Source organism: Phacochoerus africanus, chromosome 1 (assembly GCF_016906955.1).
Source record: "Phacochoerus africanus isolate WHEZ1 chromosome 1, ROS_Pafr_v1, whole genome shotgun sequence".
Classification (NCBI taxonomy): Eukaryota; Metazoa; Chordata; class Mammalia; order Artiodactyla; family Suidae; genus Phacochoerus; species Phacochoerus africanus.
The window spans coordinates 103,543,389-103,830,546 of record NC_062544.1 but is presented as its reverse complement, the minus strand read 5'-3'; the positions used below and the strand labels follow the sequence as shown (position 1 = coordinate 103,830,546).

The following is a 287,158-nucleotide window of genomic DNA, read 5'->3' as shown; positions in this document are numbered from 1 at the left end:
GGTTGCAGACGCGGCTCGGATCCCGCGTTGCTGTGGCTCTGGCTTAGGGTGGTGGGTACAGCTTCAATTCGACCCCTAGCCTGGGAACCTCCATATGCCGCGGGTGCGGCCCAAGAAATAGCAACAACAACAACAACAACAAAAAAGACAAAAGACAAAAAATAAAAAAAAATTTAAAAAAATAAAATAAAAGAGTGGCTGAGAGCTTTGGATCAAATCTGCTCCAGGCTCCCCCACATGATGGAGCTGTGCAAAACAGAGGCCCCACTTCCCCAGCCATAGGTGGGTCCTTCCACAAAGCTGAGGGCCTGCCCTCCTAGGCCTGGAGCCTGGGGCTGGGCCTGAGCCTGAGCCTGAGCCTGAGCCTGGAGTGTCCTCAGATCTACTCCCACTTTTCCTTGCCCTGGTGTCCCCGGAAACCATGCAGCCAGGGCTCAGCCAGTCTCAGCCCCAGCCAGGCGTGGGCCCTGAGCTGCTGAGGGAAGTGCAGGGCCAGAGTCAGGTGCAGGCAGCAGGGGAACAGGGAGAAAACAGATCCTATTCCCCCACAGTGAGCTGCCTGTGAGGGCCCAGAGACAAAAGACATGCTTGGCAGGTTTACTTTGGAACCTGAAGCTGCCTGGCCGTTGGGGAGCAGGGAACTTCATCTGGAATCTGGTTTCACAAACCACCAGGCCCCAAGAGTTTGGGTGCCCTGCTGGAGGCCAGCTGGGGCAAGACCATTCCCAGGACTCAGGGCCCTGTCATCAGGGCTTCTTTATTACTGTATTAAATAATAACAACTATCGGTGGTCTAAGAAGTACTGTAATTTTGAAGTAACCATGGCATTAATGATATTTGAGATACCTGCAGCCCCTGTAACGGGGCAAGGACGAATCTGCATTTCTGTTGGTCTCGGGTGCTGGTGACACTGCCATTTCACTGCCTATGTTCATAAGGGAAGGAAATGGCAAATTTCAGGTGGAGGTTAATGAGAATGAGATGCAGTTCATTGTTTGTCAGGAGAGTGGGGATCCATTTGGTGACTGGAGGGAAACCCCCGTCAGAGAGACTGCGAGTGATCTATTTCTCAACCTGAGTGCTAGTTACTGGATGAGTTCAGTTTGTGGAATGTACAAACTGAATGTACCTGGTGTGTACCTGGTATGGCTGGGCACCAGTCTGTACGAACAGCTGATTTCGATGCAGAGTTTAGAAACACCTTTACTAGAACAGATGTATATGCAGCTGCGAGCTTGGGTGTGTGTGCACGTGTGTGCACACACAGGCTCACACACACACACACATGCCAATGTGTACCGGTGAAGCTCCGTAGGTCCACAATGTGTCCACGTGTCTCCAGAGCCCTTGCAGGCGTGTGGACCCAGATGGGTACAGTGAGACAGAGAACACTATTTTTAGGAGATAATTCCAAGAGAAAGAGGAGGCTTCCTGATTTACGGGCCTAGAGATTGCTCATGGTGCAAAGGATCGCCCTGCAAGGAAGGGGCTGCCATTATCCAGGCTAGCTTGTTTTGTTTCGTTTTAATAAGAATGACTTTATTGTTCTTGTCAAATCAATGTACAATCATCATAAATAATTGAAGAACTAAAGAAAAGCATAAAGAAGAAAGTTTAAAATGATTCAAATTTCCATAAGCCAAGGGGAAAAAAAAAATCACCTTTCATGTTTGGTGACGAGTATTACCAAATCCTGTCTTTGTTCAGGCAGAGGTGGAGGTAGACAGGGACAGGCTTTTACAAAATTGGGACCTACTCCCTCACTGGCTGTTTTCAACAGAGCTGTTTATCTTACATTACTGGAATGAAACAGAAGAACAAGAGGCTGCAGGATGGGGTGGTTCTGAAAGTGCCCATCCTGAGACCTCCCTCCTCTGGCTTCCCTTCACACATTCTGTGCTGCTTGTCCCTGGGGACCAGAGGTGCCCTTTGGAGACCTGGCTGTGTTATGTTTGCTCACTGTTTACCTGTCACCTGGCCAAGTGCCTGCTTCTTGATGCTTGGCACCTGGGCCATCTGCGGGGTATGTCAGGGGTTGGGGTGGCAGCCACTTATTGGGGTCTTTGGTGACATGTGTCCCAGGAGTCAGATCAAGGCAAAGCTGGTCTTTGTTGGTAAGGGATTCTGTCCTGGCAGAGATCTCCAACAGGTGCCCAGTCATGCCCGGGTTTGATGTGGTAATTAGCGACACTGCCTCCCCCTTCCAGTGGTGATGGTGGCATCCCAGTCGGGAGCTGAGCCGACCACATCCTGTTTTGGGGAGGCAGTCAGGCACATTCTCTGGCCTCCGTGTCATAGTCAGAGCCTGTTCACACCAGGCCCTGGATCATCCAAGGCCACTGGGGGCCACATTCTCCCGGTTTGGCGTCACATGCGGGTGCCGGCTAGATGTCCTAGTGGTCACCGCAGTCACCACTTTCTGATTCTGCTGTCACTCGGAAGGGGCCCTGGATTGGTCAGACTCAGGGGAGGGGAGGGAGCAGAGGCACGAGGAGTATGGGGTGCTCCATCAGCGTTTCCCATCTCTGGAAGGATGCCTGACTCTGGGGATTTCTTTGAGATCCTCTCGGGGAGCTCTGGGGCAGCTGTGTGTGCCATGACACCTGCAAAGTTGTTACCCAGCTGTTTCCAAAAGCCTGCAGGATTTGCCTGGGTCATGTTCAGATCCGTATGTGCCATCACCTGCCAGATGTCGGCACCTCTGTGCTCCAGGTGAAGTCTAGGCAGCCTCCCCGATGCAGGTGCACAGTGCTGTGGGAAGACCAGGCAGGGTGGCCCCCACCCTCTGGACCCAGCACCTAGGCCAAGGATCTGCCTGGAAAAGAAGCCTAGAGTTTGGGCATTGGCCTAGGAGGCCTCTGATCACCTGTCTAGGGTCCCTGGGTTTCATGCAGAGAAGACAAGCTGAGAGGAAGGACAACGCTTCTAACACCGTTGCCCTCACCCACCTACTCATCATTCCATTGTCCATTTGTTCCAGACCAGCCCTGCCAGAGATCTGGTATAAAAAGATGACCCCTGGTGTGTCTCCTGCAGCCCAGGGCATGTCAGCACCAGTTGTGAGAAATGTCTCAAAATGGGCTTGGTTAAGGAACCAACAGGTGTGAGCGTTTCCTTTTGGATGGAACGAGGCAGCATGAAGGGTCCCCAGTGACCCTTTCACTGGGGCCTCCTTGTATTCAGATGTGCTCACTGGGATGGGAAGGGGAGGAGAGATGCTCCTGAGGTCCCCATGAGTTCCCCACAGCCTGGAGGGCTCTGGGTTTACCTGGGGCAGCATCTTTGTAAGCCATGTCCTTCCCTCCAGTAGTGCAGCTGCCTCCCCCAGCTCAGGCCATCATGCCCCTCAGGCCAGCATCGGCCCCCATGTCTGTGTCTTCCAGCCTCCCCGCAGGCACTGTGAGGACAGCCTGTGCCCCAGAAGCAGGATGAGAAGATGGCAGACTTCCTGTTACCTCGGGGCACCAGCAGCTTCCGCAGGTTCACCCGGGAGTCTCTGGCGGCCATCGAGAAGCGCATGGCGGAGAAGCAGGCCCGAGGCTCGGCTCCCTCGCAGGAGAGCCGCGACGGGCTGCCCGAGGAGGAGGCTCCCCGGCCCCAGCTGGACCTGCAGGCCTCCAAAAAGCTGCCTGATCTCTATGGCAACCCACCCCGAGAGCTCATCGGAGAGCCCCTGGAGGACCTGGACCCCTTCTACAGCACCCAGAAGGTGAGTGCCATCCACCTGACCCTGCTTGCCCTCAGCATCCCTCCCTGTCAGCGGCAGATGGGGAGAGGGCCTCGCTTTCATTCAGGGCTCTCTTTGGGGCCAGCTGCCCTGGGCCTTAGGGGAGTGAGTCATTAGTGATCTGTATTCCAATCACCTTAACTTTGGAGTTCGGGAATAAAAGGCCAGAATTATGCAGCCTGAGATGGTGTGGGTTATGAAAGAAAGGGCTGCTAGGGCTGCCACAGTTGAAATCTTGCCTCATGGAGTGTCTACTTTGGAAATCATGTGTGGTTAGATACATACCCCGTCCCCGCCCCACTTGAGGACTCCTCCTGGTCCTGTGGTGTGTGTGGTTGGAGTCGAGTCCTGCATCCTAAAATGAGTTGAATTAGGGCCCCAGAGCATAGCAGGTGATCCCTCTCCTCCTAACCAGGGACAGTGTGCAGCCCCCACCTCCTGCACCAGAGAACATGCTGAGCATTTGCTGTATCAGGGTTGCTCAGACCAGGGGTCACAGCAGCAGCATCCTCGGCCTTGTGCGCTGGCAGTGGGACCATGACAGCCAGTGGGAAGTCTGAGAGGGGTGGGGAGGGGGTTGCTCTGCCATAGCCCCTCCTGAGTGTAGGGAGAGGAGGTGGCTTTTGTCCACTAGGGCAGAGTAACTCAAGCTTTCCCCAGCACTTCTACCCAGGAGGTAAACTCTCCCACCTGGATTCCTAGCCCTGGCCTCACCTCTCAGGACACGGGGCTCCTGCAGAAGCCTGGTTCCCACCCCAGCTGCCCACACTTTGGGCCTCCCTGTCAGGGGAGGGCAGATTTGAATTTGAGGGAGGCCTTTCTCCAGAAGGTAGGGTGCCAAGGAGGATGGTTTCTGCTCACGTCGCTGCAGTCAGTACCCGGCTGAGGAAGCACTGAGAGGACACGGGGTCGGTGTTCCCAGGGCGAGTGCGACCGCCTGGCGGATATGAGTGTTGTGTGTCAGTGTCACCAGGCTGCTGAGTGTGTGTGTCACTGTGCTTTGAGACTGCATTTAAGAGACGGGGCGTCAGGGCGGGCGTGGTGCACAACTGTCTGTGTGCATGCACGTGTGAGTGCGTGGGCAGAGGGGAAGCCCACCCAGGTCATATACATAAGTTTTCCTCCTCCTGGTTCAAGTGACACAAGGGGGATTAAGGTCGGGGGCTGTGGCCTCAGCTGGGGTCAGAGTTAGATGAGATGTTGGGATTAATCAGGGTGGGTGGGCCTACGTCACGGTTGGTCAGAGCTGGAAGCCAGATTTAGGGTTGGGGTTAAGGCCACAGCTGGGGATGGGTCAACGTTTGAGTGGCGAGTCAAAGTGGCCATGAGGTTGGAGTTAGCTGGGACAGGCAGGAGTCAGGGAAGGGGGACCCAGCTAAGTCGGGGCCTGGGCCGGGCTGGGCTTGGGGGCTGGTGGCACTTGAGCCTAGGAGTCAAGGAAACTCTCTCCTTTCCCTGTGACCAGGCAGGAGTCTGGTCTCTAACCTCTTGTCTCTCCTTGCTGCCCCCTGGCCACACTGCTTGCAGTCCCACGGGGTGACCCAGGCACCACGACAGAACTTTGGGTCCTCATCTTTCTGGTTAACTTGTCTCCCCAGCCCAGATTAAATAGAACCTTATCTCAGCAGCTCAGCCCTGGGAGAAGCCCAGCCCCAGTGCCCTGCCACCTCAGCTGCACCCACTGCAGCCTGGGCAGGGGGGTGGACTGCTGTCTTCAAGGGCAGTGTCTGGCTCAGTTGTCAATTGAGCTCAGCCTCCAGCACCCATCATCCATTCCCATGCCCTGTTGTGTAGATAGAATCTTCTGGAAGCTTGGGGAGCAGGTTTACTCTGGGCTGCATGTGATCCTCTAGGGGAGACACTAGCTTGTGTTCTTTGGGGTCGGTGGGCTCCATCCGTCCTGGGCTCCAGGAGATGGGGTCCCAGGGACAGCTGCTCTCTGCTGGGCTGGGTTCTGCATTTTCCTCATCCCGACTTCTCAGCCAGCAGTCCTCCCTGCTGACGAGATCCCTCACCAGACCCTCACTCCTCGGTGGGCCCAGTGGGGTGGGGAGCACATGAGTCAGAGGGGAGAGGGGAAGGAGGGGCATCATCTGAGTCCTGGCCTCTGCTGTGTCAACAGCTTGGCCAGGATTTTCCAAGGCCCCTTCTGGTTGGGGCTGTAATTTTGAAACAAAACTAAATCCCACCCAACCTGACATCCCCCTAAACGCGATCTCATCCCATGCCAGCCATGGGCGACCCAACAAGAGACCCCTGATCTGCCAAATGCACTGGCTGCCCCTACCCACCTGCTGAGGCCCTCTCCTCTTCCTCTCACCCTACCTCCAGCTGGAGTTCTGGGGCTCTGGCCCAACAGCTCACCCCCAAGAACCTCTCTCTGTAGGGGCCTAGGGGCTGCCATCCAACCTCAAGTGGCTCTCTGTCCACAGACCTTCATCGTGCTGAACAAAGGCAAGACCATCTTCCGGTTCAGTGCCACCAACGCCTTGTACATCCTTAGCCCCTTCCACCCGATCCGGAGAGCGGCCGTGAAGATTCTGGTTCATTCATATCCTTTGCCATCCGTCCCAGCTGTGTGTACACCCTGGGCCCCGCACTGAGGATGGGCAGGGTGCTCAGGGCTGAGGGTGTCATTGATTCCTGGCTGGTCCCCAGACAAACACACCGTCACTGCCGGGAGCTGGTTGGAAATCAGTCTCTCGGATCCCACGCCAGACCTGCCCAGGCAGCGTCTGCCTTCTGACAAGATTCCAGGGGGTCATGGACACATGGAAGTTTGGGAAATTCGGCTCCGATGCTTCAGGAGAGGTACGTCCTAGAAGCTAAGCTGCTGAGGATCCCAGAGGAAACAAGACCAGTCACTGTGCCCTGGCTCTGATCTTGGCTCCACATGTCCCCTCCCACGGCACCCCTTCGGCTTTGCACCTCCCTGCCCACTCACAGGGACCTCAAGCAGCTCGCCAGGGCTCAGCCAAGGAGAAACCACTTCCCAGTGAAGAGGCCTCTGGTTTCTTCACACGTGGGCCTCTTTCGAGGGAGGCAACACTTGCTTTTTGATTAGGTGTTGACGAAATGTTTGCAGTTTCAGAGTATCTCAAAGAACTCTGGTTAGCATTAAATTATATAAACCACAGCCTAAAAAAGCTGCAGGCTGCGGAGGACAGCTGTGGGAGGGCGGCAGTGCAGTAAGGGACCAGGACTGGTCTTGGGCCCTAGGAGGGCCCTGTTCAGGCCAAGCATGGGGTGGGGAAACAGCTGTTCTCTGGGCTTCAGAAAAGGGTCTCCCCACATGGAGCCTTGCAGGGAGGGCAGGTGTCCAGCTGTGGAGGCGCCTGTTACACCGTGAGGGCCTGGGCAGCTTTGCTTTGGCTGCAGCTGGCTAGGCCAGTAATTGAATCAGTGCTGCTGGGCTCATCGGCATGATTAGTAGTGGGGTTGGCGGGCTGCCCAAGAGAGCTCCCCTAGGTCTCCCCTCAGCTCCCCCTCTGGGTGGACCTTTTTTGAGGCCAAGGCGAAGGCCTCATCCATTAACCTCTGGGCAGGACAAGAGACTTCAGGGAAACAGCTGCCCAGTGGAGAGCTGAGTAACTGAGACAGACGCTGACTGCCCCTGCAGGGGTGAGGGGTGCTCCTTCCTGGCTCCACTGTCTGCCCACCTGTGCCCCAGAGCCTGATCCCAACCCCAGGGGCCAATGATGGGGGGCCTCTGGGCCCCCTTTGTCCTCTATACGCAGGCCCTCTCCAGCCCCCTTCTAGCCTTCTCCTGCCTTTCTCGCATGTCTCTGAGGCACATCTATGTCCGGAAACCACCCCCACTCCATGCAGGCTATGCCATAGCATCAGGAGGGTGGTCTCTGAGGTGGGCAGACATTGTGTGGAGGGGCTGTATTCGGGAGGCAGCCTGCCAGCCACAGCTACATTTTGTGAGGCAAGGGTGGTTGCAGATTTAATTTTGAGCCATTCTGCAATGGTTCCCAAGCTCCCTGTAGGTGCCAGGCACTTTGCCCAGCACCCTGGGCTCTCAAGCGAATAAGACCCTGTCCTTGCCCCTTTGGGAATTTGACAGAACCCTAAAAGTGATTAGACAGCCACCAAGGAGGTGGTGTTCCTGCCGGTGTGTGGGCACAGCCTGGTGAGGACCGTGTGGCAGGAGGAAAGGCCAGCCTTCTTCTTGCTCTGAGCCTGTCTCGAGCCTCACTCCAAGGGCGTGGCCTCCCTGAAAGCACGCCTGCTCCCAACTGGGGCTTCTCCTCCAGGTATCTAACCAACCCAGCTCTGTTTGGCAGCCACAGCAGCCCCTTGGGATGCAGATGCAGCCCCAGGGCTCCAGATGCAGCCCCAGGGCTCCTGCAAGGCTGGGCTGTGGGCCAACTGAGGACAGGGGGGCAGGTGGGCCAGGCAGGTGGTGGGGGTGATGGAATTCCTCAGCCTGGCCAGAGGGTCTGTTGAGCTGGGGTTATGAGGCTGCGAGGGGCTGGTTCCACCTGCAGGACCAGCCCTGAGGGCTCTGAGTTGGACCTTGTCCCCAAGGGAAGCTGCCCCAGGGAAGTGGCTGAACATCAGGGAGGCCCTGTGCTGAGCTCTGAGTGCTGCCTTTGACGCTCCACTGCCTGGGGATGGGAGCGCACTGCTGGCCTTCAACAGCGCCCCTTAGCGGGCTCAGAGGGCACTGAGGGAGAGGAAGGGGCCTGGATTCGGGGGTTTGGGAGTAGCCCCTCTGTGTCCTTGAGGCTTGCCATCCAAGTGTGGTACATTAACCCGCAGCGGCAGTAGCATAACAGGGATCTTAGAAGAACTGCCAAATCTCGGGCCCCTCCCTAGAATGTGCATCTTAGGAAGGTCTTTACAATGTGAGCACACACTGCTCTGAGGCAGTCGTTTCCAAATGTCAGTCTGTGAGTGGCACCTGGGAGGTTTGTTAAACATGCAGATGCCTAGCCCTTTCCAGACCACCGTTGCCAGGGTGAGTCCTAGAAATCTACAAACGCTTCAAGTATTTCTCTTTATTTTAATCAGGACATAGTTCACATACCATAAAATTTACCACTTACAGTGTACAATTTGGCAGACTTTAGTATATTCATAATGTTGTGCAACTGTCATCACTGTCTAATTCGAAAACATTTTTATCACCCCAAAAATAAATCCCATGCCCATTAGCTGTCACTATGCATTTCTAATGCATGCAGATTTCAGGTTTTGAATAATCAACTTTCTACTTCTATTTTTTTTTTCATTGTGGTAGAAAACATATAACATAAAGTTGACCATCTTAACCATGTTTTTGGCCATGCCCACAGCATGCAGAAGTTCCTGGCCAGGGATCGAACCCCATGCCACAGCAGCAACCCGAGCCGCTACAGTGACAATGCCAGATCCTTAACCCACTGCCCCACAACAGAATTCCCATCTTAACCTTTTTTTTTTTTTTGGTCTTTTTAAGGCCACACCTGTGCCATATGGAGGTTCCCAGGCTAGAGGTCAAATTAGAGCTGTATACACTGGCTTACGCCACAGCCACAGCAATGCCAGATCCAAGCTGTGTCTGTGGCCTATACCACAGCTCATGGCAATGCCAGATCCTTAACCCACTGAGTGAGGTCAGGGATTGAACCTGCGTGCTCATGGATACTACTCAGATTCATTTTGGCTGAACCACAATGGAAACTCCCCCATCTTAACCATTTTTAAGTGTCCTGTGCAGTCATGTTAACTTTAGGCACATTGTTGTGGCGCAGATGTCTCAGACTTTTTCGTGTTGCAAAACCTGAAACTCTGCACTGATTTTCAACTTCCATTTTTATAGACATTTGAACATTTAAGTCCCCATTGTGCAAAGTTCTACGCCAGGCCCTTTGGAATGGGCAATAGGGTTGTAAAGACAAACTTAAAAAGGGGCAGGAATGCAGCCCCAGCTCTTGAGAAAGAAATCCCGCTCATTTGCACCAATCCCAGTGACTTGGTGGCAAGCACACGATAACTCAGTTTAGCTTTGCTTTGGGCTCCATGCTTGCAGTGCGCCCCTGGGAAGTTGCCTAAAAAGTAAATATGGGCATGTGGAATTTTTTTTTCTGATGTATTTTTGTTATAATCCTGCAGAATGTGTTCCTGTGAGGATTAAATAAAAGAAACCAACAGAACTCCAAATTCCACTGCAGTCACATTCAGAGAGGACGCACGTTCATGGCGAGAAGCATTTTGCCTTCCTGGGTACTCAGGATCTGTTCACAAAATCCTCCCATGTTCTCCTAGCAGATTCAAATGGGCAATCAAACCGTGTGTGTTTGTGTGTGTGTGTGTGTGTTCGTTTAATAGTACAAATATGTGAAAATACTTCCCCTGTTAATTCCCTTCTCTTTGGGAGTTTTTTGCCTCCTTAGGATCTAAAGACAGGCAGCCCCAGTTCCAGGCATTCCCCATAACCCATGCTGCCAGTCCTTGCTGGCATTTTAATCATGAGGCTGGGAGTGGGTGTTTGGGGACAATGACATGACAGAATTAAAGATGTTCCGCTGAGCTTAGCCCTGGAGAGCTGGCCTTTGCCTCTGCCCACACATGAACCCAACTCAGTCATCAGCCTGAAACCACCAGGCAGTGCAAACAGGTGTGTCCTGGCCGGGAGTGTGCTTAACTCAGCTCTTGGTTTTGATTGCGTGCATGGCTCCCCAGGGGACCTGAGGATGCTTGGGCAGAGTGACATGGACCTGTGGCTCGGTCTAGGTAGGAAGAAATCACACACACACACGCACAGGAGTGACTGAGAATAATGGAAGGGCTGGCGTCCTCAAGGTGAAAAGAGTCAGGCAGGGTTTTGAGCAGTCAAGTGGCAGAGCCAGGAATTAGCTTCACCCCACCCTAAGCCACTACTCTGTCTGGAGAAGCCAAAATTCATTCAGGCCACTCCTGTCCTCTCCCACCGTGCGACCCAGGCCCTAGCTGGCAGGACTTAGAAGAGCTGTCTACTCTGGCTCTTGCCTAAGTCCTGATGTTAGAGCTCACTCACCTCTTCTGTGTCCCACCAAGTCCTCCGGTCCAGGAGCCTGCCCACATTGTGGCTGTCTGCCAAGTGGCCTTTTGTCCTCTCTAACAAGAGCTCTGAGGCTTGGCTCCCCCATCAGGGGGTCTCCCCAGTCCTCAGATTCATCGTGACCAGATGGGCTAATTGCTGGGAGAACCCTAGCCAGCCTCTGGTACTTTTCTAAATGCCTCCTCCAGGAAGCCTTCCTGCCCAGCCCAGCCCAAGGTGTGTCTGATTTCTCATAACATCCCATCTGGGGATAGTTCAGCAGTTCAGAGGTCTCCCGGTCTCCCACACAGGGCCATGCACCTATGCTCATGAGAGGTTTGTTTTTTTAAATGACAATTCTCTTCCTCCTCCTGGGTGGTCATCTTGCTAACCCTTCACCCTTTAGTTTTCATCCTGCCTTGTGGGTGGCAGAATCCAGGCGAGGGAGAGCATTCCCACTCGGCAGGTGAAGGCCTGATGCCATGTGACTCACAAAGGCCCTTCACTTTGGAGGTGCCAGAAGGGACCAGGGGCTCTTTGGTGTCATCGTGCAGAGAAGGTAAGGCAGCAGCAGGGCTCAGAGCAGAGGCTGGCATCATCAGGACAGCCAGGCCTCAGAGACCAGCTTTGTACCTACAGTCATTTTCTGTGACTGCAGTAAAATTACCATAAATTTAGTGGCTTAAAACAACATGGATTCTCATCTTACAGTGCTGGAGATCAGAAATGCAAAAATACTCTCACTGGGCTAAAATCAAGGTATGGTGGGGCTGCAATCCTTTTTGGAGGCTCTAGGGGAGAATCTGTTTTCTAGAGGCTACGGGAAAATCCTCGTCTCTGGCCCCCTTCCATTGCCAAAGTCAGCAACAGCTGGTGGAGTCTCTCACAAGCATCATGCTGACTGACGCTTCCCTCTTTCTGGTAGAAGGACCCTGTGATGACATTGGGCCCACCCAGATAATCCCGGATAATCCCCAGATCCTTAATTTAATCACATTGGCAAAGTCCTTTTTGCCATATAAATTAACGTCTATAGTTTCCAGGGATTAGGACGTGGTTGTCTTTGGGGTGGGGTGGGGGGCCTTCTTCTCCCTCCTGTAGCATCCTTCAAGGTAACCTCTTTGTGCCTCAGTTTCCTCGTCTCTAAGATGGAGACAAAGCCCCTACCTCCTGCGCTTTTGGGAGAAGCAAATTAGATAATGGATGCAGAGAGCAGAGCCTGGCATCTAGGAAGGGCCTAGTAAATGCTTGCTCTTAGCATCATTACCTTCATATTTCAGGAATCATCTGATCCTCAGTAGACGGTTTAGCAATAGATCTGTAGGGATGAGTAAAGGCTGATTGAGGGACTTGTTAACTGCCTGTCCGGTGAGGAAGCCTTGGCAGGGAGCCGGGGTGTGAGGAGTGTGTGTGTGTGTGTGTGTGTGTAGAGGAAGGGCTGCCGAGATGGGTATCTAATCCTGCCCTTGAAATCGGGAGAAGGGGATAGGCTTGGCTATGGAGAGCCTCCCCCAGGCAGAGAAAGGGACCCCAGTTCCTGGAACAGTGCCCTCTGGCCAGGGGAATCAAGGCTTCCTGGAGACATGGGCTCTAAGCTGAGCAAATCTGGTTTGGCTGGGGTGGGGGTGGGGTGGTCCCAAAACCTGACTCCTCTCATCTCAGATGAGAAACTGGAGAATTCGTTCGTTATAAACTGGGAGCCGGCTCTGACATGCTGTTGCCTGATTCCCTAGAAGGAGGGCTGAAGGTGTGGAGGGCATTCACATGGATTCCTTGAGACGTCCTCTCTCCCCAGCTGAGGTAGCCCCTGCCAGAAGGCAGCTCAGCCCCAGCTCCAGTCTGACTGTCTCGGGCTCCCCCGCAGGCCTGAGGCTGGACCAGGCTGCGGGGAAAAGGTAGAGCTGTGGTGGGGGAGGAAAGGGGCCACCCCCAGAGCTCAATTACTACAGCTCCTGGGCAGCCCCGGGGAATTGCCCAGCTGGCAGCTGCTGCCCGCCGGGCTGAGGCTGGGGCAGTGTGATGAGCCTGGGGGCAGCCGCAGGGAGTGGGAGGCCCAGCTTCCCTTCTTGGGCTGGGGAGAGGATTTTAAGGGCAGCAGAGTGTCCCAGTTCTGGGTGAGGCCCCGTGGGGGTGCCCTAGCCCACAGGAGGCCCAAGATCTGTCCCTGGCTATTCTGGGACTTGGAGCCAAAGAGTCAGGGAGCAGACAAGGCATGGAGCAGTTCAGTTCAAGGCCAAGGGCCCAGAGGCTGCCTGAGACACAGCCCCAGCATTTGAAGATCTCCCCTTTTGGTGGGGACAGATGGGCACTGCTACTCAGGAAGCCAGGTGTGAGAAAAGAGGGATGCTCAGTGCCCTGGGGGGTGCAGCAAGCAAAGAGTCAGGTCAGGCTGCTGAGAGGGGGTGCTCCTTGCAGGAGAGAAGCAGTGTGCTAGGCAGAGCAGAGGCCAGGAGTGAAGAGCATCTACGAAGGAGGAAGCAGCCTAAGAAGTGGTCCCCTGCCAACCTACGGGGTCAGAGTGTCCTGACAAGGCATACGTATTCTGGCAGAGGTCCTAGTTCAAAAGTAGGCCTGGGCTGCTCCCACAGAAGTGGAGGAGGGAACTGGAGCCCTGTCACCATGGCCTGCCTCTCCCCAAAACAGTGTCCCTCAGGAGTGGTTTATAAATGCTGGTCTCCCTCCAATGTGGCTGAGGACAAGGCTCCCAGGGGGCCTGGGTCAAAACCTCTGAAGTCTAGGCGGCCGGCCCTTCCTCCCTTCCCTCCAGGATGGGCCCAACAGGGGATTCTGCTAAAGGTGCAGATTAGGGTATCTGGTCCTTGTTGGGGCTGTGGAGCAGACTAGGTGTCTGGCCTCAGTGGGGCAGGGCCCTGGTGTCCTGGGAGGTCTCCTGGGAGCCCCTGTCTCCTTGCTCTGGCATCCCTAGCCTGGTGGTGCTGACCCCAGGGGCAGACCCTCCAGTCATGGCGGCCCATCTGGCCCCTGCCCTTGACTTTTCCTTGACCCTGTGCCACTCTCTTCAGCATGCTCATCATGTGCACCATCCTGACCAACTGCGTGTTTATGGCCCAGCACGACCCTCCGCCCTGGACCAAATATGTCGAGTGAGTATCTTCAGGACCTCTCCAGCCAGCCCCTCCCGCCCTGCCTTCACCCTCCCAGACTCAGCCCCAAAGTCACCCCAGAAGAGGGCCAGGGACCGACCCACCTGGGGGTCCTCGGCCCAGCCTTTCCCTGTTTTATTCTTTCCAGTCCTGCCAAGTTCATGCTTTGAGTTGTGCCCTCAGGAGAGGAAGCTCTCCAGGTTGGCGAGGTGGGGGGTTTCTCCCTGATCCACCCTGAAGAGGACTGATGGAATTGGAGAAGGTTCTGAGATAACATGTCTAATAATTTATTAAGCACTTGGTACATGCCAGGCGCTGCCATAGAACAATAAGCAAAGTGTCCTGGAACCCTCACGGCAACCCAATAGGGCAGGTGCAGCCACTGTGACCATTTGACAGATGAGAGACAGAACTGGAAAAGTAACCTCCCCCAGGCCATGCAGTTAGAGGCTGTGGCCACTGGGAGAATGCCATCAGGCCCATCTCTGCCTCAGCACCACCCTCTCCTGCCTCGCTTCCAAATCCTGCCTCCTGTAGCCATCACACAGTTTTAGAAAAAGACATCTGGTCCTTTCTTCCAAAATGAAAGTACCTGACCCACAGGTTCTGAGCAGACCCAAGGCCCTGGTGCATTTGGCTCCTCTTTTTCGGGGGACCAATGAAATGTTGGGACAGTCTCTCTTACCAAAGTGGCTCTCCTGGTGGCACTCCATGTTTGAACAGGATCCAGCAGAGAGTCAGTGGCAGGGTCTGGATCCCCCACTGAGGCCTGGGGAGCAGCATGGGTGTGGCCTCCCTCATCCAGCCCTGTGGGCCCCAGGGGCCATTTGAAATTGCTCAGCCAGGCCCAGGCACAGGGAACAGCCCCCTCCCAGCCTCAAGTGTTAGACCTCAACCCCTTTTCCAAGCCCAAGGTAGACAGCTGTACCCACTTCCCTGTAGGTGCTTGAGGATGGACCAGGCTCCCATTATTGAGGATCCATAAATGAGGGCCAGGCGCCTAACTCTGAGTGTCCTAACTGCCCCTCAGTGGCCACCGCATGCCTGGGTACATGGACCCCCAGGGCTGGGTAAGGAGATAGGGGAGGGGTCTTCTCACACCAAGACAACCAAGAAACTAGATGGAGGGTTCACACAGGCACATGGAAGGCCCATGCGCCATGCTGAGTAAACAGGAAGGTGCCTTAGCTGGCCCAGTGTTTGGAATGAAGCTCCAACCCCCAATCCAGCTCTGCTGGGGGGCTTTGCCGAGAGCCTGATCTGAGGGCCCTCAGGAGGGACGCTGCCCTGGGCTCAGGCCGACCTGGCCTGTGGACCTCGGCCTCCCTGAGAAACCCCCCTGGCCTCCTCAGGTATACCTTCACTGCCATCTACACCTTTGAGTCTCTGGTCAAGATCCTGGCTCGGGGCTTCTGCCTGCATGCGTTCACCTTCCTTCGGGACCCGTGGAACTGGCTGGACTTCAGCGTGATCATCATGGCGTAAGTCCCGCACCGCCATGGTGTGCTGGGTGAGGCCACACTGAGGGACTTGGGTGCCATTCCTGGCACCAGGCTGCCTGGCCTGCTGGTCCTCCCTGCTGAGGCCATATCAGCCCCACAGGTGGCCATAGAGCTGAGCCTGGAGGAAGATGGCCCGGAGGCCCTCACCTCATCCCGGGTGGGAGAGATGGGTTCAGGGTAGCTCAGAAGGCTATGGTGGTCAGGTCCACTGGCTTATTTGTGGTTCCGTGGGAGCTCTGTGCTCAGCAGACTTTGTTAAGACTCAATTTAGCATCCTCTGCCCTTTCTATCAAGGGAAGTCAATATTACAGCCTGAAATATCTGGACCACTATGAATACTGACCTGGATTCCAGGATGATTTAAAGTGCACAAAAGAGAGCAAAGGAGCCTGGAGAAGTGGCCAGGCATCCACAGGTGCGCATGCTAGGCGCCCCAGCGTGGCTGCAGGTGTCCACTCAGACTCTACCTCTGGCAGGATATGAGATACCGGTTACTGACATGATTCAGTGCCTTCTTACAGAGCCGATGGGGGTTTCTTAGCCCCTTAGCCCCATTTTATAGCTGAGAAAGCTGATGCCCCACCTGTAAAATGGAAGGCTGGAGTCAGTGCACAAGCAGCAGGGACATGGTGAGCAAATGTGACCTCGGGCCTGCTCCCGCACTGGCTGAGGCCCTACTTCCTTGTCTGGGAGGAGACCTTTGATGAGGGATTGGGGTGAGGTGTCCCACCCTGGGTGACTCAGGCAATGGATGCCAGATTCTGGTGGGGACAACTGATCAGGACAGGCCTCCCATGCAAGAGTCATGGTCAGGGGCTCAGCCCTCAAAGCCTTTCTGAAAGCCTGGTGTGTTTGGAGAACCCAGTGTGTGCTGGGAGCCACCCCTTGGCAAGGGCAGAGCTGGCAAGGGTTATACTCCCTGCTCTTATGGAGCCTTAGTTTCCCCACTGGTGAAAGGTTGGCATTGGGCTGGGTGGTCTCAGAGGTTCACTTTAACTGCCATTTTCTAGAATTCTCAGGTTTACTAAATCCACCTGCTCATGACAGTCTATGTTCACCCTTGGGAGTGAGCGGCTCTGAGCTCAGCCCTGCGGTGGGAGGGAGAGAGGAAAAGAGGGAAGCTGGACCCTGCTGCTTGGGTTCTCTCAACTGGATGGGGCGCCTGGTGGTCAGAACATGCATTAGCACCTCTATTTCTAGGCACACTGCTTGTGCACTGACCGTTTTACAGGTGGGGAAACTGAAGCTCAGAGAGAGGTACCGCTCATCTCGAATCCAGTGTAGACATAGGCCCAGGCAGAGCTGAGCCAACAAGGGCAAGAGTTGTGGGGCATGGGGGGCAGATTATGCAGCCTTATGGGCTGTGATAAGAGCCAAGGGCAATGGAGCAGAGAGAGGCGTGATCTGACTTACATTCTGGGAAGATTGCCCTGGCTGCCCTGTGGGCAGGACAATGCAGAGGGGTAAGGGCGGAAGTGGCTGAGCAGTTAGGAGACTATTTTATTACCCAGGAGAGAGGGGATGGAGGCTGGGCCCAGGGTCTGAGTGGAGAAGGTGAGAGACATGGTGAGAGTCTAGGTATATTTGAAAGTAGGGCTGACAGGAGACCCCAAGATGTCAGGCTTTTGGCTTGAGCAGCTGAGTGGCTGCTATTACATTTGTTGGCCTGGAGAACGGAGCGAGGAGCAGATCGAACATCCGGTCTGGAATGTGTTAGGTATGAAAGTATCCAGGGTGAGATAGCAAGTCGGCAACTGGATCTTCCAGCCTGGAGTTCAGGAAAGAGGTCCACTCGGGGGTATAAATTTAGAAGCCGCAGGGATACGGATGGTATTTAAAGCCGGGAGACCGGATGAGATCATCTGGGAGTGAGCGTCGCCAGGGAAGGGAAGCCGCCTGGGGACTGTACCCTGGGACGTGCAAACATCCCGAGGTCAGGAGAAAGGAGGATGGAGCGAAGAAACTGGAGGAAATTGCTGGGGAGGGTGGAGGAAAACCAGGAGAGAGCAGTGGTCTGAAAGCCACCGAGGGATGTGACTCAACTAGAAGGAAACCACAAGGAGGCTGAGGGGGGCGAGAACCAAGATGGACCCTTGGAGTCAGTGTAAAGATGGTTGATGACCTTGACCTTGACAAGACGGCTTCCAGGGGAATGGGGGACACACAGCTAATTAGAGAGGGGGACAGGAGGGCTGGTGGAGCAAGTGTACCCACTGGCTTTGTGGGGTTTTCTGTGAAGCAGGACCCAAAGTAGGATGGTGGCCAGAAAGGAGGACTATTAACAAAGGGAGGCATCTTTGCAGGGTGATCAGAATGACCCAGGAGAGAGGGGAAGCTGGTGACTGGGGAAGAGGGTACAATTGCAGGAGCAGAGCCCTTGAGCTGGCACGACAGATGGGAATCCAGGGTCTGGGTGGAGTGTTGGCCTTAAGAGCAGGAAAAGCAGAATTTCAGGTAGCAGTGGAGGTGGATTGATGAAGCGGATGATGAGGGAAGGAATTTCTCTTTTGATTGCTTCTACTTTCTCAGTGGTGAGAAGCAGGGTCATCAGCTGAGAGCAGAGTGGGGAGGCAAGTTTGAGGTATAAGGAGGGAGGGAGGGCTCCATATGTGTCAGAGCAGGGAGACTGCACTGATGGGAATGGGGTAGGATGGCCAGGCCAGGCCCAGGCTCTAAGATGTCCTGTAGGAGGGAGCAGTGTTCCCTGGGCCCCCGAGGGCTTGAAGTCTCAGGAAACGGGCTTCAGCAGGAGGATGCAGCATCTGCCTGAGCCTTTCCTACCTTCCCATCCTGGAACCTGAACAGAACCATGTCATGGCAGCAATACTCCCAGAACCCGGGTCCCTCATGCAATGTCAGGAGCCAGACTTTGGCCTGTCCTCGGCCCATGGCTCTGGGACATGTTCTGAATCCTCTCCCTCCAGCCTTTAGTAAGTCCTTCTGGCCCATCTCCTGAGAGAATCCCAGTCCATCCCCAAGCAATCCTGTGGGAAATCGCACCCTCCACTCGGAATCACAGAGCAGATGTGCCTTCCTCACCAAGGCCTCTTGCCTTCACTCTGTATCAGAACTGGGGGTGACAAAGCAGAACAGGGCCTCAGAGGCCACCTGACTATTTCCACATTTCTGAGCATCTCCCAGAAATGGTGCATTCACTTCCCCTGGGGCTGCCTGGGCCCACTGGATTGCAGGTTTGTGCTCTGGGCTGGATTGGCCTAGTACTTTGATTGACAGTGCTCCTGCCTTATGAAAGCCATCACTGCCATGGTAATGCAGTGAAAAGCATTCTGCTGTAGCCAAAATGGCTCAATAATGTGGGACTCCTAGAATAATCAAAGGAGTCTTAAGTGGCAGAAAGGTTCTGTTCAATGAAACTGCCCATCCTACCCTCCATTTTACGGTTAGAGAAACTGAGGCTCAGAGAGCTCCCACCACTTGCCTAAAATGATAGAATGAATCGGCAGCCACACCGGGGCTCCAAGCAAGTCTCCTCACTCATAGCAATGCACACCCCCAGTCTGATGTTTCTGGCCAGGTTTCGACCTCATCCCCGCCACCCACTCTAGAGAGGTCACCAGGAAGCCTGTCAGGTTCAACTTGCAACCCCCCAGCCGGAGCTCTTCCTCTGGCCCCTCCCAGCTGGGCATTACCTGCTAGTTAGTGCAGCCTCCCACCTTCCAGGGTTGTTATGGAAACCAAACCTGGAGGGGAAGGGAGGGAGGGCAGAGAGGAGAGGGTGGCAATCAACACAGTAGCTAAGTGCTGGCTGCACCTCTGCCTCGCAGCACAGGAGGGGCCATCTACCTGGAATGGGAGGGCTGCCCAACGAGAGAGGGAGGAGGCCAGCGTCTGCTTCCCTCATGGTTCCTCAGCCTCCACAAAGGCTCTGCCTGTGCTGGGGCTAGTGTGATGGGGTGGGATTCTCACCCACCACCATCTGCTCCTTCTGTGTCAGGGCCCATGATCCCACCCCAGCTGTCCATCCCTGCCCAGCAGCTTGGCCACAGTCAGCAGAGTACAATGGCTTGGAGGAGCCTGGCAGGAGCAGAGCTCCACCTCCGTCCAGACTGCTGCTGAAGATGGCCCTCTGCTAGATACAGGGCCTCTCCTGCCTTGCCACATTCCGGAATCCCCAAGAGAGGCCTCCATGGGGGTCTGGGGCTTCCAGATGGAAAGGAGCCAGGCACCAGGTTCTGGGTCATATAAAAGAGGCAGCAGCCCCCGTGTGGCAGACGTGGTCACAGACACACCTTGTCCTCACCCCACCCTGCACCCCACCCTCAAGGCATCCTCCTCCTCAGGACTGCTCTCCCACGTGTGTCCTGACCTCGCCCACACACAGCCACCAGCCCCACCCTGTTCTCAGCCATACAGCTGGCCTTGAAGTCTGACAGGAGCACACACCTCGGGCTCTTGGCTTCCCTGTGTCTGGCAGGTGTTGAGCAGAGGGCAAGCACTGTCTGCACTGGGGACCCTGAGCAGGTGGGGAGGAGGTTCTTCCCTGGGACAGGCCAAGACAGGCCAAAGCCAAGCAAGAGGTGGACAGGGCTTCCCTGGAGATGGGGACAGGTAGGGTCAAGAGGGTGAAGCAGGGACAAGTGATCCTCCCTCTGATCAGCACCCATTCCCTGTAACCAAAAGAGACAGCCTTGAAGCCGGTATCCTGAGCAAGAAAAGCCTCATCCCAGACCACACCCTTTGGAACAGCAGCAGGAAATGGGTAGTCTGGAACCATGGCTTCCCTTGTAGCAGTGACATTAGCAATAATACAGACTCAACTTCAAGCCTGAGGATCAGGGCCCTCAAAGAAAGTGGAATAGCCATTAAAGTTGAAAGGGATCATTGCATCAACCAAATGAATAGATGTATATGGGCCAGAACAAGGGAGGTGACTTCTACTCCCCACTGGACAACAGCACTGCATCTAATCACTGCACCCAAGATGGATTTGCAAGCTACACCGAGTCCAGCGGAAGGAATGGAAGCCACACCATGGAAAGGATCTGGTACATTCAGAAGGAAGGCTCTGCTGAATGAGTCTGCTGACTTCCTATCTCTGAAGGGATGTGGAGGGTAAGGAGCAGGCTGGGTCTGAGGAGCCCCACGAAGATGAAGGAACCCCAGGAGTGGACAGATAGGAAGCTGATGTCAGCTCAGAGTTGGTCAGAGATGGACCAGGCTGGATCCAGCTGGCCCTAGGACACTGAGTCCCTTGTCACAGCCTGCCAAGTCCCTCCCTGCAGACACCCAGAGCTTGAAGACAGATGCGGAAGCTCTTAAGAAGCCTGGAGGTGGGAGTTCCCATTGTGGCTCAGTGGTAACAAACCCAACTGGTATCCATGAGGATGCGGGTTCGATCCCTGGCCTCACTCAGTGACTTAAGGATCCAGCCTTGCAGTGAGCTGTGGTGTAGCTCGCAGACACAGCTCAGATCCTACATTGCTGTGGATGTGGGGCCAGCAGCAGCAGCTCTGATTTGACCCCTAATCTGGGAACTTCCCTATGCCATAGGTGTGGCCCTAAAAAGACAATAAATAAATAAGCCTGAAGGTCCACACTGACTGGCACTGTCAGCCCACCCTTGACACTCAGCCGTGTCGCAGGGCTGATGTCCCTCAGACACTGGTCAGACACACTTGGTTAAACATCAGACATCCCAAGTCCACTGTTCTTTGTTAAACATCAGAACTTTCAGTTAAATGTCAGACACCCTGGGAGTGAAACCTTTGGTTAAATATCACAAGTCACTTGCCACTGTCCCAGTGGTCCTGGCACACACTGCCCATCCATCTCTCAGGCATCCTGGTGACATGGCCCATCCATGCATGTACTCACACTCTGCTTGGGAAGGTCCTTGCAGGCCAGAATGGACCCCCTGAAGACCAGCTCCTTCCTCCTGTGCCCATGGAGATCACAAATGGACAACTGTCCAAGGTGCAGGCAGGAGCCCCACGGCCACTCAACCTTGCTGAGCACCACTCAGGCCCGAGCAGGACAGAGCCTGATGAGGGCTGCTTATCTCCGTAGGTCATTCCTCCCATGGAGACTCAGGGCCTTCACTGGGGGACACCAGGACTGGGGTGGACTCATAAGAGAGGGGCTGGTGCAGCCCTCGGACTGCCCCCCATCCATCCTGCTTTTTCTCTTCTTGTGTTGGCCATTGACTGTGAGTAGTCGAAGAGTCAAATGTTTGGTCATCCGCTCGTCTCATTTTCCAAATCATCATCTTGGGAACTCTTCTTCCTTTGAGTACCCAGGTCGCCTCCACCTCCTGACCTCAGGGACTCCTGAGCAGCTCCTTGCACAGAGATTTGGGCCTGGACCTCCATGGAGGTCTCAGCCAGAGCTTTAAGGTCCCATGGATCAGGGCAGCGAGGCACGAACTGATGACACTGCAGAAGATGAAGAGCAAAACTAGGACCAGAAACCTGCTTGCTTCCTGTCGCCTGGCCTGAGCCAGAGTTTCCCTCTTGGGGAGTTCCCATCATGCCTCAGCAGTAACAAACCCAACTAGTATCCATGAGGATGCTGGTTTGATCCCTGGCTTTGCTCAGTGGATTAAGGATCCAGCATTGCCATGAGCTGTGGTGTAGGTTACAGATGCAGCTCAGATCTGCCATTGCTGTGGCTGTGGCGTAGGCCAGTAGCTGTAGCTCTGATGCAACCCCTAGCCTGGGAACTTCCATATGCCATTGGTGTGGCCCTAAATAGAAAGAAAGAAAAAAAAAAACAGAGTTTCCCTCCTGACTGTGTCCCCAGCCTCAGACACCACCACGTGATTTCGTGCCACGGCCACAGTCCCCAGTGGCATAGAGAATGTGACAGAGTAGTTGCCTCTTGGTGCTGGTTATTTGCAGGACCATCACTGAGAGAGCTGCCTGGGAGTTTGCTCTGTGGACACCCTTAAGGCCGCCTTGCTGAGATCCCCCCCATCGGGAGGGGTGAGATCAGGAAGAAAACCCAGGGGAGAACCCAGGTCCTGCACAGCCCTTCCCGTGGTGGCGGCAGGGAGAAGGGAGAGGGCTGGTGGGGGAGGTTGGGCTGAGGTACCGCTTTGTAATTCCCAATAACTGTGGTTTAATTCTGCAGGTATGTATCAGAAAATATAAAACTAGGCAATTTGTCGGCTCTTCGAACTTTCAGAGTCCTGAGAGCTCTAAAAACTATTTCAGTTATCCCAGGTAAGATGCCCAGGTTTGCCTCCCAGGTCTCAGCTGCAAGTGACTCTCTCTCTGTCTCCCCCACCCCCTCCTCTGACCGTGTGTCCTACTGGCGTGTTGTCACTGTCTCGTGTGTGAATTTCCCTTGTTACAGATACACCACTGAATTTGTGGACCTGGGCAATGTCTCAGCTTTACGTACCTTCCGAGTCCTCCGGGCCCTGAAAACTATATCAGTCATTTCAGGTGAAAATCAGGTTAAACGCCAAGGCTGGAGGGACATGCTTGGGCCTTTCCAGTGACCTGGGAGCCAAGGCAACCCTCGGGAAGGCCCCTTCGAATGTGCCTGCCCCCAGAATACCTCTCCTAGGGCTCGGGCAAGGGGGCTGCTGGCAGTGGATGTGGCACAAAATGGGCTTCAGACTGCCCACCCCTCAGCAAAGCCCACCATCACAAACCCCCAGGGGCATAGAGAACCCCATGGCAGGTCCTGAATTGAACCCAGATCCTTCCAGAGAGAGTGATTTCTTTCCCAGACCTGACTCAACTATTTGAATAGCTAAAAGCTCATATGGGAATTGCTTCAGCCTGAAGCATTATCCTCCAATAAGGAACTAAAAGAGGGAAGCCACAGATACACCCAGGACAAAAAAAGGACAGCCTGGGCACGGCCTTTCCTGGCTGAGCGCCCCGCCCCTGCCTCGTGCCCCCTACAGTGGTACATACACAGCGGCACCCCAGCCCCCTCTCTGAAACAGAGCGTACTCTGGGGACAGGTGTCAGTCACCAGGCCTTGGCGTCTAACAGCCCTCGCTGCATGGGCGGTAGAGGTTTAGCAAACCGTGCATGGTAGCCTCGGGAAGAAATTCTCCTTGACAGATGTTGGCAATTGTCCCCGGGAAACTTTCTAAGACCAGACGGCCTCTCCAGAAAGCCAGGCCACACCATCCATCCAAGAAAGCTCTCAAAAACAGGACAATTTCAGAGCCCAGAGGCTCTTCCCAGAAACTTTCCTGAAAGCGCCCACACTTAGAACTGGAGAAGGCACTTCTTTTAAGTTAGCTAGAGGAGTTTCTGTTGTGGCGCTGCAGAAATGAATCCGACTAGGAACCATGAGGTTGTGGGTTCGATCCCTCGGCTTGCTCAGTGAGTTAGGGCTCTGGCGTTGCTGTGAGCTGTGGTGTAGGTCGCAGAAGTGACCTGGATCCTGCATTACTATGGCTATGGTGTAGGCTGGCAGCTGTAGCTCCGATTGGACCCCTGGCCTGGGAACCTCCATATGCTATGGGTGTGGCCCTAAAAAGCAAAAAAAAGAAGAAGAAGAAGAAGAAGTTAGCTGGAAGCAGGTTGCCTGACATTGAGCTGGGGAGGGGTGAGAGCTGAAGGCGGAGTTAGGTAACCCAAATGGTTGTATTCATCCTTGACTTGGAAAGCATTTGGCTGGTGCTGCCCCCGGGGAGGCAGGGGCCCTGCTCTGAGTTCTCTGAAGGAGTTCAGACTCCCCTGGTGGGACTAATTATCTTATAAGAGGAGCCCCCACTTATGCTGAGTTCACACTGAGCCTCAGAATGCTCCTCCTGGCTCTGAACCCACCATGGGATGTGCCCAGGAGTGGCCCAGACTCCTGCTAAGAGCAAGTGGGACAGTCTGCTGCAACTCCCATGGAGCCACCCCACTGAGACGGCATCACTGACCTTAGTACACACTCATAACCAGACGCCTCAGGGTCTGTCCTCCAGGGCCCTGGGACTTGGCTGCACACAACCTGCAAGGAGAGGTAAGCACACTAACCACAGCAATTAAGAACAGGCATGTTCCACTTTATTTTTTATGAGAGGCTGACGAAGGAAGATATTTCTTAGTCTGGAGTTATAGGACGGAGCCTGCCAACCCCAATCCAGCCCCATCGAATCTCTTCAAAGCTGCCAGCTGACACTGAGCTGGGGAGGGGTGAGAGCTGAAGGCGGAGTTAGGTAACCCAAATGAGGCAGCAGACAGCAACTTCTGAAAGTGGGCATTAGGAAAATGTGGTGGTCAGCATTATGGAGGTCTTCCTGGAGGAGGTGTCCCTTGAGCCGGGGGGCTTGATAGCTGTGGGTCCGGAGGGCTCTTCACCCAGTCTGTTAGAAATCTAGTGGCAGGAGAATTTCCCACTTGATCCCCCAGGACCCATCCTTCCTGGATCTTTTCAGAAAAAATTCCCTTTACTTGGTTGGAATCATTTTTACCAGAAGTAGACTCTGTCATCAGTATAAGAAATGGTTAAAGGAGTGGGTCACCAACCGTTTGTCCCCAAGGACACTCCACAGACCAGGAGGTGCTTTGCAGAGCCTTGAACTAGAGGCCTTGTGTCAAAGATACTTTGGAGGCAGAGTCCACTTTGGATATGTGAGCTGCTGCCCACCACCCACACTTTGTCCCCCCGCCACCGCCACCACCACACCCCACTCTGTGGGCAAGGTCTTCAGGAATTGAGAGCAGAACTGGGTGCCTACTAAGGGTCCTAGAAGCTCTGCTAGGGATGAGGCATAGTTCTGGATGTCAGAGGGCTCGTGGACCCCATCCCCAACACCACTCCGGGCCCAAACGAGGTTTATCCACTGCCCAGGCAGTTGCCAACATCTGCCAGGATGATTTCACAGAGAACGCTGAGTGCCTCTGGGCCCTGGGAAGGCAGCAGCATTGGTGGTGCTGTGGGGAGGTCTTCCTCTCCCCTCTCCTGTGTTTGCCCATTGCTGCCTCCTTGTCTCTCAGTTGTGGGCACAGCAGCTGTGGGCACAGCCGCACGGGTGCTCCTAACACATTAACCGGCTGGACGATGGATGGATGGAGCTTAATCTGAGATCTGGCCGCTTTGATGGGGGGAGGGGTGGAGAGGAGGTGGGTCCCTGCTGTTGGCAGAGAAGCCCCCTCACTCCTGATGCTCTGCTCGAACTTGTGAATTTGTCGTCGTAGGACTGTAGCCGAGTGTCAGACCTAAGGTGTCTACACATGCTTTTCTGTGCAGTGCTGGCTTCTGCAGGGAGCTGGGCCGTGCAACTAAGAGATCACGGCCTCTCAGCTTTGGGGGATTGCTGAACTGGATGGCTTCCAGGGGGACGGGGTGGAGGAGGAAAAGGCAAAGCAGGTCAACGCCTCCTCTGCCCTTGAGCCTTTCCCAAAAGTGGGGCCCAAGTCAGAACAGGCCCCTTAGGACATTACCCACTGCAGCCTTGTCAGATTCTCCTCTCTGAACCTTCCCAACACACACACTGCCTTCCCCTACAAGGAATGGCTGTGTCCCCATTTTGGGACCAAGATCAAGGCTCTTATTGCCCTGGAAAAGGCCTGGCCCTCTGTCTCCTTTCCAGGGACTACAGTTAAGGGCAGGCCTGGCATACCTCGAGACCAACCAGAGGGCAGTGGGCTTTGGGTGTTTTCTCTCTCTCAAGGTAGCAGCATCTTCCAAACTTATTTCATTATTTGGCTAGTGGAGAGAGAAGAGAACCAGGTCCCTCTGAAAATACACAAATTGGACTCCAGCCCTGAGGGGGTCAGAATAGACTTTCAGCAGCAGAGGAAAGGAGGGCTTTAGTCTAAAAAGCACAAGAGGCCTCCTTCCCCTGCCCCCACCTCATGATCGCCCCCTCGGCCCAGCACCCCTCAGGCCAGACCCTGCCCCTGGAGCCGGGAGTGTGGCGCCATGGGTGACCCCCTGCCCCTCTTGCCTCCCCCAGGCCTGAAGACCATCGTGGGGGCGCTGATCCAGTCTGTGAAGAAGCTGGCTGACGTGATGGTCCTCACAGTCTTCTGCCTCAGCGTCTTCGCCCTCATCGGCCTGCAGCTCTTCATGGGCAACCTGAGGCACAAGTGCGTTCGCAACTTCACGGTGCTCAATGGTACCAATGGCACCGACGGCACCGTGGAGGCCGACGGCCTGCTCTGGGAATCGCTGGACCACTACCTCAATGACCCAGGTGCGCCTGGTTCTGCAGCCCAGGCAGGGCCATGCAGGGGACCCCGGGGCGGGGCACCTCCCACACAGGCCTCCTTCCAGGCATGCCCAAGCCCTACTGCTCCCCTAGAGACCAACTGTGTGTCAGAGATCCCAGCCCTGCCCTTTGGGCTCCGCGAGAGAGCACAGGAAGGGAGTGGGCTTAGCACCTGCCCATCTGGGTTCTCGGGCTAGATGGGGAGAGATTCCTGAAGAATGGGAATGGTGGAGGTGGGTGGAAGGGCAGCTGGTAGCATGGCAGCTGCAGTGTTTGGCTGGTCAGGAATGGTGAGGAGAGCAGTCTGTCTGCAGAGAGAGGAGTGTTCACTTGGCAAAGAGTGGGGGACGGAGCTAGGGAAGTTAGTGGTGGCTTCAGCCCTGCCTGGCACGGGCTTTGTCAATTCAGTGATCTTTGTTGGGATGTTAATTCCATACACGTGCACCCCAAGACAAACTCGGTGATTGTGCAAAGCCTCATGAGCCCCTTGAGTTGTTTCAGCACCTGGTAGGTTAGACTTCCATCCTTTAGGCTGATGGCAGCACCTCTTGACTAGAGCCAGCGGTCTGGACCAAAGGTAGACATTCGTACAAAGCCAGGTCCCAGACCACAAGGACCATTCTGAAATTAAGGCCTCTGGCTTTATAGTCCACTTTGGAAAAAAGAAATAGATGGAAACGCAGTGAGTACATTTGCTTATGATTTAGCTGTGTTCAGGTAGCAGTGATTCTAAAGCTTCCATAAGCACCAGAGTCCCCAGGAGGACTCCGGATAACAGACTGCTGGCCCCACCCGCTCAGCTTTCTGGGAGGTTGCCTTTCTACCCAGTTCCCAATTGCTGCTTGACGCTGCTGGCCTGGGGACCACCCTTGGAGAACTACTGCCTGAGACTAAAGCAGGCGGTGGGGAGCGAGGGAGACTGGTGAATGGTCACAGAGTGGAGGTGACAGGACTGGGTGTCCCATGTCTCACCTGGTCCAGTCCCAGCCCTGTCTGAATAGGCCCTGACCTCCAAGTGTAGGGCCTCTCTTGGCTCAGAGTGGCCCCCTGAGTGATTGAGGCAGGATGTTGACGCGCCCTGTGAGGACTTGTTTTGTCTGCTAGGGACACTGGCAGCTAAACGTCTGAGGAGGAGCAAGAAGGCCAGGGCCTCAGCCAGAGTTGCCTCAGACCTGGCCAGGCAGAGGGCAGAGGGCAGAGAAATGGAGGGAAGACACCTCCACCCCAGCAGTATCTCGACTGCTCTAAAGCCCTTGGGCGCAGGTTGGAAACCTCAGGAGTCTGGGCCATCCATGCCCCTCATCATCGGATGCTTCTCTTCCAGAAAATTACCTGCTCAAAAATGGCACCTCCGATGTGTTACTGTGTGGGAATAGCTCCGACGCTGGGTACGTAGCACCCCCCACACCCTCTGTGGGGCCACCTCACCCCAGCCAAGGGGAGTCTCCTGGTGCTTTTTCAACTGATTATGCCTTCAGTTTATGCCCTCGACCCCAGGGACAGCAAGACCTTCACTGCCTTGCTTCCCTGCCGGACCCCTAGCAGCTCCCCCTACCCCAACCATGCAAAGACAGCTGGGAAGCGGTAAAGAAAGGGGTGTGGACTCAGCTCTGCAGGGAGGGCACACAGAGCCCTAAGGAGAGGAGCAGACTTGGGAGGCAGCCCAGGAAGCCCTGCAGAGACCCTCACCAGCCCAGCCCTGGCACCATTCCCTTCCCGAAGCCCCCCAGGGCAGTCCCCTCCCCCACCAATCTTCACTCCTGATCAGTCCATCAGGTCGAGGGCGAGAATGGCCTCCCCTAGCAGCCTAGACTACCAGGCTTAGCGGGGCCTGGACTTGCAGCCTGAGCATGCAACCCAGAGATGCCCAGTAGCCTTGAGCAGCTTCCTGGGCCCTGTATACACCAGCGCCTGGGTCAGTGTGACTATGCTGCAGGTTGCTATGGAGAAGGTCACGCAGGCTTGCCTACAGGCAGTGCTCCTCGGGCCTCTTGTCCCACACCTTTGAGTATGAAGTTCCAGAGCCCTTCCAGTCGCTCTAAAGAGAAAGTCTTAATTTCTTAATTAGGACACAAGCGAGGCACGGAGGCCCCTTGGCTGCATCCTCCTGCTTGCCAAGCCCCCCTTGCCCCCATCCTCTCTCTCACACATTTTCACACTTGTGAATCTGGCCCATTGCTCCCTCTTTGGGAGAGAGGTGTCCCCTGCAGATGCGACCAGGCCCCAGCCCGTTCGCTGCACAATCAGCCCACAGCCCCGTGGCCCTGGCTCCATCCTGTTCAGCCCAGCCTCACTGCTCCCACTGTGTGCCTGCACCATGCCCGGCTGCCCTGGGGTAGGCAGGCAGAGAAAGAAACCTGAGCCAGGCCCTTGGCACTTCCTCTGTGAGGGGAGAGGCGACCCAGCAGCTGGGGTGCTGTGTCACGTGGGCAGAGGGAGCTGGCTTTAGGCCTGGTAGTGTACAGATGGGAGAGGAAAGGGGAAGACACTGTCCTAGGTAGGAGGCACAACATGAAAAGTCACGGGGGCGGGACCCTGCAGAGTGGCACTAGGTTCGTGAGGCTAGAGTTTCGGGGACAGAGGTCCCCTTACAGCATAGGACAGAGTAGGCATGTCTGGCTGCAGGACATGTCCCGAGGGCTACCGGTGCCTAAAGGCAGGCGAGAACCCTGACCATGGCTACACCAGCTTCGACTCCTTCGCCTGGGCCTTCCTCGCACTCTTCCGACTGATGACACAGGACTGCTGGGAGCGCCTCTACCAGCAGGTGTGTGAGCACACAGGGCCAGCAGGGGGCTGCCAGGAACAGGCTCAGGGTCCAGCATCAGGGCCCAGGCTGCACAGGTGACTAGCCCCAAGTGGCCCCAGCAACTTCCCTACTGGCCAAAATAGAGGGAGGGACAGGGAACCTCTGAGGGATGGGGGCTCGGCAAGCAAAGAAACTTCCCTTTTGCTGGCGGCCAAGTCCCCAGCCCTCTATGTAAGATACTCTGTGCTCTGTGACTGGGACACTTGTCCACCCTATGTAATGCAATACTTCCTGTCAACTGGAACATTCTGCCTCCTTCCATGGGTGAGGCACTGCCCCCTGTGTGTAGGTTAGGACACTTCCCTCTATAGGTGGGATACAGTCTACACCCTCCCCAGGCTGTGGCCATTTGGACCCCTGGCCCAGCCAGGCTGGGCAACTTGGAATTCATGACCTTGACCCACAAGGGACCCCAGTGAAGATGACCTCTTCCCCCTTGCTCCTCCAGACCCTGAGGTCCGCAGGGAAGATCTACATGATCTTCTTCATGCTTGTCATCTTCCTGGGCTCCTTCTACCTGGTGAACTTGATCCTGGCTGTGGTCGCCATGGCTTACGAGGAGCAAAACCAAGCCACCATTGCTGAGACGGAGGAGAAGGAGAAGCGATTTCAGGAAGCCATGGAGATGCTCAAGAAAGAGCATGAGGTAGGTGAGCATTGTGGCCAAGAAGCCTCCAGACCAAGCCCTCACTTGATGGTGGGTGCCTGTAGGCATGGTGCTTGCTGGGTAAAGCTGGTGCCTATAAGTGATGCAGGTAAAACTGGTACCTGTAAGTATGGTGCTTGCTAGGTAAAGCTGGTTCCTGTGACTGATGCATGTTGGGTAAAGCTGGTGCCCATAAGCATGATGCTGGGTAAAGCTAGTACATGTAAGCATGGCGCTTGCTGTGTAAAGCTGGTGCCTGTAACTGATAAATGCTGGGTAAAGCCAGTGCCTGTGACTGATGCATGCTGAGTAAAACTGGTGCCCATAAGCATGATGCCTGCTGGGTAAAGAAAGTGTCTGGGGGGTATAGCTATTTCCTGTGAATGGGGTATCTGCTGGGTAAAAATTTGTTACCTGCTGGGTAAAGACAGAACCTGTTCATGTGGTGCCTGCTGGATAAAGGTGGGCCTTATGAGTGGAATTCCTGTTGGGGAAAGCTCTTCCCTGTGACCATGATGTCCTCCAGGTGACAGTGGTGCTAGGTAGGTAAAGGTGGTGGCTGTGAGCCTAGTGCATGCTGGGTGAAAGAGAACCGTGGGTCCATGCACAAAGTTTGTCTTAGTCAAGGGATACCCTCTGATGTGATAGTGAGATAGTTCCATGGTCGAAGACCTGAGCAGGCTCAGAAAATAAACACTGGCAGTGCAGCCATGGTTATTCTCACGGGTCCACACACGATAGGTGTCAGAGGCTAGCTGCAGAGTGAGTTAGAAGCCAGGCTGAGGACATCACTTGCTTCTCACTGCCCCATGCGTGCCGCCTCTTCCAGCACCCATTTTGGCTAGCTGAGCCTTCTAGAAGATCCGCTGCCCTCTAGTTCTGTCACTACCTCTGCTCATCAACACCCCCCCACACACACCTGCCCTCACTCTCCACTCTTCCAAGAGCTGCTCACTTCAGCCACTACTCTCTTCTACTCTGCATCTGATCTTTCTCAAAACATCCTGGGTCTGTGTGAGCTCATCTCCCCATGATGCCCTTGTTTGGGGGTGAGTGTGCAAGTCTACTTACTGTGAGGAAAAATGGGAGCGCTGAGAGTTTCCTGGCCTCCCTTGGCCGGAGGCCGTCCTTCTCAATGACCAAAACCTTTTCTTCCACTGTTTTCCAGGCCCTCACCATCAGGGGTGTGGACACCGTGTCTCGCAGCTCCTTGGAAATGTCCCCTTTGGCCCCAGTAACCTCCCATGAGAGAAGGAGCAAGAGGAGAAAACGAATGTCTTCAGGAACAGAGGAGTGTGGGGATGACCGGTTCCCCAAGTCTGACTCAGAGGATGGTCCCAGAGCAATGGTAATCCCCGGCCGTGGCTCTGGCCCTTGGAGGGTGGATCTGGCATCACAAAGCCATAGTGCTATGCCCATGGTGCTGTCACAGCTCCCACAGTTGCTCCCAAGGAGAGCATCCTTGAGCCCCCTCCTAGCCCCTCCTGTTTGCCCTGCCACCCTTGGAGTGGAAGAGCCCTGGGCTGAGGGATAGGGTAGGTTTGGGTGTTAGGATATCCCCAACCTCAGATAAGTCCCCAACACGGGGGCTGAGGTTGAGGGACACCCATGGTGTGGCTTGGTAGGAGCTCAAGGACATGCCCACATGAGTGAGGGACATGGCTGACTGCCGAGGTGCTGCTCAGGCCAGGCTGTCTGCACCACCAGAGCCTCCCTGCCCCCTTCTCCCTCAGATATGCTTCAATCTCAGAGCCTCAGAGGCGCAGGCTTTGGGTGAGGAGAGATCCCAGGAGTTGCAGGATTGCCTTAACCCCCTATCCCTCTTCTGCTCCCCTGGGCTTAGCCCACCCAGTCTCTACGTGGCTGACAAATCCCAAAATGCTCCAAGTTGAGCTGGGGTCGATGCCACACCTGAGAGGCTGGGAGCAGGTCAAGAGCTGTCTCGGTCATGTCCCTCTCTACGCACCCTCAGAATCGCTTCAGCATCACCCAGGGACTCAGCAGGACCTCCATGAAGCCTCGCTCCAGCCGAGGGAGCATTTTCACCTTCCGCCGGCGAGAACTGGGTTCCGAAACAGATTTCGCGGATGATGAAAACAGCACAGCAGGGGACAGCGAGAGCCACCGCACGTCTCTGCTGGTGCCTTGGCCCCTGCGCCGGCCTAGTGTCCAGGGACAGCCCAGTCCCGGAGCCTCAACTCCAGGTCACGTCCTCAATGGCAAAAGGAACAGCACTGTGGACTGCAATGGGGTGGTCTCCTTGCTGGGGGCAGGCGACCCTGAGGCCACCTCCCCAGGGAGCCGCCTCCTCCGCCCGACAATGCTGGAGCGGCCTCCGGACACGGTGAGCCAGCCCATCCATGCTATGCCAGGCAGATCCTGTCTCCCAGACTGGTCACCAGTGCCAGGTCTAAAAATAACTTGCCAAGAATTTACTAAGCACCTATTGTATGCTGGGCTCTGGGGGTGAATAAGTCTACCCCTCCCCCCAAAAAAATCTCTCCTTCAAAGAGCTTCCAGACAGACAAAAACCAAAGAAAAACTACATATATGTGTGTGTGTGTGTGTATGTTTTTCTACATGTACGTATGGTATGTAGCGGTAATAAAGAAAGATGATAGTTAAATAGCAACTTGTCAGGCACTGAGAGTCTGTGGTGGCCCAGGACCAGTATCCTAGAGGCCCTGATGTGCCAGCTGTGAGTACTGGAGAGTTTCCAGTTCATGGGCAATATAGGGGTCCTGGGAGAAGGGCCAGAGTGGGAAGGGGACACTTAAGAGGTTCTGGGCAACAATTCTTCATCAAGTTTGAAATATTTCGGTACTTTATAAACTGATAAAGGCCAAGTAATATTAGTCCAAGTACTAAGTGCTATGGGGGGACAGAAGCGGGCAGTAGGAAGAGGGAACCCCCTCATTACGAGGCATTTCAACAATGACCTGAAGGAGGCGAGGCGGAAGCCGGGGTAGGGTGGTGTAGCAGAGGGCTTAACAGATTCTGGAGACAAACTGGGTTTGAATGCCGGCTCATCACTTACCATCTAGATGGCTGTGAGCAAGTTACTTTATTTCTCTGTGCCTCAGGTCTCTCGTCTGTAAAATGGATTTAAAATACCCTCCTCACGATCGATGCCAGGATGAATGGGCTAATATGGGTAAAGCGATCAGGTCGTGCATGAGTATGTTGATGTGGGGATAATGTCATAGTAAATACTGTCATTACATCATCTGGGGGAAGCATGTTCCAGGCCTAAGGAACAGCAAGTGCAAAGGCCCTGAGGCAGAAGCATGCCTAGCCTATTGGAGGATATGCGATGAGGGCAGCATGATTGGAACCCAGGAAGTAAAGGGGAGAGGAGTTGGAGCGTTTGTCGGAAAGGTGATGGGGAGGGGCCAGATCTTGAGTGGCCAGTCAGAGCTTTAATCGCTCACTCAGTCGATCCCATGACAGGCTGCTGACTGCATACCCAGCCGTGGAGTGCCCTTGCTGACCCTTGCCCCCAGCGCAGTGCCCAGAGCAGTCCACCCAGGAAAAGGGCGGAGGGGCGGCTCAGACCCTGAGGCTGCAGGAGGCAGAGAAGGACAGACTTTTTGAGGAAGCGGGACAAGACAGGAAGACTTGATCAGGAAGGTGGAGGCAGGCTGAAGAGAGTGGCTCACAGCCAAATGACCCATTTTGCTCCAGCTCAGACTTTGGCTCAGGCTGTGGGACTCTGCACAGGTTAATTAATCTCTCTGTGCCTCAATGTCCTCGTCCACAAAGTGGAAACAAAGTTAATATCAGCCTCAGAAGATTGTAGTGAGGACTGAGTTAAAACCTGTGTGATGCTTAGACCAGCACTTGCCTCATGTTCAAGTAATTATTATTATCTATCATTGTTATTATTGAGCATGAACGAGTAAAAACTCCCAGGGCACACTGCAGAGTGCCTGGGGCCCTCACCCTCCTCTCAAGTGGGGAGTCAAGGAGAGGGTCCTAGGAACCCAGTGGGGGAAGGCCGTAGCTTCCGGGTGAGTCTAGGGAGACCCCTGGCCATCACCCGCAGGGCGGGATGTCTGGCTTCCCAGGGACAATGATTCCCAGTGGCTGCAGGTCCAGCCCTGGAGCCTCAGCCTTGTGGAATCAGGTCAGCAGCTGGAGCGCTAATAGAATTTCCTAATCTCATTAGGGAGAAAATCATCTCATTGTACTGCACATGTCGGGAGGAATCTGAGTTCAAACACTTCATTACCAGGAACTCTGACTTCACCCCTTCTCACTTCTGTGAGGCCCATTTGTAACCTTAAAGGGATTAGCAGGCCAAGGGGGTTATTTGCGAAGTTAAAAGAATTAGCCAACCAAGATGGAGATGTTGAAAAGTTAAAGAGATTAGCAGGCTACTGGCCTCTGGGGATGCCTTCTCTGCTTCCACTGGGTCCCTAGTGACACTTGGCCAAAGCAAGTGTGTCATCAGTGGGACAGGGAATTTTGCTTTACTCACAGTGGGAGAGGAAAGAGTAAATATTTGCTGGATGATAACCCAAATTGTCACAGATGGTAAAGGAGAGACGTTGGGAGAATTGAAGACATGGTTGTGAGTTCCGCTGGCCGATTTGTGGTTGCATTGGCCCTAGGGTACTACTGTTCCATCAGCTTCCTCAGCCCTCTCAGGCGCCTCTGCTTGAATACTTCCATGACTGGGAGCTCATTACCTCCCTAGGCAGCATTCCTGGTCAGTCGCAAAGGCTGACCTTAACATGAGCCTCAATTGGTTTGGTACCCACCCTGGGCCCTGGGCATGCCACCCAGGGTTGCCTAGGCCCAGCTTCCCTCTGACCTACAGAGCTTACAGAGCCTCGCTCTTGCACGCAGAACAGCCCAGTGCTTTCATCAGCCCCAGTGTGAACTCGGGGACTGTGCTTACACACGGCCATACTGATGTGAAGCCTCTGCAGGTCCCCCTTGGTTCTGTGGGGGGTTCCAAGTAGACCTAGGGAGTGTCTCCGGCCACCCCCTTTATCAGGGAATGCCCCAACTCTGTTGGCAGACCTAGTTCTTTTTTTTTTTCTTGTGGTTTAGGGCCTCACAGGTGGCACATGGATATCCCCAGACTAGGGGCCAAATCAGAGCTATAGCTGCCAACCTACACCGCAGCCACAGCAACGCAGGATCTGAGCTGCATCTGCAACCTATGCCACAACCCACAGTAATGCCAGATCCTTAACCGTCTGAGCAGAGCCAAGGATCAAACCCTCATCCTCATGGATACTAGTCAGGTTCATTACCACTGAGTCACAATGGGAACACCCACAGACGTAGTTCTTTTGCTTACAAAAATGGTACACCAGGTTGAAAACAAATCCAAAAGTGCAGAAGCAAAGGCCTGGCCCTCCAGCACAGTCCCATACCCCAGACAGAGATACTTTATCACCTCAGTGTGTATCTTCCAGATTTTCTCTTGCTTTTTCATCAAACTGCTTGTCTTGAAGGTGCACCCATGGGAACACCCATGCCTCATCCTTGGTCTGGGTCTCCTTACTGTCTGTGTCAGAGTCACATTGTATCCATAATTGATTTTAATATTCTGCCTATGGATCAGTTGTTTCATTTTTATGGTATTAGGAACAATGCTGCGATGAACATCACCACATACATATTTTTGGTGTATGTATGTAATTATTTGTGAAGTTAGATTAGACAGAGTTGCAGAGCCAATTTAAAATTTTCTTGGTAGATACAGCCAAACTGCCTCCCCAAAAGCTCCCACCAGCTATGTGTAAGCATTGTGCTTTTTGCTTCTGTTAATGTCACCATATAGCCTGGTAGATTTTTTTTCAGCTTCTTTATGCTCTTGACTCTAGGGAGCTTGGGGTCAATTAAGACTCCCAGGTCATTTTTGCATGTATTAATGTATAAGACAGCATCTGGTTAAAAGAACTTGGTGCATGTAGTTTCCTGTCCACACTCAGGAATCACCACTGATGAGAGATGGTGAAGAAAAAAGAGAACGAAGGAGATAATGATTGACAGGAGGGGTGGAGGTAGCTGTTAACTGCAAGGGAGTTGGAGCAGAGAAGCCTAGCCCTGGAGTCCCATCAAGACCCCCATCCTGACCCCCTGTCACATCCCCAACCTGAATCTGAGCAGCTGCCCCAGGTCCAGGCGGAAGCCCGTCCCCAAGCTGATGCGTATCTCCTGGTTACACCCAGACCACACCATCGGAGGAGCCAGGCAGGCCGCAGACGCTGACTCCCCAGGCTCCATGTGTGGATGGCTTCGAGGAGCCAGGAGAGCGACAGCGAGCCCTCAGCGCAGTCAGTGTCCTCACCAGCGTACTGGAAGGTCAGCACCCCCGGTGTCATCCAAACACTCCCTGCTTCTGGTCTGAGCACCCTCCCAGTTACCCCCGGCCTGAGCCAGCCTTGCCCTGGCTACTTGGCCCACCTCGGACACCCCCAAGCTGTCCCTGACTGTTCAGTCTCTGTTGCCTGACCTCGGTGTCTTTGTATCTGTTCCCACTTGTTTTGTCCTGGATGTCCTCAGGAGCCATGTCTCTGTTTCTTCCAAACATCCCCACAGCTTTCCTGACCTGTCCCAGGTGCTGGCTGGTCTCATCCTGTTCTCCACAAGCATCCTCATGTATGCTGGGACCATCCTGTCTCAAGCATGCCTGTTCTAGCCTATCCCCCAGCCCTTGCCAAATTTGCCCCAGGCTATTCTAAGCATCCTACATCTGTCTGAGCCAGTGCTACTTTAGGCAGCCCCATGTCTGATCCATTCTGAACTTGGCACCCCCGCCTCCAATTTGTTGCCTCCTGTCCCAGGCACCCCTCACCCCTGCATCTGCCCTGACCTGTCCCAGATAGCCACATCTGTTCCTACTAGTTGGGGCCTGGGTTTCTGTATTTCTGAACTTGCCTGTCTAAGATGCTGTCTCAGCCTCTCCTCCCTGAGTGTCCCCTCCTCTAGCTCAGAGTGTTGTCTCAAGAGAGCCCACATCTGTCCTAATCTGTCTTGTTCCAGTTTTGCCCATGTCTATCCTGGTTTTCTGTCCCTGTGGTCATCTTCTCCCATATCCCCAGAGTAAGGAGCCAGGACATGGGACACTCTTTCCCTTAGCTTTCCTTGCCCCTCTTCCTGTCTCCCTGGTATGTAGCAGCCCTGTCAGCTCCTGTAAGTCATACATCTATTCTGGAACACCAAGAGCTATGGAAGAGTCAGACAACAAAAAACATACCAGCTCACTGGCTCTCTCTGCCTGTCCCCCCACCCCACTGCTAGAGTTGGAGGAGTCTCACCGCAAGTGTCCACCATGCTGGAACCGCTTTGCCCAGCGCTACCTGATCTGGGAGTGCTGCCCATTGTGGATGTCCATCAAGCAGAAAGTGAAGTTCATGGTTATGGACCCATTCGCCGACCTCACCATCACCATGTGCATCGTGCTTAACACGCTCTTCATGGCACTAGAGCATTACAACATGACAACTGAATTCGAGGAGATGCTGCAGGTTGGAAACCTGGTAAGGGCCGCTGGCAGCTGACTCTCAAATGGGCGTCCTGGTGTGACAGGCTCTTGGCCCGCTGGCACAGCCTTAGTGGTAAGTGGGGAGGGATTCAGAATCTTCTGAAGGTAGGAGTCATTGTGGAAGACATCTCGGAGAAAGGAGTCTCGGGAGCTGGGAGATGTAGTTGGGAGTGAGAGGTTGGGGATGAAGATGCCCAAAGCCTAGAAAACAAAAATGAATTGTGGGTGAGCCTGAAATGTGTGTGGGGACATGAGATGTGGCAGTTAGTAAAGGAGGAAGAGAGTGTATACAAAAAGATGCAGTTCTCTTACGGCATGGATGGATGGATGGAATGAACAAATCAGGCAGAGCCAGATTTCAATTCTGACTCAGGTCTTACTATGTGACCTCAAGCAAATTACTTAGTAACTGGCACAGTACATATTGGTTGAATTTAATAAATGTAAAATTAGTATGACAATGTCAGCCTCACTGGAAACTAATGAGGGTTGAATAAGATAATGTGTGTAATGTGCTTGGCTCAGAGTTTGATAAACAATAAGCACTCAGAAGAAACAAGTTATGGTTATTATCTTTGTTGTTACTCAAGAGACTGTCCTTGGAAGTCAAAATGTCTGGGTTCTAATTCTGATTTTTTTTTTTCTTGAGACCAAATCAAGTCCTACCTCTTTGCTCTGAAGAGGATAACTGAGGCTGAAGGAGTGACGTAGTGGTGGCAGAGTTGAGCATGTAGCTATTGTCCCCAGACTCTGAAGGGCAAGGTTCTATTGGCTCTGTCTGAGTAAACACAGGGACAGCCCTTCTGCAGAAGCCCCTACGGCAAGGCTGCAAAGAGCCCCCTGGCCTCTGGAAGGAGCTCCTGGAATCATCGCCGGGGTTGGGTGGGGAGGGGGACATTTGGTCCAAGCTCTCTTCTCCTGCACACCCAGCCCTGTCTTGGGCTGCACAGGCAGCCCCCACAGGCAGACAGGTCTCCTGCACTGTGGAGTGTGAAGGTTTTCTCGCCGTATTACTTTCCACATCCAGAACTCTGAATAGTTCTGCACAGGGTCTTCTCAAATTTTTTTCACAAGTGTGTGTCCTTTTTGCTATGATTCTGCTTTTCTTTCCTTCTCCTGTATACAAACAGACGGAAAGCTAGATCTCAATCTGCAGGAGTCTCGTGGCACAATTGTACCTGCCTTGTGTTGGGTGGTCTTCACATGACAGTTACATAGGGTTTCGGTTGAATGCAGTTTTAATGGACGGTGACCATTGGGTTAAACTGAGCAGCAAGTCAAGGTGATGAAAAGCAGTGGTGGCTTCTTTGGCCCATTTAGTGGTGATTGAATTGCAGTTGTGTTAAACTTGTGGTTCAGTTATAGCAATAGGTCGTGTAGTTGGATTACAGCAATATTTTGTTCTATTTGGATAGTTTTATTGCTAGTAAGTAAGGTTTTGATTGTCTTGCAGTTAATCTAATCTAGATAGTTTAAATATTAAGTTTAAAGAAACAAAACCTCAAAAATAAGCATGAGTAAATAACATTGGAATGGAAAAAGCCTTTCTAAACATATCGCTGAAGACAAATCCCATCAAGAAGATTGTTAGATTTAACTAACGTTTAGCCCATCATATAAACAAAGGTAAAAGCCAAATGCAATGTCTGTGCCTAGCAATATTGTGGACAAGAAAAATAAGAAACACTTAAAAATATAGCAACCATTCTTTAACACGCATAGCAAAGCTCACAAGAAAGTAACAAAAGTTCCGGAGTGCCAAAAACAAAGAGGGACTTAAAAACCATAGCAGTAAACATGCAACATCGTTCTGTGGTTGCCCTGGGGGTGGGGCGAGTGCTGATTTAGGTAAACTTGGGGGCTTGGATTTCAATGAACAGGCAGAGGCAAGACCTGTCTTTGAAACAGTGCAGGTAGCTCCGTAAGAATATGACCCTACGTTCAATAAAATGGTGAACTAGAAAAAATTTATGCACTGAACCTGGGACATAAAGAAAGAAGGTTGTCCTTCTCAGCCAGGACTGGTGGGGGGAGGTAACCTCCAGAAGCCTGTGACTATGAATTTGGCTTTATATAGATTTGGAGTTCAAATTTATATCCTGGAACCTGTGCCTAAAAAATTAACACAAAGTGACCCTGACCTGGTAATCACAGATAATACTTGTTGAACACCTTATTTTTTTTTTTATAACAACCAGTAAGGGAGATGCTGTTATTACTACCCCTATTTTACTACTAAGGTAACAGAGGCACAGAGTGGTGAAATAACTTAACCAGTGTCACACAGCCAGGAAGTGGTAGACCCAAGATTCAAGTCCAAGCCATTTGTCTCTAGAGCCCATGCTCTTATCCAGTGCCTTACACTGCTGTCTGCAGCTCTAGCTTTCCCATCTGCTTCCAGCCCCAATTACACTGGCGGTCCTTGTCAGCATGGTAAGAGAAGAAAGAAGAAGGAAGGAAAACAGATCTAACATTATTTTCCAAATTATGTTATTCTCTAGAGCAATAATCTAAGAAAATAATAATCCAAGAACTAGTAAGAAAGTTCATCAATGTTGGTAGGTACGGGCTCAATATACTAAAGTTGAGTCTGCTCCTAGTTACCATCGGTATTCATTTGGAGAGAGTAGTTCTAAAAGTTAATACTTACAATAGCAATACAAACTGTGAGGAATAAATGTAACAGGAGATTGTAAATTTGACATGAAAAAATTATAAAGCCCTTGAAAAATGTAAAAGAAGAGTTAAATTACAGGAACAAAATGTCACATTCATGGATGAAAGTCTGAGTATTATAGAAATATCAGTTCTTAACCAAATTAACTTAGATGTTTAATATAATTCCGATCAAAATCCTAACAAGTTGTTTTTCATGGGACTTGATAAGGGAATCCTAAAATTCAAATGGAAAAGTAAAGTCTGTCAAGACGAATTAAAGAATAAAGTGGGGCTCTTCCCCTACCATGTGTAAGACATAATATAAGCTATAGTAATTAAAACATTATAGTATCGGTGCAAATATAGAAAAATGGTCCTTACTACCAAATTAAGAAGTCAGAGATAGGAAATTAATATTTGGAGACTTGATAAATAACGGAGGTGGCATTATGAATCAGTGGAAAAGGACAGACTATTCAATAAATAGTGCTGGGAAGAATGTTTATCTTTACAGGCAAAAATAAATTTATAGATCCCAACCCCACACAATACTCACTAATTAGTTTCAAGGAAATTGGATTCAATACCTAAATTCATTAAAAACAAAACTTTTAAGCTTTTAGAATAAAATATGGGGGAACATATTTAAAATTGGTGGGGGGTGGTTGGGAAGGCTTTCTCCAACAATACAAAAATTCACACCATGAAAGAAAAAAGGTTGCTAAATTTAGCTATGTTAAGTTTATAACATAGGTAAATTTATATATATATATATATATATATTTTTGGCTTTGGGCCACTCCCGCGGCATATGGAGGTTCCCAGGCTAGGGGTCGAATCAGAGCTGTAGCCACTGGCCTACGCCAGAGCCACAGCAACGCTGGATCCGAGCCGCGTCTGCAACCTACACCACAGCTCACAGCAACGCTGGATCGTTAACCCACTGAGCAAGGGCAGGGACCGAACCCACAACCTCATGGTTCCTAGTCGGATTCATTAACCACCGCGCCACGATAGGAACGCCTATATTTTTATTTTTATATTATTTATAAAGGATGCAGTAAACACAGCAAAATCACCACCGCAAACTAGAAATTGACACTATGGAAAGTATTTAACTGGAAAGACATGCAATATCTATTAAATGCTTACACATCAGTACAGAGAAGAGGGACAACCCAATGCCAAAAACACAACCACAGCAGTGGATGGAGGAAATGACAGGCAAATCACAGAAGAGGAAATTCAGATGGTTATAAACAAATGAAAAGAAACACAGAGGAATGCAAATTAAATCAACATTGAGATACTATTTCTCACCCATAAGAGAAGCAAAAATAAACTGTGTATTGACAACCATATGAAACAGTAGGAACTCACACTTCTTAAGAATGTGGGTTCCATTTCAGGGAAGAGTTGTACAGTATCTGATAAATCACAGCGATGCAGAATCTATAACTTAACCATTTCAGATAAATATATTCCTAAGAAATCTCACATGTCTATACAAGGAGACATGTGTAATAAAGCTCTTGGCTGCTTTGTTAGTCACAGGGAAAATGGGAATCAACATAAATGTCTGTCCACCCACTTAAAAATGGATAAATTAGAGTTCCCATCATGGCTCAGCAGAAGTGAATCTGACTAGCATCCCTGAGGATGCAGGTTCAGTCCTCACTCAGTGGGTTAAGGATCCAGCGTTGCTGTGAGCTATGGTGCAGGCCACAGACACGGCTCGGATCCCACACTGCTGTGGCATAGGCTGGCAGCTACAGCTCCAATTCGACCCCTAGCCTGGGAACCCCCATGTGCCATGGGCGTAGCCCTAAAAAATACAAAAAAATAATAATAATAAAAATGGATAAATTATGGTGTATTCTTACAATGAAATACTGTGCACAATTAGAAGGAGTACATATATTATTTCAATATGGGTAAGTCTCATAAACATGTTGTTTAAGGGAACCTGCAAAAAAGAACACATATGACATGGCCCACTTGTATAAACCTTAAAACGTTGCAAAAATGCTATACATCAAAACTGTCGAAATGTGCATGGGAATGATGAACATCAAATTCAGGATGGTGATTACCTTGGGGTGAATCTAGTTCTGTGGGTCTTACCTGTGCTGCACAGGGTGGTGAAGTCTTTGCTGTAGAAGCCAACCACTTAGGTTCACACTGGGCTCCATTATAGGGGCCAGTGGCTTAATTTCTCTGTGTCTCAGGTCCCTTTTATGTAAAATGGGGATAACAACAATAATATCACATGGGGTTATTGTGAAGATGACCTGATTCACTATATGTAAAGCACTGGTACAGAACCTGGCATATGGTAAACCTACTTAAGTCTCTGCTATTACTTTGTAAGGAAAAGTAAAACAAGATTTGAAGCAAATGTGGCAAAATGTTAATGTTTGGTAGAGTTTGGTAGTGAGTACAAAGGTATTTACTATATTATTCTATATTTTTATATGCTTAAAATATTTTGTAATTTGGAGTTCCCATTGTGGCACAGCGGAAATGAATCCGAGGTTGTGGGTTCAATCCCTGGCCTCGCTCAGTGGGTTAAGGATCCAGCATTGCCATGAGCTGTGTAGTAGGTCAAAGACATGGCTCGAATCCTGTGTTGCTGTGGCTCTGGAGTAGGCTGGCAGCTATAACTCCAATTAGACCCCTAGCCTGGGAACCTCCATATGCTGCAGGTGCGGCCTTAAAAAGAAGAAAGACAAAAAAAAAATTGTGATTTAAAAACCCAATGACAAAGGTAAATGACAAACCAGGAAAATTGCAATACATACAGTAGACAAAAGGATAATACCCTTAATTTATAATAAAGTACATTTATAAGTAGCACCAAGAAAGGGCAAACAGCCTAATAGAAAAGAAGCGAAGGATAAGAACAGGCAATTTCACAAAAAGAGAAATACAGAAATCAAAGAAATGTCCAACGGGACAACAATGAAAGATGGCCTGTGTCCTGCTGTTTTGGAAAAGTCAGTGGGACTGGACTACCCAGTAATAGCCTCTCCGTGAAGGAAATCATTATCCCATGTGGCTCATGGAATTGTTTAAAACCTATTTCTGAGGATCATTGAGCTGTTATGTATCAGAATCTCTAAAAAAAGCCTTGTTGACTCTGCAATTCCATTTCCAGAAATTTATCCTAAGGAAAGAATTGGGCAAGTTATTTTAAAATATGTATATATATGAAAGGGTCTTATGGCAATGTTAATACATACAGTATTAAAAAGAATGCCCATCACAAGGAAGTGGTTAAACTACTTATGGCACATCTGTACAGTAGAATATCCCACAACTATTTTAAAAAGAAAAAGAAAAAGAAAATAATGCTTTAGATGATGTTTAATTGTCCTGGAAGGATCTTACAAGGTATTATGTTTCAAAAGCATATTTACAGTATGTGCAGGATGACCCCATTAAAGACATAAGCCAAGGTCAGGGGAGTCTGGGGTTCTTCAAAAGCCCTTCCACTTCCTGGAAAGCCACCATTAGCACTGATGGTTCATTAGACCACCTGCCAGGAGTCAGGGGAGGTGGGTCCCCACACTCACAACCTTCCTGCCAGATCTCAGTGAGCCTATAAAACAGGCAGAGCTGTGTGTATCTGGAGCCTCTGCCTGGGCCTGGAGCTCCCAGCAGTCATAATAAATGAGGCTGGTGAGAACAATAACTGCCCTCTCCTAGGCAGCATCCACTTTACATCCTTTAGCTCTAACTCTTAGAAGCTGCCTTTGGATGGAGGCAACTGGACAAATGCGCAGCTGTGTGTATAGTGTGTGGGGGGGCGGCGGTGGTATGTGAAGGAACAAAAACTAAAGCAAGAAAGAGGGATAAGGAGTCTGATAGGCAGGGCCATGTGTTAAGTGTTGTGAAGCTTCATTTAGTTGATTTGGTGACTTTTCAGCAGAGACTAGGAGGTAGTGAGTCCTGTGAATTGGGGGAGGGGAAGACCCAGGGAAAGGAAGCCACAAGTGCAAAGGCCTTGAGGAGGCAAGCATGGCTGGAAGACGAGTTGGTCAGAGGGATGGAAGAGCTATGGGAGCCAGGCAAAGGGGCAGAACCCAAGGATCCGTCTTCACATGTCAGGGCAGCTTAGGAATTTGAGCTGAGGCTGGAGGATTTCGGGGGGTCCCCCTTCCCTAGGACCCCAGCTGGTGGAAGAACAGTTCCCTCCGGGCACAAATACTAAAGGGACCAGTGAAGTCACAAGGGCTAGACTGATGGGTGGTGCCCTGGATGGCAGTGCAGAGGTGCCCACCTACCTGCCATCCTGGCGCTCCCCACACCCTGGGCCAGCAGCAATCCCTGCTCCCAGCCCATTGCCACAGGGCCTTGTCTGAGCAGAGGGGAAAGGGGCTGATGCTGGGGTGACCAACATGCAGATGCCTCTCCTCTCCTTTTACCACTGAGTCCCCTCAGGACAGGTGCCAAGGACAGGGCAAACCCCACTCCTGAGTGCTGAGGGAGGTGCCTCAGCCATCCCTGCCTCTGACCTCCATTGCTACTGCAGCCCTGTCACTGTCCCTGGGGTAGCCTGGCCCTCTGACCTCAGGCCGCCTCTGCAGGAAACCTCAGTGCCACCTCACCACTCTCAGGGTGACCTCCAGCCCCAGGAAGGCCTGGTACACAGGGACCAGCTTCCTGCCAGCCACTCCTTCACAGGATACCCTTCCTCCCAGAGCCATGCTCCCACCATAGCAGTTGGCAAAACTCAGAGCCATCAGCTATAGTCATGGCTGCCTGGCCCACCACACGATGGGCTCCTTAATCCTGGGTCTCCGCTGGCCGAGACTGGGTTGCTCACAACTCATGAGTCAGTGAGCCAGCCAGGTGAAGCCCAGCTTCTGCCTACCTCAGAAACTTTTCCAGAAGGGGTAGTGGTTGCTCTAAGTCTTTAAGGATGGCACTGAGTTCACCTCCTGGTTCTCACATTCATGAGCTTCGTGACCCCAGGCATATTTGTTACTTAACCCCTCATCGCCTCAATTTCGTTACCTGTAAAATGGGCTTAATGATTCTTCTTGCATTGGGTTGTTGGGCAGATTAAAAGGAACAACATATGCAAATCATTCCAGCCCAGCTTCTGGCACATAGTTAAGCCCTTGAGAAATGGTGGCTGGTTGTTAATACCAAGAAGAGTCAGCACATGGCAGTGGAAGTAGCACGGGCAAAGGCCCTGAGCCATGAAAGCATGAGTGTTTGTGGGAATGCATGTGCTTGGCATGTGTGGAGCAGTGGACACTTCCTGTGACAACATAGGCTGGAAGGGGTCTGGAGCTGGGTCATGTTAAGGTTCACCCCAGCCTCCCCTGATCCCAGGTGCCTCCCAGAGCTGTGGGTCCCTGCAGTGGGCCTAGTTATTTCTGAGGCCCAGGCTGCAAGGTCATGCCTGTAGAGCAGCAGAGCTGGCTAGAGCCAGAGGTGTCCCCAAGGGACTGGGCCATGGCTGAGCCAGCACCCACTGGATGCAGTCAGAGCCAGCAGCCCAGGAGAGGGGTGCTGCTGGAGCAAGAAGCCTCAGAAGGCAGGGACCTCCTGCCACCAGAGGCTCTTTCCAGCCTAAATGTGGGGGAGCCCTGATTCCCATTCCTTTCCAGGTCTTCACAGGGATCTTCACGGCCGAGATGACTTTCAAGATCATCGCCCTGGACCCCTACTACTACTTCCAGCAGGGCTGGAACATCTTCGACAGCATCATCGTCATCCTCAGCCTCATGGAGCTCGGCCTGTCCCGCATGGGCAACCTGTCAGTGCTTCGTTCCTTCCGCCTGGTACGTGGCTGGGCCCAGCAGGGGGCAGGTGGGTGGGGACCCAGGACACCCAGGCACGCCACCTCTGAGGTCACCACTCAGCTACCCCTATGCTGATCTTTCAAGCCTTCACTCAACAGCTATTTGCTAGTTACCCCAGCACTAGTGATGTGGGGGGCACAGAGGTAGGCAAGACAGAAGAAGCTCTCCCTCCCCATGGGGGGGACAGTTGGGGTGGCCATTCATCCTGATGATTTGCAAAGCCCTTTAGGGTTCCCCATGACCCCTTTAGTCCTCACAGGATCCCAGGGGAGGAGCTAGTGTCGCCACGTCCCCATTCTGCATAGGAAGAGACAGACCTGGAGAGGTGAAACAATTTCCCAAGGCCACATGGCAAGTAACAGGTGCAGCCAAGTCTGCTGACAGCTCACCTGGATCTCTACCTGCTGGTTTGGGAATCTGTATTTTTGAAACTTTAATGCACATTCAGATTGCCTGGGGATCTTGCTAAACTGCAGGTGCCAATTCATTAGGTCTCAGATGATGTCAAAGCTAAGGTCTATGGCCCATGCTTGGAGTTCAGAATGTCTGAGAGGTTCAGACATGGGGCCGGAGGTAGGTCAGGGAAGGCTTCCTGTAATAGGTGGCTTCACTTGAGGCTAGGAGGGCAGGATGGTGGTGGTAGCAAGAAAGAAAGCACAGCCTGTGGGTTCTAATCTCAACTCACTGCCAAGAGCCTAGGTACATAGACAGTTACTCCACCTCTAGGCGTTGGTTTCTTCATCTGTCAAATGAGGTACTAAAAGTGCCACTCTCATGTGGTTATTGGGAGTTCCAAATTAGTTCATTCATCCTAAGCGTGAGGCCTGGCACAATAGGTGTTCAATAAATGCTAAGCACTGGCTCCCTTTCTCTGTGAGGGGAGAAAAATGGAAGCAACTGGGCCAGCCAGGGATGTTTTTTGCTGGTCTGGGAGGATACCTGGTGAGGAAGGTCTGGATATTCCATGATGGGGGAATCTACTGGTGGTGCCTGATGTGAGACCAAGATGGGTAGGAGGCTTGTGTCAGGACAAAGAGAAGGCCTTGGTTCAGGAGAAGATTCTGGAGCTGTTGCCCTGACTCTCAGAACAGAGTCCAAAGAAACTGCACTCAGGCTATGGAGAGAAACAGGAGTGTGTTCTCTTGGCAAAATGGGGAGAAACAGGCATTGGTGACCTCCAAGGGCACCCTGGGTTTTCAGGGAAGGGGAAAGGGAGGGGAGGGTGTCCATGGGCAGCGGGAGTCAGAGCCCATCACAAGGCCCCCTCCCTTCCCAGCTTCGGGTCTTCAAGCTTGCCAAATCCTGGCCCACCCTGAACACACTCATCAAGATCATTGGAAACTCAGTTGGGGCGCTGGGCAACCTGACACTGGTGCTGGCCATCATCGTGTTCATCTTCGCTGTGGTGGGCATGCAACTCTTTGGCAAGAACTACTCAGAGCTGAGGCACCGCATCAGCGACTCAGGCCTCTTGCCCCGCTGGCACATGATGGACTTCTTCCATGCCTTTCTCATCATCTTCCGCATCCTCTGTGGCGAGTGGATCGAGACCATGTGGGACTGCATGGAGGTGTCTGGACAGTCACTGTGTCTGCTGGTCTTCTTGCTTGTTATGGTCATCGGCAACCTTGTGGTAAGTGGGCCAGTGGACTAAGACACCCTCACTCACCTGCGCATCCATTCATCTGCCCAGCTGCCCACCCCCTCAGTCATTCATCTGTTCTTTCACTTACCTTCCTTCCATTCATCCACTCCCCTCCCTCACCCATCTATTGAGCCATCCATCCTCCCATCAATCTCTCAACCATCCATCTCCTCATTTACCTATCCTTCCATGTATTTACTCATTCATTCACCCACCCATCTATGCACCTACTTACCCATCCATCCATGTACTTACCATCAATCCATCTATTCATTTACCCATTCATTATTCTATCTCTCATTCATAGATCTACCTCTCCAGCCATCCACCCACTCATCAGTAACCCACCCACCAACTTACCCATTCATCTGTCCACCTCTCCATCAATCGACCTGTCTCCTCAGTTACTAGTATTTCTATCCATGTATCCACTCACCCAGCCAGCCAGCCAGCCATCATTCTCTACTTATTCACTTACCCATACATTGATTATTCATTTATTCATCAACCATCCATCCATCAATCCCCACTCATTCTCACACATAAACACACACACACTCATGCACACATACCCATTCATCCATTTGTCTATCCACCCATCCATTCATTCACAGACAAATCCATCACCCATCTATCCCTACACTCCTTCATCCACTCCTGCATCCATCCATCAACCCACGCATCCATTCACTCATTCACCAGTCCCATCCATCTACTCATTTATCCATCCAGCTGTCTACTCAGTCACTCAATGAGCCATCCATTCATCCTCATCGTTCTTTATTTGCTCATTCATTCATTTTCCCACTTTTTTACCTATTTGTTATATTTATTTTATATCCATTAACTATTTACTCATCTACTCATTATTTTGTTAGTTATTCACTGTCAATGATTTATCATCTGGTTCTCAGCTTAAAAAACACTTGCTAAGTCCTCATTGCATGCAGAATGTTGTGCCAGGTGCTGTTGGGCATACAGAGGCAAATATGACCCTAATATTGCTCACCAACTTGAGAGTAAGGAGGTGGAATGTTTAAAAGGCCTGAGATAACTCTAAAGCTGATCTGACTGATCAGAGCCATTAAGGGGGAGCCCATGGGTGCTGATCCCCTCCATCTGGGGAAATCAAAGAAGGCTTCCTGGTGGAAGGAGTTTGGCACTCATCTGATAGATGATGTTGGGGAGGGAAGATGCAAGATGAGCCAAGCACAGGTGCAGGCAGGCAATGATCTAGGTATGGGTGGGGCCTGAGGGGTCCAGGCTTTGCTCCCATGACCCCCTGTCCGTCCCAAGGCAAGTGTGTCTTTAATGTAGAGAATTCTGGAATTAAGACAGAGATCAAAATCTAAATGCCATAGAAGGGGGCCTTTGGAAGAGTCAAGGCTGAGGGGGGTCAGTGGTTCAGGGAGAAGTCAGTGTCCACTGTGGACATGCATCCACCTTCCTGGGGACTCCCCAGCATCACACCTGCATGGTCTGGTTCCATTGCGCATGATGGGTTCACCACAGCTCAGAGAGGGGTTTTGGGCATTGTGAGTACTGTGAGCTGCAGATTCCAGAGCCCTTCTCCAGACCTGCCTGCTTTCTCCTCCCCAGTGCCTTGGCCAGGTTGGGGTCGGTCTCCCTTGGGTCCCACAGGTGAAGCTCTGAGAGGAAGCAGGGTGACCTTCTCTCAGCCCCTGGCCCAGCCCCAGGGCTGCCAGACTCTGTGTTCCAAGGAGGATGCGAGTATACGAAGCTCGCAGCCCAGGGCCAGGCTGAGCTGCCCTCACGCACACACAGCCTGCGATTTCCGAGCGGATCTGCCTGGGGATGAGAAGATTAGAGGCTGCTGGAGGAGGGAAGCTCACGCAGCCCACGCAGCCCCCTCCCTGGCCGCCCCAGGAACCGGGCCGCTGACGGGCGTGGGTGGAAGCAAGATTGCCATTGAAATGGGAAGTGATGATCAGGCAGGGGCTGGGGAGCTGCAGCATGACTGACGAGGAAAGCACTGGAAGCAGTCAGACTTCTGAAGCCGGCAGCAGGGAAGGCCCTAGCATCCTCTGTGGGTGACAAGGCTGCCCCGGCGCCCCCTGCCCAGCCCCCAGCCCTGCCCGGATGCCTGGAGGTCAGGGGATGTGAGGCCAGGCGTGAGGGAGGGCTGCGGTGGGGGATCCCGGCAGAGGCAGGCCTGGCCCAGGCCAGTGTGGACAGAGGCCAGGGGCTGGGCCAGGGGTCAGTGCAGACAACGGCTCTGAATCACATCACATGCCTCACCCCCCAGTGACGACATCAAAAAGGCTGCCAGGTGTCAAATGTGATCATCTCTCTGTCGAGATAGAGCAGGAGAGCCCACTTCTTAACCTTTCCATACTGTCCGCAGGAATGAGTGTTACTTTTTAAACCAAGGGCAGGTTTCTGAGGCCTGGCACATCAACCTTGCCCACTGCTTTTGCCAGAATTCTCATTCCCAGCTTGCTGACAGGAACATCTCAGGGGCTTGTAAGAAGCCAGAGCAGGGCTTCAGATTGGGTGTCCACCTTCACACACCACCCTGCCGTAGAGGCCCCCATTCAGCTGGACTCCCTTCTGGGAGTGGCTACGGGGGGTGACACAGCCCAAGATGGGCAGCCTGTGTCTCTGGCCCACTGGCCTCGTGATGCTTGCGAGCCAAACTGATACCTGTGTGGAAAGAGCTCGCCGCCATCTTCAGTTACCCTCCCTGAGATGGATATGGACCAAAGCCCAGTCCCTTGTCACTGGGCAAAAGTTCTCTCTCTCTCTCTCTCTCTCTCTCTCTCTCTCTCTCTCTCTCTCTTTTTTTTTTTTTTTTTTTTTTTTTTTTTTGCTTTTAAGGGACACACCTGTGGCATATGGAAGTTCCCAGGCTAGGGGTTGAGGAATTGGAGCTGCAGCTGCTGGCCTGCGCCATAGCCACTGCAATGCAGGATCCAAGCCATGTCTGCAACCCACATTGCAGCTCACAGCAACACCAAATACTTAACCCACTGAGCGAGGCCAGGGATCGAACCTACATCCTCATGGACACTAGTCAGGTTCATTACTGCTGAGCCACAATGGGAACTCCAAAATTTCCCTTTTTTGTGGGGCTAAAACTTCCTCCTTGCAGGATGGCTTAACAACAAACAGTAATCCAGAACCATTCAAAAACAGAGGGATTTTGCAAACCCCCCCTTAGGGGTCTCAAGTCCATATCCCCTAATAATTAACTTAAGTAAAGGCGGTGTCTTCTGGCACCTATGAAGACTCAGCCCCTTCCCTGACTCCCTGTAGCACATAGGCCTTAGAGCCAAGGCTGACCCCAGACACCAGCCCCACGTCCCTCCACTCCAGTTGTCTAGTCCTATGCACAGCACCCATCCACGCACCCCTCACTGCCTGTCTCAGTACCTTCACCCTGTATTAGTCTCAGGTGCCTGAGGGCCGCCACGTGGCCTCTTTCCCTGCCATTGCCCTCTGCTCTGCTCAGTCACCCATGTCCTTCACCTGGAAGGCACAGTTGGATCTGGAGACACAGGTGGAATATCCTCCACAGCAGGATCCCAAGATGTAAGAGTGGTGAGAGGCTTCGGTGGGGAACTCAGAGGCATGTCACTGCTCCTCCTTCACCAACAGATGCCGGAGCCCCTTTCCAGGAAGCCCCAAGCACATGAGTGAATGGATGCCCTGGATTGCTTCCCAGTGGGATTCGATCTTGTCCAGTGATCCCAGATCAGCTCCTGTCTCCCAGGGAACACTGCTGTGCTCACCCTGACCCCACTGCCCACCCCCACCCCCAACTATTACTCCCAAGGCAGCAAGGACCTACCTGCGCAGGCATTGACTTGAGATGATCCCATGGTCCTCCCATTGAACCTGGCCCAACACCCAAGAAACCTGAGCCTAAACACCCTCAGTTCAGACTGTCTCTGAGCCCTTGGGAGGAGGGATTGATTCTGGCAGTGAAAAGCTGCAAGAGGGACCTCAGTTCCTGTCTTCTTTGAAGAAAGAATGTAACAAAGAAACCAAGATTGTGAAAAAGATAAAAAGTGTTTATTAGAAGCCAAATACAGGAGTTCCTGTCGTGTTCCTGTCGTGGCTCAGTGGTTAATGAATTCGGCTAAGAACCATGTGTTTGCGGGTTTGGTCCCTATCCTTTCTCAGTGGGTTAAGGATCCGGCATTGCCGTGAGCTGTGGTGTGGGTTGCAGACGCGGCTCGGATCCTGCGTTGCTGTGGCTCTGTTGTAGGCCAGGGGCTACAGCTCCAGTTGGACCCCTAGCCTGGGAACCTCCATATGCCACGGAAGCAGCCCAAAGAATGGCAAAAAGATAGAAAAAAAAAAAGCCAAGTACATGTGGAAAAAAACAAAATACATGTGAAAGAAACAAAGTACCTATGGAAGAAACAAAATAGGTGTGGGAAAGCAAGGAACATGTGGAAGAAACAGAATATGTGTGGAAAAAGCAAAGTACGTGTAGAAGAGCCCAGGGCGAGTGAGCTGCACGCAGTAGGGGCAGCTTAGCTTGCTTATGTGAGGTCAGTTTACCAAGTTATTTTTTTCTGGCTGGTCATCTCCATAATTGGTCCTGGTATAGTGAGTGAGCATCTCTCAGCCAAGATGGATTCCATTTGGCTGCTTTGTCCTTGCCCTAGACTGAGGGCACATGTATCAGGCAAGTCCCCCTGTCTGCACATGTGTCAGGCAGGGAAATCCACAAGAATGCACCCTGTCAGGGCCCAGTGCTCCCACAGGTAACCCATCTCCAAGCGTCAGCAGGAGACCAGCTGCAGCTGCTCAGCCTGGGGCCTGTCTGCTACCTCAGGGTGACAATCTGCCTTCTATAGCCAGACTCTGTATTCAAGAGTAAAGTAGGTTAAGCTGAGGGCCCAGGATTTGAGGCTCAAGCCACTTGCCTCTGGCGGTCCCAAGGTTTCCCCATCGTGGCCCCGAGGCTGAGCCCCCAGGGCATGACGTTGTCTCCACAGGTCCTGAACCTCTTCTTGGCTTTGCTGCTCAGCTCCTTCAGTGCAGACAACCTCACGGCCCCCGACGAGGACGGGGAGATGAACAACCTCCAGCTGGCCCTGGCCCGCATCCAACGGGGCCTGCGCTTCATCAAGCGGACCACCTGGGACTTCTGCTGTGGGCTTCTGCAGCGGCGGCCTCAGAAGCCCACGGCCCTCGCCACCCAGGGCCAGCTGCCCAGCTGCATCGCCACCTCCAGCCCTCCACCACCCCCAGAAGCAGAGAAGGCACCACCGGCCCGCAAGGAGACACGGTTTGAGGAAGGCCAACGGCCAGGCCAGGGCACACCCGGGGATCCAGAGCCCGTGTGTGTGCCCATTGCCGTGGCCGAGTCTGACACAGATGACCCAGAGGAAGATGAGAACAGCCTGAGCACAGAGGAAGAATCCAGCAAGCAGGTGAGCCCTCATCCCCTACCCACCCCCCACGACCCTGCATAGGTGCAGCATCTGCTACTGTCCAGGGTCCAGGGCTCTGTCGTCCATGGACCCCAGTCTCAGAGCAGCTACCCCAGCAAGGGTGGTCTGGAGGGCGAAGACGGGCCATCCGCCAAGAACCAGCCTCGTGGAGACATGCAGAAACTGGCTCTCAACACTCTCTCCCCAGCCCAGCCCAGCCCAGGAGGGCATCTGGGGAGGGCCTGCTGTTTGTCAGTCATCTCCTGGCTGGTCACAGGCACCTGACTGTACAGAGAGGGAAACTGAGGCACAGCAAGGGAGAGACTTGCTAGGAGATCCTCGTGCATCTAGGACAGAGCCAGCACCCCTGGCCCTAGACCCCACCCTGACCTTGTCCCCTCCAGGACTAAGAGGGTAGAATGTCTTGGTGAGGGAAGAGTGTGGCCTCCTGACCTCCCCTCTGCCCCTTCCCCTCCTCCCAGGCTCGGCGCTAATTCTGAGATTTAAAAATAAGCATCCCTAAGATGGCAAGTGTCAGAGACAGCACTATCTTATCTCCCAACCTGTTATTTTTAACACGTAGGACTAGAGTCTGGACAAAAGGGATGGTGCCCCCCACCCCCACCCCAACCCTGGCTCCCTCGATTTTCTCATGGCCTAAGCCAGGCTCAGATGGCTTCTCCCTAGGTCTTAGGGCAGACGGTGGGGACCAGTTCTCTGTTTCATTGGACCCCTCCTGGCCTCTTCCTCGGGACCTGCCCTGGGTGGGTCTGGCTGAGAAGAGCAGCTGCTCCCCTGCATGGAATTTGATCTGAGGCTCCAGGCTTGGCTCCACATCCTCCTGCCTCCCTGTGGTCCCAGAGGCCAGTTTCTGCCCTTTTAGCCAGGATGGGGGACAGCCACAGTGTCGGCTGGGGGAGGGGAGCATTGGCATCGCTAGGACCACGGCTTCCAATTAGCTCCAGAGTGCTCCCAGCACAGGAGTGGAATTCCGGTTGCCCCTCCTTTTCCTCCACCTTTCCTTCTCTTGAGCCTGTTGGTCCTGGCTCCCTGGGGTGTGTGTGTGTGTGTGTGTGTGTGTGTGTGTGTGTGTGTGTGTGTTTGTGTGTGTGTACGTATACATGCTCGCACACGCGCACACAAGCAAGTAAGCTGGGGTGCCCTGGGAACTCCTGGGCAAAGTCAGCACGTCTTTCCTAAGTGGAGCTGCCAGCATCCTGGGAGCTGAGCATCACTGCCCTGGTGCGCCCTGCAGAGAGTGGGAGGAGGGGGAGGTTTGTGCTGGGCAGGCCCGGGGCTTGACTGGCTTTAGACCTACCTAAAGCTACCTGGACCTACCAAGAGCCTCCCTCAGCCTCAGGACCCCTGAGGCAAGGGGTCATCAGTGCAGTGAGGCAGTGCCCCAGCTGGACAGGCAGAGCCTGAAGCAGAGCCAGGGTCCTGGAAACACTCTGGCTGGGTAGCTCACGGGCTGGGGGTCTCTTCAGCAGGAATCCCAGCCTGTGTCCGGTGGCCCAGAGGCCCTCGCAGAGCCCAGGGCCTGGAGCCAGGTATCAGAGACCACCTCCTCCGGGGCCGAGGCCAGTGCAACTCGGGCAGACTTGCGGCAGCAGCGGAGAGCAGAGGCCTCGGCCCCAGGGTTCAGTGAGGTAATGCACACCTTTGTCCCTAAAGCCAGTGGGGCACTGCTATGGGGGCTGGAGCCATGAGAGGCACTGGGCACAGGCCTGCATTTACTGTCACAGCCAGTGTGGGAAACCCATCTGCAGAAGGGAGCATGGGCAGCCCTGTCTTAACAGGGGAGGGATGGCGTGGAGCCCTAGGCCATGGGGAAAATCTGGAAGCAGCCTGCCTAGGACCATGAGGCAGGACTAACCCCAGGCCTCTGCGTGTTCACCCCCTCCTCACTCGGTTCCTGTGCTTTGGTGCTGTTGGCAAATGTTTGTCCTGTGAATCAGCCGGTCCCAGGGGACTGTGGGGGAAACTCTGAGAACAAGTTCTTGGCATGAGCCTGAGCCATCAGCTGCTTCTCACCTGGACAGAGGCAGAGGCTCAAACATGAGGCCTGCTGGGGGGGTTTGTTCTGGACACAAAAGGGGTTTTAATTTTAAATTTGCTACCAACACTTAAAACCCAGAAGCTTTTATGTAAAAAAAAAAAAAATCTGGATTTCTGTCTTTTGAAAAAAAAATTGGAAGAAGGAGTACCCGTTGTGGCTCAGCAGAAATGAATCTGACTAGTATCTTTGAGGACACAGGTTCAATCCCTGGTCTCCCTCAGTGGGTTAGGGATCTGGCGTTGCTGTGAGCTGTGGCGTAGGTCACAGACGTAGCTTGGATTCCATGTTGCTGTGGCTGCAGCTCCAGTTTGACCCCTAGCCTGGGAACTTCCATATGCCACAGGTACAGCCCTAAAAAAGACAAAAAAAAAAATATATATATATATATATATATATAGAGAGAGAGAGAGAGGAAGAAAAACCACCCTGCTGGAGACAAGTGGGGATAGCCTTCTTGACTCTGGAGGGAAGGTTCAGGTTTGCCAGATCCCACCTGCCTGCCTTCATTTCATCACCTGCCTGGCCCTGGAAGCTTTTGCGTTTGCAGCCCCTGAGCTAACTGGACTATGGCACTGCTGACTACACCCCCACCCGTGCCCCACCGCCATCTGCCAAGTGCTGGGAAACGTGGAGGTCACGTGTTCAGAGCAGCACTCAGGGTCCCTTGTCCTGCAGCCCGACCTTGGCCCTCTGTCTAGTAGCTGTGACATGGTTCAGCAGAACATTTCTCCTTTGCTTTGTTCCTGTCATGGGACAGGCCCGCGGGAGGCTTTACAATCATGGCCAGTTTGGAGTACGAGGGCCTGGTAGAGGCATTGTCCTGATTGTTCAGGTCATGCTTCTCCCCCTGGAGGGTCTGACACACCAAGGCCTGTGGGAACAAGAGACACAGGAGGGGTGGAAGGTCACAGACCAAAAGGGTTCCTGTACCAGAATGTTGACTTTTGAACGCATTTTGTAACATCATCACCTCTTTGAATCAGCCCATGATGGGACCTAGAAAAGGGAGCGCGAGGTAGCCTGGGGCTTTCCTGGAAGAAGGACCCCCTCATCTCATCTGCAGTGGGATCCTGACAACTTGTCCTCCTGTGTGACAGCCCAACACACTTTAGGCAGCTTGTGTCCAAAAAGAAAAGCCACGTGGAGATCTCTGGCTGTGCCCTTTCCAGCTCAATACCACGCAGCAAAGTTGGGCAAAGGACGTGACCTTCAAAGCCCTGGGGAACCACCCTGTGCCCAGGAGCGTGCTCTACCTTGTCACAGGGATCCAACCCTTCCTTATGGCAGACCTCAAGGTTAAAGAGGACTTTGAGACAGCGGAGGAGTGAATCATGGAAGGAAGAGAAAAGAAGAGCTTTGAGAGCAGAGGCTGCCCGAGAACTCAAACCAACTCACCCCAGGTGGGACGGATCCTGAGTGGCATGAGGCTGGCCAACTGAGCTAGGGTGCGTAGACGTGATCTGAAGCAAGTGAAGGCTTCCTTTCCTTCACAGAACCCGCTTCCCCACCATACTTGTCATTAAGGTGAGTTCCTAGAAGCAGAGCCAGGGTCCAGCTTCCTGTGAATATGATTCATTGAAGAAATGCTCCCAGAAGAGACCCAGAAGGAAGTGAGAGAAGCAGGATGAGGCAAAAGAAGCAGCTCTGAATGCCGTGCTGGCTGGATTCCAGCCTCAGCTTGATCTTCTCCATATCAGTTGGTCCCTAGGTGTCAGCCACCTGCCTTGGGTTGTAGCCACCAAGCCATTTCTGGGGATGGCAAGTCCATGACTTAAGACACTTTTCTGGAGAAAGGGCCAGCTAAATAGTACTCATGGCAGCTGGAGATGCATGCACTGGCCCAGCAAGGGGAACAGGGAAGAACTATAGCCCCCTCTATATGCTGGTGTCCACACATGACACACCATAAGGGCACCTGCACACATCTCTATAATCACGTTATGTAAGATTAGGGTGGCTGAACAAGGCAAGACGGGGCAAGTTCCTGCACCTTCTTGCTCCTGCTCCATGCTCTGCACTTCTCATCAGACCCCAGATGAATTGAGCAAGAAATGAAGCCTGGGTTGCTGCCCTGTTCTCTGCATGTCTGACCTCGTGCCTGTGTGTGCCTGTGATTCTGGTTCTGACTCCGTGCTGGGTGTGGCTTGCCTGTTTCCTCTGCGTGCACCGAGCTCCTACTATGTGTCTGTGTCCCCGTGTGTGTCCGTGTTGCACTCTGTGTCTGTTTTACTTCCACCTGGGTGCCTTCCCCATTCCCAGGGTTTTCCTAGGACCCTTCCTCCACTCCCACACCCCAGACCCAGACCCCAGCAGACCAGAATCACAGACCCAGGAGCCCTAAGGTCCAGCCTTTACGGCAGGTTCCCATCCACCCAGGCTCAGATTCCCCAGGTACACATTGGAGGGTGGTCTGGGCACCTCCACTCCCAGAGCTCCAGCCTCCCCCAGACTCTGGGTCCCAAGGCTAGAGGCTGCTCCTCAGCCCACACTCATGCCCTGCACACCCTGCCCCATGGTCCTGCCCACAGACACACGAGGACAGCTACTCTGAAGGGAGCACAGCAGACATGACCAACACTGCGGACCTCCTGGAGCAGATTCCTGACCTCGGAGAGGATGTCAAGGATCCAGAAGACTGCTTCACTGAAGGTACTGCCCTGGGGGGCCGAGGGCCTCGCCTCAGCCCTGCACAAAGCGGCAGGAGGACACACACCTCCTGAGGGGCACAAGGCTATGTTGTACCCTACTCTGACCTGGATGTCTGCCATCCCTTCCCATTTCTTGAGACCCCTGGGGGCCCCTCCACCTGCCCCTGACATGAGTCATGGCAGGGTGCCCATAATGTGCTAGGCTGGGCAGCTCTGGGGCGGTAGCATGACCGTGTGCCCCCATGGCAGCAGGGACTGGGTCGAGTTCTCCCTGTCCCCTCAGGCCCTAACACAGTGCCTGGCATGTGGTAGGCCCTCTGAAAATACTTGAGGTGGATGTGGCATGTGGCTGTGCTGGTGATTGGCATCTGGAGTTTTTATGGTGTATGTGGAGGGCAGCTGGGGATAAAATGAGAGTTTGCTCTCCACGTGGCACATCATTTGGGGCTATCAGTAAGGAGTTTGCCCTTCCCAAGGCTCAGACACTGCAAACATCAAGAAAGTCCAGAGACAGAGCATCTCAGGGCATTCTGGATCATTCTTCCGAGGGGAGCATCTCCTAGATAAGCACAGGACAAGCTAGAGCCCATCCCAACCCTAGCCTTGCCCATGCCCAGATCTGCCAGGCCCTTCATCTCCTTTCCGGTTGTCTGGTCGATCCAGCCTCTCAACGGGGTTCCTGCTGAGTGTAGGCTCCTGAGGGCAGCACCTATAGTCATCCCTTCCCTGCCCCCATCCCTGCCATGGCCATGCCCACTATGTTGCCCAGTTCATTACCCATCATTATAACTTCTTTCAACCACCCAACTTTCTGCCATCAGATGTAGGTCCTGAACTGGGCCTGACCCCTCTCCGCCCTTCCTCCCCCATAGGCTGTGTCCGACGCTGTCCCTGCTGCACTGTGGACACCACGCAGGCCCCAGGGAAGGTCTGGTGGAGGCTGCGCAAGACCTGCTACCGCATCGTGGAACACAGCTGGTTCGAGACGTTCATCATCTTCATGATCCTGCTCAGCAGTGGAGCGCTGGTACCCTCCTGGGGATATGTGATTGGGCAGGGAGGGATGGATCAGGAGGGGAGGGTAGAGACAGGAGCCCTCCAGCTAGAAAGCCAAGTCAGAAACTGGGGCAGAGCCTCTGCTGAAAATGCACTCCCCCAGGGCTTCAGATCAGGACCATCTCACAAACTCAATATGCGTAGCACAAATGGAGGTCAGAACAGAAAGGGCTCACAGAGGTCATCCGTCCAGGACCCCTTGTTCCACAAAGGTAAATGATTTGCCCAGATCACACTGCATAGCTGATATAGGTCACAGGTCACCAGTCACCAACACCCAGGCCCTGGTGACACACCCACCTGCACACAGCATCAGACCCTCCATCAGACTAGTTCAATGCAATTAATATGGGCTGATATTACACTGGTAGCGCCACTCATTCCATGTCTTCTGGGGCTCCAGGCCAAGCTATGTAGTTCACACATTATCACATCTAATCCCCACAGCAACTCTTTGTAGAAACATTAAGTAACTTGCCCAAAGCCCCACCACTCACAAGCAGCAGATGTGGCATTTGAGCCCAGAGAATCAGATTCCAGAGCCCTTTGTCTGGACTTTCCATTTGTGCAATAGATCTTTACTGAGTTCTCTTTGTATCCACTAGGCCTATGAGCTATGGAGGAGCAATAGGAGGAAGATGCCCCAGCACTGCCCTCAGGGGCTCCCATTCTAGTTGGGAAAACCAGATTCAGCAGGTTTGAGATAGTCAGAGATCAGCTTGAGAGAGCTGAGGAAGAATGGAGTAGATGACTCAGCGTGATGGGAGATCAGAGAGAACTCAGGAGCAATCAGGAAGACTCCCTGAAAGAAGCAGATGGAGCTGGGCTGTGGAAAACAGGGAGGTTTGGTGAGGCCAGGAGGAGCAGTAAGGTTCTCCAAGGATGCCCCATCTGGTTCCCAAGCACCTTACACTGATCTCTAGAAGGAGATGGAATAGCCCTGGAGAGGGTTGTGGAAGGTGCTGGTAAGCAGGGAGGAGGGTGATGAAGAAGGCAGAAGAAATAGAAACTTTCCTAGCCCAGAGGGAGCAAGCACCTGATATTCTTGGGAGATGAGAACCCCATGGTTGAGCAACTAACTAGGAATGCTTTGGACTCTAGAGAGGAAGAGGGCCATTCTGATCCCAGGCTGTATGCCTCCAGCCCATGCTGCCTCCTGTGGGGGCATGCCATGGGAGGCACTTCAGCTGTCACTGCTAAACCTCTGGGCCTCCCACCCCACGCTGTACTGTCCTGCCTCTGTTCCAGAGTCAGTCTGGAGCCATGGCTTGCAGGCTACATGCTGTTTTACCACTGGCAGCTTGAGCCAAATCTCTGTAGGCTTCAGAGAAGGAGGATTTGACAATATGTTAACGAGTGTTGTTTTTAAACAGCCACAAACAAGGGCAGCCAGAGCCATTCAGTCTGGGCTGTGGAGGAAAAGCTCAGCCTGGCATAAGTGAGGAGGAGTTTTGGCAAGTGAATGGTGAATCTCATCAGGGTAGACAGCCAAGCACTGTTTAAAAAAAAAAACAACAAAAACCCACATCAATGATATATTGAGAAAAAGAAGTCTGTGTTATTTAAAGTTATAAACTTGTTTAACAGAAAGCAGACTATATATCACTTCCAAATTGCTGAAGGGAAAATTTTTTTAAGAACACAGGGATTTTGCAGCAAAAGATAGGGGAAAAAAGAAGGAAAAAGAAAGCATTAAATTAGGAAACAAAATAATATGGAAAAGGCAAGATCAAACATATGTTTTAATAATAAATGTAACTGGACAAAATTGATCTTTTAAAAAAAGGACTCTAAATAAATTGGGGGAATAAAACCCAGCTATGTGTTCTTAAATGACAAACCTGAGACACTGTGACCCAGAAATATTAAAAGTGAGGAGTTCCCATCATGGCTCAGTGGTTAACAAATCCGAGTAGGAACCATGAGGTTGCGGGTTCGATCCCTGGCCTCGCTCAGTGGATTAAGGATCCGGCCTCGCCGTGAGCTGTGGCTCAGATTCTGCGTTGCTGTGGCTCTGGCGTAGGCTGGTGGCTACAGCTCCGATTCAACTCCTAGCCTGGGAACCTCCATATGCTGTAGGAACAGCCCAAGAAATGGCAAAAAGACAAAAAAAAAAAAAGAAAGAAATATTAAAAGTGAAATAATGATATAATAGGCAAATGCAAACATTGGCAACAAAAATCAGAGTATTCTTATTTGTTAATGTCAAACAAGGTTGAATTCCAGGTAAAAATCTTGAGATAAAACAAAGATAAGGAGTTCCCATTGTGGCTCAGTGGTTAACAAATCTGACTAGGAACTATCAGGTTGCAGGTTCGATCCCTGGTCTCGCTCAGTGGGTTAAGGATCTGGTGTTGCCATGAGCTTTGGTATAGGTCGCAGACTCAGTTCGGATCTGCTGTGGCTGTGGTGTAGGCCGGTAGTTGTAGCTCTGATTGTACCCCTAGCCTGGGAACCTCCATATGCCATGGGTGCAGCCTTAGAAAAAGACAAAAAAAAAAAAATCTGCGGAAAAAACAAAACAAAGATAAAACAACCTATAATTAAAGTACAATTATTACGAACATATTTTCTTTGGATTTCATAGCACTTACATAAAGCAAAATCAGGAAAAAATGGTAACAGTACAGTAGTACAGTGAGATGGTACCACATTTCTCTAAATTTTATTGGGATATATTTGACTTAAAATGATATATTAGTTTCAGGTGTTCAGCAAAGTGAGTCAGTTATACATGTAAATATATTCATTCTTTTTACCCATAATAGGGTATTACAAACTATTGAATAGATTTTCCTGTGCTATATGATCTGTTCTTTTTATTCATCTATTTTTACAGTAGTGTGTATGTTATTCCTACTCTCCCAATTCCTCATTTCCCTGATGGTTTCACCTATGGTAACCATAAGGTTGGTTTTGAAATCCGTGAGTTTGTTTCTGTTTTATATATATATGTTATTTTATATCATTTTTACTATATATAAAAATATAAGTGATATCATATGATATTTGTCTTTCTCTGACTTACTTCACTCAGTATGATAATCTCTAGGTCCATGCATGTTGCTGCAAATGGCATTATTTCATTCTTTTTTTATGGCTGAATGATATTCTATTGTATATATGTGCCACATCTTCCTTATCCATTTCTCTGATGATGGACATTTAGGTTGCTTGCCACATTTGTATTAGTTCTTAAGAAATCAAATAGAATCTTGGAAAGCTGCAAAAGATTAGTGAGAGTGACATTCTTTTCCTATTTGTAATTTTAAAGGAAATTGTTTTTATGTTTCACTGTTAAGATGCTATCTATAGGCCTTATTTTGTAGCTAGACTATCTGTTTGAAAAAATTGTTTTGTTAGTTTGATTAGAGTTTTTATCTTTAATGGATGTTCGATTCTATTAAATGACTTTTTATTTCATATATGAAATGAAATATAAAAGTAGCACAAATGTGCAGTTATTCCCATGATTAAATAAGGTGATCAATGTTAAGCACTTAGGATAATGCCTAGTAATTAATATTAGCTACCATATACATAGTAATTGCAATGGTGGTGAATGGCAATTGCTTTTGAGATTGTCCATTAATTTGGTTTTTTAATAGTTAGCCTTTAATCATTTGTGCAGAATGTTTTCATAGATGAATATCTCAATCTGAAGAAACAGCCCAATTTTGTCAATGACAAACATCTATTTTATTTTGAAAGAAAAATACTTTTAAATATATTTTAACAGAGGTTGTATTTACTATTTGATTGTGAATAATAAAGGATTTTTCCCCATGAACAAAAAAAAAAAAGAAATCAAATAGAAAAGACAAGAAGAGAATAAGAAATCTAAAAATTATGTATAGTCAATAAATTTGATATAACCTAATAATAATAAAATAATAAATAACACTTAAAAGTACTCACTATGTGCCAGGCCCTATTGTAAAATTTTGTAAATATTAATTCATTTAATTGTCATAATAGCCCTGTGAAAAAGGACTAAAATAGAAGAGAAAACTGCTAGATGTAGCAAAGATAGAAAGATTGAAAGAAAAAAAAACTTAGAAATGTAAATGTTATTCTTAAACTTTGGATCAACCAGAAAAATAGTTCTGTGGTTGGCTCACAGGTGTTCGTTTCATGGATAAGCAAGCAAGTAAATAAAATAAAGAGACTATTCATGTACAAAATATGACAGTAAATCAAACTTTATGATTCAACCAGTTTTGTCCACCTGAAATCTAGAAAAAATAAGAAAGGAAAAATAGATGTAGAGAAAAAGCTTTGGGGGAGGGAAGAAACTAGAAAATAACGATATTGGTAATACTTGATGTGGGATGCAGCCAAAGCTGTAATAAGAGTAAAAGTCATAGACTTCAGCATTTTCATTACTAAATAGAACATAAATTAATTATTTAACTTAAGGAATTATAAATATAACAACAAAATCTTAAGGAAAGTAAAGGAAGTAATTAATAAAAGAAAAATACAAATTAATGAATAAGAAAATAAATGGTAAAACTGATAAAATTCCAAAGCTGATTCCTTGAAAAATCAAAATAGTCAAATAAACCATTAGCTAGTCCAATCTCTTGTATCTCCAAGACTGGATTTTTCATGTTCCCAAGAAAGAAAATAATTTCAATCCTATTTAAAATTTTCTACTGTGTGAAAAAGATATAAAATCTATAAATTATTTTTTATGAAAGGTAAAAAATGCTGATTTTGAAAAACTTACATATACCAAGAGTAAAACCACAGACCAGTTTCATATTGTACACTTTCAAATAGTAATGCAAAAATCTTAAAATACAGGCAAGCAGGATCCAGTAAAATATTTAAAAGATTAAGTGAGTCATAGCTAGGTATATCCTAAGTCAGAATGGTGCCGTATTAGGAAATCTATTTATATGAGTCAGACAAAAATGAAAAACCATATAATTATCTCAATGAATTCCTGATTTTTAAAACTTTGTTAAGAATAGTAATAAAATATATTCCCTTAACTTAGTGAAAAACTTACTTTCAAATTAACTTCTACCATCATCATTAGTAGTAAATCAATGGAAACGTTTTTATTAGAGTCAGGAATAAGAAAAGGATGATTTAACTACCTTCTAACTGGTTTTCGTATGGTATAAAACACACAGTATAAAAACTGGATGAGAATTATTGAAGTATAAAACGAGTTTAAAATAATAGAAGTATATCATTACTTATAGATAGTGATTGCTTACAAAATTTAAAACCTATTAAAAACATTATATAGCCAGTTATAAAACAAATATACCATTGTAATTCAACTATATTCTAATAAAATTTAAAAATATATACATATATATTAGAGTTCCCTTGTGGTGAAGCAGGTTAAGGATCTAGCATTATCACTGTAGTAGCTTTGGTTGGTGCTGTGGCCCAGGTTCAATCCCTGGCTTGGGGACTTCTGTATGCCATGGGTACAGCAAAAAACAAAAAAAACTAAAACTAAAACAAAATATATAAATAATTATTGCTGTTGTTGTTTTGTTTTATACTAACAGAAACCATTTAGTAATGAGTAACTAACATTGCTCCAGTAGTCCTTACATGTCAGGCACTGTAGCCATAAAATAACTGGAAATAAACATAATATGAAATGTTTAAGAGGTACATGAAGAAAACTATTAAACTTTCCTAAGGAATGTAAAAAAAGAGAAACAAATAGAAAAACACACTATAAATATACACTGGCCTTGGAAGAAAGACTATTATTTCCTAAAATAGTTAATAAACACAATGCAGTAATACATTTCTAATCTTTTAAAGGGAATTTGACAAAATATTGTTAAGTTTATCTTTAAAATTACGCAAAATGGCCAGGAAAATTTGTGACACTAATTCAGGAAGAGACCAAGGGAGCAATAGAACCACACAGAGGTCTGAAATAGATTTAAGCAAATATAGACATGTAGTAAATGATATAGTCAACTTCTCTGTAAACTTACCTATTTTTTATTTATTTATTTATTTTGCTTTTTAGGGCCTCACCACGGCATATGGAGAATTCCTAGGCTAAGGGTCAAATCGGAGCTACAGTTGCCGGCCTATACCACAGCCACAGCCACAGCCACCTGGATCTGAGCCACGTCTGTGACCTGCACCACAGCTCATGGCAACACTGGGTCCTTAACCCACTGAGTGAGGTCAGGGATTAAACCCGTGTTCTCATGGATACTAGTCAGGTTCATTAACCACCTATCCATGACGGGAATTCCATACTACTCTGTAAATTTAAAGTGGATTATTTAATAAAGTGTAGGACACGTGTCAAGACTCTCTGAAAAATAATATTAAATAGATATTTTCTCTTTACTAAAATATATTACATTATTTTAACTGTAATATAAAACAGTGAAACCGGAAAATTTAAAAAAAAAAAAAAGAAAGAAAGGTCATTTTTCCTAGCCTTTGAAGAGGCAAGGACTGGGTGGCTGGCTGGGTGGCTGGCTGGCTGGCTTGCTTTCTTTCTTTTTCTTTTTCTTTCTTTTTTTTTTTTCTGAATGTGCCTCATTCATTTTATTTTGTATGTATTTTTGTAGTCTTTATTATTTATTTATTTATTTATTATTTTGCTTTTTAGAGCAGCACTTGAGGCATATGGAAGTTCCCAGGTTAGGGGTTGAATCGGAGCTGCAGCTGCCTGCCTATGCCACAGCCACAGCCACAGCAATGTGGGAACTGAGCCACACCTGCAACCTACACCAGCTCATAGCAACGCCGGATTCGTAATCCACTGAGCAAGAACAGGAATTGAACCCTCAACCTCATGGATACTAGTCAGGTTCAAAACCTGCTGAGCCATAAGAAGAACTCGTGTAGTCTTTTTTTAAATTGAAGTTTTATTTTATATTGGAGTATAGTTGATTTGCAATGTTGCATTAGTTTCAGATGTACAGCAAAGTGACTCAGTTTTATATATATATATATTTATAGGTTTAAGGTTTGATTTGCATTTCTCTAATAATTAGCAATATAGAGCATCTTTTCATGTGCATTTTGGCCATCTGTCTGTCTCCTTTTGAGAAATGTCTGTTTAGATCTTCTCACCATTTTAAATTGGATTGATTGGTTTTTTAATATAAAACTGTATGAGATGTTCATATATTTCGGAGATTAATCCCTTGTTGGTCATTGTATTTGCAAAGACTTTCTCCTATTCTGTGGGTTGTCTTTTTTGTTTCGTTTATGGTTTCCTTTGCTGTGCAACAGCTTTAAGTTTGTGTGTGTGTGTGTGTGTGTGTGTGTGTATGTGGAGATATATGTATATATCCATCTTTTTCAGACTATTTTTCCATATAGATGATTACAGAATACTGAGTAGAATGCCCTGTGCTATACAGTAGCCCTTGTTGATTATCTGTTTTATTTATAGTACTGTGTATATGTTAATCCCAACCTCCTAATTTATCTCTTCCCCCCACCTTTCCACTTTGGTACCCATAAGATTGTTTTTTATGTCTGTAAGTCTGTTTCTGTTCTGTAAATTAGTTCATTTGTGTCATTTTTTTTAGATTCCACATATGAGTGATATTTTACGATATTTGTCATTCTCTGACTTACTTCTCTTAGTGTGATCATCTCTAAGTCCATCCACCTTACTACAAATGGCATTATTTCACTCTTTTTTGTGGCTGAGTAATGTTCCATTGTATCTATATACCACATCTTTATCTATTCCTCTGTAGATGGAAATTGAGGTTGCTTCCATATCTTGGCTATTGTAAATAGTGCTGCAGTGAACATTAGGATGCATATATCTTTTTCAGTTATGGTTTTCTCTGGATATGTGCCCAGGAATTGGATTGCTGGATCATATGGCAACTCTATTTTTAGTCTTTTGAGGAACCTCCATACTGTTCTCCAGAGTGGCTGTACCAATTTTCATTCCCACCAACAGTGTAAGAGGGTTCCCCTTCTCCACACCTTCCAGTACTTATTAAGACTTTTTCATGAAAGCCATTCTGACTGGTGTGAGGTGACACCTCATTATAGGTTTGATTTGCATTTCTCTAATAATTAGAGATGTAGAACATCTTTTCATGTACATTTTGGAAATAAATGTCTATATCCTTCGGAGAAATGTCTGTTTAGATCTTCTAACCATTTTAAATTGGGTTGTTTTTTTTTAATGTAAAACTGTGTGAGATGTTCATATATTTTGGAGATTAATCCCTTGTCAGTCACTTTATTTGCAAAGATTTTCTCCCATTCCGTGGTTGTCTTTTTGTTTTGTTTATGGTTTCCTTTGCTATGCAACAGCTTTCAGTTTAATTATATCCCATGTTTTATTTTTGTTTTTATTTTCATTACTCTCAGAAGTGGATCCAAAAAGATATTGCTGTGATTTATGTCATAGAGTGTTCTGCCTGTGTTTTTCTCTAAGAGTTTTATAGTATCTGGTATTATGTTTAGATCTTCAATGCATTTTGAATTTATTTTTGTGTAGTATGTTAGTGGGTGTTCTAATTACATTCTTTTACATGTAGCTATCCAGTTTTCCCAGCACCACTTACTGAAGAGACTGTCTTTTCTCCATTGCATATTCTTGTCTCCTTTGTCATAAATTAGTTGACCATAGGTGCGTGGGTTTATTTCTGGGCTTTCTATGCTGTTCCATTGACCTATATTTATGTTTTTGTGCCAGTACCATACTGTTTTGATGACTGTAGCTTTGTAGTACAGTCTGAAGTTGGGGAGCCTGATTCCTCTAGCTCTGTTTTCCTTTCTTAAGATTACATTGGCTGCAGTTCCCATTGTGGCTCAGCAGTAACAAATCTGACTATCCATGAGGAGGCAAGTTTGATCCCTGGCCTTGCTCAGTGGGTTAAGGATCCAGCATATGCCATGAGCTGTGGTGTAGGTCACAGATGTGGCTCAGATCCTATGTGGCTGTGGCCATGGTCAGCAGCTGTAGCTCCAATTTGACCTCTAGCCTGGAAACTTCCATATGCTGCAGGTGTGGCCCTGAAAAGCAAAAGAAAGAAAAAAGAGATAGTATTGGATATTTGAGATCTTTTGTGTTTCCAAACAAATTTTAAAAAATTTTTCATTCCAGTTCTGTGAAAAAATGCCATTGGTAGTTTGACAGGGATTGCACTGAATCTATACACTGGCTTGGGTAGTACAGTCATTTGACAATGTAGATTATTTCAATCCAAGAGCATGGTATATCTTTCCATCTGTTTGTGTCATCTTTGATTTCCTTCATCAGTGTCTTCTACTTTTCAGAGTACAGGTATTTTGCCTCCTTAGGTAGGTTTATTTCTAGGTATTTAATTCTCTTTGATGTGATGGTAAATGGGATTGTTTCCTTAATTTCTCTTTCAGATCTTTTGTTGTTAGTGTATAGGAATGCAACAGATTTCTGTGTATCAATTTTGTAACCTGCAACTTGACTGAATTCATTGATGAGCTCTGGTAATTTTCTGGTAGCATCTTTAGGATTTTTCTATGTGTGGTATCATATTGTCTGCAAACAGTGACAGTTTCACCACTTCTTTTCCAATTTTGATTGCTTTTATTTCTTTTTCTTCTCTGATTGCTGTTGCTAGGACTTCAAAAAAATATGTTGAAATTGAAATATGCAGTAAAAATGGACATCTTTGTCTTGTTCCTGATATTAAAGGGAATGCTTTCAGCTTTTCACTATTGAGATTGATGTTAGTTGTGGGTATGTCATATATGGCCTTTATTGTGTTGAGGTAGGTTCCCTCTAGGCCCACTTTCTGGAGAGGTTTTATCATAAATAAGTGTTGAATTTTGTCAAAAGCTTTTTCTTCGTCTATTGAGATCACCATATTTTTTTTTTCAGTTTATCACACTGATTGATTTCTGAATATTGAAGAAATTTTGCATCCCTAGGATAAATCCCATTTGGTCATGTTATATGATTCTTGGTGAATGTGGTTTGCTGATATTTTCTTGAGGACTTTCACATCTTTGTTCCTCAGTGATATTGGCCTGTAATCTTCTTTTCTTGTGGTACTTTTGTCTGGTTTTGTTACCACAGCGTAGGTGGCCTCATAGAATGAGTTTGAGTGTTCCTTTCTCTGCAGGTTTTTTGGAAGAGTTTCAGAAGAATGGGTGTTAACTCTATTTAGAGAAATGTTTGATAGAATTTACCTGTGAAGCCATCCAGTCCTGGATTTTTTGTTTGTTGGGAGTTTTTAAATCACAGTTTCAATGTCAGTACTTGTGACTGGTCTGTTCATATTTTCTATTTCTTCCTGGTTGAGCCTTGGAAGACTGTACTAAGAATTTGTCCATTTTTTTTAGGTTGTCCATTTTATTGGCATATAGTTGCTTGTAGCAGTGTCTTATGATCCTTGATTTCTGTGGTAACGTTGTGAGTTCTCCTTTTTCATTTCTGATTTTATTGATGTGAGCCCTCTCCTTTTTTTGCTTGAAGAGTCTGGCTAAAGGTTTATCAATTTTGTTTATCTTTCCAAAGGACCAGCTTTTAGTTTCACTGATCTTTTCTATTGTTTTCTTTGTCTCTATTTCATTTCTTTCTGCTCTGATTTTTATGATTTTGTTCATTCTACTTACTTTGGTTTTGTTGCTGTTGTTGTTTTTCTTGCTGTAGTAGCTTTAAGTGTAAGGTTTGGTTGTTTGAGTGTTTTCTTTTTTCCTGAGGTAAAATTGTAGTGCTATAAATTTCCCTCTTAATACAGCTTTTCTTGTCCCATAGGTTTTGGATTGTCACACTTTCATTTTCATCTGTCTGTAGGGTTTTTTTAATTTCCTTTTTAATTTCTTCAGTGATCCATTGGTTGTTCAGTAGCATATTATTTAGCCTCAACATGTTTGTGTTATTTTACAGGTTTTTTTCTTGTAGTTGATTTCTAATCCCATGGCATTAAAATTGGTCAGAAACTATTTCAGTTTTCTTATAGTTACTGAGACTTGTTTTTTGGCCTAGCACTTGCTCCATCCTGGACAATGTCCCCATGTGCACTTGAGAAGAATGTCTGCTCTGCTGCTTTCAGGTGGAATGTTCTATAAATATGAATTAAGTCCATCTCATATAATGTGACTTTTAAGGCCTGTGTTTCCTTATTGATTTTCTGCCTGAACAATCTGTCCTTCGATATAAGTGGACTGTTAAAGTCCTCCATTATTATTGTGTTATATCTTCTTCTTATATCAATATCTTGATTGTTATATAGTGTCCTTTTTTGTCTCTTATAACTGTTTTTATTTTATTTTATTTTATTTTATTTTTTGTCTTTTTGTCTTTTCTGGGGCCACACCCAGGCATTTGGAGGTTCCCAGGCTAGGGGTCTAATCAGAGCTGTAGCCACCAGCCTACACCACAACCACAGCCACAGCCACAGCAATGCCAGATCTGAGCTGCATCTGAGACCTACACCACAGCTCATAGCAATGCCAGATCTTTAACCCACTGAGCAAGGCCAGGGATTGAACCCACAACCTCATGGACATTAGTTGAGTTTGTTACTGCTGAGTCACAATGGGAACTTCCTATTGTAGATTTTTCATTTGTAGTTACCCTGAAGTTTTGATATAGCAGTCTCTGTATATACAAGATTGTTTTAAGTTGCTGGCCCCTTAATTCAAAATGCATTTCCAGTTCCCTTCATGGCACAGTGGAAATGAATCCAACTAGGAACTGTGAGGTTGAGGGTTCAATCCCTACCCTCACTCAGTGGGTTAAGGATTTGGTGTTGCTGTGAGCCATGGGGCATGTTGCAGACATGGCTCGGATCTGGTGTTGCTGTGGCTGTGGTGTAGGCCGGCAGTTATAGCTCTAATTAGACCCCTAGCCTGGGAACCTCCATATGTCACGGGTGTGGCCCTAAAAAGCAAAAAACAAAAAACAAAAAAAACAAAAAAAATGCATTTTCAGTATCCTGCATTTGTACACTCTTCTCACACTTGCTGGTTTTGATATCATATTTGTGTATGGATGATTTCCTACCTTTACTGTATGTTTTCCTTTACCAGTGAGCTTTCCCATTCATAATGTTCTTGTTTCTAGTTTTAGCCTTTTCTTTTATGCATAGGGGACTTCCTTTAGCATTTTTTGTTTTGTTTTGTTTGACTACATCTGCAGCATATAGAGCTTCTTGGGCCAGAGATCAAATTCAAGTGGCAGCTGCAACCTATGCCATAGCTGTGGCAACACCAGATCCTTAACCCACTGTGCCAGGCCAGAGAGCAAACCCATACTTCTGGAGCAACCCAAGGCACTGCAGAGACAATGCCATATCCTTAACCAACTGCACACACCAGGAACTGCCTGTCCTCATTTCTTTTCACTCTTTTTTCTTTATTCTGTTTCATTGCAGTGATTTCCACCAATCTGTCTTCCAGCTTCACTTATTTGTTCTGCCTCATTTATTCTGCTATTCATTCCTTCTAGTGTATTTTTTCATTTACTTTATTGTATTTGTCATCTCTGTTCTTTATATCTTCTAGAGCTTTGTTGAACATTTCTTGTATCTTCTTCATCTGTGCCTCTATTCCTTTTCTGGGATCTTGGACCATCTTTTACTTGTCATTACTCTGAATTCTTTTTCAGGTAGATTGTCTGTCTCCACTTCACTTAGTTGTTTTTCTGGATTTTTATACTGTTCCTTTGTCTGGAACATATTCCTGTGCTGTCCCATTTTGTCTAGCTTTCTGTGATTATGGTTTGTGTTTCTCAGGCTGCAGGATTGTAGCTCCTCTCACTTCTGGTGTCTGTTACCTGATGGGTGCAGTTGGTCCAGGGGCTTGTGCAGGCTCCCTGGTAGAAGAGAGTGATGCCTGCCCACTGGTTTGTGTAGCTGGCTCTTGAATCTCTGGTGGGTAGGGCCATGTCAGGCAATGTGTCAAAAGTGACTTTGGACTCAAGACCTCTTTAGGTAACCTGTCTGCTGATGAGTGAGGCTGTGTTCCCATCTCGTTGGTTGTTTGGCCTGATGCATCCCAGCACTGGGACTGAAGGCTGTTGGGTGGGGATAGTCTTGGTGCTAAAATGGTGACCTCCAGGAAAGTTCACACCAACGAATATTCCCTGGGGCCTCTGCCACCAGTGTCCTTGCCCCACAGTGAGCCGCAGATGACCTCCACCTTCCCTGGAAACCCTCTAAGACCTACAAGTAAGTCTGGCCCAGCTTCCTAAAGAGTCACTGATTTGCTCCAGGTCCCAGTGCACATGAGACCTTGTATGCATCCTCCAAGAGTGGAGTCTTTGTCTCCCCCAGTTCTCTGGAGCTCCTATACTTTGGCCCCACAGGCCTTCAAAGCCAAATGTTCTGGGGGCTCCTCCTACTAAGACCAGACCCCCAGGGTGGGGACCCAGATGTGGGGCTCTGATGTCTCACTCCTGTGGGAGAACCTCTGCAAGATAATTATTTTCCAGTTTGTGAGTCACCCACCTGGTGAATATGGGATTTGATTATATCACAAAAGTACCCCTTCTACTTATTGTGGCTTTGTCTTGGTCTTTGGATGGAGAATATCTGTTTTTGTAGGTTCACGTCTTCTTTTGCCAATGGTTGCTTAGCAGTTGGTAGTGATTTTGATGTTTTCATGAGAGAAGGGGAGCTCAAGTCCTTCTGTTGCACCATCTTGTTCAAGAAGTCACTGGCAAGGCCTTTCTCAACACAATACCAACGGTTTTACTAAATGAAAATTGTAACAAATGATGTAATTATATTAAATGATATAACAATATTAAATGAAGTATAGGAATTCTGTATGGTAAACAAAAGTAAACAACATTTAAAGGCATGCAGCTAGGATAAAGTATATAAAAACAAGTTAATGTCCCCAAATAAAGCAGACACTCAAGTGAAAAAATAGGCAAAGGACATGAATGGGCAGTTTATAAAGAAAACAATGCAGATATCCAAGGAAATGATGTCAGTATCACTAGTCATAAAAGAAGTTCAAATGTAGCAAATACAAATTCCATTCATTAGACTGGGAAGTGTGACAAAGGAGAAACAGAACCAGTGAAGGCGGTGGGGCAGGAGTGGTCTTCATGCCCTGCGAAAGGAGTGTCAGGTGGTGTCCCCTTCTGAAGGACGTGTTCCTAATCTATACCAAAGCACAACTTTGACCTCTCACCTCACTTCTAGAAATTTTCCTCAAGATAATCAGATACTAACTCTGCTCATTGCAATGGTGCTTCTACTAGGGAAACAATGGCTAAATTAACAGTAATACATGCAAATAATGAAACAGATGCAGCCTTTAAAAAGAATCTTAGATGTGGTATGTATTCATATTATTTCATGGGAAAAGAAATTTCAAAGCAAAATATTTGGCCTATTTATAATAATTGTGCACTCAAATGTACACACATGAGTAGTGAAGGTTGAAAAGAATGTTCACCTAAATGTTAGCAGTGGTGACTTTAGTGTCCTAAAATTGAAGATGCCTTTTATTCTTTTTTATAATTTCTGTATTATTTCATTTTTATGAGGTATACACTTTTTATAATCAGAAAAACACCTATTTTTTTTTGTCTTGAACAAGTACCACAGACCTGAATTATCCTGTCATGCCATCTAGAAGGACCAGACTGGCCGTGTGATGCCTGGGCAGTGCATACTTGGCACTGCTGACAGCACCAGCCCTCTCGATCACTGTAGCTCACAGAGGCCCTGCAGTCATAGAGGGAGGCCCAAAGCGACAGGTGGAGGCAGCTCCCCAGGGCCCTCAGTGACGCGTTCAGTTGCCTAGACTGGGAGCCTCAGAGCACACTCTGGTTGGGGGAGGTAACTCAGGGTGGGGCGGGGAGGGGGCAGGTACAGATCGAATGCCTGGAGTTGGAGGAGGGCAGCTGGGGGCCATCAGAGTCTCTTTTGGCTTTGGGATTTGGGTTGAGTCAGCAGTAAGAATGTGGTAAAAGACTGACAACTTCAAGCATTTTAGCAACTCTGACTCCCGTCTTCTGAGGATTGCAAGAGGTTTAACTTCATCTAGTCCTGCAGTTCCTAAACTTCCTATGTACAAACTGCCTTTACTATCAGTTCTTTAAAATTCTGCCTTAGAAGAATGCTCACTGGTTTTTTCATTTGTTTAAATAAATTTATTGTAAAGGGCAGCTTTGTTTGGGTTTTTTTTGTTTGTTTGGTTGGTTTTTTTTTTGCCTTTTTTAGGGCCGCACCTGTGGCACATGGAGTTTCCCAGGCTAGGGGTCCAATTGGAGCTGTAGCTGCCGGCCTACACCACACTCAGCAACTCGGGATCCGAGCCACGTCTGCGACCTACACCACAGCTCACGGCAATGCTGGATCCTTAACCCACTGAGCGAGGCCAGGGATCAAACCCGCAACCTCATGGATACTAATTGGGTTCGTTAACCACTGAGCTATGACGGGAATTCCTAAAGGGCAGCTTTGAATGGTCGTTGTCATTGAAAACAATATTAGCTTCCAATGCAAAGTAGGTCACTGCATAAAGTAAACAGCGTGAAAACACAGCAGTGGGATGTTATGCTCTTTCCACCAGCAGGCCGTGAGCTGAGCCCCCCCACACCCTCTCTCCTTGTTAAAATGGGGGATCAGTGAGTTTGAGAGCGGTCTTAATGATGCAGGAGCCCTGACCTGAGACCTGCTCTTGAAGGGAAGGAAGAAGCCTTCTTGCTGCACACACTGCCTTATTGTCCACACACCACTGACACCATTTCCTGACCCAGCAAGCGCCCTCCCCTCCTTGTCTCCTCCTGCTCCTGCTTCCCGGGCAGGAGTCACTGTCAGAGAGGGAGGCGGGGTGGGACGGGCGGGGCTCGGGACGTCACGTCTGCCTTGTCTGGCCTGGTCTGCAGGCCTTCGAGGACATCTACCTGGAGGAGCGGAGGACCATCAAGGTCCTGCTGGAATACGCCGACAAGATGTTCACCTACGTCTTCGTGCTGGAGATGCTGCTCAAGTGGGTGGCCTATGGCTTCAAGAAGTACTTCACCAACGCCTGGTGCTGGCTTGACTTCCTCATCGTGGACGTGAGTGGGGCCTGGAAGGGAAGCAGGGGGACCCGTTGCCCGTGCAGGAAGGAGCTGAGGGAAAGGGATGCAAGGACAGAAGGACCGGGCAGCGGAAGTCAGCAGACCGAAGTGGAGATGTTCGGCTGTGCCCCAGGGCGGGCACAGAGGCAGGAGGCCCAAATCTGGGGTCACAGAGGGATGACCTGGGCCCTGCCATCAGAATGCCCAGTTGGGGACACGGGGGGAAACCTAGGCCCTGCTACTGGGAAAAATCAGACTCACCACTGGGGACAGTGAAGGCAGGGGTGTGAGCCAAGGCAGGAATGGGGTCTCACCCTCTCACGATGACCAGAAGCTGGGAGCAGAGGAGCCTGCATGGCAGCCCTCACCACAGCGCATTGTGACTGTCAGGCCCACTCCACAGATGGCCAGTCAAGAGCCTGTGTGTCCACACATGGGAGGAAGCCATCTGTATAGGAAATGGAGTGAGCCACATGGGGTTGAGGAAAGGATACTGGGCAGGTGAAGATCCTCCTGGCTCTGGTAGGAGGTATTACTGGGGAGGATGAGAGGGCTGCAGTCACCGGGGGAGAAGGAAAGCCACGAACCCTGGCTAAGGGGTTATGGGTGGCTGCCCTGGGTGATTGTGTAGCTGGCAGTGCTTGCCGGCCTCCGGTGGGTCCAGGGAGCCCAGGGCAGGAGGTGCGCATGTCCCCTGAGCACCCACTCGGAAGATGAAGTCGTACACCCCTGCCCTACCGCTCCCCAGACCCTGGAACACTGCTGGGCACCAAGCAGGGTGAGTGCAGGGTCCTTCAGGGCTCCTGAGCACTGTCTAGTGAGAGAGTAGCCACTGGGGGAGGGGCTAGAAAACTGAGTCAGGATGCTGGGCAGCCTTGGATCTGCACTTCCTGAGGGCAGAAGGAGCACGGCAAAGGGATCAGCTGAGGGATTACCCTCTGGTTGTGTTGGGTCCCGCACTGCAGGCCTGAATCTGAACCTTCAGGTCAGGATCTGAAGGTTGGGAAGAGCTTTCCAGAAGGTGCTTGTGGCTTCTGAGCTTGGCATCAGGCTCTGCTCACCAGCCGAGGCTGTCCTTCTTATGGTTACAAAAGAGCTTAGGCCTGTGCCTGGTCCCCACATCAGACCCAGAGGCCAACAGGAGGAGCTCAGCCACCAGTGGGCCTGGCCAGGGTGCAGGCCTGGGCGGAGGTCAAGCTCGAGTGGCTCTCCGGCTAGCGTATGCGTGGATACAGATCCTTGTCACTGCGTCTCCAGTCCAAGCCTCTTTCATCACCTCAATTAGCTGAGAAGCTGCTAATGCTGGGGTGAAGGGTGCTAGGGTGGCAGAGACGGGGGCTGGGAGGCTTGGATGACCTCAGAGCCTCCCCGGGATGAAGGGGAGGACAAGGGGCCATGGGATGGCCTGGGTTTCTTGGCAGCTCTGCCCTGGGACCCTCACCCTGCTGTTCCTGCAGCTTCTTGGATGCCCCCCAGGGTAGGCCTGATAGAGACTGCTGGGGGAGCCCACCTCCTACCACCTGATACCTTGGGGAACTCAGCTGAGGTCAGGCCTAGGGGACTGGAATGCTCACGATTGGAGAACTAGCCTGTGGAGAAGGATACAGGCTCACAGCAGAGGAGGGCCTGGCCAAGGTCGAGGAGAAAGAAGTGGTGCTGGAATCCAGCTCTCCTGACACTGGCTGTGCCCTGCCCTCACCCATTATCCCCACAGGGAGGGAGGATTTTTCCAGGTTCATGCATTTATAGGGCATCTACTATATGCAGGTGCTATTGTAGATGCTGGCAGTCTTGGGGAACAAAATAGACAAAGCCCCTGTCTGCATATGGAGGAAGGTGACTGTGAACCAGAAACAATACATGTACCAGCCTTATGTTACGCTGTTGATTTGTACCATGGAGAAAAGGAAGTAATAGAGCGGGAAGGGGATTAGGAGGGCCGGGACTCACGAGAAGGGAAGATATAGGTCACAACTTTAAACAGGCTGGCCAGGCAGGGCCCACCGTGGTAACATTTGAAGGAAATTGGAGTTAGCCAGGCAGATGTCTGCAGAACATTCCAAGCAGAGGTTCTGTGCAAAGGTCCTGTGGTGGGAATGTGCCTGGCATACTTGAGGAACTACAAGGAGGCCAGAGTGGCTGGAGATGAGGAGTTAGGGATGGAAGTGCAGGAGATGAGGCCAGACTGCATGGGGCAGAAGGGGTACAGCCTTTGAAGACCGTGGGCCTTTATCTAGAATGAAATGGGGAGGCGTTAAAGGGCTTTGGCCAGAAGAGTGACATGATCTGACTGGTGTTATGAAAGGATCACCCTGTCCAGGTTGGGGGTGGGGGTGGAAGCAGGGAGAAGGTCAGGAGGCAGTGGCAGTAATCAGGGGAGAGATGACGGTGGCCTGGCTGGGATGGTGGCAGGGGAAGTAGTGAGAAATTTTTGGACTTCGGACGCATTCTGAAGGCAGAGCCAACAGGAAATCCTGATGGGTTGGATGTAGGGCATGAGAGGATGCAGAGATGGCGCCAGGGCTTGTGGCCTGAGCAGCTGGAAGGATGGAGTTGCCATCAGCTGAGATTGGGGGGGTGGGGACTGTGGGCAGAGCAGGATAAGCTTTGGGAGGGATAGACAACAAGGGTGGTTGCTGGGAATTAGGCAGGGACAGTGGTGGGACCAGGTCCCGGGGCCTTGCCCTCAGCAGGAGGTCCCTGAGCGATGCCCCTCATCCCCTCCAGAGTAGGGACCCCACAGTCCAGCATCCTCAAAGGGTGAATGGAAGCAGGACAGACGTTCATCCTGGGAGTCTCCCTCCCCAGAGCCCCTCTGCCCAGCCTTCTTCCACTCTGGTGCTTCCTGAGCCTGGGAGGAGGCCATGGGAGTCAGGCTGTCATCTGCAGCTCCTTGCCACCCCCAGGCTGCTTTCAGAGCCAGGGTGATGGTAATGGTGATAGCCAGTGAGGTCAGGCAGGGGGACATTTCCAACCTGTGATCAGTGGCCAGCAGTGACATGAGAAGGAATTGGATGCCCATGGGGCTTGAGAAGGATAAAATCCACAGGGTGGAAATGCCACCTGGGTGCAGGAGAAGAGGGCAGAGAGCAGAACACAGTCCTCAGGGGCTCCATCTGGGCCTCCCTTCTTTGAAGATTGTAGAATGTTATGAGGTCCAGCTTTGGGGAAGTGGCCCAGGACCATCTGTCTGCTCATACTCAACTCAGTCCTTCTTCCCCAAAGAGTCTACTTTGGAGGAGGGTAGGGACGGGCCCAAGAATCTAACTGGAAGGAATGCACACAGGGACCTAAAGCCCAGGCTTTGTGGCCCTGCTCCTCCTCACTAGCAGGTGCCTTTGGAACTCAGTTTTCTCCTCTGTAAAATGGGGAGATGCATTCCACATCCCGGGGTGAGGGGGGCTATTACAGCTGTGTTTGTCTGTGTGTGTATTGTGTGTGTGTAGTGCACACAGCAGGCCCTCGGGGAAGGTCTGCAAGCCGGGACACACTTGGGCTCGCCCCCAGCCTCTTGGGCCCTGGGGAAGGCTGGCTCAGTGCAGGACAGCCTCTGACGATGTCCAGCAGGAGGCATAGACTGGACACGGGAAGGCCTGCTGCCTCTCTCACACCTGGTTCAGGAGCCCCGCCACCTGTCTGGAGTTGTCCCATGACCCCACCCCCGCCCTGTCCCTCACAGGTCTCGCTGATCAGCCTGGTGGCCAACGCACTGGGCTTTGCTGAGATGGGCCCCATCAAGTCACTGCGGACCTTGCGTGCACTCCGACCCCTGCGAGCCCTGTCACGCTTTGAGGGCATGCGGGTAAGAGGGGTGGCTGCTTTCCCATGGGACAGTGGGAAGCAGCTCCACTGAGGGGCCTCAGGCTCCCTTGCTGACCTGATGGGAGCACATGTGGGATCTCCAGGAGGCACCCAGAGAGGAGAGCTGTGAGAGCCTGCCCCCGGGCCTGCTACCCCCAGCGCTGTGGGCTCCACAGGAGAGGCAGCCAGGCCTGGAGCACAGGCATCTCAGCCCCACCAGGCTCGGCCCCTCAGCTTCTGCTTCCTGGCAGGACCTCACATCCAGGTGTGCCCCAACTCTTGTGCCCATCTGTCCCCTGCCTCCTGGGCAGCAGGGCAGTGCTAGTAAGGAAGGAGGAAACTAGGAAAAAGTTAGCTCTGTTCTCACAGTCAGAAGGCAGTTTGCATCTGCTTGGTAAACTCTCTGGCACTATTTTCTAGGTGTAGAGTCATCTGCATTTTTTTGCTTCACCAAATTTTACCAAAGAATGTGCCCATATAGGGCAAATTTAAAGTGCATCGAGAAAAAACCTTACCCATTGTACATAGGAAGAAAACAAATCTATATGTATGTTTGTTTGCATGTATCATTTGGGGGTTTTGTTTTTGTTTTTTGGCTGCACCCGCAGCACGTGGATGTTCCTAGGCCAGGGATCGAACCTGTGCCACAGCCGTAACCAGAGCTGCATCATTAACAATGCTGGATCTTTAACCCACTGAGCCACAAGGAAACTCCTGATTTTTCGGCTTTTGTTTTTACAAGACGTGCATAGTTCTGCTGTGACTTCCGCAGACCTGTCTGTGTGTCTCTCTCTGACCCAGCAGGCACTGTTACAGACCCCCATTTGGTAAAGGGTTTTGGACTTTGCCCACACCCCAGTCCATGCTTATTCCTGGTGGAAAGCCATTCGCAAGTAAATAATCCCACCTAAGTTACATATCTCTTGGGAGCAAGGCATCTGGTTCCAAGAGACATGGGGACATGGGAGAGAGACTAGTTGCCAGGGATGCCTCTGCTGTGGCTGTTGGCCATAGAGCCAGCCACAGGCAAACTCCCACCGGGGAGTTCCCGGGGGAACCCCCTTTTGTTTGCATGTGTCAGCCTTGCCCGTCCCAGCACCATACCCACTACATGGCCCCGTGACAGCTGCACTTCCTGTCTGTGTAGCAAACGTGTTCCTGGCTCACAGACTAGGTCCCTCACTGGAGTGGAGTCCTCACTTCTTTTAGCCAAGGATGCCTCTCCCAGGTGCTGTGGATGAAGCGCTTTAGATGAAGGGCTCCATGGGGTTAGAGAGCCGCTCCCTGGGGAGGGCAGAGATGCAGGGAGCACACACCCCGTCAGCCCTGCTCCCACCGCAGCATGGGATGAGGGGCTATAAGAGCACCCCGCAGATGCCATCCAGAGGTCTCCTGGGCACACTTGATGGGAGAACACTCATCCATCCCAGTAGCAGCAACTGCCAAATAAACCAGAAACTCGGCTCTGAGAACGTGTCTCCAGAGGCCTTTTCCCATCAGATTCCTGGCGTACTCATCTAGCAGAGACCTGCTGAAAATTAAGTTTGAAGGTCATGGATTCTGGACAGGGCTAAGAAGGGAAAGACAGATGTGCTGACATGTCAGACTTTAGGGTGCAAAGCAAAGGCGTGTGTCTTCTCACCCACCCCCCTCACTGCCCACCAGAGCTTCCAGCCATGCCCTTCCTTGCGGACAGGAATTGCTCCCCACCCCCACCCACAGGGACCTATACCTAGGGGTTTCAATAGATGGGTGGTCTTGAAAAGGGCATGTGTTCTGAGCACCCCCAGGAACTGAGCCTCTTCTCTGCCCACTTGAGGTTGTGGTCAATGCCCTGGTGGGCGCCATCCCGTCCATCATGAACGTCCTCCTTGTCTGCCTCATCTTCTGGCTCATCTTCAGCATCATGGGCGTGAACCTCTTCGCGGGCAAGTTTGGGAGATGCATCAACCAGACTGAGGGAGACCTGCCCTTGAACTACACCATCGTGAACAACAAGAGCGACTGCGAGTCTTTCAACGTGACTGGAGAATTGTACTGGACGAAGGTGAAAGTCAACTTTGACAACGTGGGGGCCGGGTACCTGGCCCTTCTGCAGGTGGTAAGTCCTGAGGGGGTGGGGGGACTTCCTTCCTCCCACTGGCCATCCAGCATCAGGCACCTTCACCTGTGTGAGGGCAGTGACGGGGACAGTGGGGCCACTCTGGATCTTCATAACAGGGTCATAATGCCCAAAGGACACTTAGGATTCTTGAGAGCCTTCCTGGCTGCTTGGGAAGGCCCCAGATTGTCCACCTAAGAAATGATACTCCATTCTCCATGATGCATGGTGTGGGGCTTCAGCACTGCTACAGAACCAGCTCCCCAGCCAGCAGTCATGCTGACTCCCTCATGCTGTGTGTTTGGCAGTGCAATGGCAAAGGTTACAGATGAACCACCATAGACACCCAGGATCTGGACTATTAGCAAAAGTGTGACTCTGGCCACCTCTCTCTTGTAAAAGGTAGCAATGCCGCCTGCATTGTTTAAAAGAATATATGTACTTCCGTCTCTAAGGTGCAAGATGTGTGATGCTTAAATATGCATGTCCCTACCCAGCCTTTCCTGTTTCCATTGATTTGTGAGGACAGTGGCTTCAGTGATTATAACACACAGCATAAAGTTAACCCACAGATAGCCTTGACCATGGAGGTGCAACAGAACCATAATGTGTAAAGCTGCAGCTTGTTCTTCTTGCTGTCCCAACCCGGAGCCCAGACACCTGTCTTTTTTTTTTTTTTTTTTTTTTTTTGCCACACCCAAGACACGTGGAAGTTCCCAGGCCAGGGATCGAACCCCTCGCCACAACAGTGACAAGGCCAGATCCTTAACCTGCTACACCACAAGGGAACTACTCAGACGCTTGTCTTTATCCCCAGATCAGAGGAACACTCAGTGGACTCTGGCGAAAACCTACGAGCACATCCCCTCACACTTCCACGCATCCCTTAAATCCCAGGAGTAGATTTCTCCAAAGACTCCCCTGAAATACCTCATGGAGAAAAGGATTAGAGCCAAACCCAGAAAGCCTTCCATCCCTATGACCATCCCTTCTGAATGTCAGAACTTGGAAAGAAAAGCTCCTTTTAGAGCTTGAGAACTGCCTGCCATTGTGGACAGAACCGCAAGGCGGCTGGAAAGAATTTGGTTGCGGACACTGGTAACCTTGGGTGGTCCCAGCAAGTCCGATAGCTGAGGGCCCCCTGGAACCAGGAGCTGAAGCAATTGCCTTCTCTGGAGCCACCGTGGTTTCCTCAATCGCCCTGCCTGTCTGGTTAAAACTCTCAGACATGGAAAATCTGGCTTGTACCTTGAAAGGTGACTCAGGACACGACAGGATTTTGCCGAGAACACAGGTGAGATCCGCCAGGCAGTTGGTCTCACCACCAAGCATGTCCCTCATGCTCTTTCTGAATCTTGCTGGCAGCCCAGACTGCGGCAGTCCATGCAGCCAGCATCAGGACCCTGTCCTGTTGGGCATCCTCTTTCCTGCCTTGGGTGCTATGCCAAGGGCTCACAAGAGCCGATGCCTACATTTTCCAATATTTTGCAAGCCATTATTAAAATTAGATTTTATGAACTTGTTAATTAACTGATATATTGGAAACAAAATCAATACTCGCCATTACTGGGAGTTCCCATCGTGGCTCAGTGGGTTACAAACCCAACTAGTATCCATGAGGACGCAGGTTCGACCCCTGGCCTTGCTCAGTGGGTTAAGGATCTGGCATTGCCATGGCTGTGGTGTAGGCTGGCAGCTGCAGCTCCGATTCCATCCATAGCCTGGAAACTTTCAGATGCCATGGGTGTGGCCCTAGAAGAAGAAGAAGAAGAAGAAATCAATCTCACCATTACTATTTATCATCTATGCTCTTGAGGTTATTCACATCTGTGGGGTCCATGCAGGGCTGTGCTCCTGTGCTCCTCTTCCCATGCGCAGTGCCAGCACACTGGCAACTTGAAGTTGGGAGTATTTACCCAGACGATTTGGCAAACACAATGATCAGAGCTTTTTTCTGCTTCTGGAAATCCGTTTATTAGCCATTTGCCAACACACCCCTAACAAAAGGACCCCCTTAAGTTTGAGGGAAGGTTGGGGTTCTTCAGGGACTTCCTTTGAAAAGCTATGGAGCAGATGCCACAAAGCTCGTGATGTAGGGGCCAGGTCGGCATTGGGGTCCACCTTAAACCAGAACAGAGAGCCCAAGCCCCACCTCTCTGTCCCTGAACCCATTGTAGGCCTCTGTGTCGTTTGAGAATCTGAAATGAATGTGAATCTAAAGGGCAGACTCTTGGCTTATTCCCCTACTGTATGCCCTTCTTGTGGTGTCTGCTGGGCTGGCTTCCCCCCTCCTCAGCCCTGAGCAAGAAGGCCTTTCCCTGAACCCCAGCCATGTGGACACTACTGCAAGGTTGGTATGAGCTGCTTGCTGCTGCTGCTGTTTTTTTGTTTGGTTGGTTGTTTGTTTTGTCTTTTTAGGGCTGCACCCATGCCATGTGGAAGTTCTCAGGCTAGGGCTCGAGTAGGAGCTACATCACAGCCACAGCAACACTGGATCTGAGCCACATCTGTGATCTACAGGCAGCTTGCGGTAACACTGGATCCTTAACCCTCTGAACGAGGCCAGGGATCAAACCTGCATCTCACAGAGACTACATCAGGTTCTACACTGGGTTCTTAACCTGTTGGGCCACAGCAGGAACTCCAGGGCTGCTTGCTTCTTATAGGAGGCTATTTCCTGGCCTCATCTGTCCAGGCAGGAGCCCTAAAGTGCTGAAGAGATACAGAGTTAAATGATTTCCTTACTTTTGTCTCTTACTTCCAGGCAACGTTTAAAGGCTGGATGGACATCATGTATGCAGCTGTGGATTCCAGGGGGGTAGGTTGCCATGCTGGCCTCTCCCCCTGAGTCAGGCACCTGAGGCCACAGCTGCTTGGCCACCAGGGAATCAGGGTCCACATCCCGTGAGAGCCAAGTGTCTTGTGTCACCCCAGAGTTGGGCCTCTCTGAAATGCCCAGGCCTGGCCCTGGGGCCAGGTCGTGTGGTCTCCCAAGGAGTCCCCAAATTCTCAAACAGCTCTCAGATTAAATCTGCCATAATTCAGTTGAATCAGTCTTACCCCAGGAGGATGGAGCAGAAGCAGCAGAGATACCAATCAAGTTTCTCCTCTGTCTTTGTGCTCCCTCCCCTACTCCAGTCAGCTGAGAGTTGAAGGCTGAGGGACGCCTGCATGTACTCAAACCTCCCAGGGGTCCAGGGGCAGGAGCCACACAGGGACACTGTGGCAGCCCTGAGCCCAGCCCGCGTGCTCTCCTCACCTGCCACCGCCCACCCGCACACCCGGCCAGCCCACGTGGTTCCCACCCGCCCATCTGACCTCCTGTCTGGTTTTTCGCCTCTAGTTAGAGGAGCAGCCCCAGTGGGAATACAACCTCTACATGTACATCTACTTCGTCGTTTTCATCATCTTTGGGTCTTTCTTCACCCTGAACCTTTTCATCGGTGTCATCATTGACAACTTCAACCAACAGAAGAAAAAGATATGTAGACCACAGGCTCCCTGGGCTACAGGGCTGGGTCCAGGCACTTGGGATCCTTTCTGGTCCCGTTCCCTTCCTGTTGGGGCTGGTCCTCTTCTTGCTCCTTTGGGGTGTGGGGACGGGGGGGTGGTCCATGTGGCCCACTTAGGTCTATAAGCCTGTGATGAGGGGCCCCATGCCTGCCCTGATCTGAGAGATGAGGCTCCTGAGAGAACTGGGGTGAGGGTTGAAACTATTCACCTGGTCCATGATCAGGGACAGTGGTGGGGTGGGTGCTGCACAGAGGCCAGGGTCTGCCCAGAGCTCCTCCGTCAGAGGGGCGATGATTGGGTGGCGCAACCACGTGGGTGGAAAGAACTCAGAGGAGAGGATGGGCATCAGAACTGGATTTGCAAGTCACACAGTCAGAGCTTAAGGTGAAGGGGGACAGGGGAGGGAAGGGCAAGAGATATTTAAAGTGCTAAAAGGAAAAAATATGCAACCTAGAATACTCTATCCAGCAAGAATATCATTTAAAATAGAAGGGGAAATAAAAATTTTTTCCAACAAACAAAAACTTAATACAGCAACACAAAGCCCAGGTTAAAGGAAATATTGAAAGGGCTTCTCTAAACTAAAAAGAAAGGAAAGGGAAGAAAAAAGAAAAAAAGAAGAAGAAGAAGAGGAAGAACTAGGACTGAGGAAACCGCAATCAGAGAGCAGTCACTCAAATAAGCCAGCATACAGATTTAATCATGAACATGCTTCAAACAAAATAAAATTAAAAAGAAAAAAATAAAAAAGAGTCATCAAAACCATAAAATGTGGGCAAGGGATGTTAGGAAGTAAATACTCCTTTTTGTTTGTTTGTATGTTTCTCTTCTTAATTTTAATATAGTAATGAAGGGTTTGAACTTACAGGACCATCAGGCTAAAACACACAATTATGGGAAGGGGTTAGCATACTTAAAAAACAGGGCAACCACAAGCCAAAAGCAAATATTGCATTTGCAAAAAATGAAAAAAAAAATACACTCAAGCAGATAATAACAGGAGATTATCCAACCAAAAAAAAAAAAAAAGGAAGAATGGAGAACCATAGAATCAACTGGAACACGAGGTTCAAATGGCAATAAATAATCATCTATCAATTATCACCTTAAATGTCAATGGACTGAATGCCCCAATCAAAAGACACAGAGTGGCTGAGTGGATAAAAAGGCAAAAACCTTCAATATGCTGCCTACAAGAAACTCACCTTAGGACAAAAGATACATATAGATTGAAAGTGAAAGGGTGGGGAAAAATATTTCACGCCAATAGACAAGACAGAAAAGCAGGAGTCGCAACACTCATATCAGACAAAATAGACTTTAAAACAAAAGACATAAAGAAAGACAAATAAGGACACTACTTAATGATTAAGGGATCCATCCAAGGAGAGGATGTTACTATCGTCAACATATATGCCCCAAATACAGGAGCACCCAGATACATACAACAAATATTAACAGACATAAAGGGAGATATTGATGAGAATACAATCATAGTAGGAGACCTTAATACCCCCCTCACATCAATGGACAGATCCTCTAGACAGAAAACCAATACAGCAACAGAGATCCTAAAGGAAACAATAGAAAAGTTAGACTTAATTGATATCTTCAGGACACCACATCCAAAAAAATCAGAATACACATTCTTCTCAAATGCTCATGGAACATTCTCAAGAATCGACCACATATTGGGACACAAAGCTAATCTCAATAAATTTAGGAGCATAGAAATCATCTCAAGTATCTTCTTGGACCACAATGCCATGAAATTAGAAACCAACCATGGGAAAAGGAAAGAGGTGAAGGGGGACAGGGATCCTGGAGAAGCAGGTGGGAGGACACCCTCTGGTGCAGGGCAGGGGTACACTTTTCTCCGCTGGAGAGGAAGTGGGGAGGAGGGCAACCGTCACCCAGAAGGCAGGGTCCCTCTACCCTCCCTGCTGCGGCTCTGAGAACCCCAAAATGAGGCTGGTGCCTGTCTCTCTGCACTTAGGGGGCCAGGACATCTTCATGACAGAGGAGCAGAAGAAGTACTACAATGCCATGAAGAAGCTGGGCTCCAAGAAGCCCCAGAAACCTATCCCACGGCCCCTGGTGAGTCAGGCTCTCGACTTGGTGGGAGTGGGGAGGATCTGCTGGGGTGGCAGCCACCTGGGAAGACCCGCTCTGGGGCCTACTCACATTCTCTTGGCCCAGCCTAGGGCCGCAGCCTGTCTATGGGAGGGGCCTCCGTCTCAGGGAGACAGAGAGGAAGGCAGCCGCGGGGACACTCCCCTCCCACAGGAACCTCTGAGGGAGCCCCCTTCTCCCCTGCAGGGCTGCTGGGCCTAACCTTATCCTTGCAGCTCCCTGAGCAGTAGAGTCCCCTGGTGGGTGGGGCCCAGAGGGGTACTGGGTCCTCTACTAGGCCGACCCCGAAAGTGTGTGTGTGTGTGTGTGTGTGTGTATGTATGCTGGAACAGGGTGGGGGCAGTACTTGGGTTAATTGACAGCTATCTAAATCACTAGCTTGTAAATGGAAGCCCCAGTTTTTACATCCAGTACAGTGAGGGAGCGTCTTCCCTGGAGATCCATCAGAGATGGTTTCGAGGAAGAGGGTGTCCAAGGCTGGGCCTCGAAGCCCAAGGAGCTTTCAGCAGGAGAGCCAGGCTACCCAGCGTCCTGGCTTCTTCCTCTCCCCGTGACCTTCTGGGGGCGTTGGCCTCTCTGCAGGGTGGGGCGGGAGGGTGGGCACTCTGGGCTGAGAGGAGGAGGTCTGCTGCTCTCTCTGAGGCCCCTACTGAGTCTGTCCTTTGCCCCTCCTTTCAGAACAAGTACCAGGGCTTCATGTTCGACATTGTGACCAAGCAGGCCTTTGATGTCACCATCATGTTTCTCATCTGCTTGAACATGGTGACCATGATGGTGGAGACAGATGACCAGAGCCCTGAGAAGGTCAACATCTTGGCCAAGATCAACCTGCTTTTTGTCGCCATCTTCACAGGCGAGTGTATTGTCAAGATAGCTGCCCTGCGCCACTACTACTTCACCAACAGCTGGAACATCTTCGACTTCGTGGTTGTCATCCTCTCCATTGTGGGTGGGTACGCAAGTTGGCTGAGCAGAGGAGCCCTCTATAGGCCAGGCCTGTCCCTCTCCTCCAGCTCCAGATCTGTACTCAATGCCAAGTACACTAGGCTCCTGAATTCTTTTCCCTCAACATTCCTTGCCTCTCCCCACTATCACACGCACGCACGCACAGACACGCGTGTCTGGGAGGGCTCGCTCAGGCCAAGGGGCCAACCTGGTAGAGGACCCAGCCCTGCTTCAAGCCCCACCCTCCCTGGAACCCTGATCTCTGTTTTCCGAGCTTCAAGGATGAGTCTGGGAAAGGGAATGGGGCCTGTGGGAGCTTCCCTACCTTCCAAGGGAAGGCCTCTCCCCTGGGTTGAAGGAAGAGGCTCCAGGGTTGGGAGGCAGGTGGCCCTCTAGAGTAGAACTTATCCCTGGAGGTGGAAAATTCTCAAGTCTAGCCACCCAGGTGTGTGCCAGGCTCCTTCAGACGTCACCTGCCTCAGACAGGGAAATAATACAACTAGGGAGAAGCACACACAGTCTACTCAGGCTGCTATAACACAGTAGCGACAGGGTAACTTAAAAACAGCAAGAATTTCCTTCTCGCGGTTCTGGATGCCAGAAGTGCAAGATTAAGGCACCACCATGATCATGTTTTTCTGGCAAGGGTCCTTTTCCTGGTTCATAACCTGCACCTCTTGCTGTGTCCTTACAAAGTGGAAGGGGCTAGGGAGCTCTCTGAACCTCTTTTATAAAGACACTAATCCTCCCATTCGTACAGGCTCCACCCTCAGGACTTAAGCACCTCCCAAAGCCCCACCTCCTAATATGATATGATGGAAGTCGGGGTGTCTACTCTCATAATGAGAGTTGGGATTTCAACATATAAATTTAGAGGGGGACACAAACATTCAGATCATAGCACAAGCCCATGTACATTTGACCTCAGAGCCCCAATTCTCTTTTCAATAATAGTTTTATTGTGGTATAACTTACATAAAATCCACCCTTTCAAATACACAGTCGAAAACTTTTTACATAGCTGTGCCACCATCATCATGGTCTAATTTTAGAATTTTTTCCTCACCCCTAAGAGACTCTGTACCCATCTAGCAGTCACCGCCCGTTTTCCCTCTCCCCAGCCCCTGACAACCGCTCATCTAAAATTTTGAGGGACTGCCAAACTGGTTTCCAAACTGGCTGCACCTTTTTACATTCCCGTCGTCAGGGTGGGAGGGTTCCAATTACTCGAGCTCCTCGCCAACACTCGTTATTGTCTGTGTTTTTCAATTACAGCCACACTAGTGGGTATGACGGGATAGCTCACTGAGATTTGGGGTTGCATTTCCCTGATGACTAATGATGCTGAATATCTTTTCATGTGCTTATGGGTCACTTTCCTTGGCATAGTGTGGTGTATAATGAGAAATGTCTTGGAAGACTCTTTTCAAACCCTTTGCTCAGTTTTTTAATTGACTTACTGATACTTTAATTGAGTTGTAAGAATTCTTTATATATCCTAGAAGCCAGTCCCTTATCAGATACATGATTTGGAAATATTTCTCCTATTCTGTAGGTTGTCTTTTCACTTTCGTGGTTATTGTCTCTTGAAGCACAAAGCTTTTAAGCCCAGTTTATCGATATTTTTTTCTTTTGTCACTTGTGTTCAGAGCCCAATCTTGCACAGACCTCTGCTTTGGGGTGACCAGGTGGACCCTGCCTTCAGTGACTTGGAGGGACAGGCAGGGGCTGAGTCAGGGCCTGTGGTGGCTGCAGTGATGGGGAGATGGTTAGAAGCTGGAAGTTGGGACAGGAAATGCTCCAGGAGGTTCAGGCAGGGGTGAGGGCGAGACCATAACTGGTGGGACTAAAGAGAAGCATTAGAGAATGTGGGCGTCAGGAGCAGGAATGGAGCCCTTGAGGGACAGTCTCGGAGATTCCAGGAGGTGCAGCCTGTACTTGGGAACACCTCCTGGTCCCAGAGCCTGTGTACCAGCGAGGCAGGGTCAACAGGGTGACTTGGAGCCAGAGCGTCCGAGTCAAATCCCAGCTTCTCACTGAGGAGGTGGCAACTTGAATAAGTTTCCTCACCTCTCACTTTCCTCTTCTGGAGAATGCGGGTGATGGTATCAGCTTACCTCCTAGGGTGACAGCAAGGGCTCAATGGCTGGGCATGAAGTGCTCAGCCCAGTGCCTTACTGACAGTAAACACTGGACACATGTCAGCTGGTAACATTATTGTCATATGAGGAGTCTGGAAAGGTCACGTGAGACAATACAAGGCAAGTTTATTCCACTTTTTCTCCTGCTGCTTATACATCTCTGCCCTTTGAAACTCCAAACCCAGAGAAGTCAGTAGGGATGAGGTGGGAAGGCCTGGCAGCTAGTGGAGTTGGGAGGGTCATAGGAAGTACCTCTGAGAGCCTGAGCTATGACAGGCAGGGTGTGGCATGATGAGTCTGCTGCTGCCGGGCCTGTGCCTCATATTTCAGCGTGTGCATGAACCACCTGGGATTGTTAAAACACAGTGAGTCTTGGGTCTGGGGTGGAGCTGAGATTCTGCATTTCTGATAAGCACCCAGGAGATCCCAAGGCTCCCGGGACCATATTCTGAGTAGCAAGGAGCTAAAAGTTCCTAAGTTCTGGTCCCAGTGGGCCACCAAGACACTGAGCAAGCCCTCTGAGGCCTGAGATCTGGAAGACGGGCCAAGTGTGGCTCTACACTGCAGGTATTCTCAGGAAACTAAGGAGCAGAGGGCTGAGGGGGCACGTGGCAAGGATGCGGGTACTATGGGTCCTCCTTTTCTGAACCAAAGATGCAGAAACGGAGACTCAGAGAGGTGGATGGAGGCAGGGTCCTTGCAGGCCCCAGGTGACCCAGGCCTCTGCTCCCTGGCTCCTCGCTGTGCAGACACCCTTCCCAGCAAGGCTGGGCTGGAGGGAGGACAGTGACGCCATCAGTGGCCACAGTCTTGCTTGTTTCCCACAGGCACTGTGCTCTCAGACATCATCCAGAAGTACTTCTTCTCCCCGACGCTCTTCCGAGTCATCCGCCTGGCCCGAATCGGCCGCATCCTCAGGCTGATCCGTGGGGCCAAGGGCATCCGCACACTGCTCTTTGCCCTCATGATGTCCCTGCCCGCCCTCTTCAACATCGGGCTGCTGCTCTTCCTCGTCATGTTCATCTACTCCATCTTCGGCATGGCCAACTTCGCCTACGTCAAGTGGGAGGCTGGCATCGATGACATGTTCAACTTCCAGACCTTCGCCAACAGCATGCTGTGCCTCTTCCAGATCACCACGTCGGCGGGCTGGGACGGCCTCCTGAGCCCCATCCTCAACACGGGGCCGCCCTACTGCGACCCTAACCTGCCCAACAGCAATGGCTCCCGGGGGAACTGCGGGAGCCCCGCCGTGGGCATCCTCTTCTTCACCACCTACATCATCATCTCCTTCCTCATCGTGGTCAACATGTACATCGCCATCATCCTGGAGAACTTCAGCGTGGCCACGGAGGAGAGCACGGAGCCCCTGAGCGAGGACGACTTCGACATGTTCTATGAGATCTGGGAGAAGTTTGACCCAGAGGCCACCCAGTTCATCGAGTATTCAGCCCTGTCCGACTTTGCCGACGCCCTGTCTGAGCCGCTCCGAATCGCCAAGCCCAACCAGATAAGCCTCATCAATATGGACCTGCCCATGGTGAGTGGGGACCGTATCCACTGCATGGACATCCTGTTTGCCTTCACCAAGAGGGTGCTGGGTGAGTCTGGGGAGATGGATGCCCTGAAGATCCAGATGGAGGAGAAATTCATGGCAGCCAACCCGTCCAAGATCTCCTACGAGCCCATCACCACCACGCTGCGGCGCAAGCATGAGGAGGTGTCTGCCACGATCATCCAGCGGGCCTTCCGCAGGCACCTGCTGCAGCGCTCTGTGAAGCACGCCTCCTTCCTCTACCGCCAGCAGGCGGGCGGCAGTGGCCTCTCCGAGGAAGACGCCCCAGAGCAGGAGGGCCTCATTGCCTATATGATGAATGAGAACTTCTCCCAGCGCCTGGGCCCGCCCTCCAGCTCCTCCATCTCCTCCACGTCCTTCCCACCCTCCTACGACAGCGTCACCAGGGCCACCAGCGATAACCCCCAGGTGCGGGCGTCTGACTACAGCCACAGCGAGGATCTCGCGGATTTCCCCCCATCCCCGGACAGAGACCGCGAGTCTGTTGTGTGAGCGCCCTGGTGGCCAGCACACAGCTTGATGGCAAACCCGCCTGCAGCTCCGGACCAGCAGCTGCTGTGCTCCTCCTTGCTTGGGGCTTCAAGAGTGAGAGGAGCCTTGGCCCCTTGCACCAACAAGGTGGAGTCCCATACGCCCTGCACCGCGCTGACAGCTAGAAGCAGTCGGCCAAGCTGACCGTTCAAGGTGGCCAGTCTCTAAGACGCCCCACGCGTCCCAGTACTGGTGGCCGGGTCTGGCTCCACAATGCCTGGAGCTTGGACAAGCAACTCCATTCCCAGCTGCTGAGACAAATACAAAACCGAGACTGTACATGTTGTGAATGGCTTTCATAAATTTATTATATTTGATATTTTTTTACTTGAGCAAAAAACTAACATTTTTTTTTTCCATGGACGTATTGGTAGCAATTCACACTGCCTCCACTTAACTCTGAACAAGCGTGTCTCTGGAGCCGCTGGAACACTGTTGTCAAAGCGGAAGTGAAACCCAGCGTGGGTCCCACAGGCCTTCGCTGCCCGGGGGGGCAGAGAAGGGCTCCCCTGCCGCTTGGGCAGAGGTGCCGAGAGGGCCGAGCCCCTTCCGGTACACACGTGTGCACACACTCACTCACAGGCCGCCTGTGGCCCGGGCTCCCCCGAGGAAAGCGCCAGCTGGCCTCTTCTGCCCCGGCCTGAGGGGACAGGCCCTTCCTCCCGGCCCTCACGTGTGGGATTCTTGACAGCCAGGGCTCACTCTGGCCTTCTGTGGTCCCCAAGATGCCGTTTTATTTCTGTATTTTTATTCAGGCCACCCTGGGGTCAGTTCTATGAAAACAAGCTTCCAGAAGAGAGTGGCCCAGGTTCCAAAGCTGGTCCTTGGCATTGATGTTGCCTTTCTTCCCTAGAGAGCTTGGCCTCTGTTAGAGTATTACTGATCAACGAAGGGTCTGAGGGAGGCAGGCCTACTTACGTCCCGCAGCCCAACCTGCCCGGCCCTGCCCCACAGGCCAGGAAGAGGAAGCTGAGCCCATGGGGTTGGGGCTAAGAAACTCAAACAGCCCTCAGCACGGTGGCCCCAGCCCACATGGAGAAAGGGATCTGCTGTCATCACCCAGCCTCCCTCTCCAGACCTTTCTGCCTCTGACCATGGGTGAGTAGATGCCCCTGTGGTCCCAAGCCCCTCTCCAGATACAAATATGGGGGCCTGGGAGTGGGGAGGGCAGCTTGGGCCCTGTGCAGAGAAGGGGCCTCAGAAGTTCAGGCCCAGTTCCTGTGCCCTGAAAAGGGAGTGGTGTGACCCTGGACAAGCCCCTCTGGCTCAGCCCAGGGTCCTGGAGGCACCCACACGCAGGACCTCCTGGGGCGGAGTCCAGGCTGCCTACAGGTCTTGTGAGCAGACCTTTTCAGGGAAAAATATTTTTTCTAGTCCAATCACCCCCCAGGGCCTCTTTAGCTGGTGACAATCCTTTTTAGCATATGCAAATCCTTTAATGTAGAGAACTGTCACCCTGAGAGTGACAGCAGTGGCTGGTGGAGCCTGAGCAGGCAGGGGCTCAGCTGCCCAACTCCGCTCTCCAGCAAAGCCGCCCTCCACCTGGCGGCCACCTCACAGGCCGCCTCTCGGGGCAGCCCAGGAAGCCAGACGCTGGCTGTCCTAACCTACCTCGCCGAGCCCTCGGGGGGCTGGCCGTGGGGAGCTGGGGCACCACTGGTGAGTCAAGTATTACGTTTCTTCTTGTCACCTGTGTTCCCTTGGTGGCACCCCCCCTCCCCCCCCCCCAATGATTTGTTCCCTCTGAGTCCACTGTGGGACAAAGTTTTGACTGTCCCAACCACACTTCTCCGAGTGGAAATCTTATTTTTGTAGCTCTCTGTGCTGTGCTCTCAAGGCTTGGAGAGGTGTGTGCCCTCCCTGGCACCTGGCGCTACTGCACAGGTGGGAACGAGGCTGGGAGGCCAGCTGGGCTGCAGGCCCAGCTGACCTGCAGGAGACTGGGGTTTAATGTGTGGAGACAGCCTAGGAACTGAGGCAGGTGCCTGGGATCAGCCGCTCATGGACACTGCTGGCTGCAGACTGTGTGGCTGGGGGCAAGGCCAAGCTAGACCTGATTCCTTAGCTCTGAGCGTGGCTCTTATTGCTTTTTTCTGGAATTGCACAGTGACCAACAGGAGGGGAGAAGTGGGGGGGAACAGGAGGGAGGGACAAGCACCAAGTGCCAGCCACTGTCTGTACTACTCGAGCACTTCTCACCAAACTTCGTGCATAAATAAGATACATATTTTTAAAACAAACCAATAAATGGCTTAAATCACCTGGCCTGGACTCTGTTCTTTTTCCTCTTTTAAATGACATAGAGTTGATTTATAAATTTACAATATTGTGTTAGTATCTGGTGTACAGGAAAATGATTCAGTTACGCACATGCATATATTTTTCAGATAAGTACAAAGCCAGTTATGTAAACAAATGTGGTGCCCAGTATCATCCTTTCTTTAACAGTAAGTCGTTTTCCTTTAATTTTTACTTTTTATTGGCATATACTTGATATACAGTGTTGTGTTAGTTTCAGGTGCAGGACAAAGTGATTCAGTTATACATACACACACATACACTCTTTTCCAGATTCTTTTCCCATATAGATTATCACAGAATATTGGGTAGAATTCCTGTGCTATACAGTAGTAGGTCCTTGTTGATTATCTGTTTTATATAGTAGTACTGTGTATATACTAATCCCAAACTCCTAAACTATTCCTTCCCCTATCCCTACCTTTCCCCTTTGGTAACCATGAGATTGATTTTTCTGTTTCTGTTTTGTATTAGTTCATTTGTGTCATTTTTTAATTTTTTTTTTTTTTTGCTTTTTAGGGCCACACTCAAAGCATATGGAGGTTCCCAGGCTAGGGGTCAAATTGGAGCTGTAGCCACTGGCCTACACCACAGACACAGCAACAAGAGATCCAAGCCACATCCGTGACCCACACCAAAACTCACAGCAACACCAGATCCTTAACCCACTGAGCGAGGCCAGGGATTGAACCCACAACTTCAAGGTTCCTAGTCAGATTCATTTCCACTGCACCATGCTCCGTGTCATTTTTTTTTTTTTTTTAAGATTCCACATATAAATGGATGATGACATTTGTCTTTCTCTGAATGACTAACTTCACTTAGTATGATAATCTCTAAGGCCATCCATGTGGCTCCAAATGGCATTATTTCATACTTTTTATAGCCAAGTAATATTTCATTGTATGTATGTACCACATCTTCTTTATCTATTCCTCTGTCGACATTTATGTTGCTTCCATGTCTTGGCTATTGTAAATAGTGCTTCAGTGAACACTGGGGTGCATGTATCTTTTTTGGCTATGGTTTTCTCTGAATATATGTCCAGGAATAGGATTTTTGGACCATATGGTAGTTGTATTTTTAGTTTTTTGAGGAACCTCCATACTGTTCTCCATAGTGGCTGCAGCAATTTACATCCCCATCAACAGTGTAGGAGGGTTCCCTCTTCACACCCTCTTCAGCATCTACTGTTTGTAGACGTTTTGATGATGGCCATTCTGACTGGTGTGAGGTGATAGCCTCACTATGATTTTGATTTGCAAGTCAGTCAACTATACGCCAAGAAAATTTTTAAAAAAAATGAAGACATAATAATCAAGGGATCAATCAAAGAAGAGGATAGAATAATTGCAAATATATATGCACCCAACACAGGAGACATCAATATAAGAGGCAAATGCCAACAGTCATAAAAAGAGAAACAGACAGCAACTCACTAATAGTGGGAGATTTTAACACCCTACTTACATCAGTGGACAGATCATCCAGAGAGAAAATCAATAAGGAAACATAAGTCTTAAATGACACATTAGACCAGACAGACTTAATTGCTATTTATAGAGCATTCCATCTGAAAGCAGCAGAATACACATTCTTCTCCAGTGTACATGGAACATTCTCTAGAATAAATCATGTCCTGAGCCACAAAGCAACACTCATTAAATATTAGAAAACTTAAATCTTTTCTGACCAGTCTCAATGCTATGAGGTTAGAGATCAACTACAACAAAAAGAAAAACTGTAAAAAATACAAACACCTGGAGGCTAAATATGCTACTAAACAACCAATGGATCATTGAAGAAATCAAAGAGGAAAAATAGAGACAAATGAAAACAAAAACATGATGATCCAAAACCTATGAGATGCAACAGAAGCAGTTTAAAGAAGGAAGTTTACAGCACTACAATTTTATCTTGGATAACAAGAAAACACTCAAACAACCAAACCTTACACTTAAAGCTACTACAGCAAGAACAAAAAACAAAACCAAAAGTTAGGAGAATGAATAAAAGCATAAAGATCAGAGCAGAAAGAAAGGGAGACAAAACAATAGAAAAGATCAAGAAACTAAAAGCTGTTCCTTTGGAAAGATAAACAAAACTGATAAACCTTTAGCCAGACTCATCAAGCAAAAAAAGGAGAGGGCTTACATCAATAAAATTAGAAATGAAAAAGGAGAAGTCACAACTGATACCACAGAAATCAAGGATCATAAGAGACTGCTACAAGCAACTATATGCCAATAAAATGGACAACCTATAAAAAGTGGACAAATTCTTAGGTACAATCTTCCAAGACTCAACCAGGAAGAAATAGAAAATATGAACAGACCAGTCACAAGTACTGAAATGGAACTGTGAGTAAAAAACTCCCAACAACAAAAAGTCCAGGACCAGATGGCTTCACAGGTAAACTCTACCAAACATTTCTCTAAACAGAGTTAACACCTATCCTTCTGAAACGCTTCCAAAAAATTGCAGAGAAAGGAATACTTTTAAACTCATTCTATGAGGCCACCGACACCCTGGTACCAAAACCAGACAAAGATACCACAAGAAAAGATTACAGGCCAAGATCACTGAGTAAAAAAGACGTGAAAATCCACAACAAAATATCAGCAAACCAAATCCACCAATACATTAAAAGGATCATACACCATGGCAAAGTGGGTTTTGTACCAGGGACTCAAAGATTCTTCAGTATTCAGAAATCAATCAATGTGATACAGCACATCAAGAAACTGAAGAATAAAAACCATATGATCCTATCAGTAAATGCAGAAAAACTTTTGACAAAATTCAACACTAATTTATGATAAAACTTCTCCATAAAGTGAGCCTAGAGGGAACCTACCTCAACATAATAAAGGCCAAACATGGCCACAGCTAACATCATTCTCAATAGTGAAAAGCTGAAAGCATTTCCTCTAAGATCAAGACAAGGATGTCCAGTCTTGCCACTTCTATTCAACATAATTTTGGGAGTTCTGGCCACAGCAGTCAGAGAAGAAAGATATAAATGCAATCCAAATTGGAAAAGAAGTGAAACTATCACTGTTGCAGACAACATGATAATATACATAGAAAAATCCTAAAGATGTTAACCAGAAAAAAAAAAAACATATATATATATATAAAAGATAGTACCAGAAAACTACATAGCTCATCAATAAATTCAGTAAAGCTGCAGGTTACAAAATTAATACACAGAAATCTGTTGCATTCCAATACACTAACAACAAAAGATCAGAAAAATAAGGAAACAATCCCATTTATCATCATGTCAAAGAGATTAAATACCTAGAAATAAACCTACCTAAGGAGGCAAAAGACCTGTACTCTGAAAAGTAGAAGACACTGATGAAGGAAATCAAAGATGACACAAACAGATAGAAAGATATACCATGCTCATAGATTGGATGAATCAACATTGTCAAATGACTATACTATCCAAGGCAGTCTACAGATTCAATGCAATCCCTATCAAACTACCAATGTCATTTTTCACAGAACTAAAAAAAAAAAAAAAAAAAAGTTCAAATCTATACGTAAACACAAAAGACCCTGAATAGCCAAAGCAATCTTGAGAAAGGAAAATGGAACTGGAGGAATCAGGCTCCCCAACTTCAGACTGTACTACAAAGCTACTAGTCATTAAAACAGTATGGTCCTGGCACAAAACCAAGAAATACAGGTCAGTGGAATAGCACAGAAAGCCCAGAAATAAACCCACGCAACTATCATCAATAAATCTATGACAATAGAGAAAAGAACAGCCTGTTCAATACATGATGCTGGGAAAATTGGACAGCTACATGTAAAAGAATGAAATTAGAACACCATAGACAAAAATAAATTCAAAATGGATTAAAGATCTAAACAAAGACCAGATACTCTAAAATTCTTAAAGGAAAACATAGGTAGAACACTCTGACATAAATCACAGCCATATCTCTTTGGACCCTCCACCCAGAGTAATGAAAACAGAAACAGAAGTGAACAAATGGGACCTAATTAAAAATGTTTGCACAGCAAAGGAAACCACAAACAAGATGCAAAGTCAAGCAACAGAGTGGGAGAAAATATTTGCAAATGTAGTGACCAACAAAGGGATTGATCTCCAAAATATATAAACATCTCATACAGCTTTATATATATATATATATAAAATTTTAAAATGGTCAGAAGATCTAAATAGATATTTCTCCAAAGAAGAAAGATGGCCAAAAAGCACATGAAAAGATGTTCAACATCACTAATTATTAAAGAAATATAAATTTAAAAAATCATAGTAAGGTTATCACCTCACATCAGTCGTAATGATCATCATCAAAACATCTACAAACAGTAGATGCTGAAGAGGGTGTGGAGAAAAGCGAACCTTCCTACACTGTTGGTGGGAATGTAAACTGGTGCAGTCACTGAAGGTACAGAGGTACCTCAAAAAACTAAAATACAACTACCATATGGACCAGCGATCTCATTCCTAGGCATATATCCAGAGAAAATCATAATTTGAAAATATACATGCACTCCAATGTTCACTGAAGCACTATTTACAACAGCCAAGACATGGAAGCAAACCTAAATGTCCATCAACAGAGGAATGGATAAAGAAGATGTGGTACATATATACAGTGGAATATTACTAAGCCATAAAAAGTATGAAATAATGCCATTTCCAGCCATATGGATGGCCCTAGAGATTATCATACTAAGTGAAGTTAGTCAGTGAAAGGCAAACATCATATGATATCACTTATATGCGAATCTTCCAAAAACAAAAGGATACAAATGAACTTATTTGCGGAACAGAAACAGACTCTCAGACTTTGAAAGATTTATGGTTACCAAAGGGGACAGGTGGTGGGGGGAGGGGTGGACTGGGAGTTTGGGACTGGCATATGCACACTGAGGTATACAGAATGATTGGCCAATGGGGACCTCCTGTACAGCACAGAGAACTCTACCCAATATTCTGTGATAATCTATGTGGGAAAAGAATCCGAAAGAGAATGGATGTGTGTACATGCATAACTGAATCACTTTGTTGTACAGCAGAAATTATCACAACCTTGTAAATCAACTGTACTTCAGTAAAACTTAAAATAATAATGGCATTTACATCCATATGGATGAACCTAGAGATTATCATACTAAGTCAGACAAAGACAAATATCATGAGATCACTTATACGTGGAATCTGATAAGTGATACAAATGAACCTATTTACAAAACAGACTCATAGACATAAAAATTTATGGTTGTCCAAGGGAAAAGGTGAGAAGGAGAGATAAATTAGGAAAATGTTATTAACATATACACACTATTATATATAAAATAGATAATTATGGAGTTCCCACTGTGGCGCAACGGGATTGCCCACATCTTGGGAGCACTGGGACAAATGTTCGATTCCTGGCCTGGCACAGTGGGTTAAGGATCCAGCTTTGCCATAATTGCAGCTTAGGTTGTGACTGCAGCTTGGATTTTATCCATGGCCTAGAAATTCCATATGCCGCAGGGCGGCCAAAAATGAAAAAAAAAAAAATCAACAGGGAAATCTCAATACTGTGTAATAACCTATATGGGAAAAGAATCTGGAAGAGATATATGTATACGTATAGCTGAATCACTTTGCCATACACCTGAAACTAACATTATTAATGAATACGCCAATATAAAATAATAGTTAAAAAAAAAAAAGAACAAAAACATGAGGACAGCGTCCAAGTCCAGTTTACTCAGCACTGCAGCCAGGCCCTCACTCAGCAGCTGGCACATGGCACTGGCTCAAACAATTCTGTGGAGTGTGTGAAGTGGGGGGACAGTGGGGCACCCACCTTAAGCAGTGAGGGGGCCAGGCCTCCCCTCTGACAACTCCAGGTACTACAGCTCAGTCTGGGCCAGTGCAGTGGCTTCCTCACTGTTCTTGAAGCCAAAACTTGGAGTCTAGGGTCTAGGGCCCTTTGTGAGGGTCATTCCTGGATTCCTGAGGCGGCCTCAGAGGTGACAGGCTCATCTAGAGGGAGGGAAGAGTGGGCCTTGTGGTCACCATGCCGCCGCAGCTGTCACCCAGCCGCTCCGGGGTAATGCTGGGCTCCAGGCTCCATGAGGGACGGATGCCACTCCTGTGTCACAGGGAAAGCATGCGGTCTGGGATCTCAGCCCTTGGCAGGGAGAGAGATGCTCCTGGACAGACGTCAGCTCTCACCCCGGGGCCACGGCCCTGGCAAGCTCCCTGCCCCGTGCCAGCCGCTCTTCCGCCTCAGCTCTGACGACCACGAGACTCGGTGCCCGGAGGCTGGGAGGGGCAGGGAGACAGTACAGGCACTCACTCCTGCGGGCGGAGACAGAGCAGGCAGCAGCCGAGAGCTGGGAGATGCCAAAGGCGGCTGCAGATCAGCTGGGAAAGCCACACAACCATGTCTCCTGCCCCAGTCTGCATGACGCTCCAAGGCTCAGAGCTCACCGTCCAGCGTGCTGAGGGCTAGGGAGGGCCAGGCCACTCTCTAGCCCTGCCCCAGTGCCTGGCACAGATAGGAGCCCAGCCATGCTAGCACAGGAGACACCCCCTAAACCCAGCCATTCACCATCTGCTGGGTTCACCTGGAACCTGCATCTGAATCCTTCCTGCCTTTCTGCCCCCGGTGATCCCCGACCCCTTTTCTCACCTACAGCCCCACTTTCCACTCTTCATTCTGGTAGGAAGTCACCTACATGAGATCCTCACCCACGTGGAGAGTCATGTTCAGATTCACACACAGGCACACTCAAGGCACAGCAACCAGGGTTGTGTCAGGGAGGGGGCAGGGCAAGACCACAGGGAGAGGCCTGAAATCCCAAGAAGGAACCTCAGGCTTCCTGTTCAATTGCCCTGGACCAGGGCCTCAGGACGTTCCCAGGGAAGAAGCAGGCCAGACAGGCCAGAGGTGGGGGCCAAGGGACTGGTTCAGAAATGACACTCTAAGCCTGAGAGCTGCCAAGCTCTGTCTGGGGGGATCCCAGAGGCACTGCTCTCCTGCGGGTGTCCCAAGTCAGCCTGAACGGCAAGGACGAAGGCCAGGCCAGCCCAAGCCCAGCACGTATAATGGCCACACTGACAAGCACTTCCTCCCATGCCAGCTCACGGGGCTGGCATTCACGGGCGGCTGCCAGGCACCTGCTGCCGGAGAGAAAAGCCCCATCGCCCCAGCCATTGTGTAGAGACGGGATGGTTCAGATTCCAGAAAGGCGTGCGAGTCCAAGCAGAGCCCCCTCCCCGGATGTGGGCTGATCAGCCAGCGGTACGTCCTGTCCTCCGGCCCCACAGTCCTTTGTGCCAGGCCTCTGTGGGCCCGAGCAGGTCTCCAGTTTTGCCGTTGGAGATGTGTCTCCTGGGGACCATCTGCCTGCCACTCACCCTCTTGGGCTGCACTCCCTCTTCCTGGACGACCAGGAACCAGGCTGTTTCTCCTTGCAAGGCTGTGGGAGGTGCCGCGAGGACAGGGGACAGGGAGGGCTTGGCCGAGAGGAGAGGACGGCTCAACAGAGGTAATTGGGCCTCCTGTATCCTGTATCAATCCATCACGTTTATAGTCTTCTCTCCAGACAGGAGACAATGAGGAAATGACAAAAGCCAATAAAGCCAATAAATAAAGGGTAATGGAATAACCAGTACGTGCAGCCCATTCCCTGAGCCCCAGAGCCAGGAGTAGGGCCGGGCCCCTCCCACCTGCCTCTGTCTTGACTTCAGCCATAGGCCCCAGGGGACAGGTAAAACTGGTCAACAGTTTTCACGGGGGTGCCTGGCTGGAGCTCCTGCTGCTCAGGCCAAACACTCTGGCGTTGTCCCTGCCTCCTCCTCTCACACACCCCACATCCAACCCAGCAGGAAATCCTAGTGGCTCTGCCTTCAAAATACACCCCAAGTCTGACCACTTCTCAACAGCTCCACCATCACCACGCTGCTCTGACTGCCATCGCCTCTTGCCTGGATTCTTACAAAGGCCTCCTAGCTGGTTCTTCACCCAGACCATTCTGAACACAGCAGCCAGAGGGGTCTATTAAAAGGCAAGTTGGCTCATGCCACTGCTCCACACAAAGCACTCTAGCAGCCTCCATGGCAGTCAGAGAACAGCCTGAGCCCTCTGTACCCCCTCAGTACGCTCCCCCCGCCCCCAGCATCTGTCTGAGCCCATCTACAACCCTGGCTCTTACTCCACTCGAGCCACATCAGCTCCTTGCTGGCTCGTGCCTAGGCTGTGCACACCTCACGTTAGGATTTCAGCACTGGCTGTTCCCTCTGCCTGCCACACTCTTCCCCCTGAGAGTGGCATGGCTCCCCTCTTTTCTCTGTCACTTTTGCAGTGAGGCAACCAAGACCATCCTATTTTCTACCCTCTTCAGCCCACTGTTTCTATACTTAAGTCAGGTTCAGTGGGATAAAATTTATATATAACAAAATTCACTCTTTTAACTACACAGTGTGATGAGTTTTGACAAGTATAAGCAGTATAGCCACCACCAGAATCAAGATACCAAACATTTTCCTCACACCTTCATGCTCTGGAGGAAAGCTGGACCCCCAAGGGATCCCCTCTCTGGGGGTGTGGGGCAGGGAGGTTGGGAAATCAGTCCACACAGATCTGGGGCTGGTGCCAGGGCATCACAGGGAGTGAAGAGGAGGTGATGAGAGAAGAGGGCAGGCCAGCAGGGCCCAGGCCACTGGCAGGACAGGTCAGAGGCAGCAACTGGGGAGCTGAGGGATAGGAATACTGGGCAAGCGGAGGGCATCACAGGAGCTGGAGGGCTGGGGGCTCTAGAAGCCCAGAGCAGGGAGACTAGGAGTCAGTGAGGGGCCAGAGTACAGGAGGCATGAGGAAGACCAGAGGCTGGGGTATGGCTGGGGGTGGGGTGGAAGCTCTGGCCTGCCCACTGCACCAGTCTTCCACTTCCACTGAGGGCACTCTTCACACCCACTGTCACCTCCCTGATCATAGGTGGCCCTGCCCAACCCTCTGCCCAGACTCCCTTAGCAGCCCTCTCTCCAAGGGGTGTCACCACCTCCATGCAGCCCTCAACACCTATCTGCAGCCAGACCCTGGCCGGAGTCCCCCACACCAATTCCCATGCCCTGGCTCAAGACCACCCAGCCCCTTGTGTCTGCCTCCCGCCAGCCTCACCTGCTACGGGACCACCTTCTCCCTCTCCTGCGGCAACCGTGACGTTTGCAGGTGCTCCCCCAGTGGGAGGCCCTGGAGCCAAGGGGTCCCTTTCCTCAGTCCTCACTCCCACTCAGTGATGTCAGCCTACACACAAGACCAGCTGGGAAGCCAAGACATCTGTCCATTCGCCCTTTAGCAAACATGCGCTGAACATCTCCCAGGTACTGCAGTTACAGCGATGAGCAAAAGCAGACAAGGTGTCTGCCCTCATGTAACGCAGTCACGCTAACGAGACAGATGTCAACCTCAGAATCCACAAACCAGGGCCCATTATTATTATGAAACTTTGGAGGGGGAGCATCCAAAGTGCAATGACTCAGATTATCCAGGGGTGGGATCAGGGAAGACCTCTGCTGAAGACTGCATTTCTGTTGACTGAGGTGGGCATTTCCAGGAAGAGGGAAAGGCAGACGTGAAGATCCTGAGGGGGAAGGGGCGTGGCCCACTCCTGAAGGGAAAGAAGGAGCTGGAGTCAGAGTGAGAGGAGCTGGGCAAGAAGTGTGCACGAAACCCAGGGGCACCAAAGAGCTGGGAAGAAACGCACTACTTTTTTTTTTTTTACAGCCACACTTAGGGCATTTGGAAGTTCCCATGCTAGGGATTGAATTGGAGCTGCAGCTGCTGGCCTGTACCACAGCCACAGCAACTCGGGATCCGAGTATCATCTGCAACCTACACTTCAGCTTGCAGCAATGATGGATCCCAAACCCACTAAGCGAGGCCAGGGATCGAACCCGCATCTTTACAGACACCATGTTGAATTCTCAACCTGGTAAGCCACTATGGGAACTCCAGAGGGGCACTACTGTACATGTTTTTTATTAATTTGCAAGGAGGGGCACAGTTGCCAACTGAGTTTGTGCTTGAGAAAGATCCCACCTCTCACTCTAACAGAAAGCTCTGTGGGGGGACAAAAATAGATGAGGGGAAATAGGTCAGGTGGCCTCTGCAGGGAGAGATGATGGGAGCCTGGACTAGGATGGGGATGGTGGAGGGGGAGAAATTTGGGAGCAATTTTGGATGAAAAATTGGAAGACAGAGCATCCAAGAGTGGGTGAGGAGGTGCCTCCGGTCTCTGACTAGGACAGAAATGAAAGTACCACAAGAGGCTCCCCAGGCCACCTCCAGGGCTTGCTGGCCCCTAGGCCTGCTACATCTGCCCCAAAGAGCACTTGGCAAGCAGGGTGGATGATTCATTGGGAGCCTATTCTATTTAAGAATTAATTCTCCACTACGGAGAACAGTGGAAGTTCCTTAAAAAACTAAAAATAGAGCTACCATGTGATCTAGCAATCCCACTCCTGGGCATGTATCCGGAGAAAACTCTAATTTGAAAAGATACATGCACCCCCAACATTCATAGCAGCACTATTTACAATAACCAAGACAGAGGCAACATAAAAGTCATCGACAGAGGAGGAATGCATAAAGATGTCATACACATATACAGTGGAATATTACTCAGCCATAAAAAGGATGAAATAATGCCATTTGCAGCAACATGGGTGGACCTGGAGATTATCATACTAAGTGAAATAAGCCAGGCAAATAAAGACAAATATTATATATTACTTGTATGTGGAATCTAGAACACTGATACAAATGAACTTACTTATAAAAGAAAAAGATTCACAGATATAGAAAACAAACTTTGGGCTACCAAAGGGAAAAGTGGGTGGAGAAATAAATTAGGAGTGTGGTATTAATGTATACACACTACTATATATAAAATGGATAAACAACAAAGACCTACTGTGTAGCAGAGGGAACTCTATTCAATATCTTGTAATAACCTATAATGGGAAAGGACCTAAAAAAGAAAATATACATAACTAAATCACTTTGCTGTACACCTGAAACTAACACAATAACATAAATTGATTTTTTTTAAAGCATTAATTTTAGGTCCCATCTCTCCTCCTCCTGCCTCCTATGTCTGCCACAAGTAGCATGAGCTCCAGAAGACAGCAAGTCCCTGTGTCTGCTTGAGGCACTGCACCCATGGTGCCAGTGACGGGAAAACACTGCTCCTGTGGTGGCTGTGAGTGCAGCTCTATGAACTGCCCCCTGAGCATGGAGCAGAAAGGCCTCATCAGCTTTTAGTGTTTTCTAACAACCAATAAGGAATTTACATGGCATACCCAGCCCCTCTCTCTTGAGGGAACTTCATCTTTTGCTTATATTGCCTAATAAACAAAATACAGGTTGGGGTCTGACAGCACTGCCATGCCATTGTTGGCGGACACTTGGGATACCTAGCAAGGTCCAGCCCAGGCAATCAGAAGGCAAAACATTCCTCAAAGTCACGGGGAGCCTAGGGAGGGATCCCCACTTTGACACATCCCTAGGTGACTTTCCTGTTGATAAATAACCAGTCTTTGGCTGAGAGCATGAGGCCAGCTCAGTACCTCCCAAGAGTAGCCCTACTCTATGCTACAGCCAGGCTTCCCCCAGGAAACACAGGGGAGCCCTTGCTGTGAACCTGTCACCACCCCCGACTTCTGTTTTCTCAAGGTCATTTCATGTCAGAAGCCCTTGGCCCAAGGCCTTTATTGTGGCCACCCTGCTCAACCCCAACAAACCTCCTTTTCATCCACACCTCAAGAAGTAGTAGCTGGATACTGTTCCTTCCTTCCAGAGGCTCTGGGTCCTTCTGTGAATTGATGCGCTTCCTCCAGAGGCCAGCTTTGCATACCCCGGATCTCAGGGAGAGGAAACCCTGATCTAGTCTCAAAACAGTTAACTTAACTCTGAGTGGGGGACCAGGGACCCCCCACTTACCCTACATTTACATAACTAACAAAGCCAGTTGAGTGGCCTTCACTGGACTCCAGGCACTTTCTTTTTAAGCCACACCTGTACCTGTTACCTGTGGATGTGACAAGTGGGCTGTACTAGGCCTATAACCAGTCCTGCTGGTCCCCTGAGCCTTGCAGAGGCTCATGAGGAGAGCAGGCCTCCAACAGCGCCCTGTCCCTAACCTCAGCAGGGGCTTTGGTCTGCATGCTTTTCATGCAGGAAAAAGGAACATTTCCAGGTGGAAATCTTCCAAATGTGTCTTCCCCAATCACCCTGTCACCAGATTGTTCTAAGCAAAAACTTTCTCGTAAATTATCTTTGCCTTTGGCTGTTCACACACAAAGGTCACATAGTTGTCTGCCTCTGATATCACACACGTAGCTGGGGAAACGGTTTCAGAAGTTCCCACAGCTGGAATCTCCAAGGGAATTCTGACCAAGAAAGGGGCCATGAGGTCATGACGAAGAGGGGGAGAAGGAAATGAGGGGGCGGGGAGGATGCAGAGAGCCAGAGCAGGAAAAAAGACTCTATCCAGGTCATCTTGTTCCTTTTCCTCTCCCATCTCCAAGCTGTGGTTTCTTGGGTTCTGCCCCCACCATCACATCCAAGTGAACAGACAATAAAATGGTCAACTAGAAGCAGTAACACACCAGTATCAATGAGCACACGGAGCACCCAAGTCTTGGTTTCTAAATACCATTCTCTATTAAAAGGAAACAGGACTCCTTGGGGAAATGGCTGATTCATTGCTACAGTAGAGAAAAATATAAGATGAGCCCTAGAACATCTCGTGCCAGAAATTAAGAGACTGCTTAGGCTGACAGATAACATGTCAAAAGGCGTGGGAGCCAGTATGAATGGGCCAATTAGTAAGTTCAGAAGGAGGGATGGAATAGAAAACCATCAGGGGATGAAAACCAGGGTCAAGGTTTGGTGAGGAACACAGTCGCAAAGTCTCCCCCCACAACTGCTTTTTAATTATTTTTAACAGTGGGGGAATTTGGCAAACACCACCCAAACCAAACAAGTGACAACATCTCTAACAAATGGGCGAGTGGACACTGCGTGCCTCCCTGTGTGATACTGAGACAAATGCGACCTCTCCTTTGCAGTATTCTTATCAAAAATGCATAACCTGACACTAAGCATGAGGAAACAGCAAGCAGAATCTGAGCAATGTTATTCTACAAAAGAAATGCCCTGAACCTCTTAAAAAATATCAAGTTCAAGAAACACAAGGTAAGACTGAGGAATTCTTCCAGATTAAAGGTGATCAGAGGAACATGACAACTAAATGCAATAGGTGACCTTGGAACAGGGAAAAAAATAAATAGAAAGATGTGACTGAGATAACTGATGAAATTTTAATATAGACTGTGGATTAGACAACAAATTTTCTGATTTTGTTACCTGCATTGTGGTTTTATAAAAGACACCTTGTCCTTACCAATATACTCTCAAGTATTTAGGAGTAAAAAGTCATGAGGTCCTCAATTTACTTTTTTTTTTTTGTCTTTTGTCTTTTTTAGGGCCCCACCTACGGCATATGGAGGTTCCCAGGCTAGGGGTCTAATTGGAGCTGTAGCTGCCGGCCTACGCCACACACAGCAATTCGGGATCCGGGCCACATCTGCCACCTACACCACAGCACACGACAACACCGGGTCCTCAACCCACTGAGCAAGGCCAGGGATCGAACCCGCAACCTCATGGTTCCCAGTTGGATTAGTTTCTGTTGCGCCATGACAGAAACTCCCTCAATTTACTCTTAAGTGATACGGGGGGGGGGATGTGTTTGTATGTCTACATACTATGTATACTATACATACAAAATAGAAAATAGAGTATATTATACACACACATCTGGAGAGAGAATTATAAAATAAGCAAAATATAAATAACTGGTGACTGTATAAAGGATAAATGTGAAATTATGTTAAAATAAAATTTATACACATAACAATGAACAACTCTGTGGTGCTTACTCTGTGCCAGGCTGTTCAAGTATTTCACATGTTAGCAACACATCTGATACTTCCAAGAGCCTTATAAGGTATGTGGTACCATCATCCATGCTGTCATCTTCCTTCTGCAGATGGGGAAACGGACGTACAGAGCAGTTAAGCAACTTGCCCACTGGCCCACTTGCAGCCTCTAGCCCAGCCTATGTGCCTTTGCCTTTCCCTCCCACTTCCTGAGCGCTCCAAGCTCTCTTCCTCTTCCTCCCAGACCCTAGGCCCACAGGTCCAGAAATTAGGTGTTTTTGGCATTGACCTGCAGATGGTGAACACTGGCTGGAGCTTTGAAGGAAAGAAGGTGGACTCTGATGGAACAGTGGCCCCAAAGTCAGAGCTGAGGGGGGATGACTGAAAGCTGATGGCCACAGGGACTGGAGGAGACAGGGTGAGGGGAGGAAACAAGAGGACCAGCCTCGAGGGGCATCCACGGAGAGCAATGGGTGTACCAGGCCCCAGCCCCACAGTCACTGCGGGAGTAGCTTGGCAGGGGTGGCCATCGTCCCTGGCTCTCTGCCAGAAAGGACTGAGAGAGGTTTGCCCCCACACCCCCAGGGAGGCTGAGCCTCACTAGCAGAGACGAGGTCTCAGAGCCAGGGGCAGCTGAGAGTCAGGGAGGATGCAGGGTTGGCTGGGCCTGCCCAGCTAGGCAGGGAAATGGGGGTGGGGAGGAAGACACTGACGTCTGGGCCAGCAGTGGCGTGGACCCCACCACCCCTCCCCACTGAAGGGCCTGTCACAAGGCGGCCGTGGCTCACACCCGCTTATCAGGGCTGGGGTGTGGAGAGGGTGTCACGGACGGGAGATAGGGCTGGGACAGGGCTGTCCACACCGGCCTGCTCTGCCTCCCTCATTCGCACCTCCTCAGAGGCCCCTCGGCCCACTTGTACCCCTCGGTCCCCAGGCTGCCACAGCCTGGCCCCTCCCCCCAGCACACCACCCCTGCAGGCCACCTCTCATGAAGGAGTGCTCTGCCATGGACAACACAACAGGGAGGGAACCTGGAGACATCTGGCCCCAGATAGGAGACTAGGCCTAGGTAAGAGGACGCCTCTTACCTAAAATCAGACTGCAAGTATGCTTAGGAGCAGAGCAAGTCTCTGCCCCGAGACTAGAGCATGTCAGGGTCTCAGCCTCAGCCCGATACCCCTGATGCAGAGTTCCAGGGCCACAGTGAAGGAGACGTGAGGCACACATTGATTCCTAAGGAGCCTCGGTCTATTCAAGGTCCAGCCTCATCTGGAAGAGAGGACACAAACATGGCACACTGTCCTGGACTCCATGGACCTTGGATGAGATCCCAGGTCTCAGCCTGTGTCTAAAAGGCAATGACAGCGAGAGGGGAATGGCTTCCTAGGCAGTTCGGGGCAGGGAGGAGCAGAGAGGCAATGGGGGCACAAGGTACAGAAGCAAGGAGGCCAGGGAGAAGTCTGGGGCCCATCATGGGAGGCGGTGGGAGCTAAAGTATGCATCCTGCCTGGTGGGCTAAGGAGGAACCAGTTGGGCCGGGGCTGTGCTGAGGCTTTGGAGATGCTGCGGGAAGCCTGGCAAATTCAAGGCCACTGCCTGCCAGCTCCCCACCCCCATAGCCTTAGAAGACATTTGGGAAGAAAAGATCCCTGGGGTATAACCAGAGGCAGGAAATCCTGTGCCTGGAGAAGAACTGGGGCTGGGAGAAGGCAAGGATAGAAATAATTCCAAGATTCTGGCTGGGGGTGGGGGCCAGGGCAGGGGTCCACACCTGCACACAGCTGGAAGACTTAATTTTAACTCTGCTTCTCCTTGGCCCCAACACACAAAAGCTCTGCTCAGCACACTCTGACTGGCACCACCTTGCTCCCATCTTCCCACTAGGATGGACAGCCTCCAGGCCAGACCCTCTGGAGGCTGGTGAAAGGTGAGTGGAGAAAGCACGCGGGGAGCTCCAACCTGCCAGAAACACCGGGAGTCATCCCAGACCCAAGCACATAGCCAAGGCCCTGCAGACCAAGGCCCGTGCCATCCTGCCCCCTCTGAGAAGCCTTGCCCACAGCCAGTCTGTCAACTGGTCAAACTGGTCTCTTCAGGGGGACTGACCCACCAGCCAGGCCCTAGTCCCCAGCCTTCCCGGGTTCTCTCATAAGGACAATGAGCATGTTGGGACTCAAGCAGGATAAACTCAACATTTCTGACTTGCTTGTAACTCTAAAACATTTCTTGGACACCTGTTATTTACAAACCCCTCTGGAGCTCCCAGAAAAGAGTCAACTCCACTATCTGCCTGTCTCCAGGAAGTCAGCAGGCCTAGTAGGGCTAAGGCAAGTAAATGATGAATGACTGAATTACAAAGCAAAGTAAAATAATTACGCTTGGGGCACAGAGGGCAACATTAGACTGGGAGCCAGAAAAACCTAAGTTGTAAATTCCTAGAGTTTAAGCGTCCTCATTTGTGAAAGATGGTGAATAGCAGGTATCTGAATGGCAGATGGAGTAAACTCTGATGTGAACTCACTTTGTAACCCACAAAGCACTGACAGGGCCAAAGGGTTTTAGCAACGCAGTATACAGTCTCAGACAGAATTGCTTCCACCTGGTCCAGCGCTTAACACCATTCTAAGCTCAGGCCCTCCCTGTCACCTTCTCAGGACAGGATGACCTGATCAGCTACTGCCTTTGTCTGCTCGGGCTGCTAATGGACTGGGGCCCCTTATAAACAGAACTGTATTTCTTATAGTCCTAGAGATGGAGAAATCCAAGATCAAGGTGCTTGTAGATTTGGAGTCTGGTGTGGTCCGGCTTTCTGGCTCAGCCCTCTCTCCACAGTGTCTTATGTGAGAGAAGGGCCATGAGAGCTCGCTGGGCTCTTTTTCATAAGGGCACTAAGCCCATCCATGAGGGCAGAGCTCATCACCTCCCAAAGGCCCCACCTCCTAATAGCATCACACTGGTGACCAGGTTTCAACGCACAGATTTAGGGGGACACACACTCCCATTAACTCACCGTCATTGGCTGTCATTCATTCAGGGCTTGCCAAAGTGCCTACGCAATCTTGTTCAAACCTCAACCTGTTCCAGATAAGGAAAGAGACTCAGAAGGATGAAGATGGTGGCCCACGGCTGCCATGCCAAGTGGGAAGATGGGCTGGTCAGCCAAGTGTGCCTCCCTGCACAGGGCAGGTGTCCACAGCACTGGACCAGCCACACTGTGTGCATTCAGAGGGGCAGTGGGCAGTCTCCCCGTCCCAGTGATTCACAGGCAGACTGTCATGGAGAACTAGCTCTGCATTATGCAATCAACTTAGTGTTTGTTTTGTGTGTGTGTGTGTGTGTGTGTGTGTGTGTGTTTTTCCAGCCTTGCCTGTGGCATGTGGAAGTTCCTAGGTCAGGGATCGAACCTCCACCACAGCTATAACCAGTACCACAGCAGTGACAATGCCTAATCCTTAACCTGCTGAGTCACGAGGGAACACCTAGTGTTTTTTTTAATTTTTATTTTTTCCATTATAGTTGATTTACAGTGTTCTGTCAATTTCTACTGTACAGCAAAGTGACCCAGTAATACATATATATAAATATATATACACACACACATATATACATATATTCTTTTTCTCACATTATCCTCCATCATGTTCCATCACAAGTGACTAGATATAGTTCCCAGTGCTATACAGCAGGATCTCATTGCTCATCCATTCCAAATGCAACAGTTTGCACCTATCAACCCCAGATTCCCAGTCCATCCCACTCCCTCCTCCTCCCCCTCAGCAACCACGAGTCTGTTCTCTAAGTCCATGAGTTTCTTTTCTGTGAGAAGGTTCATTTGTGCCATATATTAGATTCCAGATATAAGTGATATCGTATGTATTTGTCTTTCTCTTTCTTACTTTACTTAGTATGAGAGTCTCTAGTTCCATCCATGTTGCTGCAAATGGTATTATTTTGTTCTTTTTTATGGCTGAGTAGTATTCCATTGTGTATATATACCACATCTTCTTAATCCATTCATCTGTTGATGGACATTTAGGTTGTTTCCATGTCTTGGCTATTATGAACAGTGCTGAAGTGAACATACAGACACATGTATCTTTTTCAATGAAAGTTTTGTCCAGATATATGCCTAAGCTGGGTCATATGGTAGTGCTTTTTTTTTAAAGACACAGAAGAGGGAGTTCCCTTTGTGGCTCAGTGGAACCAATTAGGAACCTTGAAGATGCGGGTTTGATCCCTGGCCTCATTCAGTGGGTTAAAGATCTGGTGTTGCCATGAGCTATGGTGTAGTTTGTAGATGCAGCTAGGATCCCACGTGGCTATGGAGTAGGACAGCATCTGTATCTGATTCAACCCCTAGCCTTGGAATTTCCATATGCCACACCTGTAGCCCTAAAAAACAAACAAACGAACAAAAAGACACAAAAGAGAACTGAACTTAAGTTCTAAAAATATCAGAGCCCATTATTATCACATGAAGATTGTGGGGTGAATGTGTGAAGCAGGTTGCCATGTAAAATGAATTTTTTACCAAAGTGACCTTCCTTGGCTCTGTCTCCTTCAATGTTTTTAACAGACACTTTGAAGGCTTATTTATCTAATCTGCAATCTCAAAGCTGGGAGGCGTAGCTAACTTGTCAGATGGCCAAATCAAGGACCATCAATAATGTGAACTCGCTTGAAGATGGGTAGAAACTATAATAAAACCTTAACAGCTGGGCATACATATAATGTCACATTTGTGTTCCAAAAACTGACTATGTAAGCACATGATGGGAAAGTGACTTGACAGTAGGTCATGCGGAAAAGACCTGAAGCTGTTAGTTGGAGTGAGTTCCACAGGAACCAGCAGTATAGTGAGAAAAGTGGGATGTCAACCCCCCGACTCAATTCAGCACAACCACTACCTCATCCTGAAGCTTTGCTTAGATGTGGAGGGCTTATAAAGTCATGCTGACAGATCTAAAACCCACGAATGCCTGAGTATGAACTGAAATGCCCTGATGTCTTTAGCGTGATCTAAAAATCAAGATTTTCGAATTAGGTTAAGATGGCGGAGGAGTAGGATGTGGAGCTCATCCTCTTCCACAAATACATCGGGAAAAAAAAAAAAAAAAACAATTCTCACAGAACATCTACTGAACACTGGCAGAAGACCTCAGACTTCCAAAAGGGCAAGAAAACCTCCACGCAGCTAGGTAGGACAAAAGTTTAAAAAAGGGGTGGGGCGGGGAGAAAGAGGAGCAAGGACTGAACCAGAGTTCCTAGGAGGGAGCTGTGAAAGAGAGGAGGAATCCATACCCGGGAGTGCGGGGAGATCATCCAGGATGGAGGAGGAGCCTCAGAGCCTCAGAGAAAGCACAGCAGCCAGTCTGAGGAGACAAAGCAGACAGCTGCACAGACGGTCGGTGCCACAGCCTGGTGTATCCCAGCCTGAGATACTTGGGCAGAGTCTGGGTGCTGAGGCTCCAACTTTGGAGGTCAGTCCCAGGGAGAGGACTGCGGGGTTGGCTGCATCGAAAAAGCCTGAGGGGCTAGGGAGCAGTGCACCACAGCCAAGAGAGTGCAGAAGGGGGCCTAGGCCTGCAGAGAAGCAAGGTGTCACTGTTGCAGAGCATGAAGGGAGGGAGGCAGGATGGCCAGGGAACTTCTTTCTCTGCACACACACAGGCTTTCAGGCAGCAGGGCACCTCTTGCACAGGATGGGGTGGATGCAAGCTGCCACAGCCAGCTCAGACTCCAGGAGCTACCACCTGCCACCCCACTACCCAAGGGGTCGCCGCCACTGTGGTGGGCTCTACAATAGGCACCACACACCGCCCCCACCTCCTTGGGAGCACACACGACCCACCACTGCCACTACTGCTGAGGGCCCTGTAACCAGGTTCTGCCCACTGCCCCCACCTTTCCATGGGTTGCCACCACTGCCAAGGGCTCTGAGACCAGGTACCACCACAGAAGCTGCCCACTGCCCTCACCTCCAGAGAGCATGCAGACTGTGTACCTGTGAGCCCCCTATCAAAGGGATAAAAGACTGCACACACTGAGGAAAGTGACGACATGCATCCAAATGAAAAGCAGCCCTCACACAAAGAAACACACAAATAGTAAATCCACACAAGCTACCCAGGGATGCTCCCAGGTATAAATAGTCCTCCAAGACAATAGTAGATAGGAGTTTCCATCGTAGCACAGTGGAAACGAATCTGACTAGGAACCATGAGGTTGCGGGTTTGATCCCTGACCTCGCTCAGTGGGTTAAGGATCTGGTGTTGCTGTGAGCTGTGGTATAGGAGCTGTAGCTCCAATTAGACCTCTAGCCTGGGAATCTCCATATGTTGCGGGTGAAGCCCTAAAAAGTAAAAAAAAACAAACAAAAAAAACCAGTAGGTAGCTGTTTCCCCTAAACTCACAGAGTAAGAGAAATATAAGCAAAATGATGAAGCAAAGGAACCATTCCCAGTTAAAATAATAGGACAATTCCCCTGAAGAAACAAACAATGAAACAGACCTCTTCAGTATAACAGACACCAAATACAAAAAGGAGGTAATGAAAACACTGAGGGAATTAAGAAAGGCTATCAAAAGAAATGCAGATTACTGTAAAAAGAAACTAGAAACTCTAAGGAGGAGCCAAGAAAAATTACAAAATTCATTTGCCAAAACCTGAACTAAAGGCAATGTATAGCCGAATATATAATACAAAAGAACAAATACATGACTTAAAAGATAGAATAATGGAAATCAATCAATCAGCACAGCAGACAGAAAGCCAAATAGGAAAAAAAAAAAAAATTGAAAGCAATGTAAGAGATCTAGGGGATAATATAGTGCATGTCAACCTATACATATCAAGGATTCCAGAAGAAGAAAGAAAAAAGGGGACTGAAAATGTATTTGAAGAAAGTATGGCCAAAAAATGTTCCAAACCTAAAGAAAGAAATAGATATTCATGGAGTTCCCATCATGGCTCAGTGGTTAACGAATCCAACTGGGAACCATGAGATTGCAGGTTCGATCCCTGGCCTTGCTCAGTGGGTTAAGGATCTGGCATTGCTGTGAGCTGTGGTGTAGGTTGCAGACTCGGCTCGGATCCCGCCTTGCTGTGGTTCTGGCGTAGGCTGGTGGCTACAGCTCTGATTAGACCCCTAGCCTGGAAACCTCCATATGCTGCAGGAGCGGCCCAAGAAATGGCAAAAAGACCCCCCCCCAAAAAAAGAAATAGATATTCAGATACAGAAAGCACAGAGGGTCCCAAACAAGATGAACCCAAACAGACCTGAACCAAGACACAGTATAATAAAAATAGCAAAAGTTAAAGATAAGGAGACAATTATAGCCAAGACATGGAAACAACCTAAATATCCATTGACAAAGGACTGGATAAAGACATGGTACATATACACAGTGGAATATTACTCAGCCGTTAAAAGGAATGAAATAACAGCATTTTTAGCAACATGAATGGACCTAGAAATCATCATGCTAAGTCAGTCAGTCAATGAGACATCAATATCAAATGCTATCACTTACATGTGGAATCTGAAAAAAAAGACACAAAGACACAATGAACTTCTTTGCAGAACAGATACTGACTCACAGACTTTGAAAAACTTATGATTTCCAAAGGAGACAAGTTGGAGGGTGGGAGATAGGCTGGGGGTTTGGGATGGAAATGCTATAAAACTGGGTTGTGATGATAATTGTACAACTATAAATGCAATAAATTCATTGAGTAATATATTTTAAAAAAAGATAAGGAGAAGATTATAAAGGCAGCAAGAGAAAAACCAAAGAGTTAATTACAAGGGAATCTCCATAAGGCTATCAGCTGATTTCTCTATGGAAACACTACAGGCCAAAAGGGAGTGGCAAGATACATTCAAATTTCTGGAAGGGAAAAATCTGCAACCTAGAATACTCTACCTAGCAAGATTATCATTTAAAAGAGGAGAAACAGGAGTTCCTGTCATGGCTCAGCAGTAATGACCTGACTAGGATCTGTGAGGACACAGGCTTGAACCCTGGCCTCGCTCAGTGGGTTAAGGATTTAGCATTGCTGTGAGCTGATGTGTAGGTCACAGATGCAGCTTAGATCTGATGTTGCTGTGGCTGTGGTGTAGGCCACCTGCAACAGCTCCAATTCGACCCCCTAGCCTGGGAACTTCCATATGCTGTGACTGCAGCCCTAAAAAAGAAAAATAATAAAAATAAATAAAAGAGGAGAAATAAATTATTTCTCAGACAAGCAAAAACTAAAAGAATACAGCAATACTAAGCCTATTCTAAAAGAAATATTGAAAGGTGTATACTAAACAGAAAAGAAGTAAGAAGATACAGGACAGAGGAAATCACAATTGGAAGGTAATCACTTAAATAAGCAATTATACAGATCAAAAAGAAAAAAAATCTCTTTGTGAAAGGAACAATAAACACAGGGAACAGCAAAAGGATAAACATGAAGATATGAAAAAGGTCATCAAAATCCTAAAATGTGGGAAAGGAGAGTAAGAAAACGTAGACTCCTTTTTTTCGGAATGTGTTTGAGCCTATATCACTATCAGTCTAATGCAAGTGGTTACAGAAAGGCATTAATATACTCGAAAAACAGGACAAGCACGAATCAAAAACAAACAATAGATACCAAAAAAACACAAAGAAGAGGACACAGCATAAAATTAAAAGGAAATCATCAAACCACAAAAGGAAAAAGTGAGGATAAACATGCAATCAACTGGAAAACAAGGTTTAAAATGGCAATAAATACATATGTATCAATAATTACCTTAAAAGTCAATGGACTGAATGCTCCAGTCAAAGCATACAGAGTTGCAGACTGGATTAAAATACAAGAGCCTACAATATGCTGCCTACAAGAGACTCACCTTAGGGCAAAGCACAAACATAGATTGAAAGTGAGGGGATGGAAAAAGCTATTTCATGCAAATCGAAACAAGAAAGTGGGAGTCGCCATACTCATATCAGCAAAATAGACTTTAAAACAAATGCCATAAAGTAAGATAAAGAAAGAGACTATAGTGTTAAAAGGATTAATTAAAGAAGAGGATATTACACTTAGCAACATATATGCACCTAATACAGAAGCATCCAAATAACTAAAAAAAATACTAACAGACATAAAAAGAAAAACTGATAGGAATACAATAATAGTAGGAGACTTCAACACCCAACTTACCATGGACAGCTCTTTTAGACATAAAATCAATAAAGGAACAGAGATCCTAAATGACACAATTGAACAGTTAGACTTAATTGATATCTTCAGGACATTACATCCAAAAAAATCAGAATATACATTCTTTTCACATGCACAGAGAACATTCTCTAGGATTAACCACACATTACGGCACAAAACTAACTTCAACAAATTTAAGCATAGAGAAAGTATTTCAAGCATTTTCTCTGACCAACATGGCATGAAACTGGCTATCAACCATAGTAAAAGAAATGAGAAAAAATCTGACTACATGGAGACTAAACAGCAGGTTACTAAAATACAAATGGGTCAATGAGATGATGAAAAAGAAAATTAAAAAATACCTTGAGATAAATAACAAAGAAACTATAACCATACAAAACCTACAGGATGCCAAAAAACCAGTTCTTAGAGGGAAGTTCATAGCGATACAGGCCTTCCTCAAAAAACAAAAATCTCAAATAACCTCAACTACGACCTAAAAGAATTAGAAAAAGAAGAAAAAAGAAAATCTAAAGTCAGCAGAAGGAAGGAAATAATAAAGATCAGAGAGGAGGAGTTCCCATTGTGGCTTAGCTGGTTAAGAACCCAACTAGTATCCATGAGGATGTGGGTTTGACCCTTGGCCTCACTCACTGGGTTAAGGATCTGGCATTGCCATGAGCTGTGGTGTAGGTTGCAGGTGTGGCTCAGACCCCATGTTGCTGTGGCTGTGGTGTAAGTCAGCAGCTGCAGTTCCAATTTGACTTAGCCTGGGAACTTCCATATGCTTCAGGTACAGCCCTAAAAAGACCAAAAAAAAAAAAAAAAAAGAGAGAGAGAGACAGAGAGAGTTTAAAGAAAAATAGGAAAAAAAAAAAAAATCTGTAAACCCAAGAGCTGCTTCTTTGAAAGGGAGCAAAATTGACAAATCTCTGGCCAGGCTCACCAAGAAGAAAAGAGAGATAACCCAAATAAACAATATAAGAAATGAAAAAGGGGAACCTCAACTGATACTGCAGAAATACCCCCCCCCCAAAAAAAGTAACAGTATTCTATAAACAATTATCTGTCAACAAATTTTACAACCTAAAAGAAATGTACAACTTACATAGAGTCCACCAAAATTGAACCAGGCAGAAAACGATGATAATTTGAAAACACTGATCACTAGAAATGGAATAGACTCGTTTGGACAAAAAAAAAAAAAAAAAAAAAACTCCCTACAAACAAAAGTCCAGGACCAGAACTGCCAGAGTAATCCTGAGAAAAAAAAACAAAGCAAAAAGCATAACTCTCCCAGACTTCAGATAATACTACAAAGCTATAATAATCAAAACAGCATGGCAGTGGTATGAAAACAGACATATGGATCAATGGAACAGAACAGAGAGCCAAGGAGTTCTCACCACAGCACAGTGGTTAAGAATCCGACTGCAGTGGTGCAGGTTGCTAAAGAGGTGTGCACTCAATCCCTGGACCAGCACAGTGGATTAAAGGATTTGACATTGCCACAGCTGCAGCGTAAGTCACACCTGTGGCTTGGATTCAATGCCTGGCCCAGGAACTTCCACATGCCACTGGTGCAGCCATAACATTTTTTGAATATTTAAAAATTTTAACAAGAATAGAGAATCCGACTAGGAACCATGAGGTTGTGGGTTCGATCCCTGGCCCTGCTCAGTGGGTTAAGCATCCAAGCGTTGCCATGAGCTGTGGTGTAGGTCGCAGACACGGCCAGGATCTGGCATTGCTGTGGCCGTGATATAGGCCAGCAGCTTTAGCTCCGATTAGATGCCTAGACTGGGAACCTCCATATGCTGTGGGTATGGCCCTAAAAAAAAAGGAAAAAAATAAATAAAATAAAATAAAATAAAATGAAAAGAGAGCCCAGAAATAAACCCATACTGATACGATCAATTAATCTTTGACAAAGGAGGCAAGAATATAAAATGGGAAAAAGTCTCTTCAGCAAATGGTGCTGGGAAAATTGGACATCTGCATGTAAATCAGTGAAATTAGAACACACCCTCATACCATGCACAAAAATACACTGAAAATGGCTTAAAGACTTAAACATAGACATGGCACCATTAAACTCCTAGAAGGGAAAACATTCTCTGACATCAATCATACAAATGTTTTCTTAGGCCAGTATCCCAATGCAATAGAAATAGAAACAAAAATAAACAAATGGGACCTAATCAAACTTACAGGTTTTTGCACAGCAAAGGAAACCATTAAAAAAAAAAAAAAAAGACAGCCTACAGAATGGGAGAAAATATTTGCAAACGATGCAATCAACAAGGGGTTAATCTCCAAAATACACAAACAAGTCATACAACTCAACAACAAAAAAACAACCCAATCAAAAAATGGGCAGAAAATAAAATAGACATTTCTCCAAAGAAAACATACAGATGGCCAGTAGGCACATGAAAAGATGCTCATTATGACTAATTATTAGAGAAATTCAAATCAGAACTACAATGAGGTACTACCTCACACTGGTCAGAGTAGTCAACATTAATAAGTCTATAAATAACAAATGCTGGAGAAGGTCTGGAGAAAAAGGAACCCTCCCCCACTGTTGGTGGGAATGTAAACTGGTACAACCACTATGGAAAACAGTGTGGAGGTTTTTCAGAAAACTAAATATAGAACTACCATATGATCCATCAATCCCACTCCTAGGGATATATCCAGACAAAACTATAATTCAAAAAGATACATGCACCCCTATGTTCACAGTGGTACTGTTCACAATAGCCAAGACATGGAAACAACCAAAATGTCCATCGACAGATGAATGGATTAAGATATGGTATATGTATACAATGAAATATTACTCAGGCATAAAAAAGAATGAAATAATGCCATTTGCATCAACATGGATGCAACTAGAGATTCTTATACTAAGTGAAGTCAGAGAAAGACAAATACCATATAATATCACTTATATGTGCAATCTAAAATATGACACAAATGAACCTATCTACAAAACAGAAACAGACTCATAGACATACAGAACAGACTTGTGGTTGCCAAGGGGGAGGAGGGAGAGAGTGGGATAGACTGGGTACTTGGGGTTAGTAAATGCAAACTATTAGATTTAGAATGAATAAAAAACAAAATCCTACTGTACAACACAGGGAAACTATTTCCAATCTCCTGGCAGAGACCTTGATGGAAAAGAATATATATAAAACTGAATCACTTTGTTGTATAGCAGAAATTGGCACAATATTGCAAATCAACTATACTTTAATAAAAAATATAATCTTTTTTTAAAGAATCAAAATTCTCTACCATTGATGTGAAGATGCAGGAGTGAAAACAGCATGGGAATAACTACAAGGCTGCTGGAAATTCAGTTCAGAGGGGAGTATAGTGACACAGCTGGAGGATAGCAGATGGGGTTCACCTCTAGAGGTGGGTGGCAGATACCCAGAACTTTGCACAAAGAGCCGCCTTCGGGCTTCTGAAAAAACATCAAGACCCCACCATCACCTCTCCAACAAGGAGAGCAGAGAAAGTCACAGATTTTCTGGTCACAGTGACATTTTAGCTTTTTCCCCCTGAGAAGAAGACTGGCACAAGCTGATGAGGAACAGAATGACAGCACAGGCTGCTAGTGATTGGGCTATGGTGTTCTTACCCCCAACTTCTTATTTACCCAAACAAAGTAGAACAAGGTCAACCATTACCATCTTACTTAAAACCTTTAGACAAACACAAAAACACCACAAAAATTGTTCTTGCAACACCACCTGGAAGAACAACAGAGACAGGACACATTCAGACAAATTCCTGTGCCCTATTTGAAGATATTTTACCACCTATGCCTATGATAGTCCATGAAAGGATTCCACGTAAACCCAAATCTACAGATCAGGCTCAGGAAAGAGCCATTGTTTCCCCCAGAGGTAATATCTTTTGCCCAACCACCACCCAACCTGGCCAGGTGGACAGGCAGGCACAAGGCAAACAAGCCAGAAATCTGCAACACAGACCCTCCTTGGGTTCCTTAATCTCTGGAACAAAAAGCTCATCTGGAAAGCAAGGGACTCATCAGTCTGACACCAGCCAGTCACTAGAAGAACTGCATTTCTGAAGGCAAGTCCGAACTTTGATAAAACCCCAAAAGCACAATTCTCTACCTTTCAAATAACTGTGACTGTTTCTTCCCAAAGAACTAACGAGGGCTCAAGTCAGAGAACACTGAAGTCCTTTTGATTTGATGGCAGACAAGAAAATCCAGACCGCTCTTACCAAGCAGGCCCCAGGATCACAAGACACCACTGCAGGATGTCTTTCTGAGTCAGAAGCTTCCATGCCGGGGAAGATTTTAATGCACCCCAAGCTGTCTTTCTTAGCCCTGTGTGCCTCATTCCTTGTGGATGACATCTTTAGGAAGATGAACCTTGGGCAAAATGTTTAGGTTCTCCAGGCTTCAATTTCCTTATGGGTAAAACAAGGACAGATTTACCTCAGAGGTTGGTTATAACATAACACCTGTAAAGCAATGAGTTTAGTATCGAGAGCATACTAAGTGAGCAGAAAATGTAGTTGTTGAGTGAAATGTGACAGAAGTGGAAGAAGAGCAGGTCCATGAGAAGAGAAACAGGAAACAAATATCTAATACATATGGTCAGCATAATACATAGAAGATATCTAAACGCCATGCCTAAGACCAGCTCAAGTCCTAGGGGAAGAAAACGTTTAAAAAAAAAAAAAAAAAGAAGGGAAAAAAAGAAAATGTGTAACGTACAATATTGGGTTCCAAGGAGGCCGCACAGGTACACCAATGACACTCTATTATGAGTGGAGGCAGAAAATAGGCCTTCACACCCTCTCCATCCAGAGGGACACACACAGCACCACCTGCAGACCCAACCCTCCCCTTAACCTGACATAGACCACCATCTGAGGGTGTTGTTTCCTATGTAATCAGTTTCCACATCAAAAAAAAATGCTAACCAAAAATTTGACATCTTTCATCTGTGGGAGAGAAATCTTTTTTTTTTTTTGCTTTTTAGGGCCGCATCCACAGCATATGGAAGTTCCCAGGCTAGGGGTCAAATCGGAGCTACAGCTGCCAGCCTACACCACAGCCACAGCAATGCAGGATCCAAGTTGCGTCTGTGACCTACACCACAGCTCGCGACAATGCCAGATCCTTAACCTACTGAGCGAGGCCAGGGATCGAATTCTCAACATCATGGTTTGTAGTCGGATTCGTTTCCACTGCGCCACAATGGGAACTCCAAAATTTAGTCTTAAGTTTAGGATTCCATCATTTTAAAGTAGAGCCACTAAAACACAGTAGCCTAAAGAGGCCGGACCTGCTTCATGGCACATGACGTCACATTTCTGGGCTAAGAACTACGAGGGCTTTCTCTCCAGGACTTCCGACTGCTCCAGGGCTCTGAGTTCTTCAAGTTTCTTCTTGTATCGAGTCATGAAGTACTGGTCGGGTTCGATGCCTGCGCTCCTCAAATTTTCCATGACCTTTTCCAGCCTGAGTACTGATCGGGCTCCCTCAATCTTTCTTGTGCTCAGGTACAAAGTGAACTCCCGGAAATCCAGGAGCTTACAGGTGTCCACCTCACAGATGTTTCTGATGTCACTAGTTCTATCCAGATGAGGAAAAAACACCAGGCCTGACAACTTCTCCAGATCCCGCAGGCTCACCTGGAACTCACTCAATTGAGGCTGGAAGCCAATGGCCTCATTGGGCACCACAAAGGCCCCTAGTGCCAGGGGCTCAGCAGACTCTGGGCTTCTGCGTGCCAGGATCACCTTGTAGAGGTGCGAGGGCACTGCCACATTGTCCTTGCCAATCACCTAAGAACAAAAAGCAACCACATTAACGATGGTAATTTGCACCAGCAGGTCCCAAATTTTTCCTGAAAAGACCTTTAGATGCAGAGTTCCCGTCGTGGTGCAGCGGAAACGAATCCGACTCGGAACCATAAGGTTGCAGGTTCCATCCGTGGCCTCGCTCAGTGGGTTAAAGATCTGGCATTGCCGTGAGCTGTGGTGTAGGTTGCAGACGCGGCTCAGATCCCACACTGCTATGGCTGTGGTGTAGGCCAACAGCTGTAGTTCTGATTGGACCCCTAGCCTAGAAACTTCCATGTGCTGCAGGTGCAGCCCTAAAAAGCAAAAAAATAAAAATAAAAAATAAAATAAAAATAATAAAGACCTTTAGATGCATTTCTAAAAATGCACTTATAAGCTACCCCACCCCATCCCAATGGATCTAAATTCAGCTGCCAAAGGTAGTAATAAACCATACCACAGATTCAGAGAAGATGAGCATTTAACAGGTAGATTCCCATCATCTTTAAAGTGATCATCCCAAAGAGCATGGGTCCCATTCTCTGTTCTGTTTTTACAAAGAGAATGCCATGAGTTGAGTCTGGGTTTTTGGTTTTGTTTTGTTTCTTTTTTCTTTTTCACCTGTGCCCACTGCATATAGAAGTTCCTAAGCCAGGGATCAAATCCAAGCCACAGCTGCAATTTACATCACAGCTACAGCAATGCTGGATTCTTAACCCTGTATGCCACAGGGGGAACTCTGAGTTTTTTAATGGACAGGAAAGGCTGTCACTTTTCCTTTGTCTCATAATCAGAACTTCTGGTGCTCTAAACATTCGAAGGTCAAATTGCCAGCTTGGGAACTCCCAGCTCTAGAAGTAAAAATACGGCCTTCAGTTTATCAAATTCACTATGGAGCTAAACAAGTAACCTTTCAAGAAACAGCTGGACAACCACATCAGTACTGCTATCTCCAGCACTGCCTAGACAGTGGCTCATTTTTAAATTACATTAGGCAAATGTAAATGCTGTTTGCTGAGTTTTGCACACTCTGGGGTCTGCTACCCAACACAGAGCTTCTGAATGTATCATCAAATCAAACACTTTGGAAAGGTATCCACACAACAAAGAGGCCAGAGCCAGGGTCAGGCCTGAAAACAACTTGGTTGCCTGTGTAGGTTGGACATAATAATGAAATAACACTGTTATGAAACCTTTTCAAATTTCCTTCCAATTGGCTTAAAAGCCATTATCTGTTTTCCGAAAAAGAAAAAATGAACATCCATTTCCTTAATGGTCTCCAATAAAATGACACAATTCAACTGCAATGTGCCTGCGGAACTGCTGCTCCTCCAGGCCCCCCCTTGGTAAGGCCTCCCCTCAAGACCAAACCCGCTTGCTGCGGGAGGCCCCCCTGGGAGGCCAGATAAGGCAGAGGGGTGAGAGCTACCAAGAATTCTCTTCTGCTTTTCCCAAGCTCCTGCCTGCATGGCACACAGCCTAATGACACTGAGGCCACCTGCTGTCTAGCATGCATGGAGGTCCTGCCGCCAAGACCAACTATGGGGCTGAGGGAAAGACCCATCCGAGGGAATGATTTCCATAACCACCTGTCTTGGAAGTTAGTGAGGAGTTCCCGTTGTGGCGCAATGGTTAATGAATCCGACTAGGAACCATGAGGTTGCGGGTTCGATCCCTGGCCTTGCTCAGTGGGTTAAGGATCCAGTGTTGCTGTGAGCTGTGGTGTAGGTTGCAGATGCGGCTCGGATCCCGCGTTGCTGTGGCTCTGGTGTAGGCCAGTGGCTACGGCTCCGATTCGACCCCTAGCCTGGGAATCTCCATAAGCTGCAGAAGCGGCCCTAGAGAAGGCAAAAAGACCAAAAAAATAAAAAATAAAAAAAGAAGTTAGTGAAACTGGTTGGTCAGGGTGTAGTTTAGAGTAAGGTTTATGAAATTACAGGACCTACAGACACAAAATCTCCACCCTCTTCCTAAAAGTCATTTATGTGGCTGGGAAAATAAACATGCTCCTTGACAGAAAACATACTGAAGGTGAACTCAATGGAGGTCCACAACAGGCCCACAGACCACGAAGAGATGTTAACTCGGCAAAGCAACTCAGAGGCCCTGTGCCTGGCACTGCTGGAAACACAGACAGGAATAAGCTTTAAAGTAAATGCAGCTGGTGCTGTTCTCAAGAAGCTTCCCATCCAGGGGAGTCAACACCCACAGCAGGCAGAACGGGGTGAGATGCCAACATGGTATCAAGAACAGCACTGAGGTGGTGGCTGCAGGGGAGTTCAGGGACCAGAACTGAGGGCACAGCTGTAGCGGAGTCATAGTTTACAAGGTTTGGGGGAGTGTTAAAGGGGCTTCACATGTTCCAGGCACTAACTAGCTGGGAGCCAACATTAAGCAAATCCTTGGTGCCATCTGGTGGACATCCTCCATCACTGCAGCAAAGTTCTCAGACTCCCAACTACAAGTCATTTGATTATTTCCTCTCCTCTCCTCGTGGACCATCTACAAATGACAACCCTCAAAAATAATTAATCAGTCATGCCCATCTGCTGCCAACCAGGGCTTCTAATCAGGTGTATTAAATTCCAGCCAAAAGCAAAGAAGCTTAAGATTCATGGCTTTACCTCATGGAAAGGTATCAGTTCTATTAGATTTATAAAAACACACATAGCTAGAAGACCTCTAATACTACTACTCCTGAGAAAACTCACGGACACAGAAATTCCTCGTAGGACCACAAAGTGTGACTCTTCCACCCATGACCACCTCATAAAATGTCAACAAAGAGGGGTAAAATACTATTCCCAGAAATAAAAAGAAAATGAAAACTCAGCCATTCCTTATTTCTCTGATTCAGTCTGCTTTGTTCTCAGGAAGTAAACACCTTTAACTGTAACAGGGGAACCAGTCCTAAGTGGAAATTCAGAAAACTCATTGTTTCTTCCCTGAACACTAAAATTAAAAAAAAAAAAAAAAAATTCTGAAACATTTCAGAGCTACCTTCCCCGTAGAGAACTCAATCTACCTAATAAATTCTTCCCACTCTGGGAAAAACTGGAAGACTTTCATAAAGTGTTTCTAGAAACTTGGGTACTGAAGCAGAATGGTTCAGCATATGGAAACCCCAGAGACCCAGGGCTTTGTCTCCAAGCTGCAAGTCCTGTCCACCAATATCTTCTCTATTCATTCATAAAACAGGTAATAACAATCTCAAGCTGCCTGTCTCATAGAATAATTATGAAGATATAAAAACACGTTAGTTAAAAAAAAAAAAAAAGTAGTTCCTGTTGTGGCTCAGCAGTTACAAACCTGAGTAGTGTCCATGAGGACGCAAGTTCAACCCTCAGCCGGGGAACTTCCATATGCCAAAGAGGCAGCCCTAAAAGAAAAAAAAAAAAAAGGAATTCCTGTCATGGCTTAAGTGGGTTAAGAACCTGACTAATACCCATGAGGACTTGGGTTTGATCCCGGCCTTGCTCAGTGGGTTGCTGTAAGCTGTGGTGTAGACCGGCAGCTGCAGCTCCAGCTCCAATTTGAGCCCTAGCCCGGGAACTTGTATAAGCTGCAGATGCAGCCCTAAAAAGAAAGGAAAAGAAGATTTTGATATCTTCAAGCCCTATGTAAAAAGCTATTTTTGTAGTGGATGTCACTGAAAAGATAGGACTGCAATTGCATTTGGTACAAAAGATGGCTCTGCAGAGGGACAGTGGGGAAACACAGGATCAAGCAAGATTAGACCAGTTCAAGGTGGACAATAGGGTGTCAGGAGAAGAAAACAAGTAGTGCATAAATGATGCCCTAAACAAAGGACCCAAGGTCTTAATTCGAACCAAGTCTTCAGTATCAGTAAATCAGCAAATTATATTATTTTCGTATAAGATTTAGGTATTAAAAATACTTGTACCAAGGAATTCCTTGCTGCTGGTAAATTACCAAAAAAAAAGCAATGAACTCCTGTCAAGATTGTAACAAAAACTGGAAATCAACTGTGAGTGACTAGAAAATACAATATACATAAACAATCATAAAGCTGACCATCACTGGAGACCTGAAATTAGTTTTAGTACATGCTGGCCTAAGCTTGTTTCCTCCCATCCGAGAGAGAGAGATGACAATTTGCTCCTCTATCCCACCCGCCCACAACTTCACACACACAGAGAGGGACCTTCATGCTGACTCAGCACTGGAAGAGACTGGCCACAAACAACACCCAGGCTAGCCTCCTGTCATGTCATATATACAGCAACTATGCCTTAAATCAAATAGTAAGCAGCACTGCAAGGAAAAAACATGTATCTTGAGACTCAGATAGAGAGGTAAGATATCTGGTGACAGTCCCACGGAAAGACAAAAGAAGAAATTCCAAAAATAAAACTGTTGGACACATCTAGAGACAAAGAATAAAGTCATGCCCATCAAGTGAAAGAAAGAGACCATGACAGTGTGACAAAGAGGGACTCCTTAGAGGACAGAGGAACAGGAAGTGAGGTGTCACAAGGGGTGGGGAGTTAGCAGGGGTGTGGCCCGCCCCGTGTGCCACCTATAAAGCCCCTGTGGGAGCTCCACGAAAGGGCAAACCCTGGGAAATGATGCTTCTCACACTGGGTACCTGCCCTGGACAGAGGGGGAGATGCCAAGTCTGAGAACCAAGCACATTGTCCCTGTCAATTCTACTGGGCAATTTAAGATGGGGGTAGGGAAATATTTAACCGATAACTTACTTCAATTAAAATAAACAGATATGGAAATGAACAAAAGATTGCCTCTAGATCTCTGGAGGCATATTTTCAATTTCCTCCCCTTCTAGGAGTTGGTGGAAGTTTGGGAAATAATGCTGTAGTAGGAAAATGCAGACTGCTAAGTATTTCTAACATCACCGCCATCACCATCAAACTAAAATCTGAAGCTCACTTTCTTGTCAGGTCAATTATAATGTTCAGGCCAGAATCTTCAGGTATGTTTCACTTGTCTGGATTCCATCTCTTCCTGAAACAGGCACATCAGAGAAAGCACATGGATGACCTAAGCTATAATAAAGGGGGTGATTCTGATTAGAGCTGTCAGATGACTCACTTCTGATAAAATCACTGCTACTCACCTTCCCTAAGGCTCACATCCACTCAAGTCCTATGATGCCGTGATTCCTTCCTACATATTCTATCAGACGTTTCTGCCTGACTATAAGGAATCCTCCTCTTGGCCCACTTTTGGTTTATTTTTGCTTGCTAGCAAATATCACTTGTAACTGCTCTCCACCCACACCATTTTTACCTCCTGGCCTTAAGCTCCTATATATGAACATCACAGCAATCCCTTTACTGCAGATTTCTGAAAGATTCAAAAACCATGCTATCAATGACCGGCAATTCTCATACAATTAGAGAGATCTGTCCTTTGACAATTACTAGTGATGTGACTTGGACCTGACCCCTGAAAACCTAATTTCCTACCCTACAAAAGAAGATAACTACTACTTATCCGTAAGAGCTGTTTGTGAGGACTGACTAGGATAGCATGAATAAAGCTACCTACAGAGTAGGTGGTGTATGTGGCCCCCGAAAAATGCCAGTTCAACTGCTTCACATCCTCTGAGGTCTTACATGTATACTGCATTACCTAGATAGAAAAGTAAATACAACCCTCATTTTTATTAGCTACATTCTTCTAAAATAAGGTTCAGAGCTTAGCTGTAAACAAGCAGCCAATACTGGAGTTCTCCTGTGGCTCAGTGGGTTAAGGATCTATTGTTATCATTGCAGTGACTTGGGTTGCTGTTGTGCACGGGTTCAATCCCTGGCCTAGGAACTTCCACATGCTACAGGCACAGCCAAAAAAAAAATTAAAAATTAAAAATAAAGAAGACTCTTCAAAAAAAGAAAGAAGTAAATATTACTAAATGGCTGGATTTACGAAAACAAAACATGAACACTTCTCAGGCATTCTAAACTGCCACACATAATTTCAAAACATTCCCTTGGAAACAAGAATTCATAATTCAAACATGTTTTTATTTTATTTTTGCTTTTTAGGGCTGCACCCATGGCACAAGGAAGTTCCAGGCTAGGGATCAAGTCAGAGCTGTAGCCACCAGGCTTTGCCACAGCCACAGTGACATGGGATCCGAGCCACGTCTGCAACCTACACCATAGCTCACAGCAATGCCACTCTTCAACCCACTGATTTCAGGGCCAGGGATTGAACCCGTATCCTCATGTATACTAGTCAGGTTCATTTCCACTGAACCACAATGGGAACTCCTAAACACGTTTTTATTTCTCAAGAGGCACAGACCCACCTTGAGGGATGAGCAATGCTGTGTCCCCTTCTCAGCTTCATTAAAGGACATGGTTTTATCCACAACTGTTTTATTATGAATTGTTAGAAAATAACCTGAACTTTTAGCTGGGCCCTCAAGGTTTCTACCGCCTGGTGCCTTCAAAACAACTTTTCACTTAAGTATAGCTGATTTACAACATATTAGTTTTAAGTGTATAGCAAAGTGACTCAGATATACATATCTTTTCCAGATTCTTTGCCATTACAATTATTACAAGATACTAAATACAGTTCCCTGTGCCCTACAGTAGGTCCTAGTTGTTTATCCTTTCATTTTTGTCTCCCCCCCTATGTAAATGCTCAAATCCAACTGTCTGCAGGACTGTTTCTCTGCACGGAAACAGTCTTTCTCTCTCTTCCCCTCGCCCAGCTTTGCCTCCCATGTCTGTTTTCCTTAACCAAATTCACCCAAGTTTATATGTGTATGTATTATAAGGAAATGTATAGAGTTACTGACCCAATTAAATTCTTAAAATGACAAGTTGTGAGACAATTTTTCCAATTTAATTTACTGAAGGATATTTTGCTTTCGTGCTAGTAGACATACTGGAGATTTTTAAATTTAAGATTCACCTAATGAGGTTTCCTTGTGGCACAGTGGGTTAAGGATCCAGCATTGCCACAGCTGTGGGGCAGACCACAAGTGCAGATGGGTTTGATCCCTGGCCCAGGAACTTTCATATGCCCTGAGTGTAGCCACAAAAAAAAAAAAAAAAAAAAAAATTCACCTGAAGTTTTTGCTCTTGTTTTTGTTTTTTAGGGCCACACCCATGGCATATGGAGGTTCCCAGTCTAGGGGTTGAACTGGAGCTGTAGCCAATGGCCTGTACCACAACCACATCAACACCAGATCCAAGCTGCATCTGCAGCCTACACCACAGCTCATAGCAACGCCGAATCCTTAACCCACTGAGCAAGGCCAGGGATTGAACCTGCATCCTCATGGATAATGGTTGGGGTCATTTCTGCTGAACCACAATAGCAACACCTGAAAGCAAGTTTGATCTAAAAAATAATGCTCAATCTAACAAAAGCTATAAAAGAAATGGTTAGTGAAAAATATAAAAACATATATAAAAGTAGATGTCACTTTGGTAAGATTTCCAAGAAAGATGAAAAACTGTATACCTGTCCAGGGATATAGATTCCTACCAACATTCAACTTTATATACACAAACATAACACACAGTTATCTGCTTTCTTTAAGCAGAGTCTATAAATCTTCTCAAAAAGCATATGAATATTGAAGATAGAGAGAAAAGGCCTTCCCAACAGTGAGCCATAAAGGCAATAGAATTCACGTGCTATGTTTTTTAGGGCTCTCTCCACCCACTATAAAAGGCTAAAAATAAATGTGGTAATGGAATTCCCACTGTGGTACAGTGGGTTAGGGATCCAGCATTGTCTCTGCAGTGCTGAGTTTGATCCCCAGCCCAGCACAATAGGTTAAGGATTCAGTGTTACACAGCTGTGGCGCAGGTTGCAACTATGGCTCGGTTCCAATCCCTGGCCCAGGAACTTCCATATGCTGTGGGTGCAGCCAAAAAAAAAAAAAAAAAAAAGTGGGTGGTGAACACACACAATAAGCCAAACAGCAGACCGAGTACTCAAGAATCAATGTGTTCAGATCTTGGTTTCTATATACCAATCCCCATTAAAAGGAACCAGGATAAATGGCTGGATTCCAGAGTGTGTGCAAGATGGGCCTGGAGCATCCTGTTATACCTAAAAGTAGGAAATACTTAAAAAAAAAAAAAAAAAAAAAGATGAAACTGTGTCAAAAGGACACGGCTTGACAGGGCTCCCACTGGCCAAATCTGGGATAATTTGAGCCTCAAAATAAATATATGGTAAACCAATTAAAACTCACTGAATAAAACTAGAATCCATGAATTCCCACTGACAATAAATAAGAAGGAAAGGCTCTTTCTTACAGTAGAATGTCAGCTAATAAATGTAGAAAGGAATAAGAATTAGAAAAATCATAATTTGGCAACTCATAGAAACCCTGATTTAGGCAGGAATCATCGATGGATGCTAAAACCAGCAGGTGAAAGTCTGAAGAGGAAAGGAACACATACATGGTCTCAAAGTATTTTCATAGACTACATGATTAATTTCAAAGGGGAAAATGGTGACTCGGCAGTGAAGAAACCTGGAGCATGCCACCTTCACCACATGATCAAAGCTAAGGCCAACAGTAACAGGACAAGCTGACATCTCGTGCGTCCTGCCATGATGTTCTGGGGAGCACACAAGACTACCTCCCTCTGTGGTGTTCTGCCTGAAACATAACCAAATCTAATCAGGAGGAAACAACAGACAAACCCAACCTGAAGAACATACTACAAAACAACTGGCCTGTATTCTTCAAAATTCTCTATATCCTTAAAAGGCTGAGGAGCTAACTTTCAGATTAATCTTTTTCAATAGTAATATCAAAGATTACTGATGACCATAATAACACAAATATCACAGATCATCATCGTAACAGGTATAATAATGGTAAAGTTTGAAATACTATGAAAATTACCAAAATGTGACAGAGAAACAAAGTGAGCAAATGCTGTTGGAAAAATGATGCCGATAAGACTTACTTGGCACAGGGCTACCGAACTGCAAGGCTGCAGTTTGTAAAAAACACAAAGCACTATATAAAATGAGAGATACCTGCACAACCAATATAAAAACATTGAGAGGACTCTAACAGGAATCAATGACACTAATGTACCACAAACCGAGCATGATAACTCAGTAACCCTTTGTGCCCAAGGTCTATTTAAAGAAAACTACAGAACAAAGAAAATCTCTCAAAGCGGCCTGACCATCCCATGGAATGGTATTCTAACAGTAATGTAACAGACTGGATCACAGTCCACAGAGCACAGAGACATATCACACTAATATACAGGGAAACAGAGACACAAGTAGTAACCTGCTACCAGGCTTATTTACCAAGTTGGCTCCAAACTTACCAGCTTTATTAACAAATAGGCTTCTGCCTAGCCTTTTCACCTTATCTTCTATCCCTTAATGCCCTTGATTTGGCCACAAAAATCTGTGTTCCAGCCAGGGCAACAGGCTACACCAACCTCGTGGTGAACAGGGCCACCAAGAATACTACAACCTGGAAGCCCTGGCCATAGACAGCAATACAACAGCACTTCCTCCACTACTGGCAAAAGAGCCAAAACCAAGCAGGGTATTTTAAAACCACAAAGATGGCTTAACATTAGGACACTATTTGTTGGTGGTGGGGATGTTAAATACACTGTTGCCACTATGGAAACAGAATGTTAGCTCCTAGAACTGGCCTATGATCCAGCAATTTCAATTCTAGGTATACACCCAACAGATGATGGCTACAAACTGATTTTCCTCTTTCACTCTTATAAACATCTTCGTTGACAGTCTATGGTAAGCAGAAGCTTTCCTTGCACCCATGTATTTACCTATGTATTAAAAGTTTGAATTCTTATTTAATCCAATACATCTATAATCCATTTTATTTCAAAATCAAATACTTCCAGACACAGTAAGTTAGAACTCGGTCAAGCTAATTCCCGTGTCCTTTTGATGTGTCCTCACCATTTGTCTGAGCACTTCCTTGCTTTCTGGCACAAGATGTTCCCTTTTGTAGTTTCCTTGTACCAGCCCATGGAATCAGCCATTTCTGCAAGCACTGGGTTCTTTCAGCAGGAGATGATTTTTTTTTTTAGAAACCAAGATCTGGCCTCAAGGTACACTCACTGCTTCTACAAATATATCCAACTTATAAGTTTAGCAGATATGTAACACAAATTATATCCAAATTAAGAAAAACAATTCACTCTCCATGACAGCATCTGGCCAAAACATTTTTAACAGAAATACTGACACACAAACAAAAAAGCTGTTTCATGAAGTGCTCTTTTTTTTTTTTTTTTTTTTTTCCTTTTGGGCCTCCCCATGGCATATGGAGTTCCCAGGCCAGGGATCAGATCTGAGCTGTAGCTGCGACCCAAGCTGCAGCTGCGGCAATGCCAGATCCTTAACACGCTGCACCAGGCTGGAGATCGAACCTGTGTTCCAGTGCTCCAGAGACACCGCCAATTCCACTGGGCCACAGTGGGAACTCTGTGAAATGCTATTATTGGCTAAATTTCCCTTTTAAACTTTGTATGCATTTTTCTTCTACTACACAGTAGGCTAATCATGTAAATCTTTCAATTTTATGAAAACAAAGCACAAATCTGCAATTTGATCACTTAAGGTTTAGAAGTAAAAGCTGGGAGAACCTACATTCCAAAGGTAAGAGTAAAGACGATTTACCAATGCTCAAGAATAATTAGTATCTGAAAGATAAGAAAAATAAGAGGGAGCTTTAAGCCATTTTTTTCTTCTATTACAAAAAATACTAAAATTATCAAGGTGATCAGAGAGAGAGATTAATCTGCTTAGACTACTAACCCCAAAGCCACTCCTCCCCTCTCACAAGAACCACTGGAACACCCTGAGGGCCAGGCACCCAGGTGAACACCTTGAATTCTTCTGCATCACTGCTCATCAGAGCCAGACAGGCAACAGGCCAGTCAAGGGGAGAAAGAATATCTACTAATGTCGATTTTGTTTTCCTAACTCTGTTTCTCAGGTCATTCAATTTTACAATAGAGTCTCCTTAAGTAATCGTTTAACCTAGGAACCACTTACTACACACTGACTAGGTGCTCCCCCCAAACACACCCCCTCTCTGACCCACCCACACCCACACCCCGAAGTCCTTGGGTCCCTCTCTCTCCTTACTGACTCTGTCACCTTCCTTCCTCCTCACTCCACTTGTTCCTCACCCGCTGCAGGCCTCACAGTACATCAATTCAGCCACCCACCTGACAGAATCTTCAAATCTTGAGACGTCTATGTTTATTTAATTCTTTTTTGAGAGGTCTATGTTTAATCTTAGAGGTCAACAGAGCCGTCTACAGCATTCACACCATTAATCTCATATCTTTAATCTTTCTTTCAGTCTATAAAGTTCTCAAATATCTTGCATGTAAAAAATTTCACCTTTTTAAGAAAACCCAAGCATCAAAAAGCAAAGCTTTTCCTCCCACTTATTCAACTAACTGCAATCTGGATGTGTTCCTGAATTTTTCTCTCTTCCTCACCCAAAAAGGGAATTTGTGGTTATTCTTCCCTGCACTGCTCTTTTCTTCCTCACCCCACCTGCCTGAGCTTGGCCGGCACCTGTCCTCACCAGGCTTCTGCAGTCATGTCCCAGTCAGCTCCTTGCATCAGACCTCTCCTCCAAACACTGCCTTCCTCACCCACCACTCCATACAGTGCCACCAGAATACTCTTTATAAAACCCCCAACAAATCACGACACCCATATTTTACAAAACCTCTGACTTTTCAGCATCTAAAAATTAAAATCAAAGTCTTCAAGGAATACAAAGCCCACTATTATCTGGCCCCTGTCCTACCTATGCTGGGGTTTTGGGGTTTGTTTGTTTTTCCACACCCATGACATGCAGAAGTTCTCAGGCCAGGTATTGAACCTGCACCACAGCAGTAACACCACCGGATCCTTAACCCACTGAGCCACCAGGGAATTTTTCTATCTATTGTTGTAGAAATCTTCACTCCCACTTTGAGCCACTCATCCTGTTTTATACCGTTAAGTTGCAGTCTGTTTTTTAATAAATTTTATTAGAGTACAGTTGAGTGAAAAAGTTGTGTTAGTTTCACATGTATAGCAAAGTGAAACAGTTATACATATACATATATCCACTGCTTTTCAGATTCTAATATACTGTCCTTGGATAGAGAATGTATCAGATGTTAAACTGTTAAGAACAGATACTACACTTGATCTGAGCCAAAAGGTGGAGAAATGAGATAAGCGCCAGTCTTGATCAATGACACCTAAATCCCAGAACTCTACTAAAGTGTCCTGTCTCACCCAGCCCCCTCTTCTGCTTCCATGCTCCCCTTCGGACTCAGTCTGCTCTTACTCAACTATCAAGATCTAGCTTAATAATCCCCTCCTCTGTGAAGTCCTTCTGACCTTTGCAAATGGGGTTGGTCATAGCTTTCGGACCCCAGGTCATCTATATATTTATGCAGCAGATCACACCTTAATATAACTAATTGATAGCATGTCTGTCTCCCTTTTTCTTTTTTTGGTCTTTTTTCTGTCTTTTTAGGGCCGTACTGGTGGCATATGGAGGTTCCCAGGCTAGGAGGTCCAATCAGAGCTGTAGCCACTGGCCTACACCTCAGCCATAGAGACACCAGATCCCAGCCACGTCTTCGACCTACACCACGGCTTACAGCAACGCTGGATCCTTAACCCACTGAGCAAGACCAGGGATTGAACCCACGTCCTCATGGATGCTAACTGGGTTCGCTAACTACTGAACCACGAAAGGAACCCTTTTTTTTTTTTTTTTTTTTAATCTTTTTAGGGCTGCACGCATGGCATATGGAGGTTTCTAAGCTAGGGGTCAAATCAGAGCTATAGCCACTGGCCTATATCACAGCCAAAGCAACACAGGATCCGAGCCGTGTCTTCGACCTACACCACAGTTCACAGCAAGGCCGGATCCTTAACCCACTGAGAGAGGCCAGGAACCAAACCTGTGTCCTCATGGATGCTAGTCGGATTTGTTTCCACTGAGCCACAACAGGAACTCCTGTCTCCCTTTCTAAACTGTCAGTTTCCTGAAGTCACTGGTTGTTTTTTTAATTTATCCTTATATCCTCTATGCCTCCCATTCTAACTGGTGCTCAATAAGTCCTGAATAAATGAATAAATGAGAGTAAAAAGTAGAATACGGAATGAGATTATAATCCCATGCAAATAACATAAGCCTGAATGTTAAAATATGCTCCTACCTGGTAACTAACATTTTTCTTTCCATCACTTCCAGTCTGAGGTAATGTCAGCGGTCCAGAGACTATCCAAACATCCTCAAACCTCTCTGTCAGTTCTCGACAGTACATTTCTATTCTGAAAAACAAAGCAAAAAGATGTATGATAGGGTCACAGACATTCATGTAGAAAACAGTCAAACCATATCAAGTCCTTAGGAAAGACACCAAGAATACTGAATCAGAGATACCAATGTAAACTGGAGACTATGGCACAAACACTATAAGCATGTAAGTGATGTTATACCAGTTTGTTTACTGTATAAAAAAACTTTTTAAAATTACAAACACTTAGGAGTTCCTATTGTGGTGCAGTGGAAAGGAATCTGACTAGTATCCATAAAGCCAAAGGTTCGATCCCTGGCCTCACTCAGTGGGTTAAGGATCCAGTGCTTCACTGAGCTGTGGTGTTGCTCAGATCTGGTGTTGCTACGGCTATGGTGTAGGCCAGCAGCTACAGCTCCAATTTGACCCCTAACCTGGGAACTTCCCTGTGCTGTGGGTGTTCCCCTAAAAAAAAACCAAAAAAAGTAAAAAATTAAAAATAAAATAAAATTACAAACATTTATACAACTATCTACATTTTTCCTATGTGTGCATTCAATGTGCAGTTTAGAACCAAAATTTTGCTTTGTTTCCTCCCTTGTTTTCCTGTAGTTCTCAAACTTTTTTTTCAAAAATTATATGCATCATTTCAACAAGCTGATATATCTTCTTTTATTTTTCTTTTCTTTTATTATGGCCACACTCACAGCATATGGAAGTTCCTGGGCTGGGGTCGAATTGGATCTCCAAGTGCCGGCCTAAGCCAGAGTCACTGGATCCAAGTCACAACTGCGACCTAGGCCATGGCCTTCAGCAATGTCAGATCCTTACCACTGAGCATGACCAGGGATCAAACCCACATCACAGAGACAATGTTGGATTCTTAAACCTGAGCCACAACACTGAGCCGCAGTGGGAACTCTGATGTATCTTTTTTTATGTAATCACTCCTACTGTAGGACAATTGAGCTAACCCTAACATTTTTCTTTTTTTTTTTTTTTGCCTTTTCTAGGGTCGAACCAGCAGCATATGGAGGTTCCCAGGCTAGGGGTCTAATCGGAGCTGTAGCCACTGGCCTACGCCAGAGCCACAGCAAAGCGGGATCCAAGCCGCGTCTGCGACCTACACCACAGCTCAAGGCAACTCTGGATCCTTAACCCACTGAGTGAGGCCAGGAATCGAACCCACAACCTCGTGGTTCCTAGTCGGATTCGTTAACCACTGAGCCATGATGGGAACCCCTAATCCTAACGTTTCTTTAATGCAACAATGCAGTAATTCCTTAGAAGAAATTTCAAGGACCAGAATTACTTTACTGAATAAATACTGTAATGATGCTTGATTATTTATGTAAAACTAATATTTTTAATAACACTGTACAAATTTACTCTATAAATTCCAAAATATGACATAACATTTGCACAACAATCTTTATTAACACTGAGACTTATCATTTAAAAACTGTTCTGAGGGGAGTTCCCTTGTGGCCCAGTGGGTTAAGGATCCAGTGTTGTCACTGCAGCAGCTTGGATCGCTGCCATGGTGTGGGTTTGGTCCCTGGCCTAGGAAATTCCACATGCTGCAGGCACAGCCAAAAATAAATAAATAAATTTAAAAATTGTTTTAAAACCTCTTTTTTGCTAATTTACTTGATAAAAATAGCAAGCACTTTTAATACGCACTTTGTCGTATGACAGTTGGAAGAGATTTATGAGAGATAACAAAGCAGGACCTCATTCTTCAGTTTTCTTATCTAAAAAGTAAAATCAACACTACTTCATCTTATAGCACATGTAACCAATTAAAAGTAAAGTTTTCCTCCCAAAAATATATTCCCTGAAAAAGGAAAATATTAAATGCTTCCACAGGTATGTAATCAGTCAGAACATGGAAAGGCAACTCTATAGGACAAACATCCCAGATCATCAACAAATAATTTGCAAGAGGGTAAAAAAAAGAGGAAGAGAAACCTACAGATTAAAAGTGACCAAAGAGACATATCACCCAAACCTATGTGTAGACCACATTAGAATAAAAAAAAAAAAAAAAAAAAAGGGTAAAGACAATCAGGGAAATCTGAACACTGACTGCAAAATTGGTAATAAGGAATTACTGAATTAGTGTTAAATCTCTAGGGGCAATAACAGTACTGTGATTATATTAAAAGAATTCTTATCTTCTAAAAATATATATTGAGGAGTTTCTGTTGTGGCGCAGTGGATACAAATCTGACTAGTAACCATGAGGTTGCAGGTTCGATCCCTGGCCTCGCTCAGTGGGTTAAGGATCTGGCATTGCAGTGAGCCGGGGTATAGGTCATAGACACGGCTCAGATCCTGTGTTGCTGTGGCTGTGGTGTAGGCTCGCAGCTGTGGCTCTAATTTGACCCCTAGCCTGGGAACCTCCATATGCCGTGGATGAGGCCCTAAAAAAGCAAACTAATTAATTAATTAAAAAAGTGTATATTGGAGTTCCCATTGTGGCGCAGTGGTTAACAAATCTGACTAGGAACCATGAGGTTGCAGGTTCAATTCCTGGCCTTGCTCAGTGGGTTAAGGATCTGGCATCAATGTGAGCTGTGGTTTGGAGTAGGTTAGGAGCTATAGCTACGATTAGACTCCTAACCTGGGATTTCTATATGCCTCGGGGAGCAGCCCTTTAAAAAAAGAAAGAAAGAAAAAGAAAGGTCCCTGAATCCTCTGACAGAACTAAATGAGTGTCAGAAAAATACAGAAGGCCCAAATATTTCATACAATAGATATTCCTTATCCACAGAGAATGCATTCCAAGATCCCCAGTGGATTCCTGAAACTGTGAATAGCATCAAATATGATACACACTGTTTTTTCCTAAACATACCTATGATAACATTTAATTTATAAATTAGACACAGTAAGAGATTAACACAATAATGACAGAACATCATAACAATATACTGTAATAATAGTCATGTGGATGTGGTCTCTCTCAAAATATCTTACTGTACAAACTTAACACCTTCTTCATCTAAGCTAAACACTTATCATACTTAGTGGCTGTAACTTTTGCAGCCTGAGGGGCAACAGCAAGAGTAGCATGAGTTTTTTTCTTCTTCACAATTTCATGAATAGATTACTTCTTACCATAGATTTTAGCAACCTCAGCATGCATTTTTTTTTTTCTTAAGTCAACAACTCCTACCTTTTCACTTAAGGGAAGCATTTTATAGCTTCTCTTTGGCAAATCCAAATTGCCAGCATCTCTACTCCTGCATTTTTGGGCCATTATTAAATAAGGGTCACTTGAACACAAGCCCCATGAAAGCAAGAGGGTTACTGCCCAATGAGTGGGATACACTGGAAAACAGGATGGTTCACATCCTGGCTGGACAGAGCAGGAAGTAACAGATTTTATCTCATTATTCAGCTACACGCCAATTTAAATTACACACTGCTCACTTCTGGAAATTTCCAGTTACTTGTTTTCCTTTTTTTTTTTTTTTTTAGGGCCAAACCTGTGGCATATGGAAGTTCCCAGGCTAGGGGTTGAAGTGGAACGGCAGCTGCCAGGCTACCCCACAGCCACAGCAACTCAGGATCCAAGACACATCTTTGACCTACACCACAGCTCATGGCAACACCAGATCCTTAACCTACTGTGAAAGCCCAGGGATTAAACCCACATCCTCAAGGTTACTAGTCAGGTTTGTCACATGCTGAGCCACAACGGGAACTCCCTCCACTTAATATTTTTGGACTGTGGTTGACAGTGGGTAACTGAAACAGCAGAAAGTAAAACCATGGATAAGAAGGGACTACTGTAGTCAGGTTCTATTAAAAACTAGCAACAGTTATGTTCAATTCTACCCAAATTGTTCTGAAAAAGCAGCAACTCTTTAAATACAAGTATAGAATAATATAGCGCCCTCAGCCTAAAACATAGTGTTCTACTGCCTGAATAATGTTTTCAAAAGTTTCTTTCAGAACTTGACTTCTCACAAGTGGCAAACATGACCACAATGGCTGGACACGTTCTGAAGTCTGTCCTCCCATAGACAACTGTACTCCCCAAATCCAGCAAAGAAAACTAGCCCTAGGTACTTACCTCCAGCAGTGTTAGCACTTGAAAAACAATGGCAGACACACACACAGCTGCTAGGCACACTAGTCCACTCTCCTGCCACATCAGTCATCTCCCACAGAATCAGAGTTTTAAAACTCTCAGCCCTCACCTGTTCCAATATCCAGCATTATTATCAAAATTCTGAGGCACAATATTAGAAAGGTAAAAGGTCTCAGCCATGGCTTTCTGTGAAAAGAAATAGAAAACTTGCAATAAAATGCCCTCCCCTTTGACAGAGATTTTACAAAGCAGACATAGACAAAAAGTTCCTTATTCCTATGCTAGCACCGGGCAATTACAGTAACTGTTTAGAAAAATGAAAGCCACAGCTATTCCATGACAAAAAGCTCAATGATGATTATTCTAAATAAGGACTATAACAAAAAAGGAGTTTGGTGTGCACGTTTTCTTCATAATTTACAAGAGTCAAGCAAATTCATATGAATTAAAAATTTCCAATATAAAGCTAGAAGGCGAATTTTGGTTTTAAGCCTCTGGCACAGAATTTCTCAATAATGGTCAGCTTTTGAGAACACAGTAGTATTTCAGTAGTACAGCACAAACATATTAGTTCATAAGTGCAAAAAAAAAATTCCTATTCTGAATTTCTGGCCGTGTGTCCATTCAAGTCATACTCCTGACCTACAAACAACAGCCTCTGTCACTGAATTCCCCTTCATTGATCTATACTAACTGCCAAGGCCAGCAAATACCTTCTCCTCAAATAAGCAATTCTCAACCTTAAATGCACATTGAAGTAACCTAGGAGCTTCAAAAACATAATGCCTGGGTCCTATCCCCTACAATGTCTGATTTAACTACTCTGGGTTACATCTCTGGGCATCAGGATTTTTTTTAAAACATCCCCAGGGGAGTTCCCGTCGTGGCGCAGTGATTAACAAATCCAACTAGGAACCACAAGGTTTCGGGTTCGCTCCCTGGCCTTGCTCAGTGGGTTAAGGATCCGGCGTGCCATTAGCTGTGGTGTAGGTTGCAGATGCAGCTTGGATCCCACGTTGCCTTGGTTCTGGCGTAGGCTGGCAGCTACAGCTCCGATTAGACCCCTAGCCTGGGAAACTCCATTGCTGGGAGCGGCCCAAGGAATGGCAAAAAGACAAAAAATAAAGTAAAATAAAATAAAATGTCCCCAGGTTATTACAGTGCGTATCTAAGGTTGAGAACCACAATCCTAATGACAATAATCACCAACAAATCATGCAATAAATGTCAACGTCAAAAAAGACATTCCTCCCCTTTTTTGGCAGAGAAATTATCCTAAATTAAAGGAGCCTAGAGAGATAGGACAACTGAATGTAATATGTGATTCATGATCAGGTAGTGAATCTAAAAAAAAAGTGGTAAAGAACATAATTGGGACAATTTGGCAAACCTGAATGTAAATTGTCTACTATTGTATAAATATACAAAAATAGGAGTTCCCAGAGGTCCCTTCAAGGTGCAAAGTAAGCAAATCCAACTAGGAGCCAAGAGGTTGAGGGTTCGATTCCTGGCCTTGCTCCGTGGGTCAAGGATCTAGCATTGCCATGAGCTGTGGTGTGGGTCACAGACTCAGCTTGGATATGGCGTTGCTGTGGTGAAGGCCAGCAGCTGGCCTATTAGAACCCTAGCCTGGAAACCTCCATATGCTGCAAGCATAGGCCTAAAAAGCCAAAAATATATATATATATATATATATATATATATATATATATATATATGGAGCAAGGGAATTGGCAGCATCTTGGGACATGAATTCGTTCCCCAGCCTGGCACACCAGGTTAAGGATCTGGCGTTGCCACAACTTTGGCTTAGGTCGCAACTGTGGCTTGGATCTGATCCCTGGCCCAGGAACTCCATATGCCTGGGGTGGCTGAAAATGAAAAAAGAAAAGAAAAGAGAAGAAAAATACAATTGCACACATTTCTTGGTATAACACCACACCTGACATATATACAAACATCCTCATTCTTAGGCGACACAAGCTCCTGAGCAATCTACTTAGGAATGAAGCATTATGATATCTGCGATTTACTGTCAATGGTTAAAAAAAAAAAATGCTAAGTAAAAAAAATGATACGTATCAAGATATATCTGCACTGTCTTCAACTTTCCCACCAGCCAAAATGTTTCTGCTGTCCTCTTTTCAATTTTTTTACAGGTCTGAAATTTTTCAAGATAAAAAAGGGTGAGTAGCTTTGACTCCTGTTGGCTTTCCCCTTCCATTCCATAGCATTTAGTTCCCTCATTCAACCTGTTTAAAAATGTCTGAGCATCTGAGCAAAGAAAGGAAGTCAAGTCAGGAAGAAAAACACAAAACAAGGTATGACAATTCTCAAGGTATGACAATTCTCAAGCGTTAGGGTTTGACTCCTAGGTTTTTAACCGCCAAGTCCCACAGTAGACAAAATACCAGCCCCGTATATTCCCATCCCTTCCCCAAAATATGCCTACAGATGAGAATTTGTTATTTCCTGCTGGAGCCATGTGGCCTCGTGACCACCCACTGCCAACGTAGTCCTCATTGAAGGCACTGAAGGCTGGAGGGATGTTGGGATCTGGCTTGAATTTACAATGTTTTCTGTCTGCATCACCTGAAGGAAAACACACAAGATGGGTAAGTTGCCAGTGGACAAAAATCCCTCAAGACTCTCTAAGCAAGGCAAGCTGCTGGCTGCCAGCTAGTATCTTTCTGAGCAGCCAATACTTAGTGACGGCACCCACGTCTCAAGTTCCTGGGATAGTTCGGATACTTACTCTGAATTTAGTGAGGACTAGTCCAGGAAAGAATGTTTTTCATACAATGCAGCTACCTCATCTACTTTTGTTTCTGGCCTTTTAAGTAAAAGGAAAAAATAACCGGGACAGTATTTATGTAAAAACAATGACCAATCAAATAGCTGAGCTGTATAAAAAGCTTAGCTACTAAATACACCCTTGCTTTTTAAAAAGACCCCCATGCATTGTATTCTGTACAATGGTATTTGACAGGTTTATATGTACTGAAATAATGGATAAATATAGACACAAAACAATTTGTTCTGGGCAGGCAGAGCCCAGGGAAGGGGGAGAGTGCCTCTGATATCTTGCTTACAGCCTCTTAAGCCATGACAAAATAAACATTTAGTTATGAGCTCAATCCAGAAACTCCTGACACAAAATATCTGGGTGCCACATGAGAGAGACAAAAATCTCAATTTTACTTATATTCTATACCTCCAGAGCAGTCTGCCATGGTAGAAATCAGTGGGTCCTAACACTACATTTTCAGCTGTCATTAGGGCAGATCTTGCTAAACTATAAAAATTATGAGGACAAATGGAATATACTTGGGCTGCTACTCAAAAAGTATAAAATGGGCATCCGTATAAAGTGGGGGATTCTTGCATCATTTCATTCAATCAAGAAAAATGTTAAATTATCAGACCTCAAGGTTCAAAGTATCTAGCTTTTTAGAACCTCTCCAGTTTTACTTAAAAAACAAACAAACAAACAAAAAAACAAAACAAAACAAAAACCTGGTAATACAGAGAAATACTAGTAAACTTCTGCGTTATTACCATTGGAATTGCTTCCCGGTATGTCCGGTTTTCTTTGCCTGGTGTTCACTGCCCTTGAAAAATCATTTCCAAGAGTCTAGGATGAAGACAACTTCCTGGAGAAAGGCTGTAAACTGACTTCTGTCAAGTATTTGGAGCCATCAGCAGTGGAGATTGGCTTTAAGGTTCCTTGATCTATAGAGCTACATGAGTTTGGGCTACAAGTCTGCATGATAGCCAGTGTGTGGCCTCAGCTTCTTTGGAACAAAATTTCTATGGCCGTACCTTCGGCATATGGAAGTTCCCAGGCTAGGGGTCAAATCAGACCTGCAGCTGCTGGCCTACGCCACAGCCACAGCTGCGCTGGTTCCAAGCTGCACCTGTAGCAAACTGCACAGCTTGGGGCAATGGTGGGTCCTTAACCCACTGAGCGAGGCCAAGGATCAAACCATATCCTCGCGGGGAATGTCGAGTTCTTAACCTGCTGAGCCATGACAGGAACTCCTTTTATTTTCCTTTTTGACCCTCCTTTGCTCAGTGCCAAGGCAGCCTTCTCTGTACTTCCCTATGGTGAGCAGGCAGGTTAGATCTAGTTCACCCTTTCCTGAGGATGTGGCCCTCTGGGGTTCCAGGGTAATATGGGAAGGGTCTCCCATAAGCCAAACTGCCTTCTGTGAGTCCTAGACTTTGCCTTCAGCCCCCTTCACACCATTAAGACTGCGGAACAAAAGGCAATGTGGCTTCAGTTTACCAGCACTGCCCTTACCCTTCTGGATTCTGGAGTTCCCCCAAATAATGGCCTGGCAAATCTCTACTATCATGGTAGCTCTTCGTGTTGTTAATTTTTTTTTTTCCTACAAGCTTTTTTCGGTGGGGGAGGGTACAGCACACCTGCAGCATGTGGAAGATCCCAGGCCAGGGATCAAACCCACACCATAGCAGTGACCACATGGGATCCTTAACCTGCTGCACTACAAGAGACTTCCTCTATATACTTTTTATATACTAATAAAATTTCTTGGTTTTAGGCATTCTCTGTGGTATAGCAGGTTAAGGATCTGGTGGTGTCTCTGCAGCAGCTCCAGTCACTGCAGTGGCATGGGTTCGATCCCTGGCCTAGGAGCTTACACATGCCGCAGGTGCAGCCAAAAAAGACTTAAAATTAAAAATAACAATAATAAAAGATCAGCTTCTGCTTGTGTAAATTTTTTTTAAGAAAGAGAGAAATGTTTTAAAAAATTTTAGCAGAGGAGTTTAAATCTAAATAACTTTGTCATTACTAAAAACAGAAGATGCTTTACCCTAAAATCAAGTAAATCACAGGTATATTGCTTCCTGCTTTCAAATAATACTCATTAGCTCTATTTTACCTCCTCAAAATTATACAGTTTCCAGGATTTACAATATAAAACACAGTGCCTTTCTTAAATGCCTCTGAAAATGGTAACTTAATAGCAAGATAAAATGAGTTAAGCTGGAATTCCATCTTGGGATCATCTTTGCATTTAAAGGAAACTTATCAGGCTTGAGACTAAATCAAGTGAGTTTCTCTTGATGTAAATTTATAATCCAGTCTCACCTGCTATGAGTTTACCCTTACATCAGTTTCCTTCTAGCAGCAAGTACATTCCCAGCCTCTTGCTATTCTGCTGGTTGATGTGTACTCCATAAAGGCACTCACTCATCTTAATAACAGCATTTTTTTTTAATTTTTAAAAAAATTTGGGGGGGCCTACACCACAGCCACAGCAAGGCCAAATCCGAGCTGTGTCTGCAACCTACACCAACATCAGCATTTTAATATATTTAAAGATAGCATGCCTTGTAAAACAATGAAGAAGTCATCTGTGGGCCATATTGCAAATTAAAAGGCAAATAACCAAATAGGGATAAGAAAACTATAACAAAAGTAATATCCTGAATATATAAAAGAACTCCCACAAAATTCAAAGAAGAACATCCCCACTGAAAATGGCAAAGAATTGGAGTTCCCGTTGTGGTGCAGTGGAAACAAATCTGACTAGGAACTGTGAGGTTGTGGGTTTGATCTCTGGCCTCGCTCAGCGAGTTAAGGATCCGACGTTGCCTTGAGCTATGGTGTAGGTCACAGATGTGGTTCCAATCCCAAGTTGCTATGGCTGTAATGTAGGCCGGCAGCTGTAGCTCTGATTAGACCCCTAGCCTGGGAACCTCCATGTGCCATGAGTGTGGCCCTAAAAAAAAAAAAAAAAGAAAGAAAATGGTAAAGAATAAATCACAAAGAATAATTCTCAAAATATTAACCCTTACTGGTAACCAATAAACACAAATAAAATCAACTAATAAATTGGTAAAGTGCAATAATGCTCATTATGGTTGAGGGCTGGGAGAGAGAACAAATAGTGATGGTGGGAGTACAAACTGGAAATAGTCTACACTGAACATCAAGACCTGACCATCCTCACTACAGGGAAGCAAGGCAGGACGACACACAAACAGACTCACATATCTGCCTACCTCTCGTCTCATTTCACATCACGTGCTCCCTTGCTCCTGCCATGCTGGCCTTCTTTTAGTTTCCTAAAGGAACAAAATTCTTCACATCGGGGCCTTGAATGATGCAGCCATGCTTCTCTTTCTCTGCCTGGAATGCTTGTCTCTGTATCCTGCTGCCCACCCTCCTCCTCTGCCTGGGTAATCGCCATCCTTCAGGCCACTTTCTCAGAGAAAACTCGCTAATCAGCATTAAGTTCTCCGGACCCTATTCTTTACTGTTCCTTAATTATACTAACCCAACTTGCAATCGCTCTGCCTTCAGCACAGTAATTACCAACTGTAATTAGGCCTGGGAGTGGAAACTATCTACTCTGGTCACTAATATAACCCCAAGGCTCAGCACCGTGCCAGACACATGGGAGACACAAATATTTGTAGAGGTAATGAACAGCACAAGTGGTGCTCGCTGTAATGTTTATGACAAAGCCTCTAATTCATGTGTCAAGATACAGATCCTCTCAGCCCCTGAGACAGCCTGAAGGGTCTGGGGCTCCCTGGCTGCCAGGCAGGGTCCATCTCTTTAGTGAGCCACACAAACATCTTTCCTAAGGTGCTGTAATGTAAAAAAAGGCTGAGATTATTAATAACCCTCCTTGTTCTAAATTTGGAAGCATTTTTCATCAACGTCTTTGCTTCTAACCACCTACCTGTAATCTTGCTCTTGGATATATGTTCGAGAACCCATCTAGGCACCCGCTTTGACTGATCATAAGATAAAGCATGATTAGTATAACACCTTGTCTCTGTTCCAGTTAATGGGAATCCAAATTGTTCCAAGAGAGCCTTTTCTGAAGAACCTAAAAATGAAACAAGGGGTGGGCGGGGGTGGGGGGGGAATAACAGTTAGTGACTCTTATCAGGAACAAGACTGTAAGGAAGAGGGGTAAGTCTTACAAAGGACTGGCTCAAAGGTTTAATCAACCAGATCTCATTTTTACAATGACTTACAATGCAAAGAAAAGAGACGGCAGCTAAAATACTGGGTTTTGTCTATAATCAGTTGTACAGGTCTAGCCAGGTAAACTGTAGCTATTTCATTAACTGTCAAATAAGGACATGAGGAGTTCCCACTGTGGCAGGGGTTAGGAATCTGACTGCAGTGGCTCGGGTCACTGCAGAGACAGAGGTTCCATCCTTGGCCCTGAGCAGTGGGTTAATGGATCCAGCAATGCCACAGCTGCGGCCTAGGATTCAGTCCCTGGCCCAGGAGCTTACATATGCTGCAGATGCGGCCACCAAAAAAAATTAAAATAAAAGTAAGGACCTGATCCTCCTCCAGGGAGGTTCCTTTAAATGAGAGCCCGCTGGCCGGGGCCTCCATTTACATCTGAGCAATACCTGCAATTGAGGTTTCCTCCCGGAGGCAGCTGCCTGTCAGCATGGCTCAAACATTTGTAAACAGCAGAATCCAGCCTGGGAAGGTGGTTTTCATCAAGCCCACCTGCCCCTACTGCAGAAGGACCCAGGAGCTCCTCAGCCAACTTCCCTTCAAAGAAGGGCTTCTGGAATTTGTCGATATCACAGCCACCAGTGACACCAACGAGATTCAAGATTATCTGCAACAGCTCGAGGGAGCCAGAATGGTACCTTGGGTCTGTATCGATAAAGAGTGTATAGATGGATGCACCGATCTAGTAAGCATGCACGAGAGGGGAGCTGTTGACCCACCTGAAGTAAATTGGAGCTCTGAAATAATTACAGCAGAGCAGACCCCAAGCTGATAGGCCCCTTGAGAGCTGGATGGCACTGCAGATAATGACAGCACTTCCTGGTGGATGGACCCGGGACTACCTTCGCTCAGCTGCAACAACTGTTTACTTATAATTCTGAAATGTGCTAACCCAAATAATTGGGGGCGGGCGGATGTGGGGAGGCCAAACCAGATTTTTCTTCTGACTCCGTATTAAAAGTGGATCGACTTGCCCCAAACAGGTCTGAGAAGTCTGATGGATGTCTTGGGTTTCTTGTGGATTGGCCCTTTGGGTCCAAAAGACCATGACAAGTTATGGCTTAGGAGTCACTCATTAAACCCAAAGATGTTCCTTACACATACATTTGCAAGATGTTTTTTATTTTGTTTTTTGTTTTTGCTTTTTAGGGCCGAACTTGTGACATACAGAACTTCCCAGGCTAGGGGTAGAATTGGAGCTGCAGCCAGCTGCCTGTCCATGCCACAACCACAGCAAGGCCCGATCCTTAACCCACTGAGGAAGACTAGGGATTGAACCAGCATTCTCGTGGATACTAGTTGGGTTTGTTTGCGCTGAGCCAAAACGGGAACTCCTGGCACATGTTCTTAACTGTTCTCCATGTGCTGGGACTCCTCTACCTCTACACCAGTCTTTCTCAGCCATATTTATCCCAGGCTCCCTTGGGTGAATCTCTAGCTGGGTTTCTGCTACTGCCCGAAAATTATTTTGTCGAGTTTAACATTATAGACTTTTGTATGATAAAGTCAATAGGTAGTCTGAATGTGCCTTTTCACAGTTCATGTCTCTCCCTGGCCACCATCCACACACCACACCACCCTACTTTGAGAAGAAATGCTGTGACCCAGTGTCCTGAACCTTGACAACTCACAGGTCTCATAGGAAGTGTTCAACAATGGTGTGAAGGGCCTGAGCACCCAGTGTGAGAGATGCCACATGAAAAGTGAAGCACTGCTGGTCTTTACTTGGTGCCATAGGGGTCAGAGGTACAAGAGCAAGTGCTGCGGTCACGTGATAACCCTCTGCTAGGTAAGCTGGTTGTCAGGCCATTCCGAACAAGTGAATTAATTGGTTTAGATTTAAATGTTACCATGGAAAACTTGTAACTCCCTCTTCTAAGCATATGTTTGTAAAAACAGCCAAATTTGGGAAACACTGTTTAAATGATTCTCTCTCCCCCCGCCCTCACTCTGTGAAAACTCAAGAATCCTTTATCACGCAGTTTGTTCTAGAATTGCAGAATCAAGTTAGTTCCCTTCTGCAGTCTCTAGTCTGAAAATAGTTAGTTTCTTTCCTAATAAAGAAGTACCCACGGGCCGGGGAGGGGGATAAGGACCTGATCTTGCTGGTGTCTCACTGTACACAAAGTACAGTGTACTCAAAAGCAGCCAAGGAAAAACTCATGTCATTACTAGTCATCGATATGACTAAATGGGAGAGAGCCTGCCAACTCATTATGTTTAAAGAGTTAGTGTGTGGAGTTCCCGTAGTGGCGCAGTGGTTAACGAATCTGACTAGGAACCGTGAGGTTGCGGGTTTGATCCCTGCCCTTGCTCAGTGGGTTAACGATCCGGCCGTGAGCTGTGGTATAGGTCGCAGACGCGGCTCGGATCCTGCGTTGCTGTGGCTCTGGCGTAGGCTGGCAGCTACAGCTCCAATTTGACCCCTAGTCTGGGAACCTCCATATGCCGCGGGAGCGGCCCAAGAAATGGCAAAAAGACAAAAAAAAAAAAGTTAGTGTGGAGACAAAAGCACAGCCTTTTAAGTATTTGTAAAGGACCATGGTTCCTCCACACTATTTTCAATGCTCCCATACTGAAGCAGAGACACGTGCTGCAGCAAGGCAGTGGTAAAACTAGTACAATTTTTCCTAGTGAGAGAAACCAAATACACAATGAAGAGAGAGCTGTTTTCAAAATAATCCTCTTGGTGCCCTCTGCAGGTTTCAACCCACCAGAATAGCTCTCTTGCTAAATGCGAAGTATCAGAAGGACCAAGTTAAATTAGCACGACGGGGACATTAAGAGATGAGATGAGCATGAGCTCATTTACTATGTCAAATATAAGGTATCCCTGATAACCTGCGGATTTACATACGTTAAAGAAAGGCTAGCAGGTGTTCTTCATTTGAACAATGATAAAATGAGGACTACTAAATATATGTCACTCATCCGTACTTACTGGAAGCCAATTATGTGCCAGGTCCCAGGCTGAGTAAATGGTGGAGAACGAAACTGACACGGTCCGAATGGTTATGGGACTAACAATCTAGGGGATGGCATAGTAAAACACACATGTCGAGACTAATACTTTGGTGCAAGGGGGCGGGGGCAGATCCCCAGAGGAAGGAAGTGCACAAAGGAGGCAGGCGGGACGCGACGCAGAGTGGGGGCCGGGCCGGGGAACTGGACCGCGGACAACCCGGGGCCGGATGAGTGGAGACCGCGCGCATCTAGGGTTACGGCTGGCTCCTACCCAAGATAGGAACCCGGGCCTGAGCTCTAGGGGCCCACACACTCACCGTCCGGCTCTTTCACCGCCAACGCAGGCTCAGCGTCCCGACTCCGGAGGAACTGCACGGCAGTAAGCCCCACTCCTGCAGCGCCCACGACAGCTCCGGCCACAAAACTACTCAAAAAGCGCCGGGAGCCACGGAAGCGGGAAGCAAAACTTTTGACAACCATCTTGCCCGCGGCGCCTGCCTTTCGCCGTAGCGCATGCGCGCCCCGGAAACCTGACAGCCAATCGCTACCCTGGGGCCAAGATACGCATGCGTCCCCTGGCGTCCCCTGGAGGCCCTGAGCCTCTCCCGGAGCGCGAGGGCGTGCCTTTCCTACCAAGCCCTCGCGCGCCCCCTGGTGACAAGCTTGGAGGCCCAGGGGCATCCTGTCTCCACCCTTGGTCTGCTGGATGACGGATAACAGCATGATGCCTTGAAGGCTCAGTATGTGCATGTACAGTCTTAAGAAGAAAATACCTTTAGTCCCACTTAATAGGTGAGTAGTAAGTCATTTTCACATGTTTACACAAAGTTCTTCAGAGCCCAAATTCCAACTCGGGTCTGATTCCAAAACCTGTGCCACATTGGATGTCTTTATAACACTTGGCTTTGAAGTCACATGGTATATAAATCATAACTTCTAAAAATAGCTTTGCACCTCCTAAGGGGTTTCTTGACAAGACAGTACTCCATGGTGGCTGAGGACTCTGAATCCAGATGCAGAGCTTTGGATCCCCACCCAACCATTTCCTTTTTAAAACAGGAATAGGAAGAGTTCCCATTGTGGCTCATTGGTAACGAACCCCACTAGTATCCATGACGATTCGGATTCCATCCCTGGCCTCGCTCAGAGGGTTAAGGATCCCGCGTTGCCCTGAGCTTGGTGTAGATTCCAGATGCCACTTGAATCCTGAGTTTTGTGGCTGTTGCTGTGACTATGGTGCCGACCGGCAGCTGTAGCTCTGATTTGACCCATAGCCTGGGAACTTCCATATGCTCTAGTGCAGCCCTATAAAGCAAAAAATAATAATAGTAATAATTATAATAATAATACTCTTAGGCCATAGGGTTCTTATGAGGATTAAGGGAGGTTAACGATGTAAAGTGCTTAGGGAGGGAGCTGGGGCATGTTGTTAAGCGCTGCTAATGTTAGAAATTTTTATTTAGTCAATGGTTTTATCTTTTTTTGTTGTTCTTGTCTTTTTGTCTTTTTAAGGCCCCACCCATGGCATATGGAGGGTCCTAGGCTAGGGGTCGAATTGGAGCTACAGCTGCCAGCCTACACCACAGCCACAGCAATACCAGGTCATTAACCCACTGAGCAAGGTCAGGGATCACACCTGCATCCTCATGGATACTAGTCAGGTTCATTAACCAGTGAGCCATGATGGGAACTCCTGTTTTATTTATCTTGATAGAATATAAATTCAGATTGCTGAATGCTCACCAACAAAGGAAGGACGTTATGTCATTGGATTTTTTTGGCCCTGTGGCATGCACAAGTTTCCAGGCCAGAGATCCAACTCAATCTACAGCAGTAACAATGCTGAATCCTTAACCTGCTGAGCCACTAGGGAACTCCAGGAAGGATGATTGTTTTCTGCACTCTCACTCACAAATAAATGTGTCTTCTTAATTTTGCAGCACAAACTCCAGCATTCCATCTGGATTTAGTTTAAGCAGGAGGCCATGTCTAATAACCAGCTGAAGTGTAGTTTTAAGTTTCATGGCCCCATGCCCCTTCCCCCTAGGAATACCTGTCATGAGGTCATTTTGTATAATCCTCAGGGCCTCTGACACTAACTAGTTGAGCCAGATCAACCAGATTCTTTTTATGGATTTTGGATCTGGAACTTTCTCAGGATAGCAAAGCTGTGACACATAAAACTGTGGCACTACCCACACAGCCTTTTTTCCAAGTAGACAACAGCAGATGCATCTAGTCTCCCACTGAGCACCTCTGGAACAAGTGCTGAGACACAGGTGAAGGCTTGCAATGCTGACCCCAACTTCTAAGCCTCTGAAAGAAGCCCAGACACCTCCTGCCTTTACCCAGGGCTGGGCTGACCACTTTCCCCCAGGATCCTTCTAGCAAAGCCCCCTTTCTGTTTAATCGTGTCCGTCATTTCCTACAGGGAGTTCCCTGCTGGCCTAGTGGTTAAGGATTTGGTGGTGTCACTGCTTTGGCTCAGGTTTGACCCTGGCCCAGGAACCTCCACATACCACAGTCGTAGCCAAAAAAAAAAAAAAAAAAAAAAAAAAAAATTATTCCAAAGAGCTCCAAGCAGGTTATGTAAGGTTTATAATAAACAATGAACAAAAAAGGCACTGACCCCCTGACCCCCTCCCCCAGGATTCAAAGCTGGTGTTTCTCCGCTTAGTAAATATTAGTCATAGGCCAGAAAAATCTTTTATGTTACTACAGAGAGCAGTGAGGTGATTTCTGGGGCTTTCCTGTTTTAGTAGGGACTATCATTATTTTATTAGCAGGGAACCATGTTTTCATCTAGTGAGATAAGTCAGGAACCCTAAAATGGGGGACTGGCTTGCTGATTCACTGTATTTTTAATAGCTCAGCAAATCACCCTGGTACTCAGCCACATTTGGAAATGGCAGAGCTTGTATTGTGCAGTAGTCCTGAATATAACTTATTTTTTAGGTTTCTCTGCTCCACTTACAAAATATTGCTCAAAGTTGTCTGCAAAGTATGGGAGTAGGGGGTAGGGTTGTATGTGCGGGGATCTTGGGGGTTTGGAAGATACACCCCAGTGAAGAAACAAACTGAAAGTCCCAGGACAGTCCATTAAGGAAAAGCCCACAGTGTCTCCACCTAGGTCCTGAGCCTCTAAAGGGCAAAACTGGGGACCTGTGATTAGCCCAGCCCGCAGCCTTTGGCAGCCTAGGCCCTCAGCTATTAACACTGCAAGTTAACAAACAGAAACTCTTGGGGGTGCTCAAGCTGGTCCTGTAAGTGGGAAAACATGATTTTATTTATTTCTCTTTTTATCTTTTAAGGCCACACCCATAGCATATGGAAGTTCCCAGGCTATGGGTCAAATTGGAGCTATAGCCGCCGGCCTATGCCAGAGCCACAGCAACTAGAGAACTGAGCCACATCTGTGACCTACACCACAACTCACACCCACCGAGCGAGGCCAGGGATCAAACCCTCATCCTCATGGATGCCAGTTGGGTTCGTAAACCGCCGCGCCACAATGGGTACTCCCCATTCTATTATTTCTAAATCCCATGAAAAGAAACCTCAATCCCCTGCATGTGATTAAAAGACAACAGGGTTTTATTATTATTATCATTTTATTTTCATATACAAAAAGATAAAACTTGAAATAGTTCTAGATTTTTCCTCCTATTCTGTTGGGGTGTGGCTGCTGCTTCACACAGGGGAAAAAACTACATTCACATCGGTTTATTTGAGGACCCAGTGCAGAGTTCAAGCAGCAAAACCCCAACGTAGCAGATCTAATTTCAAACTTGACACTCATTTCTAAAATTACCACAGTAAAAAAAGAACAAAGATCCACTGCAAATGAATGAACTATGATACAATGTTCTTTCCCAAATGTCTTCATTTTGCAACTGTAATTACACAGATGTCTGCTTTAGGCCATTTTAGATGTCTGCCGGTGTATATATATATATATATATATGTGTGTGTGTGTGGCCGGTATATATATGTGTGTGTGTGTGTGTGTGTGTGTGTGTGTGTGTGTGTGTGTGTGTGTGTGTAAAAATCAGCACACTTTTCAAATCCAGACAGGGTAACAGCAACAAGCTCAACTCTGTGTGTGTATATATATATATTTTTTTTAAACATGATACTTTAGTATAACTTTTGTTAATTCAGTAGTACAAGCTATTTCTGTTCTACAAAATTTTTATTTTATAGCTACAAGGTTGCAAAGTGACCTATTACATGTACATCTTCACGTATCCTGGTATATAAACAGTACTTATTGAATTTGAGCCAAAAACTAGACGTCTTTAGTTTAAGGACTTGAAGAGCTTCCTCACTTCTACAGTCTTAAATCACATCCTGGTCACATTTCCAAAGTTTGCAAATGACTCATCATTGTAAACCGCGAGAAACAGGTGAATCCAAACTTTTAATTACAGTTTTATATACAAGTTAGGTAACACAGCTCAATAAGACTTCGCTATCCATCCTAAACCCAACACACATTCTCCGCTAAGTTATTAGACAAGTCTTAGGTTTTCCTTCTTTTCCTTACAAATAATATACAAATTTAGAAGTTGCTGGTAAAACTAATATATAAAATGGCAAATGAGAAATGACATCTTCTGTTGGTTGCAAAGTTGGTCCTGCAAATGTTATACTCTGCTGTGTTCTTTGTGCGTTACATGCAGAAGCTCTTTTCAGAAGAATTGACATCAAACTCAATATAAGTTTAATTTACAGTACTGTATGAAGTCATTCAGATTCAAGGACAAATGTGGAAAAATATTAACATGTGAAAAATCCGGCCTGATGCTACCATTAAGGTCATGTCAAATTCATAAGCAGATTCTTTTGTACAGTTGAAAAATGGCATTGTGTGGATTTGTGGCATGGAACTGAAATCTAAAAGTGTGTTTCTCACCTGCGGTAACCCTCACCCCCAATTCTCAAGTACCACTCAATTTTCTTTGCATTTTTACAGAATTCTAGAGAAAAAAAAGGGGGTGGGGAGGAAAAAGACGCTGGCATTTCAACAATTCCTCCCCTCACAGGAGGTCTTCATGCTTTCGGATGAGGTTGCCTAAGATTCTCTGTGCCATCACTGCCTCCCAGACAGCCTTCAACAATGTCTTGAACACATTCCAAATCAAAACCCAGATGTTGCCTAATCTTTCCTCCTCTCACCTCTGTCACTGCTGGTAAAATTTCGATGAGCGCGTTTTTCCCTTGTGGAGAAATTATTTGGCTAAACATACACTGAGCTTGTGGCAGTGCTCTGAGAACAGCCCAGTTAGGCTAAAGCGCTTGCAGGAACTGAAGCCAACAGTCCCCAAACAGCAAAGACCAGACGCTTCAAGGGTTGAGTCAGAACCCAGTGTAGACACACTGACCCTGGTGTCCCATGGTCAACAGGGCGGCCCAGGCAGGCAGCCCACGCTCAGTAGGGCTTGATTTACCACTTTAAACTTGGTCTGCCATCTGTGCCCCAGAGACAAAGATTCAGATATGGTGACTGCTGGTTAATTAAACTTTCTGAACTGGTAAAAAAGGCTCTTTAAAAAATATATATATATATTTATTTAAAATACATCAAAATGACAAACAGCCACATCCCGCAAGGCAGAATTTCACAGCAACATATGCTACAGACGTCTTCCCGAAATGCACTACGGTGGATGGGGGCGGTTTTCAATCCTGCCATTTAAGGGAATGTTCTACATTTGAGCTTTAGTGACTGGAAATGGGTCACAAAGAGTGCATTTTCAGAACTCATTTGTGTACAAGACCAGCCAGTTGAATCACTTTGCCTATTCAGACACGAGAATACTGAAAATGGCAGAATTCAAAGAGGAACCAGGAAGCACCGTTCAGATGACACTCTAGACCCATCCCACCACAGGACTGTGAAGAACTTGCCAGAAGCCCCCTTTTCAATCCTCAGGAAGAGTTTTACTTTAAAACAAATTAAGTACCCATACTCAGCAGCGTTCCTGCGTGTATGTCATAAGCCTGCGGTTTCGAGAGGACCCAGATGGTGACACTGTTCAACACGAGGTCTGAGGTAACTGGTTCTTAAAACATCTGGAGCACAGAACTGCATCCAGAAAATACAGCTGGGAAAAAGGAAAAAGGTGGGGCTTCGGGCTAGAAAAGACAAGTAGAAAAAAGCCTACAGCAGTTGCTTTTGGGGGGAGGCAGGTGACAAAAACAAAGGCACAACAGAATTACATTCCAAGACGTGTGGCTAGAGAGCAGAGAAATGCTCTCAGATGGGGAATAGGAAAAAAGGACCCGGGGCTGGTTCCCAGAGTGCTCCTGAATCTGCCAAAACGAAATTCATTCAAGTATAAAAGGGGCAGTGTAAAACTTTACTCCCAACCAGACCGAATAAAAGCACAGTCGGTCTGCCATGACTCATTAGGGACTCTCCTGACAACACTGTCCCAACCAGCACGTCCAAACACAGCGCTGAAGCCAGCAGGTGGGGTCTAGGGGCCAAGCCTCCAGCAATTAGGGATACAGAGAGTTAGCGACATGACTCAATTCCCATACATCCCCATCAAAAAGGCTCATCCCAGTAACCATCCACTCTCTACCCCCAAATCAAAAGGCTGACATGACTGCCTTCCATGTGATGGCACTGATGCTAACCTCTGTAGGAAGAGCAGGAAAACCTTGTAGACACTGGACAGATGCCCTGCGGATACAGGGTTCTGAGCTTCCTCCATGGGCTCCTGGGGTCACTACCCAGACGAAAGCAGGGAGCCAGCCCAGCCCCTCACCTCCGACCAAACAGCCCTGATGGAGAAGACGGGCCTGGCAGCGCTCCATTTAATCTGATTTCTGTGTCCACACACAGCCCTCCCCCTTTCTGAATAATTACTCCACTGGAAATTCTGTCCTTGAAAACTGGATAATTTGGTCCTAGATCATTCAGTCTGGCAGATTTCTCAAGTCACCAAATCCTCATTTCAAATGTTTGTGGCCTGAATCTTATTCTAGCCCCAACCTACCCCAACCTGCACCCCCATACAATTTCTGTTCAAAACGCTGTCACACTGCTACACCCAAGAGAGTAACTGACAAACTAATTATTAAACTCAGAACGCTTTGTTCAAAAGAAACCTCAGGAGGAAGTGCAATTGTAAAGCACACCACAGGCTCCTCTCGCCTCTCCCCAGGCCCTCTCCTCCCAGCCTGCAAGGAGCAGAGCCAAGCACCCAAGTACCATGCAGACTCTCCTATATGCAGACAGCCACAAGCAGAGTTTTCACCAAACAAGACCCAAAGATAGACTACAATCTGCCAGTGTATCAACGAGAACCCAAAGGGGCGCTAACTGAAAGCTCCACACCACTCACGCTCCAGTGTGCATTTATCTTGAAAGGTAAAGCTTATTACTCTGATTACAAATTCATTTTTACTCAAACTCACTAGACTTTATAAAAATAATCTGTGGTATAAAACAATCTCCACACTGTGCAGAAGAATCTGTCAAATGATTTAACTAAATATATATGGAGTGCTATAGATTTCTTAAAGTAAAATTTCAAGTGTTGTATCTCTATTATATACCCTAGACTCTTATTTACAATGCTACCTCACGACATTCCAACAACACAAACGTGATTGGAGAGTCAGGCAATGAGCCCACACCCAAACAACAGCAGAAACTCCCAGGACTCAAGTCAGAATTCATCCATTTGCCAAGAAACCCATCCTCACCTGCCTGAAAAGCCCTGGCTAATGGGTCATTTTTTTTTTTTTAACAACTGTGAGCTTAAAAAATGTAAACTGTGCAAATGAATGGAACGCTTTTCTGCAGATGTCCAGAAGAGCCCACGAGTGTAGAATCCACTGTACACACACACACACACACACACACACACACGTCTGTGTGTGTATTTCTTGTTAGTGTCCTGTAGTTGGCTCGCAGTAGTTCTCAGAACTGCCTAGGCCCCGGACAATCTAAAGACTCTCTTAGAGAAGAGAGGGCAGCGCGGGGCCCACCACACATGTGGGCATTCAGAGAAAATGCATTCTAGTTCATGAGGGAAAAACACTTGTGTTATCACTACGAGCTGCCATAGGAGCAAATAAAATATCACTGGTTTTGGCACTAGGGGGATACGTGGAGGACCACAATGAAAAAATCCTGCTTCATTCACACTGGGAGCATACCATCATGAACATATAAGAGCTTGGTAAAAATTTAAATAGTGGTAAATCCTTTAAATTCAAAATCTTGTCCACACCAAAGTTTACAGTGGACCCAAAATAAGTATAAAATAGGAATATTCAAAATATCCCACTATGTAATTTGGATTATATCTTGATGATAGTTTATAAGTTTCTTGGACCTACTACAGCTGTCTCTCTATGTGTGTGGTGGGGGTGGGGGAAGGGGGGGTTACCAAAATCCACAGATGCTCAAAACTCTTATATAAAATGATGTAAGGTTTGCATATAACCTCTACAGATCCCGCCCCCCCACCTGTACACTTTTATTTATTTACACTTATTTTTTGGCCACGCCTGAGGCATGCAGACATTCCCAGGCCAGGGAGCAAACCTGAGCCACAGCAATGACCCAAACCAGCGCAATGACAATGCCAGATCCTTAATTTGCTGAGCGACCAGGGAACTCCCTTCCCATATACTTTAAATCGGCTCTAGATTGCTTAAAATACCTTACAATATAAATACTATGTAAATAGTTGTAAATGCTATGTAAATAGTTGCCAGTAGATGGCAAATTCAGGTTGTGATTTTCAGAATATTCTGTAAATTTTTTTCCCAAATGTTTTTGATACAAGGTGTTGAACCCACGAATGAGAAACCTGTGGACACAGAGGGGCAACGGTAATTGTTTTTAAAAGTGTGGCTGAATCAAATGAATTAATTTCCAAGGGGGAGGGAGCATTTTAAACTTCAGTTTCCTTTTGCTACAAAACTAAATCATCATCTTAAAAAACTTCCCCAAGCCTCCTAAAGGTTTGAGATACATTCATAGGTGAATTGCTGGTTACAAATTAACTATCAAGAATCTTAAAGAACTATGCCTATAACCCTGAATTCATTAAACGTTTACAAATCTAGACTGAGAAGATATATAAACAGTTCATCAACTGAATTACTGGGCCTCTTTTGTTACTCTAAAACATTACTCTTGACTGAAACTTAAACTCGTCATTACTAGGCTGACCAGGCTGAACTTATTAGCTGCTGAGTATTTTACTAGTTCAGCTTCTGTAAACAGCCACTGACCTAGGAAAATTCAAGTCACCTAAACAAAGACAAAAAGCCAGCTTGCCCTCTTTCCTTTCTGGCTGCTTGCCCTGGACTAGGGTGGGGCAGGGGTGGGGGGTAGGGTGGAGTGTCAATTCTCTGTGCTTCTTAGAAAGGTGTGGTCTGAGGACCCTGAACTGTGAACCAGGCAGGCCTGGATTCTCTCTAAAGATTCAAAACCCAATCAGCTATTGAAATAGCTGGCACTGACAATCAAACGCTTGGAAAGTGCTAATTTAGGTATTTTTCTTGTGAGCCAAGTTTTCTGGATTAATGCTTGGCTATTCAACTTCTAGTACCAATTCTAAAAACTTATATACCTATGCTTATTAAATTACTAAAAAACACCATCAAATCCTCGTTTACCAATAGATGCTGTCAACTTTACGTAGCATTCTAAAAAAGGCAAAGTTCCACTTGCAAGAGGGCCAGCCAGTCCTCCCACCCTGGATGGCACAGCTGCTTCCCTGACCTCAAGGCTCGGGGCACAGGGGCCATATAACGGGCTTTCTGAGCCCCACATAGCACATGGTGGACCCTCAACGCACAGCTGAGCTTGCCACCAAGGAAACGGCGAACATGCAGCACAAGCACTCAGTGCAGAGTGGCAGGGCAAGAAGGTGGTCAAGTAGAGAGAAAGGGGCCAGAGCAGCATTGCAGGGTCACATGCTCAGCTTCCTAAAGCATGACTCGACAGGAGGGCTGGCCCCTAGGGGCAGGGAAGAACCATCTCAGTGGCCTGCAGATAACAGAGCTTTCTCTTAGCTGAGAAATGGGGCGGGGGTGGGGGGGGGCTGCTTTTTAAGCATCCTGGCGATGTTTGGAGGCTGGACAAGGTCCTTCTTGTTCTGACACATGCTCCTCATCCAGACAGGATGCATTCTGAGTCAGTCTCCCCACCAGGACTAGGGCTGATCCCCCAAACCTGGCACCTACTGAGAGCCAACAGGACAGGAAGGCCACTCTGCGCACAAGGCTGATGGAGCTCATGTTTCCGCACAGTCGGGCCTCCCTTCCTCCTACGAACAGTTCAGCTCCTGAACCCAAGTAATTCACTCAAAGGACCCCAGGCAGGGACCAACGACCTGGGGAGAAAACCCAGCTCACGCCAGCCCTGGGATGCTCTAATGACTATGTCTTTAAGATTCTTCTGCTGGACACTATGACACAGTTGGCTGTCCAGGTCTCTTCTTTCCCCTGCTCACTCCTGGATGTCTCTGGCTCAGGATTATCACCCCACAGTGATCACGGGCCTCCCCACAAGTCCCCCCCACAGCCAGGAGTCTGCTCAGATGACAGTACACCAGCAAGGACAGGATGGGGGTCCTGGGCCACTTCTGTCCCCTGACACCGCCACCAGGGACGAGGCAGGAAAAACAATGCCAGCCTTGATATCCACCGGTCCTCCACAGAGCTTGGCAGGGAAGAAAGGTGCATCGGTGATCTGAGGCTCCCCAGAAGTGGAGCCTGTGTGCAGTCTTTGTGGAAGAGAGCCCAGGCAGAGGCCTCACAGCCCAGTCAACACAAACCAGAGCTCTGGATGGTCCACTTCCCAGAAAATACGCGGCAACAGACATAACATACATAACGCATGAGGCAAAAGACCCACCAGGCCCCCAGCGGCACGCCCTGGAAGGAGACACCCACCTTTCCTAGCTGTGAGCACCGTCAGGGGCACAGCTCATGGGGAAAGGCCACCAGAGGCCACAAGAACTGCACCCCTCAACCCTCCCCTCTGCCCAGCCAGGCCACACAGGGGCCACCTCTGGATTCCTTACTCTGGGGCCAAGGCCCCAAAGGGAGCGACAGTGACTGAGCACAGGGTCAGCAAAGAGGGAGCCCCCCCAGACAAAAGGCCTGCCCTGCCCAGCCTGCCTGCCCTGCAGGTCCCACAGCACAGCCCCACACAGGCCCCCACAGCCAGGCCCAAACTTGCTCTCACAAGAACCAAGCCAGCACACAAAGGAAAAAGCGCCCAGGGGAAATCTAAAATGGAACAGAGAGGCTGGGGTTTAGTGTTCCACACCGAGTAGGGTAGGATCGGGGACTTGATCATCCCCTAGAAAATAAGCTACATTTGTTAGGGGTTTATTTGTTTCTTCTGAGGGTTGAAAAGTAGAGATGCCTGGCACTGCCTGAGGAGAAAGCTGGAGAAATCAGATATGGCACTTTTCAATAAATATTTTAAAGCTTCTGAAAGAAATAAGTGGAAAAGAAAAGCAACTGCTGTAAGGCCCATTTTGCTGTAAAAATTATTCTGAGGGAAGAAAAATACCACACCACAAAACACTTTAAAAGAGAAAAGACGAAAAAGACAAATAACAACAACGAAAAACAAAAACCTGTCCCTGTAGCCACCTTGGCCAGCTCACATTCTGACACATGAAGCAAAAACTGAGCTCTGAGAGGGAAGCTAACTTGCCCCCCACAGCACCCTATGCCCAGACACGCAGAGAGACGGACACAGCCCAGGGGCCCCAGACCCCACGCAGCACACGGCACTGAGCCCTCACCACACAGACATGTTGTCACAGACTGGCCCGGGCGCTGTGGATCCAGAGACCCACGGATCAACTCCACAAGCACTGCTGCTCATTTACTTAAGAAATCAAGTCTCAAGCCAAATTACCTCACACGGGTCTAAGGGCCACAGTGCTATCAAGTGAAAGTGGGGTCACCCGTCAGGTCCAGGGAAACATCGGAACCTCCAAATAACTCAGGAAGAGGCACCGCCTCCCATCCTCATCCAAGCCAATCTCTCCCTATCTCCCCATCGCCCACCAACTTGCCTGCCCTCAAGTTAAGAGATCCAATTTTCAAATAAAATGGTCTAAAGAAACTGGAAGGAAAAGCCTTCACAAAGAAGAGTGATGAATGCCCAGACTCGGCCCAGACAGCCAACCTACAGTTGATGACAGTTATTTACAAGGGGGCGTTATCAAAGAAAAATGGTAGCACTCCCTAGAAGACTCACAACTTTTTTTTCTTTTTCTCTATTTCTTTTAAACTTTGTCATAAAAGCCAACTTACATTAAAATATACTTACTACAAGACAACACAACTAATAAAATATATAATAAACTTACACAAGTAGAAAATTCTGAGGTATTTCTGGTTTGAGGTGGTCTGTGGTCGTGAAGATTCAATTCTTTTACTTTTCAAAATTTAAACCTTGGAAGCCACATAGCAAAGCATGTGTGTATATGTGGATGTGTGTGTTTTGTTTTTTAAAAAAATTTGCATGTTTCATAAATTAAAAAAAATTCAAATGTTGAAACAGCAGCATTAGGAACATTCACTGACTAGAGCAAGGCTATGGCATAATAGAGACAGTTTTTCGAGTATGCACCTCTTTAAGGGGTCTGGAGAAAGCTATGTCCACGTACCACATGAAGGGACAGTGATGTCACCACGCAGGGCAGAGCCAGTGCTGCAGGACTCTGGGGGTCTCCAGAGAGGCAGGCCTTGGCAGGCCCCACCCAGGAAATCCTCTCACCCTGCTTGTGCAGGGCGCCCCCCCATGGGCATTTCCCTGAACTGCTCCAGGAGGAAGCAAGGTACAAATTTCAACTTTTTCTCCATTAAAGATATTTACAGTATCACGTCTTAATGAAGAACATACTCAGTAAAACGTGATGATTTCTACCCTTGCCTAACCTTAAAATCAGGGCAGAAAAAAATGTTCTCTCCTACGCCCAAACCCAAATTAGTGGAAAAAACTGGTCAGGGCCAACAGGTGGGTCAAAGCCACACCTGATTTCAGACTTTCTCCAAACCCCACTCTTGCTGTTAATGCTCAGCCTCCTCACAATCCTTCCCCTCGATTCCTGGTTACCTGAGAAGTAGTCTCATGGCCAAGGATGTTGCTCCGAATGTGCCCGAGTCCAGTGTAGCTGTGCCCCCACCCCCCACCCCCAGCTCTGTCCTCCCCTTCCAGCTCCAGTCCAAACCATCCTCATCTTCAGCCCAGTTTTCCTCGGTCAGGACAACACCCGTTAATCCGTGAAAGACACGTCTGCTGCTTCTTCAACTCACTGTCTAAAAAGGGGAAAAAAATAGTAAAAGGGACAGGGCAGGGGGATGGGGGCAGAGGGAACCTCCTCCTTTGAGGAAGATGTGTTCTTATGTAACAGTCTTCAAAGGTTTCTCTAGGTAGAGTTTGCAGCATTAAGGTTCCTAAGACAGGAGATGGGTTTCTTTGTGTCACAGATTCTGAGACGACAAACAAAGAGAAAGCGGGAAAAATGAACCCCAAGGGCGGGAGGTGGCCGAGGCTCTTCAGCGGCGCTGGTTCGGCATTCACAGCTCAGCACCTCAGCGCCTGCTGACGTGTCCACTGTTTGCGATACAGTAGAGCAATGTGCTGGTAAAAACTGATCCAATCCCAAAAATAATATTAATAATAATAATTATAATAATTATAATAATAATAAAGTCAAGGTAAAATAGCAGCTGCATTTTATGTGTTTGTTGGTGTTATGGGATTTCCAAAACAAAACACAACTTTTCTTTCTCCTTTCCTCTTCAGAGCCACTGAGTCTGGAGGTCCACGTGTCCTGGGCTTAGATGCTCGACTCCTTAGGGGGCAGATCCACATTGGTGACAGAGGTCACCAGGGAGACAAGGCAGTCCGAGGTAGTGCCGTTGACCGACCTCCGGATCAGGGACACCCGCTCCTCCACGCAGCCCGCCGACAGGCGAGCCTCTGCATCGTGGTCCCAGCACTCCTCGATGGTCACACAGAGCTGGGCCAGGCCCTGCACCACAGCGGGAAAGAGGAAAAAGACTCCCTTGCTAGTGGCCCTCAGTGAGGACAAGCAAACCGGAGATGTTTCTGAGGACCAGGCAGAGCCCACCGGCCCACCCGCAGGGAACTGGGGGGGAGCTCCCCTGCCGGCAGTCACCATCCTGAGCTCAATGGCCTCCTTCACAGCCAACGACACAGAAAGTAGGGGGAACCCAGGGCCCTCCTGGGGCGAACACGACTGCCTGCTGTTTGAAAATTGCAGAGCAGCAATTTTCAAACTAAATCTCAGGAGAAGTCCATATCACACAAGGGCCCGAAGCACAGTCACAGTGGGGACAGAGGAGGGCTGCATCCCACAGCCCCGGATCCCTCCCCAAAGCCCAGGGACAAAGCTTGACACCATGTGCTGGAACCAACTGTGAGGAGCTGGGAAAGGCAGCAGGACGGGCAAACTGTCCTCTTCTAGGAGCTCTCGGCTGGCTTAGTACCAGGCCACACTCGGATCTCCCTGGACCTGCTCCCCATCAGGGAACTGGATTGGCAACCCCAGCATCTCTGCCCCGGGAGACTGAGAAGTCTCAGACAGAGGATCAGACTTTTTTTTTTTTTTTTGCTTTTTAGGACCATACCCGAGGCATATAGAAGTTCCCAGGCTGGGGGTTGAACTGGAGCTGCAGCTGCCAGCCTATGCCAGAGCCACAGCAACATCAGATCCGAGCCGCGTCTGTGACCTACACCACAGCTCATGGCAATGCCAGATCCTTAACCCACTGAGCAAGGCCAGGGATCAAACGCGCAACTTCATGGTTCCTAGTTGGATTCATTTCTGCTGCGCCACGACAGGAACTCCCTAGAGGGTCAGATCCTGGCCCAGCTTTCCTCTCCCCATGCCCGATTTTTCTCCACATGCATGCAGTCTTGGGTTCCAGGGACAGCACAGTAGCTGAACTTGGCTTTCACAGTGCGACCCCTGACTACCCCTGACCATATGGTAAGAGTACTAGCCCCTAGAACCCCCAAGGATGTCCTTTTTCAAAATAAACCCTGGGGAGCAGGGGAAGGACTCAATGGAGCCAAAGGCAAATACCCTTCTAAGATAGGTAACCATTTACATTGCTGGGGGCTTCTGTACAGTATCCCCGATGTGGAGGGGCTCAAGTGCCATGTGGCTCAGCCCAGGCTCAGAAAATGATGAGGGCAGAGAACAGAGATTACTTCATCAGAGCTAACTCATGTTAAACACTCATGTGATAGGTATCCCGCCCAGAGACATACAAGTAATTCCTTCAACCTATTACTACCCTGCGGAGACAGAGGCTCAGAGAAATAAAGCACTCTGCTGGAAGTCACCCAGCTGCTGACTGGCAGAGCCAGGCTACCTACCCACATGTGTCAGGCCCAGGGCTGGTGGGCTCGCCCCATGCCAGTGATCCTTGGGGGCAACCCAGGCCCTGATGGAGCCCACACTCTCTGGGCCAAACCCAGCTCTGCTGCTCTGAAAGGCACAAGCCTCCCCAAATATTCTCCTGGTGGAAGGAAGGCAGTGCACTAAGTGGCCTCTGACCAGGCTGGGGGGATGACAACTGTCCTGCTGCCTGAGGACCCCCTCTCTGCCCCTGCACCCCAGGGCCCTCACCGGGTGCTTTAACCAGTGATCCTTGATGGCAGGTCGCATCTTCTTGTGCACAACCACCTCCTGTAGCTCCTCCAAGGACGGGTGCTGACCAATCTCCTCCTCAAAAGGCAGCATGTACTCGTCCACAGGTCCTGGGGAAGAGAGTGCCCAGTGGGGTCACCTGAGGGCTCTCCCCCTCCCCACCCCACACCCAGGAAGCTCGGGGCTCCAGCCCACTCACCGTCGGCAGCCTTGCAGCGGGACACGAGCTCCCACAGCACTAGCCCCATGGCGTACATGTCAATGCGCAGGAAGGCGTCTCTCTGGAAGTTGATGGCTCCCTCGAGCACCTCAGGGGCCATGTACCTCCGCGTGCCCACCTGTGCGAGAACAGGGAGGGTCTGCAGGCACTGACCACACACTAATGCACTTACAGCTGGCCCTGAGAACTACACTCTATATGCACAGCAGGGCCATCGACAATGATGGCTGTTCCTGATTCGCCACATCCACTGGGCGGGAGCACAAGGGTCAGAATGTAAATTACACTTCAGGGATAATTTTCAAGTATCATTAGAGACAATGGTAATCGAATGTGGAACTGCTGCCTCTTTACTCCAGCAAAACCACAAGGGGCTACACAGATGGTGTGTATTTTGCAGAGATTAACATCAAAAAAAAAAGGGGGGGGAGAATACTTTAAAATAATAATAGCAATTGTTCTAGGATGATTTAAGCTTAACTTTAGGTTAGTTATTGTAGGTTTTTGGTTTTGGATTCTTAGTATATTCTTATCTATAATAATAATATATATTTTTTAATGCCACACCCACGGCATATGAAGGCTGCCAGCCTAGAGGTCTGGAGCTGGAGCTGCCAGCCTACAACAGAGCCACAGCAATGCCAGATCTGAGCCGCATCTGCAACCTTCACCACAGCTCACAGCAATGCCGGATCCTTAACCCACTGAGGGAGGCCAGGGATGGAGTCTGCGGCCTCATGGATACCAGTCAGATTTGTTTCTGCTGAGCCACCATGGGAACTCCATATTTATAATTATTTTTACCTTGTTTAATAATTACAACTGAGAGTTCTCCACTGGCTCGGCAGGTTAAGGATCTGGCGTTGTCACGGAAGTGGCTTGGGTCACTACTGTGGCATGGGTTTGCTCCCTGGCTCAAGAACTTCACATGCCACAGTCGCAGGCAAAAAAACAGTTAGAATGGAAAGAGGAAAAAGAATCTGTTTCTCACTGATAGGCCCGGGAAGCCACACTACGCTCTAGGCCTCACTTTCCCCACTGGTGAAATGACTGCATTGCTCTGAGCTCTCAAGGTAACCCCTGCCCCTGCACCCTGCCAGGTGAGCACCAGAAGGGCAGGGTCCAACCCAGTGCCAGCCCCCATCTTGCACCCCTTGAGGCCCATTACCTGCCCATGAGTGTCCCCCGGAGGTTTCCCTGGCTCAAACCGAACAGCCAGGCCAAAGTCAGCCAGCACAGCTGTAAGGTCACTCTTCAGCAATACATTCTTGCTTTTAAAGTCCCTGTGGAGACAATGGACTGAAGTGGAGCTGACATGTGGTCCAATCGACCTGGTTCCTAGCTTCCCACCCTGACTCGCAGAGACCCCAGCCCAGGCCATTCCACCATATCTGGGGAACAAGGTCCGCACCAGCTCATTTTTAACACGGGCAGAGGGCATTCCTGGCGGTCTAGTGGTTAGGATTTGGCGCTTTCACCACTGCGGCTCAGGTTTAAGCCCTGGCCTGGGAACTAAGATCCCACACCAAGCCATTGCATGGCGCAGCCAAAAAAATGATGAGCAGAGAAAAACAGTACCTATCTCACAGGGTGGTTATGAGGCTTAAATGACTTGGTGTTTCTAAGTGTTCAGAGCACTGCCTGCCATTTAGTGAGCACTGTGATGAGGAATTAACACAGTGACTCCTAAAGCATCAGCCAAGGACCCCAGAGAGTCCCTGAGGCATTTCAGGGGATCTGCAAGGTCAACATTCTTTTCATAATAATCTGTTATTTGCCTTCTTAGAAAATCCTTGTTCTCTTAAGAATATAGAATCTTCCAGAGGCTACACACACGTCATCACTCTGACAGTTAATGCAGTATGTGTGCTCCAATACAGCAAATATCAACAAACAAAACCCACAAGAATTAAAGGGACTCTAACCAAAAAGTTTGAGAAGTGGCTAAACCAACCCACCAACCAAAGTAAAAGAGTCAGCACTTCCCCCTGTGGCCACTGGAGGGCACAAGAAAACTGACTTGCAAGGTCAGCCTGCAGGATGCCAGTGAAAGGCAGAGGAAGGGCCAGGAGGGCCCAGAGTTTTGTGCAGTCACCTCTGAAACACCACATAGCAGCTAAGCCTGTTTATGAAACTGAGACCCCCAGGCCCTGTTCTCACCCTCCAACCCTCTCTGCAACTCCAAGTCAGGCGCAGGGAAGGCAACTGCTAACCCAGGTACCTGTGGGCAATAGATGGCTTGTGGCCCTCGCCACGGCACCAGGGCACGTCCTCGTGTAGGTACGAGAGGCCTCTTGACATTGTCTCTGCCACATGACACAGTTCATTCCACGTGATGATGTTCCCCTTGAGGTAATCTGTGAGGGAGCCCTAGAGGAGACAGCACAGGCTCTGGGCACAGGACAGAACCCAGCCCAGGCCAGGTTGGCTGTCTCTGTGGGCTATAGGCTGGAAGCGATGAGGCCACAAGGGGTTGGAAAGGCGCTGTAGGGGGGTGGTGATCATGAAGTCATTACTATTCCTAAGAAGTGATCCCAGGGTTAGGGTTTCTGACTGCACACCTTCACGTCCACAGCCATGGAAAGCCACAGGAGGGCCTGTTCACCTACGTGGGAGCGGGAGCCACAAGCATGGCTCACCTTGTCGTGGAAGGCCGTGATGAGCCACAGCTCCACCTCCAGGTTGGAGCCTCGCTTCTCAGCGGCAATGAACTGTAGCAGGTTCTCATGCTTCATGCCGGGCGTGCTGAAGATCTCCCGTTCACTCTGCCATGACTGCTTGTCCTGAGGCGGGGAAGCAGCTGAACTCCACCCTGCAGAAGTGCCCCACCTGCTCCCCCACCCCTGCCCCCACCTCAGCTTCAGTGAAGGAGGCAAAGCAGAGCTGTGCCAGGCCCAGGACCATAAGCCAATAGTGATGTGAGCACTGAGGCCAGCATCTGATTGACAAGGGGCCACTGAGGTCCAGAGAACACCTAATCAATGAGAAGCAGAGCAGGCCTGTCGTCGCTAAGTGTCCCGAGCAACTGCTCAGGGTGGACTGCTATCCAGGGCCTCTAAGCAGAACCTGATGTCAAAACAAATTCCTGAAAACCAGAGCAGACTGTGGCTTTGCAAAGCACTACCCTAGCCCCACTCCACCCCCATGGGCCCTGGGATTGCCCTGGAGTGGCAAACACTCACCTGGAGTGGGAAGATCTTGACAGCCACAAAATCATTCATGAGCTGCGCTTTCCAGACACAGCCGAAGCGCCCCCGAGCCTTGATTTCAAGCAGCTGCAGCGGCTTCAGGCCCACCAGAGGGGACGGGGGTGGAGGTCCAGGGTCCTGGAGAGATCAAGGGCTTAATAGGACCTGGCCTGGCCTCCCCACCTCTATCCCGCCTTGCCCCAGGCCAGCCCCGTCTCACCTCATGGATGTCCACATGGCCATAGGGGGGCTTGCGATGCCGGTACATCCAGAAGGCCAGCAGGACTATGAGGGAGAGGCCCCCGATGGGCAGCAGCGAGTAGGCCAGCACAGTGAGCAAGGTGGGGGCTGTCGGGGGTGGCTCGTACGTGACTGGGGGACACATGGAGCCCGGCGTCACACAGCCCGCCTACCCACACACCTCCAGGGCCAGACCAGAGAGCCCTGCAGCTGCTCCCCACCCAGCAGGAGCTGAGCGCTCCAGGACCTCAGCTGGCCCACGTCTCCTCCCCGGTGGCCCTCACCTTCTGGGCCCCCTGCCTCAGGCAGGTGGGTGAAGCGCTCGTTGCAGAAGTTGCCTTCACAGCAGCAGAAGTACACCTGGGGGTTCTCCTCAGTGGCCACACACTCCTGCCTGGAGGCACAGTTTCCCATCCGCCCCTCAGTTGAGGGGCACAGACTCCCCGGGGCAGCCCAGCCAAACCCCTCCCCAAAGAGAACCCCACGGGGAACCACCGTCCCTAAAGGAGGAAGTCAAGAGGGCCAACCAAGGGTGGACACGCACTCAGAGAGACCCGGTACCACCCCTGCTGGCCCAGGAGAGCCCCTCCTCGGCCCTGGCGGCACCGACTACCTGTCGTAGCAGTTGAAGTCGTCTAGCCAGCAGCCCTTCTTCACAAGCTCGATGGTGCCTGAGCTGTTGCGCCAGGAGGCGTAGCAGTGTAGCCGCTTGTCCTGCTCGCCCTCACAGCGCTCCAGGCCACTCTGGTTGGTGCGCTCCAGCTCCCAGTTGGCGTTGTAGTAGATGCACTCCCGTGTCTCGGCCTCCCCACGCCCGGAACCTGTGCCGGGGGAGGGAGATGCTGAGCCACCCAAGCCATGTCAGGGAGGATGGCTGGCCAGGGCTGGACTCCCGGGCCAGATGCACAGGGAAGGGCTTTACCGGCTCCTGAGGCTCCTGAGTGGGAGTGGGCCTGCAGCAGTGAATGGAGGGGCCCTCAAACTCCAAAGCATGTCAGAATCACTGTTAGGGTGCAGCGGAGAGTGTTGCTAAAAATGCATATTTCTAGGCCCAGCCCAGACCCATTGAACTAGAGTGGGCCTTAATCTACATTTTGAACCACCCCTTCTGTCTCAGAAACTAGGAAGGCACTTCCTGCCGCTGTCTCAGCCTTGTCCCACACTCACCAGAGTCCTCCAGGGAAACAATGCTGGTGTGTGTCATCGTCCCCCGACCCCCACCAAAACACACACCCCTGACCAGACCTGATGGGAAATGAGCACCCTCCAGGGTCCCTTCTGCACCCAGCAAACAGCACCTGCGCCTGGCTGGACTGGAGAAGGTGGTAAAGGATCAGGAAGGGTAAGGCTCCCAGCATCACCATGGGGGAATGTGTGCACCAAGCGGGGCTGGCTGGTGGAGAGCAAGGGTAACAGAGGATCCTCCCAGCTGGGCTTGCTCCTCAAGACCCCTGTAGGTACTTCCTACCCACTCCCGTTCCCCTTCTGCCCTGTGCATGGGCCATCCAGGTCGCTGAACACTTCAGCCTAACTGCCCCTTCAAACACAGCCTCCAACATTTACCAAGTCCATTCCTCTTACCATGCCCTCCCAAACAGCCCCTAGTCCCGGCCCCCAAATCTGCCCCACTGTCCCCAGGACCCCTACAACCCTGTGGCCTTTTGCATCCTCCATTTACCCAATTTATCTTCCTTGACTAGTTGCTTGTTGTTGTTTAAAGGATTATTTCAGACATTCAAGAAGTCTAAAAATAATATAACTAAAAATAATCCCTAAGAGAAAATAATGTAATGAACACTCACATAAGAAACAAAGCAAATGTGCTTGAGGACTGTCTTTTAAACAGCCTTCCCCTCAGTAAAGTTGATGAAGGCAGAAGCCATGCCTGTCGAGTGCTAGAACTGGTTCTGGACACAGGTGGAATAGGTGGATGGATGGAAGGACGGAAGGAAGGATCTATGGTCGGACACAAGGACATAGTTATCTCCTGGCTAGAGCAGGATTTTGAAAGGAAGGGACAATAGGGCAGCCTCAGCCTATAAGCCAAGCCCCCGAGCCTCAGAGGAGCTTCCATCTCCCCTCAGACAACAAGCCCCTGCTCCCACATGTGACGTCAGGAGCCCAAACAAGAGAGGCCAGCAGACATCAAGAGTGGTCCAAAGCTGGTCTAGCTCCACTCTACAAGCTGATGACCAGGCAGGGAACCCTCTGGACACTACTGTGGGCAGGATCTATGTGGGCAGGGCTGGGAACCCCAAACCTCAAGGCTCCAGGTAGGACCAAAGGGTCCAGGATGACATTAGACCCCCACCTGACAAGATCCTCCTACAGACTAAGTGAGAAAAAGGTGGCCTTGACTGCATTCAAGTCCTGGTGCTGACACCTCCAGCTACCCTGTGCCTCTGTGTCCCCACTTGTGAAAAAGGGGGTGATAACAGTACCTACTGCCTTGGCTGTTCCAAGAACAAAATGACTTAAAGAGTGGTTGGAACAATGCCTGGCACGGCTGCTGTTCTATCAGAGCCAGACCCCTTCCCTGCTACCTATGCCATCTTGTCACAACACAAGCCTCCACCCCATCAAGCTGGCAGTGTGTACACCCACACCTGCAAGAGCTTTGCATTCAGAGCCCTAGGGGGATCAGGGGAGACTGGGAGACACCATGCCTACCCCACCTCCAGCTCAGGCTCTGCTGCCAACTGGAGAGGGATCCCCTCCCCATACCTCTTCTGCACACACTCAGCTATTTATAGCCTCTGGCAACACTCCAACCACAAGGCCCTCTGCCTTTTACCAGGCATGGGGCTCCCGCCCACACCCACAGAGCCAGGGCCCCAAGCACAGCAGGCTCCCCCGACCTTAGCCCACTGCCCATTTCTGCAGGAGAGGAAGCTGAGCACCCCCCCCAAAGACACTTGGGCAAGGGGCTGGCTCTACCCCCAAGCACCAGCCAACCCAACCTCTGGCCTCCAAAGGAACCAGGTATCCAAGCAGCGGTGTCTCCAATGGGCAGTCCTTAAGTTCCAAGGGGGTTACACCTTGGTGGAAAGAAGTCCCCAGTGTTCCCCAAGCCCTCAGGGCAGAGAAACCCTGCTCCTGGACACACACCACCACCAAAAGAACATATTCAGGTTCCACTCAGAACCCACATTCCAGGAGGTGGATGAAGCTACATGGACCAGCTGTGATACTTGAGGTCTGTTTCCCAGGCCAATCAGCCCTGGATGCACTGGGCTTGTTCCACTGGTGAGAAAAGAGGGAAATCCAGGGGAGGGGGAAAGAGAGAAGGAGCCTTGGTGGAGGGTTTGGAGCTAGAGCAGTCACACCTCCCCTGGGGTCCCCGAACTCTGGGATGGAGGTGCACCCAGCCCAGCCAACATCTCCCAGAGGTACCACAGCCCCCAGCAGCAAGTGGGTCATTGCACTCTGCCCTTGGCACCTGGAGGCCCCTCAGCAGCCCCTACCTCCCTCTGCAGGCACTGGAGAGTGACAAGACCAGGATGCATCTCAAGGCCCGAGTCCCCCACACTCCCTCAGGCCCCTGGCACCAGTGCACCCTCCCAGGAACCGCCGAGGCTGAGTGAGGCAAGCCCAGCCTTCTCCTCGTGGTCCAGGCTTCAGGTCTGCCAAGAGAGAGGCAGCCACCGCCTGCCCCGCAACAGTGACCAGGCTCCCTTCCTGGGAGGCCCTGCTTTAGATGCTAACCAAAAGTTAGCTGAGCACCTGCTGTCCCAGCAGGCTCAACCAGAGGACCCAAAAAGGGTCCTGAAGGTGAGGGCTCCCAGCGACAGTATCTGAGCTGTAACTCCATGTGGATACTGACTCCATGTTCCCCAGTCCACAGAGGAGCATCTTCACTGCCTTTCCCACGACCAGAGGGAGGCTGGCCAGGTGTAGTAGGGGCCACAGACAACCAAAAAGGAGGCAAGAGCGTGGGCTAGCACCACACACACACACACAGGTGTGCACATACAGACCATGGAATGGCACATACAGACAAGAGGCAGGAAAAGAATTTAAAATGTGCCTCTATTTCATCTCTGAATTTCTTTCACACAAGAGAGTAACTCTATCCAAGTTATTTACTAAGAGTCAAAACCAGGTTTTGAACACAGGCAGCCTGGCTCTGGAGTACGTGCCCTTCACATGTTCTGTGATGCCCCCGCCTTTGGTTCTTTTTAGGGTATACGGTGGTTCCCAGGCAAGAGGTCAAATCAGAGCTGCAGCTGCCAGCCTACACCACAGCCACAGCAATGCAGGATCTAAGACGTGTCTGCGACCCTACACCACAGTGGAAATGCTGAATCTTTAACCTGCTGAGTGAGGGGATCAAACCTGTATCCTCATGGATCCTAGTGAGGTTCATTTCTGCTGAGCCACAATGGGAAGTCCTGCTCGGTAATGCCTTTATTCTCAATGTTATATGACACTTCTTGTAATTAGTATTTTCCCAATTTATCTTCTTCCAACTTTTATTTTAAATCTTCCTGTATCTTTTCCCCTCAAATCAATCTAACACTGTCTTTGATCTAGAATTAAGTCCCATTATATTTATAATTAACACTATGGTTAAATTTGCTTTTTCTCTACTACTGCCACCCTCAGGTTATCCCTGGCATGCAGGAGTTCCCAGACCAGATTGAACCCATGCTACAGCAGTGACAACATCCAATACTTAATCCACTGTACCAGGATTATCTTTTTTAATTCCACATGTCAGCCACTTCTGGTCTGGAAATAATGAACCCTATTTCTATTCTATTCTAGTCTAACCTTTAAATCTTAATATGTATACTTATGCTAACAGCCTAAAGCTAATCACCATCTCTCACATTCCTCATAGGAACTTAATGGTTCTAATCTCCAATTACCTCCTTCCAACTTACATTTAATTAATTTAATATAACGTGTGTGTTTAGTATTTAATTGGCTGTTGTTCTTCTTACCTGCCTCCCAGAGCAGATATCTGATACAATCAGCATTTTCTTGTCTGTCCATACATTCACCAACCTATCTGCTCACCATCCGTTCTGCATCTCTGCTCTTTCTCTAGGACCACTGTTCTTCCCAAAGAACACCTTCCTTCAGTAAAGATCTTTCGGTAGAGTTGCCTTTGTTAGCCTTTCTGAAAATGTTATTTTGTTCTTTTTCGTAACTTGACAGTTTAGAACATAAACTTTTAGGCTGAGTTATTTTCTTTCAGCGAAAATATCATCTGGCTTCCATCATTAGTGCTGAAACATCTATTAGTTTAACTTCGTAGATACTCTGTCTTTTCCCTCTGGCTGATTTCTCACATCTATTTCTTTTCCTTTTCTTTTTTTTTTTTTTTTTTTTGTCTTTTTGCCATTTCTTGGGCCACTTCCTCAGCATATGGAGGTCCCCAGGTTAGGGGTCGAATCAGAGCAGTAGCCACCGGCCTATGCCAGAGCCACAGCAACGCGGGATCCGAGCCACATCTACGACCTACACCACGGCTCACGGCAATGCCGGATCCTTAACCCACTGAGCAAGGCCAGGGATCGAACCCGCAACCTCATGGTTCTCAGTCGGATTCATTAACCACTGAGCCACGACAGGAACTCCTCACATCTATTTCTTAAAGTGTCACTGATGAGCTATGTGTCTACGGTGAAATTTATTTACACTGCTTAGAAGAGTATGCTTTAAATCTGATGATTCATGTCTTTCATCAATTCTGAAAAATTTGTGGCTTTTATCAACCGGAATATTGCATCTCTCCTGTTCTTTAATTCTAAAATTCCTCTTACAAATATCAGACCATCCCCAATCTCAACTCTGCTTTCATATTTTTCAATTCTGTGTCTAAGCAGCATTACAGATAATTCCATAGGTTTAACTTCAACTCATTAATTCTCTTTTTAGCTCGGTCTAATTTGCAGTTTAGTTCTACTTAATTTATAAATGCAATTACTCTACTTCTTCATTTCTAGAAATTCTATTAAAGAAAAAATCTTCTTGGTCAATTTTGATAACTTTGATCTTTGTCATACTTTTAAATCCCTATCTAGTAATTCCATAATTTAACTTCTTGAATATTTATTTCTGCCACTTGTTACTTCTGATGATTTTTCACTCGTGGTCTCTTGTTTCCCTGTGTGTTTTGGAATTTTGGATTCTGTTTTTGGATTCAGAGCTTATGTTCAGTGGGGGCCTTTTCTGTGGGAATAAAAAGTGAGGCCAAGATTTTGAGGGGCAAGCTTCCAGAGATAATTTATATTTTTGCTTCTGCCAAATCTTCTAGGACATTACCAATCTGGAGTCATTTTAATTTCTCAACTTCCAGTTTCCCAGGAAACACAGATGGTACCAACCTCAACTCCAAGCTCATGGAAGCACATATCTATAGCTACAAATGCTCAAGAGAAACTACCCACCCCCCATCAACATAGGCAAAAGAAAAAAAAAAAAATTCATTATCTATCCCCTTATCAGCAAAAGGTTTCCCCTAGTCCATACTTTCAATGAATGTACAACCCTGTGCAGGTCTTATCATGTGAGCCTCAGTCTCAATTCCGCATCTTATCTCCTATGCCTCACACACTGCTACTAAACCCACATCTCTAAATTATGGAGAGGCAAAGTCCCCTGGGAATAAGCAGCTTTAGCCAGTGAAGGGGTAGAGCTCTAGATTCCAGCCCAAGCTTGCTTCTCCCTTACTTTTTTACACATGCAATTATGCATATGCATTTTAAAAGGATATCTGTTATACTTTATCCAACATTTCCATTATCTTGTATAAGGAGGTTTTTCAGCTATTTTGATGACTATTACTGCCAGAAATGGGAGTTCAGGAGCAATTTCCAAGGGTGACAAGAGGAACTCTATCTGCCTCCAGAAGTTGGGCCTAGGAACAAAGAATCAAGCTAGGTCACCTCAAGTCACTTCCAACCTCAACTCTATAAACAAGTCCCTGGCACCATTCTCCCATAGAACAAGGTATGCGTCCAAGGCCACTCACTGAAACACTTGCCTTTCTCCAGGGCCCATTTTTCCTGAAGAACACTGATGAGAGAGCTTCCAGGTAAAGGTCAAGGAGAGACAGATATTACTTTTGCCCCCTTCTGTAATTCCACTAAAACCACAGCAAAGAAGATTTTTAAGGCATAAACCCACAGGACAAAAAGAACAGGAAAAGGAGTTTTTGCTGTGGTACAACAGGATCAGCAGCATCTAGGGAGCCCTGGGGTGCAGGTTCAATCCCCATTCTGGCACAGTGGGTTAAGGAACTGGCACTGCCACAGCTGCAGCTTAAGTCACAACTGCAGCTTGGATCTGAACCCTGGCCAGAGAATTCCATATGCCTTGAAGCAGCCAAAAGGGAAAAAAAAAAAAAAAAGGAAGAAGAACAGAACAGGAAAGAACCACAGAGGAATTCCTATGTGGCTCAGCAGGTTAAATACCCACTGTCACAGCATTGGCTCAGGTTATTGCTGTGGCTCAGGTTTGATCCCTGGCCTGGGAACTTCTGCATGCCATGAGTGTGGCCAGAAATTTTAAATTTTTAAAACTTAAAAAATAACTTTTAAAAAAAATTTAGAAATGAAAGAACCACAGAAATGAAGTTCTAAAGTTGGAAAGCAAATACACAAGTAGTCAATGACTACAGACTTCTAAATTGTGGAGAAAGCTGAGAAGCAACATGATTTCTACCGCAGAACCTTCCCAAACTCAGGAATTTGTGGCACCAGATGTATCTGGAAATGGGGCAGAGATAAGTCCAAAGATAGATGGGTTGGTAAGGGACAGTCAGAACCTCAGATCTCACTATCACTTCCCATGGCTGGGGGCTACCCATCCCTAGCCTTGCAGACAGCTGGGGTTTTTTGCTTTTTAGAGCTGCACCCATGGCAAATGGAAGTTCCCAGGCTAGGAATCAAAGCTACAGCAGCTAGCCTACCCTACAGCCACAGCAACACTAGATCTGAGCTATGTCTTCGACCTACACCACAGCTCACAGCAACGCCAGATCCTTAACCCACTGAGCAAGGCCAGATATCAAAACTGCATCCTCGCGGATACTAGTCAAATTCATTTCCACTGAGCCACGACAGGAACTCCACAGCCGGTAATTTTCCAAAGATAAAATAGCCTCAGGAAAGTCCCTTCTGTTCTGGCGCAGTGGGTTAAGGATCCCACCTTGTCACTGCAGCAGAGCTGCTGTTGTGGCAAGGGTTCAGTCCTTGACCCAGGAAATTTCACATGCATAGGTATCCCCCCCCCACACACACACACACAAATAGAGAGCCTCAGAAGAGGGAGGAGTAGGCAAATTTCAGGGTACAGGTACCATACTGAAATAAGAAAAACACATAATATACTAAATACAGATACCCCCAGCTCTCTTCTCTCTGTGGTTGCCAGGATGCTGGCAGTCAGGCCTAGACCCCACCCCACTCCTAAACAGAAAACTGAAGATACTTTTCAGGAGAATCTGACTAGATTCAAAAACAACCTATTCCAATCATCCTACAGTGGGCAGAGATTTCAATCAGTATTCAGATCCATCCTTCAATACAAGAGGCCTAGGGAAGCTATGTACCTAAAAGACAAAGATAAAAAAAGACAGGAGAAAAAACAAAACACAATAAAACTTGGAGGAGACAAAGATTATGCAGGAAGAAGATGACTTTGAAAACTGTATCAGTATCCTCAGAGATCAAAGGCAATGCACTCATGAAAAACAGACAGGATGGCATTGCTAAAAGATCAGCTAACAGGAGTTCCCTCTGTGGCACAGCGGAAAGAATCCGACTAAGAACCATGAGGTTGTGGGTTCGATCCCTGGCCTCACTCAGTGGGTTAAGGATCCGGCATTGCCGTAAGCTGAAGTGTAGGTCGCAGACGTGGCTCGGATCTGATGTTGCTGTGGCTGTGGCGTAGGCTGGCAGCTGTGGCTCCGATTCAACCCCTAGCCTGGGAACCTCCATGTGCCTCGAGTGTGGCCCTAAAAAGAAAGAAAGAAAGGAAGGAAGGAAGGAAGGAAGGAAGGAAGGAAGGAAGGAAGGAGGAAGGAAGGAAGAGAAGAAAGGAAGAAAGGAAGAAAAAGAAACGGAGGAAGGAAGGAAGGAAGGAAGGAAGAAAGAAAGAAAGAAAGGAAGAAAGAAAGAAAGGAAGAAGAAAGAAAAAGGATCAGCTAACAAAAGCCCTTGAGAATTAAAAATACACATATATGATATAAAATGAAAATCAACAGAAGGATTAGAAGACAACATTAAAGAAACCTCACAAAAAAAAAAGATAAAGCAAACAGACAAAGATACAGAAAAATAGGGGAAAAAAGAGAAAAGATACAGAATTTGCAGGCCCCGTCCAGGAAATCCAACACCTAAATAATGGAAATTCCAGAAAGAGAAAACAAAAGGGAAGAAATCAAAGACCAGGACAGCAGAAGATAACAGGCCCCTCACCAAAGCACATCAAACTGTGAAATTTCACAACTGTGGGCATAAGAAAAGATCCTACAATAAATACCTAGCAAGAGTGAAGCATCACCTATCCTATAATGGATTAGAAATGAGAATGGCTTCAAAATTCTAGCAGCTAGTACTTGGAAGCTTAACTATAAAAGGTCAGTGCTTGATGATCTGAAAGGAAAAAGATTTCCTGCTTATAAGCCCATACCCATTTAACTATTAATGAAAAATAAAAGCAGAAGAGAGAAAAAGCAAGATCACAAAAATATACCTATTCTCCCATTCTCAAAAGATACTAGAAGATATGCACCACCAAGATGAGAGCGTAAACAGAAAAAGGATACAAAAATGAAGGATACAAAAACCCAAGGACCTAACACAGGAGGTAAGTGATGGGTATCAAGATGATGTGCAAAGGAGATACAGGATGACAGCCAGTCCAGGATGGGAGCCAAAGCTAGCAGTAAACTCTACTCCAACCTCAGGCTGACCCTTATACAGGCACTCTCAAAGCAACCAAGTAAGCTTAAAGGAATTAAAGTGCTATTTCATTTCAGCAGCTACCCACTACAGAATAAACAGTTTATAGGTTCAGCCAGTGTAACTATCTGCTAATACAAAAGCAAACAAAAGTAACATTCAGATATAATTCAAGATTATATGGAAAATAGGAAAAAGTGTCTCATATTTGAGAAAATACAATCAACGGAGACTGACTCTAAGATAATCAGATGTTCTAATTAGCAAAAAATTTTAAATTAACTATCAAAAGTATGCTCAGAGTTCCTGTAGTGGTGCAGCGGAAACAAATAGACTAGGGATCATGAGGTTGCAGGTTCCATCCCTGGCCTCGCTCAGTGGGTTAAGGATCTGGCGTTGCCATGAGCTGTGGTGTAGATCGAAGACACAGCTTGGATCCTGCGTGGCTGTGGCTGTGGCTGGCAGCTGTAGCTCCAATTGGACCCCTAGCCTGGGAACCTCCATGTGCTGTGGGTGCAGCCCTTAAAAAAAAAAAAAAAAAAAAGGATGCTCAAGACGGAATTCCTGTTCTGGCTCAGCAGTAATAAACCAACTAGTATCCATGATGATGCAGGTTCAATTCTTGGCCTTGCTCAGTGGGTTAAGGATCTGGCATTGCTGTGGCTGTGGCATAGGTGGCAGCTGTAGCTCCAATTCGACCCCTAGCCTGGGAACCTCTATATGCCACGCATGAGACCCCAAAAGACAAAAAAAAAAAAAAAAAGTATGCTCAAGGCAGTAGAGGAAAATATGCTTAAATGAATGCATTAATGTGATATCTCCGCAGAGAAATAACACCTATTTCCAAAGAACAAAATGGAAATTCTAAAATTAAAAATCTGAAATGAAAAATTCACAGAGTTCCTGCCCACTGTAGCGAAATGGGTTAAAGGAACCAGCACTGCTCCAGCTGCTGCACAGGTCACAGCTCAACTTGGATTTGATCTGTGGCCAGGGAACTTCTTTATGCTGTGGGTGTGGCCAAGAAAGAAAAAAAGAAATTCACAAAGACAGGCTGAAAGTAAATGGATGGAAATAAACATACCATACCAACATAAGCTAGAGTGGCTATAAAATAAAAGTTTACAACGCTCAGATACCAAAATGGGTAACTTACTCCCCTGTAACTTATTCCCAATATTGAAACAACCTCATACCTGCAAAAGATCACTTCAAAAAGAATTGAGGAGTTCCCGTCGTGGCGCAGTGGTTAACGAATCCGACTAGGAACCATGAGGTTGCGGGTTCGGTCCCTGCCCTTGCTCAGTGGGTTAACGATCCGGCGTTGCTGTGAGCTGTGGTGTAGGTTGCAGATGCGGCTCGGATCCCGCGTTGCTGTGGCTCTGGCGTAGGCCGGTGGCTACAGCTCCAATTCGACCCCTGGCCTGGGAACCTCCATATGCCGCGGGAGCGGCCCAAGAAATAGCAACAACAACAACAACAACAACAAAAGATAAAAAAAAAAAAGAAAAAGAATTGAAATTCTTTGACTTTTACTGGGAAAATTGTCCATTTCCCAACTTGTGTATTATTTTCTTCTATCTTAATCATCCACATAGGCATGACTATATTTCTGGCCTTTTTCTTCTATTTCATTGCCAATTTAGCAATCTTGCATTAAAAGCTTATCATCTTAGTTACTGTAGCTTCACCAGGAATCCTGAAATCTGGTAGATTCACCTCATTCTTTTTTCTTAAAGACAGACTTGGCTCTTCTTGGTCCTTTGCAGTTCCAAATTGTTTTACTCTGAGGACTATCTAAAAATTCAATCAGAAGGTTAATTTTGCATCTACTAAGATAATCCTATAGTCGTCTGTTTGTTTGTTTTTTACTCTGTTAACACAGCAGATTCGTTTTTCGACTGTTTCACCAAGTATGCATTTCTAGGATAAAAATCTTTGGTTGTGAAGTACAGTCATTTTTACATATTGTTGGATTCTCTCTGTGAATGTTCAAAGGAATTTTGCATTTTATGTTCATTAAGGAAATTAGTTCTAGGTAGCTCTCCTCCTCTGTTCCCATTTTATCGCCTTCTCGAGAATTCTCTATTAATGTACTTGTTCTCTTGAAAGTTATCATATCATCTTTCCAACCTTTAGTAGTTACCTTGGAGATTACAGCATGCTTCGCTGACTCATCTAAATCTAACAAAAGGGAGTTCCTGTTGTGGCCCAGCGGGTTAAGAATCCAGCACTGCCAGAGCTATGGCCTAAGTTGCAGCTGCAGCCTGGATTCACAATCCCTGGCCCAGGATATTTTCATATGCCACAGGTGTGGTCATAAATAATAAATAAGTAAATCTAACATCAATTGGTAATTTCACCCTCTTTCTGGACAATGTAAGAACTTGTACAACAATTAATTCCACTCTCAGTCTACCCTCACATATAGCATTGTTGTCATGTTTTGTTTTTATGTTATATATTTCAAATTCAGTAACGAATCTCTCACAGAATAAAGGTCTGAATACTTAATATTTTCATTGTTCTTATGCTGCATCACTGACTATCTAGATTATTTCCTTCTTCCTGAAGAACACTGACTTTCCGTGACACCTTCATTCTGTCTTTTTTTTTTTTTTTGGCTGTGCCCATAGCAGGCAGAGGTGTATGGGCCAGAGAACAAACCCGTGCCACAGCAGTAACCAGAGCCACAGCAATGACAACACCAGATCCTCAACCCACTGAGCCATGAGGGAACTCTAACACCTTCATTCTCAAAGGGCAGTTTTTAATTAACATGGACGTTTAGGTTGACAATTATTTCTTTCAGCACTTAAAACTACCATTCTGCTGTCATCTGCCTCCCACTGTGTTTGAGAAGTTAGCTATCAATACAGTCACTGCTCTTTTGATAGTAATTCCTTTTTTCTCTGGTTATTTTGTAAGACTCTGTCTTTGGTTTTCAGAAACTTGGCTGTGATAGTAAGTGTGGGTTTTTTTTTTTTTTTCTTTTTATGGCTGCACCTGCAGCATACAGACGTTCCCAGGCTAGGGGGTCAAATCAGAGCTGCAGCTGCCGGCCTATGCCACAGCCACAGCAATGCCAGATCCAAGCCACATCTGCAACCTATGCCACAGCTTGCAGGAACAGCAGATCCTTAACCCAATGAGCAATGCCAGGGATTGAACTCACATCCTCACAGAGACACTGGGTCTCTAACCCACTGTGCCACAAAGGGAACACCCAGAGTTCTTATTTATTATCTTACTGAGGTTTACAGGGTTTATTGAATTTGTGGCTTAATGTCACTCATTCATTTTATCAATAGCTGACTTCTGCAATCTAGCATTTCTGGAGGGGAGGAAGTACTCACAGATGGCTGCAGAGGACCACCTGCTAGGCCATGTCACCTACTTTCTGCCCCCACTGCCCTTATGTGGATGGAGGGAAGGGGGCAGATGATAACAACACAGTGTAACAATGTATAACCATTTCTCAATATCTTTCTTCTTTTCTTCTTGTCTTTTTAGGGCCACACCTGCAGCATATAGAGGTTCCCAGTGGTATAGGCTGCAGCTGCCAGCCTACACCACAACCACAGCAACATGCGATCCGAGCCTCGTCTGTGACCTACACCACAGCTCACAGTAATGCTGGATCCTTCACTCATGGAGCAAGGCCAGGGATTGAACCTGCATCCTCATAGATACTAGTCAGGTTCGTGTCTGCTGAGCCATGATGGGAACTCCTCTCAGTATCTATTAAAATGTTCACTACACATTTCCTATGATCCACAACTCCCGCTTTTGTCATCTATCTTTAAGAAACAATTTTCATAAAACTGTAAACAATAAGAAGGTCCATCAAACGGAAATGAGTTAAAATGTAGTCTACATTCAAACTTTAAAATTTCACACTGGGAGTTCCCATTGTGGAACAGCAGAAACAAATCTGACTAGTATCCATGAGGATGTAGGTTCAATCCCCAGCTTCACTCAGTGGGTTAAGACTCTGGTGTTGCTGTGAGCTGTGGTGTAGGTCGAAGACGCAGCTCAGATCCCGAGTTGCTGTGGCTGTGATGTAGGCCGGCAGCTACAGTTCCAGTTCGCCCCCTTGTCTGAGAACTTCCATATGCCATGGGTACAATCCTAAAAAGCAAAAAATAAATAAATTAAATTAAAAAAATAAAATTTCACACTGTTATTAAAAAGACTGAGGTAGATCCATATATATTAATAAGACTGCCAAGGAGGTCCCACAGTAGCACAACAGGATCAGTGACGTCTCTGCAGCACCAGGATGCAGGTTCAAACACTGGCCCAGCACAGTGGGTTAAAGGATCCCGCATTGTAACAGCTGCGATATAGATCACAACTGCAGCTTGGATCTGATCCCTAGCCAAGAACTCCATATGCTACTGGATGACCAAAAAAAGAGAAAAAAATTGCCAAGAGATCTCTGAGTTTAAAAAGCCATAACGTACACCACCACCAATGCAATGCAAGTTACAAAATGTAAAAATGGACATAAGGCAGTTCATCCTGTAAGAGTCCATTCACTTAAAGCATAATGACAGGTAAAACTAAGATATGCTGTTAGAAGTGGGGATGGTGGTTATCCTTAGGGGTTTGGGGATAGAGACTGGAATGGAGCAAGAGAGGGCTTGGTGGGGGGAGGGGCTGGTAAATTTCTGATTCTGAATCTGGATGCTGATTATATCTGTTTATTCAGTTTGTGAAAATTCACTGAGCTGTCATTTATGATAATTACACTCTTCAATACGCATTTTATACTTCAGTTAAATGTCTGAAAAAAGGCAATACCATTTTAGGTTAAAAAAAATACCAACCCAGGAGTTCCCATCGTAGCTCAGTGGTTAACGAATCTGACTAAGAACCACGAGGTTGCGGGTTCGATCCCTGGCCTCGCTCAGTGGGTTAAGGATCTGGCGTTGCTGTGAACTGTGGTGTAGGCCTCAGACACGGCTTGGATCTGGCGTTGCTGTGGCTGTGGCATAGGCTAGTAGCTACAGCTCCGATTCGACCCTTAACCTGGGAACTTCCATATGCCGCAGGTGCGGCCCAAAAAAGACCCAAAACAAACCAACCAACCAAAAAAACCCTATTTCTCTAAGTACTTCTATAGATACACTGGTCAAATGTCTAGCAGGATATCCACCAACCTGAGAAGGCTCACTTCTGGAAGACTCAGACGGCAGACAGGTCTGGTAAAAGAGACCCTGGTTTTATCTGTAACATCTAAATTTCCGCAACTAAATCTAGGTATGTTATTTATAAAACTAAAAATTAACAAAATCTTAAATGGGAAAAGTTATGGCCAAAGTGCCTACTACTACCCCACCTATAGCCAGGTATACCAGGGTATAACTAGGAGATCCCTGGATAAGGGAAGGTCTGGGAGGGGGTTTTCAGGGAAGGAGAGACAGGTCTGCATTGCCCTGGCTCTTCTCCCCAGAAGAGCCCTACAGGACCCACCCTCAGGTGGGGCGTTCACAGGAGGGGCCAGCCTGGTAGGAAACAAAACCAGAATTCGCCTCTAACTTTTCTGCCCCTGTTTTCCAAGCCCCAGAGCCTGATCTCCTCTGCCACCAAGACACAAAGCTCTACTTACGAGGCCGGGGTCACACAGCTCAACTCAAGTCAACAGTTCCCAGGGAGACCCTTGTCTGCCTGGCTTGTGAGCATCTGAAGGGACTGTCAAAACTCAGGTATGAAAGATGAAGTTCCCGTCATGGCTCAGCAGAAACCAATGTGACTAGCAGCCACGAGACCAAAGGTTTGATCCCTGCCCTTGCTCAGCGGGTTAAGGATCCGGCGTTTCCGTGAGCTGTGGTGCAGGTCGCAGACGTGGCTCAGATCTGGGGTTGCTGTGGCTGTGGTGTAGGCCAGCAGCTACAGCTCCAGTTAGACCCCTAGCCTGGGAACCTCCACATGCTGAGGGTGCGGCCCTAAAAAGACAAATAAATAAATAAACAAACTCGGGTAAAAAAAAATTCCCAAACAGTACCTAAAGTAAGGGTTTCTTAACCCATGGCTACCAGTCCAGAGATCTGAGATCTCATGCATCCTTTCTGAATCAGTGAGGAGAAAGGGGAACACAGGGTTGTCAATGACACCGCATTAAAAGCATTGTCCTCATACCTGAAAACACCGTGCACCACTACACAAGCCAGAAGGAAAAAACATCCTGGCATCAACACTCAAGAGCAGCAGCTTCCAAATCAGCCTCCTGTTTTGATTGGTTCGGGTCTAGGAGGCAAGCAGGGGCACCTCCCTCTCTCCTCAGATGGACAGACAACAGCTGGTCTGGTCACATCTTCTGAAATGTCTGGCCACAAGCCCCAGGAAACAGCCTCTTCCATCCTCCAGCCAAGGGCTTGGGTTTCCAAGCAGTCTTCTTTTCCTTCCCCAGAACTAATTTTAGCCTCCTTGGTTGTCAGAGTAGAACTGAAATAGTCGGCAGAGGAACATTTGCAAACAAGAACATGCGCTCACCTCACAAAACACCTTAGCGCCAGCCCAGAAACCAGTCAGAGAGGAGAAGTCCCTCTGAGTAGCAGACCAGGCTTCTAGTGAAGGGTCCCCTGGCAGGGGTCACATCTGCCCAGTGGGGCAAGCTTCCTTTCCAACACCTGCTTCCAGCAATCACATGGCCATAAATGAAAACACCTAGCTAGGGCTGCCAGTCCCTGAGTCTGAAAAAGGCACATGTATGTGTACGGTAAGACTGAATAGCCAAGGCAAAGCGTGGGGCTATCCAAAGCAGGAAGCCAGGACTGATCCTGGGCCAGAAGAGGCACTGGTGACCACCAAACAATCTCAGCCTGCCTTATCAGTCTCTTTCCAGTACCTACCATTGTCGCAGACAGAAACACTACTGAGAACTTAAAAAACAGACTCAGAAGAGAGCAGCAGCGTCTTCCCTCCCCCATCCCTATCCCCCCACCACCACCGCCCAACACCCTAGGCATCCAGGAGCAGCACCCCAGGACCTCAAGAGCCAGGCACCTCTTGTGCTAGGATAGCAGGCCTGTGAGTCTGATGGAGACAAACAAAAAAGGAAGCCCCAATAAGGGGGTGGGTGTCCATTCTGGAACAAACAACAGGAGATAAAGTAGGAAGGAAGAGAAAAAAAGAATTCTGAGATTCTTTTGTTGCCACAGGTGGCAACAGAGCCACCTGTGGAAAGACCCCAAAAGAGATGAGAAGCAGAAAGTCTCAACCCTAGCAAAAAACAAAAACAAAGACAAAAACAAACAAAAAACCTTTTAGACAAGCACTCCACACCCCAACGACAAGGAGAACTTGGAAACTGAAGAGTGCTTCCTCCCACCCTAAGAAGCGTCTGTAATCCATTCCAAGTGTAGCAAGCTATGTCTTGTTGAGTTCAGATCAGACAGGAGACCCCCAGAAAGCTCCCCAGCGAACCGCGAGTAGATCAGGGGAAGATCTACCTGGAGAAGGATCACCAGGTTGCCAGCCTGCCAAACCCAACCAGCAGGCGCCAGTAAACACCACCCTCCAGTCGGGGCGCCATCCGGGTCGCAACCACGAGTCCCTACCTTTGGGGAGAGGCGGCGCCCCCGGCCCGACGTCCGCGGGCTCGGAGCTCCAGGCCCAGGGCGGCGGCGGCTCCCCAGGGGAAGGCATGCCTGGCGCTCTGCTAGGCCAGCAGCCGGCGTCAGCTCCTGTGGCTGCCAGGTGCACACACAGGGGCGCCGGGCGGCGCTGAGGCCCAGGCCCCGGCTCTTCTTGACATTCTGCGCGGCGGGCCGGCGAGGCACGATGTGAACCTGGGCGCCTTGGCTGCGGCTACGGCGGTGGGCGGGGGCGGCAGGCAGGCTGCCCGGCTACCCATAACCGCTGCCTCCCTGAAACCCGAACCACTTCTGGGAAAACTCAAGGACGCCAGGTTTCTCCTCGGTGGCTGGCAAGGCTCTCGAGCCACTATTTCGAATCAAACGGACGCTGGGCAGCTTTAAGAGAAGCAAGAACTCTCCTAGGCTTCGGAGAGAATCCATCCTCCCATCCTGATTTCCATGAGGGGAAGAGGACAGGCATTAGCCACTAACCTCACCTCCCATAACTGTGTGTCCCTTGAAAAACATGAGAACATTCTACATCAGAGATTCTCAACCTCAGGTGATTTGCAGAACCACCCCCCCCCTTCTCCCAGGGAATTTGTGGTTGTCCTGATCTGAAGTACTACTAGTGGAGTTCCCCTCATGGCTCAGCCATTAACTAATCCATGAGGACACAGGCTCAATCCCTGGCCTTGCTCAGTGGATCCAGTGTTGCCGTGAGTTGTGTGGCTGTGGCCAGCAGCTACAGCTCCGATTTGACCTCTAGCCTGGGAACCTCCACGTGCCAAGGGTGCAGCCCTAAAAAGCAAAAAAAAAAAAAAAAAAAAAAGTTGGTACTAACATTGTGCGGGTAGAGGTGAAGTATGCTGCTAAACACCTTACAGTACCCAGGGCAGCCCCCTCTCCCACCCCCCTCCCGGCGACAATCATCGGAGCCAAACTGTCAAGTGTCAAGGTTGAGAAACCCTGTTGCAGAATGAGGTCTACCCAGCCAGGACCCTACCTGAGGGCTGTCTCAGTGTCCTTCTCAAAAGTATTACCCAGATTAGCCCCTTCCTCCCCTAGGCCCCAGATCTCAGTCCCTGGTAACAGGCCAGTGTCTGCCAATGGATCTAAACTCTGGCCTGTTGTCCCTTGGTTCTCACCTGCACTACTCTGAGCTCCCAGGTAGGGTGCTGAATACACAGGCCCCAGCGGGTGAGGTGGGGGGGCTTCCTGGTTGGGGGTCAGGGGAAGGCCACGGCTGGCATGTGAACACTGGGGGCAGGGTCACATAGGGCAAAAGTAAAGAAGCCATACTCAGTGGCTAGAAAGGTAGGGGGAGACAGCAGTATGGAAACTACCCTAGTGCACCCTGTAAGGACAGCAAGTTGCCCCTCAGGACTGATACAATGGGAATGTGCAGGGCAGCCAGGACTTCATGGAGTCCAATCCAGGGAGCCACAATTTCTAGGTATCAGTACAAACAGCAAGTGTGCATGTGCAATGCATCTGAGTACTCTCACATTTTCCAGGGGAAGGGTCCACAGCTTTCACCAAATTCTCAGAAGGGCCCATGGTGTAGGCTGGGAGCTCTTCACTGGGCTCCCTGCAAAGGAAGTTCCTTAGGTGAAGTGCCAGGGGAAATGCAGGTGCTATTTGGAGAATCATGGTGCCCAGAAAGTTCCTGCAAGGCACAGCACCACAGCAGCCCACCCAAGCTGTGGGAGGCCATGGGGTTCTGTGTCTTAAGTCTTCACTCTGGAGGAGAGCCTGGGAGGCTGGGTGAGTTTCTCACATCATCTATTTTGGAATAGAGTCTTTAAGAGCTAAGGAGGGTGCCCACTCCTCCCAAAGGACAGCCAAGCTGGACAGAGCCTAGAGTGCTTAGCAGGCACAAGGACAGGTAGCAGAGGACATCGTTCCCCAGGGAAGGGTACCAACAGGCCTTGACTCTGTGCATGTCCTTGATAGTTACCACTACACTGGGCCTGAGAATCACTTCGCTCATTCCACACACACTTTTTTAAAGCCATACCCAAGGCATATGTAAATTCCCAAACCAGGGATCAAATTTGAGCCACAACCGTGACCTATAGCCCACTCTGCCACAGTGGGAGCACTTCCACACGCACTTTTCCCCTGAGGACACAGACAACATCTTTGGGTCAGAGAATAGCCTGCCTATGAAGACACCTTGGAGCAGTCAAGGCCAGCACTTCCCAGAGGCACAGACAAAAACCAGGTCCTCTTTCCCAGCCAGTAGCTCCTGACATCCCACTCAGAATATTCTCCAACCACCTCCTAGTTTGCCCTGATTTAAATCCCAAGTAGAGAGAGAGATGTCAGGAGTTCCTGAGGGAGACACAGATGTGTGTCAGGGATGTCCACTGCAAGAAAAAAGCCAAATGACTTGTATCCCAAGGAACAGTGGGCCAGACACAGGATGCAGAAGACTTTCAAAAGTAAGTGAACGTTGATCTCGTTTAACTACTACTGTGCACCAAAGGAGCATAAATTCTGCCCTTTTTTCTAGGTCAGCATCATCCATTTTGGTAGCACTAGCCAAATGAGACTGAGCATTTGAAATGTCCAAAATCTGATGAAATGTTCTATATGTATAAAATACACAGACTTGGATGACAGTACAGATAAAGAATGTAAAATGTCTGTTTTAATACTGATTATATGCTGAAAAGGATTATTTTGTAGACTTTAGGTTAAATAAAATATACTGTTGATTTGACCTTGTCATGAACTGAATGTTTGTGTCCCCTCAAAATTCACCTGTTGAAGTGCTAATGCCTAGTATGATGGTATTGGAAGATGGGGCCTTTGCAAAGGCTTAGACTGCTTCATGAAGATGAAAGAGGAGGAAAAAACAAAAACAAAAAGCAATCCTTGGGAGTCCCCATCGTGGCTCAGCGATTACGAACCCGACTAGTATCCATGAGGACATGGGTTCCATCCCTGGCCTTGCTCAGTGGGTTGAAGATCCAGTGTTGCCGTGAGCTGCGGTGTAGGTCGCAGAGGCGGCTCGGGTCTAGCATTGCTGTGGCTGTGGCATAGGCCAAGGGCTACAGCTCTGATTGAACACCTAGCCTGGGAACCTCCATATGCCGTGGGTGCAGCCCTAAAAAGACCAAAAGACAAAAAAAAAAAAACCCTCACCCCTACCCCAAGCCCCAAGTAAGACCATGTGAGGAAGCCGTGAGAAGGCAGCCATCTGCAAGCTAGGAAGAAGGCCCTCACCAAAACACAACCATGCTGTACACTGATCTCAGACTTCCAGCCTCCAGATTGCGAGAAGATAAATCGTTAAGTCACACAGTCTATGGTATCTCGTTATTGCAACCCAAGGAAACTAAAACACATTTGCTTCTTTTTCCTTTTATTAACATACCTACCAGCAAATTTTAAAGTCATATGTGTGGTTCACACTACGTTTCTGTTGGACAGTGCGGTTCTAGATCTTCCCCCTACAAGGCCACAGTGTGCCACAGGTGGTGGTGGGACTTCTAAACTGCAAGCCAGGAGCTTGAAGGAAGGGCATCCACGAAATCATAGGAACAGGAGGGCCAGCTCTGCCTCCACTCTGGCCTCCTGAGGTTCTTCCTATAGTTCCTCCCAAGTCAGGACAGTGGCCACCAGACAACTGGCTGTTGTGACTACAAGTAACACCCAATGATCCCCACCTTCCTCCAAGGCAGGAACACAGGTCTGTGGATGCCAATTTAACTCCAGCTGCCCCACCTTGCAGGGTGCACTGCTCAGCACTCTGCAAGCCAGGGAAGAGGAGGGAAATACAGTGCTTCTAGGGGCCCAATCCCTCTCTGCCTCACCCATTGAGGGTCTAGAGAGGGTTCCAGGTCTGAGGCTGTCCTGTCCTGGAAGGAAGTTCCTTCTGCAGACCTGAGAATGGAAGAGCCAGGGATCCAGAGATAGACAAGTAACCTGCTGCTTGTCCATTAAGTCAGCTGGCTGCAGCCCTCCTCTCCAGAGGCCAATGCATTTCTTTCACTTCAGAGTTCTCATTCGTGGGGAAAAGCAGCACTTAAAGGCAGAGAAAGGAACAGGTTCAACACCACCAAAACTTTGCTTCTACGACACAGGTAATGGCTCCAAAAGAGTCATGACACCCCCTCCATACAGCACCAGGCACCAAAAAGGGGTCTCTGTTCTCTGGTCCCTGCACTCAGGCCACGCAGCTTTAAGCCCTGCCTGGAGCTCATTTGCTTTGGTGTAGACAGCTAAGCTGTGCTACACTACACAGGAGGCGGGTAGAGTGGGAGTGGGAGTGGGGATGAGGAGGAGATCCCGGATTCCCACCCCCGCAGCAGCCTGGGGATCCCAGCCCCGCCCCTGCCTGCCCGGGCCCCGCCCTTCGCGGGTTTCCCAGACTCCGCGCTGCTGCCACCTCGGGCGGCGGCGGGGGACCCGAGCTGCATGTGTAATGGGGGCTGGGAACAAAGACGCGGAGGACCAGGCTCCCGGGCTGCCGCGCACCAGCTTCCTCGACCGCCCCAGGCTTCTCCCTGGAGATTTAATGCGTGGCTCCCCACGGCTGCCCGGGCCTTTCTGAACCCGAATGCCAAGCCCGTAGCCGCACGTACTGCGTCCCAGAAGCGCTAAAAGAGGAAAATCAGTGCTTAGGCCTGGGGGAAGAGGTCTCCCCGCGGAAAAACGCGCATATACACTCGAACCCAAATATGCTCAACCACGCGCACGCAAGCCGAACGCTAGTCCCGAGGGTCACCCGCCCCCGCCACGTGCTTCCCGGAGGCCAGACAGAACAGAGACCTGTTGGTTTTTCCTCCCGTCTCCCCTCCCCTCCTAGGCGCCCAAAACAAAGCAGTCCCGCGGGGTGGCCGGCATCTCGCGTCCCAGATCGCCGCAGGGAAAGCAGGCGCAGGTGGGACCTGGCGCCAAAGGCGCGCCTCCGGAGGAACACCACGCAGATGCTGGTGGGATGGGGTGCTGGATTCCTCCCGGCTATGTGAAGCGACGCGCTTCCCTTCGCTACACCTAGTGGCTCTAAAGATCGCGCACTCCAACTTGCCAGCCGCTGCTGCACCTACAATCCCGCCACTCCCGCATTAGACCTGCCAGCTCAGCTTGGCCACCTGCCCCTCGTTCCAGTTCTCCTCCTAGTCTGCCTGGGTGCCACGCGCCCGTGGAGTCTGAACCCTGACCCCGGGGTTGCCTCTGCGAACTGGAGACCCGCAGGCCGCCGCACGGGCAAGACCATCCCCCAAAAGATCAGCAAGCGGGGCGCGCTACGCGCCCCCTGTCCCCGCCCCGGGAGGTGCAAGCTGGGTGCAGGTGGCGCGATAAGGAGGCCGCGGGCCCGCCCTTTGTTGGTAAACACCGCGCGGCGCCCGAGGCCGACCTGCGCGCCCCCCACGCCGCGCCCTGTCCTTACCCACGCACAGCGATCCCCAGAGGAGGGCGAGGGCCGCCCAGGGCGCCGTCATGTTCCGCGGCGCCGCCCCGCGGACACCCGGAGCCCGCGGGCAGGGCCGCGCGGCGCTCCTGGGGCGCGCAGGGCCCGGCGGCGGCTGCGCTCTTCTTCCCGCTCCTTCCTTCGGTCTTGTTCCCCGCGCGCTTCCTGCGCCTTCGTCCCAGGGCAGCGTGCAGGCTCCAAAGGCCGCGCAGCGGGGCCAGGCTCAGGGCCGCTGCGGGCGGCGCAGGCTGCGGCCCCGGCTCCGGGGCGACGCGGGGGCCGGGGGGCGGCGGCGGGGCGCGGGCCGGGGCGCGCCCGACTCAGGCATAGCGCGGCGGGGCTGGGCCCGGGCCCCGGGCGCAGGGGCCGAGTCCGGAGGGGCCATGAACTGGGGGAGGGGTGGGGGGAGGGGAGCTGAACCGCGTCCAAAATGGCTCCTGAGCCTCGGCCGCGGAGCCGAGCCAGCAGGGAAACCCGGATGTTGGATACAAAGAGGCGGGCGAGCTGGGCGGGGAGGGGGAGGGGAGGCGGGCCCTCCGACCGCGTGGTCCGCGCCCCCCTCAGGGGCGTGGCTCCAGAGAAACAACAACACAGAGACTCCGCCCCCAGGCCGCGCCCTCCTGCAGGACGCGTGCAAACCGTGGGTTTGGAGGGCTGAGCAGGGTCAGCTGGCAGAGTTGGCTGGGTCGTGTCCGGTAGCACTTTACCCCAGAACCCCAGCTCCCCAGCTCCCCAGCTCCCCGTGGCCTCCCGCACCGTGATTCTTGCTCCGCGCTGAGGATCCCACTCTCCCCGGAACGTATGCTGCCCTGCGACCCCGAGTGAGTGGACCGCCCCCGATGATTCCTCTCTGCGCCTTCATTTCCCCGCCTGATGGGGGTCACAAAGCCACAACTAGAGATCTTGAAATTGACCCATCCTAGTGAGGGAGGGCGCGAGTCCCGCCGGGCAGAGCAGCAGCAGGTGGAAAAAGGCCTGTAGCAACTTGCTTCCCCACCCTTACCCAAATATTCTCAGCACTCCCACCCAGTTCTCTATCTCAGATTCTACTGTCCTTATCACAGCTAGAGTTTGGGAGGGTCTTGAGGGGGGCCCCTAGCTAAAGAGGGAAAGCCCCCTCACAGCTCAGGGATGAGGTGCAGAATCCTTGAATAGAGAACTTCAGCCTCTCCAGATTTGCCACAGCCTTTCTAGGAGCAGGGCAAGAGCAACCAGGAGGGAGATGGTGCCTGGAAGTGAGTTGTTTCACTTTTCCGAGCCTTTTTATTCAGAAAGTGAGGAGCCTAAATAAATAAATAAATAAATAAATAAATAAGGGAGGAAAAGTGAGACTCGATTCCTTCCGTCTTTTCTTTGTTGGCCAAACCGCAGCATGCAGAAGTTCCCTGGCCAGGGATTAAACCAGCATCACAGCAGTGACAACACGGAGTCCTTAACCTAGGCCACCAAGGAACTCCATGCATTTTTTTGTTTAATTACACAAATCTTATTCAAACAAAATCTTATGTAAAAGCCTACCATGTAAAATGTATATTGCCTTGATCGAAGTTGAAATGAAGGTCTACCATCCCGTTTCCAAAGTACCAAGTACACCTCAGGGGCCAACAACACTTCGGAATCACTACCCAGAAAGATTTGGGAGTCTCTGAAGGCCTCTTAATAAATATACACCAGAAATGACAGCCCCTCCTTGCTAACCTTATATAACACTTTTTTTTTTTTTTTTTAATGGCTGCACTGGCAGCACATGGAAGTTCCTGAGCCAGGGATCAAAGAATCCCAACCACAGCTGCAACCCATGCCACAGCTACAGCAATGCTGGATCCTTTAACCCTCTGTGTGGGCCAGGGATTGAACCCGCACCTCCAAAGTGACCTGAGTGGTTGCAGTCAGATTCTGAACCTACTGCAGCACAGCAGGAACTCCTATACAGGTCTTTTAACACAGAGTTGAATGCTACTGTGTGGTAAGTAAGAAGCGGCAGAGAATGGGATACTCGGGCTCTGTATTAGGTATTTGGTAACTCCATGGGAGGCTATACTGATAGACACATGATGACAAGAAAAGCAACTCCATATCCAGAGTAAGTGTCTTTTTCTAGGGAAGATAAATCACTGCCTCCTTCTGGAAGGTTATCAACTATAACGTGTCTACCACAAATTAAACTGGTTGTTTCCTCTCTTCTACTTCACACTAAATGGGTATCACAATAAGAGCTCAGGGTAAACCAAACTGTTAACACATCTGTGTCTTCCACCCTGACTTCTCTGGGAACTTTTTATTTTTCTTCCTTTTTGGCCACCCTGCAGCAATATGGAGTTTCCCCGGCCATGGATCAGATCCAAGCCGATATTTCAACATACACCACAGCTGTGACACCAGAGCCTTAACCCACTGTGCCCAAGGGATCAAACCTGCGTCCCAGGGCTCCCAAGATGCTGTCGATCCTGTTGTACCACAGTGGGAACTCCTATTTAATTTAATTTAATTTATTAAATTTATTATTTTTTTTAAGGCCACACCTATGGCATGTGTTCCCAGGCTAGGGGTCAAATGAGAGCTGCAGCTTCCGCCTACAACACAGCCACAGCAACACCAGATCTGAGCCACACCTGTGACCTAGCCGAAGCTTGTGCCAACTCCGGATCCTTAACCCACTAAGCAAGGCCAGGGATCAAACCGAAATCCTCATGTTCACTATGTCAGGTTCTTAACCCACTGAGCCACAACAGGTACTCCTCTGGGAACTTTAAATTTGTGTAACCAACTGCCTTCTTGACATCTCTATTGGGCAGCCTATAAGGTATCTCGGACTTGACCTAGTTAAAGCAGAATTCTTCATTTCCCCCATAAATCTACTCCTCCAATTGTCTGAATTAATGACATAACAAACCAATTGCTCAAATCAAAATTTTATGAGTCATTCTTGATTCTTCCCATGTTCAGTCCATCACCAAGTTTGTTTCAAAAACACATCAATCCACCATCAAGGAGTTACCTTTGTGGCTCAGCAGTTAACAAACCTGACTAGGATCCATGATGACAGGGGTTCGATCCCTGGCCTCTCTCAGTGGGTTAAGGATCTGGCATTGCTGTGAGCTGTGGTGCAGCCCTAAAATAGCGGGAAAAAAAAATCCACCATCCAATCACTTCCTTTCTACATATACGGTCACCACCCAACATCTCACACATGGACCAGTGCAACAGCAGTGAAGGAAAGTGATTGTGACTTGTCACCTGCTTCCATTCTTGCCTGGCTATAATATAATACATCTTCTATACAGCAACTGAAATGATTTTTTTTTTTTTTGTCTTTTTAGGGCCTTACCCTCGGCATATGGAGGTTCCCAGGCTAGGGGGTCCAATCGGAGCTACAGCTGCCGGCCTACACCACAGCAACAGCAACACAGGATCCAAGCTGTTGCCACAGCTGACGGCAACACCAGGTCCTTAACCCACTGAGCAAAGCCAGGGATTGAACCTGCAACCTCATGCTTCCTGGTTGGATTCTTTTCCGCCGCACCACGACGGGATCTCTGGAAATGATCTTTTTAAAATGGAACTCACTTCACATTTCTCTCTTGCTTAAAATCCTCCCATTGCTTCCTGTTACAATGTCTAACAGAACTGGACATAATCAACTCTTCTTCTTCCATCTCACCATCAGCCAGACATGTTGGTCTGCTTTCTGCTCCTGAGACACATTAAGGTTTTTTCTACCTTAGAACCCCTGCGCTCTTCCCTTGATGCTCTTGCAGAGCTAAAATCCATGTTGTTGAGCTCATAGCATTAGCCTCTCTATGCCACAATTTGTTCATGAGCCTATAGGCTGTTTAGGAAAGGTGATGATGGATATCTGAAAAGCAAGTTTGGCTTGGTTTTTCTGCCCTTTTGAACTACAAGAGTACTAAATACTGCATTTGATATCAGACATAAAATGACAGGAAGCTGAAAGGCAAAAACAAAACACACGTCCACTAGAGGAACTCCCTGGCGGCTCAGTGGGTTAAGGATCTGGTGTTATCATGGCTAAGGCTTAGACTGTTGCTGTGGTGCAGATTTAATCCCTGGCCCAGGAACTTCTGCATGCCACAGACATGGCCAACAAAAGAAAAAAACAGGGAGTTCCCTTCATGGCTCAGCAGTTAATGAACCTGAGTAGGATCCATGAGCATGCAGATTCGATCCCTGGCCTCACTCATTGGGTTAAGGATCCGGCATTGCCATGAGCTGTGGAGTAGTTCGAAGACACAGCTTGGATCCTGTGTCGCTGCAGCTGTGGTGTAGGCCAGCAGGCATAGCTCAGATTTGACCCCTAGTCTGGGAACTTCCATATGCCATGGTGTGGCCCTAAAAAGCAGCAAAAAAAAAAAAAAGGAAAAAAGAAAACAACAACAAAAATATCCACTATAAAAATTATGGCAGGGAACTCTGCCGTTCAGACATTCTCTGTGTTAGAACCACTCTTCCCCTAGTCACTCCCTTCCTAAGTTGGAAGGGAGAATCAAGGTTGGAAACCAATGAATTGGGAAGAAACAATTGATCACTGCATCCTTCAGTATCAAGTTAACGAGAGAAGGCAGAAAAGTATAGCATTATAATACAATTAGTATCTGCATGATTATAATACATTCTATTGTGAGGGGTAAATGCATTTCATTGATAAGCTAAACTCTTCAAGTAACCACAATTTTTGTATTAATATTTGACGACCTCATCACTAAAACATACAGAAGTGTCTCCAGCTTCTCTCAGTTCCTGAAGACCCTGGTTAAGGATATACCATAGTGGGTATTTGTGAGAAATATGGCACAATATACATTAGTATCTTTTAGTGGGTGATTTAGGTATAGCAGTACCACATTAAATAATTTCAGGGGGGTTCGCCGAATCCCCGGCCGAGGGAGTGAGACCTGTCGCCGCGCTCTCCCCCCTCTCGGCGCTCCCCCTCTCCCCGCGGGGGCGCTTCCCCGCCACGGGGGGTGTCCCTCGCGGGGGCGCGCCAGGTTTTTCACTCTACCCAGCAAGGCTCTCCTTCAGATTTGAAGGAGAAATAAAAACCTTCTCAGATAAGCAAAAGCTGAGAGAATTCAACAACACTAAACCAGCCTTACAACAAATACTAAAGGAACTTCTCTAGGCGGGGAAGAAAAGATCAGCAACAGGAAACAAAAATTCCACAAATGACAGGGCTCACCAGTAAAGGTGTATATAAAGATAGGAAATCATCCATGCACAATTATACCATCAAAATCAGAAATCATGAGAAGAGGTGGGTACAAATGCGGGACACCGGAGATGAACTTGCAATTAAGAGAACAACAACTTAAAACAATCTCATATACACATAGACTCTTATATCAAAACTTCAGAATAACTGCAAACCAAAAATCTACAATTGATACACAAACAAGGAATCTCTGGAGAAGAAATATATCTCATAGTAAATAAGTGCATAATCCACCATGAAGGGGGTCATTTGACATCATTCTTGGAATGCTGATGTCTTCTTAGATCTGATTTCCTCTCCATCAAAAAATTTATGATAATTATAATTAAATAATGCCACTGTACAATTAAATAATACAGTTCTACAATTGTATTATTAATAACCATTTCTCTCCATGGTACAATGTAAAGTCTATAGTGTCTTGTTTATCACATCACCTAGAATGGTGTAATGCCTTTATTGAAGAATCAATGAGATGGAACAAATTGTGAGGACATATTTATATAGTTACATTGTTTTTTAACCAACTTATGCATTTTATATTTTACTTATTTTCAGAGTGTGTATTATTTTTGTTATGCTTACGAGTTATTCTTTTTACTATGCTATATAAAATATTTAATGGTATATAAGCCTTTCTTCTTTATAAATTTTAGTTGCATAATATAACAATTTAATATAATGCTAATTTTTAAAGAAAAATTGAAATAGATAAAACTAAGTAGTAAAGATGAAAGCCATAAAATTGGGATAAAGTATACAATAAATTTCCTATTTGTCTCAGCATATTTTCCATTCCACTTCTCCAGAGGAGTCACTTAATCTGTTTCTTAAGATCCATGATATAATAATCTGTGAGAATGTAATTGTGTGTAAATGTATGTATTTTATTCTGTAAAAAAATAAAAATAAAATTTCAGAATAACAACAACAACAAAAAATAAATAAATAATTTCAGGGGGTACCATTCACACTATATAATTTGATGGGTGCATGGTTTTTTTGGCAATACAATTCCCCCCAAGCTTATCCTTTTATTTCCAATCTGTTTCATGTGCAGTCAACATCAGAAGTTATTTCCTAGACATAGTCCTCAAATTGTTTTCTTTTCTCCCTTGCCCCCATAGTTCTTTTCCCACCCTGTCTCAGCTTCACGGTGGCTACCTTGAGGCCAACTGATTTAATTGGCTTAGATGGAAAGGTAACTCTCTAAAGCAGATTAGATGATGCTGTGCTAATGGAAGGTCCCCAAACCCCAGTGGCTTAAAACAACAAAACTTACTTTTCACTCATACTGCATGTCCATTGTGGGTCACCAAGCAGCTGTACTCATTGTAACAACTTAGTGATACAGGTGAGTGGAGGCTACATTTTGATATATTCCAGAGACAGGGCAAAGACAGCATGGTAAATTACATTCAGGTTCCTAACACTTCCCCCAGATTCTGAGAAAATGATGGCTAGCTTGGTGGCTGCAGAGCTGTTGTTGTGAGCCACATGGGAAGTCCTGGCTGCAGAGCTTTTGACTCTTCCAAAATTCTCACAGCACAACTACATGGAAGAAAAAAACAATGATAGAAAATCCACGTACAGAAGTTCCTATCGTGGCTCAGCGGTAAAAAACCCAATTTATATCCATGAGGATGCCAGTTCGATCCCTGGCCTTGCTCAGTGGGTTAAGGATCCGGCATTGCTGTGAGCTGTGGTGTAGGTCTCAGACTAGGCTCAGATCTGGCATTGCTGTGGCTGTGGTGTAGGCTGGCTGCTGCAGCTCCAATTTGACCCCTAGCCTGTGAACTTCCATAAGCCACAGGTGCAGCCCTAAAAATCGAAAGGAGGGAAGGAAGGGAGGGAGGAAAATCCACGTACATTTACAATAAAACTGGTGACAAGGTTTCCCCTAAAACCCTAAAATACAAGCAAGTGGAGACAAACTACAAACTTCCAAGGGCAATAAAAGCTTCATGGACTAGCATCTGTGCAAAGGGAAGATGAGGAACTCAATAGGGTAGAAGAGGTACCTGGAAAAACAGAGATTCAGGGAAAGCATGGCTCAATAACTTAAAAATAGTAGGTAAAACTGGGAGTGGTTTTCCCCAGTCCAGTAGCAAGTGAATGCAAGGGGACTCTGATAAGAACAAGAAAGAGCTGCAGCAGTCTCTCCATGGAAACTCTTAGAACTGACCATCCAAGCCTCCTTTTTAAGTCAGGTTCCTACAATAAGGAGAAATTTCTGGAAGTGGAACCAAAATTGAGCTAGATAAGATATTTTACTTCCAGCCATTATCCAGTAGCTGGAACAGTATTTGCCCTCCTGCCATAACAAGAAATCTGGACAAAATATATAAGGCAACTATTTTGGACATTCTATTTTCTGTTTCTCTGAAAAAGAGACAAATTCCAGTCCATGGTGCAGGAAGTGCATCCCAAGCAGAGCCTGGCAACCTTGCAGAACTGGGGACAGAGAGAGCCACTGGAGGTCAGGAAGGCTGCAGCAAGCTGAAGGGACTGAGTACTACAGAGGAGGGAACTTCATAAAGAAAGCTGGAGTCTGCAGGAGAGTTTCCCTGTGGCTTTTGCTGAATCCCAGGTTTCACATATATAGAAAGAAAATCTGTGTGGTGAGGGAAGAAAGCAAGCAAGCTGAACCCCAAGACTGACACAGGATAGTATTTAGTTCTAACCAGCTAGAGTGTAAAGTCCTCACTGAATAACCAAGACACATTCAGAGGGTCACTCCATGGCAGTGAAGTTAAACGAGCCCTAGAATAAATAAACTAGCCCTGTGAGCCCACATTACCGAGCCTTGAAATGATCAAGCTGATCTATAAGTAACTTAGGTACCTACCAGACAATAGGTCAACAATTTTTAATTCATCAAACCTGGCATTCTACAATTTAAAAGCATTTACAAAACACCTAATTTCATTTTTAAATTTTATTTATTTATTTGTCTTTTTAGGGCCACACCCATGGCATATAGAGGTTCCCAGGCTAGGGGTCGAATCTGAGCTACAGCTACCAGCCTACACCACAGCCACAGCAATGCCAGATCTGAGCCACGTCTGTGACCTAGACCAGAGCTCATGGCAATGCTAGATCCTTAACCCACTGAGCAAGGCCAGGAATCAAACCCACGTCCTCATGGATACTAGTCGGGTTAACCACTAAGCCACGACAGGAACTCCTAACACCTAAATTTAAAAATTACCAGAGCCCTCTTGTGGTACAGTGGGTTAAAGATCCAGCATTGCCAATGCAGCAGCTCAGGTTCCATGGCCTGGGAACTTCCACATGCTGCAGGCACAGCCAAAAACAAAACAAAACAAAAAAACTTTGGAGTTCCCACAGTGGGTTAAGAATCTGGTGTTGCCAAAGCTGTGGCACAGGTTGCACCTGCAGCTCAGATTCAATTCCTGGCCCAGGAACTTCCATATGACCAGACTGTGGCCAAAACATAAAAAATAGATTAAAAATTACTAGACACAAGAAGAAGGAAAATGTGAACCATCAGGAGAAAACTCAGTCAACAGAAATAGAAATGACAGATGTCATTTTAGTCAAGATGATGATCGATGATGTAACTATCAGTCAAGGATTTTCTCAAAGCTGTCATAAATATGCTGAAAGATTGTTGGGGGAGTTCTCTTGTAGCACATAAGATTAAGGATCCAGCTCAGATCTGGCATTGCTCTCCGATTTGACCCCTAGTCTGGGACAAGCAGTCTTGGCAGAATGAATGGCAGATCTTCCACATGCCCAGCAGGAAGCATGAGAACTGCGGCCTAGGTCGCAGATATGGCTTAGATCCCATGTTGCTATGGCTGTGGTGTAGGCCTGCAGCTCCAATTCAACCCCCAGCCTGGGAACTTCCATATGCCACAGGTGTGGCCCTAAAAATAAAAAAAAATTTTAAAAACAAACAAACAAAAAACGCTGAGGGAGTTCCCCTCATGGCACAGTGGTTAACGAATCTGACTAGGAACCATGAGGTTGTGCATTTGATCCCTGGCCTTGCTCAGTGGGTTAAGGATCTGGCATTGCCGTGAGCTGTGGTGTAGGTCACAGATGAGGCTTGGATCTGGCGTTGCTGTGGTTGTGGTGTAGGCCGGTAGCAACAGCTCTGATTAGACCCCAAGCCTGGGAAACTCCGTATGCCCTGAGTGCGGCCCTCAAAAGACAAAAAATAAATAATAAAACATAGCTGAGTTGGTGTTCCCTGGTGACCTAGTGGGTTAAGGATCTGGCATTGTCACTGCTTCGGCCTGAGTTTGATCCCTGGCTGGGAATTTCTGTGTCTTGTGCAGGACAAAGAAGAAAAAAAACAAAAAAAACATGAGTTGAGTCTTTCCATCTACTAATTTGACTCATATGCTTGTCCTTCCTATATTTACTGTTTAGATGATGCTACATTTACTTTTTTTTTGCTTATTTCTCAACCATTTAGTCTGTCAACTTTATTTTTTTATTTATTTAGTCTTTTTGTCTTTTTAGGGCTGCACCCATGGCATACGGACGTTCCCAGGCTAGGGGTCTAATTGGAGCTGTAGCGGCTGGCCTACACCACAGCCACAGCAACACCAGATTCTCGACCCACTGAGCGAGGCCAGGGACTGAACTTGCTACCTCATGGTTCCTAGTCGGATTGGTTTCCGCTGTACCCCAATGGGAACTCCTGGTTTTTCAACTTTAAATGATATTCTGTGATTTGCACATGTTGCCTTTGCAACAGAGCTCTTTGTACTGCTCTCTTCCTCTCTCCCTTTTTTTATAAATAATTTTTTAATTTTTCTTTTATAGTTGATTTACAGTGTTGTCAACTTCTATTATACAGCAAAGTGACCCAGTCATAAATATACATGTGCATGTGTATATATATATTCTTTTTCTCACATTATCCTCCATCATGTTCCATCACAAGTGACTGGATATAGTTCTCTATGCTATACAACAGGATCTCATTGCTTATCCACTCCAAATGCAATAGATTGCATCTATTAACCTCAGACTCCCATTCTATCCCACTCCCTCCCCCTCCCCCTTGGCGCCACAAGTCTGTTCTCCAAGTCCATGAATTTCTATTCTGTGGAAAGCTTCATTTGTGCCATATATTAGACTCCAGATATAAGTGATATCATGTGGCATTTGTCTTTCTCTTTCAGACTTAATTCACTTAGTATGAGAGTCTCTAGTTCCACCTATGTGGCTGCAAATGGCATTATTTTGTTCGTTTTTATGGCTGAGTGGTATTCCATTGTGTATATATACCACATCTTCTTAATCCATTCATCTGTCAATGGACATTTAGGTTGTTTCCATGTCTTGGCTATTGTGAATAGTGCTGCAATGAACATATGGGTGCATGTGTCTTTTTCAAGGAAAATTTTGTCTGGATATATGCCCAAGAGTGAGATTGCTGGGTCATATGGTAATTCTTTAGTTTTCTAAGGTACCTCTATACTGTTTTCCATAGTGGTTGCACCAATTTACATTCTCACCAACAGTGCAGGAGGGTTCCCTTTTCTCCACACCCTCTCCAATATTTGTTATTTGTTGACTTGTTAATGACAGCCATTCTGACAGGTGTGAGGTGGTACCTCATAGTAGTTTTGATTTGCATTTCTCCAATAATCAGTGATGTTGAGCATTTTTTCATGTGCTTGTACAATCTTATAAAAGGAATATAAAAATGCAATACCTTTATTTTATTTTTTGGTCTTTTTAGGGCTACACCTATGGCATATGGAGGTTCCCAGGCTAGGGGTCTAATTGGAACTACAGCTGTTGGCCTTCACCACAGCCGCAGCAATGCTGGATCCAAGCCACATCTTCAACCTACACCACAGCTTACAGCAACACTGGATCCATAACCCACTGAGCGAGGCCAGGACTCAAACCCAGAACCTCATGGTTCCTAGTCGAATTTGTTTCTGATGTGCCACAATGGGAACTCTGAAAAATACAATACCTCTTAAAATTGTACTCTAAGGAGTTTCCATCATGGCACAGTGGAAACAAATTCAACTAGGAACCATGACAGTTGCAAGTTCCATCCCTGGCCTCGCTCAGTGGGTTAAGGATTAAGTATTGCCGTAAGCTATGGTGTAGTTTGCAGACACGGCTTGGAGCTGGCATTTCTGTGGCTGTAGTGTAGGATGGCAGCTACAGCTCTGATTAGACCTCTAGCCTGGGAACCTCCATATGCCGTGGGTGTGGCCCCAAAAAGACAAAAAAAAAATTTGTACTCCAAAATAAAGCTGACCAAGGAGGTGAAAGTCTTATATGCTGAGAACTATAAAACATTAATCAAGGAAATCAAAGAAGATGCAAAGAAATGGAAAGCTATTCCATGCTCCTGGGTTGGAAGAATTAATATCGTAAAAATGGTCACACTACCCAAAGCAATCCACAGATTCAATGCAATCCCTATCAAATTACCCATGACATTTTTCACAGAACTACAGCAAACAATCCAAAAATGTATATGGAACCATAAAAGACCCAGAATTGCCAAAGCAATCCTGAGGAACAAAAACCAAGCAGGAGGCATAACTCTCCCAGACTTCAGACAATATTACAAAGTGACAGTCATCAAGACAGTGTGGTACTGGTACCAAAACAGACATACAGACCAATGGAACAGAATAGAAAACCCAGAAATAAAACCAGACACCTGCAGTCAATTAATCTTCCACAAAGGATGCAAAAATATAAAATGGGAAAGAGTCTTTTCAACAGGTGTTGCTGGGAAAACTGGACCTCTGCATGTAAATCAATGAAACTGGAACATGCCCTCATACCATACACAAAAATAAACTCAAAATGGCTTAAAGACTTAAACATAAGAACTTAAACATTTCCCAATCATCTTCTGGTTGGATGAAGCTTGTTTTAGTGGAATCCTAAGGGATTAAGTACAATATTTCCTGAGATCTTGCATAATTAAAAAAAAACTTGTTAGGAGTTCCTGTTGTGGCTCAGAGTATCCATGAGGATGAAGGTTCCATCCCTGTCCTCACTCAGTGGGTTAAGGATCTGGCATTGCCATGAGCTGTAGTGTAGCTCACACACCCAGCTTGGATCTTGTGTTGCTTTGGCATAGGCCAGTGGCTGCAGCTCTGATTCGGCCCCTAGCCTGAGAACTTCCATATGCTGTATGACCAACTCTAAAAACAAAAAAATTGTTCAACATCCTTGATACTTAAAAGGGCAGCTTAGCTGAACATGAAACAGTTGGTATTTTCTCTTTGAGTTTCTTGAAAATGTTGCTCCACTTTTTTTTTTTTGGCCTTTTTTTTTGGTCTTTTGTCTTTTTTTGTTGTTGTTGTTGTTGCTATTTCTTGGGCTGCTCCCGCGGCATATGGAGGTTCCCAGGCTAGGGGTTGAATCGGAGCTGTAGCCACCGGCCTACGCCAGGGCCACAGCAACTCGGGATCCGAGCCGTGTCTGCAACCTACACCACAGCTCACAGCAACGCCGGATCGTTAACCCACTGAGCAAGGGCAGGGACCGAACCCGCAACCTCATGGTTCCTAGTCAGATTCGTTAACCACTGCGCTACGACGGGAACTCCCTGGCCTTTTTTTTTGTCTTTTAGGGCCATACTGGCGGCATATGGAGGTTCCCAGGCTAAGGTGCAATCAGAGCTACAGTTGCTGGCTTACGCCACAGCCACAGCCACAGCCACGCCACATCTGAGCCTCATCTGCAACCTATACCACAGCTCACGGCCACACCAGATCCTTAACCCACAGAGCAAGGGCAGAGATCAAACCCGAGTCCTCAAGGATGCTAGTCAGGTTTGTTAACCACTGGGCCATGACGGGAACTCCAAATGTTACTCCACTTCTAATTGCTTTTTGAGAAATTTGATGCCAACCTGATCTGTCCTTAGTAAGAGACTAGGTCTTGGTCTAGAGAATTTCCCCCTCACCTTCAAAGTATGATAGTTTGCTAGAATATGCCTCCATCTATCATTCTGGATCAACTTTCCCTGTAACAAGGTAGGCCCTTTCAAGATACGGATACAGGTTTTTTGTTTTCTGAAATTTCTCTTGGAGTAGTTTTAAATATTAACTCTCTTCCAGTGTCTTATCTTTTGGCTGCAAGAGCTCCAATTTTACCAGTGTTAGTTTTCATTTGCCTGTCTTATTTTCTTCCTGGGCCTTTCCAGCTCTTCCATTTTGTTGTTTTTGCCCTTTTTTCATTCCTTTCTTCTATATGCTTTAGGGTACTTACAGTCGTTCCTATTTTCTTATTTATTGTCTTCTTTTTCAGTCCCGCACCTAAAATCCCAGGCTAGGGTAAAATTGGAGCTACAGCTGCCAGTCTACGCCAAAACCATAGCAACGCTGGATCTGAGCTGTGACTGCAACCTACACCACAGCTCACGGCAACTCGAGATCCCTAACCCTCTGAGCAAGGCCAGACATCGAACCTGAGTCCTCTTGGATGCCAGTCAGATTCATTTCTGCTGAGCCTGGAGGGGAACTCCGTTTCCATTTTCATTTGAATGTGTTGTAATTTAGTCTTCATAGCTATGGTGATTTTATCATTTTAAATTCTTTCCCATGTTTGGTCAGTTCTCTTTTCACATGTGTCTGCTGCTTTTTCATTTTCATTCTAAGTTTCTGAATTTCTGACCTGTGGTATTCTTTCACATCCACTATTGGTTTTTATTTTAAAGTTCACGTTGGAGGGTTGCTATAGTTTACTCTCTTTGTTCCTTTTTATTTTGGACTATTTCATCACCTTGAAAAGCTATGATTCTCACTATGTTTTCTTCCCATATTTGTATAGATGATAAGTCCCTTTTTCTATTTATGTTGATGTCCTTTTTTTTTTCCTTTCTTTCTTTTTAGGGCTGTACTCGCGGCATATGGAGGTTCCCACTCTAGGGGTCAAATTGGAGCTGTGGATCCAAGCCATGTCTGTGACCTAAACCATCACTCATAGCAACACTAGATCCTTAACCCACTGAGCAAGGTCAGGGATCAAACCCACATCCACAAGGATACTAGTCAGATTTTCCACTGTACCACAAGAGGAACTCCAGATTTCCTTGTAATAACTGGCAACTCCGTGGGGGCAGGGGTAAAATGGGGAATGGAATGGTGGCTGTCTCTGCTTCTTGATAGAAGAGACCCCTTTCCTGTTGGTCGATCATGTACAATTTCTTTAATAAGTAATGTCTAGGTGGTGCTGGTGGTAGTGGGAGAGCTGTCCATTTTCTTCTGAATCTCCGACCTACTGTTGATAGGCTGTCATCCTCAGCTCCTTGCGTTCTTTTCTCCCTTCATGCACCAAGCTTGCAAGGAACACCATACCCTTTCAAGATAAATTCAACTTTCTTAGAAGTGATGTCTCTGGTTCCACTCTTTTCTAAACCCCTTCTCTTGACTTCCCACCAGTCTCTGCTCTGATCCCCTGGGTCTCAAACCTGTTCATAGCATTTTCCTACTCCAGGTGAGACCATAAGTGGTTTGATTTAACTGAAGTCCCAGCTGAGGTACCAGCTGAGGTACAGGCTTGTGGCAGAAGAAAAATCTGGAGGATCTGGGGAGTTCCCATTACAGTGCAGTGGAAATGAATCAGACTAGGAACCATGAGGTTGTGGGTTCGATCCCTGGCCTTGCTCGGTAGGTTAAGGATCCGGCATTGCCGTGAGCTGTGGTGTCAGTTGTAGACATGGTTCCGATCTGATGTTGCTGTGGCTGTGGCACAGGCTGGCAGCTGTAGGCCTGATTGGACCCTAGCCTGGGAACCTCCATATCCCACAGGTGCAACTCTAAAAAAAAAAAAAAAGAAAGAAAGAAAGAAAGAAAGAAAAAGAAGTCTGGAATACTACTCAGCCATAAAAAAGAATGACATAATGCCATTTGCAGCAACATGGATGGAGCTAGAGAACCTCATACTGAGTGAAATGAGCCAGAAAGACAAAGAAAAATACCATATGATATCACTTATAACTGGAATCTAATATCCAGCACAAATGAACATCTCCTCAGAAAAGAAAATCATGGACTTGGAGAAGGGACTTGTGGCTGCCTGATGGGAGGGGGAAGGAGTGGGAGGGATCGGGAGCTTGGGCTTATCAGACACAACTTAGAATAGATTTACAAGGAGATCCTGCTGAATAGCATTGAGAACTTTGTCTAGATACTCATGTTGCAACAGAAGAAAGGCTGGGGGAAAGATGTAATTGTAATGTATACATGTAAGGATAACCTGACCCCCTTGCTGTACAGTGGGAAAAATAATAATAATAAATAATTTAAAAAAAAAAGAAAAAAAAATAAATGTTTATCAGAGCATTTCCATAAAAAAAAAAAGAAAGAAAGAAAGAAAAAGAAGTCTGGAAGATTTTGCAGGGGGCATATCACAGAAGGCTTCCTATAGAGGCCTTTGGAATAATTTGATCAAGGAATAAAAGGGTCTAAAAGTAAAAAGAGGATGGATAGAGAGAAAGGAACTGTTCTAGGAGCTACCAAAGAAATAACCACAATCACTTAGTGACCGATTTGAAGTGGGTGGGTTCCTGAGTGAATGGATGGGTGGATGGTGGTACTAATTCACTGAAACAGGAACTCTGGATGAGGAGGTTTGGAGAAGAGCAAGGGAAGATAAGCAGAGTATACAGTACCCCTACGAGGATGCTGGCAGACTCCAAGAAGAGTTCTGGTTGGAAACACAGAGCCCAGCGTTAGTAGTAAATAAGAGGCAGTTGAAGCCCAAGAATAGATGAAATTGTCCAACAAGAGAGGAGAGCATCAGAGGGAGAGAGGAATGAGAACAGAGATTTGGGGCCCAGCAATAATTAAGGAGTAGACGCAGCAGAAGTATCAGTAAATAAGAAAGAACTAATGATAGATCAGGAAAGCAGGAGGACAGTTGGAGATGCCACCTATCAGAATAATTAGTGCAACAGAGTAAGACATAAGTATGTTGAATGTATCATACTGACACTAAAAATCAAGTTGCTGTTAGAGGATGCTGAGGAATTGACTCATTATCCTGAAAAATGGTGAATAAAGAGGAAAGAATCTATTCATTTTGCTTTGTCTCCCTCCTTCTGCTGATTTAGGTCCTGAATGGGGACAAGTCACAGTTTTATTAGACATATCACAAGCTCAGTGTTATCTTGTCTCCTGGGAAAAAAGACAGAAAAAGAGAGATGCTTTCCTGCCCCAGGCACAAGGGCACAGGAACACACAAGCCACCCATCTATGTTGAGGAATGGTGTGCTAAGGTGGGCTTGAAGTTGGTCCTAGGTAAGGCTGGAGCACTGCAAGGAGTCAGGTGGGCAGGCAGAGCTGCTTGCAACAGGGAAGAGGATCCCTGCTTTCCTGAGCCATGTCTCCAAGTAGAATCAATGAACCTGGGCCTGCAGCATTCATTCAGAAGGCCTCCGGGTCTGGGTCAGGACTCTCTGCTCAAGCACAGCATACCGCTGGAGGAGGGCCTCGTAGACCTGGAGAGGTAGAAAGAGCAGTTTAGCATGGGGAAGGGAAGGTGCCTCTTCTATCTCTTTGAGGTTGCAATTTAATTTTTTTTTTGTCTTTTTGCCTTTTCTAGGGCCACTTCTACGGCATATGGAGGTTCCCAGGCTAGGGGTCCAGTTGGAGCTGTAGCCACCGGCCTATGCCAGAGCCACAGCAACTCAGGATCCTAGTTGAGTGTGCAAACTATGCCACAGCTCACGGCAACACAGGATCCTTAACCCCCTGAGGAGGCCAGAGATGGAACCGGCAACCTCATGGTTCCTAGTTGGATTCGTTTCTGCTGCACCACAACGGGAACTCCCAAGATTTAAAAAAAAAAAAAATGCAAACAAGAAATTGTCAATTTTTGCTATCAAATCTGCAAAAAATTCTAAAAATTTTGATGAAGGTACCTGGAAATGGCTGTCTCATTGCATACTTGGTAGAAGTTGATGGTACAATGCTTTGGGAAATCAACTCAACTTTACATCTGTATTAAGGGGCTTGAAAATGCCCATAGCCTCTGACCAGGTAATGCCACTTCTGCAAAGCTCTCCTAAGGACAGAATCCTAAGTGCAGGGTGCTAGGCCCACCGAGGGTCTTCCTAGACACCACCAAACAATTAGATTCCTAAGACCATACCTTAGCCCTCAAAAGGCTACACTGGAGAAACATGCACGGGTGTCCTGGAAAGGGTCTCTTGCCTCCCTGGCTTCTCCTCTCCCTGCTTTCCACACCTCAGGTTAGAGCTCAGGTGCAAGGAGATGAAATCCACATCTTATAGGTGCAAAACCACTCTGACCAGTAAGGGAAAACTTCCACCCCACAGGAGTATCTCTTGTAACAATTCCAAAGGCAAGAGACATGCCCACAAGAAGTCACTGTGCTTAGGGAGCCCTAAGTAGGACTTGCCATCAGGTATTTATGGTTCTTCCTCCCCCCCCCCCCCCGAAGATGCAGTTTCCCAATGCATGGCCATTTTTACATAAGCCATGTTGCCTAGTAACACTGTTGACACTCCATTTTTATTAAGTCTCAAAGGAAGCAGAGCTAGAACATTAACAAAACGTCAAATTTTCAGGTAGACTAGGGAAAGGTTTGGTTAACCCTTTAGCCACATAAGTTTCATTATAAAAACTGGAAAAACTAGAAGCAACTGCTCTCAGACATGGAAAATGCTCAAGAAAATATGGCTCATTAGCCAGATTGCTTATTATGTAGTTACTAAAAATAACATGTATATACACTTTTAAGAATAAAATACATATGTTGTAATGTAGAATTTTCAAAGAAGAGGGCTACAAAATGATACACTCAGTGTGCTGAGTAGTAAAACCCGAGCCAAAAAAACCAGTAAGGGAAAAAGGAACAGAAAGGGATTTCCCTGATGGTCCACGAGGTTAAGGATCCAATACTGCCACTGCTGTAAGCTTTGGTTCAGTCCCTGGCCCAGGAACTTCTGAATGCTGTGGGGAGCTCTGATTTCCTCTCCAAGGAGGAAACTGTAACATTCAGCTGAGCCTAAGAAAAAACACTGTTACTGTTTTGAGTACACAGAGGTACCACAGAAATAAAACAGAGGATGTTTCCCCCCTCTAAAGGTGTTTACAATTCAGTACTCAGAAATAGGTCACTTATGCCAACAATCATAGACTGTCACTGCTTGCAACTTGGGGTTGAAAAAGACCCCAAGGTTACACTTGTTTTTTAATTTTAATTGGAGTATAGTTGATTTACAGTATCATGTTAGTTTCTTAGTTTCAGGTGTAAGCACGGCAGTTCGGTTTTTTATATATATATAAACTGACATATACATACATATATATGCATATATACATATGTATATATATATTCATTCATATTATTTTCCAGGTTCTCTTCCCTTGTAGGTTATTACAAAATATATAGTTCCCTGTGCTATATAGTAGGTCCTTGTCCGTTATTTATTTTTTATAGATAATTTTTATAACCTCTTAATTTTATTTATTTATTTATTTTTTTTTGCTTTTTAGGGCCATGCCTGCAGCATATGGAAGTTCCCAGGCTAGGGGTCAAATCAGAGCCACAGCTGCTGACCTATACCACAGCCACAACGCAGAATTTGAGCCGAATCTGCAACCTATACCACAGCAGTTCTGGGAGCTGCATCTGTGAACACCAGATCCTTAACCCACTGGCAAGGCCAGGGATCATACCTGCTTCATCATGGATACTAGCAGGATTCATTTCCACTGCACCACAATGGGAACTCATGGTTATTTATTTTATAGACAGTAGTTACACTTGGACTTTGGTAGAGTCCCATGCACTATTAGTGACTGTGGTCATGGGCAAGCCAGGGAGAGTGGCAGTACCCAGCCTGAGTATTTGCCACCTATGATGTGGCAGGTGCAACTGTTTGCTGCCCTAAAGCTTTGTTTCTAAACTACCTTCTTCTTGCTGGCCCCTCCTAGAGAGGATGAAAGACCCAGACACTACCCCAGCCTTTATTACAGCCAAGGTTCACCTTTCAACCAAGTGGTATTTGGCTGGGGGAGTTGAGGGCAACAGACCAATATGTTTCTCTCTGATAAGTAAGAGTGTGTGAGGAGACTCTGTGCCCAAGGCCACTCTCTGATTACTGCCTATGAATACTGTTGTGGGGGGACATGACATTAGAAGCAGCTCCAAACATTCTCTGGTCATCTGGAGCAAATCCAGAGTGACATTATCCAATATGGTAGCCACAGACATATGCGGCTTTCTTTGAGCACTTGCAATGTGACTGGTGTGATAAGTATAAAATGCACACTTGATTTCAAAGCTTCATCCAAAAAAAGTAAAGCATCACCCTAGCAATTTTTCTTATTGGTTCCATGCTGAAATGACAATTTTTTGGACATGTTGGATTAAATAATAATATATAAATTACTAGTCCTTCATTTACTTTTATTTTTTAATGAGACCACTAAAAAATTTAAATGACATATGTGGCTCTCATGATGTTCCTAAGGAAGAAACAGAGGTTTGGAGATGAGGAGTGCTGCTCAAGATTACATGAAGGTCATATGGTGACGGAGAGGCACAACCAGAATCAGAACTCAAAGGCCCTTTATCTCAATGAAGGATTTTCCTACTGCATTGAGCTGCCTCAAACAGAAGGACACACAACAGAAAATAATAGTAGCCTGGGCATGTGAGTGGGTTATCTAGTCACCTACGTCCAAGACAGGCTGCAGGACAATTCTCCAGGCTGCTTCCATAATCTCGTGACAGCTTTTATTCCAGACTATCTTTTCAAGGGTGTTTGTATAGCAAACAGCCTTGGAAGTTAGAGAGAAAATGTGTTTCTTGACCAGGATAATAAAGATAATGTCTCCTTTGGGGGCAAAGGTCAGACAGGTTTGCTTGCAGCTCCTTTATAATGCTGGGGTTTCCTAAGCACAGGGTTCTTCAGTTGCGACGCAGACACAATGTGTGTACAGCATCCACTGGATTCATGCTGCACCAGCCAATGGCACTTCAGGGCCAAGGAAAACTGAGGCAAGCCTGAAGCTTATGCTGCCTGTTGTACCGTGAGTAGTAACGCCTGTGTAATAAATAATAATAAGTAATAAAGTCTGTGTTGCCCTTGCTCCTAGGCTGCAAGAACCTTCTGCCAATTGGAGCAGTGGTGCAGTGGATGCTACAGCATGCCACCCAGACTGTCCTGCAGGAATGGAGAACTTATCCTCCCAGGCTTCAGCTGACAGCCCCCTTTGGGTATTGCTCTGGCTATAGAGAGCTGCCTTATTCTATCCTGGGGTGGCCTGCACACAATGACTGAATGACATGGGGTATAAAGAGTCATCCCAGCTTCAGAACCTCCTGTGGGACTGCTGAGGGCTCCACTGAGATCTTCCTTTTCCCTTCTACAGATGCAGCTCCCAAAAGCACCCCGTAGAAAATCTCCTGCATCTTCACTGACATCTCAGAGTTTGCATTCTGGAGAAGCCAACCTGTAACAAGTGGGGTCTGCCTTCACAGAGATTTCCTGGCCTGATTGACCACATAGTTGTCTTGGATCCAGACTTCAGATTTGAATGGTAGAGACCCAGCATGTCTTCTACTTAAGTGACAGAGCTTTTCAGTGTCTTCTGAACCCAGTAAACTAGAAGGGCAGACCCTGAGGAGCCATCTGACCCCTGGGGCTATAAGATCATCAGGGTCTCTGAATCTTGACAACCTGGCTTCTTTCACTCTGTTTCCTTCACAATTAAAAAAAAAAAAAAAAAAAAAAGGGTGATTCCATTGTTGCTCAGTGGTAACAAACCTGACTAGAATCCATGAGGATGAGGGTTTGATCCCTGGCCCCACTCAGTGGGTTAAGGATCTGGTGTTGCTGTGGCTGTGGTGTAGGCTGACACACCTCTTATTGGACCCCTAGCCTGGGAACTTTCATATGCCAAGGGTACATCCTAAAAAGACCAAAGAAGGAGTTCCCGCTGTGGCACAGCAAGTTGAAGATCTGGCAGCTTGGGTTTGATTCCCAGCCTGGTACAGTGAGTTAAGTGTTTGGCATTGCTGCAGCCTGTGGTGTAGGTTGTAGCTGTGGCTCGGACTCAATCCCTGGCCCAGGAACTTCCATAAGCTGTGGGTGTGGCCAAAAAAAGGGGAAAAAATGTAGGATTATACTTTTAATTGAACACATCAACTGTAATATAGATGACAAAGAAAAACTTACCTTTTGGAAAAAAGAACCTAGTTGGGTTTTCATAACACAAATGCCACAAATAAATTCTGATGGTCTCTTACCTGAAAAGCTCCCGGGGTTGGGGTAGCAGCTAATCTGGGATTTGGGGCTAGCTTCACAACCTCTGAGAAGGGCATGTTGGTTCCAGCTGCAAGGCCTGGAAGGGAAAGCTCATTTTACATCAATGCATGATGCAAGGGAAGGTGTTACCCCCAAATAGCATTTTATCTCTGGAGTGATAAGGTGTTCTAAAACCAGATTATGGTGACAGCTGTACAACTCAGGAAATTTACTGAAAATCACACTTAGATTGCACACTTAAGTCTGGGTGATTTTTATGTCATATAAATTTATTTTTTATTTATTTTTATTTTTTTGCTTCTTAGGGACCCACTTGAGGCATATGGAGATTCCCAGGCTAGAGGTTGAATCAGAGCCTTAGCTGCTGGCCACAGCCACAGCCATAGCAACCCAGGATCCAAGCTGCATCTTTGACCTACACCACAGCTCATGGCAACACTGGACCCTTAACCCACTGAGCAAGGCCAGGGATTGAACCTGCAACCTCATGGTTCCTAGTCAGATTCGTTTCTGCTACGCCACAATGGGAACTCCCACTATAACCATTTTTTAAAAAAGAGAGAAAGAGAAAAGTTTCAAGTGCAGGCCTCTTCTCTGCAAGGCCTAATTTGCCTAAAGTGCATGTCAGGAGGCAGCTCCCTTCCTCACCCCCGTCCCCACCCCCACCACCTATGACAGAGGGGAGGGTCCACCAGCCTCTCTTCCCTCACGTGGCTCCACCCCCCTCACTGCTCCCTGAGCTCCAGCCACCCCAGCTTCTTTCACCTCCTTCTGCTGCAGAGCCTTTTCACTGTGTGGAATGTTCCTCTCTCCCCTCTTCTTGGAGAAGTTGCCACTAAGAATATCCTTTCCACCCTTCCACCCCCTCAGCACCATCCGCTTTCCTTAGGGCACACGTCTCACCATTTCTGCCACAGACTTGGTTTAGGTCCCTCCCTTATGGAGCTGGAAGCTCTGAGAGGCCATGATTGGGTCTCTATTGGTGCCAAGCACACCACCCACATCCAGGAGGCACTCAATAAATACTCAGCAAGCAAAGGAGGGGCAGGGAGGGAAAAGAGGGAAGGCTGCCACAGATGGGCAAGAAATAGTAAGGAATTTCCAGGCAATTTAGGGACTGAAAAGAAGCCTGAGACCACCAAGAGGGGAGGAGAGCCCACTGAAGATGTGAGGCCTGGCTTTCTCTCTGAATGCTGGAGTAGCCTGCCTGGGGCTGTATGGATGAGGGGGCAGTGGGTGGTGGGGTGGCCAGCAGAGACTACTCGAAAGACTGGTCCCCCTCCACTCACTCACGGACTGGCTTTGTGTGACTGGCTTTCACCCTTGGACCCAAGTGGAGAGAATGGATGTCCATGTAAAGGGGGAACTGGTGTGCTAGGACTTAGCTCAGGCTTTGGTTTTGGAAGGCAGAGCAGGGCAGTACCCCAGGTAACGCTGGCAACTAAACAGGCACAGAAAAGGAAAAACAAGGAAAAAAGACCGTGCAGCAAGCAGTGGTTTCTTTCCTACTTTGGCAGAAGGAGGAGTAGAGTGTGGACCCCAGACTTCTCATGGGCAACACTGAAGGCTGGAAGCTTATGGAACGGTGTTTTCAAAGTTCTGAGGAAAATATTTTAAACCTGGAATCCTCTGTCCAGCAGGGTAGCATTCTTTGGGAGGGTGGAACAAAGCCCTTGCTGGACATGCAAGCCCTCAGAAAGTTATCACCTACTGAACTCCCTAATAAAGATGTATTCAGGCTGTATATTCCAACAAAACTAGGATAGAAAGGAAGAAGGAAAGTGCAACTGCAGGGAGTTAAAGAAAAGAAAGACTAACCCATGTGCAAGTGCAAATAAGAGCCAGCATAGTGTAACATTTGATTAAAAATACAAGTCTAGAAATAAATTGCCCCATGATCTTGATACAGGAAGTGGCACAAGGTGGGGTAAGATGGATAGAGAGGGGAATGAAAGAGTAAGAAGTTGATTATTGAGAGAAGGCTACATGGAATTCCCATGGTGGCTCAGTGGTAATGAACCCAACTAGGATCCATGAGGATGCAGGTTTGATCCCTGGCCTCGCTCAGTGGGTTAAGGATCTGGCATTGCCATGAGCTGTGGTGTGGGTCACGGATTGGGGTTGGATCTGGCATTGCTGTGGCTGTGGTGTAGGCTGGCAGCTGCAGCTCTGATTCGACCCCTAGCCTGGGAATTTTCATATGCCATGTGTGCGGCCCTAAAAGGCCAAAAAAAAAAAAGGATAAATGCGTGAAGAATGGAACTGCCATAGGGAAAGGACAAAGTCCTTGAGGTACATGGGTGCCTAGGGGAGGAGCCTGGGTAGGCAGAGCACAGGGCAAATTGACCACAGGGGTGGAAGAACACCTTGTGGGCATGTGCTGCTCTTGCCATAACTTGCTTAGATGAGAGAGATTCCTTCATTATCAGGCCTTTCAGCCAGGCCTCCATCAGAGCCATGCCCCACCCCCAAGGAGCTGTCCAGGGTCCTGGACCGTTTGGTTCTGAAACCTTCACCTTCCGTCTCAACTTCCTGCTCTTGCTGAAAATACGGCCCTGGATTTTATCAACTTCTCTTGCCTACCAGCTGTCTAAACCCATGCCTGCATGCCTTCAAGTATGCCCTAAATCTTCAACCAACGTCCCTATGCTGAGCCTGACTCTCAACAACAGGCCTCGTTTAGTTAGGACCCTGCCTCTCCCAGTTAGAGAACAAAGGAATAGAGGGTTTGGGTTGGCTCTTCCCTGCTGGGAAGGCAGAAAAAATGAAGCTAAAGGCTCCAAAGACTGGGAACATCCCAATCTCCCCCTTCCATAGTCCTCAGCCCAGCCAGCCAGTGCCCTAACCACTTCCACAGGCATCTGCCCCCATCCATCAACCTACCATGGAAAGCTCGGTAAGCAGAGCCCACACAGGCTGAGTTGGCAGTGTCTATGACATACACCGGGGCACCAAACACATCTGCAAGCACCTGGAAAGGACACAGATTCTTACTGCAGTGAAATCATTCCTCGGAGGGAACATAGACACTGATACGCATTTTCCAGGTTTTCATTTCTCTTATGTCTTCTGATACCTTCCATCCCACCTTTACTGCTTTAAAGGAGGTACACTAGGCCATTCCGCCCTGGTGTCAGGACAACTTGGGAGAAGTCTCTAGTGGAGGGCCACAGGTCTCTGGGTTGTCCCTGCACTATTTAACCATTTTTCAAACATGAGGAAGAAGATTTAGAAAGTACGCTTAGCAAACCATCAAGGTGGAGACAGCCAGGTATGACTAATATTAACAAATCCAAACAAACCCAAACTGACAAGGGCATGTTTTATAGGGATCAAGTTTCCTATGTAGGTCCCCAAAACAAATTGCATAAATTTAGAATAGAGGACTTGTGCTAAGAGGAGCTTCCGTAGACAAGACCTGGGTTGGGGGGGGTCTTTGCGGACCTGAAATACTGCTGATGCCCTGCCTGGATCCCCTTACTGGACTAGCGTGCACCCTCATCCGGATGCTCTGAGTACTGACTGCTAATGGCTCACAGCTGTCCCTCCTCCTCAAAAGAACTGCTCTTGGCTGCCTCTCATAGAGCTCCCCCTGGGGTAGCCAGCTGGCCACCTTAGCCAAGGTGGAACCCTGTCTGTGGCACAGTTCACGTACCATATCTCCCCAGGGGATGGAGCTGAAGCTGACTCCAGCCAAAAGCACATCCCTGCTTAACCATCTTCTCCTCCTCTACCTGCACCCCTCACTCCATTTCTCCTGGGAGCACTCTCTCTGCTTCTAGAGAATCTTACCTCAAAGAATATTACAAGTCAGGCTACAACCAAAAATGCTCAGTGTCCCAATAAGACACTGACAACCCCACGATGTGACAGCCTGATTGTCAGGTATCTGCAGGGTGATTCCACTTTTGGTCATATATTTCCAGCACAATGAAGGACTAGAAAGACAGTGACAAAGTCTGGCAAGTGGATTACAAGGGGAATGGTTGGGAAAATCAGAGATGTTTAAACTGGACGGGAGAAACCTTGAAGAAGACAAGAACACTGGCATTAGAGGTCAGAAGGTTTGCCATGAAGGACGGGCACCTTCTGGGTGACTCCAAAGGCCAGTGCTGGTATCAGAGAGTGGAGCTGTACAGGGCAGTGGATTTCACCTCAGCGTAAGATAGAACCTGCTTGCCATGTGAGCTGTCAAGCCATAAAGCTAGCTTCCCAGGACAGAATGAGCTATAAGCTCCCCATCTCTGTAGGAGTGGGAATACAGGCGGCCCTTACTGCTCAGTGTCTGGCTCTTAAAAGTTTCAGATGTAGAAAAGGCCCTCATGCAAAGACTGCTACCAGAACTCACCTGCAAGATGTCTTTGTTATGAGATGCCCCTCCAGTGGCCAAAATCTTTGTCTTAGGCACTGCAAGGATAAAGGAAGGGAAAAAAAAAAAAAAAAAAAGGCTGTGACAATTCCCCCAAGGCAGAATAGGCTGTTTTCCAGAGTTCTGCAGCCAGCGAGGATGAGTGTCTGGCCAACACCTCTTGCTTGTCACACAGGACCAGGTGGAGGGTGGGGATCCAAACCCAGCTGTGTCCATGCAGGCTGCTCACACGTAATTTGCTTGTGAGGTTGCTGCCTCACCCATCTCTTGGGGAGGCAACTGAGGAGGGTACACAGGAGAGTTCTAAGGTTCTAGCAAAGTTCTATTGCTTAACCAGAGTGCTCAGTGAATAAGCCTTTCATTTATTTAATGTTTTACCATTTATGAAGCATATATTCTATTGGATGCAAGAAATCTTTTACAATAAAACATAAACCACAATCTAGTAAAAGACATATAGTTCCACTTTGGGTTAAAATGGAGATAGATGGTCAAGAAAGAACAATGAGAGATAGCTGAAGACACAAACAAAAAGATATTTTTATTTAATTTGTAAATGCAAAGAAATGTAAATAAATTGCATTCTAGAATGAGCCCTTAAGTTCTCATGGATAAGAGTTGGATTCTTTACCGCTGAGCCACAAGACCTGTGACACTGTTGTTAATAATAAAGTGCTTGGAAGATGGCGGAATAGAAAGACTGGAGCTCAACCTCTCTCCTAAAAACAACAAAATTCACAACTAAAGGCTGAGCAATCTCCACCTTCCAATCTTCAAATGGACCGGAAACCTTAAAAAAAAAGATATCCTACTCCAGAAGAAAAAGAGGAGGTCACATCAAGAGGTCAGCCTGAAAGACAAGAGTTGGTCTGTGCTTAGGAATCCCACCCAGCAATCCTCAGGAAGGGAAATGCAGGCCCAGCGTGCCCAAGGGCACACAGCCAGGATGTGGAGCCTGAGCCCCAGAGGGGAGAGCGGATGGAGCAACAGGGAAGCAGGGGCAGCAGAACCACTTCAATCGTGTTTCACTGCTGACCTCTGTGCAGGCACTTTTGTGTCTCTTTACTTTTTTCTGTCTCCTTCTCTCAAGCCCAAACAGTGAAATGAAAATAAGTTCAGTATCCATAAAAAAAATAAATAGATAAAAATAATAAAATGCTTGGGCAGGATGGGCACACAGTAGGCACTCAATAAATGTTAGCTATTACTATCATTAATCTTACTTCAAATGTCTTTTTATTCTTCCTAGATGTTATTAAAATAAGATTTTGGGGGGCAGGGGCTGCACCTGTAGCATGTGGAAGTTTCTGGGCCAGGGACTGAACCCATACCACAATAGTGACCCAGGAAGCTGCAGTGACAATGCTGGATCCTTAACCTGCTGCATCACCAGGGAACTCCAAAAATGAGACTATGATTGTTCTAGAATGAAATGCGAGGAAGTCAGTCCACACAGCAGCCAGGAGAATGATGCCTCCCATTTGTGCAGACCTTTTGGGGTTCAAATGTGTTCATTCACATGATCTTGTTTGAGAGAAACTCAGCAGAGCTGGCAGGGCAGGTTTGATTCTTTTCTTAAACTGCTAAGAGGATAAGTATCTTTATGCTGTTTTGTGTAAGAATCGCTTTAGAGGCTGGGAATGAAGACAGGGTTACACTAGCTGCCCCCCACCCCAGTCCAGGAATTCCTCTCCCCTCTACACTGGGCTGGTGAGGACAGCCCCCTGAAGTGGCCCCTCCTGATGACAACGACCTGAGAACCTTCCTGCCAGGCACTCACACCCTCCTCAGCAGCATACCTGCCCTCCTCACCCAGGCTTACCTCTCAGGGAGCTTGGAAGCTCTTGGGGAATTTCTTTTTACACTTTGGGTGGTGGGATGGAGAGGAGTGGGACGGTTTATAGTTCATTCTACTTTTAAAAATTTGCTGGAGCTCCCATAATTGCTCAGTGGTTAACGAACCCAACTAGTATCCATGAGGATGTGGGTTCAATCCCTGGCTTCGCTCAGTGGGTTAAGGATCTGATGTTGCCATGAGCTGTGGTGTAGGTCACAGACGCGGCTCAGATCCTGTGTTGCTGTGGCTCTGGCATAGGCCAGTAGCTACAGCTCCAATTTGCCCCCTAGCCTGGGAACCTCCATATGCCACGGGTATGGCCCTTAAAAAAAAAGAAGACCAAAAAAAAAAAATTGCTAAACTGTAACAAACACCTTGAAAAATGTACATATGTACCACAAGCTGATAGCTCAACACATTTTACAACTCAACACAGCTGTGTAACCCTCACCAGCACCCCAGAGACCCTCCAGGCCCCCGAAAGGGAACTGCCAACTATCCTGACTGCCAACAACAGCAGAGAACTTTGTCTGCTTTTGAATTTGAGGCACATGGAATCTGCCACCCATACTTTCAGATTTGCCTTCCTTTGCTTAGTGTTTCTGTGAGATTCACTCCGTTTGCTTCTTGTGGTTGAGGCTCATTCATCTTCACTTCCATGTAGAATCATGTGGCCTGAACATCCCACAACAAATTTATCCTGCCATCAACGGGCACTGGGCTGTTTCTAGCATGTGGCCAGTGTGGGTGTCCTCCTGCATGTCTTTAGTGAACACATGTACACGTCTCTGTCATGCATCCACCCAGAGATGAAGTTGCTGGGTGGGTGTGTGTGCAACTTTAGCAGATGCTGCCTAACAGGTTTTCAAAAAGGCTTGCCTAGTGCTTCTTTCCCCCCCCCCCCTTTTTTGGCTGCCCTGTGGCATATCAAGTTCCTAGGCCAGGGATCAGATCCAAACAAACTGCAGTTGTGACCTACGCCACAGCTGCAGCCATGCTGGATCCTTTAACCCACTGCGCTGGGCCAAGGATTGAACCTGCATCCTGGTGCCGCAGAGGTGCCACCAATCCTGCTGCGCCACAGTGGGAACTCCACCAGTGCTTATTTTTAAAGTATCCTTTTACTTGGTTGGTTCAAGTATAAAATCTGGATTGTCCATAAGTATCAATGAGGAGGCCCTCAAGCAAGAAAGATTCGAGGAAGGATTTCTAGCTTTTCTTGACTGCAGCTGTTGCCCAATCTTAGAACCCCAGATTCTGCGGTCGCCCAGTCCAGCCTCCTTCAGTCCCTCCCAACCACTCCAGCAACCATCAGTAAGGGGAACTCGCGACCTCCTAAAGCTGCCCATTCCATAGCTCAGATTCTCAGGCGTCCTTTTCTCCCCCAAAGGCCTTCCCCGGCCCTGGTTCTGCCCCCTCTATTCCAGGCCTCTCAGGTTTGACAGTGGTTCTACACCCCTCTCTTCTTTGTTGGGGCTGAAATGGCATATCATTTCAGAGCTGTGTCCCATGGGCAGATAGCGCCTGCCAGGCTAGAAGGTGAAGGCCCATGATGGCCCCAGCCCAGACCCTTCCCACCCACATTGCCCATGGCCTCAGGATCCAGAGCTTAGGACATTTTGTCTGCAGGTTGGAGCTGAGGGTTACAGAAAGCTCTCCCAAGTCCTAGAATTCCTGGCCAGGAGTCAAGGCTACTTGGGAGGAGCAGAGAAGAGGACAACCTGCCTCGGAGGCTACACTCGCCCACAGTGCCCGTCAGCTCACCTTCTTACCCCACCACTGGCGGCCCAGCTCCACCTCCTCCCTCCTACACAAACAAGGCCCCTGTAGTGGAGCCTTACGAGACAGGACTGAAGGCCAAGATGGGTCTCAAGCACCTCAGGGCGTGAGCAGGATTCTTGGCCCCACCCCAGAACACAGCCCACCACCAGTTCACTTACTGACTCGATAGCCCAGGCCCTCAGCATGAATCTTCTTGGCCATGAATTGTCCTTCAATCAGTGCTCGAATCTCCACATCCCAGGGGAATGCTGAGACCTGTCTCCAGGAGAAAGGGCACAGAGTGAAGAACTCTCAGTGTCCACTCACTGCATGAGGTGTGTATATGTGTGTGGTATGTCCATGTGTGTGGTACGGGCATAGTGTGTTGTGTGTGTGTGTGGTGACCTTTTTTTTTTTTTTTTTTGCTTTTTAGGGCTGTACCCTCGGCATATGGAAGTTCCCAGGCTAGGGGTTGAATCGGAGTACAGCTGCACAGCCACAGCAATGGGCAACGCAGGATCTGAGCCACGACTGTGACCTACACCACTGCTCATGGCAATGCCAGATTCTTAACCCACTGAGTGAGGCCAAGGATTGAAACTGCACCCTCATGGATACTGATCAGATTTGTTTCTGCTGAGCCACAATGGGAACTCCCCGTATGGTGTCTTTTTAAACAACAGCTAGATTCAGAGCTCATGACTCAAGCCTCCAGTGGAGCTCATCCATAGCTAGGCCCTTGACTCACTAATTTCACCTGAGACAACACAACTCATACTCATACAACACAAACACACAACGCACACACACGCACACACACACACACACATTCTTCACACTTGTATCACTCTGGGGAGTCAGAGCATCAGAGAGCTCAGTCTCAGGCTGCTGAGAGTTCAAGTTCAGCCTCTACCATTCAACTCTGTGACCTAAAATAAGTTACATAAATCTGGCTAAGCCTTTTCTTTCTCAAAGGGACTGAAGTGATGGTGGCACCTATGTTTTAGGATTGTTATAAAGCACATAACAGGAAGCTGCTCTATGCAGTTGATGCTCACAAAGAAAGAGCCAGGAGCCTGTGCTGAGATCCACGGCGATGGCGTGCCCTTCTAGCTCACTCCAGCCTCACTCCAGCCTCACTCCAGTCTGGCCCGTCTCCCCAGCCCTGAGACCTGTGACAGATGCTGCTGCTCCCTCCCTCAGGAATTTCTCCAAGCAAACTCACTTGGTGCTCCTAAAGTGCTGCCTCTGCCGGGACTCTGCCCATGCTTCTCATGTATGATTCCTCCTATCCTTCAAGTCTGCACCTCAAGGCCACCTCCTCAGGGAGGCCCACCAGGTTACCAGCCCATCCCCTGCTCTCTCCTGTGGTGCTTTGTTCTTTTCCTTCTTAGCCCCATCACACACCACAGTTGTGTGCACGTTTGTTCACATGTTTACATCCTCCTAGCAGAAGCAGGGAGCCCATGTGTTTTGTTCTTCTTATGTCCCCCCCACCCCAGCGCCAATCACATTGATCAAATGAACAAAGAAAACTACCTTCTTGACAAACCTATGCGGATTATACAATGGAGAATAGGCACATATTCTATGAACGACAGGAACCAAACTGAAGAAGGAGATGGACTCCCTATACCTTATACAAAGCCTTCTATCTACAATCCAATATGTAACGCCATCATCAGTACATAACCCAACACCAACTCTACCTGCTACAGTTACTAGACAGAGTGACTTACTAAATCTCCTCAGACAATTTTTTAGGGTCAGAAATGTCTCTCAGATCCAATCTAAAATGTGGTGATGATTCTGGTCACTACCACACAGAAAAGTCAATTCCAAGCAACAAGAGTTGACCAAACCCCTCCTGAGAAAGGCCACGTGGCAGGTGGCAAATAAAAGAACAGCTTCAGCACCAGAGGGGATGGGTCTGACCTCCCCTACCACCTAGACCCTCACACCTTGAATGTATTATTCAGCTTTACTGGGCTTCAATTTTTCCACCTGTAAAGGAGATGATAATACCTAATTCACAGAGTTGCTTTGAAAGGTAAATGAGGAAGATACAGAAACCCACCAGCATAGGGCCTGGAACTAAACTGTGCTCAATAAATGTTGGAAATGTTAGCGCCTCCTGTCACAGACGCTCTTTCAATTGGGAAGAAATACATGATTTGGAGGTGGGAGGTGTAGGATAAGGCCCTCCAAGGAAACAGGAAACCCACAGCTGACACAATACTCAATGGTGAAAAGCTGAAAGCCTTTCTGCTAAATTCAGGAACAAGACAAGGATGCCCACTCTCATCTATTTCTATTGAACATAGTATTGGACGTCTTAGCCACAGCAATCAGACAAGAAAAAGAAATAAAAGGTATCCAAATTGGAAGGGAAGAGAAAAAACTGTCACTATTTGCAAATGATATGATGTTTATATAGAGAACCCTAGAGTCACCAGACAAAAACTATTAGAACTAATAAATGAATTCAACAAGACAGCAGGATACAAATTTAAATACATAAATCTGTTTCAATTTTTTTTCTTTTTAGGGCCACATCCACGGCATATAGAAGTTCCCAGGCTAGGGATCGAATCGGAGCTGCAGCTGCTGGCTTACACCACAGTCACAGCAACACCAGATCTGAGCCACATCAGCGACCACCGCCTCAGCTCACAGCAACACTGGATCTTTTAACCCAGTGAGCAAGGCCAGGGATTGAACCTGCATGCTCATGGATACTAGTTAGATTCTTAATCTGCTGAACCACAATGGGAATTCCTGTTTCATTTTTTTATAGTAATAATGAAGTATCAGAAAGAGAAAGTAAACAAACAATGTCACTTAAAATTGCATAAAAAAATACCTAGGAATAAATTTAACCAAGGAAGGAAAAACCTATACCTTAAAAACTATAAAACACTGTTAAAGGAAACTGAAGATGATTCAAAGAAATAGAAAGATACCCTATGCTCTTAGATTAGAAGAATTAAAATAGCCACACTACCCAAAGCAATCTATAGATTTAATGCAATCTCTATCAAAATACCCATGAAATTTTTCACAGAACTAGAATAAATAACCCTAAAATGTATATGGAATCAAAAAGACCCAGAATTGCTAAAAGCAATCCTTAGGAAAAAGAACAGAGCTGGAGGCATAACTATTTCAGACCTCAGACTGTACTACAAAGCTACAGTAATCCAAACAGTGTGATATTGGAGTTCCCATCATCGCACAGTGGTTAACGAATCCGACTGGGAACCATGAGGTTGTGGGTTCGATCCCTGCCCTTGCTCAGTGGCGTTGCTGTGAGCTGTGATGTGGGTTGCAGACGCAGCTCGGATCCTGCGTTGCTGTGGCTCTGGTGTAGGCTGGCAACTGCAGCTCCGATTGGACCCCTAGCCTGGGAACCTCCATATGCCATGGGAGCAGCCCAAGAAATGGCAAAAAAAAAGACAAAAAAAAAACCACACACACACAAAAAAAGTGTGATATTGACACAAAAACAGACATATAGATCAATGGAACAGAATACAGAGCCCAGAAATAAACCCACGCACTTACAGTCAATTAAACTACAACAAATGAGGCAAGAATATACAACGAAGAAAAGACAGTCTCTTTAGCAAGTGCGGCTGGGAAAGCTGGACAGCTTCATGTCAATCAATGAAATTACAACATTCCCTCACACCATACACAAAAATAAACTCAAAATTGTTTAAAGACCTAAATATAAGACATAATACCCTAAAACTCCAGAAGAGAACATAGACAAATTCTGACATAAATCGCAGCAGTATCTTTCTTACCTCAGTCTCCCAAGGCAACGGAAATAAAAGCAAAAATAAACAAATGGGATCTAATCAAACTTTTGAGCTTTTGCATAGCACAGGAAATCATCAACAAAACAAAAAGACAACCTATGGACTGGGAGAAAATATTTGCAAATAATGAGACCAACAAGGGGTTAGTATCCAAAATATACAAACAGCTGTACAAGTTAATATTAAAAAAAAAAAACCAATCAAAAAATGGGCAGAAGACTTAAGCAGACATTTTTCCAAAGAAGATATACAGATGGCCAACCAGCACATGAAAAGAAGCTCAATATCACTAATTATTAAAGAAATGCAGGAGTCCCCATCATGGCTCAATGGTTAACAAATCTGACTAGCATCCATGAGGACAAAGGTCTGATCCCTGGCCTTGCTTAGTGGGTTAAGGATCCAGTGTTGCTGTGAGCTGTGGTGTAGATTGCAGATGCAGCTCTGATCCTGTGTTGCCGTGGCTGTGGTGTAAGCCAGCAGCTACAACTCCAATTCGACCCCTAGCCTGGGAACCTCCATTTGCCACAGGTACAGCCCTAAAAAGCAAAAAAAAAAAAAAAAAAAAAAAAGAAAAGAAATGCAAACCAAAACCACAAGGAGGTATCACCTTATCACCTCACATGGATCAGAATGACCGTCATCAAAAAAGTCAACAAATAAAAAATGCTGGAGAAGGTATGGAAAAAAGGGAACCCTCCTACACTGTTGCCAGGAATGTAAACTGGGGCAGGCACTATGGAGAACAGTATGGCGAGTCCTTAAAATGCTGAAGATAAGAGTTACCATATGAGCTAGCAATTCTCTCCCAGGTACGTATCAGGAAAAAAATGAAAACTAATTCAATAAGGTACATGCATCCCAATGTTTACAGAGGAATTATTTACAATATCCATGACATGGAAACAACCCAAGTGCCCACCAACAGACAACTGGTTTAATAAGATCAGGCATATATACAATGGAACATTACTGTACTATAAAAAAGGATGAAAAAAGAAGAAAGATTACCATTGGGAGCAAAATGGATGGACTTTAGAGAATAGTATATTTAATGAAGTAAGTCAGAGAAAGACAAATACTATATGATATTTATATGAGGACTCTAAAAATAATACAAATGAATCTATATACAAAACAGAAACAGACTCACAGACATAGAAAACAAACAAGGTTATCAAAGAGGAGAGGGAAGGTTACCAAATTAGGAGTATGAGACACACACTACTATACACAAAATATATAAGCAACAAGGATTTACTGTATAGCATAGGAAATTATATTCAATACCTTGTTCTAACCTATAATGGAATATAAGCTGAAAAAAAACTGAATCACTTTGCTGTACACTTGAAACTAACACAATATGGTAAATCAACTATACTTCAACAAAAAGCTTTTTTTAAGTATTTGTTTTATCAGTAGCTGAGTGAATGAAGAAGTCCTTAAAACTAACATGATTTGACAGGATTCATTAAATTTAATAGTCAAAAATTGAGGCTTCAAAAACACACGTACCTCATGGTTTTCTGCATTAAACCTATGACGCCCAATAATTTCAGGGGTGATCTCCATTACATCAAAATAAAAACCTGAAACAAGACCAGGAAGAGTTTAGCCATCTGTGGTCAAAAACAAAAGATCAGCTCACAACAGCCTTAGAAAAGCAGCGTGAGGAGTTCCTGTTGTGGCTCAGAGGTTAGCGAATCTGACTAGGAACCATGAGGTTGGGGGTTTGATCCCTTGCCTTGCTCAGTGGGTTAAAAATCCGGCATTGCCGTGAGCTGTGGTGTAGGTTGCAGATGTGGCTCAGATCTCATGCTGCTGTGGCTGTGGTGTAGGCCGGTGGCTACAGCTCCGATTAGACCCCTAGCCTGGGAACCTCCATATGTCGCTGGTGCGACCCTAGAAAAGACAAAAAAAGAAAAGAAAAGCAGGCTGAGATGACCCTATCTCCTTGTCCCCATCATTTCCTGGAACGGCCCTGGGAGTACCCTCACGTTCCTCTCTCCAGCAGGATGGAGGGCAACTGGAAAGGCTTAGGTTAGCTTTCCGTGGAGGCAGTTCTTCCTGCTCTCACCTGGCAGCCCACAGGCCAGGAGGCAGCTGCCTAGCTCGGGAGGGCTGCCCCAGGGCTGGGCATTCTTCCTAGCAGGACCCTGTGTTTGGGGCAGAAAGACATGGGCGAGATTGCACCAGGTAGAGTAAGCACTGTGACTTGCCATCTCTGATGCTGTCACCAAGGGCTTCGAGGGGCAGAGAAGATGCATTCCCCACCTTGCTTAGATCATGGGGTCTCACATTAGCTTTAAGGCTCACAGAGTGGAATTAGAGACTGTCAGGGCTCCCCTTGGCTTCCCTGGCCCCACCCCTCTTACTATCAGCTGCTGCCCCTTCACAGACTGGGCATCACCCAACAGCCTACCCAGGTTTCCGCCATTCCCCAACTCTGTGGACCGCAGCGCCTTAGAGAACTCGCTCCAGGAACGGGAAGCAGACTCATCACGGATCTTCTCTCTCATGAGGGAGCCATTTTTAAAGCTGCAGAAATGCACACAACCCTGAAGAAGGGACCCAGCGCTTACTGACTGGACCATGAGTTTGGTGAAGAGTCCCAGGTAGACGGGCTGCAGGTCAGGCTAGACCACAACCAGTGCTCAGCAGGGACCTGAGGTACCTCCTCAGTTATCAGGCCCAATGCTCGTCTCTGGGAGTCACCAGGAAGTGTACCTGTCTTGGGCTGTTTACAAAAGAGGTTGCCCCAAATGAGCCCCAGGGAGAGACGAAGCTGCAGTTTCAGCACCTGGCTAGATTTTCTAAACCTACATAGTCTCCAGTGGTTCCTGGAGCTTAGAAGTTAACACCCCCTCCCTCAGTAGCTTCCAGCAGGTCCCTAATGCCTGTGTGGAGCATGGAGAGCAGACCCCTTCCGTGACAACAGTCAGGAAGAAGGATGTCCTTACCACTACAGGTCAGAGGTCTACTATATGCCTAATATGTGACAACACTATGAAGTAAACCCTTGGTCTCCCGATTTTATGAGCAAAGTATGGCTTAGACATGCTAGGGGGTCTGCCTCAGGCCACACAGGATACGGGTGCTGGGGAGGGGGTTTATATCTGAGTTTGGGGAGACTTCAGGCCCCAGGTGCTTCCCCACCCAGCTCTGCTCTCAGAAAGATGCACTGAGTTCCTGGGGCCTCAGGTGCCCACAGAGCCTGCTGCGTGAAATGACTTGGGGGACTCCGCATGGTGCCAGACCTACTCACACCTCCCCCTCCCCAGCCAACCTACCACAGGAGTGCCATGTAGTGCTGGGGGTCAACTGGGTTGCAGAAGATGTGGCCTTCCAGGGCGGGCATAGGCTCCTGGAGCCAGAGAAAGAGGGTGTCGCTGGTGCCCAGGCTGACCTGGAGAGAGATGGGCAGAGGTGAGGCGCCTCCATCTCACCCAGCTCTACCCCCCTGACCCCTGTGGCTTCACTCCTCATGCCACAAAACTCAGATTTAAATACTCTCTAGGAGTTCCCGTTGGGATGCAGCAGAAACGAATCCAACTAGTAACCATGAGGTGATGGGTTTGAGGCCAGAGATCCTTCGTTGCTATGAGGTGCGGTGTAGGCTGGAAACGCAGCTTGGATCCCTGTTGCTGTGTCTGTGGCATGGGCTGACAGTTGCAGGTCCGATTTGATCTCTGGCCTGGGTACTTTCATATGCTGTGGGTGGGGCTCTAAAAAGCTAAAAAAAAAAAAGACATTGCTGAGACCCAGCACCCTCTTCCCCTGGGCAGAAAGAGCTGACCCCGCCTGTGGGAATGATAAGTCACCTTACCGCAATGTCACCTTCCTCCAGCCTCATGCCTGCCAGCGATGCTGAGAACCGGAGGGGAGCCTATGGTTAGCTGGAGGTCACATGGGAGCCACAAAGCAAACCAGTCACCCCCACCCCCCAGAGGTGAGTGCAGCCCCCTCCTCCCACCCCTGCCCACAAGCTAGGAGAGGCAGGAACAGGGTGAACCAAGGGCTAGGAGGCTCCAAGGGCCAGAGAATGGAGGTCAGGGCTGTGAAGCCTCTTCTAAAGGGTGCCCAACTCCCCACCCGTCAGCAGGTGCTTCCAGGAGTGCAGAGTACCGAGAGGGCCAAGTCAAGACGCTAGGATACATCCGGCAGAGAAAGACAAAGGTGAGGCATGAGTGAGGGGCTTTCCCCACCTCCATGGTGAGGAAAGGGTCAAGGTTAGGTTGACTGCCCCCTTATGTGAGGCCCAGGACAGCACTGTTTATCTGCCTGGCTCACTGACATACCCTGGAACTGAAAGAAGAGCTGCCATGTAGCAGGTGCCCTGTAAGTATCACGTGAATAAAGGAAGGAAGGAAGGAGAACTGCGGGAAGGAACAGGCGTCCTCACACACTGCTGCTGAGGTACGATCAGGAGAGTGTGTCAGAGCCTTGGGTCCAGGAATCCTAGCTCTGAAAGCTTATCCTACTGGGACAGGGGACGAGACAATGTTTGCATTGTCTAAACGCCAGAGGCCAGCCTACCTCTATCTCCCACCTCCATCCTCCTAGAACACAGGCAAGACATTCTCTGACATCAACCTTACAAATGTTTTCTCAGGTCAGTCTCCCAAGGCAACAGAAATAAAAGCAAACATAAACCAATGGGACCTGAGGAAACTGACAAGCTCTTGTACAGCAAAGGAAACCATAAAAACGACAACTTACAGAATGGGAAAAAATAGTTTCAAATGATGCAACTGACAAGGGCTTAATAGCTAAAATATACGAACAATATATACTACTCGACAGCAAAAAAGCCAACAACCCAATGGAAAAATGGGCAAAAGACCTGATTGAATAGACATTTCTCCAAAGAAGATATACAGATGGCCAACGAGCACATGAAAAAATGCTCAACATCGCTAACTATTAGAGAAATGATAATCAAAACTACAGTGAGGTACCACCTCACAGAGGGAGACTGGCAAAGTAAATGCCAGAACAATGGAACCCTAGACAACCACTAGGGTTTTGTGTGATGTCGCACAAAAATATTTTCCTCGTTCGTGAAAATAAAATATCTTTATTTATGGGCATAGAAAAAGAAGGTTGGAAGGACAGCCCTCAAAATTTTAACTGTGGTTATCTCGGGGTTAAGGGATGATGGATGATTTTTTTATATCCTTGCTTTGGTTTGTCAGTACTTAAAATTTTTTCTGCAATGAAGATGTATTTCTTGTGAATAAGAAAAACACAGGAGTTCCCATCATGGCTCAGCAATTAATGAACCTGACTAGCATCCATGAGGACACGGGTTCGATCCCTAGCCTCGATCAGTGAGTTAAGGATCTGGCATTGCGATGGGCTGTGGTGTAGGATGAAGATGTGGCTGGGATCCCACATTGCTGTGGCTCTGGCATAGGCCAGCAGCTGTAGCTCCAATTTGACCCCTAGCCTGGGAACCTCCATATGCCATGGGTGCGGCCCTAAAAAGACAAAAAAAAAAAAGGAAAAAGGAAAAAGGCATAAGACTAATACATAAGACTAAGTGAGCAGCAAACTGAAGGTCAGACTTAGGGAGGGACTGGCTGAGGGCTGCCTGCTTAGTATCTCCAACATTCAGCCTCAGACCTCCGTACAAAAGAAAGGATTAGGAAGCTGCTTCTTTGTTGTTCCTTCTCAAACATGTACAGAAGCTCATGCTTCAGTGGTTAAAAAGCACGACCTTTATTCTTCCTGAAATTCTTCTAGTTGATAGAGTAGCAGAGGAATTCCCCTCGTGGCTGAGCAGAAACAAATCTGACTAGCATGCATGATAGAGTAGGCTTAAGAATAGTCATTTTTCTAATGAGACTTGATGAAGTAATTTTCATTTTGAAAGGAAAGCAAGCATGGCTCACAACATGTAGAACTATCCTGAATTGGTGTTTGTGTACCAACTGTTCTTTTCAGGAGACTGGACCCCTCAACTTTTAGGGCAGACAGGAACTGTGGCCTGGCATCCCCCAGGACCCTGGGTACCTGAACATGCCCAGTGCAGGCCAGAGCTGCCTCTCAACTCAGGTGCACAGGGGACAGAGTGACAGGCTTCATGCATTTCTGCTGCTGAAACTGGCCACTGTCCACGAGCCTCCACCTTCACCTCAGACCAGGAACACGAGGGTACCTTCCCCAAAGCCTGTTCTGTGTTTGGGTTGCACTTTGACAACAGGGCTCCATGTGATATCACTGTATGAAGTGCTCAGGGATGGGGGTACCTTGTCTGGCTCCTGTGGGGGTCCCTCCAGATGCCAGAGTGGAGAAACAGCAGTGGCAATGACTTAAATGTTTTCTCCTGGTCACAAAAGTACAGATAGATATTGCAGAAAATATGGAATATAATATCACCATTGTGATGATAAATACATTTTAACAAGACTTTCAGTTCCATTTCTAGGCACACAGCTCCACTCCTAGACACGTGTACCTCTCTCTTTCTCTTTTATTTTTGATGTCAACTTCCTCATCTGTACAAGCAGGGAAGTACAGGGAGGTTTGTGGGTGTGGAAACCAAGAGAAGGGCTGAAGTCAGACCCTAGTGTCACTCGGTGCAGCAGCCCAAATCCTTCCATATGAACCTGAGACTCACTTCCTTAGACCAGGAATGGCTGCTTACGATGGCGACATGACATAGAGTTGGCAGATAAGGACACTCAGTCGAATTTCAATTTCAGAGAAAATATTTGGGACACACTTGCACTAAAAAAGTCACTTGTTTTCTGAAATTCAAATATGGCCTGGAAAATACTTCTACTACCTAATTTTTGTCATTCCTCTAAATTCAAGTTGAACTGGGTGATCTATATTTGTATTTACTTGATCGAGCAACCCTGACTCGGTGGCTCATTAGGAAAAGGGCTGCAGGAGTGGGTGAGAGGCAGCAGTCTGGTGGTACTCACTGTGGCCACTGGGCCTTCAGTCTTTTGTTGTTGTTGTCTTTTTAGGACCACACCTGCAGCACATGGAAGTTCCCAGGCTAGGGGTTGAATCAGAGCCACAGCTGCCGGCTTGCAGCACAGCCAAGGCAACGTGGCCTTCAGTCTTTAGAGACCTGACGGTCCTCCATACGGAGGCTCAGGAAGCCCCAGGGGAGGAGAGAAGAAGGAAGAGAAGACGAAAGAGTTTGGAGGAAGAATAACTTATACTTATGGGTCAAATAATGGGGCGGATACGCAAAGCCAAGTCCTAGAGGAAGCCCTGGAGGAACTGAGTTCAGCTGGGAACAGAAAAGGCAAATCAGGGAGGGTGGGCAAGACCGTCTTCCTCAATCACTGATCAGTTTTACCTGGAGGGGCAGCCCCCAACGGCTCTCATGGGCAGAGTCAGGGCCACATTGGGGCAGGTACAAGGAGCCAGAGTTCAGGCCAGCAGAGGGGGGCAGGTGGCCAGGGAGCAGGGAGCCTACCACAGTCAGGCTTCGCCAAGAGATGGTGGACTGGCATTCTCCGAGGTCCAGCAAGGACTAAGGCAGGCTTTTGGAGGGTGAAATCCCCCAAGGTACTCACCTGGGTTGTCCCCAGTGAAGGCCACCACTTTGCATCCTGCAGGAAACCCATAGCGCTGGACGAAGTAGGAAGAAATGGCTCCCTAGGGAGAGAAGACAAGCACGCTCCACTGAGGCAAACACTTCCTGCTTGGGCCACTGGAGACTATAGGCCAGGGATGGGACAAGGAACATACATCCTGTTTACAGAACACCAGAGTTGCCCAGCAAAGGGTTGGAACCATGAACATGAGGTGATGCTACTGCCTTAAGACCACTTGATTTTTTTTGTTTTTTTTTAGGGCCACACTCGAGGCATATGGAAGTTCCCAGGCTAGGGGCTGAATCGAAGTTGCAGCTGCCCGCCTATGCCACAGCCACAGCAATGCAGGATCTGAGCTGCATCTGAGACCACAGCTCATGGCAACGCCGGATCCTTAACCCACTAAGTGGGACCAGCGACTGAACCCGAATCCTCATGCATACTAGTCAGGTTTGTTACTGCTAAGCCACAGTGGGGACTCCAAGACCACTTGATTTTTTAAAAAAATGTTTTGTATTAAAGTATAGTTGATTTACAATACTGTGTCAATCTCTGCTGCACAACAAAGTGACCTAGTCATACATATATATATTCCTTTTCTTATATTATCCTCTATCACGTTCTATCCCAAGAAACTGGATAGAGTTCCCTGTGCTATACAGTACGACTTCATTGCTTATCTATTCTAAATGTAACAGTTTGCAGCTATAAACCCAACTCCCAGTCCATCCCATTCCCTCCTCTTCCCCTTTGGCAACCACAAGTCTGTTCTCTGTATCTGAGAAGAACCGCTTAATTTTGAGATTCAAGGCAAAAAAGAATTCCCCAAAGCAGACTTGCTTTAAAAGCTCCGAAATTTGGTTGTAACATTAAAAATAAGTAACAGGAGGATGGAGTTTCCATCGTGGCTCAGCAGAAACGAATCTGACTAGGAAGCATGAGGTTGCGAGTTCGATCCCTGGCCTCGCTCAGTGGGTTAACGATCCGGCATTGCGTGTAGGTCACAGACACAGCTCAGATCTGGCATTGCTGTGGTTGTGGTGTAGGCCGGCAGCTATAGCTCCGATTAGACCCCCATGTGCCTCAGGTGTGGCCTTAAAAAGACAAAAGACAGGAGTTCCCGTTGTGGCGCAGTGGTTAACGAATCCGACTAGGAACCATGAGGTTGCCGGTTGGATCCCTAGCCTTGCTCAGTGGGTTAACGATCCGGCGTTGCCGTGAGCTGTGGTGTAGGTTGCAGACGCGGCTCGGATCCTGCGTTGCTGTGGCTCTGGCGTAGGCCGGTGGCTCCAGCTCCGATTCAACCCCTAGCCTGGGAACCTCCATATGCCGCAGAAGCGGCCCAAAGAAATAGCAAAAAGACAAAAAAAAAAAAAAAAGACAACAGACAAAAATAAATAAATAACAGAAGGAAACCATTAAGCAGACTCATGGAAGTAGATAATGCCTTATACATATGCTCTATCAGCCCAGCAACCAGATTAATAAGAGCAGCAGGACACAGATGTGCAGAGGTCAATGTTGTAAAGAAAACACACCAAGTAAAAGGAAAGGAAGGTGGACACTGTCAGGAACCACAGCTCTCAGGGCCTCTCCAAGAGCAGCTGTGGGATCAGAGGGCAGGAACACCCTCTGGACAGATCTTCTGTCTTTAGAAAGCAGAGTTATGAAAAGAAAGCTTTTGGAGTTCCCTGGGTGCTCAGCAGGGTAAGAATCCAGCACTATCACTGCTGTGGCTCAGGTCGCTGCTCTGACTCTGGTTTAATCCCTGGCCCAAGAACTTCTGCATGCTGTGGGTGTGGCAAGAAGGAAGGAAGGAAGGAAAAGGAGAAAAGAAAGCTCTTTCCCTGGAGTTCCCGTCATGGCGCAGTGGTTAACGAATCCAACTAGGAACCATGAGGTTGCAGGTTCGGTCCCTGCCCTTGCTCAGTGGGTTAATGATCTGGCGTTGCCGTGAGCTGTGGTGTAGGTTGCAGACACAGCTCGGATCCCGAGTTGCTGTGGCTCTGGCGTAGGCCGGCAGCTACAGCTCTGATTCGACCCCTAGCCTGGGAACCTTCATATGCCGCGGGAGCGGCCCAAGAAATAGCAAAAAGACAAAAAAAAAAAAAAGCAAAAAAGCTCTTTCCCCTTGACTATCTCTTAGTTCCAAAAGTTTAGAATAAATTAGGGGAGCTCCTGACCTCTGGGAAGAAAACTATGCTCCATCCAGCAAAAGTTCAGATTTATGTCAGAATAAGCTATCGCCTGGGAGATAAAGGGCTTCTGCAGGTGGCTTACTTGGGGAAGTAGGGAAGAGAAAACAGGGAAGGGGGGAAAGCCCACCCAAGGGCACACTGTGGAGTGGGTCACGGCTGTGGGCAGCGTCTGAGGAGCTGCGTGAAATAGATGGGGGGCTGTCCACCTGGATGCGGAGCAGGGATCAGCTCTCCACAGTGTCCTACTGGTGAAGCTTGCACATGGGCTGGCAACTTGTGAACCTACACGTTTGCAGAGCAGGAATGTGGAGTCCCAGAAGCCCCTGGGAGGGAGTGAGGGAGATGAGATGCAGCTCAGGCAGGGTGCTGCCGGGTGATACCTGTGTGAAGCCACAATGGCAGGTGAACAAGATGGGCTGGGAGGGTGCAAGGTGGGAAGCATCTGAGCCACTACAACTCCAAATATTTCCCTGTGGAAAAGGAGAGAAAGCCATCTGGGCACCACCTTCAGCACGAGAGAGGAAAGGAAACATGGATTTCGCTTGTCTCCCCCCATCATGTGGGTGCATATGTTACAAACAAAAATACACTTTTCAGAATCAGTTCCTTTCTGTTCCTCAAGCTGCCAGTGTCTGCACAGGCTCCCTCTTGGAAGCAGGTGCTCCTGGCATAAGGTAAACAAAGCCGGCGGCCGTGAACAAAACACTGCTCTCCATCTCACATGAAACTAAAAGCTGTGTGTGGAGTACCAGTGCCAGAGGCTTGGCTGCCTTCTGTTCACTCTTCCTTTTTCTTTCTGCTGTGTGTCAGCCTCAGTGGGTCCTGAACTGCCTGCTTCTTTGCAGCAGGACACCCTTCCTTAAACACTGCACACTGGCCTCGTGGCATACTCTGGATGATGATGGTTTGGCTATTGAGGTTCTGCTCATGGTGGCAAAGGCTGTTTTGCGCAGGTCGCTGTTGACCTCAGAAAAGTGCTTGTGTGGCTGGGACTCCCAGTGCGAGGCATTCAGGATGGCCCACCACCCCAGCTCGGGTGGCTCTCCCCTCCGCAGGGCCTCAGGGACCCTTGTCCTTCCTTAACAGCCAACTCTCGGCCCCACTCGCCATTTCTGCTTGTTCTGGCAGTGGGGCATGTGCTGTCCCCGCCAAAGGGCCGAGCACCAGGTCCAGGCATGAACTTAGCTGGTCAACTGGGGAAACGAGGACATTGCCAGCCAGTGTCTATTCTGAATGGGGGTGCCACACGAGGATTAAAGGTTGTTAACCGAATTCTTTTTTGCTATTGTATGGTTCTTTATATCTGTTTTGGATATTAAGCCCTCAGTTTGACAGTTTGCAAATATTTTCCCCCATTTGATAGACTGCCTTTTCATTTTGCTGATGGTTTCTTTTGCTGTGCAGATGCTTTGTAGTTTGATGTAGCCCCACTTGTGGGTTTTTGCTTTGATTGTCTTTGCTTTTGGTGTCAAATGCAAAAAAAAGTCAACACCAAGATAGATGTCAAGAAGCTAATCACCAGTTTTCTTATAGGAGTTTTGTGGTTTCAGGTCTTACATTCAAGTCTTTAGTTTTATGGCCACACCTATGGCTTATGGAGGTTCCCAGGCCAGGGGATGAATTAGAGCCAAAGCTACAACTTGAGCTACAGCTGTGGCAACGCCCAGTCCTTTTAACCCATTGTGCAATGGTGGGAACTCTACATTCAAGTCTTTAATCCAGGTGTGGCACGAAGAAATCCTGAGGCCAGATATCAAATCTGCACCACAGCAGGGACAACACCAGATCCTTAACTGCTAGGCTGCCAGGGAACTCCTCGTTTTGAGTTAATTTGGGGAGGCATTTTTGTATCTGGTGTAAGATAGTGGTCCAGTTTCATTCAGCATGTGGCTGTTTTAAATTTGGGGGGGGGGGGTTGTGGGGTTTTTTTTGCCACACCTATGGCATGTGGAAGTTCCTGAGCCAGGGATCAAACCTGCACCACAGTAGCGACCTGAGCTGCTGCAGTGACAACACCAGATTCTAAAAGGTTTTTTGTTTTTTTTTTTTTCTTTTTAGAGCCACACTCGCAGCATATGGAGATTCCCAGGACACAGGTCAAACTGGAGCTACAGCTTCCAGCCTATACCACAGCCACAGCAACATCAGATCCAAGCCATGTCTGCTACCTACAACACAGCTCATGGCAACACCGGATCCTTAACTCACTGAGCAAGGCCACCGGATCCTTAACCCTCATGGTTCCTAGTCGGATTCGTTTCCACTAAGCCATGATGGGAACTCCTAAATACTACTCCTGGGACCAGGCACTACCTTAAGCACTTTAAAGTGCTTAAAGTATCAATTCACTTAATTGCACTTCAGCCTGACGAGACAGAAAGTATTATTATTCCCAGAAACAGTGGAAAGTATTATTATTCCCAGAAACAGTGGAAATGATGAGGAAACTGAGGCACAGATTAAGGTCACAGAGCTGGTGAGCAGTAGAGCTGGGATTGCACCCCAGGCAGACTGGCACCAGGGCCTGCACTCTCCCCAGATCGCTGGCACTTCTTATTTTCTCCAGCCTGCCTACTTTAAGCTTCGGTGGTGATCTCTAGATCCCCACCACCCTTCCACCACAAGGCAGGAGTCTATACCTGTACCTGATCACCTGAGTGCAAGGCCCTGCTCCAGACACTGTGCTCTGACTTACGTCAAACACTTGTCTTATACTAGACAAAATCCCATGGGTACGTGTATGGGTGTTTGTGGGGCTGTGACACTACACTGCTTCCTAGTAGTTGCCAGCTCTAAATAAATGAGCCATGTCCCTGGGAGGGGAACCTACCACAACAGAGCATGATGGCACCGGCTGGCCGAGCTTCTCCTCTAAACCAGGTGCGCAGGCACCAAGGCAAGCCTGTGACCAGACTTTGTCCTGGATCTGCAACAAATTCATTCCAGAACCTAAGGAAGGAAGGAAACAAGAGACAGAAATCTTTGAAACGGACTTTTTGGAGTTTCTGTGTGGTGCAGCAGGTTAAGCATCTAGCATTGACACTGCAGTGGCTTGGGTTGGTGCTGTGGCATGCGTTTGATCGCTGGCCAGGGAACTTCGACATGCTATGGGTTGAAGAAAAACATCTTACGTTTAAAAAAAAAAAAAAAAAGGCACAAATCTGGCAGAGAGCAGATCATTCTCTGGCAGCAAATCTGTACCTGGAGCTCTGTCCTGATGGAATGTAAACAATGTACCTGGCTCACTCTGGAACCAGAGAGCCAGAGGCCAGCAAGTCCCTAGGAAACATACAGCCCCACCTCCCCCAAACATCCCTTACGGGCTCTAATCCCACAGTTAGCCTGGAAATCTGCCACTCTAAGACCTGGCCAGGGAAGGGGAGCGCCCAGTCTTGCTGGCTAGGACAGCTCCATGTGTCCCCTGGGGCACCAGCCCCAGTGCTCACGTGGGTCAGCCCTCAGGGATTTCCCATCGAGTCTTAACTTTTCTAAGAAAACTCTCAGCTTCTTCCTCACGCTCATCGCTAAGATCAGCTAAGTCTTCCTAAAACGATCTACTTCTCCCAAGGTTCTCCTGAGGATGGAGATCGGGGAGAACCCAGAGAACAGGTGGAGGCGGACAGGTGTGTGGGCACCATGGAGCCATGGGCCCATGTGAGTGGTTAGACAGCTGCTAAGTTAGGAGGTGATTTTGAGGTGAGTGTGTAGAGAATCAGGCTGTTCCATGTTTAGGGCTCTGTTGGTTTGAGCTCTGAGGAGCTGGACTCCTGGGCCGCAGGAAATTTTGCTTCTCCAGATTGTGAGTAAAGCTTGGGGACCACTCCTTCATCACCTTCCTCCCTCCCTCTGACAACCAGACCAGTGTTTGGCACATAAGGCACCCACACACGTCCATGGGACTCCCCGAGGCCATCCCAAAGGTGCGCTCCCAGGCCTGCACGCTGCTCTGCATCCCCCTCCCTCCTTGCTCACTCCTCTCACTCTAGCCTCATCCAAGGGCTCCCTCAGCAACCTCCTCCCAGCTCTCCTGCCTCACTGGCATCATCTGCATTTATGTTTCTCCGGGTTTTGATTCCAGCAGCTCACCGCTGTCATGGCTTTCCCCAAATGTTAACTAAAACTTGAATATAAAATAACTCCTTGTGGGAGCCAAGCTCCAAGACAGGTCCTGTTCATCCCCCAGTCCTGGTGTTCACACCATATAAGGTCCCCTCTCCTGTACCCATAGGTCTGTGTGATGTGCAACCTTCCCAAGATTAGCATGTAAAAGACCCTGCTGTTTCTGCTTGGCCTCTGTCACCTTCTCTTACCCCTCACTTATGGGGAATCCAGCTTCCATGGTGGCCACGTGGCAAGGAACTGAAGCCTCTAGCCAACAGGCACATGTGTGGCCTGGAAGGGGATCCTCCAGCCCCAATCAAGCCTTTAGGTGACCACAGTGCTGGCTGCCAGCTTGACTGCAACCTCCTGCGAGGCCCTGAGCCAGAACCATCCAGCTAACCCACTCCCAGATTACTGGCCTTCGGAAAATGTGAGATAGTTAACACAGCCCTCAGCTGCTACGCACTGGGGTCATTTGTTACACTGCAAAAGATAACCGATACACCCCCTTCTTGGCAAGCGATGACAGGGCTGGCAGGCTGGCCCCCACCCAGGTGGATGAGGCTCAGGCTGCCCACATGCTTGGCTGAACAGGCCCAAGTCCTGGGCTCTGGCGACTTACCATCACTGTGGTCAATAGGGGAGTAAGACCCAAGGAACAGGGAAGCAGCAAAACTACTGACCAAGGAAATTCTCTGTTAAGAGAGAAACACAGGGAAAGTTATGACTCACTTCCAAAAGCAATGGAATGCTTCTGAGACACGCCCAACATGACAAGAGCTTTATTTTATTTTATTTTATTTTATTTTATTTTTTTGTCTTTTTGCCTTTTCTAGGGCTGCTCCTGTGGCATATGGAGGTTCCCAGGCTAGGGGTCCAATCGGAGCTGTAGCCACCAGCCTATGCCACAGCTACAGCAACTCGGGATCCGAGCCTCGTCAGCGACCTACACCACAGCTCACAGCAATGCTGGATCCTCAACCCACTGAGCAAGGCCAGGGATCGAACCCACAACCTCATGGTTCCTAGTTGGAGTTGTTAACCACTGCGCCACGATGGGAGCTCCGACAAGAGCTTTAAATAAGGGAGGGAAGTAGAAGCATTGAGGAACAGGAGGGACTGACTATCCCAAGCATTCTGAGTGGCTGGGACATTGACAACTGGTTTCTTGGGAGAGGTCCTCGCTCTGCACTTTCTGAGAGGCCATAGGAAAACAACAACAAAACCAAAAAAAAAAAAAAAAAACTTGTGCAAAGGCCATGCTTAGGGAAGCAGGATTTAAAACAGAACCCTATGCCAAGGAGAGTGGTGCCCTGATTTCCATCCTCCATTTCTGCTGTCTTTATATCCAGGTGCATGGGAAATAGGATACGTGGCCACAGGACTCAGACCCAACAGAGACAGACTTGGGGGTTCAGACCAAGTAAGTGAAAGTGGGCCCCTTGGAAGCCACAGACCCCAAACAGGAGCAGGAGGAACGGACAAAGGATTTCAAACATTAGCCTGAGAGTCTGCACTTCCACATGGGAATCACAGGCCCCTGGGCCAGGGGAGACAGTGCCATCATCTTCTGTCCCCAGTCATGCCACCTTTTCCACGCACAGAATTTGGAGAATTTTTAATTCCCCCTCCACCCAAAACCTTCATGAACGGCCTATGTTTCATAGTCATCTGGAACCGTGAATCCTTAAATAATAAACTGCATGTGAACTTCCTAAGATCATATTTGGGATTTGATGGGATTTGATCCCTTTTTAAAGAAACTTTGGTTTAACTGATCATTCCCCTATTTTTTTTTTTCCCCTTTTTCGCCACACCTATGGCCCATGGAGGTTCACGGGTCAGGGTTCGAATCCAAGCCACAGCTATAACCAATGCCATAGCTGCCACAAGGCAGGATCCTTAACCCACTGCATCAGGCTGGGGCTCGAATCCATGTCAACACAGAGACAACATCAAATCATGAGCCCTCTGTGCCACAGCAAGAACCTGATAACTGAGCATTTTCTAATTACTCGGAGTGACAATCTCCAGCCAGGACGTTGAGCTGCTTCTCGGGTGGCATTACGTGTAGGTTTTTAGCAACTGTCGATCAAGGAATGAACCTAAGGAGTTCCTGCTACAGTGCAGTGGGTTAATGATCCGGCTGATCTCTGTGGAGGTGCCGGTTCGATCCTCAGCCTAGAACAGTTGGTTAAGGATCAGGTGTTGCTGCAGCTGTGATGTAAGTTGTAGGTCTGGCTCGGGTTTGATCCCTGGCCTGGGAATTTCCATATGCCATGGGTGTGGCTAAAAAGAGGGAAAAAAAAAAAAAGAGGAATGAACTTGAGTTCCTGGGATTGGGGCTCTGGTGGAAGGGCCACAGCTGGAGACACACTGGTCCAGCTTTACAAATTTCCTGAGAAAACACTGACCATTCCAATCAAGTGCCTGGTAGTCTTCTTGCAATAACCATAGGAAACTGAGTGGACAGATACTAAGGGCATCTAGATCTACTCAGGCAGTCTCAGGAAGACACCAGTCCCCTGCTCCCACCCTGACCTGACCGCCCCCCTTCTGGTCAGGAGAGCCCCTGACTTTTCTCTCCCACAATTCCGCACTCTCTCCTCTTTGGGAAAAGCCTGGCAATGAGAAAAAAGCAAATTGAAGATGTACCATCTTTCATGTCTATTAATCAATATTTTAGCCAATGCACACGCAATGTATTTATGCTTAAGGTAAGTATTATAAATAGAATTCAACTGCGACTTTCCATCCAAGAGGAATGTTTAACCAACCTCTGTGCGTGAGTAGGCCTCCGGGTTCTTCTGGTAAATCTTTGCAATTTGGTTTCCTGTAAATCGCTGGAAAAAAGAGTACAAATTCTTAAAAACTCAAATCCACCATGGAATGAGTCAGTGTAAGCATGCTCTGAATATTAGCATAAGGAGAGCTTAAGGCGGCCACAAATTTGGAAATGTCTGATGTCTATTGAAGACCCTTGATAATGACCTCACTCCTTACACAGAAGGGTATCTGCTCTGACCAAGGGATAGATACCTGTGCAAGGCACTCAGGTTTTTTCCCCACCCATACTCTTCTTCCTTCAGGCAGCTCCAGCTGGGCCAGCAGCAGCTGCCCTGTGGTCTGGGCAGGACCATGACTGAAGCCAGCGGGAAAGAGGCACTCTATTTTTTTTTCCTTTGGCTGCTATGTTAAGCACTGATGTGGGAACTCACTTCCAAGGGAATGAACCCAGGCCACACTGGAGATAGCGCTGGGTCCTAACCACTAAACCACCAGGGAACTTCCAAGAGACACTCTTTTTTTTTTTTTTTTTGCCAGGAGCTGCACTGAGCATCTTATGAGCACTGACTCCTTTCAGTTTCAAAACTACCCAAAATGTAATGCCATTACATTACATTATCTCCAGGTTAGACAGGCTGAAACCAAGATGCCATCATCACCCCCATGCGCAGCACAGCCATGTTCACACCTCAGCTGTGACCTGGGAGCAGCGAGAGGAGGCCTGCCCTTGCTCGATGGGCAGCGCAGATGGCCTTGCTCAGAACCAGGGGCCAGAGTGCTTAGTCCTGGCTCCACTAGGGCGATACCCAGAGGCATCACGTGATCCCCACAGCGGCAGGTCACCAGCTGTGTCCTCCAAGACACCCAGGGATAAGAGACCAGAAGCAGCCCCAGTCCCCAGCCTATGGTAAGCGATGCCTACCTCGTAGGCGCGGGACCCAGTGAGGCTGCTGAGAGCCTGGGCCCCACCCACGGTGGCCTCCAGCTGGCGGCACTGGGCTGTGGTACTGGAATCCATCCACACGGGGCTGTCACTGATGGAGAAACAGGCCTGGAAAGAAGGGGCAAAGGCACAGGCGTGAGCTCCACCCATGGACTCTGGGGGCCACCCTGGCGCTGGAAGTCACACTGCCCATCACAGCCAGTGTGGATGCCTCTGCCCTGGATGTGACCTTGGAAGACCCATAGGCAAGCCCTTCATGTCCAAATGTCAGCCTGGCCTAGAAGGGTCTCTCCCCAGAATTCTTGAGGTTAAAGTTTCTGGTGGGGGCCCTAGAGACAGGTGGGAAAGGGCAAGAGCCGTGTCAAAGGGCAGCTCTCCCAGAGCCTGTGGAGCCTGGGAGAAAAGAGAAGCCAGGGCCTGCCTCCCCAGAATCCCCAGGAGGCACCACGCCCCAGGGGTTGGATTCCTGAGCAGGGGACCCCCCCTCAACCCTGGCCAAATCGTGCTGGGCTGGAGGGGAACTGTGTGATGAGGGCTGTTAGAACCCAAGCCTCTGTGCAGACAGCAGGGATATTCACGCAGGCAGGGTAGTCCACGCTCATAGGACACTGCTCAAGCCACCTCCCCACACCCTTGATGATGCAAGTAAGCCCCGACTTCAGAGCCCACCAGGCTTGAAGCCCTTCTCCCCCTGACAGAAGTTTCTCAGACTCCCACAACACGGTGACAGTTACCTGCAGCTGCTCACGTAACAGGAGGTCTGGTGTCAGGCTCGTCAGCACCTGGTTGGCCCCCGCCTTCCAGTACACGCTTCCATGTTGCTGCGAGGGAAAACCCAAGCCTGTGTTCTCATGGCCACACACACAGCTCTGGAGAAACATAAAGGCCCCACCCAGACCACGCGCCAAAGATCTGGACTCCAAGCCCGCCCTGCCAACTTCTAAGGGACAGAGCTCATTGCCTTTATGAGACTTGGTTCTCAGTTCTATGATATGGTGAGGAACTCTGCTCTCTTTGCCTCAAAGCTTGTAGGAAGGATACAAGCAAGACTTATTGCTCTGGATTTTGGTGTCTTTGTAAAATTGTATTTAAATATATTGCTCACAGAGTTCCTGTTTTGGCGCAGTGGAAACAAATCTGACTAGGAACCATGAGGTTGCGGGTTCGATCCCTGGCTTTGCTCAGTGGGTTAAGAATCCGGTGTTGTCGTGAGCTGTGGTGTAGGGCACAGATGCACCTCAGATCTGGCGTTGCTGTGCCTGTGGCTGTAGCTCCAATTAGACCCCTAGCCTGGAGACCTCCATATGCTGTGGGTGAGGCCCTAAAAAGCAAAAATAAAAAATTAAATATATTGCTCATAATATTACCTAACATTCACTCATTCACTCACTTATCCATTACTCAACCAATACTGATGGATCAGCTACATCACACCAGCAGGCATGAGACAGATAAAAAGGATAATACTGTCCTTATTTTTCAGGCCACTGGATTTAAGTCAGGAAAAAAGACACAAAGGGACAATTATAAAACCCTCTTAAGTGCAGTGAAAGGGCCATGGGAATGCAGGGAAGGGGTGAAGTGGACATGACAACTGGGAAAGGATCCCAGAGCTGAGTGTATGGCTGCTCTATGCAAAGAGTAACCACAGGTGAGAGGGGCTGGCAGGTGAGGGGAAGGGGCCTGAGGCTGCGGCAGGATGTGTTGGGGACTGCAGTGGGAGATGGCAGCCTGAGCTCCGAAATCCATGCTCAAGACGTGGGGTGGGAAAACTCTGGATTAGCAGGGGAGTGACGTGGCCAGGGCTGAACGTACGAAAAGGCTTGTGGGAGTCATGGAGAAGGGAGACTGGAGCGAGGGAGGCTAAAGCAGAGGCCCAGAGAAAAATGATGAGTACTAGGCCTGAAGAACAGAGGAGGGAATGGAGGTGGCATATTCAAGAGTCATGTACAACCATGGGATGAGGGGACCCCTTGGACGTGGGGGTGGGAGGATGGAGGAGTCAGGGATGACATGTGGGCTGTGGCCCAGGTGGAGGAGAACTCTCCAAGGAAGGGAATCGCAGGAGCTGACATCTTGGGAAAGATGGAGCACTCAGTCTGGCATCTGATAAGTCTGGGGCGTTCCTAAGACACCTGACCAAGGGGGCAGAGGGGCTACTTGGGAAGGAGAGGGGTCCAGGCCAGGGGTTCAGGTGAGAGATGCAGACAAGATATCAGGACTTTGTTTAGTTCAACGAGGACACTATCAATACATTTCTGTAAGGTCAGGGGAAGAAGAGGCATCTTCAGAAGAGCTAGAAAGCACTCTTTAGTGTGAAGACACACCAATCCAACACAGAGCAAAGTGACTTGGAGGATAAGACTGGACTTGGATCCTGACATTATCACTGCCCCCACCAGCAGCAGCTATGTAACCTTGAGCAAATGACATTACCTCTGGGTGCCTCCATTTCCCTATGTAAAGGGCAATGATAATAAAAGGAGTAGCTAAAACTTGGTTTTTATGCCCTGTTCTGTGACATTCATTGACCCCATAGAAGATGACAGAACGAAGCCTCCGGTTACCAGGAATTCCAGGCAGTCAGGGATCAGACCCAGAGCCCCTGAGCCAGCCTCTGCACGATACCATCTCGTACAGTCGTTACGAAGTTTGTGCATACATGTAGTGCTCAGTGCTCTTTGTCATTATAATTAATAATATCTCTGGTACCAAAACTATCATTATTAGCGTGATTTCCAACTTTGCTTTTACTTCTAGGAAAGCGAATAGGAATTTTGTGTCTCCAAACAGCCATCATAAATTCATTACAAACACTTCCTCCCTCCTCTTGGAAAACCCCTGTTCAGTTCCTCCTCACCCAGTGTCCTATTGTATTTAACACTTAACTGTCTCAGATCTTCTTGCAAGGAGGCAAGTGTACATCCTCCTAAGTGAAACAGCTCTAGGGCTTTTCCCTACAACAAATGTGTGCAGTGGCTCTTAAGGACGAGCGCCGTCCCTCGAGAGGAGCCATCACCTCAGCACCCATACCGCTGCCCAAGACAGACACCCCCAGGTCCAAGGAGCCTGCAGCAAACAGACCTGGCCCGCCCCAGACAAGGCGAGGACTTGAGAGAAGTCAAAGCCCGAAGCCTTCATCTTCTCCAAGATGATATCCAAAGCCTGAGAAGAAACACAGAAGCCACCATGACTGCCCTGAACTTGGGAATCATGCTAACATACAAGCCTTGATATTGGGCTGTTAAGTGCTTCTCCTCCAGCAGAAGTAAAGAAGGAACTGGGAGTTCCTGTTGTGGCTCAGTGGTTAACGAATCCGATGAGGAACCATGAGGTTGCCAGTTCGATCCCTAGCCTTGCTCAGTGGGTTAAGGATCCAGCGCTGCCGTGAGCTGTGATGTAGGTTGCAGACAAGGCTCAGATCCCGCATTGCTGTGGCTGTGGCATAGGCTGGCAGCTACATCTCCAATTCAACCCCTAGCTTGGGAACCTCCATATGCCATGGGAGCGGCCCTAGAAAAGGCAAAAAGACAAAAAAAAAAAAAAAGAGGAAGGAACTGATAACTTGGGATTTGCAAGCACTAGAATAGATAAATTAAACAAGTAGGCAGCAATTGGATTAAAACATGAGCCATGCTGGAGTTTCCTTGTGGCGCAGTGAGTTAAGGATTCAGCATTGTCACTGCAGTAGCTTGGGTCACAGCACCTCTCCCCCAAAAGAAGGGGGAGCTTATGCTAAAAATATCTTAAGTAAATGGAATGATAAATCGCCAATCCTCAATTTTTTTTAAATGGCTGCACCCATAGCATATGGAAGTTCCAGGGACTGGATCCAAGCTGCAGCTGCAACCTATGCCACAGCTGCCCTAATAGCAGATGATTTAACCCAGGGCCCTGGGCCAGGAATCGAACCCACGCCTCCGCAGTGACTAGAGGCACTGAAGTCAGATTCTTTTTTTTTTTTTTTTCTTTTTTGGCTGCCCTGCGGCATATGGAGTTCCAGGGCCAGGGATCAGATATGAGCCACAGTTGTGACCTAAGCCACAGCTGTGGCAACACCAGACCCTTAACACACTGTGCTGGGCCAGGAATCAAACCTGCATCCCAGCACTCCCAAGATGCTGCTGATCCTGTTGAGCCACGTTGGGAACTCCTGCAGTTGGATTCTTAATGCACTGTGCCACAGCAGGCAGTCCTTAATCCTCAAATTTTGCTTCTCCAGAGTTCCTGTTGTGGCTTGCCAGTAAAGAAACCAACTAGTATCCATGAAGACGTGGGTTTGAGCCCTGGCCCTGCCCAGTGGGCTAAAGATCCAGCATTGCTGTGAGCTGTGGTGCAGCTTGTAGACATGGCTGGGATCCTAGTTGCTGTGGATTAGGGTACATAGCAGCTGTAGATTCACCCCCCGAGCCTGGGAACTTGCATATGCCATGGGTAAGGCCCTTAAAACAGTCTTTTTTTTTTTTTGCTTCTCCAATTGGTAACTTCCAAGCATTTAGGAAGAGTAAAAACAAGGTGGCTCAAATTTTAGTTTATTTGCATTTTTTACCTACCATATTAGTGATGTAAAGAACCAAGCAGAAGCTCCCAAGAGAGCAGAGCTCCAGGCCTAGACTCCTGTGTCCAGGAGTGCAAGGCTGGAGGAACAGGTAGAGGTGGTGACCATTTGTCCCAAACTCCCCATCCTACCCTCCACCACCTGGATGGAACTGTCTTTCTAGCAAGGCTGCCTGAATGGAGAGTTTGCTTGTGGTGCAGCAGGTTAAGGATCTGGCATTGTCAGTGGCTTGGGTCACTGTTGTGGTGTGGGTTCTCTCCCTGGCTCAGGAACTTCCACACGCCTTGGGACAAAAAAAAAAAAAAAAAAAAGACTGCATGGGTGGGATGGATGGTGCCACCCAGAAGAGCTTGACACTTTCCCAGGAATTAGATACTGATCCCACGTTGTGTTTTCCTCAGGACAGAGAAGCCCCTAGAACTTTGGCCTGACCCTGCCACCCCCACCCCACACTGGAAGGACTCCTTTCACAGCCTTGGCTGTGGCTGCCAACTTGCCTCTGCTGCCAAGGCTCAGGGAGGGAGTGTGGCCAAGCTGGAGTAGGGGTGGGCAAAGCTAGAACAGGTCCAGTCCTGGGGGGACTGCTCAGGATTTGGATCTGAGTCCCAAGCCTGGCTTTCCACCCTCTTGCCACCTCCCCAAGTTAAGGCCTTGGCCTATCAGAAGCACATGACATCCTCACTGGGACCTCCAGACCCCAACTCCTGCTGGTCACCCCCACCCCCACTGTCACTGCCCCGTGGTCTGGCTCAGCTCCTTGAAGTACATCTTGGCCAGCCCGTCTGGTAGACATTCATCCTTTACCCCAATCCTTCCAGATGAGTCAGGGTCAGGCTGATAAAAAAGAAAGCATCCCCAATATCTTAACAAGAATTTAGTACAGGGGATTGGTTACACAGGGACTAGAGGACTGAAAATGCTTTGAGAAGACACATTCAGAGCTGCCTTTGGCTGGTCTCCAGGTCCTCTGTGGCTATGAGGCAGCTCTCAGCTCCCACCACACGTGCCCATGCTGTCCACACGCCGATCCTGCGCCACCACAGTTCGCCCAGATCTGGCCACAGGCATCATCCTGAGCGGGCAGGCTGGCTTGGGATGGATCTGAGCCTGACTAGGCAGGTCACAAGCCACCATCCTGAGGGCCCCAGAAGTTGAAGGGTCTGGGGGCTGAGCACCAGAAGCCCAAAGGCCATATTTGGATCTCAGGGCACAAGAGTGGCAGGAGGGCCTGAACACAGAGTGATCAGGAAAGGTTTGCTCTGTGGCACTTCATTTATTTATTTATTTATTTTTGGCCACACTAATGGTGTGCGGAGGTTCCACCAGGGATTAAACCCATGCCACAAAACTAACTAGAGCCACAGCAGTGGCAACTCTGAATCCCTAATATATTGAGCCACGAAGGAACTCCATGTGACTTTTTTTTTTTTTTAGGGCCACACCTGCAGCATGTAGAAGTTCCCAGGCTAGGGGTTGAATTGGAGCGGCAGCTGCTGGCCTACAACACAGCCATAGCAACACCAGATCCTTAACCCCCTGAGTGAGGCTAGGGATCAAACCAGCATCTTCATGGATACTAGTCAGATTTGTTTCCACTGCGCCACGATGGGAACTCCCCTGTGGCATTTTATTTTATTTTATTTTTTATTTTTATTTTTTTGCAATTGTAAAGGCTATGTATTTGCTTTCTTTCTGTTCTTTTGTAAAATTTTATAATGATTTTTATTTTTTCCGTTATAGCTGCTTTACAGTGTTCCGTCAATTTTCTACTATACAGCATGGTGACCCAGTTACACATACCTGTATACATTCTTTTTTCTCCATGATCATGCTCCATCATAAGTGACTAGATATAGTTCCCAGTGCTACACAGCAGGATCTCATTGCAGCACCATGTGGCATTTTAAAGATAGTTACTGGAAGGACTTTTCAGCCACTCTGGCTTCAGAACCTGGAAGCCCTTTGTGAGTCCTCTGGGCTCAGGAGCACTGACCCAGCAGAGGCTGTGTCTGGCCCTAGGACCATGCAGCTCCCGCTTCCCCAGGAGGACCTGGTCACAAAGAGGCTCTCATAAGCTGCCACCTTTGTTCTTCCTAGCAAATCACCATATCTGATGGTGAGCTGGACAGGGACAGGAGAGGGACAGGAGTCCCTGTGCTTACCTGGACCCACATCAGGACTGGGGAAGTAACTGTCAGCCCATCCTCATGAACATGAACGCCTCCCTGAGTTCTACAAGCAGAACAAGAGAGAACATGGAACAGAGCCTTGGGTGGGAGCTCAGCGGTGGCAGAAACGAGGCCCCTTCCACAGAAGGAAAAGCACGCCACCCCCAGCCTTGTGCAGGAACTCAAGATGGAACAGGCAAGATGCTGGGCAAGATGGAAACAGAAGGTGTGGAAATTGTCCGCCACGACCCAGAGGTGGCAATTCTCAGAAAGCACCAGTGACAACAAGCCTTCTAAGGAGAAGGGGTTCATGCTGCCAGGCGGGCACAGTGTCACAGTGGGCATGAAGGGACTGGAGAAGTCTGGGTGTATTAGAAGCCCTTCTAGATCTGCTGGGCTTGAAGAGGCAGAGGAAGTGTGGTACTGAGGGCTGCATCTTGACTCCCCAACCAGGGTGTCCTTGGATTGCAAATCTAGAAGGTTTCCTGGAACCCTATCCCCATCCTCCTCATTGTTACCAGACCTCGTGCTAAAAGCTGATTCAATAAAATCCAACCCTTTCACATTTTTTTTTTTAGGGCCACACACGAGGCATATGGAGCTTCCTAGGTTAGGGGTCGAATCGCCGGCCTACACCACAGCCACAGCAATGCCAGATCCGAGCCACATCTATGACCTACACAGCTCATGCAACACTGGATCCTTAACCCCCTGAGCAAAGCCAGGGATCAAACCTGTGTCTTCATGGATGAAAATCAGATTCATTTCTGCTGAGTCATGACAGGAACTCCAACCTACCCTTTCACTGAGTTTAAAAAGAACAGGCTCAGAATACACACCAAGACACTATTAACCATGTGATCCAGCCATTCTATTCCTAAATATCTAACCTAGAGAAATGAAAGCATAAGTCCACAGAAAGATTTGTACACAAATGATTATAGCAGTCTTTTTTGTAATAACAAACTGAAGTCAACCCAGGTGTCCCTAAGAAGATGAAGAGCTAAAATGAGGTATATTTATGACTTCAAAGGGCACAGAATAGTCAGGGGGAAAAAAAAGCCTCACTATTGATGCACACACGAACACGGGTGACTCTGAAATGATCATGCTGAGTGAAGGAAGCCAGACACAGGAGTATGTATTACATGATTCCATTCATATAATATGCTAGAAAACATAAATCCACCTATTATGCAAAAGCACAATCAGTGGTTTCCTAAGGCCAGTGGGGAGGAAGAAACAGACTGCAAAGTGACACAAAGAGTCTTTCTCTGGGGGGTGGGAGATGTGAACAATCTGTATCTTGACAGGTATAGGTCTGCCTCTGTCAAGATGCATTCAATTCAACTACACATATTATTTTTTTGCTTTTTAGGGCTGTACCTACAGCATATGGAGGTTCCTGGGCTAGGGGTCCAATCAGAGCTATAGCTGCCAGTCTATACCACAGCCACAGCAACTCAAGATCCGAGCCTTGTCTGCAACCTGAAGCACAGGTCATGACAACGTCAGATCCTTAACCCACTGAGGGAGACCAGGGATCAAACCCGCATCTTCATGGATACTAGTCGGGTTGTTAACTGCTAAGCCACAATGGGAACTCCCCAACTGCACATTTTCATGGATGCTTCTTTGTGTACATAAATTGTACTCAATAATATTGATTTTTTTTAAAATAGGAGAAAGGTGCAAAAGAGCAGCAAACTTTCCTACTGACAGTAAAATCTCACCAGAAAAAAAAAAAAATGTTGCCTTTACAAAACAGATGAAAATTGAAACCCAACATTCCACCAAGGATTTAATAACTGCAAACTAACAATTCCTGCTAAGAAGGAAGATCAGAGCTACCTCACACCCCTATAAGCATCAAGCCCGAATGGTTTCACAGAAAACATTTATCAAACTTTTAGAGAACAAGCAGGGCCTCCTTGCCTGCCTGCTTCCATCTCTCACAAGTGTCCTATCTTAATAAATCTATTTCCTGCCTAAAAGAAAAAAATTAAAAAAAAACTTTTAGAGAACAAGTATTTCTAATACTATTTTCTTTTTTGGCTATGCCCACGGTCTAAGGAATTTCTGAGCCAGGGATGGAACCCTTGCCACAGCAGTGGTGATACCTGATCCTTAACCTGCTGAGCCACCAGGGAACTCCTCTATTATTATTCAATTTGTTCCACAGCACCTAAAGGAAGGAAAAGTTCCAATTCTTTTTATGAGGCAAATATAAAACGAACACTAAAACCTAATAAATACTGTATCCAAAATACAAGCAAAAGAAAAACAGAGTAATTAGACTTTATCAAAATTAAAAACTTTTCTGGAGTGCCCATTGTGCACTAACAAACCCAACTAGTATCTGTGAGGATGCGGGTTCGATCCCTGGCCTCACTCACTGGGTTAAAGGATCTGGCATTGCTGGGAGCTGTGGTGTAGGGTGACCGCTTGGATCTGCACTGCTGTGGCGTAGGCTGGGAACTTCAACTCCTAGCCTGGGAACTTCCATCTGCTGTAGGTGTAGCCCTAAAGAGAAACAACAACAACAACAAAAAAAAAAAACCAAAGAAATAAAAGAAAAGAAAATGAAGGAGTTCCCGTCGTGGCACAGTGGTTAACAAATTCGACTAGGAACCATGAGGTTGCGGGTTCCATCCCTGCCCTTGCTCAGTGGGTTACCGATCTGGCGTTGCCGTGAGCTGTGGTGTAGGTTGCAGATGCAGCTTGGATCCTGAGTTGCTGTGGCTCTGGTTTAGGCCGGTGGCTACAGCTCCGATTAGACCCCTAGCCTGGGAACCTCCATATGCCACGGGAGCGGCCCAAAGAAATAGCAAAAAGACAAAAAAAAAAAAGAAAAAAAAAGAAAAGAAAAGAAAATGAAAAGAGGAAAAACAATACAGAAAATCAATGAAACCAAAAACTGACCTTTTGGAAATACCAAGGAAATTGATAAACATCTAGCCAGGCTAATGAAAAAAAGAGGAGACAAATTACCAATATCAGAAATGATGGAAGGATCATTGCTACTGATCCCATAGACATAAAAGGACAATAAAAGAACAGTATGAACAACTCGAGGTCCACAAATTTGATAAGTTAGAGGAAATGGACCAAGTCCCTGAAAGACACAAACTACCAAAATTCTAACACAGGTGGCCTGCGGTAATGTAAAATTGAAAGCAGGGTGACTTCCAACCTCAGTTCTAAGAAGACACATCAGCTGGAGGAGAAAAGAGGGCAACACAAGTTGATAAGCAGTGAGAGGCGCACAAAAGACCAGCAAGGAAGGCTTGAAAGTGGAAGTGACATCTAAAACACACATGGAGGGTGCGGCTCAGCCGTAACAATCTGACTAGGAACCATGAAGTTGCAGGTTCAATCCCTGGCCTCGCTCAGTGGGCTAAGGATCCGGTGTTGCCATGAGCTGTGGCGTAGGTCACAGACAAGGCTCGGATCTGGTGTGGCTGTGGCTGTGGTGTATGCCAGAGGCTACAGCTCTGATTCAACCCCTAGCCTGGAAACCTCCATATGCCTCGGATGTGGCCTTTAAAAGATAAAATAAAATAAGATATAAGATAAATAAGGAAATGAAGTAAAATAAAATAGACATGGAGGGACACGTCCACCAGGACCTCTCCAGCCACCTCAGTCAGTAAGTCCACAGCTGTTAGGGACTGAACTGTTTCAGTTTAGGGACTGAAATGAAATTTATATGTTGAACTTCTAATTCCCAGTACCTCAGAATGTGACTGAATTTGGAGACAGGACCATTAAAAAGGTACTAAAGTTACAGTGAAGTCATTAGGGTGGGCCCTAATCCAGGATAATTGCTGTCCTTATAAAAAAAAGATTGGGGGAGAGTTCCTGCTGTGGCACAATGGGTTAGTGATTCAGTCTCTGTGGGGTTGCCGCTTCTACCCCAACCCGGCTCAGTGGATTAAAGTATCTGGCATTGCCCCAGCTGTGGTGTAGGTCTCAGATGTGGCTTGGATTTGATCCCTGACCCAGGGAACTTTCATATGCTTCAGCTGAGGCTGAAAAAGGGTGGAAAAAAAATATATATGTATAGATAGATAGATATAGATATATATATGAGTTCTCCTGCAGTGCATTGTGTTAAGGATCTGGTGTTGTTACTTCAGTGGCCTGGGTCACATGCTGTGCTGAGGATTCAATCACTGGCCCAGGAAATTCCGCACCCTGTGGGAGGCAGCCCAAAAGAGATTAGAACACTAATAACATGACTGAGCCGGAAGGGTGACCATGTGAGAGGTAGTAAGGAGGCAGCCATCTGGAAACCAAGGAGAGAGACCTGAGAAGAAAGCAACCCTGCCGTGCTTTGAACTTGGACTTTCAGACTCCAGAAATATGAGACAAAAAATTTCTGTTATTGATACCATCCAGTCTGTGGTATTTTGGTCTGGTAGCCCTCCCAAACCAATTTAAAAGCTAAATTCATGATCTTTCTCCCTAAAACCAATTGTTTTGCAAAGTTTACTATCCACCCCAAAGGCCAGCCAGAAATCTCACCTTCACATCTCACTTTCAACTCTGCACCAGATTTGTCAACTGTTATCACCCAGATCCCCTTTCTCCAAGACAACATCATTTCTTACCCCGATGACTGTGAAAAACCTCGATGTGCTCCCGACATGGTACTCTGGCCTTGTCCCATCTGTTCTCCCACTGAACCCAGAGACATCTTTTCAAAACACAAATACAGGGTATTTCCATCATGGCTCAGTGGTAACAAACCCATGAGGATACTGCTTTGATCCCTGGCCCCACTCAGTGGGTTAACGATTTGGCATTGTCGTGAGGTATGGTTTAGGTGACAGACACAGCCAGTGTCCTGAGTTGCTGTGGCTGTAGCATAGGCTGGCAGCTGCAATTCGATCCCCAGCCTGGAACTTCCATATGCCACAAGTGCAGCCCTAAATAGACCAAAAAAAAAAAAACTCCAACAAAACCCATAAATAAGCCATGTTGGATCGTGCTGCGGCACAAAGGGATTGGCAGCATCTCTGGAGTGCTAGAACACAGGTTCGATCCTTTGCCCAGCAAAATGGGTTAAGGATTCAGTATTGCCGTAGTGGTGACCTACGCCGTGGCTGGGATCTGGTCCCTGGCCTGGGAACTCCATATGCCATGGGATGGCCTAAACAAACAAACAAACAACCAAACAAACAACCCCCCCCAATACAACTACGTCTCACACACACACACACACACACATCCCTATCGCCCTTCAGTGGGTAACCAAAGCTTTTAGGATAAAGATAAACTGTATTCTATGGCCTATATGGCCCAGCCCAGCTTCCACCTCCCTCTTTGCTCCCCAGCCACAATGGCCTTCTTCAGTCCCATGAATGAGCAGTGCTCCTTGCCACAGGGACTTTGCACATGCCCATTCCTCTCTACCATCTATCACCTGGTTAACCCCACTCATTCATATCTTGGCTTAAGCACTACTTCCTTAGGTATATTCCCTAACCCATTCTCCCAAGTTTGTGTCTAATTCCTTTAAAATAAACATATGAAGAAGATAGTTCCTTTCCTTCAATGGCCTTCTCTGAGTTTACAACCAAATATTCTTTTGTGAGCGTCTTTGATTAATATCAATCTCTCTCCCTCAGTTTGAAGCTCTGGGAGAGCAAGGACCACATGCCTCTTTTTGGATCAGTATCAGATTTCAGCACAGTGCCTGGCACAAAGTCTCAGCTATGTATATGAAGTAATGAGCAGAATTGGGAAGGAATGCAGGAGAGCACAACCCAGGCATAGCAGAAAGATGCTGACAGATCCACCAAGACCATCCTCCCACAGTTTGATGTAGCCAGAATAGTGTGGTTTACAAATGTAAAATGTTGAGGGAGGAGCCCAACCCCCGCCCCCATACTTACACACTAGGTACATACCTGAATTCTGGAAGGTCTCTGTCAAAATGCACACTATCCTCATAGAAGACATTCAGCTCTGCATCAACAGCAACAACTTTTACCTGGAAGGCATTTTAAAAAGTAAGGTAAGGGAGTTCCCATTGTGGCTCAGTGGAAACAAATCTGACTAGTATCCATGAGGACATAGGTTGGATCCCTGGCCTCGCTCAGTGAGTTAAGGATCCGGCATCCTGGTGAACTGTGGTGTAGATTGTAGATGCCGCGCAGATCCAGCATGGCTGTGGCTGTGGCATAGTCTAACAGCTACAGCTCCAATTCAGCCCCTAGTCTGGGAACCTCCATGTGCTGGTGCAGCCCTAAAAAGACAAAATTAATTAATTAATTAAAATAAAATAAAAAAGTAAGGTACAGAATTTTCCTCAGCTTCTACCTGGTCTAAGGATATGAACATCACCAAATGCAGCTCAACTCGCTAGAAAGTGGTTCTGCCTGGAGCCCTCCCTGAGGCCCCAGTGCATCACTGTAACCATGGTAACAGAGGTCTCTTCTGGGGACATGTCCAAAGACTTAGTAAAATGAAGAAGCTGAGGCTAAGTCGAACACCCATGCAGCTCAGGGAATTTTTGTCCTCCAAACAGCCAGAGCCAAGGCCTTCTAGAGGTGGATGTTCTTCTAGAGGTAGATAAGCTGGTTCCTATGTCAAGCAAGGAGGTCTGAGAAAGTCTGAGAAAGTCCTAGAGGAGAAGGAATATGACGGTGGGTTTGGAGATGTCTCTGGGGCTCCACACCTGCAGGGGTCTGAGAGATCAGGCAAGGCCCCTGGGCTGTTCCCAAGGACCAGAGACACTTCCCAATGGAGCAGACCTCCAAACCCAAGGGTACAACTCCTTTCTTGGACAGATGCAGAAAATGAGGCCTAGCAAGACAACCTGACCAAGGTGCCACAGGACTTTCTGGTAAGGGATTGGTTACAGCCTTGCTCCGGAGACCCATTCACAGAGAAAGGTTTGACTGCAACTGTGTTAATTTCCCAAGTTAAGGAGAAGGAGCCCCTGGACACCACAGGCCCAATCTGAAGGCTAATTTTGCCTCAGCTTGCCTGTCTGTAGGGCCCTGGGCACGCAGGTTAACCCAGCACACTGGTGCCAACCAATGGCTGTCACAGGTGGGACAAAGTTCATGTGTATATTGTGCCAATTTCGCTTTTTAAAAAAGGCTTCAAGCGGTGTTCTAGTTCTAGGTTACTGGTTCTGCCTGTGTGCCTACCTGTCTGTCTGGTCCTCTCTCTTACAGTAGCTGAATTCTTTGGGTTCCACCAACTGCGCCCAGGGGGTCGTGAACCCTTTGGTCCCCAGGGCCCTCTGGGAGCTTTCCAGCTACGTGCCCGCAGGGTCCTGCGGGGGTAGGGGACACGGTGGTGGGGTGGGGGTGGGGGAGCCGTTTCTGGAAGGACCGGGGGTCCAGGCCGGGTCACGGTCGCATCTCCCGCGCTGGTGGCACCGGCAGGCACAGCCGGGAAGCCCTAGAAAGAGGCGCGCCCGTGGCGTGGCCCAGGGTTCCGGGTGCCTGGTTCACGACGCCAGCCCGCCCGATGTTGCAAAGAGGGCGGCTACGCCCGGCTGGTCTGGGCCCGCGTTGATACCTGCTGCGTGCTGAAGTCCCATCCCAGGCAGCAGTGGCGAGCTGTGTGTTCGGCCATGGCTGTGGAGGTTCCGGCTGCGCGTCGCTCCCGCCGCGGGACTGTCTGCAAGCTCCAACGCGCAGTCACGCCAGGGCCCGCCCCTCGCCCCGCCCGGCTGGACGCCAGACTCTGGGACCCCGCGGCCTGGTTCTCTGGCGCCGCCTGCCGGTGGGCAGGGCGGGGGACGTGCAGCGACTCAGCCACGGCCTGCTGTTCACACCAGGGTCCTCCACGCAGCCCTCTCCCTCCAACCCCACCACGCCTCGCCTCGCCCCACCTCCCATCGTGCTCCCTGCAAAGGCTTGGCCCTAACAGTCTGCTTTCCCTCAGAGGACGCCTTGGCCAAAGGATTCACCTTTAAGCCAGCTTGTCCTTGCCTGTCTCTCTGGTGGCCCTGGGGACAGCCATGGCTGTCTCTCGTGCTGGAGAAGCTGTCCACTGATGGTGGTGACACAGGGAAATGTGCCCTGGGGATGGAGGCACTGGGCTCCAGCAGGCCCTGTCCTGAGCCAGCAAATTGAGTAATTCCCCAGCTCTGACATGTGCCACATCCCACCTCTGTATTTAAAGTCAGAGCCTGAGCCCCGAACCCCCACCCCCTCCATCTGGGACTCTTTTGTCCCTGAGATCAGCTGGTGTTGATGGTGTCACCTGTGCCATGCATGGTGACGGGGGATGAGAACCAAATCAGACCCACTCCCTTAATTCCTACAGCTGAAGACACTTCCTCATCCCCTTATTCCCTCTGGTGTGTCCCCTGGATGGCCTCCCGGCACCTACTCAAGTGAGATGCTCTTCCCAGGAGTTCCCAGCCCAGCAGAGCCCTGATGGAATGGTCTGATTACCCATATCTCTCTTGCTGAACTTGAACTGCTTAGAGCCCAGATCCTCCTCTTAGCCCAAGGTCCCAAGGTCAGTGGCAGAGCTGGACCCAAATCTAGAGAGTTTGGCTCCAGAGCTTAGGTGTTTAACCAGTAAACAAGACAATTTGCTGGAGAGCCTTGTGAGAAGGCCCAGGGGAAAATATAAAAGGCTCTCGAAGGCCAAGGCTACTGGCTCTGTCTCAGGCTGCCTCAGAGGGAGACCTACTCTTGGTGAGGGGTGCCTTTCTCTATGGGTTATGGCATCTGCCTCATTTTGATGACTCATCCTTTCTCTTAATAGAACAGCCTTTTCACTCCAGAGAAAACCAGAGGTGTGGAGGCCATTTGCCTGTGTAAGGAGACTACACACCCACTGTCTGATCCATTGGCAAAGAATGAAGATAGAATTTTTTCTTTTCTGGCCACAGGATCCTTAACCCCATTGTGCTGAGCCAGGGACTAAACTCACACCAGTGCAGAGACAACGCTGGATTCTTAAACTGCTATGCCACAGCAGGAACTCCAAAGACAGAAATCATTTAGGGCTACACCTGTGGCATACGGAAGTTCCCAGGTGAGGGGTCGAATCGGAGCTACAGCTGTCAGCCTTCACCACAGCCGTAGCAACATGGGATCCAAGCTGCTCTGCAACCTACACCACAGCTCACAGCAATGCCTGACCCCCTGAGTGAGACCAGGGATCAAACCTGCATCCTCATGGATACTAGTCAGGTTCTTCCCCCCTCCCCCAATGAATTTTATTACATTTATAGTTGTACAACAATCAACACAACCAAATTTTATAGCATTTCCAGCCCAAACCCCCAGCACATCCCCCCACCCTCCAAGCTCTCTTATTTGGAACTAGTCAGGTTCTTAAGCTGCTGAGCCACAGAGGTAACTCTAAAGACAGAAATATTAATTCTGAGTTATTAATACCTACAGTTTCCTGGTGGCCTTGTGGGTTAAGGATATGACATTGACACTGCTATGGCTTGGGTCACTGCTATAATGCAGATTTGATCCCTGGCCCGGGAATTTCCACAGTCCTCAGGGGAGGCCAAAACAAGAAAAAACCCAAGGTGTCCATACCACCCATGTTGTCCTCCTGTTGTTGATGCCCAGGTTGCAATGGCCTGAGGCTGGTCTTTTGCTTATCAGCCTCCAAACTTGAACCTGGATCCCTGCATAGAACCTGTCAAAGAACTCCTGCTCTGATTGGGAACCGAGTAGAGACTGCCCTGAAGCATCTCTTATCAATTGACCAGATTGCCCACAGTCCCTAGCAAGGCTCCTATCCTCCTGGGGTCCTTAAGGGTACCACAACCTGAGGGCAAAGCTCAGAAGAGGAGTCACATAATCAGATTTGCAGATTAGGAAGGTCACTCAAAATGCTGTGTGGAGAAGGGAGACAAAGGGGAAGAAGGGAAAATTAGAATGTGTTTGGAGGTGGTCTGAACTAGGGCTTATGCCTCAGAGGTGCTGAGGATGGAGAGAAGCAGATGGATTCAAGAGATACTTAGAACCCCATGGACTGAGGGAGGGAGAAGTCAAATGTAATGCCCAAGTTTTCAGTTGAGGTGACCTGGTTAGTTAACTGTTTTGTTTTTTTGTTTGTTTTTGTCTTCTGTTTTAAGGCTGCACCTGCGGCATATGGAAGTTCCCAGGTTAGGGGTCAAATGGGAGCTGTAACCACTAGCCTACACCACAGCCACAGCAACTTCAGATTCAAGCCATGTCTGTGACCTACACCACAGCTCATGGCAACACCAGATCCTCAACCCACTAAGGGAGGCCAGGGATCAAATCTGCGTCCTCATGGACACTAGTCAGATTTGTTTCCACTGAGCCATGATAGGAACTCCAGTTAGTTAACTGTTGATGCATAACAAAACACCTCCACACTTCGTGACCTCAAACAGTAATCTTTTCTTGTCCCTCAGATGTGAGCAGGTCACTTGACCCAGACTTGGCTCAGAGTAGCTTTGTTCCACATGTCTCTCATTTTTGCCTTCCTGGGACCAGCAGAGACTCCGAGCATGCTGTTCTCATGAAAGGAGGGGGACAGAAGAGGGTACAGTCGTGAGGCCTCTGAAGGTCTAGACTTAGAACTGCCTACTACCCTTCTGCCTCGACGTCACTGGTCAGTCTCATGGCCAGTTCAAAGGCAAGTGGTGGGGGGGAGGCCACAGTAATGTTAGGGAACCATTGACTGAAATTGCCCACCTTGGCTAGGCAAGGTAGCAGCTACTTGAACGAGTTGTCTCACAACCAGAGGCCCTCATAAGGAACATGGTGCTGCCGTGAAAACTAACCAGGAGAATTTAGGAAGGGTCAATTGGAGCGAGGAGACGACCAAACTCCCAGAATCCTGGGTGCTTGAATCCATTTTGGCTAAGAGGTGCCCTTGCCACCAAGAAGGACCCTGAGCCTGACCAAGGACGGGCCCAGCAAAATGATTAGCCAGAGACCCGGAAACTAATCCCATTCCCATAAACCCTGACCCATGTGGCAGAGCAGTTCTCCTGGGTTCCCTTTCCCAGCCACTCTCCACCCAGGCGTCCCTTCCCAGTAGTTTTTTGTTTGGTCAACATGTGTGTCTCCCCGTCCAATTTATTTCCGAATGTTAGATAACAGTAGGGGTTTGGATGCAGAGAAGGGTGAAGAATTGGAGCCGCCAATGCAATCTAGAGCAGGCCGTGAACAGATGGAGGGGTGTTCCATTCTGAGTTAGGAAACGTGGGATGAGAGGCAGGTGTTGGGGGAAGATGGTGAGTTTTGTGAGGACTTGGTAGGTCTGTGGTGCCTGTGGGATGTCTGAGTGGAGACACTGAAGAGGCAGTTGGATACGGGGCCTCAGCTCGGGAAGAAGACAAGGATTAGAGTGTTACCATCTCCCAATGGGTATGGGCTAGATTGAACAGGAAAGGCTTACAATGGGTGTCAGGACGCACCCCATAGGTTTACAAGGACTGTGTTTGCCCAGCTTTAAGACTGAAGAAAGAGCCCACAATCAGCAACAGAGACATCCATGGCTTAATGAATGGGGGAAGCTTACACATCTGAAGCAAGGTCTTGGAGCAACTCCCCAGGGTGTGCAGTGGACAGGAGGACATGGCGGCAGGCTTCACTTCCAGGGGGCAGGGGGAAGAGTGGGAGGTTACCAGCTATAAGGGAGAGGAATTGACACCAGGTAGGCTCTCTAGTTAGGGAAACCACCGAGGGGCACGCCCCTTACCACCCCTTTCATAAGAATCATCACCAGCTGGGGCCTGAGGCAGGTATGTAGGAAAATCAGTCATGTGTGTCGGTTATAGATGAAGCAGGTACTGGTCAAACAAGGGATGTACAGAGAGCAAGAGAACAGCCATCTTGGGTGGCCTGCCTATACGGTGGGACAGATGGAGAATCCCAGAGGGAACAGCCAAGGACATGTCCCAGTGCAAGAAGAGACTCTGAGAGTGGGGTGAGGTGGAAGCCCTTGGAAGAATTTCCTGGGAGTTAGGCTAGACAGGGTCTATTGCTGCATGGAAACCTGTCCCTCAGTTTAGCAGTGAGGAGGCAAGTATTTGAAACCTCAGTAGAAGCATAGCCTAATAGGTATTATTATTATTATTGCTTTTTAGGGCCGCACCCACAGCACACGGAAATTCCCAGGCTAGGAGTCGAATTGGAGCTACAGCTGCTAGCCTACGCCACAGCCACAGCAATTGGGAATTTGAGCCTCATCTTCGACCTATACCACAGCTCATAACACTGGATCCTTAACCCACTGAGCTAGGCCAGGGATCGAACCCACATCCTCATGGATGCTAGTCACATTCGTTTCTGCTGCACCACAATGTGAACTCCCATATTTTTTAAGTATTTGGTTTTTGTTTCCTGGTTTGTTTGTTTGTTTTGGCCATGCCCAGGTCATGTGGAAGTTCCCTGGCCAGGTATCAAAGCCACACCACGGCAGTGACAATGCCGGATCCTCAACCCACTGCACCGCAAGGGAACTATATACACTGTTTTACAGATGTATATAGTCTGTGAGTCCCAAACTGTGCACCCAGGTGCTCTGGGAAGCTTCGGGGAACCCATGGGGGTGCAGCAGGGTATTTGTACCTTTCTAGGGAAAGCCAGTGATACTGAAAGTCTGTCAGGAACCAGGGGAACTGCTAACTTGAGGTGATTCACATTCCAACATTGGATTGTGCTGCATCCCTTTCTAGGATATACCTTTGCAAAACTTTGTCATGGGATAAGCATATTCAAGTACTGTGGGGAAAATCAAGGTGAAGCAAGACTGGACTGATCTCAACACTTGAGGGGTTGTACAGTGCCTAAGAGGCACACATGTCCCTTTAGTGAGTACTTCTGGTTATTTAAGAATGAAATAAGTTCCCTTGTGTCACAGTGGGCTAAGGATCCATTGTTGCTGCAGCAGCTCAGGTTGCTGCTGTGGTGTGGGTTTGATCCTTGGCCCAGGAAATTCCACATGCCCAGGGTAGTTAAAAAAAAAAGAAAAAAAAAGAATGAAATGAAATACTTTCTCCCCCAGTTTGTGTATTATTTTCTTCAAACAGTACATAAGTAGAGTACTGTGACAAACTTGAGATTCTAAGGGCGCCATGAAAAGAGAACATGTGAGACCCTCTGATCCACCTGTTTGCTTCTTTTCTTTTCTTTCTTTTTCTTTTTTTGGCTAGCCCATGGCAAATGGAGTTCCCAGGCCAGGGACTGTATCCAATCTAGAGTTTTGACCTATGTCACAGTTGCAGAAACACTAGATCCTTAACCCATTGCACTGGTCCACGGATTGAACCTACGTCCCTGCCACTGCAGAGACGCTGACAATCCCATTGCACCACAGTAGGAACTCTCCACTTGTCTGCTCCTAATGGTCCATCATATTTGTTAGTGTCCTCACCCCAGATTTCACTGTCCAGGCTGCCCCTGAGTGACACTTGAGTGTACTCCTGTTCCCCGATAATGCATACAGTACATTTGCACGTCCTCATCCATGGTCCCATGGACCCGCATAACGAAATTGGGTGTAGGAAGGTGTTATATCCAAGACTAGGGTTTACACTCTATGTGCATAACTAGTTGGATCAGTGCAGAGTATTCCTGAGGATGGCTGTGCTGGTCTACATTCCCACCTGGAATGCACAAGGGTACCTCTACCTCCACATCCTATACATACTACCTAACCTCTCCATCCTTTTCATTTCTGCCAGTATAATAGGTGAGGAGTGATTTCTCATTATTGTTTTGAATTTGAGCATCTCTTCATATACACTCACTGGCCATTTAGGATTTTCCGTTCAGTGAATTCCCTGCTTATTTCCCTTGCCCATTTTTCACTTGGGTATTTTTCTTTTTTTCTTATGGATTTGCAGGAGTTTCTATAATTTCCCACTTGGTCTTCGATGTTGCAAATATCTTCTCCCAATGTGTCATTTATCTCCTAATTTTGTCCATCTCATCCTTTGCTGACTGGAAATCTTTAATTTGAATAATACAATCCATCAATTTTTCTCCTTATTGTTTAGGTTATTTGATCTTGCTTAGAAGTATTTCCCGACTCCCAGACCACAAAGCTATTTTCTCACATTTTCTGCAAAGATATTAGCCTACATTTTCTTCAGTTAGCAAGGTCTTTGAATCACTGAGTTTTCTCTGAATCTAGATATTTGTCAGCTAAATATTTTACATGACACAGAAGTCAGTGAAAACTGATTCATCTAAGGGTAAGCACTAGATGTAAGCTTTTCAGAGAAAGACAAATATGTTGTTAGTAAATAATGAAAAATCATTGTAAAAATAGGAAAATGGAAACCAACATGCATTCAGTCCCTATTTATTTATTTATTTTTTGCTTTTTAGGGCTGCACCCAGGTGGCATATGGAGGTTCCCAGTCTAGGAGTCTAATTGGAACTGTAGCTGTCGGCCTACACCACAGCCACAGCAACATCAGATCCAAGCCATGTCTGTGACCTACACCACAGCTCACAGCAACGCTGGATCCTTAACCTACTGAGCGAGGACAGGTATCGAACCTGCCACATCATGGTTCCTAGTTATTTGTTTCCACCATGCCACGACAGGAACTCCATGCATTCAGTTCTTAAACTCTGCTTGCCAGTGAAAGAACACCAGACATCATTCTCTTCATTCTTTGAAGTTTGCAGCCACAACATGGATTTTTCTCAGTTAACCTTTTCTTTGAGAAAAATCTTGAAAAATATGCTTTCTTGATAAAGGTGCACTGTTTTAAAATTATACTGTTTCCAATATATTTTATTCTGTTTATGTAAAAATACACTGTTTTTGGAGTTCCCTCATGGCTCAGTGGTTAACGAACCCAACTAGTATCCATGAGGATGCGGGTTTTGTCCCAGGCCCCGCTCAGTGGGTTAAGGATACGGTGTTGCCATGAGCTGTGGTGTAGGTCACAGATGAGGCTTGGATCTGGAGTGGCTATGGCTGTGGCGTAGGCTCGTGGCTACAGCTCCAATTCGACCCCTAGCCTGGGACTCTCCATATGCCACGAGTGCGGCCCTAAAAAGACAAAAAAAAAAAAAAATATATATATATATATATATATATATATATATATATATATAGACTGTTTTTATCTAGCGCACCCAAAGCTGTGTTCATTAGTACTGATAACTACTGAAACTATTCAGGTTTATTATATTCTTCTAAATGAGTAATTTAAGTGTGAAAAGTTAGGAGTATACTGTTAGCTTTTTTTTTTTTTTTTTTTTTAAGAGCTGCCCCTGTAGCATATGAAGTTTCCCAGCCTAGGGGTCTAATTGAAGCTGCAGCTGCTGGCCTACGCCAGAGCCATAGCAACGCAGAATCCAAGCCTCATCTGCAATGTACACCAAAGCTCCAGTGCCGGATCCTTAACATAGTGAGTGAGGCCAAGGATCGAACTCACATTCCCATGGATACTAGTCAGATTCTTAACCTGCTGAGCCACAGTGGCAACTCCAGGTAGCTTTAATTCCTATTCCTTCCACAGCTAAGACAAAGATTTTAAAAAAATCACTAAATCAAAAATAATCAGAAATTGGAACATGAATTAGACAAATCAGAAATAAAATTCACTAATTTATATCGGTCTGAAATTTTATAGATTTCATCTTGAGATATGTTAGAAATGAAATACTTCTCTCTGCTCTATCTCAAAGGTAGTACAATTTCTTTGTTAGATCAGTGGGGAGCTGTTATGAGTGAAAGTAAATGTTTTGAACTACAGCCTCTGGAATGGCAAACGTCATTCAGATTTGTTTGTCCAAGTCTGAAGGTGAAGGTTGAGTCCTGCCTCCAGTTAAATAAGTAACTTGTGCAGCTGACATTAAGACTTTTTTTGAGGCTGATTTTATGCTTATGTCTGGAGAAAAGTATAATGGACTTTGATGTTTGAAAAGATTCTAAAGAGCTCTGAGCAGAAAAGTGCTTATTTTCACCCAAGTGAACAGGCCTCCTGTTTCTCTGTTTTCACTCAACTCAGAAACAAATTTGATTTAGGAAAATTAGATGTTGATGTGGATATCTTGCATTTTTCTGCTTTTACTGCATTCATCCCTTGAGATCTGACATTTCCCCCTACTCCATGAGTGTTTAAAGCAGGTAATTAAACCCTGTAGTGCTGTATATCTAAAACGAAGGTCTGAGGGAGTTCCCGTCATGGCTCAGTGGAAACAAATCCAAGATCCATGAGGATACAGGTTCGATCCCTGACCTCACTCAGTGGGTTAAGGATCCAGCAATGCCATGAGCCGTGGTGTAGGTCATAGATGTGGCTTGGATCCTGTGTTGCTGTGACTGTGGTATAGGCTGGCGGCTCTAGCTCTGATTCAACCCCTAGCCTGGGAAACTCCATATGCCATTGGTGCGGCCCTAAAGAAAAAAAAAAGGTAAAAGGAAGGTCTGGGAAGATATGCTCCAAATTATTAACAATTATCTGTTAAGAGTGGGATGTTGGGCTACAGTCTGCCGCCTACAAGGCCCAGAGCCAGCAATAGAGATATCAATGGTTTAATGGATGGGGGAGCTTACAGATCTGAAGCAAGGTCCTGGAGTGACCCCCCCCCCCCACACACACACCCTGTACAGCAGAAGGCAGGTAGGACGCGGCAGCAGGCTTCGCTCCTGAGGAGAGGGAGGGTTACCACCTACGAGGGGAACTCCAGGTAGGCTCATTAGTTACCAGGGACACCAACAAGGGGAACAGCTCCTCCCTGCTCCTTTGATAAGAACTATCAGCAGCTGGAGCTTGGGGCAAGTGCACAGTCAAGTGCATAGGGTACAGGTTAAGTGGCACCAGTCAGGCAGTGTGAGCACAGAGAGCAAGAGAAGAGCCACTTTGTGTGGCCAGTGGTGAGAGGCGACTTTTGCTTTATTTAATTAATTTATTTTTTTGGCTGCACCCAAGGCATACAGAAGTTCCTGGGCCAGGGATTGAACCCACACCAGAGCAGTGACAACGATGCTTAACCACTAGGCCACCAGAGAATTCCAACTTTTGTGTTTTGTTTATTGGGGGGTTTGGGGTTTCTCCCTCATTCCCTCCTTTCCTCTCTCTTTTTCTTTCTTTCTTTTTGCTTTTTTTAGGGCTGCACCTGAGGCATATGGACGTTCCCAGGCTATGGCTAGAATTGAAGCTGCAGCTGCCGGCCTCTGCCACAGCCACAACAATGCAGGATCCGAGCCACATCTGGGACCTAAACCACAGCTCACGGCAACGCCGGATCCTTAACCCACTGAGTGAGGCCAGGGATCAAACCCACATCCTCATGGATGCTAGTCAGGTTTCTGCTGAGCCACAAGGGAACTTCCTAAATGTATATTCTCGAATGCTTTCATTAAAGAGTGGAAAGAAATTAATTAAACCCAAGTAGTGAGTAGAATTGTGGGCTCTAAAAATGTATGTTCAAGTTCTAACTCTCAGTGCCTATGAATGTGACCTTATTTGGAAAAAAGATCTTTGCAGATGTAATCAAATTGAAATGACATCATACTGGATTAGGGTGAGTCCTAATCCAATGATTGCTATCCCTATAGGAAAAGAGAAATTTATTTTTTTAGTTTTATTTGTTTTGGCTGCACCGGCAGCATGCAGAAGTTCGGGGCAAGGGATGGAACCTGAGTCACAGCAGCCAACATGTCATGGATATCTTTTCATGATAGAGCTTTATCATAAATTGTATTAGTTATTTAATCTGAACAGTAGCATCCCCTACTAAAAATGTGTTTTTCAAAAATGTGTATTTTTAATGTAACAAAGCTGTAGGGAACATCTTTGTGTACCCATATTTTCATATGTAGGTAATTATCTTTGGGTAAATCTGAGGGATTCCTGAGTCAAAGGGTATACAGATGCTAAATATTTGTACATATTGCCAAACTTCCCTCTAGAAATGCTGCACGATGTACCTTCCTACCCACAGTGCAGAAGGGCATTTTACTCTGCTGCTTATGGCTCTCCCTCCTGCTGATCTTTTTTTTAAAAAACTTACATCCTGCAGTTCCCGTCGTGGCGCAGTGGTTAACGAATCTGACTAGGAACCATGAGGTTGCGGGCTCGATCCCTGGCCTTGCTCAGTGGGTTAAGGATCTGGCATAGCCATGAGCTGTGGTGTAGGTCACAGATGTGGCTCATATCCCATGTTGCTGTGGTTGTGGTGCAGGCCGGTGGCTACAGCTCCGAATGGACCCCTAGCCTGGGAACCTCCATGTGCTGCAGGCCCTGAAAAGCAAAATAAATAAATAAATAAATAAATAAATAAATAAATAAATAAATAAAATCAAACAGTAAAAAAAAAAGTTTCATATAGAGTGGAATGGGAGTTCCTGCTGTGGGAATGATCTGGCTTGTATCTGTGGAGGCACTGTTTTGACCCCCAACCCTGGAGGTAAAGCCCACGGCCTGACCCAGATGTTTCCAGGTATGACCAATGGATGAGGGGTCCTGGACCCTGCATGGAGGCATCCTCACTCTGGCTGGGAAGGCAGCTTCACCCTCAGGGCAGTTGGGACTGTGAACCAGGGTTTGGGGGCTTATGCTCAGGGTGGTAGAGGTTAGAGGTCACCTAGGATGGAACCATCTCAGGGAAGGCAACCCCCTCAGAATGAGACTGAGATAGGTAATTCCCAAGGGCATACTTATTTGGGAGCAGCAAGGGAAAAACTGAGAAAGTCTGCACCATGGCACAAAAGGGAGCTCTGATTATTCCTTTACACTGCACCCCTGCCTTGACAGATGTGCACCTAGCTGGGGGCTATGGAATCTGTCCTCAGCCTGCACCTGAGTGGGAAGCCCACCCATGCTAGCAGACGCCTGGGCAAAAGAATGAGGACAGTGAGGAGGCGAGTGGCACCCCTGCCCACTGCTGGCCCACCCCTATACCCCAGTCAGACAACTCACTGCCCCCTAGGACATTAAGGACTCTGGAGGTTCCTGTCTCGTCCACTGGCCCTTGGTCTCACTCTCCTCCAGACACAGCCAGTTTTGACCTAGCCATCTCATGTCCAGCATGCTACCTTTATTGGAATGAATTACACCCTAGCTCCCTGAAAAGGGGCCATTCTTGGATCTAGAGGACTGATCCTGCCCCTCAAGCTGGGGTGGGCCTGGAATTCATGGCATAGAATCCATGGCCGCGTATCCAACTATATGCACCCAAGATCATCTGAGGGTCTGGCCCTCAGTCCTCCTGACCATCTATTTCCTCTTCTCTGGTATGCAAAGACTGGTTGGAGGAAGAGTCTTGGTCTATATTCATCATCGTGGCATTGAGAATGGTGTTCTTGGTCACTTCCTCCATCACATCATCACATAACATGTCCTCACTGGAAACATCATTGCTCATGGTCCTGAAGAAGCCAGTGGAGAAAAAGGTTATGAACTGCATTTTCTGGGGACTTGAGAAAAGCAGCACTGGCCAGACCTGGCCCTGCATTCCTGAGAAGTAGGGCTTTCCCATGCCTGCAGGTCCCCAGTCAAGCTTCGCCACAAACCCACGAGGGACCCTCTCCTTCAGGATCAGGCCTGTCCCATCTCCCAACCCTAGCGAGACCCTTCACTCTTCAGCATCTTTGGGACACTGTCCACCAACTTCATCAATAGCATTTACCGAGCACTTGCCTTGTGAAACACTGTGCTAATTACTCTGTGTGGGTTTTACCTTCCCCAAAACCCCATGAGAGAGGAAGGCCAGGCTCCATGTCCTTACCTCTCTGTGCCTTGGTTTTCTCACCTATAAAATGGGGGGTAATGACAGGACCTACCTTGCATGTGGTTGTCATTAGGACAAGGTGTCAAGGGGTGAAAAGGCATGTGTCTAGAATAAGACCTGACAAATGGGAATTGCTCAATATGGTTAGTTTTTTGTTTTGTTTTGGCTGCGCCTATGGAATATGGAAGTTCCCCAGGCCAGGGGTTGAACCCACACCACAGTAGTGATCTGAGCCGCTATAGTGACAACACTTAACCTGCTGCACCACAAGGGAAGTTCAGCTATTGTTACTACTAAGTTATCATTCCATTTTGAAGACATAGACATTGAGTCAGAAATATTAGGTAACTTCCCAGTGCCTAAGCTAGGAAGTGTGAGCAGTGAGAGAAATCCAGGCCTTCTGGCTCCTGGACCTGTGTTCTTTTTTTCTTTTTTTCTTTTTATGGCCACACCTGTGACCTATGGAAGTTCCCAGGCTAGGGGCTCTAATCAGGGATCAATGCTGCAGCTGCTGGCCTACACCACAGCCATAGCAATGCCAGATCCAAGCTGCATTGGTGACCTATGCTGCAGCTTGCAGCAACACCAGATCCTTAAACCACTGAGTGAGGCCAGGGCTCAAACCCACATCCTCACGGACACTATGTTGTGTCCTTAACCCACTGAGCTACAACAGGAACTCCAGAGAGCCTGTGTTCTTTACTATGCTGTTACTCTGCTGCAGGGCCCTCCCATCTCTACACTGGGGCAAACACCTATTTGTTCTTCAAAAGTCTACGCAAATGTCACTTTCCCTGTGAGGCCTACCTCAACTCCCCAAACCAAAGCTTCTCCCTCCTGAACTCCTATAGGTCCTGTACATTACTGTCAGAGTCCAGTGGTGATAGCTGTTTGCACATCTGTCCCCCTGTAAGCTATGGCTTGCTTAAGTCTGGGGACCTCTTCCTCTGACAGTCCAGCCCCGGTACAATGCCTAGCACATGTGGTGCCAGTGAGAGTTTGAAAACAAGGCAAAGGGCAGGAGAGTAGTGGGGAGGAGTATGGAGAAGGGCCAAAGGCAGGGGCCCCTGTACTACAAGCAGAGGGTGCTGTGGGACATGCTCAAGTCCAGGGAGAGGGTTGGTTCTACCAATCATGACAACCTTCTCTGGGGGCACTTTGGAGACCAGAGACCAGAAATGCTCATAAAGCAGTTGGGTGGAGCCCATTTTGAAAATGGGGTCCTGGGCTGTAGGGGCAACAAGACCAGAATCATAAATCAAGACTGGGTCTTTTTCATTTGAAGATCCCTGGTGGTACAGTGGGTTAAGGACCCAGCATTGCCACTGCAGTGGCTCAGGTCTCTTATGTGGCATGGGTTAGATGGCTGGCCTGGACATTTTCGCATGTAACTGAGCTGCCCACCCCCCAAAAAAAAGACTAGGTCCTTGTTGAGGAACTAGGAGTCCAGAAAGAAAAGGAGAGGTACTCAGAAACCTGGTTCTAAGCCGGGTCTCTGCCCTGGGAGGGGAGGGAGCCCAGAACATCTGCAAGGGCACCACCCAGTCCCAATAGGCACCAGAGGATGAGGACAGGAGAAGACCTGGCCCAGGCTAGGTCAGGAGAGTCAGGCAGGATGGGAGCTGGCACAGGCTGGGCTGGACAGAGGTAGGCGACAGCATCTAGGAGAGCTGGGGAGACTGCTGTGGACATAGAACATCCTTGTGTCACAAGACCTTCTGGCAAAGAGGAAGGGATGAACAGTCCCTGACATACTCTCACGGCCAAGAGCTTGAGAACCAGACCCTGTTCTTGCCAAAACCCAGGATCCTCACACACCTACCTTGTCAGTAGAGGAAGATGCTCCAGGCTATCAAGGAGGGGCTGACCTTGTGTTTCTGGCAGCTTGGAGCAAAGGTACAAGGCCATGGTGGCTGAGATGGTGCAGAGTAAAATGGGTAGGATGGTGGTGCTCTGGCTGACAAGCATCAGGGACAAGATGCCTCCAGCTGCCCAGAACAGACACATTAGCCCCAAACCCGTCGCCCTGGAAAGGGAGGTGAGAGCTCACTTGGGGGGCTTCTTGGGCCCAGAGACTGGAGAGGGTAGAAAAGACAGCTCCTCCATACCCCACACCCTCTTCTCTACCCTCTCCCAACTCAGTGTACAACCTTGGAGAATTAAGCTCTCCATTGATGCAAAGTAAGTAGTCATTTCTCCATGGGGTCAGGAGTGGGAGCAGACAGACCCATACAGCATATTATGGGGATGTGGGGATGGGTGGGGAGGAGGATACATGGCTATCACCAGGGGCTCCCATGGAGAAGGGCCTGAACATCAGAGTGGCCCAGACATATTTCAGGTGGTCAGTGCAAGTCAGGGACTGGAGTCGGACTGCCTAGGTCCAAATCCCACTTCTGCCACCTGCTATGTCTGACCTTGAGCTAGTATCCTTATCTCTCTGACTTTGGGTGTGAAATGGGGTTAATGACAGTGTTGGGGGGATTTTGTGTGTGAGGGTTCAATAGAGTAATCCATGTAAATTGCTTAGCAGGATGCCTGTCACCAGGTGAATGCCCAGTCTTAGCAGCTGTTATTCATCTTGTTATTGCCCCACCCTCCCCAAGCCTCCATGACCATCACCCACCAGGCTGCCTACCTGAGGACAGTGGGGAGGAGCTCAGAAGTGTAGAGGAACAATAGGGTGACCGAGGCAGCCAGGCTGAACTCTCCAAGCACGATTATCAAGACCAAGAGGGATTTCAACTCTGTGGCCAGACAACATGGTCACTTGAGTCTGTGGCCATGCTCCCCTCGGGGCAGGCTGGGGAGGCCTGCCCATCAGCCCTCCCTCGATCCCTCTCAGAAGGCACCTGAACAGTCCCCCCACCACCACCTGGTCAGCTGGTCAGCAGACTCAGGCATTCAGTCAGAGGAGGGTCAGCCAGCTAGAGGCCCAGGCAGGCGGGGAGTTAGTGTATCTATAGGGAGAGAGTTGGTCAGTGGAGTGGGACCTCTGTGGCCAATCAGGTCACCATCTACTGTGTGGGAAACCCTGTTTCTCAGGCGAGGGGAAGCTGGGAGCAGACCCTCCGCTCAGTGACCTGGAGCCAGGAATTTCAGCCCCTCTCCTGTCAGCCTCTGCTGGACCCTCCCCTAGCCCCACTTCCCACCCCTCACTGTCCCCTCTGGGTCTGGCTTTACTTGGCTCTGGGACTGAAATCGGAGATTTAGTTTTATTTATTAGGGATACTACTTCTAGTTCCTCTCACACATTGGAGAGTTGCAAACATTTCTGTTTGACTCATTATAGACCTACTTTAGAAAAAAAACAACATAGAAATTTAATAAATGGCTTTGTTTCCACCATTTTGTTTTAGCCAGTCAAAACTGCCAACATCTGGGGGAGGAAGAGTCCAGGTCAAGACACACAAAATTCCAGCCTGCAAGGAAAGTGAGGGAGCCCCTTCAGGCAGACCCTGGATGCAGCCTTCCCCGACCCCAGCAGCTGGGGTCAGCAATTCTGATCAAATGAATGAACACCGACATCTTTTTCTTTTTTCTTTTTTGCTTTTTAGGGCCACACCCTCGGCATATGGAGGTTCCCAGGCCAGGGGTCAAATTGGAGCTACCACAGCCACAACAACACCAGATCCGAGCCGTGTCTGAGACTTACACCACAGCTTACAGCTCACGGCAACACCAGATCCTTAACCCACAGAGGGAGGCCAGGGATGGAACCCGCAACCTCATGGTTCCTAGTCAGATTTGTTTCCACTGCACCACGATGGGAACTCCCGAACACCGGCATCTTAAAGGCCATATCCTCAGCCCTGCCATGCTCTTCTAGCCTTGTGACCAGGGCCATACGTGTTGTTCTAGGGTTCTTTGAAATTTTGAAAATATTGCCAGCCCTTCCATTTCCTTCCCTACTTCTGAACTGGCAGGGTGCAGGGCTCTGGGCTCCCCCCTCCCCCACCGGGAAGGCGTGGCCTCAATCCAATAATTGTTCCTGAGAGTTTGGCCCAATGTGATGCTCAGCCTTCAGTGGGCAGGTGGTTTATTTTCCTGGTGAGGATACAGATGAGACTGGGCTGGGGCAGCAGCTGCAGGAAACAGCTGGAATCCGGCAGAAGACAGCTGCCTGCTGTCCGGCACAAGGACAATTCCTCTGGACAGCATGTCTTCCCTACTGGGCCCTGAGAGCTGCAAGCGCCCTGTCTTGGGACCTCCCAACCCTGGAGAGGGCAACGCTCTAGTGAATGGCTCCTGCTCAACTTGTGCGTCTGTGGGGTGGGGGGCTGTGGATGCATGAGGCTGACTCTGAGGGGGTACGGTTCACAGGTCAGGGCTGGAGGCGTTGAGGAAGGGGTTTGAGGAAGCCAGAAGGCTGGGGGGTGGGTGCTCTACCTGAGGGGAGGACAAGGCTAAGGAAGCACAAGAGGGCGCCTTGGAAGAGAGTGAGCATCAGGCTCCACTTCCTCTTAAACCGCTCAAGGAGAAAGATGCAGCACAGCCGGCTGGGCACCTCCATGATGCCGGGAATCACCTGTGTGAGGTGGATGTCCACACCCAGCTCCTTCATCTTGAAGCTCAGCATGTAATAGCTGCAACCGATAGCAAACCTGCAAGGAAGCCAGGAGAGAGACACTCAGAGGAAAAGACACACACAAGGCTGGGGCCAAAAAAAATAACAGAGGCAGAGGAAAGAGCAGCAGGGTGGCAGTGGGGAGAGAAAAAAGCACTAAGATCTGGGGGCCGGCCAGGGTCTGCATGCCTTGGTCCCCCACAGCCTGCCCACACCCCTTCTCTCCCCAGATCCCTGGTCTGCACACCCATTTGCAGTCCCTGCCGCCAGCCCTGGGCACTCACCACATGGAACACAAAATCAAGGCCACCTGGCAGAGATGCTTGTTGCTATAGAAGTCTAGGATAGAGGCTTTAGCCACCTTCTTTCCTGGTAGCTGCAGGTACAGGATAAGCAGGACCAGCCAGAGGCCAGGCTGAGACCCCAGCTTGCTCCCTCCCCGCACAAGACCCACAAGGCCCACCTGCCTCCCACAGGGCCAGCCTGGCCTCTGTCTTTCCCCTGGCAGGGTTCAATTTTGATGTTACCATTTTCCTCAGGCAGTGGGTTGGGCACACCCTCTGGGCTGAAGTCCCACCTGGAAGGATGCGGAGGGAAGAGGTCCTACCCACTCCTGGCCTGAGGCCTCTTACCTTACTCAGCAGACTTAAAGGAATGGTTTTCTTGTTCACGCCAGCTGCATAGCACAGCAACTGTGTGGCCTCCTCTAGCTTCCCTTTTGTCATCAGCCACCGTGGGGACTCTGGAAGAATCCTGCAGGGCCCATCCTTTTCTTATCCATCACTCCAAGATGCTCCTCAGACTCATCCCAGGTTAGCCCCATCCCAGCCTCAGCTGTGGCCATCTTGCTCCAGCCTGAGGTGACTCACATGCTGGAGGCCTTGAAGATGACCATCACCCTCTGCCCCATCCCACGCCCCCTCCTCACCGCTGGCAGTAAGCCTTTCCCCAGCTACGCACAGTACCCACTGCTGTCCGTAACACAATGGCCACTGGCTGCCTCTGCACTACAGCTGCCTTCCCCGCAAGCGCCTTGAAGAGTACTCTATTTTCTTTTTTTTTTTTTTGGCTGCTCTGAGCCATATAGAGTTCCCAGGCCAGGGATCAGATCCCAGCTGCAGCCATGACCTAAGCAGCAGCTTCGGCAATGCCATATCCTTAACCCACTGTGACGGGTCGGGGATAGAACCTACATCCCAGTGCTTCCAATTCACTACCGACCCCGTTGCACCATAGTGGGAACTCCAAATTCTCTATTTTTCTCTCCTCCCCCCCTTTTGCCCTCCCTTTTTCTTTTTGCATGTGGAAGTTCCCAGGCTAGGGGTTGAATCAGAGCTGCAGCTGGTGACCTACACCACAGCCACAGCAATGCTGGATCCTTAGCCCACTGAGTGAGGCCAGGGATCGAACCCGAATTCACATGGATCCTAGTCAGGTTCGTAACCTGATGAGCCACAATGAGAATTCCCCAAGTTCTGTATTTTCTATCTCAGGGTCAACCCCACCTGTCCAGGCATACGGAGGGCACCAGCCCACACCCTCTATTAGAGACTCCTTCTTAAAGGTGGGGATTTTCCTCTTTCCTCTCTGTTTCCTAACAGCCTGGAGAGTATGGGGAAGGGGCATGACCCTCAGGTTTGACCCCAGGGCCCAGCCCTTGCCTCCGTGAATGGAGATCTCCACTTTGTTCCATCTCCTCCTGGCCACATCCTCCATTGCCTTTGACCTCAGAATAACTTTAGGCCTTCAGTTCTTCCCAGGCTGAAGAATCCACACAGACTAATATTTAAAGCTTTTTTTTTTTTTTTTTTTTTTTTTGCTGCACCTACAGCATGCAGAATTTTCCCTGGTCCAGGATCAAACCATCGCCACAGCAGTGACCCCAGCTGCTGCAGCACCACCACCAGATCCTTAACCCCTCTATTCCATGAGGGAACTCCAAAATGAGACTTTTCTTGAAACTAAGAATAATTGGAAAGAGATGGAACTTGCCCAAGATATTGTCAAGTGTCAGCAAAGGGACAGCTAACAGGACATGTCTGAAGTAAGTGTTTGAAGAAAACCGTGCCCCTTTTAATAAGCTGTCTCCTCATAGAATGTCAAACTATGTAGACATCCACCAGAAGAAAAAGCTAAAGGAGATCACTGTGACGGTTTCTGGGGAAAGATATAAGGGCTGAGAGGAGCTGCCACTGTTGACTTATTTTTCATCAGGAATCTTTTGGCACCACTTGATTTTTTTGGCTGCATCTGCGGCATGTGGGAATTTCCCCACCAGGGATCAAACCTGCACCACAGCAGTGACAATGCCAGAACCCCAACCCCTGTGCCACCAGGGAATTTCTGGTATTACTGAATTTTTAACCATATGCACCTATTGCATTAATAACATTTATTTTTATTTTTATGATTTTTAAAAATTTTATGGCCTCACCTGCACTATATGGAAGTCCCCAGGCTAGGGGACAAATCGGAGCTGCAGCTGCTGGCCTATGCCACAGCCACAGCAATGCCAGATCTGAGCCACATATGTGACCTACTCTGCAGCTTGTGGCAATGCCAGATCCTTAACCACTGAGCGAGGCCAGGGATCGAACCCACATCCTCACAGACACTATGTCAGTTCTTAACCCACTGAGCCACAACGGGAATTCCTGAATTAATAACATTTAAAAAGTATTTTAAGGTCAATGAAATCCTCTTTCTTAGCCATGTGACAGAGCCACACCACCCAGCATCAGCTGTCTCCTCACATTCACTAGGGTATTTCAACAACTATCAGATGAGATCAGGCACATTCAGGGTGGTATGGCCATGAACTCAGTGACTATCAAAGATGGTCTCTAGCTTCTGCATGATTTGGCAGATCTCCAAGGCACCTATGTGCCCTCACTCTCAACTGGTAAGCCCACTTTTTACGATCCATATTGTGTATGGTGCAGTGGTTAAAAGGCAGGGGCTCTGAGGCAGAATTTCCTGGTGGTCTAGTGGTTAGGACTCGGAGCTTTCACTGCCATGGCCCTGGTTCAGTCCTTGGTCTGGGAATTGAGATCCTACGTCAAGCCACTGCGCAGCATGGCAGAAAAAAAAAAAAAAATGGGGGTTTTGCAGCCAGACAGTCTGAGTCAAATCCCACGTCTACTAATTTTTAGCTGTATGACTTTGGGCAAATTATTTTGGCCCTCTGAAGCCTCTTTCCTTGCTCCCCACTCCAGAGACTCACACCTATCTTCTTTTAGGTGTCATGATACATGTGATCATGTCAAGATGGAATAGGATCTTTCTTCACACACAACTGCCTGACCCTTAACAAGATGATTTCAGCTTTCTCACTCTCACCTCCCTATCTGCCCTCTCTGTCCCTGTTCCTCTCCTTTTGCCACCTGCCCACAGCAGGCAGTGCCATCTTGCTCTAGTGCCCAGTGCCTCCTCCTTATTCCTCCAAGTTTTACTCTATCAGTTGTCCCTTCATAGCTTCAGTTGTTCAGGTCTGTGGCCTCCTTACAACTAAAAACACCAGACACCAGAGGCCCTTCTCTGACTCTGTCTAGCTGCTCACAGACGTCCCCGCTTTCCTCTGCCTGCTTCAGCATGACACTGGGAAAGTGGCATCTCATGGATGGCCCTTTTTTTTTTTCCCAGCTCCTCCTCAACTTCCTGCCATTCCACGGAAGCACCTCAAGGTCACTAAGGCCAACAGACCCTTCCCTAGGCTCATCTTTCTTGCTTTCTGTTTGGTGTTTTTTTGTGTGTGTGTCTTTTTGTCTTTTTAGGGCCACACCCGCAGCTTATGGAGGTTCCCAGGCCAAGGGTCCAATTGGAGCTGTTACTACCAGCCCACGCCACAGCCACAGGAATGCCAGATCTGAGCCGCATCTGCAACCTACACCACAGCTCACGGAGGCGCCAGATCCTTAACCCACTGAGCGAGGCCAGGGATCAAACCTGCAACCTCATGGTTCCTAGTCAGATTCGTTTCCGCTGGACCATGATGGGAATTCCTCATCTTTCTTGCTTTCAACCCTGACCATTCCCTTGTCTTGAACTCTTGCCTTTCAATCCTTTTCCTTCTGATTTTCTTACCACCTCTCTGACATCTCTTTGAAAATCTCCTCTGATGGGTTAATGCTGGGGTTTCAGAGGCTCTGCCCTTGGCTCTTTCTCATCTCATCCCATATATTTTCTCCCAGGGAAAATCCAATTCACCCTGCCCCTCCCAGGACGCTCCATACCCCCCAGTCTCCAGACCATCAGACCCATCCTTGTGCACGCCCTGTATTCATTTGCTCACCAGATATAGGAGATGAGGAGGAACGCAGGTGTCCCACCCACCAGAAACAGCAGCCGCCAATGAGGAAGGTTGTAGGCAAGCCCTGTCAGGTACAGGACCCCCACAGCGAAAAAGCAGCCTTCCAGGATGATGGCATGGGCCCGGTGCATGCCCACTAGCCACTCAGTGACTGTACAGAGGCCGAGAGGACAAAATCAGAATCAGTTCAGAGTTCTCAGGGCTGTGCCTGCACACAACCTTCTGAGATGCCCCAGTCCTATTAGGGACAGTTGAAAGTGGGCAAAAGTTCTTCTGCCTGCTCAAGATCTGGTCCTTCAAAGCCAGGCAGATTGCCTCTGTGCCCCTAAGGCACAGTGTAAGCCCTTGCCTGAGCTCCCATTTCCAGACATAGCCTCCAGGCTGTCCTCAACCTGGCTGTTCCCTCTGAACATCTCCCAAGGGACCATGTACCTTTCATTGAAAAGGCCTGGTCTGGGCACAGGACCTTCCAAGAGGCCTGACATCCACAAGACAAGGCATCGCTGTCCTTGTCTTGGCTCTTAGTGCTTCAGTGCTTTGGCCACTTAGACCTTGGGCTCTGTGGCGGACCCAGTTCCCTCTGGCTGGGCTCTGGAAAGCTCCCAACAAGAAGTAGTTTCCATACCAGGTGATGGCAGCTGTGAGGCTAAATGAATGTATGGGGACTTGGGGCTTTCGCACCACACAGGCCAGGGGAGACCCTAAGCAAGTCGATTAACTTCCTGAGGCTCAAATATCCTCCTCGACTAAAGGAATAATAGAATAGTACCCAGTGAATATAGAGCTACCAGGATTAAAAGAGACAATACATATAGAGGACTGGTCCTTCTTAAAGGCTCAATAAGAGTAAGTCATGGGCAGCAGGGTGTAGCAAGGGGCATGAGGGAAGAGATATGTGGGGTACCAGGAGGATGAAGGACACAGATTCTCTAGCATCTCTAGGCTTCTACTGCCTGCCCAACTAGGCCACAACTCCATCAGCAGTTCTGAGGGCTGGATCCACCCCCACCCCCCAGCACCCCACTCACTTAAAGACAAGCTGCTGGTGCTGTAGCCCACCACAGCCTGGGACACGAGGAAGCGGAAGAACAGATATTGATGAAAGCTTTTGACAAAGGCTGTCCCAAAGCCAAAGATGATCAGCTCCAGCAGTGATAGCAGGATGGCGGGGTAGCGACCCAGCCTGTGGGGGTAGAAGGGAGGCTGCGCCATGCGCGAAGTTCATGGACCTCCATGGTTGGCCCCAGCCCGTACCCAGCACCAGGTCTTGAGCCACCCATCTGCCTCCAGACAGCCCTCACCCTTGCTTCCCCCAAAATGAGATTCTTCAGATATGAATGGCCATGAAGAGGAGGCAGGGGCGTCCTGGGGACCAGAGGGAACTCTGAGAGACTTACTTGTCACTTATGAACCCGAAGATGAGAGCTCCTATCAAGAAGCCTGCCAAAAACATGGTCTGCACCATTTCTGGGTTCGGTTCCTTGCCGCACACCAAGTCAAACTGGAGGTTATACGCAGGGATTGGCCATGGACCTCCATGCAGGGCCTTCTAGGTCCAGAGACTGAGCCTCCCCCAGGGTGGGCCTTTTGGCAGAAGGGCCCTGGAACAGGGGCAGGTGGTTGCGCTGCCTGCCTCAGCCTGGTACCTCTGCATCTCATCCTGCATCTAGCAGTCTCTGGGGGATAGGCCTGGAGATTGGGACCAGAGACACAGGGACAAGAAGCAGGACAGGTGGAGAGGTAACTGAGCAAAGGCCAGAAACATTGAAGATCTTTTCCCAAATACAGATGTGAGGCCCCAGCCTGGAGAATCAGATTGGGCAGGTCTGTACTGTGACGGGCCCAGGTGGCAGCTTAGGAACTCCATAGGAGGTACCAAATCAAGGTTGCCGCCTTTTTTTTTTTTTTAATTTTTTAAAATTATAGTTGATTTATAATCAAAGCTGCTGCTTTTCCCAATCTTCTGTGATTTCAGAGGGCAGAGCCACCACTATAGAAGCAATCCCCTGGACAGATGACAAAGCCTGCCACCTGCCATCTGCCCCTGCCAGCTCAATCCACTCTAGCTTCGTAGCTAAGATAGGCAAGACCAGGGCTAGGAGGCAGGAATCCTGCCCTACTTCTGCCCTGGCTCTGACTTTGGGGTAACCTTGGGCCAATTGCTTCCCTTCCCTGAGCCTCCCTTTCCCCATCCATCCAGGGAGGGTGAGGGCCCTGGGGTCGCTACCGACAAGTCAGGACAAGGCATACCTCGTTGATCAGTGATCGCCACTTGACCTCAGGATAGAACCACCCATCTTGACATGAGTCTGTATGGTTGAGGCCAAATTCGATGATAGTCTCCAGATCCCAGTCCACAGGCAAGTACATGAGACATGTCAGGAAACTGCCGTTGGGTGCTCGGGGCAGGGTCAGATTCAGCTGCTCACTCTCTGAAAGGCTGGGGTCCAGGGCCAGTATCCAGCTGGTGTTGCAATAGGGCTTCTGGGGTGTGAACACGAAGAGGTCAGCAAACATGAAGAAGGCGGACAGGATGCTGGGAATGAAGGTGAGGGCCACCAGCCTCCGCTGGAATGTGCCAAACTCCCCCATGGCCTTCATGATGTTGGCAAACTTATCATTCTGCTTGGCTTCGATGGCCCTTAATCTGCGTAATAGCAGGTCCATAGACCTAGGAGGGGGGCCTTCTGTTGTCTCAGGTCGGTGGGAGTTTCTGAAATGACGCTGGGATTTGAGTTCTACTCTGAAGTCGTTTTCCTTTGCCATCTGTTCAAAGAAAGGATGCAGCTCAGTCTCCATTGATATCACCTTTTAGATATTAGAGATGAACACAGCAGCCCACTGGCCACGAATGAGTCCATCTGGCTTGAAACACTTTTGATTCCAAACTTGATGTTCTCTGTGGTGCCCTCCTTTTTTTCTGAAGTTTCTTTGTTAATTTGTCCCATCCCCCACTGGCCTACCCATCCCTGAGGCCAACACCACAGCCACAGCAAGGCCAGATCTGAGCCATGTCTGCGACCTACACCACAGCTCACGGCAACGCCGGATCCTTAACCCACTGAGCAAGGCCAAGGGTTGAACCTGCATCCTCATGGATACTAGTCAGATTTGTTTCTGCTGAACCAGGACGGGAATTCCAAGATTTTTTTTTTTTTTTTTTTTGCCTTTTTGCCTTTTTTAGGGCCACACCTTCAGCAGCACATGGAGGTTCCCAGGCCAGGGGTCGAATTGGAGCTGTAGCCACCGGCCTACGTCACAGCCATGGCAACGCCAGATCCAAGTTGCATCTGCGACCTACACGACAGCTCATGGCAAGGCCGGATCCTTGACCCACTGAGCGAGGCCAGGGATTGAACCTGCAACCTCGTGGTCCTAGTCAGATTCGTTTCTGCTGCACCACAACGGGAACTCCAAGATTGTTTTAATGTTTTAGAAAATGCTCTGCTTCTGTTGCCATGAATATGTTCTGAGATTTCCTGCAACTTCCCAACTGAAACTCTGTTTACACACACCCCACAGAGGCACCACAAGCCTTGCAAAAAGTAGGAGAGTTCTCTGGGCACCATCCTTAAAAATAAAACAAAACAACAAAAAACTGGCTTACAAGTGGCCAATAACTGAGGACAAGGTGGGTAGCTGAAAGACTTGGGCGCAGAGGTGGGGAGCCAGGGTGGGATAGGGTGACAGACAGCAGCAGAGGGCCAACCTGGGAAGACAGATGAAGCGGAGGAGTGAGGTATCAACACTGACTGTGAGAATGTTGCCTTGGAACAGCGACAAGGGGAGGTGGGGCCAGGGATATATATGGCAGGGACACGAAACTAAGCTTAAAACTCTTGTTTTGGGAGTTCCTGTTGTGGCTTAGTGGGTTAAGAACCCAACTAGTATCCATGAGGATGTGAGTTCAACCCCTGGCCTCACTTGGTGGGTTAAGGATCCAGCGTTGCCATGAACTGCGGTGTAGGTCACAGACACTGTTCGGATCCCTCGTTGCTGTGGCTGTGGTGTAGGCTGGCAGCTGCAGCTCCAATTCGACCCCTAGCCTGGGAACCTCCACATATCATGGGAGCAGCCCTAAAGGCACAAAACAGCAACAACACAAAAAATAAGTTGTTGAAATAAACACATTAAAAGGAAGGTTAAAAAAATTCAATAAGAAGATTTAGAAGACAGATCTGATGGGCTTCCAGCTGGAGGCCCAGTGGGAGGAAGAGAGAAGTAATACTTAAAGAGACAAAAGCAATTCATTTTCTATTTTTATTTATTTATTTTTTTTCTGGCCACCCATTCAGCATATTAAAGTTCCCGGGCCAAAGACTGAATCCGAGCTGGGACGGTAGCAATGCCAGCTCCTTAACCCACTGCATCAGGCTGGGGATCACATCAGCCCCTCCAAGAGACAAGCCAGGTCATTAACCCCCTGTGCCACAGAGGGAATTCCATAAGCACTCCATTTTCTAAGACTTGAAAAACATGAACGCTTAGATTCAGAAAATGGCATATCCCGAGTAGGAGAAATAAAAGAGAAACCCATTGTAACAAAGCCGCAGAACACCAGAGACGAAGAAAAGATCTTCCGATAAACTAGAGAGAAGACAGGTTTCAGGGGGCTCAGTGGGTTAAGCATCTGGCATTGTCACTGTAGTGTCACTGCTGTGGTATAGATTTGATTTCTTGGCCCAGGAACTTCTACAAGCCTTGAGTGTGGCCAAAAAAAGATAAAGTGGTGGGCATCAATAATATGTCAGGATGGGGATAATTAGAGCTGAGGTATCCTAAAATCTGTTGTTCAGGTGTAGGAGAGAGAAGCAAGATTTCAAAGTCACATTTTCATGATAAAATTTCAAGGATAACCACCACAATAACGTACCTAGAAAACAGTACTGGAAAAAAAGGTAGACTAAAAAGAAAACCTGAAACAAAAAACCTCAATCCAGAAAAAGTAAAGGAAAGAGAGGAAAAAAAGAAACATAGAAAAAGTGGATTTCAGTAATTGTGATTAGACAAATGAATCAAAATATATCAATTATCACTAGTTAAAAGAGATAGTTGGATTGAGATTGTTTAAAGTCAAATTCGGGAATTCCTGTCACGGTTCAGTGGAAACAAATCTGACTAGCATCCGTGAGGACGCAGATTCAATCCCTGACTTCGCTCAGTGGGTTAAGGATCCAGGGTTGCATGAGCTGTGGTATAGGTCACAGATGTGGCTCGGATCTGGCGTTGCTGTGGCTGTGGTGCAGGCCAGTGGCTACAGCGCATCCTCATGGATCCTAGTTGAGAGTTCATTTTCACTGTGCCACAATGGGAACCCCCAAAAATTTCTTTTTAAATTAAAAAAAAAAAATCAGGAGTTCCCTTCGTGGCTCAGTCGTTAATGGACCTAAGATCTATGAGGATGCAGGCTCGATCCTGGCCTCACTCAGTGGGTTAAGAATCTTGTGTTGCTGTGGGCTGTGGTATAGGTTGCAGATGCGGCTCAGATCCTGTGTCGCTGTGGCTGTGGCGTAGGCAGGCAGCTATAGCTCCGATTTGACCCCTAGCCTGGGAACCTCCATATGCCACGGGTGCAGTTTTTAAAAAGCAAAAAATAAAAAATAAAAAAAATCTAATTCATATGCTGTTTTTAAATAAGGTGACTAATATCTTCCATTTCCATAGTACATATTCAATTTATGTCTTTTGTTCTCGTGTAATTATTCATGGTGCCCTTGTCCCTCTTACAAGTGTCTTGATTTTGATGACAACTTGGTCATCCTGTAGGAAGGCAGACTCCGAAACATAAGGACATGAAAAGGCTGAAGGTAAAAGGATGGAAAAAGTTGTATTAGGCAAACATCAATCAAAAGAAATCTGATTAAGCTATATTACTGCCACCCCCTCCCCCCACAAACCCATAAAGTATCATTTGGAATAGAGACTTTCGTTATCTAAAAATAAAAGTTTCAGGAGTTCCCGTCGTGGCGCAGTGGTTAACGAATCCGACTAGGAACCATGAGGTTACGGGTTCAGTCCCTGCCCTTGCTCAGTGGGTTAACGATCTGGTGTTGCCGTGAGCTGTGGTGTAAGTTGCAGACGAGGCTCGGATCCCGCGTGGCTCTGGCGTAGGCCAGTGGCTACAGCTCCGATTTGACCCCTAGCCTGGGAACCTCCATATGCCGCGGGAGGGGCCCAAAGAAATAGCAAAAAGACAATAAATAAATAAATAAATAAAAAGAAATAAAAAAAAGTTTCAGAGTTCCCATTGTGGCACAGCAGAAATGAATCCAACTAGTATCTAAGAGGTTGCAGTTTCGATCCCTGGCCTCACTCAGTGGGTTAAGGATCCTGCATTGCTGTGAGCTGTGGTGTAGGTTGCAGACTAGGTTTGGATCCCATGTAGCTGTGGCTGTGGTATAGACCAGAAGCTACAGCTCTAATTCGACCCCTAGGTTGGAAACTTCCATATGCCACAGGTGCGGCCCTAAAAATAAAAATAATCCAATCATTTGTCAATGGACATTTGGGCTGTTTCCATTTCTTGGCTATTGCGAATAGTGCTGCAATGAACATGAGGGTGCATGTGTCTTTTTTAAGGAAAGTTTTGCACAGATGATTGGATTAGGAAGATGTGGTATATATACACAATGGAATACTACTCAGCAATAAAAAAGAACAAAATAATGCCATTTGCAGCAACATGGATGGAACTAGAGACTCTCATGCTGAGTGAAGTAAGTCAGAAAGAGAAAGACAAATACCATATAATATCACTTATATCTGGAGTCTAATATACGGCACAAAGGAAACTTTCCACACAAAAGAAAATCATGGACTTGGAGAATAGACTTGTGGTTGCCAAGGGGGAGGAGGAGGGAGTGGGGTGGATTGGGAGTTTGGGGTTAATGGATGTAAACTATTGCCTTTGGAATGGATTAGCAATGAGATCCTGCTGTGTAGCCCTGGGAACTATGTCTAGTCACTTATGATGGAGCATGATAATGTGTGAAAATAGAATGTGTACATGTATGTGTAACTGGGTCACCATGTTGTATAGCAGAAAAAAAATCGTATTGGGGAAATAATTAAAAAATAAAATAAAATAAAACAAACAAACAAAAAATAATAAAATAGAAACAAGGAGTTCTTGCCGTGGCGCAGTGGAAATGAATCTGACTAGGAACAATGGGGTTGCGGGTTCGATCCCTGGCCTTGCTCAGTGGGTTAAAGATCTGGCGTTTTGGTGAGCTGGGTGTAGGTCTCAGATGCAGCTTGGATCTGGCGTTGCCGTGGTTCTGGAGTAGGCTGACAGCTACAGTTCTGATTGAACCCCTAGCCTGGGAACCTTCATATACTGCGGGTGCGGCCCTCAAAAGACAAAAGACAAAAAAAAATAGAAACAAAAGTTTCAGTACACCAAAAATTAATTTTAAATATACATGAAGTTAGTAAATGTCCAAAAATATTTAAAGCAATAAGGGATAAAATTCATGGGAGAAAGTGACAGCTCCACTGTCATAATGAGAAATTTGCATGTATCTTTTTCAAGGGGTCAAAAATGTAAAAATTTAGCAAAGATATAGATTATTTTAATAACACAATTAACAAACTTGATCTAATGGCTATTTATAAAATTCTGCGTCTAACAATTAGAGAATACACCTTTTTCTCAGACCAACTCAAAACATTTGCACAACTTTTTTTCTTTCTTTTTTAGGCCTGCACCTGTGGCACATGGAAGTTCCCAAGCTAGGAGTCGAATTGCAGCTGCAGCTGCAGGCCTATGCCACAGCTGCAGCAATGCCAGATCCAAGCAGCATCTGCCACTACTGCACAGCTTTTGGCAATGATGGATCCTTAACCCACTGAGCAGGGCCAAGGATTAAACCAGCCTCCTCATGTATACTAGTCATGTTCTTAACCTGCTGAGCCCCAAGGGGAACTCCAACATTTGCAAAACTTTATCATGCATTAAACAATAAAGTCTCCACAAATTTCTTTTTATTTTTTAATTAAAAAGTTTTTTTATTTCCCCAATACATTTTTTTTCTACTGTACAGCATGGTGACCCAGTTACATATACATGTATACATTTTTTTCTCCCATTATCATGCTCCATCATAAGTGACTAGACATAGTTCCCAGTGCTACACAGCAGGATCTCATTGCTTATCCATTCCCAAGGCAATAGTCCTTGGCAATCACAAATCTGTTCTCCACATCCATGATTTTCTTTTATGTGTAAAGTTTGATTTGTGCCATATATTATTAGATTCCAGATATAAGTGGTATCGTATGGTATTTGTCTTTTTCTTTCTGACTTCACTTAGTATGAGAGTCTCTAGTTCCATTCACGTTGCTGCAAATGGCATTATTTTGTCCTTTTTTCATGGCTTAGTATTCCAGTGTGTGTGTGTGTGTGTGTGTGTGTGTACACATATATACCACATCTTCTTAATCCATTCATCTGTCAATGAACATTTAGGTTGTTTCCATGTCTTAGCTATTGTGAATAGTGCTGCAGTGAACACGTGGGTCCATGTGTATTTTTCAAGGAAAGTTTTGTCTGGATATATGCCC

The 287,158-nt window shown here is 47.8% G+C and overlaps 5 protein-coding genes, 1 long non-coding RNA gene and 2 pseudogenes across 11 annotated transcripts in view; 2 read left to right on the top strand and 6 right to left on the bottom strand.

The window, feature by feature from the left end:
• SCN5A (sodium voltage-gated channel alpha subunit 5) overlaps positions 1–93,718 on the top strand; it is a 104,261-nt gene extending 10,543 nt beyond the window's left edge. The window contains exons 2-28 of one of the 2 annotated variants that reach the window (XM_047770337.1): positions 3,385–3,710; positions 6,161–6,279; positions 13,752–13,841; positions 15,194–15,322; positions 22,658–22,749; positions 26,220–26,459; positions 27,799–27,862; positions 29,100–29,241; positions 29,732–29,929; positions 31,098–31,277; positions 31,902–32,273; positions 36,118–36,250; positions 37,190–37,428; positions 45,713–45,886; positions 47,184–47,540; positions 52,523–52,960; positions 54,451–54,609; positions 57,548–57,668; positions 58,540–58,694; positions 74,541–74,714; positions 78,397–78,519; positions 80,338–80,619; positions 83,384–83,437; positions 83,963–84,100; positions 86,125–86,229; positions 86,944–87,214; positions 90,179–93,718. In XM_047770337.1, the coding sequence (XP_047626293.1) occupies positions 3,438–3,710; positions 6,161–6,279; positions 13,752–13,841; positions 15,194–15,322; positions 22,658–22,749; positions 26,220–26,459; positions 27,799–27,862; positions 29,100–29,241; positions 29,732–29,929; positions 31,098–31,277; positions 31,902–32,273; positions 36,118–36,250; positions 37,190–37,428; positions 45,713–45,886; positions 47,184–47,540; positions 52,523–52,960; positions 54,451–54,609; positions 57,548–57,668; positions 58,540–58,694; positions 74,541–74,714; positions 78,397–78,519; positions 80,338–80,619; positions 83,384–83,437; positions 83,963–84,100; positions 86,125–86,229; positions 86,944–87,214; positions 90,179–91,419 (6,063 nt within the window). In that variant the 5' untranslated portion in view covers positions 3,385–3,437 and the 3' untranslated portion in view covers positions 91,420–93,718. Of the gene's footprint in view, positions 1–3,384; positions 3,711–6,160; positions 6,280–13,751; positions 13,842–15,193; positions 15,323–22,432; positions 22,525–22,657; positions 22,750–26,219; positions 26,460–27,798; positions 27,863–29,099; positions 29,242–29,731; positions 29,930–31,097; positions 31,278–31,901; positions 32,274–36,117; positions 36,251–37,189; positions 37,429–45,712; positions 45,887–47,183; positions 47,541–52,522; positions 52,961–54,447; positions 54,610–57,547; positions 57,669–58,539; positions 58,695–74,540; positions 74,715–78,396; positions 78,520–80,337; positions 80,620–83,383; positions 83,438–83,962; positions 84,101–86,124; positions 86,230–86,943; positions 87,215–90,178 lie in introns of those variants that run through there. The other variant, XM_047770345.1, reaches the window with a different exon arrangement.
• Positions 93,719–107,677: 13,959 nt separating this feature from the next.
• LOC125122071 (uncharacterized) lies at positions 107,678–109,502 on the bottom strand. Its single transcript, XR_007133693.1, has 2 exons — positions 108,838–109,502; positions 107,678–107,853 (listed from the first exon to the last, which is right to left on the bottom strand). It is a non-coding gene; the product is annotated as an uncharacterized LOC125122071 (long non-coding RNA).
• Positions 109,503–121,947: 12,445 nt separating this feature from the next.
• EXOG (exo/endonuclease G) lies at positions 121,948–150,681 on the bottom strand. The gene is made up of 6 exons (XM_047770311.1): positions 150,486–150,681; positions 146,903–147,052; positions 142,636–142,775; positions 140,293–140,369; positions 136,001–136,115; positions 121,948–122,792 (listed from the first exon to the last, which is right to left on the bottom strand). Exons 1-6 carry the CDS (start codon positions 150,646–150,648, stop codon positions 122,331–122,333), a joined length of 1,107 nt encoding a protein of 368 aa, XP_047626267.1. The 5' UTR covers positions 150,649–150,681; the 3' UTR covers positions 121,948–122,330.
• LOC125114575 (uncharacterized) lies at positions 134,831–135,001 on the bottom strand (annotated as a pseudogene).
• On the top strand, positions 147,635–147,950 carry LOC125122061 (glutaredoxin-1-like; annotated as a pseudogene).
• Positions 150,682–163,886: 13,205 nt separating the features above from the next.
• On the bottom strand, positions 163,887–192,819 carry ACVR2B (activin A receptor type 2B). The gene is made up of 11 exons (XM_047770299.1): positions 192,407–192,819; positions 170,116–170,323; positions 169,787–169,896; positions 169,483–169,634; positions 169,257–169,400; positions 168,714–168,857; positions 168,296–168,444; positions 167,243–167,357; positions 166,054–166,192; positions 165,834–165,964; positions 163,887–164,207 (listed from the first exon to the last, which is right to left on the bottom strand). Exons 1-11 carry the CDS (start codon positions 192,456–192,458, stop codon positions 164,013–164,015), a joined length of 1,539 nt encoding a protein of 512 aa, XP_047626255.1. The 5' UTR covers positions 192,459–192,819; the 3' UTR covers positions 163,887–164,012.
• A 15,929-nt stretch (positions 192,820–208,748) lies between these two features.
• XYLB (xylulokinase) lies at positions 208,749–257,703 on the bottom strand. 5 transcript variants are annotated; one of them, XM_047770266.1, is made up of 20 exons: positions 257,578–257,703; positions 255,954–256,036; positions 250,033–250,102; positions 246,397–246,477; positions 244,047–244,133; positions 243,292–243,420; positions 242,360–242,425; positions 240,205–240,277; positions 238,312–238,430; positions 235,862–235,951; positions 233,263–233,344; positions 229,551–229,591; positions 229,015–229,130; positions 228,147–228,262; positions 227,240–227,313; positions 222,077–222,173; positions 218,279–218,337; positions 216,814–216,901; positions 213,912–214,006; positions 208,749–209,127 (listed from the first exon to the last, which is right to left on the bottom strand). In XM_047770266.1, the coding sequence occupies exons 1-20, from the start codon at positions 257,632–257,634 to the stop codon at positions 209,050–209,052; spliced, it is 1,701 nt and encodes a 566-aa protein (XP_047626222.1). In that variant the 5' UTR covers positions 257,635–257,703; the 3' UTR covers positions 208,749–209,049. The 5 variants fall into 5 exon arrangements, with proteins under 5 accessions (XP_047626222.1, XP_047626237.1, XP_047626230.1 ...); XM_047770281.1 differs by lacking the exon at positions 235,862–235,951; XM_047770274.1 differs by lacking the exon at positions 246,397–246,477.
• Positions 257,704–269,189: 11,486 nt separating this feature from the next.
• Positions 269,190–281,362, bottom strand: SLC22A14 (solute carrier family 22 member 14). Its single transcript, XM_047751741.1, is given in 10 exon segments — positions 269,190–269,358; positions 271,543–271,746; positions 272,359–272,512; positions 274,110–274,324; positions 274,572–274,669; positions 274,920–275,040; positions 278,579–278,747; positions 279,625–279,779; positions 279,994–280,097; positions 280,847–281,362. Coding segments are annotated over 10 exon segments (1,905 nt in total).
• Between the last annotated feature and the right edge of the window lie 5,796 nt (positions 281,363–287,158).

Excerpts from the sequence above, each read along its gene's own strand:
- EXOG (XM_047770311.1), bottom strand. The coding sequence starts at position 150,648 with ATGGTTGTCAAAAGTTTTGCTTCCCGCTTCCGTGGCTCCCGGCGCTTT. Across the intron at positions 147,053-150,485 it reads GGCGGTGAAAGAGCCGGACG|GTTCTTCAGAAAAGGCTCTC; the intron begins GTGAGTGTGTGG and ends TTTCATTTTTAG. Across the intron at positions 136,116-140,292 it reads AATGCTGGATATTGGAACAG|AATAGAAATGTACTGTCGAG; the intron begins GTGAGGGCTGAG and ends TTTGTTTTTCAG.
- ACVR2B (XM_047770299.1), bottom strand. The coding sequence starts at position 192,458 with ATGACGGCGCCCTGGGCGGCCCTCGCCCTCCTCTGGGGATCGCTGTGC. Across the intron at positions 169,401-169,482 it reads GCCATGTGGACATCCATGAG|GACCCTGGACCTCCACCCCC; the intron begins GTGAGACGGGGC and ends TGATCTCTCCAG. Across the intron at positions 164,208-165,833 it reads ATCACTGGTTAAAGCACCCG|GGCCTGGCCCAGCTCTGTGT; the intron begins GTGAGGGCCCTG and ends GCTGTGGTGCAG.
- XYLB (XM_047770266.1), bottom strand. The coding sequence starts at position 257,634 with ATGGCCGAACACACAGCTCGCCACTGCTGCCTGGGATGGGACTTCAGC. Across the intron at positions 256,037-257,577 it reads GGGACTTCAGCACGCAGCAG|GTAAAAGTTGTTGCTGTTGA; the intron begins GTATCAACGCGG and ends AATGCCTTCCAG. Across the intron at positions 222,174-227,239 it reads TTAATGCAGAAAACCATGAG|GTCTCAGCATTCCCCTGGGA; the intron begins GTACGTGTGTTT and ends TCCTGGAGACAG.